Genomic DNA, 211,583 nt, shown 5'->3' on the forward strand with positions numbered 1-211,583 from the left:
TAAACATATTGAAATTGACTGTCATCTTGTTCGTGAGAAGGTGCTATCCGGTGTTGTTAAACTGCTTCCTTGTTCTTCCAAGGATCAACTAGCTGATATCTTCACTAAAGCTCTTGCTGCTATTCCTTTTCAGATTATATTGTCCAAGCTGGACTTGTTTTCCATACACTCTCCAGCTTGAAGGGGGATGTTAGTAATATAGTTTTAATTTAACTTTCAGTTAGTTAGTTAGCAGTTATGTTTAAGCTGTATATAACAAGACCTTTGCATTGAAAATAGATTGAGCAGCTTTCATATATTTTTATTCTACACCATGTAATAAGGTTTTGAAACAGAAACACTTGGTTATTTGGATAAACTGAAGATTCATATTAATACCATCATTAAACTAGCACTTGAGCTTGACAATTTGAACTCGTAGCAAAAGATGTTTTTAATACAATAATAACTAAGAAGTTGTCTGTTGAAGATATCCTTGTTCTTGGATTTTTTTTTTAACTTTTTTTTTTTCATTTTCCATGTTGAGCCATCTCAAGGGTCGACCAGAGTCAATACCCGAACCACCACCCTTACATTTTGCACTTGAGTCACAAGCCTGATATACGATCCATGCAAGGAGTCTCCAAGCGCGGTTCGTTCTTGACTCAACACCCACTGAGTTACACGCAAAGACTTCCTCACACAAAGGAGTACAACAGTAAAAGCACACTTCCTTTTGAATTTTTTTTTAAATGGACTAGAACAAAAAAAATAAACTAATAAAGAAACTGGCCTCAGGATCACGTGAGCCTTTTTCCTCAGCTTTCACATTGAAGGGCAGCTTTAATCTTCTGGACGGTGCATGAAATCAGATTATTCACCGTCTCCACTGATTCCACCGTGAGTTTGGCCGTCGGTAAACTGTTGACCAGTATTTGGAAAGCCACCGTGAGAAGGGACCCACCCACTCTTTGAGCCCCGCCCCCACCACCGCCGTTCCTGTTAACCTGCCCATTAGAGGTAGGCCCACGAGAGCCTGGTCCATCGGGGACGATAGCAAAACCCGAGGGTAAGAGAGCCACGTAAGCGGAATCACCTCCGTTCATAACCACGTGCATGGCTGGGATGTCAACAGGCGCGTACACCACAAGCGATCCCGCCGCATCGATGCATGTCTCCTGCAGTATCAGCATGCTGCTCTGGTTTGCGTTCATGGCCTGCAGCCCCCCTCAAATAAAAAAAATCACAAATTCAAACAAAATTGTGTAGTATTTTGGGACCAAGTCTCACTACGTTTACAACAACTGCCCCAGAAAAGAGAAAAAAAAAACACTCCAAAACTTTGACTTTTTAAAAGTTGATAAAGAGGGGAAAAATTAAATAATCGTTTATTACTCTCTCTAAATTGTCTTCATAGATACTTCCAAATTTCGAGAGTCGTCTTTTCAGTTGTCATATTCGTCACTAAATAATTCGCCAGATTTTAACTTTTAATTTTTAAAATTGTAATACTAGCACTAAATATAAAAATGAAAGAAAGGGGAGGGCGTGAGAATATTTACGCTGGCACGGAGGAGGGAGACGCAGTTGCCGTGATCTTGGCCTTTGGCGATGTGGGCCATCTCTTGCATGGGACCACCGTTGGACAAGATGTCCCACTCGCTTCTCAGCCGTTCATCACGCAGGAAATCAAACAGTCTTTGAGGTGACACTGGCAACCAAACTGAAGTAGCCGCGCTCAACACGATGCCCGGTGGCTCACCGGGGTCGTCAACGCTCTTTCGGGTCATTACCCTAACGTCCTCATCCACGTTCCCTACGTTCAGCTTGTTCCATTTATGAACCGTGGAGGCACACACCCCAGCACAGAAATTATCCGTCATTCGTTGGGCTAGCTTTAGCATGCTTCGTCTCCCACTTGCAGTTATCCCTACAACCAACAAATCAGTCTTTCCATATATATATTGGATAAATAAGTCAATCCATATTTGGAAACATATATGGGTTACCTGTATGATCCCTAGTGGGAACAGAGGAGGACATAAGGATAGCAAGGCATTCGCATTGGCGCTGTAGGGTGGCCACCCAGCGTTGGGCACCGAAGGCCATCCCCGATCTTAGCAATGGGTGGTAGAGTTGGTGAACTTGGCTCTCCTCATATTCTGCATGTTCCACCCATGTCACCTGGGCAATTTTTTTATTACATGTCGTCAGTCGCAATTCCATGCAGAATTTTGACTAATTACACTAACAATCATTGCTATAATAATGATTCCTCAACCTTCTCATTATAAAAAGGAGTTATTGTTATTATTATCTTAATAAAAAAAAAGCCACTACTATAGTGGACGTTTGTATGCTATCGTTATTGACAAAATAATAGTACTGATTTCCGCAATAGAAAAATACGAGGCAAATCTTGGAAATGACTCAAAGATTGGGCTCAATGAAAGAAATGGGATCTCTCTCACTGTGACATTGTCCCTTGTATTGAGGCATTAGAAAACATGGAAGAAAATAAAATAATTGAATAATGGAGATGATAAACTTTTTTAAAGATTTTGAAGGAACAAAGTTGTGTGTGTGACATCGAGATGTGTAGCGATGAGGACTCAAATCAAAGGGCTGAGGTCCTCGGATACGACCAAAATAGCTAGTGTATGGGATGTTGACAAAAGGCAAGAGGGTCCTCGTTAGAGTAGGAAAACAAGCACATCAGGCGGGGCTGGAACCAGGTCATACGCTGCTACATGCCTTAAATGCAGCTGGCTAGATGGGAGAATCGAGGCAGAATCAAAAGATTGGAATAGAAACATCAAATCAATAGTTTATTCATTTAAGAGATGCTTATTAATGTTAAAGGTACACAAAATTAAAAGAGTAAAGGAGGCTTCCTTTGATATATTTACATTAATATAATATTGGAAGCTAACCTCGATTTGCTTTATTTTATTGTGTTCAAGCAAAAACCCAGTCGTTGAAACTTGAAGTTTTAAACAAATACTTTTTTTTAACATCAGAAGAAGCATCAAAATCAATGAAATAAGTGTGTAGGAAGGTTCAGATTCTTCTGTAAGGGGGAGTTAATGAGTTGGTTTGAAGCAAAACCAGGCACTGACAGTGTGGGGTTAAACTGAGTAATCGCTAGAAATTAAGCACAAGATTCTTTAGATGCATGAGCCCTAAAGTTGGGGCTTGGGAATGCAAATTCCCGTGGATTTCATGACCTGGTATTTTCTTAAAAATTAAATGTTTTTTTTTCTAAAGTCCAGTTCCTACTTTATTTAATTTCAGAAAAAAGAGATTATAATATTAGTAATTTAGTATACCTTGGAGTAGCCATTGGGCATATCTTGCACAACACAGCCAGAAGGAAGCCTCCTGCAGTTCACAAATGAGGGTGCACCCGAAGTTTCTCGGATGGTCTCAATGGACACATCGACCACAGCCCAAACCCCTTCTGCGTGTTGCTTGCAGAACCTTAGGAAATTAACCTCGCGAACTGGAACCAAAGGAGAAAGGACTTGGAGCTCAGCATGCATCTGTTTGAGCAAAAAGTTGTTTATATTTGAGGAATGATGACATAGACATTTGCATTAATTATGGCTTGAAATTAATTAACTTACCAGTTGAAGTGCACCGTTCCTGGTTCCTCCCACACCACTAGATATCACATCAGTCGTTGATGTTCTGGCAATCATACATGGAAACATCTCCGACCAACGATTCTATCAAAAAAAAAAAAGGGGGGGGGGGAAGGAAGTTGAAAGTTAGTAGTTCCCATGGCACAAACGTCTAGAAAACTGAGAAGAAAATGAAATGACCGAAATTTCTCAACCATATGCCATATAACAAAAAAAATTGGTTAAAAGAGGGAAAAAGTAAATCCAAACCTACAAATTAGTCCTACTGAGAAAATTCAAGTGAAACAGATACAGTTGGCTCACCGAGTCCATCAAGGTTTCAACAAGGGCCAAACTGTTGATAATCACCATCCCAGACTCTCGAGAAGCCTCAGTGACAAAGCCGTTGGATTTCATGCCAATGCAAGGAGTGAAAGTCCTCAAGTACTCATCTTGGTTTAGTATTTCTCTCCCACCTTCCAAGCTCCTAATCCAAAGCGGTTCATCAGTTTGTGCCATCTTAACCAATTCATCCATTGCTGCCAAAGCAAGTTCCAAAAACATGGATCTTTCCACCGATCTGTCGAGTCCAGTCACTGCAGTTGTTGGTCTGCTAGCAGGAATCAAAGCATTTGACATCCCACCTCCAAAGTCAGGCGCCAGAGGCAATGTTGTAGCCACGGTGCTTAAAGCTCCGAAACCGTTGCTACCAACTCCAAGCTCCAAACTTGAGTTGGGCAATGGAGGTGCAATTGAAGTGGCTAGTGTTGAAATGGGACGCCCCAGAAACTTGCCTGCCAGTGCACAAACTCGATCTAGCTCATCTTTTAAACGAGCGTTCTCGATCCTAAGGTGTTGTTCTTCAAGGGATATATCACCGATAATCGCCGGACCCCCGCAATTAGTACAAATGGGATTCCTCATAGCGTCCCTTATAGACATGTTTTCAGCTCGAAGCTTATCATTCTCTTGCCTGAGCAAAGAGTTCTCATGGCGTTCCAATTGGGTCTGGAAAAGAAAGATAATATTTTTAACTTTGCATAACAAACAAAGCCCCCCCCCCCCAAAGGAACAATAGAAGAAGGAGATGCTTTAAAACGGACCTTCATTTGGGTACGGCGGTTTTGGAACCAAAACTTAACCTGTCTGGTTTCTAAGCAAAGCCTTTTGCTAAGCTCCAATCTCTGCTTCTCATCGGGATGAGGGCACTCCTTAAAGAGACTAAAACCAAAACCAAGAACGGCAAAAATAATTTGTTAAGGTGATGGTTCCAAAAAAATAAAGAGAAGCTTGCTTTGAAACATGAAATCATACGCTTCAAGCTCTTGGATTTGCTGAGGAGTGTGTCGGTGGTATCTCTTCTTCCTGGGAGGCTTGTCGGCGGCGTCTTGATCATCTCCCGAAGCTCCATCCATGTTATCACTCCCAGATCTGCTCTCATGTTCTTCTTCTCTACTTCTTCTCCCCACACTTCCCTCCAAACTCTCACGCATTATCCTGCTGCCATGATCTCCTTGATTATCTATATTCGGTTGCTGCGGAAAATATCACACAACCCAGATCAGTCCCGACCAAAAAAGGCAACAACAACAAGAAAAAAGAAAAAACAAAGGAAGAAAGCTTTTCATTAATCAATAAATACAGCATTGCTGTCATCATTACGAGAGCAAGGGAGAGCCCTGGAGAGTTAAATATGTTCTTAGGAAGAGAAGGAGACATAAGCCGAGGCTGGGCAATAGCAGTAGCACCGGTGGCCATGTTATTGCTATAAGGGATGTCTGCAACCATTCTTGCACCCCCAAAGCCTCCACCAGTGCTGTTATCCAAAAATCCCCCAAAACTCATCAAATAATATCCTTTTTTTCTCCCTGTTCTTTATTGTTCTATACCTATCAAGCGTACAACTTTTATTTCTCTCTTTTTTTCCTCTAAAAAAAATTTACAAGCACTCTTTCTAACTACACTCCCATTTGACTGATTTGATTCATTTCACACTCTCATGGAATGGAACCCAGATTTGCTAACCAACATATCCATAAAAAAAGAAGAAGAAGAAAACCTACGGAAGAGAAATAGAGGAAACAAAAAGGATAAACAAAGAAACTCTAAATGTCACACAGTCCCTCTCTATAAACAAGTGATTGTAATGGAGAGAAAGAAAGAGAAAGAAGGCTCAAGCAAAACCCCTTCTGCTTGTTACAGCTTAGCTCTTCGTTCTCTATCCCTCTCTCTCTTTCGCTTTAAGAAAAAAAAGGAAAACCTTTCTGGGTTTTTTGTTTTATGTCTGAAAAAGAGAAGTAGAAGGCAAGGCCTTGAAAATCAATGGACTGAGCGTTTGAAAGATAGTAACTGGGAACCCTAGTTTATGGCTGAGAGTGTTATGTTAGTATTATTTATCTTCTCGTTTCTCTGCATGCTTGACTTTTACACTGCTACTAAAATAAAGCTTTTCAAAAAGACATGAAAGTCATCTCCCCAAACAACAAAACCAAAACTGCCATATGAAAGGGAAAATGAAAACCCCAAGCCTTTTTCAAAAGGGGAAAAGAAAAAGGAACAGGTGAAGATAATGAAACCATTATGTGGACTCTTCGAAGCCTTACATATACTTACCACCAAAAACAGGTTGGTTGACTCTTTTTCTTTGCTCTTCAAAACACTGAGGTTGGCAGTAAAAAAGTTATCTTTTTTCTAACTTTTTTTTTCCTTTTAGCCTGTTTTACACCTTTTTTATTTTTTTTTACATTGACAAGAGACAGAGTTACAGATTTTCTGCTTTTTTTTCTTTTCGACTTTCCATAGAAATTCAATGCATTGGGATCTGTAAAAACACTAAATTTATGGAGAAACCAAACAAACAATGACAAATGTTAGGGTGCTTTTGGTTTTGCACTCACAAAATTGTAAATAAATAATATCGAAATTTTAATCTATTATGTATCACTTCAATTTATGTCACCATACATTTTTCTTGATTAATATTAAAATATGTTACAAATGGAAATGATATTTTAACAGAGTGAATATCATATGAAGCCTCCCAGTTTTACCATCGACTTCTCTGGGAGAAAAAGTTAACAAAGATTAAAGTGGTGATTAATTACAAGTATGACATTATTGTTCTATGATTACTGATAATCCACTTTATTCACCTTTTTCTTTTCAGCTTTACACCTTATTTATTTATTGTCAAAGAATAATATTTACTTACCCAAAATTAATGATATTAAGCTATCACTAAAATAAATGTTTGCTCAATCAAGAGTTTTTTCAAATGGAATTTGCTATAAAGAGTAATTATTAGGATTTTTATGTTAATAGCTCGCTTTGATATTTGATCGTGGAATTTTTATGTATTTTATTTATGGTTAAAATAAAACAATTTATAACTATAAAAGTTAGGTATGATGATAAATATCTCTCTTATCTTCTCTTGCCTTTATGCATTGAAAATCAATTAATATGTTTATAATACCATTAATTTAATGTATTTTTTTTAACGATTACATCAAAACAGCAATTAAGCCCGTGCAGGTCTATTACAATCAGCTAACAACAACTCTTGAATATGTAATGGTGGTTCATCGAACACACATAAACTTATAAAATCAAAATTCGCACACTACGCCATACAATCTTCAATTTCATTATGCGCCCTTGAAACATGATGAACATGTACCTCCCAATTCCTACTTAAGAGACAATGTAATAAACGTAGCTCAGCCATTGAACTGTTAACAGCTCCACCTGCGACCAAAGATTCCACTAAAAGAGCATTGTTGCATTCCAACTCAATCTGTCTTAATCTTTTTTCTCATGCTAAGCCAAAACTCTCTAAAACAGTTTTAGCTTTAATTCTAAAGGTGTGTTTAAAAATAACAAATAATAAATAATGAAATATATTATTTGAAACTAATTAATAATAACACATTAAATATGTACGATATTGAAATGAAAAAAATAAATTAAAATCATGAGTAAAACGAGTTAAACACGTAAATACACCATATTAAGAATACTAAATGCACTTCAATTGTTTAAGATAGTATTGTCATCAATCTTGAGTTAGTGTCGAGTTAACTTATCACGCCAACTCTATCAACAACATTATCGGTTTATACAATCAATGGAGAAACAAAAAATGAATACTAAAATTAAAATGTATAAAACATATTAGAATAAAGTTTGGTTGAGTGGAAATGTAAAAAAAAAAATTATCAAAGTAAACTGCATGTGTTCAAATATTTTTTTATTTTTAAATAAAAAGATTAAAGTACCATTAAATAGTATAATTTATTTTAAACATGGATGGATATTTTGTAATTTTTCTAACTAAGTTGTAACAACCTAATTTTTAGTGGTGTTGGAAACAGTGATTCGAGATCACTAAATCCGATGAGTGAGTTCAAAAATTTTATTATTTAGTAATTATGAGTTAAATATGATTTTAGGAAGACTTTTGAAATAGTGATTTGTGTTTAGAATGATTTATTAGGCAAAGTGGTTTCGAAAACGAGGTATCGAGACCTCGATTTTATAAACCGAGCCGTAAATATTTTTATAAATATTTACGTAGTGTCATTTAGTTAGTATTAAAGTTTCATTAGAAAATTATCACGTTTCGATGGTTAATTAATTAAAAAGAACTAAATTGAAAAAAGTGCAAAACTCACTAAAATGATTAAATGGTTCACGTGTTAACTGAGAGAGGACTTAAAAGGCAAATCAGCCCAAAGAAGATGGCTGAAACGGCACAAGGGTAGAAGAAATAAAAAAAATTAGTGTGAACTAAGGGCAAAATGGTAATTTGGTTAAAATTAAAAATAAAACAAGTGACTAAATTGAATTCTAGACATTTCTTCTTCTAATTTTTAGTCCAAAAACGCCATTTAAGGTCCTCTAAGCTGGGTTTTCATATTTATGCATCATATGAGTTCAATTCTTGCTCTTTTCTTGTAATTTTGTGTTTTTAAGACTTTTACAATTAGGTCCAACTATCTAATGAATTAGTTTTTGATTCTATGGGTAATTTTGAAAGTTACAATTGATGAGTGCCGAGTTTTTATGATGAATTAACATGGATTTGAAGTTTTAATTTTGTTATATGATGATTTTATCAAGTAATTTCAATAGAAATTGATTTGAGGACCAAATAGTGAAAAATATTAAATCTTAGGGTTTGGTATTAAATCTATTTATTAAAGGTTGTGTAATAGCTTATAATATCTAAATAAAGTGTTAATTGAGAAAAATTAGCTTATTTGACGAGTTAATTGGTGAGGGACTAAATTGCAAAAACTTCAAAAGTTGTGGTAATTGTGTAATTTCGAAATTTGAAGGGTATAAATTGTGAAGTGGATTGAAATTGAAATATATGCTAATGAATGAAAATTTTTACATTCTAGATCAAGAGCTCATAGATCAGCGAGAAAAAGGGAAATTAGCCGAGTAGTCTCTAAACTATTACCAATTTTACAATCCAACCTGTAGAAGCCCAATTTCACCCGGGCCCTACCAGCAAAACAAACTTCAGCCCAAACGGCCCAATTACATTACAAAATTAATTGGACCAGCCCAAATACAAACAATAGGCCCAAATACAGCCAAAACCCAATGAAAAACTAGGGTTTCAGAACCCTAGTTTCCCCCATGTGCGCCGTACACCTCTGCAGTACCCACCCCTCTGCCATCGCCGTTCGCTACGTCCCATCCGCACCTGCCTCTGACGTCGCGCCGCTCGTCCATCACCCTGCAAACACGCAACACAAGCAGAAGCAGAAGGAGACAAGACCAAAATTTTTATTTTTCTTTTGGCTATAAAGCCGATTTGTAAGAAACGAAAGAGGGGGTATCATTTTCGGTTCAAAACCGATTGAAAAACCATTGTAAAGGGGGCCCCCGATTTTGCAAAAAACATCAGAAAGACAAAAAGGTTGCTTTCTTTAGGATTGATTTTTCTTTATTTCTTTATTTTATCTTTTTGTATTTTTTTAATCTATTTTTTTTCTAAAAAATACGAAAATAAAATACATAAAGAAAAAGAGGAAAAACTCACCGTTACGGAGTTTCAATCGCCCATCTGGCGCTTCGTCGACCGTCGGAGGTGGTGGGGTGCGGCAAGCGCAACAACGGCGCTAAGAGGACCCAAGGGTCGGGTTTTTGAGAGAAAAAGGGAATGTTTTTGAATTTTTTTAAAAAAAACTGTTGCTGAAATGAAAAAATAAAAAAAGGGTGTTTAAATAGCAATAGAAAACGATGCAGTTTTTGGCCCCCAGGCCCGGGCGTCGACCCGATCTGACCCGGAGGGTCCGCGCGTCTAGCTTTAGGGGGATATTTGCGCAGTGGCCCCCTCCGCTTTTGCGCCGTAGCCGATCTGATCCTCTTTGGTTATTCGTTATTTGGCCCGTGAATTTAGTTTGTTTTTTGATTTGGTCCTAAGACCATGCCCCCCCGGTCGAAACACAGCGTTTCAGTGTAAGGGAATATTTCCCAACAGATCCCTCGCGCTTTAAGCGCGTTTTATTTCGGTCCCTTATAAACCCATTTTATGTATTTGCGATTTTAAACCCCGAATCTTGTTTCAAAGTTTAATTTAGTCCTTTTGTCATTTTTTATTTTTCTTTTTTTCTATAAAATAATAATATTATTGTTATTATTAAGTTGTTCATTTATTTATTTTTATTTGGAATCTTTGTTATATACATACATATACGCGTTTTCATATTATATATATATATATATATATATATTCATATTTTTATGATCTATCTATATATATATACGTACCCTTATATATTCATTTTATATACATATATATATTCACCTCACTTTATAATTTATAATTTAAATATTTATATACATACATAAATATTTTATCTCCTACTATTTGTATTATTATTTTTGTACTATTCGGTATTTATTTATTTAGTCATGTGTTTGTTATTATTTTTACGAAATACTTTAATTTTTATTTATTCATTATTTCATATACTTGTTTTTTATGTATTTTATCTCTCTTTGATTATTGCTTATATTATTTGTGCTTGTATCTTTGTTATACAAGTTAATATTGTATTTATTCCTACCATTTCATGCTAAATTAATTTTATTTAATATGGTTTTAAAATAAGCAAAATTTTGTATTTTAAAATTTGAGAAGATCGTACCTTAACTTACTGAGTTTCGATTTTCACAATAAATATAAGTACACAAATCTTTTCAAACTCAAGTTTTAAACGTTCTCGGGAATTAAAAAAGATCGTGTCCTAACTTACTGGTCATGATCTCCTTTTTAAATCCGAGATAGCCAAATATCTTTTAATTAAGTTTTTTTTATTCGCGTATCGGGAATTCGAGACATTGTGTCCTAACTTACTGGATATAATGTTTTTTTCCTCGAATAACGTGAAATATGCGCTTTTTCCTGAAAATTTGCAACGTTTTAATACAAGGATCATATTTTTAAAATTCTTCAAAGTTCTCAATTTTCGACATTAAGTAATCAACTAGGTACCAATTTTGGGCGTATCGAGGGTGCTAATCCTTCCTCGTGCGTAACCGACTCCCGAACTCATTTTTCTGAATTTCGTGGACCAAACTTGTTGTTTTAATAAAATCAAACCATTTATTAAAAACAATCAATTTTCAAGGTAATCCGATCACACCTTATCAAAAAGGATTGGTGGCGACTCCCATTTTTGTTTTCATTTTCAAAATCCAAGTCGACCCCGTTTTCCATCCAAAAAATGGTGTCAACACAACCCATGTAAGTTCATATGGTTAAACTTTCATGATTATTTGTTAATTTAGAATGGTATAATGCATTTATTCATATTTTGTGAATGTTTAAAATGGTATGGATTCAAATCTCAATATGCAAATTTCTATTATTTTTTAAATAAAAAAAGTCAAAGTACTTTCGAATAATTTTCATAAATTTTGTAACTTAATGGATACTCGATTGACTTATGACACCAATTTAATCAAGAGTTTAAACAATAGCATAAATTGTATCCAAATATTACTATGGGAATAAACCAAACAAATTTAAAGTCTCAAAGCTTATCTAAATAAAAGGGATAAATCCTAAAGTTATATATGAACTTAGTCTAACGTGTAATTTTATATATAAACTTTGATTTTGTATAATTTTACACATGAAATTTTGATTTGATTCAATTCTCACAAATTATTAGCATAACAAGTGGCGTATCTAGGGGGCTGGCAAGGGCTCCAGCCCTAAAATGGACAGCTATTCATTTAGGCCACTTAGAAATTTTAAAATTTTTAATTAGTAAAGGTAAAATTGCACTTTTATGTTATAGAGATATCGGTTATTAAAAATTAAGATTTAATTTCTGCCCCCTCGAAAAAAATTTTAGCTTCGCCCCTGGACATAACATCATTTTATGTTTATATATTATATAAAAATTATTATATTTATCAAGTATAAAAAATAATGTATTTATTTCTTTAAATATGTATGGTTGAATCAAAATTAAAATTTTATGTATACATTTGAACCACGATTAAAAATTTCATATGCATAACTACACCAAATTTTAATTTAACGTGTAATTTTGAGATTTTCATAAATAAAAAGTAATGGTTGATGAAGGTATGCCAAAAGTTGTTACAATCAAAACATAGATTAAAATTATGAAAAATTTATTACTTTATATGTGACCTATAGTTTGGGTTGTATTTGATTTAATTACACACATGGGGTTAATAAAAATGGCCAACTGTACAATAAATTAAATTATGATAAATAGTGGCTTGAATGCCTTGTTATTATCAAGTATCTAAACAATGCCCCACCACTAAAAGCTCTCCTTCACCTACTTTGTGTTTGCTAAAAGAAACTTCAATTTCACATATCATTTCCATATTTATGCAACAATTTCCATTTCCATTTCCATTTCCATTTTCTTAATCAATCTTTTTTTTTTTTTGCAAACAATTAAGCAATCAAGGTTTATGTTGTTTAAAATTTTCATTGAAATAATTTTAAAGGTTTATCATTTTCATTCTTTAGAAATGATAGAATTAAATTCTAAAAATTATTCGGTGTCTCGAGTTTAAGTTTTATAATGTATGCATCTTTATTAATTTTATATAAGAAATTAAAAATTATAAAAATATAATTTACTTTGTAAAAAATATATTTTCTAGACAATTTATCAATTGAGTTGTTGTCTAATTAATTCGTGACCTTAATTCGATCAATTCTTTTAATTGTAGAATAAATATTGAAATTTTTATTTTTTAAATCCATTTGTGTATGTATAAATGTAAGTATCATATATATACATAGAATAGAATTATAGACAGGGTTGTAGTCAGGGAGCTGGCAGGGGCCTCGACCCCCCTAAAATAAAAAAGTTTCTATTTAGGCTTTTTAAATTTTTAAAACTTTAAATTAATAAAAATAAAATTGTACTTTGACTCGCCTTAAAAATAATAAAATTACAATTTTATTATCGTAAAAAATTAAAATTTAATTTCGATACCCCTAAAAAATATGTCTGCCTAATGTTAGCCGCTGTTTTAACTTGGATTACTACTACAAATACATGATGACATTGAAATCTTTTAACTTCACGTATGAAATAAAAATAAACAGTAGTTTCCTCATCATTGGTTTGATTTTAGGGTTTGGAAAGAAGGTTGAGAGGAAGCAAAGGAAGAGAGCAAATAGAAAAGTAGCGTAGCGAAGGTTGTACCCCTTTGACATGGCTTTGTCTTTAAGCCCACATGCTATGCTATGTTTTGCCGACAAAACCCACTCACCTCATCTAATCACCTGTCTTCCCTTCTTATATTAATTTTTAAGACATGGGATTGGATTATAAATTTTTTAAAGTTATAATGTTAATGTTTACATGGTTGATCTATTTGGTGTGTATGCTTCTTTTTTAGGGTTAAATTTAACTTTTAGTTTTTTAAATGGGATAGAATTTGACCATCAATCTATTAAAAATAGTTGAATTATTATTTTTAACAGATAAACTAATCAAAATGTTAATATTTTAATATATAGCAGTCTATATGAAAATTCGTGTGTACTTATTGTTGATTTTTTGGATCTGTTTTAAAAATTTAAACGATTTTGATATAACATATAAGACAAATAATGTTATGTTAGTATGAAGTATACGCATTTCCATTAAAATACGATTCAATTCTTTTTGAAATGTTCGTGACCAGATTTAACTAAAAAATGTAAATGGTAAAGACTAAATTTATCATTATACTTTTTATTATTAGACCATTTTATAATATTTGAAAAGATGAGAAATGATTGTATGAAACTATGATTTCACCCCATATATAGCTCTTTCTAATTGGAGAATGACAAATTAGGTTTTTCCTCTTGATTTTCTTTTTCTTTTTTCAAAAAAAAAAATCCAATTGAAAATGCTAAAACTTAGAAAAATTTTAATTTGTCATTCTCCTGTTAAAAAGGAATATGAATGATTTATACAATCCCTTCTCTTGAAGAGATTTATATACAATGTTGTCAAATTTTTTTGGAAATCAAAGTTGATGGCTGCCCATTTATGACTGCCATTGGGGTTGGTTTAGGTTACATGTTTGAACAGTGATAATATAGTTTTGGCGTCACAAAAAGAATACAAAGATCTGAAAAGAAGAAAATATGGAAATGTAGCTTGGAGGGTCAAATTCAAAACCCATGAACAGCAAACATAGAATGGTTCTTAGTTTCAAACTGTTGACCAAAAGCAAGTCCATGAGACTAGAGAGGTAAAATGTACACCACCCTACCCTACCTCACCCTACCCCATCGCATTATTACTGTTATTTAGGGAAGGAGAGTAAGTTTAAAGTGTGAAACCTAAACTCTCTTGTCAAATAAACCTTTCAAGAGATTGTTGTTGTTGCCCATATCTGTAGGCTTTCAGTCTCTAATTTAATTTTATTTCATTTTAAAAAAACTATCTTATTGTTTCATTTAAGAGATTATTATTTGCTTGTTGTATAAAATGAGGAAAATGACTTGCTGTTGAATTGTCTAGTTTCGTTTATTTGTTGTGTTTTAAAATTTATTAATTGGAATTAATCCTATTTTATTTACATTCCACTTATTTCGATTTAATTTCGATATAGTACTAGTATAAATATATATTTATACTATATATAATATAATACTATGCAAATCCAAAACAAGCAATACTTTTTCGTTTTTACTTCATCTCGGATTTTTCTAAATAAAATGAATTATAATATCTAACTAATATATAATACTTATTAGAATTTTAGAAATAAAAACTTTTAATTTGAAATTTATTTATATGGAATCACTCTAAAATCAATTTACCCATGAAGATTAATTGAGAAAATGGGGTTTTGTTTATTTTATTATTATCCAAGGAAAAAAAAGGAGCTGTGATTCATGACTTTTTTAAATCATGACATCATCTCTCACTCCAACAAAAACTTAAGAGGCAATGCTATACTTAAACCCCCTTAGAAGTTTTTTCTCAACCAATGTGGGATTAGCCACTTTGCATTACTAACATATAATTCATGACTTTTTAAAATCATGGCATTCTCTCTCACTCCAACAAGAGATTATTATGCCTTTGATACCAATGCTTGTTAGGTTAAGTGGTGAAGACTTTGATGAGAGTTTCAAATATTTGAATAGAAAAAACAAGGATAGAAGAGTTTATCTTCATTTTAAGGATCCGATCTGATTCAACTCTGAATTTAGTTACTTTTTTAAAAAAAATATTTGATACCACATTTAAACCGATTGTAATTCAAAGCTTGACGGCTTCACAATTTTGTCCACAGAATCTCATATATATTGATAAATTCACGCGAGTATCATAACATCTACTCGTAATACCTAAACCAACATTGATTTGTATAGAAAAAGTGGGTCGCAAATTGAAACCGATAAACATTGTGATGGGAAATTGATAAAGTGTACAAGTCAATGCAAGGGGCAGATGAGAATGGATGGGAGGTGGGGGTAGTGTTACCATCACCTATCAAACCCATAATTAAGCATACTCTCATTAGGTTGTACATTATCTGGTCCATCAAAGTCTTTGGGAGAGGCCAATTCCACGACTCCAGCTTAGTAGTCCTGCAAATTACTGAATTCTTTTGAACTAACATTTCTTTGCATTCATACATACATGCATGCATGCATACATATAACTTTCAGAGTTAAGGCAATGCCCCACCCACCAGTCCCTCTTATTTTGCCGTTGCATTAATGCCACTCCCATATTTCTAATTCTCACCCAATCAACTTCAAGTTTACATTAAAAGCAATTGATCTGTTTTGGTTGCCTCTTCTTTCTTTCTACATACGAAAAAGGCTATCAAAACAAAATTAAAGATTTCTTCATGACTTGATTTTTTTTTTTTAAGTCATTCAAAGTTGAAAATTTTGGTTTTAACCCTCCATTTTTCCCACTTTCCAAAGCTTCCTAGGAAGGTATCCCGTCTCTTATCTGCCTGTTATTGATTGAAGTTTATTAGTAACGTGCTAAGCTAGCAGGCTTAGGTGATTGGTTAAGGCTATGAATAGTCGTAAGATGGAAGAATATTGAAGGTTAAATACTGAAATCTGTTCAAATCTTTTAGGGCTTGCTGGCATCATAGTTAAATATTTTTAAAACGGTTAAACAACCATCAATATTTTTAAATGGTGAAATAAGACTCACACCTTTTCAAATTACTTAAATAAAGGTTGTTCATACAATTCACCTTAGTTTGCAGTATAAAATTCCCATGTTCATCTTAACCCTTAACATTTACATCTTTACTTAATCTGGTCTTTATTTTCTTTTTAGATAAATTTGGCTTTCAACCTTCAAAATAAATCGAATTTACCCATCAATCTTTCAAAAGGAGTCAAAGATTTTTTTCATGGAAATATTAATTAAATTTTTAAATATAACAGCCTGCTTGGCAATTTACATGTACTTCATGTATTTTTTTAGTTATCATGAACTTTTTATAATATATATTTTTTGAATTTCTTTTATAATTTTTATATTATTTGTTAACATGACATGTAAGGCAAATAGTTCCATGTCAACATGAAGTACATGTGGACTACCACGTGGATTCTCACGACGACATCATTAAAAAATTAATGTTTTAATCAACATTTTTGTTAAAAATGTTATTTGACTCTTTTTGAAAGATTTAGGGTCAAATTTAACTAAAAAAAAATAAAGGTCAAATCTACAAAAAATGTAAACATTAATAGCTAAATTTAACAATATACCTACGAAATTAGGTGAATATTGACAGTTTAGAATAGAATACATGATAGTTGAGTTATATTAATTGAAAATAAAAGAAAAATAAAACATCATTTAAAACTTCACATACGATATTTAAAAAATCATTATTTAACCATTTTGAAATGTACGAGTTTTTATTTAAATATTTTCAAAATTATTTAACTTTAATTGATAATTTTAAAAGATTTAAGATTCACAAAATTTAACCCCATTTTCAACATTTATTCTTAAATCCAGAAGTAACCTGTGTGAATTGAGTATGTCAAAGTTTTAATCATGGGAATATGGTGTTAGGTAGGGGATCAACTATGACATTCTGCAAGGTAGAGTTAAAAACTTTGGAGCTTTGTACATAATAAATTTTTGGTGGATTTAATCTCTCTATTCTAATTTAATTTTACTTCATTTAATGTATATTTTATTATGATATTAATTTGATATAATTTATTTTTAAAAATATGGGATGATGTGGTATATATACCATTACATTTTCTATACAATTGGACATGAATGTACAAAGAAAAAGGTTCAACCGTAAAAAAAAGCCACGTCATCATATATTTTAGAAAATAAATCATATCAAATTATTTAATGAAATTGGTTTGAAAAGTGTAAATATTCAATACCCAAAAATTAGAATACTAATTTTTTTCAACTTAAATAAAATATATTTTATTATGAATAATAGGGTGCTGTCGACTATAAAAAAATAAAGTTTTTTCGTTTTTATGCTTATACATGTAAAAGAAAGTGTATTTTGGGATAGAAATACGAGTGCCACCGATTGGTCAAACTACATAAAAAAATAATTTTTTTTAAAGAGGAAAGAAGTGCCACGAATTGATTAGGCAGCACCAGTTTTTTACATTAGAGGTTGTCTAAATTCGTTAATATTAGTACCCTTATCTTATTTTGGTATATATTTATATATTTTATATTATCGAAGTAAAAAATCAAAAAGTAGAAGAATTAGAAAGGATGAAAGGATTAAATCCGCCAAGCACTATTCTACAAGTAGCTTTGTATAGAAATTGAGCATGTAAATTGAAGAAAGATAGTTGGGAGCAGTCACGCGTAGATTGATACATCCATTACTAGAGATATACGTGTCTTTGGTTTTTCAAGTATGGAATTAAGGGCTCTAAACCTAAGTATACATGTGGTGATGTTTATGGTTTTCAACATTAAAGTGAGTCACATGCTGTGCATATACAAAAGCTTCAATCTCGGCGATTTACAAACACGTCCCTCATGTGTTTGGAATTCAACAAGTTGGAACTTTGACCCTTAGCTATGGGCGGGGGTGGGGGACGAACCCTACAGTTTATGCTACGTAGCAGGTAGAAAGATGGATAAATGCGGAAGCAATTAGCCCTGCCCCATGGCGGCCTATACTAATTGCCCCAAAAAAGCTGCATCCTATACCTTGATGTAACACAGGCTCTAACCTTAGTTGTCAGATGTCAAATAGGTAGCTCACATAATTAATATTTCCATGCTTTATATGAGGATCTTCCTTCAACCAAAGGTTTTCCTTGAACATGAAACTGACAACACAATTAATGGATACTAGGATCAATGTTTAGTCAAAAACCTGATATTTTGCAGTTCTGATTCTGAATTATTATTACTAATTATAATTTGCTTGGAATGGTGAAGCAATTTACCCAGATGATGGGGCTTTAGCATTGTTGCATTTGCATTTAATTTGGTCCACTTTTTCAGTCCCCACATCACAGTTTTCTTCAACTGGCAGCTCCATGTGTGATCCCCCATTTGCCTTTTCTGTTCACATTAGCCAATATTATCCCCCATCAAATACCAGGTTGCCAAAGAAAAAAAGATTTCACCTTTTCAAACTATTTAAGATGGAATCTGACTTCAAAACTTTTTGGTACAACAAAGGCGATGGCTTTTTCTACTTGACTTCTTCCATACCCATAGCCATTCATTTCCTTTTACACAGTAGCCTCTTTTTCAAAGATTGGAAATTTAGGCATACCCCTTTTTCTTAATTTCAACTTTTGCCGATGACATCAATTCACGCAAACCATATCCTAATTCCTATTTGGTTTTTTTTTTTTTTAAATGGTACATAAACTATTATCTTATTTCATTTTACTTCAAAATATACATGTTTAGTAAAAACATACCATATCTCACATTCTCGAAACAAAATCTATAGTTTAAGCACCACTTCGAAAAAAAAAAAACCCCTTCAATAGCCAATTTAAAGCCTTCTGGTAAATATGAAACCTATCAACAGATAGTGCCAGCCTGGTAAAATGAATTCATTCCCAGCAATATTATAATAGCATTTAAACAGTTATCAGATTTTATTATTATACATAAAATTTTCAGTCACTGCTAGTTTTACTCACAAAACTCTAATCCATCTCTTGTTCTTGTATCTCCAGCCATACATGGGGTAAGTGGTTAGAGACGCAGAGCAAAAAAAAAATGTAATGAATTATGAACCTTTGAGAGGAAATGTGTGTATCATCGCCTATCATAAAAACATGCATCAGAATGGTGATGAGGCTAAAACAAGCAGCATCAAGTTAGTGACAACCTGTATAGGCTGTCAAATTACAATAATTTCTTACAGCCAATATAAATAGCAATTACCACTGCTATGTGTCTTACTGCCAGAAAGCTGTAGCCTTTTGATTTATATGAATATATATATATATTGTACTTCTACAGTTTCTTCATATAAATATTACCCAAATAGTGAGCAAGAAACAAGATCGCATCTATTTGATGCATGAGGAAGACAACTTGGCTCCAGATAATAAAAAAATTGAAACGAAAAGGAAAATACCTACATTATAAAGAACAAGTCTGTCTCAATGGGATGAAGTTAGCTTCCAAAAGGTTTTTGTTGCTACCAGGATTTTCTCTCTCCCATGTGATTCAGGTTCCTTGTCATTTATGGTAGCCGTCCACCTTACTGCGTGAGCTATGCGTGCCACTTTGTCGATTACTTCAGGTGAATCTCGAATCACAACTGTTCCTTCAGGACGCAACATGCGATCCATCTCCACCATTAGGTCCACAAGGTTACACCTGCAGGAACATTAGAGTTGATGATGAAAGGTACTTTTTGGTTGAAAGATGACGACAAACCGTGCGAAGAATTAACTACAAAGTGATCCATGCAGTAACATTGCATGGTCCCATTGATTCAATAGCGACACAACAAGAAATGACTATCAAAGGATACAAAGGTGCAAAGATTGTTTTCTATGCTTTTCTTTGCATTGCCTTTAGAAGTTGAAGCTTAAAAGGAGGAAAAGAAAAAGAAAATAAGGTTTGTTAAGTCACAATAAAGTATAATATAAACAGGCATGCAATTTCTCACATAACCAAAGTGATAAAGAGTAGAAACTTCAGTTGCTCATACAAATGCAAAGAGAATTGAAGGATGACGTCAAGGTTATATCTACCTGCTCTTGCTTGAACCAGGAAGCTTTATTAGTGATTCAATGCCAGCTACATGAATAAAATCGTAAGTACGTGGGTATGTTGAGAAAGGTTCACACCTGCAAACAGCAATTGAGCTCATCAGGTAATCAAAAGTGTTTTCCCTATAAGACTAAGCACATCACATAATCCCACAAATAAAGAGGAATCAAGAAGACAAGCAACCACAACAATCATTTAAGGAGAAGGTTAAGGATTACACAAGTATCAAGTTTGAAAGTTAAACACTGCACAGTACAAAACCATTGCTACAATTGAATAATTGCACATCCAACTAAATTACCTAAATCCAAGCAAGTACAGTTTTCAAAGCAGGTTCGATCAAACAGGGAATAAGCAGTAGAAGTTTGCTTTGGGCAGAAAGGAATCAACATGGTATTTCCATGGGGAAGATTGTCACAGATTGTAGATGACAAGGCACTATAGTGTACTCTTGTTCCCGAACGAGGAACAAACTGTTAGCATTTTCAGTAAATAAGGATAAAAATCCTACAGTTACTCACCAATCATGGTATACTCCAATAAGGCCTCTGTCATATATTACACCAAGAGTTAATGGCTTCCGAGCAGGAACAACATTCATCACCCATACTGGATCTGATACAAGTGCTGCTGCAAAACCTCCAAAAAATGCATTCATGTCCATGACATTGCGTACTGCTGGACTCCCAAGCTTCAGATTCAGAGTATTCTTATAATAGGCAACTCTCCTTGTCCACCTCCTTGTGTCTGCCCGAAACAAATCAATCCCGTTTTTCACGACCAAGGCCCTTGAAGGAGCTCTTGTTAGCCTGTCTGGCCACTTCGGAATAATCCCAACAGGATGTTCACCATTCACAGAAGACGTTGACGTCACGCATCTTCTTAACTTAAAGTACCTACCCGAATAAAAGAGAGAATAAACTTAGAAGAACACAACGTTCCAGTTCTAGAAACAACATAGTATAAGTGGGAACCAGAAACAACCGATCATACAGCTAAAGTAGGTGGAAAATCAGGTTGAACTCCGTTTGGAATTTCTTCAGGACAATAAAGGTAGATGCTATAAGAATTATAAATTCTTCAAAAGGCTTCTCATGACAATTACCATGCATTACTGGGGTCATTTGATTCATCACAAGATTCAAGCCCAAATTCATTTTGGTTTGGCAGACACGAATCTCCATCAGGCTTTTTCCAAATGACTGTGTTCCCGTCCACAGCAATCAACTCATAGCACAATGCTCTTGCCACAGCCTGGAGATCTGCCCACTCTTTATCTTGCTTAGGCCACTGTACAGGGGGACCAGAGATGACCAAATATCCACCTGGACGTAGTAACCGATCCACTTCAATGAAATAAGTTGCATCTGCAAAAGCCATATATCTTCACGTTAATGCCAAAGAAAGAGAGATGAAAAAGAGAATATATCAAACACACTCCAGATAGAGAAACCCACTATAAGCTGTGAAAGGGATCAGGCATCGAGAGCAGTGAATGAAATCAAATGCAAATGCAGGAAACGGGAGTCTGCGAGTGCCAAGCATTAGAACAAAGGCCGGTATTCCTCTTTCCAATGCAAATTGTATTTGTGCTTTGTGGGAATCCCTAGGAGCAAATGAGAGTGCCAAAATGCCTTCTGATAACAATGAACCCCCAAAACTTGCAACCTGCAAAAAGATTAATAAGGTTGATATTCAAACAGTACAAAACTGGAGTATAAGCATAGTAAGATAACATGCTACAAATGATATTAATTTACCCCGCAACCCATATCAAGGGCAGTCCTAAGAGTTCCACCAGTCAAGGGAATATACTGCCCAAGTTTCTCGATATATGGAGCAGCTCCATCAGGAAACATTGTTCCACCACCAGGGAAAATAAAGTGAGGACCTTGCTCTTTCATCCATCCTTGGTGACCTTTCCTATCAGCAATTTTGTTGTGTGGCATATTGGAGTGCCATATCTGACCATTAAACAATTAAAACTGTTTTAAGTAACACTAATAATTTAATTCCATTCCTAAAAAGGATCGATTTGTGGCAACGAGGAACAATCTTACATAAAGTTTGTGTTTAACAAACGAAAAACCCAAGAAAACCATTAAAGGAGGAAAAAGAGAGAGAGAGGAAATTGTACCTTGTGCAAGCTTTCAGGCCACTGAACAGGAATCTTATAACCAGGAGGAGGAGGGATCAAGCAAAGAGGCATTTCATCAGGCAAAGGACAATGCCTTTCTCTATATAGATTCATCTCCCTGCTGAGCTGGCTGTTACGCCTGGGGTCCTCACAGGGCATATGATCAACGGAATTGGCAGGGCAGGCTTCGATGGGCTTGTGGTGGTGGCCAAGTTCGACCAAGGACACCAAGCGATGCCGTTGCCTCGGATCAGAGGTGGAAAGCAACAGGGCTTGCCTACCAGAGGCAGCCATGGAATCCCCAAGAGGGGTGAAGACTAAGAGGAAGAACAAGAGTACGAGGCCGAAGAATATGGCGGTTATGATGTCCAAAAGCTTCCATTGGCGGGGATTGCGTTTGGATGCAGGTAGATTTAAGTGACCCATGCTTTTGGATCTTCGGTATGAGTTGTTAGTTTAATGGTTGGTTTATCACAGGATTTGGTTGCGGATCCAGATTGGATAAAGGGTTTGGTTGAAATTGTAAGAATGAAATTTCAGAAGTAGAGTAGGTTTTAACTTTGTTGCAGAAGCAAAGGAGGAGTGGGAGGTTTGCAACTTACCAAGTGAAAGTGTAGGGAATGGAATTAGAGAATTTGTGAGATTAACATAGCTTTGGGTGAAAGCATAGTATTGGGGAGGGTGAGAGCAGAGCATGTAGCGTGGCGTACGCGGTCGAATGCGCAGCTGTCCACCAGTGGCACCGCAATATTGGCCTTTATGGAATTCTGTTTTACTTATTAGTTCCGTGGAACTTTGTCGCCTGGGATTTGTATAAAATAATAGGGGCATTTCAAACCTATAGATTTCGTTTTCTGGCAATAATTAATTATACTTACTTCTTACATACATCATGAGGGTTTGAATTTGTGGAAATTAATGCACTTGTTTTGGTGTGGGTTTGTTTTATACTATGAGTTTTGAGAGTTACTATCAATATTTTTTGTATTTTATATGAGATAGCAATAGATATTATTTTTATTTGATAATTTTTAATCACTCACATGATTTGTTTTAAGAAAAAAAACTAAATATATATTATTTCTTACAAAAGATTTTAATTTTGTCCGTCAAACTATTATAATACACTAACTTTTTTAATGATACATGAGTAAACCAATAATAATACAAACATAAATAGTTTCCTTCATAATCAACCAAGGTCGGACGCCAATAGATACAATAAGATTCAGAGTTTACTTCATTCAGGACCATTGCCAGCAGCCTTTTCTTTTTATTTGATATGAAATGTACGCTTTTCAGCAGCAAACACGTGAAACGATTGTCCTCTAATCTATAAAGCTTAATAGACATATGTAATTCGAAAGGCCTAATGTTAATTAATACTCACCAGATTAGAGGGGTAACACAATGAAAAGGGCCTAATAACAACAAACAGGCACCATGTCCTTGACCAACATTGGCATCAATCTTAGATCATGCAGAATTAGCCAAAAAATAAACAGCAGGGAATTTATCAACAGCTAATGCAACATAAACAAGTAGTAACTAACATATAACTCTTCAGAAATCCTAGAGAGCCTTGCTTCTATCAAATTGCACATGAGCAGAAAATATTATAACAATGTAAAGAAAAACAAATAATGTAACACTTATGAGATAAGCTTTTTAGTATATACAGAAGTGTGTATCCCAAAACCCTCAAAATGCAAATCCATCATCATGGATAGCCAATCTCCTTTTTAAGGTCTTACAATAGTGCCTCAGCACATCCAGAACCTAGGCCCAGCCATAGAAGGAACCTTTGCAAGAATATCTTGATAATGCTTCAGTCCAGAATTCAGATTTTCCTGGAAGCCCTAAGATTGTACTCATGCTTGAGAAGATTTGCTCTCAGCAGCATTGCCCTCACATCCCAATCAAATTCATTGCCAGTCTGCAAAACCCGCTGGAAAGTTGCATTTCTCTGATCAGCATGTCGTGCATAAAGAATTTTGTTGTGTGAATCGATCCGAGCCTGCAGATACATTATAATCCTCATTGTAAAAGATACATTACAAAAAAAAAAAAGGAAAAGAAAAGAAAAACCTTTATCACTTAATTTGAAAAAGTCCATTTCCATTTGAACTGGCTTCCTTCACTCCAGGGAACTAATGTATAAACAAGGATTGACTCTACTTTCCCCCTCTAACTGTTTTCAATGTTTGGGAAGGTTCTCGTTTAGAAATTAGGAAATTCATTTTAATTGTTTTTCTGCTCTTCACTATAAAAACATGGTCAATGCAAGTTCCAAACGAAAGAGTAAAATTCTTTTCATTTATCACTGAAGAGATACAGATTAATTGACAAATTAAGTTCGAACTGATATTTGAAAAATCATGTACAAAACCAAGTTCACATGCACCAACAAAGCTTAAGAAAAGCAAGAAAGTGGTGAAAAACAATACCTGTATCTGGTTGTCAGTAATTAAGGATTCAAGTTCTTTCTCAAGTCCTGCAACACTTGTTTTAAAGGCATCAGCCATCATTCGCATATCAACAGAAACAAATGGGTGGGTGTACTGGATAAGGGCTTTGCTCCGGATTTGATCATACAGGGTCTCAACATGGTCATGTATATGGATATCAAGCATCAGATTCGATTTGAGGTTTCCAAGATATTCCAAGCAGGAAGCATAATGGCTGCAATAAGAAAGAAGCCACAAGTTAAAAGTCAGCATGTCTCATCAATCAAGAACTCATAAGGACTTGCTGAAGCCCAGAGTCACAAGATAAAAGATTGTATATTATAATCTTAACCACAGAAAATTCACTACAAATTAATTAAAGATGGATAATACCTCGAGTAAAAATCATTAATAAGCTCCCTTACTTCAGGTACCAACTCTAAGAAATTCCGGAAGTTGATATTGTCTATAACTTTGTTCTGCAAAGTCAAAGCATTAGATGAATAAGAAATCTATAAGACAACAGTAAGACAATGCCAGAAAACAAATGACAGGGAGGGGGCGAACTGAAGAGATACATGCCTTCAGTTCAGTTCGATCAAAGCTTGCAAGTGCACAAAGCCCACCATAAGTAGCAACATCTTGAGGGGCAATCACTTCACTGTAGGAATTCCCAAGTTCAGGACCCACTTCCAAAAACTGCATCCATAGAAAAGACAATCAATCCAGCAATAAAATAGTAATTGCTTGGAATAAAACTAATTATAAAATCTCCCTTGTTACAATTCATAAAAGTACAACAATAATCAATGCAAGATAACCAACAAAAGGAACACTCAACCTCAAAAACCAAGCAAACATTAAATTAATCAGGCCCAACCAACTATAGGGGCTGCTCCAGATAAAGGCCGCAGGACTAAACCTTCAACGCATACAACAATTATACTGTATTAATACCATCGGAAAGAACACTATAATACTAATTTTCTATCGAGTACATCAAGCTCTCTTAAGTTTTCTACCATAATGTACTCCATCAAACCCAACACCATAAGAAGATTTCAGGTTTAATTTTAGGAGTGCAATGTTCCAAGAATGCCTAAAATGTAGCTTGTTTACGCTTGCTTCATCAGGCTTATTGGGCTCAAGATCAAGTCCCGTTTATTTTGAGTTTATAGGCCAAGATTTGAAACCAGATCGTGTGGCTTGAATTGAATGGCTTCTAAATTTAAGTTCTAGAAAATACCAATATGTAAATAACCAACCCTTTCCCGATAATCACAAGGAAGTACCATTATCTTCTATGCATTTCAGCCATATCAAATTCAACACATCTTGCCAGTAAAAGAGAGCATGATACAATCATAAAACAAGCAAAAATGGAAACATTCGAATTATCCAAGGTAACAATTTATAAGCTGACAAACCTTACGAGCAGCAAGCTTGTACTTCTTAGCCTCCAGATGAGCCAATCCAGCAGCACAACGTAGCTTAGCAATAGTTGGAGGGTCAAGTGCCTCGGGTGTTTGCTCAGCCTTACTAACGTAGCTTGTCACATGAGCAAATTGACCCATCTCAATGCTCACAAGAATTGCACTCAAACACATCTGAATAATATGCTTTGACGTTGTACAATAATCGCGAGTTCGAACATAGCTTTTAAAAGCATCCCCCAGTGCGCCATGAGCATAGTAAAAATCTCCAAAATCATTGTATCCCATTCTTATACTTTCTTTGATTAAATTCGTCTGAAAATAAGAAATCAAACAAACAAAAAGAAGTAAGCCCTAACTAGTTTCTAGAAAATAATTTGAAGTAAGAAAACCTGAATTACCCTGTAGGCATTGAGTTCGCTCTCGAGTTTATCGCCCTAACTAGTTTCTAGAAAATAATTTGAAGTAACAAAAACTGAATTACCCTGTAGGCATTGAGTTCGCTCTCGAGTTTATCTTTCCTTTGGTCGGCTTTTCGATCAACCATAGCGCACCACGTGGCATCCGTCGAATAGTTGGGACCCAATCGACCGTCTATCTTCTGGACCACTTCACGGAATAGCTGAGTGTTCTCCCCCTTCTTGAGCTCATCGTAAGCCATCCTTAGGGCCTCCAATTGCATCCCGGAATTGTCGCAGTGGTCAGCTAAGAATATGAGCCGCATGATCTTGGTACGGCCCGAGTAAAGCGCAGCGTAGGCCTCGATGTCTAGCTGCTCGCCGCTAATGATGGGCCGGTTCTTCCGGATCGTTGTCGAAGTTGAGGATGACGGCGCATCGTCAACGCCCTCGATGCCGTTCGCGTACATCTCCTCCATCAATGATTTCGGGGCGTCGTCTTCGCCATCCATTGCGAAAAAGAACTAGAAACGAAACGATGTGGCAATTTTAGGGATTTTAAGGCTAGGGTTTATCTGTTTATGAACTGGTTTAGAATATAACAGCAGTAGTGACGGAAGATGCTGAGGGGAAGGAATGAGCTGGCAAGTGACCTCTTATAGACGTTTGCTTGCCGACGTAACGATGCCGTTTTTTATCTGCAAACAGTATTCTTCTCATTTCATGATACAAGTGAATTCACAAATACATTACAAACTATTAATTTTTTCTCACTCAACTTTTCAAAATGAGATATTTTAGTATAAACATTATATTAATTTGATCATAAATATAAAAATTTTCAACAAATTTAGCCTTTAATGTTTATAAAATTTATCATTTTAGTCCTAATTCTAAAAGTTCTATAAATTTAGCTCTCACCATTTATAAAATCATCAATTTAGTCCTAACTCTAAAAATTTTAAAAATATTTTTTAAAAATTTCATTTTAGCCCTTTATAACCCATGTTAGATACAAAAATAAGAAAAATAATACACTCTTTCTAGTCACTCAACAATTTCTTTTACTATCATTTAGGCTTCACACTGGACCAAACCAATTTATTTGGAGCCTATCTAGAATAGTTGGTTGTATAACTACTCGAACAAATAACGTTTTTAATGCGTTTATCTTCTTTTTGACCTTAATTTTTTTTTATGTTTTATCCCAAAATTTTGGAGTTATTTTGCAAGTGGCTTAAAAGAATGTACTCTTTTTCTTATTTTAATATCTCACGATTGGTTTTAAAGGGCTAAATATAAATATATATATATATATATATAATTTTAGAGTTAAAACTAAATTGATAGATTTTGTAAATATTGAATGTCAAATTTTTTTAGAATTAAAACTAAATTGACAAATTTTGTAAACATTGATGGCTAAATTTGTTGAATATTTAAGATAAAATTTATAGAATATGTAAATATTAGATGACTAATTTTATTACTAGACCAATAAAAAGCCCACCTCAGTTCGACTAAAATATTTAATTTCAAAATATTCATTAACTAAATTGAAGGCATTGACAAAAAAAAATTAATGGAGGGTTAATTTAAACGTTTCAAAATATATAAAAGCTAATTTTCAATAGAAAAATTGGAATATATTCACCCCTAAGTATAGGGACTTCTCTAGTACTTTTACTCAAAAGATGATGGTAGTACAATTAATTTTATTTCCAAATAATGCCACGTGTATCTTTATTTTAATATCTCTTTTTAAAAAATATTTTATTATTATTTTATTACACTCTGTATTCAAGAAATTGAATTGTTGAGAGAAATATAAAAAAATTACATCTTTATAATGTAAAAGCTACCTTAAATCTATATATACATGGCAAGAATTTGTGAGAAAGGTCAGTAGTTTATAAATATTAATTATAAAATTTGGTAATCGAGTATTTTAAATTATTTTCAAAAAAATATTAATGCATCAATAATATCTTCTTTCTTTCAGTAAAAAAAAAAAAACAAGAAACAAGAAAACAGAGCAAACATTATTAATCCTTATTGATTTTGTGATAACGGTGATGCAACCCAATACTGCTTAACAGCAAAGAGAATCTTGGTTCTTTCATGGGGTCCATCTTCATGGTCTACAATTCTTCCATCCCATTGCATACCATCCATCATGTTCTTTAACTTCATCAACACATCCACATCGTCTCTGATTATTACACTGCTCTCTGGTCGTAAAATCCTATCCATTTCCAAAACTATATCCTCCATTTCACATCTGCATTACAAACCATTTAGATCCATCAATGATCGAACAAAAGAAAAAAAAAAAAACAGTCTTACATTTGGGTTTTTGTTCTTACCTGTCTTTGTAGAGGCTGAAAATGGCATCACCATGAATGAAATCATAAGTCCTAGGATAAGTAGACATTGCTTCACACCTATGAACAAACAAACAAACACATGATAATGGAACAAAAAGGAAGAACAAAAAAAGAGCAAAAGTAAGATACCAATTTTGATATGCTCCGATTAATCCACGTTCATATACGACACCAAGGGTGTTGATTTGATCAGCTTCGACAGGGACAATGTTCATCACCCAGACAGGGTCATCAACAAGGGCTGCTGCAAAGCCTCCCAAATAAGCATTCATGTCCAACAAGTTCCGGTACCGACCGGTCTCTGCCAATTGATGATCTATTGTCTTGTAATATTCTACTCTCTTCTTCCATAGCTCCGAATTTTCCACAAATACCGTCTCTGTAATTCCTGGTAAACTCCCACTACTGATCCTTGGAGGGATTGCATTCAACCTCTCAGGCCATTTCGCTAATTGCCCACCAGCAATTTCCTTTATATTCGATACGCGAGGCAATGGGGTTAAACAAGTCTCCAATTTCGTGTACCTGCTCTAATCATAATGTACATATTTAAATATTTGTCTCGGAGAAAAAAATGGATTGAAAAAAGATCTCACCATGCCATGTCAGGATTTTGAGTGTAGCAAATAGGCGGCCGCTTGAAAACCTTCCTGTTAGCTTTGCAATGGACATGATTAGTTGGTTTTTGCCAAATTGCAAGATCGTCTTTTTGTACTAGTTTTTTCCAGCATAGACTTTTAGCGACAGTTTCGATGCGGGATTGCTCTGATTTCAGATCATCAGTCGTCCTATTCCAACCTTTCCAATGCTTTTGCCAGTTTATTGGTGGCCCCGACAGTATCCAATAACTCCCAGCACGAAGAACTCTATCAACTTCAATCAAGTAAAGCCCATCTGAACAACCAACATGAACCAAAACTATTAGGCTTTTCTTCGAAAATGAAAGACAAAGGGGAGTTTATTACCGTACTGGCCCCAAGGGATTAGGCAACGAGAGCAATGAGCCATGTCGAAAGCTCTTGAAGGGTAAGGAAGCCTAATAGAGGCCATGACTCCGATCATGGCCGGTACCCCACGTTCAAGTGCAAACTGAACCTGAGCTTCGTGGGTGTCTCTTGGTGCAAACGACATCGCTAGGATGTTCCTTGATAGAAGGTAAGCTCCCCAACTCGCAACCTGTTTGTCAATAATTGGTTCAAACAAAAACCATAAATAATTATTTGAGTGAACGCTTTTTCTTGAGGGTGGTTTCAGAGTCAACCCAAATTATTATACTTACAAAAAATGCTCTTATTCAATAGTATCACTTGATATTTAATACAAATTCAAAGCACTAACGGTTTAATACTAATTAATTTTAGGTTTTGGCCTAGTTGGGCGATAAGATCTTGTTGAACAAGTTTTTTTTTCCCTTTCTACACTGAAATCTTACCAGAAAATATTCTAAAAGATAAACATATATATACATACAGATAAAAAGAGAAATTTTGACAATGAAGGAACACTCATCAACCTACTTTTTAAACATATTCTTACCTAAATTGGCTAAAAACAACATGGAATCTCTCTTATGACAAGTTTTTATTTGTATATTCCATTAAAACCCATTGCCCTATAAAAGTGCATGCCTGGTTTAGTTAATTTCTTGCTGGCAGTATCAAAAACCCAGATTTCTCTCCCAGTGAAATCATCCCACTAAGGAAACTTCAATCTGAATAATTATGATTTTTTATTTTCTGGTTTTTTTAACTTTTCTTAGTTCACACAGTAAAACTGGAAAAAAAAACTATCCATATTAGGCAGTACTACAAGAATTTCTTATGTAAACTTGGCAAAAACTAATTAATTTTCATACTCTTTTTCTTATGTTTTGCAGTAAAAAAAGAATCAAATGAAAAATTTTAACGATTGAACCCCTCCAACCAATCACTTTTCTTTTTCAACAATTTCTAACCAACTTTCCATCTTCCTAAACTAGCAATAGCATCATTAGCCGGTTCAAAACTGAACCAGCTGTTCCGGTTTGATTGAAAACGTTAAACATGAACGTAAAAACTAGTATTAAAAAGGATATAAATATAAAATAAAGAACGTACCCCGCAACCGGTATCAATGGCAGTCCTTATTGAACCATCTCTCAGACTGATTAACTTGTCAATATCGTCGATGTAAGCATCAGCACCATGCGGGAACATAGTGCCACCTCCGGGGAATCTGAACCGGTCTCCTTCAACCTTAATCCAATTTTGATTCTTTTTCTCAACGGTCAATTCTTTGTGCGGCACGTTAGCGAACCATGCAAATTCTCTACCTTGGGGCCACCTGAAAGGGACCTTATAACCGTACGGAGCCGGGATCCTACACTTCAACAACTCGTCCTTTTCTGGGCAATGCCTCTCTCTGTATATAAGCATGTCCCTGTCAAACTTCAACGATCTCTGAACGTCCTCACATGGGGTGTATTCGGAGAAGGAAGGGTCACACGGAGGGAATTGAGCGGCACGCGTCGTCTCGGAAGGTGGGTCAGGAGGGAGGTGGTGAGGCAAGAAGTCGAGTTGGGTGGTCTTAAGGGAAGAGCAAGGGACTGAGGATAGGAAGGCCGCGGCGGCGGAGGAGGAGGAGAAGGTGGTGCCGACGGAGTGTTGCCAAATTCCGATAAGGTAAAAAGTAGTGCATAGAATAACTACGAGAGTGATGTGGTAGAGGGTGAGGTTTTTGGTATTGAATAATGTGATTTGAGAAAGTCTTCTTGGAATACAAGCCATTGCGGCCATTGACAAACTCAAACAAATCAAGCTACCAAAAGGACAGAGTAAAACATAAAAATACAGAGAAACAAAGATACACACTTATAATATATATAGATATATAGATAGGGAAACACGCTTGCTGTTGAAAGGGTTAAGAAAGAGGAGACATAAGCTTTAAACTTATAAGGAGAAAAAGAGGAAGAATTAATTAATACAATTAATATTGAAGTTTCCATTGTTGTGTTTTTTTAATTGATACCTAAAATATTTTCATTTTTCTTATTTTTAAATACGAATAAAATAAAAGTATTTTTTATTATGTGATATTTTTTAATAATAATAAATTCATATATTATAAATGTATCATATAAAATCTTGTAATTAATAATAATTTTTTAGTATAGTGTGTGTTTTATGATAAGATTATGAGATTTTTTTTGTCTAAAATTGTCTTTCCATTGTTATCCTTTATTTAATGTATTTCCTTTCATTGATTTGGTTGTCTTTTAAATGAATAAAGTTATAAATTATAATATTAAACGATAAAAGTTGGTTTGTATTATATATATTTATTTACGGAATAAAAATATTTATACATGTAGTCTTGTTTTTGCAAGTGATTTTAAAGTTAGTTTTGTCACAATTCTCTATAGTTTAGTGGATGCTCAGTTCTTTTGTCAATTTATGTATGTCACTTTGGATCATCCAGGGATGATTTCTTTATTCGATTGAGTCGAGTTGAATCGAGTAAAAAAATTTCGAGTTAGTCGAGTTGACGAATCCTATTTTAACAACCGAATTCAATTTGAATTTTTTTCGAATCGAGTTAAAAAATTTCAAGTCAAGTTGAGTCGAGTTAACGAATCCTATTATTTATACTCAATATTGCATTTACATGAACCGACTATTTAACTAGTAGAGGAAATACAATATTATTTAACTGCATAAACAATATAATGGTGTTGTCTTTTAACTTATTAAGTAAATATTTATCAAAACAACATAGTTTTACATTTTTTTATTCGGATTTTCGGATAACTTGAATTATGTAATTCATATTTGAGTTAAACCGAAAAACTTAATTTTTTATTTGGGTTGATCCGAATAACTTGATTAACTCAAATAACTTGAACTATTTAATTCAAAATTTGAAATTTTTATCAAGTTTTCCGAATCAAATCGGATTTTACTCCTCCTAATATTAAGTACTTGCAATCACTTTAGATATGTTATGCTTGAGTTGTGAGAGGGTCAACGTGTCATAATGTTATATTGATACTAAGGCTAAAGCCTTTATTGTATTGATGGATCTTGTCCTTCACAGTTTATTTTTCTTTTCAAAATATATAATTTCATTATTTAATGAATTTTTTTAAAAAATATATAAAATGTTTTATCACCTTATGCCGTAGACTTTTTGGGGATTCAAATGGCACATTAAATACACTATTTATAACCAAAAAAAGGGGTTTTTATATCCAAATATTATTAAGGTTTTAACTTGAAAAAGAACAAAATTAAAATTATTGTTAAAGTTACAAAAAGGAATGAAAAAGCGCGTGAGTAAATGAGGAAGAGGCATTGACATTGGACAGTCGTCACAATCCCAAAAAAGTTCATCCAAAGTTCTGAATATTCGACATGCTTTGCATCCCTACTCTTCTACTAATCATTAACTAATTTTTTACCCCAAAAAATAAAAGATTAACTAATCTTCAATGCTATTAGAACTGCCAAATTAAATGGATTAAAAATTATTAAAATTTTATAAAAAATTATAAAAATATTTCAATTCTCAATTCAACTAATATGTATCGATTCATTATTTAACCGATCTAATATCATTCTCAATTGATACCCCAATTGATTTTTAGTCCAGTTCAATCCAAACATTAGTATTAATATTTGCTTCCTTTGAGGCGGGGAAGCTTCATTCAAGCAATGGCGTTTTTTTCTTGGTCAAAATATGTTGTTAGTTTTTGTACTTTAATAAAATATGAGATTTAATCACTAAACTTAAAATGTTAAAAATTAAGTTCTCTTACTTTTTTATTTAATATTATTAGTACAGTCACTAAAATTTTAAATATTTATTGTCAATATTTATTAGCTTGGAATTTTAAATAGACTATCCTCATATGATGTGGCATATAATTGACACAAAAAATTATATTAAATTGACCATTTTTGACAAAAAATAACAACAATGATCATTATTGGACTAGAATTTTTAAATCGAAAAAGTAAAAAGATTAAAATTTTGAACTTTTGTTGATTGAGTTAGTTGCATTTATCTCTATTTGTATGAGATTTTGTTTCTTTCAATAACAGGGCAAAGCCCAAATAACCAACACGACTCGAACCCAAACTACATCTGGGGCAAAGAACACCTTTGACCATCAAGCCACTACATGGGATTCTTGCAATCTTCTTTTTATAATATAAAATTATGATATTAAAAAAATATATTAAACGTGTGTTTGGAAAACACGGTGCAATTAGATAAAGGTGTAATTACTAGGAGAGTAAATACACGATAATAATTACATTGTAATTGCATATGTCATGTTTGGTATTATATAACTATAATTACACAGGGCAAAATACAAGAAAAAGTCCTTTTTTTTTAAATTTACCGAAATAGGCCCGATATTTTATTATTTACCGGAATGACCTATTTTTCCCAAAAACGCGTCAACGTCAGCGCGACGTTAGGGGACGTGGCAGAAAAACACGTCCCTGAGGGCGCGCTTTGCTTATGTGGACATAAATCGCTCCCTCAAGGGCGCGTTTGTTGCCACGTAAGCGCTCCTCTAGGGACGCGTTTTGCCTGCACGTGAACAGTAGCAACAACTACTTTTTTTACCGTCGATGACCCCCCAACGGTAAAAAAAACTATAAAACCCCCCCAACCTTCATTTTTTTTTCACAACTAAATCCTTTCTCTAAATTTCTCTCTAATATTCTTTCAAATTCCTCCCAAATTCCTATTTAAAAGAGCTTCAAATTTTTAATTATTTTTAAAATAGTTTTAAAATTTATTTTTTTGAATTCTTTTTTTAAATCGTAAAATTTTTTACCAATTTAGCAATGGCCGGGGAATTGATTCGTCTTGATGATAAGCATATATCCGTGGAACAAATGAAAATGGTAAGTGTTAAATTTAAAATTTAAATAATATTTAGGATTTTTTTATTTATGCAATTTTAAATAATTATTATTTTATTATTTGTTATAAAAGTCTGTAGATCGGATATTGCAATGTTATATCCGTAATATGCATGGTCCTCCATCACCGTTGGTAGAGAATTACCTGCGGGAGGCGGGTTTTTGACACGTGGTTACGGTAGGCCGAGTATGCAAGTTGGACCCGAAACTCATCAGTGCGTTGATTGACAGATGGAGACCCGAGATGCACACATTCCATCTTCCATGTGGAGAGTACACTATCACTTTGGAAAATATCAATTTGCAATTGGGGTTGCCAGTGGACGGGTACACAGTCACTGGGTCTGTTCAATCTGGTGATTGGGGAGCGGTATGCTACGAACTGTTAGGCTCTATTCCAGAGAATATTAACGGAGGTCGAATCTAGATGGGCTTGTTACGAGACACATTCCCAGATCCGGATGATGATTCAACCAAAATAGAAAGAATCAGATATGCTCGGGCATACATTCTTCAGATAATTGGAGGTTATCTGATACCGGACTTGTCACGAAACCACATGCATCTAAGATAGCTACTGAAACTCGTTGATTTTTTAGCAGCTCGGGAATTTAGCTAGGGGTCTGCCGTGTTGACAACATTGTACCGGGAGATGTGCGAGGCGACGAGACCGAATAAAGTAAAAATCGGAGGTTGCTTGTCACTACTGCAGTAATGGGCACGGTTTCGCTTTCCATTTTTACGTCCTCAAGTGGACCACCCGTATACATTCCCATTTATAACAAGGTAAATTTTATATTAGATTTTACAATTATTATGTGGATTTAAAATATAATCGAATGCTAAAAATTTATTTAATTAGGTGGAACCATCCGGCAAGTTATGCTCGACTACCTACCTCTCTTGAAGATATACGACTTTTATTGGACCAACGGTCGAAAGCACAAGTAAGTATTAAATAAAATATATATTTCCATAATGAGATAGTTGATTGGTATTTAGTATTTAGTACATAACTAATATTTCCATCATGGTCATATAGTTTGAATGGACACCATACGAGGATCCGATAATTCGGGCAGTAATTCTGGATGAGTATTTGCAAAATCCAAACGGTTGGCATGTGAAAGTCTCATTGGTCAACTTTGCGATTGTGGAGATGCACCAGTCGGACAGAGTATTACGGCAATTTGGATTCCGACAATTGATTCCCGTGTCAGCTGAGGTGTTGGATGATCATCACAAAATCGACCTACGACAATTGCATACGGATTGGCCGAGATTCTAGTCACACTACATCCAGATGTGGAAAGATCGGTATAACTATATACCTACTCGGGAACCAATCATCGTTCCAGAGTTAGCGTGCATGTCGGAATACATGCCATGTTTAGGATCCATGGCAAGCCGTATTTACTCTCGCCAGAGTAGAGACAGTGGCAATTGCGTGTCCAAAGGGAACGACGTGGCCCTTTAAATCCAAGAAGAAGGGACGACGGCGCAGACCCATCAACGAGGCCCAAAAATTCACCCTACCCATCATTAGCACCCATAACTTTATCAGGCCCAGTAACGGCACCGACACAGTCACCCGACCCAACAGTTCAACCGACGATACCCACGGTACATCTTTTTCAGATGATGCTAGGTGCGTATCCTAGCCTTTTTATGTATCCTAAACCTTATATGTTTCATTTTCCTAGTCCCATGGAAGGTTGGAGTCAATGGCCGGTTTATCACCATTTTCGAATACGCCGAGTGAACCGCTAATGTATAGGCCATCGTCGCATGAGGGATCACAAGATGGGGCATCGGGGAGCTTTTCTTTTTACCAAACCCTATCACCGTATGGGTTTCAAACACATTCGTAGTTTGTAATGCAAACACCTCTACATTCACTATTCTACCAAGGTGGCTCATCGTCCCAACACCGATAACCAGATCCCCTACCGGATGAACCAGAACCCCCACCGAAGCAACCACAACCCCCACCGACAGCTAGACAAAGAAGGAATCCAACGCAGAATCGGCGATTTACCGCCATGTGGCAATCGAATCCGTGAAGCACGAAATTGATTTTTATTTTAATTTATTTGTACAAAATAGTTTGTATTAATGTAATAAAATACAAAATAGTTTATTTTGAATATTTTGATATTATTTGATGTAATAAAATACAAAATAGTTTATTTTGAATATTTTGATATTATTTCATTTAATAAAATACAAAATAGTTAATATTCTTAATAATAAAAATTATTTTAAATAATTCAATATGTTAAACACTTGGCATATTATTTCATTTCACAAAATAGGCAAATATTCTTAATAATACAAAGTTGTTTACAATGACGTTCAACTATTGCGATTTGGGCATGATCGGCTTGTATGGCCTGGATTCCTACACCATCTGCACAACTTGCCTTGACTAGTTGTATCTCGGATATCCATATTGTTACGTATTCTAGTCGAGCAAGGTCGACCCTTCAGTTTGCGACGCAATTCTCTATTCGGTGACAGCTTAAAAGGAGCAAGCGATACGGACGACTACTTATGTTCATCTGAGATACGTGGGAAAACGTGTCTCCAGACGTTGTACATGTTTTCTAATTTGTACACTTCGTCGACATAGCTCATCGGATCCAGACGGAGATTCTGACAAGCTACAATTACATTAGCGCATGGATAACGAAGTGCATCAAACATCCCACAGTCGCAAGTCCTATTTCGTAAGTGTACACAATATTGCCCACCAATAACACCTTGGTGCGGTCTGTCAAACTCTGTCACGTGAAACCATAAGTTATCTCGATAGTAACACACTGTGTGCATAGTGTTTACCCGCGCATTGGCCTTTTTAATTTATTGCACTATCTTACTGCACTATACATAGCCTTCCTGTATCTGGCCTGTATAACTCGCTGCTCGCTTTGAAAATAGTGCCACAAAAAGAAATAATGTCTCTTGCACAACCGATTTTATCGGTAGATGGTACGTTCCTTTTAGAGCAAAATTTATGTATTCAGCCAGGTTTGAGGTCATATGACCATATCGTAGGCCGCCATCGTATGCTTGTGCCAACTGTTCGAAACGTATGTTGCAAAGGTAGTCCGCGCCTTCGCTGTTAATTGAACGCAAAACTACCAACATCTCGTGAAAACGATATTTATTTATTTCATACCCTGCAAATATAAGTCCATAGCGAATATTAAATACCACCTTTTCATTTACAATAAATTCAAAATGACAAACGAAATAATATTAATAGAAACTAAATACCCATATTGGTCACTTGTCGTCGTTCGCTCTTAGATGTATATTGCCTGTAGTAGTTGGAAGAAACGTACCTTAGGCAATATCGATGGTGTGTGCACTGCCATAAGCTTCCCTGTCGATCAAATGCAGCTAGTATACCTATACCTCGATCTAAAATAACATAGATATCAGGTTGGGGGCACACATGCCTCCTTAACCTAGATAGAAAGAAATTACAGTCATCAGATGACTCATCCGGTGTTATTGCAAACGCAATTGGAATAATTCTCCCACCGCCATCTTGTGTCATTGCAAGCAATAGCCGATGAGTATACCTACCAAACATAAAGGTACCGTCAATTTATACCAATGGCTTCAAGTATGGAAATGCGTCTCGGCATTGCTTAAAGGTCTAAAATAGAGATTTGAACACTTGCATCCACGTAGCAATCGGTCGTTGTAGTACGGATTTTTCGTTTCAAGGTCTGTGATGCAACCTGGGACGTATCTCTCTAGCAATTGACACCACTGCCATATTTCATTATATGAAGCGTCCCACCCACTATGCATCTTCTCCAACGCCTTCTGCTTAGCTATCCAAGCCTTGCGGTAAGAGGGCGTGTACCCCATTTGGCTACGAATATTAGCAATTAAGACTCGCATTGAAGTCCTGGGATCTACCTTCACCGTGGGTAGTATCAAGCTAGCTAACATAGCTGAATCCATCTTGGGATGATCTTGTGAAACACCTATAAATGGAGTATATTAAATAATGCAACATTACATAATAACAGTATTATTTAGAAACCGTCAATACTGTACCTGCAGCACCTGCATGTGGACCTTTGTACTTTTTTATCTCCCACAACACTGTCATTTTCCTCAATGAGGCGTAGATTTTACATGAACATGTGCCATCTTGCACGATACACTTTGCCTCAAACTTGTTAGATTTGGATTTAACCACGTGGTAGTTAACGCCATTGGTGATGCTATGTTGTTTCAAAGCACCAATAAAACTATCCTTGTTGGAAAACTGATTACCAACTTCAAATTCACCCGAATCCAGCCCCGAACTTGTACGATCACGCAATAGGCGTGGTAGCTCTGGAAACTCTAACGTATTATCTACAGACAGATCGACATTATGCATGTGGGCTGGAGGTGAGTATGCTTTGAATCGTGGATTTTATTCTTCATCTAAACTCCTTTTAGCCTCTTCAGGTTCTATTGGAATAGGCTCCGGTTCAGAAAATAAGCCAACTTCTGCACCATCAGGCCCGGGCTATCGAGGTGGATCCACATCAGAGTCATCTTCTAACCCAGCATCATCTGCAACGTACGAGGTCCCCTCATCGATGGACGTTGTAGAGAGTACATCATCCATTCTTCTGGGCATTTCATAACGTCCCCAATTAAATGTAGATTGACAACCACTAGAACTTAATGTCGTTCCTCAGTACGTATTCCCAACATCATACATCGAGCCACCGACATACATGTCTCATCCACCGACAGAGTGTCTTGCAGGGGATGTGTATTCCACACCGCTACCAAACATGAGCTGTTTCGAGTTTTGTAACCCGCTAACCGAGTGTCGGCCAGGGGTTGTGTATACCTCTCGAACACCAGTCGCAAGTACATCATTTGGCGATGTAAATTGTACATATAACTCAATATAAGATGCTCCACTAGCAAGATGGGTCTGCATGATTGCCTCCAAGCTACGAGCACCTTTTATGTCGAACGAGTCATATGTCACTGGATCAACAGAAGAACAAAATCGATACGTAATAGACAGAAATTTCATTGGCGTCATTCTAAAAATTTTACGCCTAATTCTTTTACGAAGTTCTGTCAAATCTATGTTCTGGTTAAAAACCAGTCGCACTGTATTCTCCGATAAAAAAATAACACCGTTCTCGGTGTGACAAACCTCACCATCATAGTAAATAACAACACTAATACGTTCACTCATCTTTAATTTCTAACCTTCTTAGCCTCTCTAAATTGTTTTTGCTGTAACTTATGCAATCTGAGAACATTTTTTGCCTCATTTTTTGCCTCAGCCCAAACATGCTACTGTAGCAAAAGCGCGTCCACGTGGGAGCGATTTCAAAAGTATTTCTGATAAAGCATCCTGCCTGGAGCATTTTTTATACTATTTTCTCAGAAATGTCAACTTGAAATTATTTTTTCAGAACCTACTGTAGCAAAAGCGCGTCCACGTGAGAGCGATTTCAGAAATTCTTTTGATAAAACATCCTGCTTGAAGCGTTTTTTATACTATTTGCTCAGAAACGTCAACTCGAAATTATTTTTTCAGGACCTACTGTATCAAAAACGCGTCCACGTGGGAGCGATTTCCTTAATAGATTTTTAATTAAATCACTCAAGTAACCCTAAACCCTAATTTAATTGATTTTTTCTTAAAAAATCATAAACACGAAACCTAATCCAATTTTGAAAAAATTATAATTAATTTAATTAAGAAACCCTAAACCCTAATCTCTTATTCATTTAATTTTTTCTCCAAAACCTTAAAAATCCTAAAAACCCTAACCCGAAAAACCAAAACCTAACGTGGGAGAAACAGGCAAAATGCGTCCCAAGGGGAGCGCTTATGTGGCAGCAAAATGCGTCCTTGAGGGAGCGATTTATGTCCACGTAGGCAAAGCGCGCCCTCAGGGATACGTTTTTCTACCATGTCCCCTGACATCGCGCTGACGTGGACGCGCTTTCGGGGAAAGGGCCATTCCGGTAAATAATAAAATATCAGGGCCATTTCGATAAATTTAAAAAAAGAACTTTTAATGGTGTTTTGCCCAATTACACAATTACATAATTTAAAATAAAAAATTAATTACTATAAAAAAATTCATAGTTTAAAAATATTAATTACAATTAATTTTTTTAAACAAGTAACAAATATCAAACTTAAATTATGCAATATTTTAATCCAATAAACTAATAGGTAATAAGGTTACTAATAAAAATAATTAAAAATAAAATTTAGAGTTTTTACAGTGATGTATTATTTCATAAAATAAAAATATATAACTTTTATAAAGGGTTTTATAAAGTTATAATAAATTTTATAAGACTTTTATAAAGATTTATAATATAATAATAACATAATTATTTTTAGGCCATATATTTATGAGTCTTGATACTCATTAATAGAGTCCGCCAAGCATATATTTTTGGGGTTAGAATCAGCCAAAAATATTAAGGCACTAAAATTTCTTGTAACATTAATTTGGATAGTTAGCATGTCTTTTATGATTTTTGAACTAGGGAATAAATTAAAATAAAGTATGATCTAACTTCCATAATTTTTAGTATAATTTATTTATTTATTTTTAATATAAATTTTTATTATAATTTTATAAAATACATGTAATTATAGTTATTGTTGAAACCTCTTTTTAAAATAAAAAGCGTTTCGACTTTTATTTTGAAAATAAAAAGAATGGGAGTCGCCACCGACATTTTTTTGAGGTGTGATCGGATCACCTTGGATAATTTTTAATTTGATCGTCCCGATTTCGGAAAAGAGATTATATCTCGTAAGTTGGAACACAATCCTTTTCTGATTCCCGAGATAATTTTTAAGAAATATGTTTTTTTAAAGAAAAAGGTTCGTATATTTGAAATTATCAAAGAATCGAGACCCCGTAAGTTAGGGTACGATCTTTTCAAAAATCTCAAACACTGAGTATTACACTATCTTGGAAGCTTTTGGATAAAATGATTTTAAGACTTAAATCATATTAAATGTAATCTTTTTACGAATAAAATGCGAGGAATGATAATGTACAAAAAATATATAAATCAAAAATGGTATAAATTAAAAAATAGTATTATATAAGAATATTATCGTATAAATCTTTAAAGCAAAGAAGTATATATAAGTGAATTTAAAATGTATTGTAAAATAAAATAAAAAATGTATAAATTATATTGAAATTACATAAAAAAACTATATAAAATAATAGATGGAAATTAAAATAATAATATATGATAAATTAAAAAAGTAATTACACATGAAAACTTAGAATAATAATACATATAAAACTTAAAATAATAATACATGATGAATTTAAATACCAAATACATGATAAATTTAAAAATAATATTAAGCTTAAACATAAAAATAATGTTAGATTTAAAATTAAACGCATTTAAAAAAAATAGCAGAGTAATGAATATTTAAATAAATTAAAAAAAACGAACAAATTAAATCAAGCTAATGAGGATTGCATTGGATTTAAAACAAAATTAGAGGAGAAAAAATGAAAATAAAATAAAGCAAAAGGGCCGAATGTAATGCGCAAATAACTTGGGGGACCAAGTGGGAAATAATCTCTGTCCCTCCAAAACGTGACGTTTCAACCTGGACTGAAATGAAACAAAATAAAAATACAGGGCGAAATTTAAAAAATAAAAAAAACTGATTTGAATACGTCACAAAAGAGGGGGACCAAATGTGAAAATTGCCCAATAGCTGCAAAACGCGCGGATCCTATCATCGGGTCGGGTCAGTACGTGGGTCACGGGCCAATACGGCACCGTTTTAAAGCCACTTAAATAGGCTCTAAACAGTGTCGTTTTATGCCCTATATAAATACCACTCAAAACCCTAAAGTCAGAATACTTTACAACTTTATTAAATTATTAGAAAAAAACCTAAACCTCTTTCGCCCTCTGCCGCCTCAAAACCCGTAACTCTGTCTGACTCCGATTTGGACGGAGTAAACAGAGCTCCGACGACGTGCTCGCACAGGTGAGTTTCTTGCTTCATTTTTTTTCTTTTTCCCTTTTTTTTTTCCATGCTGAATCAATCACAGAAAAGAAAAGCAACGAAAAAAAAACTCCAGTCACCTTTAGAAAAAATTCTGATTTGCCTCTTAACTTTCTTTTTTTTTTGAAGTTTTTTTCTATTGATTTCGTATCCCCCAAAACAATACAGAAATAGGGCTTTTATAGCCCCGAAATACATCGATTTTTATTTTTCCTTTATTTTTTCTGTTTTTCTATATTTCTTCGTTTCTTCTTTTTTCTTTTCTGTTATTGTTGCGATTTTTGCGGCCTCTTCCCTTTGTTTCTTTGCTGTCGTTTGTTGCGTTTGTTGCAGGTTTGGCCAGCCTAGAGTGGAGGCACACATGCGGCTGGGGCGAGAGGCTGGTGCGTGCGGAGGGCAGGAGCTGCGCCTGGATTGTTCTAGAAACCCTAGGGGTTTCTGAAAACTATTTTTTCGGGCTTCAATGTAATTGGGCTGGTATTGGGCTATTTGGGTTAATGTATTGGGCTATTTGGGTTAATAGATATTTGGGCTGTGTAAATGGACTTTTATATAGACTGCTATTTTATTATTTTTATTGGTTTATTTTAGTTTGGTTTTAATGGGCCCGAATAAAATTTGGATTTTACAGCTGACCCTCTTTTGTATATTGATTAGATTGATAATCTATCAATAATAAAAAAGTTTTGAAAAAATACAAAATTGTGTTAGTTTCATGCTAGATCAAAAACCAAAACTGGAAACGGAAAGGATTATTTTAGGACCTAATAAATTTATGTATGGGTTGGGCATAATAAGTCATTGTGCGAATGATATCTTCCTAATGTTCATGTGCCGAGCCGGTTCTAACAAAATTTTAGGTCTATTTGATAAGTTTGAGTTTGGTCTCAAAAATAAATTTAATATTTTGTTCAAACTCGACCCGAATAAAAATATTAAAACTAGGTCTAATTTGATATGCATGTATTAAATTTTATATAAAAATAAAAATAAAAATAAAAATATTAACCACAATAAAAACATTAAAATAAATATTTTCTAACAAATAGAAAATAAATTTTTAAAAGATTTTTATACTTAAATAGCACTAAGATATTTGTAATTTTAACAAGCAAATACCTTTAAAATAGTAGAAAAATCAATAATAAAACAAGAGTTATACAATATCCAAATAATAAACAACTTAATAATAAAATGATAGCAAAAACTGTAGAAAACAACAACAAAACAACAGTTTTTTTTTTCAAATTCAAGCCAGACTAAAAACTTTTATCCAAATTATTTTTAAACTTATATTTTTATCCAAAATCTCAGTTTTCGACTGCACAGCCAGACCCTTCTAATTCAAAGGATATGCCATTATGATATGCCTTTTTATGGGTTGTTGCAGCTTGATGAATTGCGACCTAAATGCTATTGGCAACCCTTAAAGTGTCTAGTTCTCCCCTTATTTTTGGCCAGGGTTCTTGAATAAAAGCTTGAATATCCTTTGTTACAGTCTGCAAAAACTAGGAGAACAGGAGGATATCTATAGCTTTCAACAGGAGAAAAAGACAAAATCTCTCTTTGAGTTGTCTGTCACTTTGTGCTGCAATATTAAACAAGGATTGTTGGTTATCGTAGTATACAATGCTGAACACATCGCTCATGCTTTTAGCTTTCATTCTTAGGTCAGCGTTTTCAATTGCTAGCTTTATATAGAAATCGGTTTTGTGCTGGGATTAATTACTTAGACTGCAAGGAAGGGGCTTCAAGACAAAAATGGTAGCTTCCAAGATACGCGAATTAGTTACTGCTATGATTTGCCATTCTATTTACATTGGACTTGAAATGAAGGTTTTGGTGTTTCCGGCTTTCGGAAATTTAACAGCTAGCGAGAAGCTTCAGCATACTGTAGAAATTATGAAAGAAATGAAGATGAAACATGAAAAGATGGATCATACTCCGGGAGTCTTATATCCTTTGCCACCGGAAAATGGAGTTTTTGCAGGCAGGGAGAGTTGCCACTTGTCAGCCTTTTTTTTTTTTCTTCTCTCGAGCAGAAAAGATGAAACATGATGGATTTCTTAAATATTAAGTCGCACAGCAGACAAATTCAATTGATAATGTAATAAAATTATCTATGTCATCAGTTGAAACGTGGTGGAGGTAAGGGAAGCCGCGTGTCTCTGCTCCATACGTATTTCTTCCGACTCAGTTCCACACAGGAAGCGGGTCGACTGTTGCTAATAGTTAAGTCATCCAAAGTAAAAATAATATTTAATATAAAATGATTAAAAATAAGATTAAATGTGACAATTTATTTAAATATATTAATTTTTTTAATTTTTTAATTTTTTAATTTTAATCTTTCAAATTAACAAATAAATAATTTAAAGAAAGTGACTTTCTTTAAAAAAAAAATAAGATACTAAAAAAATTATGTTGTTGCTTCGTTTGTTTAATTTAAAAGCAGTGGCAGGGCGTGGAACAAAGAAAGCCCTTTAATAATGATGAAAGATTGACTGATCCAATTACTTGCTTGTGAAGCTTAAAATCAATTTTATAAAATGAAATTCAAGAAAAACCCAATAATAAAAGTTTGCTGAAATAAGTTGGAAAAGACAGGTTGGGGTAGAGGGAGAGTCGTAGGATATGTTATTTTGGTAGTCGTAGAACAATTTTAATGAAATACGTATGCAATCATTTAAAAAAGCTTTGCTCATCACCCTTATGGCCTGGGAATTATACCCACTTCACTGGTGAGACTTTAAACTCTCCAAACCCCCTGAAAATTATACTTGTTCCGCTAATCGATTATTTGATTAGATCTCAATTCACAATTTATATGATTCACATATAAAATATTTGTGTTCTTTTATAAACTCACACGATGTAAGTTCATATCATTATGCAAGCCAGCACAAACAAAACACATAAACACATTTTTTATCCTAAAATTGATTACATATTGAACTTATCCAGTGACATCCAAAAACAGTAAACCTGTGTTTGCATCAGGTAAAATGGTAAGAATAATTTTAGAACAGAATTCGTAACACACGCGGCAATCTATAGCGCGTTGGAACTGACATCCTAAGAAATACCTAACCTAACCTAGGACTAGAACGGCGAGAAAAGCAACTCCAATAGTGAAGTGGATAAGATCTCTCTCAGCCAGCTCAGACAAACTGAAGCTGATTCATGAAACCTCTTGTCTTAACTTCTCAACTCACCCCCAAAAAGATTTTATTTTCTCAGCACATACTTTTACCCGTTTCCTTTTTCTTACAAACTGTAATACTGATGTGTGTACACAGACTTTATACCTTTATTTGCTTACGACGCTTGTTTCTCCGTGTAAACTATACTTTGTTCATAAAATTCCCAACGCATATTCAGATTTCAGGGGTTATTTTGCAGTTGTTTTTGTCAGATTTCAAATGACAAATTCTGTTCTATATTTCTCTGCGCATCTCTATTTTTTCCCACTGGTATTTGGTTTCACTTGACTTCAACTGCAGGTTCTATATATTCATTGTTTGATTAGACTCCTCTGTTCAGATTTATTATTATTATTATTTTGGAATCATTTCTGTGTCTTTGGGAAAACCCAGATTCCGAATCAAAATCTGGGTTTTGGGGGCTAAAAGGTACTTAATGGGTGCCAACATATCTGGAGCTATGGTCGACAGAGATGAAGGCGGTTCTCCATTGAAGCCGAGACTTGGTGACATACCAGAGAGCTGCGCGGCCTTGGTTCTGGCCCTGTTAGACCCACCTGAGATTTGCAAATTGGCTCGAGTGAACCGATCTTTTCATGGTGCTTCGTCGGCTGATTTTATATGGGAATCGAAACTGCCATCCAATTATATATTCATCGTGGAGAAAGTGCTAAGAGATACAACTTTATTAAACCTGCAGAAGAAACAACTTTACGCTGGGCTATGCAGGCCTAATCCCTTTGATGCTGGCAGAAAGGTAAATATTATTTCACACTCGTTCTTTTACTCTCCCTGCCTCTCTCTCTCTTTCCCTCCATTTTCTTTTTACATAATGTTGGGTTTTGACTTGTATTCTTTTGGCAGGAGATATGGCTAGATAAGAATACAGGTGGGGTTTGTTTATCAATATCTTCCAAAGCCTTAACCATCACAGGGATCGATGACAGGAGATATTGGACTCACATTTCCACCGAGGAATCAAGGTGTATTTGTGTTTATCATTCGATCTTGGGGCCTTGGAAATCATTGAATTTGATTGATTTGGTATGCATTAATGCAGATATCCTACAGTAGCATACCTACAGCAAATTTGGTGGTTCCAAGTGGATGGAGAGGTCGAGTTTGGATTCCCAGTGGGGACATATAGCTTATTCTTCAGGCTCCAGCTGGGGAAATCTTCAAAGAGACTGGGTCGGCGTGTTTGTAACTCGAAGCACATCCATGGCTGGGAAATAAAGCCCGTACGATTCCAGCTAACAACTTCAGAGGGGCAAAGTGTCGAATCCCGGTGTCATTTAGACAATCCTGGAAACTGGGTCCTTTACAGAGTGGGAGATTTTGTCGTACAAAATCCTAATGCGTTCACAAATATCAAATTTTCATTGACCCAGATCGACTGTACTCACACCAAAGGCGGCCTTTGTGTGGATGCTGCTTTAATTTACCCCACTACTGTAGCTAAAGAGATTAGGTCATGTTCGTGAGATTTGACAACTTTATAGCTGTAAATATCGAATTGTAGATGTAGTAATTTCATCTTTCTGTTCATCAAGTTTAAATCTTGCTTTTTATTAGATGCTTTTTAAGTAAAAACACAAGCGAATTTATCCCTTTAATTTTTTATTCACACAGTAAATTTATTTTATTTACTTTCAAATAAAATCCAATATTTTTATGTTAATCAAATTGTATTCATTTACTCTTAAATATATGTGCATTTCATGAGATTACATTTAAATTTAGAAGTTTAAAAAATACACTTATTTAAAAAGTGGATACAATAATAAGTAATCTCTAAATTTGACATTTTTTCTTGATCCCTAAAATTTGTCCAATTTTGGTAAAATTTTCAATTTAGATTTCATTCATGACATGTCACTTTAAGGTTGTACCACATCATCATCTAAAATTTACAATTTTATATAAAATCTAAAACTACAAAAGAATATTATAAATTATAATTTTTAAAACATTTTAAAATAATTTCAAGTGATGTCATAATTCAATCTTAAAGTGCTATGTTATGTTACCTTAACAAAACCCAAATTCAATGATTAAATTGAAATAAATTGTCAAATTCTAAAATTAATTTGAATAAAAATATAGAATTAAAGTGAGAAGAATTTACAAATTAAAGTTAATTTATTCCTTTAGAAAAACATAGGACAGAAAATGATGTAATTTTTTAAATATTATTTAGAAATAAGAGATGAAAAATACTAAAAATATTAGAGGAAACGTTTGGTTCGCTGTAATGGAATAGAGCTGTAACGGAATAGAGTTGTAATTCAATTGTTTGGTTGAATGGAATGGAATAAAACTGTAATGGTATTTTTGTGTTTGATTGAATGGAATGATGTTGTAATAGCATAAGAAAAAAACTAAAATGACCAGAATACCCTTAATAGAAATTTTTTAAAGATAATTTTTCTTATTAAATTTTACTAGGATTATTATTAAATTTAATAATAAATAATAATTTAATCATATTTTAATATAATTATTACCAAATATAATTTAATAAAATAAAATAAATAATTTAATAGCATTCTTAATATAATTATTATTAAAATATGAATTAATAAAAATCATAACATAATCTCATGGGATCATGGTTGCCAAATTACAAATATTGATCCAAAATAATAATTATTCTCATTTTATATATATGAAAGATATCAAACATCTATACACCAAACAAGCAAGCATATCCATTTTTTAACTTCTCTATATTTTTCCCCAACCTATTAACATCAATTCCAAAAATATTCCCCCAAAAATATCAAAAAAGAAAAAGGGTCATGCTCTACCATTTATGTATCTTCAACCTGAATCACTTTCCATACTCCCCACGTTCTTCAACCCTCTTGGTCTCTGCATCATGCCAAAACCCCACATCAAAAACATGAATAATAGCATAAAAAATTATTGCATTGTAGGAAATGTAAAAGAAGAGAAACCAAATCATATATTACCTTCTTAGAACTCTTCTTTTCCTTAACTGCAATCTTCCCATTCTATAGAAAAATATATATATTTGACAAATCTAGCAAGAATTGTTGTGACCGAAGATGCAATGTCTTTGGCATCAGCTACTTTCAAAGAAGTCAATGATAGTCTCATCACGGCCTTGAGTAGTGCAATATAGTGATAACTTTTCTGCATCAAATGATGTATTTAGGCAACGCGAGAACTTCCTTAATACAGTGACAATGCAATGAAAGAAAGATTGTTAAACTCACCTCATATGGGTAAAGCCTATGAGAAATAAGCTCAGCATACTCCACAAAGTCACTTTCAGAATTGGGAATAAAATTATAAAGAGTCTTATCATCACCTTTCTTGAAAAACAGTTCAGTCATTGATTTATAATCGGCTTATTCCACAAGCCTATAATAGAAAGCAAAATGTCAGATCATGACACCTTATTGACAAAAAAGCAATGAAGAAAAAAATCACCTTTAGATATATACATATATATACACACACACAAAAATAAAAAATGGGTGGAGGATAACAATAAGACTTCAGCTAATTTAGAAACAAACTACAACAAAATAGTTCTAAATGGAATTCAGCAAATTTAAGTTCTAGCAGTATTGGAATTATTCTGTAAATATGTATGGTAGTTTTTGTGTATATCTCTTTCTTTTTTAATTAGGAGATTAGATGCTAAAGTTAGTTTTTGTGTATATATCTTTCTTTTTAATTAGGAGATTAGATGTTAAAGTTTAGGAGATAATTTTTTGTTTCTATCTTTGTATTCTATTGTGTATATATATTCTTGTTTTTGGGTTGAATGAGAGACAGAGAAAATTCCCACGATTCTTGTGATTTTTTCATGGTATCAGAGCAGGTTTTGAATGTGTAAAGTTTTGCTAATAGCTAGTGGGAAAGGTGATTCTTGTCACAAATCCAGCGAATGGATGGTTGTGCGGAAAACGATTTCTCCGTACGATATAACCTCGCTTGATAATCCTGGACTTACAATGACTCAAGTACAATTGAAAGGGGAAAACTATGAAGAATAGGCTCGCTCTTTCAGAACGGTATTGCGTGCTAGGAAGAAGTTCAAATTTATTGACGGATCGATTAAAAAACCAGATGATACATCAGACGACATTGAAGATTGGTGGACCATTAACTCGTTGTTAGTTTCGCGGATTCGGAATACCATTGAACCAACTCTTCGATCCACCATATCTCATATCGAGGTCGCTAAGAATTTGTGGGATGATATCCGAGAGAGATTTTCAATGGCCAATGGTCCAGGAATGCAACAACTCAGATCTAATCTTGCAGAATGCAAGCAAAAAGGATTGACTATTGTCAATTATTTTGGAAAATTGAAACTGATATGGGATGAATTGGCAACTTTTGATCAATTGCCGACTTGTAAATGCGGGAATTGTACGTGTCAACTATCAGTCGAGTTGGAGAAGCGACGAGAAGAGGAAAAGGTTCACCACTTCTTGATGGGATTGGATGGGACATATAGCACGGTTAGATCCAACATCTTGGCTAACGATCCGTTGCCATCCTTGAGCAAGGCCTATTCGATGGATATTCAGGAAGAACGACTGAAGACCATATCTCATGAGGTGGAAGATCGCCCCGATGTGATGGCTATGGCAGTGCAAAGTCGAGGCCGTGGAGAAAGTAAGCAGAAATGGGGGTTTATTCCCATTGCAAACAACTCGGACATGATATTGATAATTTTTTTGCTATTATTGGGTATCTTGAATGGTGGGGAGATCGACCCCGAGGAACTGTAAAGGGTGGAAGCCGTGGCAAGAATTTGGGCCAGCGTCGATCAAACAGTCGAGGACGATGGGGGCAGCGAGCTAATACTGTCCAGACCCAAACAGGGGGAGTATCGTCCTCAAATGCTAGCATTGATGAGACGGAAGCAAACACTTTGCCTGGGCTTAGCAATAAACAGTGGCAAGTTTTGCTCCAAGCCTTAGAGGGTATGAATCAGCCACAACTGAGAAGATGACAGGTAAGAAATTGTCTTGAATTATTGAAACAGAAGCGTCAAATCATATGACGGGTAATCTAAAATTTTTACATAATATTCATGAAATTCCTAGTTGTCCCGTTGAGTTACCGGATAAGAGTGAATCTGTGGCTACTTTGGAAGGATCTGTTGCTCTTGGAGGAGATTTATTGTTGCAAAATGTTCTATTTGTATCGAATTTGACATGCAATCTTATCTCTGTGTCACAACTTATGGAACATAATTCTTGCTTTATCCAGTTCACTGAAAAATTATGTGTTATATAAGACCGTACCTCGAGGATGCTGATTAGAGCGGGTGAACAAAGGGATGGACTCTACTACTTTCGGGAAATTCCAAGGATCAAGACAATGAGGGTGACTGCCGGTAACTCGTTAGAAATGTGGCACAAGCGGTTAGGTCATCCATCTATGCAGATGACTAAACTTGTTTTGAAGGTAGATAGAGGTAGTAGGGATGAGATTTTGAATAAATGTTGTGATGTGTGCCTTCGAGAAAAACAAACTAGAGAAGTTTTTCCTTTAAGTGAACATCGTGCAATTGATATTTTTGAATTGATACATTGTGATTTATGGGGTCCTTATAACACTTTGTCTACTTGTGGTGCATCATATTTTCTGACATTAGTTGATGATTTTTCAAGAAGTGTGTGGATTTTCTTGATCAACAATAAATCTGAAGTACCTTCAGTGTTCAAAAATTTCTTCACTATGATCAATCGACAATTTGATAAACAAGTAAAAATGGTACGAAGTGACAACGGAAAAGAATTTACTTGCATGAAGAACTATTTTGTGGAACATGGTATTATTTTCTAATCTTCATGTATCGGCACTCCACAACAAAATGGGAGAGTCGAAAGAAAGCATAGGTACATCTTAAATGTTGCGCGTGCTCTTAGATTTCAAGGATCGCTTCCTATTAAGTTCTGGGGTGAGTGCATTTTGACTGCCGGTTACCTAATTAATCAAACTCCCTGTACGATTTTAAATGGAAAGACGCCATATGAGGCTCTCTATGGTCGATAACCAGATTTTGGTCACCTAAAAATTTTTGGGTCTTTGTGTTACGCTCACTGTAAGACTAGGGATAAGTTTGCCAGCCGAAGTAGAAAATGTGTGTTCATGGGTTATCCTTATGGGAAGAAAGGTTGGCGTTTATATGACTTAGAAAAAATTGAATTCTTTGTCTCTAGAGATGTTGTTTTCTTTGAAGATCAATTTCCTTTTGCTACAGCTTTTGCAAATCAGTCCATGATCAACACATTGCACTCCCTCAAAGTGAAGGACTTGACAAGGCATGGAATGAGGTAGCGGTTTTAAATGATAGCCAAGCTACTGACATAGATGAGCAGCAGGCTAAAAATAATAATGAAAGTAGCTAAATTGATACTCGAAGTGGTGATGAAGAGTTGGGACGTGGGCAGCGTTTAAAGCAGTCCTCAGTTCGATTGTGGGACTTTGTCATACACACCATTCAGAGAAAAAGTCCATCCCCAAAATTCTCCCCTCCACGGCATTCGCAAGGTAAGCCTTATCCTATAGCGCATTATGTGAACTGTGATAAATTTTCTGTGCAACATCAGAATTTTCTTGCAACCATTACCGCAGAACGAGAGCTGAAATCTTATTCTGAACCTGCTAGAAGCAAAGAATGGCGTAATGCCATGTCTAGTGAAATCCAGGCTTTAGAAAAGCAAAGAACATGGGAGATTGAGGATCTTCCGAAAGGGAAAAAGGCACTCGGATGTAAATGGGTATATAAAATAAAACATCACTCTGATGGCTCCGTTGAATGATTCAAAGCTCGTCTTGTGATTCTTGGTAATCATCAAGTGGCTGGACTTGACTACACCGACACATTTGCACCAGTTGCAAAGATGGTTACTGTTCATGTTTTTCTTACCATTGCCGCAACTAAGCAATGGGAATTACATCAAATGGATGTGCATAGTGCTTTTCTATATGGGGATCTTCAGGAGAAGTTTATATGACGATACCATCCGGATTTCGAGTAACACAACCGGGAAAAGTGTGTAAGCTTCGAAAATCTCTTTATGGGCTCAAGCAAGCGCCAAGATGCTGGTTTTCCAAGCTTTCGACAGCCTTAAAAGATTATGGATTCAAACAATCACATTCGGATTGCTCTCTTTTTACCTTGCAACGAGATACATCTCAAGTTAATGTTCTCGTTTATGTTGATGATTTGATTATCTCAGGTAATAATCATGAAGCTATTGAGTCTTTTAAATCTTATCTCAGTAATTGTTTTCATATGAAGGTTTTGGGACCCTTAAAATATTTTCTTGGGGTAGAAGTTGCGCGTTTTCCAGAGGGGATTGTTTTGAATCAACGCAAATACATTCTTGACATCATCTCGGAAGTTGGACTTTTAGGAGCCAAACCAGTAAATATTCCTATTGAGCAAAATCATAAGTTAGTTCTTGCTACCGGTTCTTTTTTAAATGATCCGGAACCATATCGTCGTTTGGTTTGACGACTTATTTATTTATGCTTCACAAGACCAGAGCTTGCATACAGTGTCCATATTTTATCTCAATTCATGCAACAACCACGCATTGATCATTGGAATGTAGCGCGTCGAGTTATTCGTTTCTTGAAAGGAACTCCGGGTCAATGAGTGTTTTTGAGTAGCAAAAGTGATCTACGGTTGTACGGTTGGTGCGATGCGGATTGGGCCGGTTGTCCGTTGACAAGATGATCACTCACAGGATGATTGATTTTCTTGGGCACTTCTCCGGTATCTTGGAAGACAAAGAAACAACATACGGTATCTCGATCCTCCGTCGAAGCAGAATATCGATCCATGGCTGTAACCACATGTGAGCTCAAGTGGTTAAAGGGATTATTAGGTAGTCTTGGAGTCTCTCATCCGCACTCAATAACGCTTGCTTGTGATAGTCAAGCTGCTCTTTATATATCTCACAATTCAGTTTTTCATGAGCGCACCAAACATATCGAGGTGGATTGTCATTTTCTTCGGGATGAAATTCTCAAAGGCAATGTGAAACCTACCTATGTTCCAACAACGTCACAACTTGCGGATATATTTACCAAGACTCTTGGTCAGACATCATTTCGTTCTCTCCTTTGCAAGTTGGGCATCCATGGTCTTCATGCTCCAACTTGAGGGGGCATTGGAATTATTCTGTAAATATGTATGGTAGTTTTTGTGTATATCTCTTTCTTTTTTAATTAGGAGATTAGATGCTAAAGTTAGTTTTTGTGTATATCTCTTTCTTTTTAATTAGGAGATTAGATGCTAAAGTTTAGGAGATAATTTTTGGTTTCTATCTTTGTATTTTACTGTGTATATATATTCTTGTTTTTGGGTTGAATGAAAGACAAAGAAAATTCCCACAATTCTTGTGATTTTTTCAAGCAATATTAAGATATTCATGTTAATGAGTTTATAACAAAAAATCTAGGAAAACACTATGATTCTGTCAATATCCACAAAATTGTTATAAGTGACATTGTAATTAGCCTCAAAGCAAATCTTATGCCACCATAAAAAAAGATACAGGGAGATGCTCTATCTACTTGGTTCTAGATCCAAATGGTAATAATAGAATACATGAATCACTATTAATGACCGATCAAATTTCTTAATTGATACAGTAGGATGGTAATGGGTCACATGGATATTTTCTTATCACATCAAGAATGAGGTGTATCTTAATAGAGTTTGAATTACCAAATTTAAGTTATATTCTTATCACATCGAGAATGAGGTGCAACTTAATAGAGTTTGAATTACCAAATTTAACTTTTAAATCAGGTTGCTAAATTAGGATTAGATATGATTTATCCATCTGACAATGCCATAAGATACATGTATCAAAAATCAAATCAGGACCAATCCAGAAATAACTAATAAATTTTAGAATAACACAAGCAAATCCATACACCGTGCTCAACACTTGTAACCAGGTTTTTCTTGTCTATGTTTAGTTGGTTTAAAAGGTTGCAATTTTGAACATTGTAATACCCAATTATTGTCCGGGCCCAACTAAGCCTAAGGCCCAAACCCATTAAATCCAAATCATTGACCCTAAATCTTAGCCCAATTACAGTGTGGCCCAAAGTAAAAATTTTCAAAGGATAGTAGCAACCCTAGCAGTTAGCAACATCTCACCACCGCAAAGAATCGCCCATCGCCTCATCGTCGCACCTTGCCCACGTTCAAAGAATCGGTTCCATCACCCCACGACGCAATCACCCACGATCAACGATCCCTTGCGTCTATTATGCACGCTCGTTCTACAAACGAACCACGAACAAAGAAGATATACACGCAGAAAACAATTGTAAATGTTTTTTGAGTAAAGGCTATATAAAAGCCAATCGAATCATAAAGGAGGTGGGCAAAAATATTGTATGAAAAGTTAAAGAAAATACGAAAAAGAAAATACAAGAAAAGAATAAACAGATTTTGAAGGTGAGTGGCTTCTTGTTTTTTTCCCTTTTGTTCTTTTACTATTTTCATTTTATTTTTTGTTTTGCTTTCGTTTCTAAAAAATAAAGAAAGGGAGTTAAGGAAATTTACCGGCGTGGCGTCGTTGAAGCTCCTTTATTTCGTCGCCATTGGAGCAGGGAAAGTGTTTTTCAGAGGGAGAGCAAGACGGCAGTATCAAAGAAAGAAAGAAAATGAGTTTTAGGGTTTAAAAAGGGGAATTTTATTTGGTTTTAAGTTGATGGGTTATTTATAATTTAGGCCCTTCATGTTTTCATGGTTTTCAAAATCACTGTTTTTTATTATTTTCAAATTTTCTCATGAAACATTATTAATGTTTTGATTTAAATCAATATTGCGCAGTGCTTTAGATGGTTTGGGTAAATTGTTTTTTGGGTCCTTCCCTTGGTTGCGCGTGTTTGAATTACTCACTTTCTTGTTTTTATTTTCAAATTCGGCTCATAAATTCTGTTTGGCTTTTAAATTTAGTCCTTAATTTGTTTCTTTTAGTTTTTTTTATATTGTTTATATTATTCATTAGTATAATTATTACTATATTATTATTATTGCACGTATATATTTGTGCATATATATGTAAATATGTGTATATTCTAAATGCTTTAAATATATATGTAGTACATATATATTTTATTATCATATCATTTTATATTTATAGTTTATATATATTTTATATACATTCATATTTTTATAATATTTATATTTTCATGTTTTAAAATTTATATGTTCATACATTTTTATAACATGTACATATATTTTGCATTCTTTTCAAGGTTTATTATAAATATTTTCCATTTTTTAAATACATTATACTTATACATTTTTTAAAATATATTAATATATTTTATATGTATTTTATCATTGTTTTATTTTTATGATTTATGCATTTTCTCTCATATCCATGTACATATTTGCAAAATTGTTGATACATTATGCTTATGTATACACATAATTTAAATTAAAATATTTGTTCCATATTGCATTGACATTTTAATACATTTTTTTAAATACATTTTGATTTTGTGAAAACATTAAAATTATTTTTATGATTCAAAGATTTTCAAAATAAAAACGATATTCAAAGTTAGGGATTTTCGAGGAAAATTGAGCCCTAACGTATTGGGTTCCGATTTTCTTTGTTAATTCCAAATAACCGAGAATATTCGTTATTTAAAATATATAAACAAAAATCATTTTCGGGAATTCAATATGTTATGTCCTAACGCATTGGGCATGACATATTGCTTTCTCGAAATGAAGATTTTCTTTAAAAAATTAATTAAAAAGCGATATTCAAAATTCGGGGATATTGAGAAATTGTACCCTAACGTATTGGGTCTCAATTTCTTCGCATGACTTGAATAATTGATTATCCTTTTCAGATTTCAAAATTTGAGTTTAACAAAATCTTTTTTTTTCGACACCAAGATATTAAATAATCAATTTGGTACCGATTTTGGGCGTTGCGAGGGTGCTAACCCTTCCTCGTGCGTAACTGACTCCCGAACCCGTTTTCTTAAATTTCGTAGACCAGAATCGTTTTTAAGGTGAGCCGATCACACCTCAATAAAGGATCGGTGGCGACTCCAATTCTTGTTTTTTAAAGTCGACAACTAAATTTTTGTTTTCAAAAAATGGTTTCGACAGCTTGGCGACTCCACTGGGGACTGGTTAGAGAGTCGAGCCGTAAATTGATTAATTTTTGTCTTTTGGTCGAAAAGTCAAATTTTGTTTTAAAATTCATGATTTCCCCTTTGCATTCATGGGTTTTTATCATGATATGTTTGTTTAATTGGTCTAAGTTTGTTCGTGTGTTTGCATTTTGCATTACATGGACGATTTTACCCCTCTAAGTGGGAGTGAGAAGCTACTCCTTCATGAGGTTTTCACCTCCGTGCAGGATAGTGGATCGCTTTCGTGATACATCTGTACCTATGTCTTCGTGAGATTTTCATCTCCGTGTAGCCATAGGGAAATGTATTCCCCTGAACTGAACTCGGTCTATATGAGCCTATAATGGGTGAGGATCGAGGAATCTGCTGGTTCGGGTACCCTTGCTCTAGAAGCTAAACCTCATATAGTGAATTTTAGGAACTTACCCTAGGTAGAATTATACCAAACCCTAGTAGTTACCCAAGTAGGTATTTCATTATTTTCTGTTTGTTTTTATACCTGATACTAACTTCTTGTGTTTTGTTTTGATTGCATGACATTTTGATTGCATTGCATTTTCATCTTAGAAAAGAGATGTTGATTTAAGTTCGATTACTGACTTAGAAAGCTTGTCATGGAATACGGATTTCTTGATAAAATGGAAGATAATACAGTTGCCCGAATATATCCTGAGAAACACGATAAGGGCGATGGAAGAGTTCATGACTTTACTTTGTGGCCCGAGGATTCAAGATGATTATTCGAGAGCTGTCGACATTCTAAATTCCTTAAAGAAGCTAATAAGCCTTACGAGGATGGGCAGAGGATGGATTGCAACCAATATCAAACAAAAAGGAGCTAGTAGTGTTGTTCATTGGAAATTTACGAGATTTATCTTAAACATCCAGATGAAGTAAGAGGTCGATGTTTCTTGGAGTATGAGGGCGAGGCCGTACATGCATCTGTTTTATGTAAAGAAGTTTGTCTTCTAGTGAAGTTTTCTAAATGGAATTGAATCAGAATCAACGTCTCTTTATGCATTCATTTCATGCATTCGCATTACATGACATCATATGCATTAAAATCCATTAAAAGGGCCTAATTGGGTAAAATTATTTCAGTCAATTTGGAAAACCAACACCCTTACGGCACCCAAGTAAAGACTATAGAAATGGACCAAAGGTTGGAGAAATTAGAGCGAATGCAAATACAGATGCAAGAGCAACTGACTGAATTTCAACAGGAAATGAGAGATATGATAATAGAATTACAGAGAGCTATTACGAATCAGTTAACCCGGTTGCTAGCTAGAGAGTTAGAGAAAGGGAAAGACTCGGTGGTTCATTAATAGGTTTATAATAAGGATCTTGCCTATTCCCTAGGTTGTACTCCAATAAATGTCCAGGTCCAGCCAGGTGGGCGTCCACAAGAGGCACTCTTTACTATTAGATCCCAACAATATCAAACTGGCACATCAACACCAGTAAGTTGCTTGACAGGCTTAGGATCCAATTTGAGGAACAATTTAGCTAATCCTATTGCTATTGATAGCCCAGCAGAAGTAAAGCAGGCGAGAGAAGGGTACCCAAATACTACAAAGGCCCTAAAGAAGAAGGGGAATAAGAGGGATAATGCAGATAGATATAACAATGGTCACTCAAAACTAATCACTGTGGGTCGGCCAAGGATAGAAACTACTAACCATCCGAGCCCTTTAAAGCAAGAATCTTGCACGAAGACAAATACAGAAAGGCTTCAGTTCATGCCTATACCGATGTCATATAGCGAGCTATATGAGAGCCTATTTAATGCACACGTCGTTGCACCTTTCTACTTAAAGCCTTTTCAACCTCCGTATCCTAAATGGTATGATGCAAATGCTCAGTGTGAATACCATGCGGGAATTGCGGGGCATTCGATAGAAAATTGCACTGCTTTCAAGAAGCTAGTTGAGAGGTTCATCAATAGGGGTATTGTCAAGTTTGATGAATCATCTAATCTGATACACAATCATATTGATAATGGGGTAAGAGTGAGAGCAAGAAGGGGATTAGTTATTTCTGATTCAAGAGGTAATCATAGAAATGCATTGAACCATCGTGAGTTCCATCACGAGAAGGGATACGAGACCCAAGAGAGTGTGGAACTCAAGACCTTGGTTTCGGGCATGATTGATGACAAAGAGATGGAGTTTTGTGAGGAACTTAAAGAGGAGAGAAATATACACACAATGTTGAGAAGTGTTCAAATCAATGCCATATATGAAGACACAATCGAAAATGGACCTTGTTAGATATCCACATTTGTAAACCTGAGAGTGTTTTAAATAAACAGACTGTAGAAGAAATCTCTATAGTATTTAGAGCTTACTTAGAGTAATGTTCAAGACACTTGTTGCTTTTAGCCTAGAGGCAATAAGAATTCCTTTGTGAAATAGGCTCATGTCTGAACGTTGTTATTTTAATGAAGTGCATCATTGCAATCATTCTTTTGAACCAATATTCTTTCGGTCCTTTTGAATAATTATTCTTTCATTCTTTTAGATTTTTTTCCACATTCATTCATAATCATATTGTACAGATAGTTCTTCATAAATTTATACATTCTTTTGTATATTCTTTCGTATTTATTATGGGCCCCCAGATATCAATGACTTGAATGACACTGCTACAGATTTAGAATCTCTTTTTGAGCAAGACATGTGTTTAGAGGGATCTCATGACTTTGAAGATGACATAGATCGTAGCCTATCTCCAGACTTGTTGAGGATGGTAGAGCAAGAAAAGAACAAATTTTACCTCTTAAAGAGACAATGGAGATTGTGACTTTAAGAGAACATGCATAACCGGAGAAACAAAGTAAGACCTTGTTGAGTTACCTTAAGGGTTCAAAGATGTTATCGCATGGTCATACCAGGACGTGCCCGAGTTAAGTACTGATATTGTAATTTGAGCAACAGCACAACGTTAAAAATTTTCAGTATGTTCAAGATTCACATCATGGACGATGCAGTTAAAATTCTTTGCCGGGGCAATACCTTCTTCTTTGGCTTATCCCGTTGAAGTCAAGTTGTCATTTTTCCGTATTTTTGTTAGACTTCATCCTAATTGAAGAGGAAGATCTAAAATTTTCTTGCCATAGTTAAATTTCGCCCCAAAAGGCTCTATGAGAGAAACCTGATGCCAAAGAGGATCTTTCGCATACAAAATGAAAGTGGAAGATCTTATGGGGAATACCTTACCTGTAATAATATTGATTCTGATTGAAAGGGATGATCAGGACTTGCCTAATACTATGAGTGCAGATTCAATGCAAAAACAAAAAACAAAAAGAACCTCTACCGGGGCAATGTCTTTCCCTTTAGCTTATCACGATTTTTTCCATTGAAGTTGAAATTCTTTTTCTCCGGGTATTGGCTGAGCTGAAGTAAGATGAAGATCCAATCTCAATACGATCAGTTGAACTTAATTGAGGGAAAAAGGCTAAAAGTTATTCGTCACGGTCAGATGTACCAAAAACGGATAACGCGAGGTTATAATAAAAAGGTTCGTCCTAGAGAATTCCACGAAGGAGACCTGGTATTGAAAAAGATCATTCCTCTACAAAAAGATTTTAGAGAAAAATGAGTGCCAAATTGGGAATGTCCTTATGTTGTAAAGAAGACATTTTCCGGAGGAGCACTGATCTTGAGTGAGATGGATAGTAAAAACTTGTCTAATCCTGTAAACTCAGATTCAGTCAAGAAATGCTTTGCTTAAAGAAGGAGTGGACCAAGGTAAAAACCCGCAAAGGGCACTTTGAGTCGCAAAAAAAAAAGAGATGTGAAAAAATAAAAATGGAAAAATGAAAAATGGAAAAAGTAAAAATAGAGAGGCTAAGGTGAAAACCCGCAAAGGGCACCTTAGACCAAAGGGGATTTGAGTTAAAAACCCGAAAATGGTGGCTCAAATATTGATCAAAATTGGGCATGAGGTAATCAGAGCAGCTCAAATGTTGATTAGAATGGGGCATGCGGTGATCTTGCTATGCCTGAATCAGCAGGAAAGGGCACGCGACATATTGGGGCATCGACAGAGTAATGTAGATCTCCTAAACACATGTCAAACTCAAAATGGTCTTCAAGAAGTTTGTACAGAGAAGTTCAAGCTGCGACATTTGGGGCACCTCGTTTCCATATTTATTTTGAATTTGTTGTTCTTGGAATACTTCGTCTTTTCCAAGACACGCATTCCCAATCAATTTCTTTGTTATCTTTCTTTACTATTTTATATAATTTATTCCTTTCGAGCTATGCTCAAAACTAACTTTATTCTTATCAATTGTTATGACCTTTTTGCAAGCATGTTGCATTAGAATAATGATTAATGGACTAATAAAACTTTCACAATGGAAGTTTTGCATATTACTCTAGAAGTTTCTAAATAATACAGGAATCTGAAACAGGTCTATTGTTTAGAATGCACCTAGTTTAAAGGTTGAAATATCTGGGAAGGAAATGTCTAAATTGAGACTATCCTTCGGATTTTGTTGTCATAACATTGATTGAACAAAATGATAGGACGATAGGTTGGTGGCAAGGCTTAGATGAACAAGCAAGCAATAATCACCAAGCAATAAAAAAAGGGTTTCTTTGGAGAGGAGAATCCTTCATTCGTACATAGGCATTTGGTATGACACCCTGAGATTGGTATAAAAGACCAAAGAGCTTCACATTTTGCATCCTTGAATTGCGATAGATGAGGATTGAGAAAAGGCCGATTTTTCTACCCTTGGGTTACAGCGGGAAAAAGATGGTACCAATGTTGCATCCCAGTAGATTGAACTTTGAAGTTCACAATGGGGGCAATCTGATTGAGTGTTTTTGTTTTGAAGATGCTAGCCGAGCAAGAGGACGTTGTAGTGCGTTAGTGATACGGCTTTAATAAATTTTTAGTAATGACTACCTAAGCGGGATCATTCTCGAAAAAAATGACATTCTGCATTCATTCAAACGTCATTCATACATGTCTAGTTAGGAGCATTTAATTCATTCTGATCATGATATCCTAATCACTAGGCATAATTAGGTTCATAAGTTGAATTATACAGGTCATGTTCCTCAGAGGACAAACCGGTGAAACTTCAGCCTTGCCTTCCTGAGTTTGCAGCAGAGCAGACTGAATATAGCAGATCTTGCCTTCTTGTACTGACAACGAAGCAGATCGAAGATACCAGCCTTGTCTCCCTGGGCAGCAGTGGAGTAGGTCGAAAATGGCGGATCTTGCCTTCCTGTACTGACAGAGAAGCAGATTGAAGATTTCAGATCTTGTCTCCTAGCGAGAGTGGAGCGAGATCAATGATGGCGATTTTACCTTCCTGTGGTTACAGATGGAGTACATTGAAGCCGAGAATTCTACTTCCTGACAAGAAGTGGAATAGATTGAAGATTTCAGATCTTGTCTCCATAAGCAGTAGTGGAGCAGATCAAAGATGGCAGATTTTACCTCCCTGTGGTTACAGTGGAGTACATTGAAGCCAGTAATTCTACTTCCCTGGACAGCAGTGGAATAGATTGAAGATTTCATATCTTGTCTCCCTAAGCAGTAGTGGAGGAGATCAAAGATGGCAGATTTTACCTCCCTGTGGCTACAGTGGAGTACATTGAAGCCAGTAATTCTACTTCCCTGGACAGCAATGGAATAGATTGAAGATTTCAGATCCTGTCTCCCTAAGCAGTAGTGGAGTAGATCAAAAATGGCAGATTTTACCTTCCTGTGGTTACAGTGGAGTACATTGAAGCCAGTAATTCTACTTCCCTAGGCAGCAGTGGAATAGATTGAAGATTTTAGATCTTACCTTCCTGCATAGACAGCGAAGCAGATCGAAGATGGCGGATTTTACCTCCTCGTGGTTACAGTGGAGTACATTGAAACCAGTAATTCTACTTCCCTGGACAGCAGTGGAATAGATTGAAGATTTCAGATCTTGTCTCCTAGCGAGAGTGGAGCGGATAAAAATGGCAGATTTTACCTCCCTGTGGTTACAGTGGAGTACATTGAAGCCAGTAACTCTACTTCCCTGGGCAGCAGTGGAATAGATTGAAGATTTTAGATATTGCCTTCCTGCATAGACAGCGAAGCAGATCGAAGATGACGGATTTTACCTCTTCGTGGTTACAGTGGAGTACATTGAAGCCAGTAATTCTACTTCCCTAGGCAGCAGTGGAATAGATTGAAGATTTTAGATCTTACCTTCCTGCATAGACAGCGAAGCAGATCGAGGATGGCGGATTTTACCTCCTCGTGGTTATAGTAGAGTACATTGAAGCCAGTAATTCTACTTCCCTGGACAGTAGTGGAATAGATTGAAGATTTCAGATCTTGTCTCCTTAAGCAGTAGTGGAGCAGATAAAAAATGGCAGATTTTACCTCTCTGTGGTTACAGTGGAGTACATTGAAGCCAGTAATTCTACTTCCCTGGGCAGCAGTGGAATAGATTGAAGATTTTAGATATTGCCTTCCTGCATAGACAACGAAGCAGATCGAAGATGGCAGATTTTACCTCTTCGTGGTTACAGTGGAGTACATTGAAGCCAGTAATTCTACTTCTCTGGATAGCAGTGGAATAGATTGAAGATTTCAGATCTTGTCTCCCCGAGCAGTAGTGGAGCAGGTCAAAGATAGCAGATTTTACCTCCTTGAAGTTGCAGTGGAGCAGACTCCTTGAAGTTGCAATGGAATGGATTAAAACCACAGATCTCATCTATCTGAAATTGCAGTAGAGCAGGTCGCGTCAAGATTTATCTTTTAGTTGTAGCAGAACAAGTTGAAGCTATAAGTCTTATCTCCCTGAAGTTGTAGTGGAGCAGACTACAGATAGTGAATTTTGTTCTTTTGAGAAGCCACAAGGTACGAATCCTATCTCCCTGACGTTGTAGTAGAGTGGATCAAAGCACTGTTTCCTATAACCTCTGAAGATGCAGTAGGAATGAATGATGCTACCTGAAGAAAAGAAGCACTGAAGAAGTCGAGGCTTAGTAAAACTGGGTATAATTGGGTATTTTAGTCTTTACTCTGTTCCTGTTACACGACAACGAGCAAAGAGGGGCAGCTGTAATACCCAATTATTGTCCGGGCCCAACTAAGCCTAAGGCCCAAACCCATTAAATCCAAATCATTGACCCTAAATCTTAGCCCAATTACAGTGTGGCCCAAAGTAAAAATTTTCAAAGGATAGTAGCAACCCTAGCGAGCTAGCAAGATCTCACCATCGCAAAGAATCGCCCATCGCCTATCGCCGCACCTTGCCCACGCTCAAAGAATCGGTTCCATCACCCCACGACGCAATCACCCACGATCAATGATCCTCATGTTTATTATGCACGCTCGTTCTACAAACGAACCACGAACAACAAGATATACACGCAAAGAAAACAATTGTAAAGGTTTTTTGAGTAAAGGCTATATAAAAGCCAATCGAATCATAAGGAGGTGGGCAAAAATATTGTATGAAAAGTTAAAGAAAATACGAAAAAGAAAATACAAGAAAAGAATAAATGATTTTGAAGGTGACGGCTTCTTGTTTTTTCCTTTTGTTCTTTTACTATTTTCATTTTATTTTTTGTTTTGCTTTCGTTTCTAAAAAATAAAGAAAAGGAGTTAAGGAAATTTACCGGCGTGGCGTCATTGAAGCTCCTTTATTTCGTCGCCATTGGAGCAGGGAAAGTGTTTTTCAGAGGGAGAGCAAGACGGCAGTATCAAAGAAAGAAAGAAAATGAGTTTTAGGGTTTAAAAAGGGGGATTTTATTTGGTTTTAAGTTGATGGGTTATTTATAATTTAGGCCCTTCATGTTTTTATGGTTTTCAAAATCACTGTTTTTTTATTATTTTCAAATTTTCCCATGAAACATTATTAATGTTTTGATTTAAATCAATATTGCGCAGTGCTTTAGATGGTTTGGGTAAATTGTTTTTTGGGTCCTTCCCTTGGTTGCGCGTGTTTGAATTACTCACTTTCTTGTTTTTATTTTCAAATTCGGCTCATAAATTCTGTTTGGCTTTTAAATTTAGTCCTTAATTTGTTTCTTTTAGTTTTTTTATATTGTTTATATTATTCATTAGTATAATTATTACTATATTATTATTATTGCACGTATATATTTGTGCATATATATGTAAATATGTGTATATTCTAAATGCTTTAAATATATATGTAGTACATATATATTTTATTATCATATCATTTTATATTTATAGTTTATATATATTTTATATACATTCATATTTTTATAATATTTATATTTTCATGTTTTAAAATTTATATGTTCATACATTTTATAACATGTACATATATTTTGCATTCTTTTCAAGGTTTATTATAAATATTTTCCATTTTTTAAATACATTATACTTATACATTTTTTAAAATATATTAATATATTTTATATGTATTTTATCATTGTTTTATTTTTATGATTTATGCATTTTCTCTCATATCCATGTACATATTTGCAAAATTCGTTGATACATTATGCTTATGTATACACATAATTTAAATTAAAATATTTGTTCCATATTGCATTGACATTTTAATACATTTTTTAAATACATTTTGATTTTGTGAAAACATTAAAATTATTTTTATGATTCAAAGATTTTCAAAATAAAACGATATTCAAAGTTAGGGATTTTCGAGGAAAATTGAGCCCTAACGTATTGGGTTCCGATTTTCTTTGTTAATTCCAAATAACCGAGAATATTCGTTATTTAAAATATATAAACAAAATCATTTTCGAGAATTCAATATGTTATGTCCTAACGCATTGGGCATGACATATTGCTTTCTCAAATGAAGATTTTCTTTAAAAATTAATTAAAAGCGATATTCAAAATTGGGATATTGAGAAATTGTACCCTAACGTATTGGGTCTCAATTTCTTCGCATGACTTGAATAATTGATTATCCTTTTCAGATTTCAAAATTTGAGTTTAACAAAATCTTTTTTTTTCGACACCAAGATATTAAATAATCAATTTGGTATCGATTTTGGGCGCTTCTTGAGGTGCTAACCCTTCCTCCTGCAGAATCGACTCCGAACCCGTTTTCTTAAATTTCGTAGACCAGAATCGTTTTTAAGGTGAGCCGATCACACCTCAATAAAGGATCGGTGGCGACTCCAATTCTTGTTTTTTAAAGTCGACAACTAAATTTTTGTTTTCAAAAAATGGTTTCGACAAACATGTTTTCCAATATAGAATTTTAAGAAGCAATTAAACGATTCATAGGACCAAAGAGCCCCGACAACAAAATACTAGTAAGCATAATTAATACAAGTTACAATGAAGCCTATCATATCGGAGGTGGAGCAAGTTCATCTTCACCCTCCCATGATTCCTTGATATCAGAGTCATCAATATCTTCATCATCCCATTTGCTTTTAAGTTGTTCCTTTGCAGGGAGAGGTGGAATCTCATCCTCTGCAACAATAGCATACAACTTCCTGAACAAAAAAAAAAGGGGGGATTTCAAGAAAAGGAAACCAATAATAAAAAGAATGACATAATGCAATAGGTTCTCCAACTAAGATTGGAAACAGACCATAATCTTTAGCACTTATTAACAACTCAAAAACATATGAAATACAGAATAGAAATGAATCTACTTTAAGGTCTATTTACACTTTAAAATTCCTATACAAAACTACGAGGCGACCATCAGGTAATACTTCAAGAAAAGAACTAGTGAATCCGAGCAATTGAAGCCAATACTAGATTCCCAAGATGTTGCCACAATTATTGATCTTCCACTACATGCAATTTTTCTTTTTAATAAAAAGAAAAAAAAAACCTCTAAATTTCTCTTTTTGGTTTGGTAACACCATAGTTGATTTCCCAAGAAACTCAAAGCAAACACTTTTGAAACATCTCAACTCAACCTCATACAATCTAAAACCAAAAACAAGAAAAAGCCCTAAATTTCAATAAACCCAAAAGCATTTAGCTCTAAAAAAAGAAATTTTCCACATTCAAGTTCATACATAATAAAACATACAAAAGAAAATAGAATCACTTATCAGTCAAAGAATTAACAACAAATTCGGGCTAAAATTAAAATTACCCTAGTCTTCCATTTCACTTATCAACAACTCGCCTTGTTATATTTCCAGCAATTGTTAAATCAAAGCAATGGAATCAGAAATGCAGTGAAAAAGTAAAAAAAAAAAAAAACCTGCGTGAGCGGGAGTAGACGAAGCGGAAGCGAGAATGTCGGCTTGAGTAACGCAAACATTGGTGAGAATCTAATGCCCTAAAAACCCAAGGGTTCTTCTGCAAGGTTCGTCCACGGAGGGTGAGTCAGGGCCTAAGATCAAGCCTAGAAAAAAAAAGGGTTGCAACTTTGCAATCGAAAAAAAAAAAGAGGAAATGTAGAGATGGGAAGAAAAGAATGTTACAGTTTATTCATTCTTTGGGTAGAGGTGAGGGCAAAAATTGAAATTGGAAAAAGAAAATTTCTTATTCCACAGTTAAATGACGATTCAATGATGAGAGAAGGGAATAGCTATTCGGCCACTTTCTGTAATAGACCCTGAATCAATTCAGGCCCATAATACCATTATAGCCAACCAAACTAATATTTTATGGTGGGCCCACCGAAATAAACCCCCCTATCAAACATGTTGTTAAGGGAATTTGCCGCTTGAACTGATGATAACGGGTCGGGTCTAAAGTATTTTGTTAAAATTTCGGCCCGAATCGGCCATGTACCTTCCATTTATGCGCCATCGCTCTGTTCCAATCATCTCCAACAACGACAACACTTTCTCTCTCTCTTTTTCCCCTCACTTTCTATCGCTAGGGTTTCCGCTGCTTGGGAGATTCTCGATTTAATGTTTTTCTTTTCTCGACAAAAAAAGTAAGGATCTTTGCTTTACTTTTCACATTTTTTCCTTCAAAAACTCTCCTCCCTTTCTCTTTTCCCCCAAAATTTTTTGTTTTATTTTCTGAATCCATTGAATTTGGTTGGATTCTGGTGCATTCTTATTTAAAACCTTGAAAGTTGCCAATTTTCATGCGGTTTTTAAGTTTTATTTCTCGAGATTCGAATTAAACTCAATTGATTGGATTGTTGGTACTAATTATGATACTGATTAGAATTAGCTGTTATGACTAGGTTTTATTTATAGTGAATTGTAAACCATTGATTGTACTTCTATGGTCTCGAAGGAAAATTTGATCGAACCCTTGCAAGATCTCGTTGGTTTTATGGGAATTATAGTACTCAATTGCATTGATGTGGGTGTGTAATTTTCAAATATTTGGTCTGATTTAATCACACCGTATTTACTATTTTCTTTTAACAACACAGTTTGATCAGATGAAACGATAGTGGTGAAAACAGGGTATTAAGTGGATAAAAAAAGCCTGAAGATTTTATTTTACTTAATATCTGAGCTAACATTTTGTTTATTGCTGTTGTAAAGCAGGGGTTGAAGCTCAGTGATGCATAGCTGCTTGATACCCTTTTAGCAAATTAAAAGGAAAATGAAAAATGGTCTCGATTTCTTGAATTTACTCAATTGTGATGTATCACTAAAGATTCTTACGAATTTGGAGGATCCATCTGATCTTGTTCGTTTCAGTGCTGTCTCACGCTCCTGGCGACAATTTGGTGAGCTAGAATTCTCTCTCTCTATATATAAAAGCTAGCTTATGAGATGAAGACTGTATTCATCTTACTTTATCAAGTTGGGAAGGTTCTAATGGAGCATAGCATCAATAAGTGGATAATATTCTCAATGCAGTTTGGTTGTTGTGATTTCAGTTTAGTTTAGTTTAGTTATTTTTCATTTGGTCTTTTGTCTTCCGTGTCTTTTATGTTTATCTAAGAAATTTGGATGTTTGAAGTAAAATAGTTTTCAATAAAAACAATAGGCTATAATCCTCTCAATTCAATGCAGATATTTGAAATGCTCAAATTCTTCTTTTCAGATGCTGCCTTTGATGCAAATTTTCCTTTCGTTCCAAAAAGTTTTGATTGATTAACTAGCTGATTGTTTTTTGCTAAGTCTTCCTCTTTCCTCATTTGTGCATTTTTATTTTCACCACTACTGATCTTAATAAGCTGCTTTATTTGCAATCTAGTCTTCTATTCTTCTGGTGTGGGCTTGGTGTGCAATTCTCTTTTACGTGAAAGTTTGCTGAACTCCTAAGAACTTACTTCATAATCTGCTAACTTCACTAAAGAAAAGAGAGTAATCTACCTAAGCGACTTTTAAAGTTGGAAATAAAGGAGACAATCATGCCATTTGTTCTTTATGGCAGTGTCACAATTTATGTGTTCATGATGATATCAATCTTGTCACTCTGGTCTTTGGCTGTTTTGCATGACCAGTTTACAGTCATTGCTGACTTTATGAGTTTTCAATGGTTTGTAGTGATTGAAAATGGTCTACTCAAGCATCTGTGCCGGAGAATGTTTCCTCAATTATCTAGAGTTGATCATGTCAACGAGCTATGTGGCACTGCAAAAGGGCATGCTGAAGCTGGATCTAGCAATTTTATGGAATGGGAAGCTTTGAAGAGGGAGCATAGAGTTTATGCCTTTTTTGCTCGAGGTTGTTTGTCATTTGCTCCCAGGGAGTGCATCTATGAAGCAATCATCGCTTCTAGCACTGATAATGATCCAGAGGAAGGCATACATAATACTTTGGAACCAAGAGATAGGGTGGCACGGAGAGCTTCATACTGGTCGAGTAAAGGACAAAGTAACCCTGCAGTGCCTGAGACGTTGACATATAGATTGTGTGCTGATTTATGTGTTATTACTGAAATCAATGTAAGGCCTTTCCAAGGTAATAATTGTTTCAATTTTCTGCTAACTTGGTTCCATCTTTCATCTATCTCGTTTTATATTAACTTGAAAATTTTCTGATAATATGCATATTCTTTTAAATCCAGCTTACTTCCAGATTGGTAAACCCATATACTCAGCTAACTCTGTGAGATTTCGCATGGGTCATGTCAAGTCCTGCATGGACAATATTGTGAAAGAATCATGCCAGGATTGTGGTAACGAAAAGTTTGCATGGACTTACACCTCACAAGAGTTTCCGATGGCTCAGGTAGGTTCAAGTAGCTGGGTTATATGGCTTATATCTTTTTTTTGGCTTTCTCTGGTTGTTACTACAAGAAATATTAGATTTGGTTATTCTGCAAGCATCCATTGCCAATACCGAAGATGATATGCTATATATAGTACTAATACAATACTAAAGTATCTCTTAGTAGTATCATTTCTGCTTTCAGTTTCCATGTTCCAGATGCATGCTTGTGAAGTTAATACTATCTTATTCTTGTAGTTTTGTAATAATCCTAAAAGGAGCACTGCTGACAGTGGATTTTTTTACGTAAGCAGGAAAATTGTTTGCAGAATTTCAGGCTTCCGGAACCTGTTCTTTGTATTGGTGGAATATTACAGATTGAGCTGTTGGGTAGGGTCCAGAGACAGGAAATGGATAGCTTATACTATATATGGTACCGTCAAATGCACCCTCTGTTAACCTAGTTTGATACTAACATTGGTGAAACGGGGTAATGAGTAGAGATTTTTTTGATAAGATTTATCTTAGGGTCCCATAAATTTCAATTATATAATGTTCATCTCTGGGTTTCTCTAGTATATTTTTGGCCATTTTGCTATATACTGGTTTTGATGCAATCTGTTGGTTGGCATCATTGCAGTGTGTCTCATGTTCAAGTTGTGGGGCGGCCATTATCTCCTGCATTTGGTATTCAGACATTTGAACACTCTGAAAAATTTGTGCTGGAGGCACTGAGTTATAAACAACCAACTTCACCTGCACAGTCCAGCTCCGCACCCACTTTGCAGATGCGTGTGAGAGACTTGGAGCAGATTTTGAATTTACTGCGGGGAAATGTTGTCGACGTAGTGGAATATGGATATGAATGGGAAATAGAGGATGAAGAATCAGATGAGGAGGATGAGGATGAGGATGAGGAAGACCGAGAATAAAACTAGTGCTGTTTTTCTTTACCCGTTGAACTTTAGTTACAGGTCACATGGAAGCTAAAATTTCCTGTAACATTAGGAGTATGCCCTTTGGAGTGTTACCTGAACTTTGTTCAGGATTTAGTTATTCTGATGTGATATGCTAGTGTTTATCAATATATAAAAGCTTTATCTAAGTGTTGTTAGAAGCGAGGCTTCCACATCTGCCCACTGTATCCACATATAACCCCGATGACACATCAATACCGTGCCATTTCTTGCCGGAAAACTAGAACAGTCTAAATAATGCAAAATAACAAGGTTATGCTAAGGAATGGGTGAGAAGACCTTGTATTTATATATGCTGCTGGTTGGTTCCTTTTATCAAATTGGGATAATTTACCTAGATGGCCAAATCCCCAACTCAGCCGTAGGTAAAATGTACCTCACAATTTTTTCTGTGGGTTTCCACTAAATTGGGCAATTGTTAACCCAAACTGATCAAAATGGTCATGCAAACATAGTAGACAACGTAATTAAAACAACCTAAAATCAAATATATATTAGTATTATTTGGTTGAAACAGATGGTGCTACAGAGGAAGAAAATCGGGTCAGGTCGCCCCAGGTTTACAAATTCTTCAAAGCTTACACCAATATGAACTTAAAGCACAAGTTCAATAAAATTATTTAAACGATAGAGATACTCAAGCTTGTCGGGAAAAACAGGCTTCCAACTTCAAGGTGTCTTAGACTTGGGCGGTGACGGAAGTAACTGCAACACAACAGAATATCGTTAGCCTCCCAAACCAATAAATCGAACCAAAATTTTCATGTCCTTTCTTGTTACACAAACAATAGATGTAATACCAATTTTCTCATATCTCAGCGCTGTTCATTAACACCGATTAAAGTTGCCAATAATTTATCATCACTTAAATGTAGAGTCGGCTCGATGATTTGAGTTTTGGATATAATATGTCCTACCTCATAACTTGAGCTATTTCCCAAAGGTATTCACTTCTAACAACCAACCGACCAGAGAAAAAGAAAGATGTCCACTATAAAACTAAAAAGATGGAACCGAATACCTGATAGCAGGAGATGAGAGATGAAACAAATCCAAAGGCTCCCGTTACTCGAGGGGTGACTTTCTTCGGTGCCAATTGAAGAAGCCCAACTGCTACTACTATATCCATTCCCGCTTTAACAAGGGCCAAAGTCCTCTCATTTGAATTTTGGAGCTTTGCACGATACTCCTCATTCTGTGTTTATATAAAGCAAAATAAAGTTGGAAACTACAGAAGAAGACTGATTATAAGGACACTTTAGAAGAAACACATATCAAGCATACCTTGTACTTGTCACTATCCTTAAGTTTCTTTTCCAACTTTTTCATTGATGCAGATAGCCTTCCAAGCTCCCCAAGCTGACAAAAAGATGGTAATGTGTTTTGAAAAAGGGGATAGAGCTAACGAACATCTTAAATATTAATAATAACAAAAGTAAGCAGAGACTCCTCAAATTAGTGAAGAGCAACAAACCTCAACCAATGTGGTACATATTGATGATCCCATCCAACAGAAAAGGGATATTCGTCCAATCAACTCAGCACGTTCTTTGTTCTGTAAATGCCTTTCTTACAATTAAAATTCGTAAATCAAGACAAGCAAAATTCAGTATAATACCAAAATAAAGTGTATTACATACCTTATAGATGCCTGTTCTGCCAAGCCACACAATTTGATCGAGAAATAAGAAAGTTGACAACAGTGCATTCTTTGACTGAAACAAGCATTAAATTAACCCAAGAAGGGATCTTTAAGTTAACTAAGTCGAAAGGGTAGAGAAATTTTATAGGAAATTGGAAGTTTATCACACCTTTCCTAGCAGAACAAGTGGAACAGGAGTTCCTTGAGGAACTGGGCTAATAAGACCATGCAAATCGTTCACAAACTGCAAATTCACGGTGAACCAAGAATCAGATGCCTTTTGTAGTACAAAGAATCAAAGTTTAGTTCAATTAACACATTACTTTCTAGAAACCAAAAGGAAAGCATAGATCTTTATTCCAAGTATTAAATACTAACTCAGAGTGCTGTACATTCAATGGTAGAACAAAAAAGAATTATCTATTAAGTGAACAAAGTTCATCCTTTTTCAAAAAAACTAACTAGTTACTTTTTAGTATTTGACATTGTGAGATACCTTAAAAAGGCGGAAAACTTTCCGTGCCAAGCTGGTTGATTTGTCAACATTTTGCGCTGTGCCAGGTTGCCCATCACTTAAGAATTTCGAGCCATATTGTATAGCCCTGCATATCTTATCCCTTGCTTCAGCCTTATTCAAATACAAAACTACAAGAGCAAGTTCGGCTCTAGTTGCATCCAGTGTACTCATCCTTTATCTGCACGAAACCGGAAAGAGCTGTGATAATTACACTCTCATACAAGCTTAAAAGTCAAGTGCGAAAGCACGAATATGATCATAAGATACAAGCAGAGAGTATGTTGTCTCTTAAACAACCAAGCTCTAACTAATGGCATGAACATGCTATAAGAAATTGGCAATCCCTAGATAGTATGAAAGTTCTAACAGCCAGCTTAAACCGAATAACCATAATCCCACATTCAAATTTCGTTGGACTCAACCACTTAATTCTCGAAGATATGCAGTACTAAGCATCAAACTCTTTTCACACGGTTACTATTGTCTCAAATCTATTTGGCTTCTGAAAGTACACAGATGGAAGCTTTTAGCTTGAGCAAAAAACATGCAAAATCAGAATTAGCTGAGCCTAGTACCTAATAATTTAGCTTAGTTTTTAGGATTACATCCATATAATAAACAAGATACTCAGAATTAAATCTTCAATTCCCCAATTTCCTATAGACCAAGAAGACCCTATCACCATGACAAAAAAAAAAGGTATAAATTCAAACATTAATCAAATCATCAAAACCCAAATCACCCAAATTCGTAAACACAAAAACAATCATATGGAAGAACATAAACTAAACTTTAAAGCAAGAAGTACCCAGGGAAAAAAAAACATTTCAAAAAAGTATAACCACAGCCATAACAACAACATCAACATACAGTCAAGAGATTTTCTTCGTACAGCTAAAAACCAATACGAATCAATTAAAAGCACTAGGGAATTGGTAAATTGAATAAGAACTACATACAAGGAGGAGAAAAGAGAGAAAGAGAATGGGAATAGTACCGAAGAAAGTGCCCGATGATCTTACCTCGAAATCCACAAACTTTTCTCCTTTTTTTATTAAAAACTCGTTTTTTTTAGAGGCAAGGAAGCAGATTAGGGTCTCTGGGTGTCACGCCCTCTCCAGCGTCAGCTCAATGTGTCGTTTTTCGATTCTCTAATCTTCTGATAAAGGCTTGTTTGGTCCATTCTTTTCGAAAGAGGAAAAAAATAAGCCTTAAAACGACAGGAACTTCTTCCTTCCAACAATGAGTTTTAAACCGTTGGATTATGATGTTTGGGCGGACCCACTAGCATAATCGGTGATGGTGTGAACAGAAAGTAACAAACTGTATATAATAGATAGATGAACGAGGTTTTCGTAAAGCGGTTGCTTACTACTTACTTACACGCATTCCAATTGTTATTTTTTTACATAGGCAGCTACAGCTGCTACTGTTCCATATCAAATTTGCCTATGTTTATGGCTTATCCACGTTCTGGATCATTGAAGTTGTTGACTTTGTTCAAAGAGTTCAAAGGTTTGTTTGGAGCAATAAATATAAATTTATTTATTTATTTTTACTTTCTTGGTTTAGTTAAGGGTGAATTGTGGAAAATTTTGGAGATGGATTTTTGCATTTGTTTGGGAAAAAAAGTAAAAAAGGGAAGATTGTAATTTCTGTCCTAATTTACAAAGGGAGTATGCCTTTTTAGTGTTTTCTTAAGGTGTCAGTGTCCAGTTTTATTCATTGCTAGATGAAATTAAAAAATAAAAGGAAAATAAATGAACATTTTGAAAAATATACAATTTTGAAGTAACATACATTCTCTTTTTGTATTTTCTCTTTCTAATCATTTATTTTTATGTATTAAAATAAAAATGATAAGTCTTTTTCAATTTTTTTACTACCAAGTTTCATTTTTACTCAAGGAAGCATAGGATGGAAATATAGTGTTGAGAGAACTTATGAGTGGTGATGATAGATGAACTAGTACAAAAAGAAAAATATACATGATAAAAAGAATGAATAAATGGGGTGGTTGTCATCTGCCACTAGTTGAAGATGGGTTTTGCATTTGCCGGCATAGCATGTTAAAAGAGTTTCATTTGAGGGCTTTGATCGATTCTGACAGATACAAACACCCAAAGTGGTGGGGTTTACAACTTTTTGGTGCTTTAACTGCTCTTATTACCATGGGTTTACCAACTTTTTGGCTCCAACTTGTCATGTTATTCTTCCCATCTTCAATGTCTCAGCATCTAGATTTGGTTTTTAGCAGTAAATGTTCGGTACAGAGTCATAGGAACACTGATTTCCTGGTGATTTCCCCCATAGCCTCAACCACGTTTCTTTCAGCTTCAATCCCTGTACTAACCAAGGATGGAAACTTTATTTTGCTCATGAAAAAAGTGAAAAAGTAAAGATCTGTAAATAAATGAAGAAACTTAGATGGAATCAAATCCAAAAAGCTTTACCTTGAGTTAGAAGCAAGAGTAGGGGAGTCTGTCTGAAAACAACTTATGTGAGCATATGCCAATGTCTGATTAAAACAACAAAGCAAGCAGAATCTAAAACTATCAAACAACATCAAGAAGTTTATGATCTATGTCTGCAAAGATCCAAGACACGGGGGAAATCTTACAGTTATGATAAATATAAAAACATTGATAGCACATAACTAGTTTGTTTTCATACAGACAATGAAACATAATACAAGGAAGAGGTAGGAAAGAATATGAACAAGAAAAAGGGAAATTTTCATTATACAAAACGGGAGTTTTTTTCCAATTTCTTCCCCCCTACTTCCGGCTAAACAAACATCTAAGTTTTCCCCTTTCCAACCTCTCAAGTAGCTTCTTGGCACCAGGGGTTTCCATCTCGAAAAGCTTCTTGAGATACCCAATGGCTCCATATGAGATCATAAGCTTTTTGCATTTCTTACTTGATGAGAGAGATGCCAGGCAAGACACTGCATACTTTTTTGCGGTGTTTTGGGGACTTGGATCAAGCAACTGGACCAGATTTGGCACGCTTTTATCGTCCTTTTTCACTTCCCTGCAATTCTGGGACACAGTTACCAAGCTTGAAAGGGCTTGAGCAGCTACCTCTCTAGCACTGTTTGATTTAGCCTCAAGCATCCTAATAAGAAGAGGAATGCAGCCAGCTTCGCCTACCAGCTTTTTTGTTTCATTTGTTCTGCAAACTTGACAGATGGTTGATGCAGCAGCTTGTTGTGCACCCAATGATCCGGATTTGAGCACATGAACTAATCGAGGGAGGAAGCCAAGTGACACAAGAACTTCCATCGATACCGAGCCAACCAAGTTCCTCAAAGCTCGAACTGCTGATTCTTGGGGTAAAGGACCATCAAGGTATACCAATAGACTTCGAATTCCACCTTCTGAAACAACAGACCTTCTCAGATTCTCATTGCTGGCAGTGAGATTCTGCAAGCATTCTGCAGCATACTCTTTTGAACCCAACAAAATTCCACAATCAAGGAGATTGATCATCACTTTTATGATTCCTTCCTCTGCTAGCACTTGTCGAACCTCAGGAACAGCTGATATGTTTTTTAATGTACTAGCAGCTGCAGCCTGTGAAACCGAGCCTCCAGTCCGGCAGATTTCAATTAGTGGTCGAACCCCGCCGTGCCCTATAATTGCTCTGGCTGTTTCTGTTGTCATCGATAACCTCTGAAGTGAAATTATTGCCTTCTCTTTACCAACTGTGCTGCCAGATTCAACAAGCCTTATGAGAGGAGGCAAAACACCTTCCGAAACAAGCCAGCTCTCACAACTCCCAGATTCTGCAAGTGAGCAGATTACAGTCACAGTCTTTTCCCGGATACGATGAGAAGTTGCTGTTAACAACTCGACTAAAGCAGCGATGTTACTCCGTCCCATAACAGACAACACACCCTTTTCATCCTCCTTCATAATCTCAACAAGGCTGTCAATAGCTTTGTGCTTTGCTTCCAAGTGCCCAATCTGAAGACGTGCAAGCAATTCCTTTAGATGGCCGTGTGCTGCAGTCTCCGATTCCGATGACGAACCAACTAAAGATACAGGCAAAGTAGCTTCACCAAGTACACCAGTCTTGATCAAAAGTCCACAATCCCTTAAATTCAGATCCAGTTTCCCAGACAACGCATCGAGATCACTCTGCATCTTAAGCTTCCCCTCATACTTCTCCTTCAGACATAAATCTGCCAATTCAATGGCTTCCTTCAATGTCTTTGACACAGCCTGCAGTTGCTCCTTACAAAGAGCATTTTTCGAAAAGAAAGGATGGCTCGACAAGTCCGATAACCGTGACGGGACCTGCTCCAATTTGAAAATTATAATCTTCCACCTACCGGGGAACCCCTTCACCTTCCTTGCCTTATCAAGTGCCATGGGAACAAGTTCTTGAGCATGCCATAACCATTCCTCAGCCGACTTACCATCAGCCAAAACCCCATTTCCAGTACCTTCTCCCATGATTCAGATATGGATTTTGATCCAAATGATCATTAGAGCTGTATCAAATGAAGTTGATAGAAAACCCAAAGCTTTAGCAATGAGCTAGATGAGGAAAAGGGATAATTTAATACGAAAGAAATGATATTTTTGATAGAAAACAGAAAGGCGGTGGAGCAGTTGCAATCATCAAACATTTAAATCATAAATTAACCAAAGACAATTAAACAAAAACAAAAGGTCCAGCACCAAAGAGTTTCGGGAATCTTGTGTAACCACACACAAAGTTTGTTTACTGAAAGAAAAAAAACCCAAGACCCGACAAGCAAAATTGAAGTACCTAAAGATGACTACACGAGTCCTTTGCTTTATCAAGTGATCATTAAATGCCAACTAAAAATTTTATGATCTTTAAAATAACATGTAATCATATGGAAATGAAATAAGTTACTTTTTAACTACTAAATATCTGCAAATTAATCAAGAAGCCGTCAATGAATAATTCTAGAAAGTACCCAGAATACCCTTTTTGCCATAGCCATGAAGGACTGTAATTTGAGGGTAGATTTGTAAGTGGGTGAAGAAATAGTTGAAAAAAAAGAAGATAAAAAATTAGCTTTTAACCAAGGAAATCCTTAGAGAAATTTGATGTCTTGACTTGTGATCTAAAAGACAAAGGTCATGAATTTTCCAAGCAATGAAAGCCAAAAATTTGGATCCTAAGCTGCATTACTAATTATAAACCCATAAATAGTGTTAGCTGGAGAAGAGACTTCCCTTTGAAGAGAAGATAGGTCATAACCATAGGAGTCACTATCCAAAGCTGTGTATTTAAATTCTCCAAGGTGGAGCAACCCCACTACCAATATAATTTATTCTAAGAAAATTCAAAGCAATAAATTCTAAAAGAAATACCTCAAAATTGCTTTGACTTTCCTTGTAATTCACAGCACACTCTAGTCTCCACTATTTACAGCCACCAATTAGTCTCCAATGGTCAATACCCTCTGTTCGAGGCTAAGAGCCGAAGAAAAAGAACAGTAAACATACATTCAAGTCCAATCAAAACGATCAATTTCAGAGATATGAGAACTAGGATGAAACGAAGCAAGAGAGAGAGAGAGAGAGAGAGAAGAGAAAAGAACAAAAGTAAAAACCTTTTTTTTTTGCCCTTTTATGAGGGAAGGGATCAAAGAGAGTTAGCTAAAACAACTTCAATGACCATTATTGGACCAACCTTTACGACTCAGGGACTCCAAAGCTTGTTCCTTTTTCTCCACCAAGCAACCCAACTGTAGCTTAAGCTTCAAACTTTCTTTCACTTTCTCTCTCAATTCCCCGACCCAGAAAAAATATGCTTCTAAGAATCAGCAACACACCATGGCTTCCAAACAAGGAAACCAGAAAACTCTTTCCTTTACTCCAAAATTGAAACCTGCAACGCACAATCAGATTTCTTTAAAAGAATAAAAAAAAACCCAGAACCCACTTTTTGTTCCCTGATGGAAGATCTTAAACTTTGAAGACAAACCAAATTCAAAACCTATTTAAGCATTCGAGGTTTAGGAAACGATCACAATCAAATTCAAAAATCAAACCACCTTCCATACTCTCTCTCTCTTTCTGCCTGTCTGCCTCTCTTTATAAATAATATATAATAGAAGGCACCGTATCAGAGTGTTTCAGACTCTGGTTCTTCTCTCTGTAGAAAAAAAAGCAAGTGTTTCTTTTTTTAACTATTGCCTGTAGCAACTGGGGCATCGATTTTCCAAAGAGTACTAAAGAACGAATATATAATCTCTATTCATTCCAGACAGGAGCGTTTAAATGTCGAGCAAGTTTGAAGATCGTACGGTTATGATTCCTGTTTTAGGACAGAATCTACCGTTGGTATTGGTTACAATTTTTACAAATTGTTTTCCATTTACGTTGAGTATTCGTTCTTCCACGTGTGCTGTTGGTATTGGTTTTGGATTTGTGGGGATAGGTCTGAAGATGTCCAAATCTTCAACCATAAAATACACCCAAACCACAACAAAGGTCAAACTCAAAATCTATCTGTATAGCATATTCAACATAATAAAACAAATAATTTATGCATGCAGATTGGAGAGGTAGGATGCTTGAAACTTAAAAAAGTTTATCAGTGGTGATGGTAAGACCAAAAAAAGAAAAGATAACTTCCATTATACCGCAGCCTTTTCGAGCGAGACGTGACACGTAAAAAAAAGCAAGGTTATAGCTAGAGGGAGGATTAGCGTCGGCGTCGCCATGATGGGACGCTGTCGTTTGTCGGCTATATCTCAACTATTTTGCCTTTTGGCATTTTGTACACCAACCTCCACAAACACCAAACAAAAAGATACACCGTATACTTCCCTTCCTATTCAGATTTGCTAAATGTGGGTAAAGGATTGTTTAGGTAAATATATTAGCTTTGCCGACAAGTAATTCGTCTAATGACTAAAAAAATTATATCAAGAATATATATTATCAAAAGAATCTTGGATTAAACTGCACAGATCCCTGAACAAAATTACAGTCTTTTTTATTATAAAACTCGTCAATTTAAACTCTTTATTAACGGTGATCTTGAACGTTGAAATGTTGTAGCATGTTTTTAGAGGAAACAGATTAGCTTGTAAGCTACATAGAATAGAGACCACAATTACGTATGGTTTTGAGTTGAAACTGAAAGCATACCAACCATATATATAGATGGTGAACCGACCAGATCTCATGAACCAGTTGTAGAAACCGATCCTCTTTCGCTTCTATATAACCGGGCCTGAATATCTTACAACTTGGCCCCCATGATTTTTATTTTTTTTTTCACGAGCAAAATTAGTCCTAAATTTCCAACATTGGAAATGAATATGCTAGTTGAATTTGCATATAAATCTTGATATTTGTTTGACTAATCCATTGCTTGGTATTGGGTTAACCTTCTCCCTTGTGGTCACAAAAAACAAAACCAACTTTGATGCCTACTAGTGTGAGATCTGAGTGGACCTCTTTAGCTCCCCAAGAGGAGTAACATGTTGGGTTCGATGTACATTTGATGTGCTAACAACCATCAGATCCTTGCCTCTTAGACATCATTTAACTTGTTTATGTTGTTTTGTTCTATGTCCACTGTCAGCTTCAAATCGTTCCTTCTTTACTAGCATACTGTAACCCAGAGCCTGATTATAGAAGGCGTGCGGTTGTTAATATGTAAAGTTTTGCATTCATGCCAAGTTTTTGTATCATGCAAGTTGCTAGTGATGATTCATTGTACATCATGAATTTAATAGAACCCACACCAAATGGGGACCACTCATCTGCTTCCACTCTTAGGTACCTACACCAAGTAATCAAAACCAGATTATTTAAGTCCTCAAAGCCCCACCTTCAAATTTGCTGGATAACTCCAAACAAGAAGTTAAATATCATCCTTAAGAACATTATGAACCATATGATTGGGTTTTGCCTTTTGACAGGTAATGTGCCATTTCACCACAGGCTTCTCTTACCTTAACCTGTTTGGGTCTAATTATGCCAAACTTTAACCGGTCTCTTTGACCAAATCTAGATTTCCACCGTACAATGCAAAGGGTTCAAAGAACTATCATTTCTGCTTTTAATGTTTCTTTTTCTTTTTTAAAGAAGATTAGTTTATATATTCTTACTATAAAGTACATCACTTGCTATATAATGTAATAAAGAAAAACCAAGTACATCTTCATGCATATCCCCCTAATTGTGGGTGGACCGACTAAACGTTGGAGGAACTACCATAGAAGAAGAAACCTTGAACCATGATATTGATCCCAACAAAAATCATTTGATCTGCAAATAATTGGTCATTAAAACTCATTTCCCCATATCTTACTCAGCTGAGTGGAAACCCAATCCATTCATTGCTACAATCTAAAACGCTGGAGCTTTCCCAATTTGAGGATGGATCGGCTCATCCACCACATGAGACAAAATGATGCTAGGGTGCACCACTTTTTCAATATTCATCTCAACTGGGTTCTGGAATTGGTAGTTTCTAAGTGGGAAGTACTGGCAACAGTGAAGTGGCTGTCATAACCTTGATACTTTGTAGGTTCTTGCTCCATTTAGCCTTCAATGAAGATAACCTAACTCCATGTCTCCCATCAGATTATGTCCGTTAAGCCCAACAGTGTGAGATTCTTAGTGTACTTCTTTGGCTCCACAAGAGGGATGGCAGGCCGTGTTCGTTGCAAGCCAGGTCCTTGCCTCTTGACCAAACCCGCCAACTTTCTTTTCTTGTTTATCGTTTGTCTTAGCAAGTGTCTGACTTGTAGGTTTGTAATGCTCAAACCCACCTGCTTCATTAAATGATAGCAGATTCATTCATGGCAGCGTGCACCATCATGCAGGCATTGCAGAGAGGAAATCAGCACCATTCAGATAGCATATTCATATTATAGAGACAGTAAAACAAATAAATGAATAATAATGATCTTTCTCACACAAAAGTTACTACATACAGATTTGTACAAGAACTTTTCAGTCGCGATGTGTCTATGCATTCAGCATTCTAAGATAGTCATCTATTATTGAAATAGCAGATGAGCGGTAACCAGAGCCGAATAGATTGTAGTGATTTAGGTAATGGTACAACAGATAAAGATCTCTCCTCTTTTCAAAGCCTGGCCGTTTAGGCATCACCTGGTAAATGAAAGCAGCATGAGAAAGTAAAATATGAAGCTTAGGTTGCAGTGATGAGATTTTCTACAACCCTCATAATGTCATTTCTGGTTAGTTAACTCAACACAATCAAGATTTATAAAGGGTGGCCAATCCTTAAGGTCTAATCTTCAGTAGTTTCACGGGCTGCAATGGCATTGAAATCGAACGAGCTTAGTACAGGTTTCTATGGCAGGAGGTAGCTGGTATAAAAACCTTTCAATTTTTCAAAATCAAGTGCTAGTGGCCCCAAAAAATATTAACGTCTTCCAACGCAAAGAAAAATTACACAGGAATTTGATCATTGTTCAGATCTACTGAAACAGCAATGCTTTAAACAACAAAAACTTATAAAGCTTTTTGAAAATAACAATACCTCAAAGTAAGAAGTGTAGAAAGATCCTCCAAAGCCAGCGCACCATGACATTCCGAATTCAGCTTCATTGTGTCCATCTGTAAGAGGCACAAAGATATACTAAATTATTTCTTTGAGCACCCAACTCCACATGCATTCATACCGCCACTGATATAATAGATAACTCCACGGTAGTTGGCCTTAAATTCTCTTAGATTCAAGCACAATGTCATAAAAAAGCATATTAGTTCCTTCAGAAGCTCTAGGCTGGCAGGATGCAAAATTAGATCGATTCAAGTCTGAATATATGTACAAAGGAAAAATAAATCTACCAATAGAGTAGTTTATCAACACAAATTGAAACTTACAGTAACAAGCAGGATCAAGTATAACCGGCTCGCCATTCTTGTCAGAAGTGATATTCCCACTCCATAAGTCTCCATGTAACAAGCATGGCTCTATAACAATGTCTTCAAAAAGAGGCGCCATGTTCTTTATCAACCTTTGTCCTGTAAATAAGATTTCCATTTTTATTTGAAAAGTGTATGACAATCTGCTTCAACAAGCTGATCTTAAAAGTCAATATCTATCTCATTTGATTTGGAATTCCTAAAAGTTGATATTTTGGGTAAGTGTTCGTGGAAAAAAAAAATACACTTCCATATGTTCTTGAACCATCTTGGTAAACTGATATCTTAAGTCGCACTAGTTTAAATGCAACTATAAAGATGCACAAACAACCACAATCAAGGAGATATTCTTGCATAAATCATGCAAGTACTCTAAAATCGCCGATTAAGATGCATGTAAGTTACACGTAATTAATAAATGTAGCCATGGGTATAAATATTCGGGACACCATTTTTCCAATGTAGATAACTCATTATCTGTACCAGAGTATATATGGCAAGTCATGATGTAGAACAGAAAGTACATAAGAAAAGTAGACAGCAATTTAATGGGGGAAAGAATAACCTCTTTGGTAAATGGTCGAATCACCATACTGGTCCTGTGCTAACTTGAGCTGGTAACCTAATCTATGCTCTCCATAAAACTGAATCCAATCAGAGCACCAAGTATTTATCTGTGGAGTACTACAAAGGCAGCACATATTCACTCGTTAAAAAAACAAAATCTTAAGCATACAGACCATCTTGAATTCCTCAATACCATCAACGCTAAAATGGAAAAAACAGCAAAATTATTGTATGACAATAGAAGAATGACCAATATGATTGAAAACAATAATGGTGTTTCAGAAATTGAACCTGCCGACGGTATTATTAACAGGAAAACCAAAGCCTTTATCTGATTTCCCAGCTTTATGCATTTCAGCTAGCTTCCTTCCCAGCACAGACTAACAGATAATAGACAGTTAGGAGATAAGAGGCAAATCACTATTACTGTTAGCAGTAATTAAAAAAAGGGCGGGGGAAGGGAGGGGGAGACTTGAACTGGCTCACTTGATTGCTTCGAGAAGAACCGAATTCAATATATTCCATAATGATGTATGATCCACCATTTCGTAAGGGTCCAACCTATAATGAGTAACAAAGTATACAATTTTCCATGTAAAAGAATAGCATAAGAGAACTTTAAGAAACCAAAATTTCAGCATCAGAGTAAACTTAGACTCTTACCTTAAAGGGCTTAGGCACACGAATTGTTCGAGTTTCATACATGGCGTCTAACCCGATAGCTTCTGCCTCGAACATTGGTGGACCGATACTCCTGATCCATTTTTTGCAACAACATGCAAACGTTCATTCATTTGACAAACAATATTCATTAAGCAAAAGAAACTACCTAATGCTATAACTTGGATGAACTATAAACGCCTAATACATCAAAAGTTTTGAACTTTGCACAACACACCTGTTTGTTTTAACAAAGAAGGAACCAGCATCAGTGTCGTAGCGATTCGCAAGATTGATGCAACCACCACCTACGGGACGAATACCCGTAATCCGGGTGGCTTTTCCTTCGGTGAGAATCCATTCTTGAACAGGATCATCACTCAATGCTGCCACTGTAGAGTAATCATATATTAAGCATTCTCAACCATTGTTAAATCAAGTCCTTTCAAGAAAAAAATTCATAGCACGCAAGCAAAACCCAAAATAAAGTTCATAACTCCTACAGACCAAATTTTCAATTTTTTTCTCTCAGGCCCTTATATTATTTCCACAAAAAGTCCAAAACTGCCAACGCTATGGACAAATTTTCACTTTCACTCATGAAAAGTTATGAAGATTATTATATTTTGGTCTTAACAGAACCTTAAAGCAACTTCTAGAAGTATCATATATGAAAATCTTTCAAAAGAACATCAAATAAATGGTGGGTAATGGACTCGATTAGTTCTCAAATGAAAAGAAATAACGCATTCAATCAATACAAGGGAATTCCTCAAACCCCCAATGCTTAGTCCTGAAACATCTAAATTCAACTGTAAACAAACAAGTCCTGCAAAAAAGAAAAGGCACTGATAATGTTACTTACTGGGAAATGGTCTGCGTTTGGTGAAGCCGATTCGAGGAAGACAAGGCATAGACAGTAAAGAAACGCTGAGAGATATAAGTCCCACGTGTGCCACCATGATCTGGACGCCGGAACACTATAATCTCTCACACAGACAGCTGACTGGCAAACAGGTCCTGATAGTGTCGAGTTGTAATTGGGTCTCTCTGTTTAAAAGAATTTTGATCTGTTCGGCTTTGAGGTTAACCCTGTTCGTTTAAAACTTTAGGCCCCAAGTTGTATGATAGCCATACAAGTTTCTCCTTACAACATGTTACAAGGGGAAATTTAAGATTTTTTTTTCCCTTTACAGTCATTCATAAATTAATATACTAGATTATATCAGACGAAAAAATTATTTTCTATAAAAATATTGTTTGAAAATTTATTTAATATGAAGTGATAAAAATTATATATATAAATTTTATTAAATAAATATTTGATCAAAATTATATAGAAATACTAAAAGATAAAAACATCATCATCATAATATTATTTATCATTAAAAAAGTATATTAGTCTTTTTCTAATTTAGTTAATGCCCAATCAACCCGTGAGACTAACTTATTTAGAGATTTTATAATAAACTAAGTTACGACACATTCACACATAAGTGATAACAATATTATGTAAAGAATAACTTAAATATAAACGCAAAAGGGCAAAAACACAATTATAAGAATATAACATGCTTTTTATATAAAAGGATATTGCCTTAACTCTCTAATTAATTTGGTATTTAGTTGACTTATAACAACAAGACAGCAAGTAACTTAACTTAAACTATAAATCTTATCGCATGTGAAAATAACATGTTTAATATATAGATATATGTTTAAAAATAGTATATAATAAATAACAAAACATAAAGTTTAAAATTAATAATGATAGTACATATGTAGTATGTACAATGTTAAAATAAAAAATAGTTTAAATTGTGAGTAAAAAGAAATTAAATAGGTAAATAAATCATATTGAGAATGATAAATGCACTTTAATTACTTATCATAGTATTGTCATTTTCTATAGCACATAAAAAGTTATCATGTTGGTGTTGATAAAAAAAGAAAATTCAATATTAAAAATCATATTATAAAAAAATTAATATTAAGTTGACTTGTGACACTAACTCTATACTAGATTTTATGCACACAAAATGTGGGCGAAAGAGAATATTTTATGTTAAAATTTATTTAATAATGACTATAAGTAGAGTCAATGATTAGTCCAGGGGGCGCGTGAGGCCCCTTGGAAATTTTAGATTTTTTAATTTTATATATAATTTATCATTTATTTTAGATTTGGTGTCCATGTCGTATAACATTCCTCCCCATTGACCAAATTGTATTTCACATAATTCGCCTCTTTAAGCTGAATGGTTATACTTTATATTAACAAAGTACTTTTCAGTTTTTAATTATATAACTTCAATAGTAATAATCAAATATTAATGTATGATAGGCCTTGAAAGACTAAACTTAGACGGCCAATATGGACTTTAAAGCCAAATTCCAAAATTAATTGATTTGGCTCATACTCATACATATTAGGTTAATAACTTACAGTTAGAAAGATAATCTCACAGTTGAGCATCACTATCAATTTGATATATTAATTGTTGGTATTGATTCGTTGCTAACAAAAATGAACCAGCAATGAATTTTTGTTTTAATGATGAGATAGTGGAGTTACTTGTTCTTAGCTCTGATTTAGATCCACGCGATAATTACAAAGCTTTTTCAAGTAAGAGATATATGTAAGCTTATGAATGATTTTTATCCAAACGGTTTTACGTAGCAAGAAAAGCTATACATGAAGATTCAATTAGAGCATTTTCAACTTGATGCTCATCAAAGCACAGAGTTGTAAAAAGTTTCTACAGTTGTCGGGTTGTGTCAATTGTTAGCTAAGACAAATAGGTCAAGTATTTATCCTCTTATTGATAGAATTATTCGTTTTGTGTTAACTATTCTCGTGTCTACTGCAACAACCAAACGAGTATTTTCAACCACGAAAATTGTTAAGTCAAAGCTTCACCAATGGAATGGAGGATGATTTTCTTTCAACTTACTTGGTGACATACATCGAAAAAGAGGTAGCTCAAGAATTTTCAACAAATTCTAACGTTGATGAGTTCAATCTTATGAAAAGCGGAAGATGCAATTTAGGATGCCTAGTATTAAGAAATAGGACTAATGTCAAGTTTTTTAAATTTAATTTTTGGAATTATAATGATATTTATGAATTTTTTAGTATAATATTAGTTTGTTTGTTTGTTTGTTTTTTTTTTTTGCATATTGGTAAGAAATATTTAATTTTATATAGTGTGATTTTTTCTTTTAATTTTTCACAATTAAAACATTCATGATTTTTAAAAGCATTAAATTGATTTTTTGGTAAGAAAAAAATATCCGAAAAGAGTTGACATTTTTTACGTTAAAAAAATAGATTATTCGAATTTAGAAATTTTGACCCACTTAGAGTAAAATATTGTATCCGTCCTTGAGTGGAGTGATAATGAACTTAAAATTTAATGTAATTGAACACATGTTCAATTATTTGATTTTTAATTTTCAAATCCTTTATTTAAATATTATATAAATGTAACAGCCCGATTTTGGGTCTAGGTGGAACAGTGGTTCGGGACCACAAATCCGACGAGGAAATTTTATTTTAAAATTATGACATGGGTTGCATTATGATAAGAAGGTTGCATGAAAATATTGATATGAAAATTTTATCGAATTAGTGATTAATTAAGGAAATGACCTATTTGTATAAAATGTAGAATTTGAATTCTAGAAGCTAGAAGGGTTAACTAGCTATGAAATTGTAATATCCCGAAAATTTCTATAGTAAGAAAGTAAGATAATATCCCTGATATGGTAAATTAAGGAAATAAAGTGATAAAAAGAGTAATTGAGTTATGTCAACATTGGAAAGTATATTATGACATATTATTCAAGAAAGGATTAAATTGCAAAAGTGAGAAAAGTTTTGTTGCCTAAGAGTAAATACTCAAAAATTAAGGGGCTAAAGTATAAATATGAAAAAGTTGAAGGACCAATGGTGTAAATATTTTAAGGGTGGAATGATCTAGAAACTAAGGAAAATGGATGGATTAGGACCAAATTGAAAAAGGTGAAGAATTTTGAGGGACTAAATTGCAATTTTACCAAATTAAGTGATGACTCAAGGATGGAATTTTAAAAGATCGTAAAGGGCAAAATGGTCAATTAGAAGAGAGAGAAATCTAGAAGATAATGATATGTTGGAGATATTTTATATTAATTAAATAAATATTAGTTTATTAGTATTTTAATTTAATTTTTAAATGATATTTTATTATTTTAGTATTATTCTATTTAGTATATATATATATGGAAGGAAAGATGAAGAATCATCATCTTCCCATGCATTCCAACGTATGAAGAGAAGAAAAGAAAGAAACTTTTTTTCTTTACAATTTGGTCCTTCCACCAAAAATCTACCATTTCCACCTAGAAATCAAAAGAATTTCTATAGCCATCAAGAGAGAAAGATAACAAGGAGACTATGGGGAGATAGAATATCAAGTTAGATTCAAGAAATAGAAGCTGGAGGAGAGAGAAAATCAAGTTAAAGATTGAAATCAATTGAGCAAGGTAAGAACATCAAGATTTCAAAATATTTTTGAGTTTGATATTATTGAAAAGGTATGAAATTGATGTTAATGTAGAGTTTTATTATATAAGGTTTTATGTTCTTGGTATGTTAGTGAAGAGAAAATAAGAGAAAGTGACGAGAAATAGTGTAGAGAAAGAAAATAAGAGTGTTATAAACTTAGTAATCAATATTTTGCACTAAAACAGTTTGGACAGTAGCAGAAGGTCAACTTTGAAAAATCACCAAAAATTGTGGGAATTGAATTAGAAGATGAATAAAGTATGAAATTAAATCTTATTGAGTCTAGTTTCTCATAGAAGAAACGGTGTAAGCAATAGAATTGTAAATCATGAGATATAATAGGTTTTGTGAGTTAAGGTCAGAATGATTTCGGGTTCCCCTGTACTGAATTTGGAAAATCATAAAAAATTGGAGAAAAATAATTAGAGGCTTAAATTTATATTTTTAAATCTTCAATGAGTCTATTTTCAATAGAAACAAACGGTAACATCATTCAAATTCTGTACAAAGAGATAATTAATTGTTAGTGAAGAAGGGTCGGAACTGTCAGACAGCAGAACAGGGATGACTTTAAAGAATAAAATGTATTTATTCGCTAAACCAAAAATTATGAAAATTTTATGGCAAGAAGATATGTGAGTCTAGTTTCAGGTAAAATTAACGGATATTAATTTGGATTTCTGTAGCTCAAGATATAAATGATTTAGTGACTATGACTCAAATGGACAGCTTTGAATAAATTTACAAGAAAATAGTGAAATTATAGATAATGTTATTTATAGCATGTTATGTAAATTAAGGATGTGGAATGGAGAGGAGGAGGAGGAAAATAAATGTATGAATATTATGTTAGCATGGATTTGCATTTCAAATGGTTAATTTGCATGATTTGGGCTCAAGGACTAAATTGAACAAATGTGAAACTTTAAGGGTAAATTTGTAAAAATGTCAAAGTGACCAAATTGTTCATGAATTATTTTATTATTTAAATTAGTAAATTAAATGAAATATTAATTTAGATCAAGATTGGGTGGAAATTCGAGAAAATAGAAAATTACCAAAATGTCCCTAAATTTTGGTATTTCTACAATTTAGCCTGGTAAGTTCGTATGAACTATATTTTGTATAATTTTAATTGGAGAGAATGCTATTTGGTAATGGATATTATATAGATATGTGATTTATTATTGTAATTGAATTATTATTGGTAATATGACAATTATTAGATGTATTGAAATGATTATCGGAATCTCGATTGTGTTGGTAGGAAATGTTGCATTATTTATATTGTGAAGAACTATAAAAGCATGTTAATAATTTGAAAGTTTTTAATAATTATTGAAATTTTATTACTCGATTTAATATGTTTACAAGTGTATGTTTCAGTAATGCCTCGTACCCTAATCCAGCGTCGAATACGGGTAAGGGGTGTTACAATAAAAGTGTGTAAAGAAGTAAGGATCATTATAATAACATTAACTATTATTTAAGATAAATAATATTTTTATAATTTTATAAATGAGTTAATAACTCAATTAAAGGTGTCACCAATTCAATAAAGTGCTTAAATAATAATACAAATATATACATAGAAGACAATATAAGTAAGAAAAAAAATTATGTAAAAAATCGTCACATAAAACAAAAATAAGACTTTGGTTGAATAGCAAAGTTTAAGATTTTTCATGTTTTGAATTCAAACCTTACTTGAATATTTTTCTTTAATTTAAAGTTGTTTTTTAATAATTTTTATAAAAAAAGTTTAAGATTTTTCATGTTTTGAATTCAAACCTTACTTGGATATTTTTCTTAATTTAAAGTTGTTTTTTAATAAATTTTATAAAAAAAGTATGAAAATAGCAAATACCCTGTAATAGCATATTTTAGTTGTTTAAAATATGGTTTTTTAGTAAATTATTTGACCAAGCTTATGTTAAGTTGATTCATTACATTAATTTGATCACACACTTAAATAATAATATAAATAATATATACAAATGGCCTAATATTATTGAAATATATAAAATTATTAAAAGTTTTATAAATATTAGTACCATAAATTTAAATCTCGTGTTATAAATTCTTTTATTGATTTGATTAAAATATAAAATAATATTATTGTGATAATATAAATTATCATACACATGAATTGATAGTCAATTGATACTTAAATATTAGTATAGATATAGGTAAGTATAGGTAGATAAATATGGATGAGTATCGGAAATGGAATACATCCCCATATTATTTATTTATTTATTTTACTATTTTGAGAGAGAGAGGGGATATATTCCAAGACTCAAATGGCGATGGCTGGCTAGTGGCTACACAAGAGTTAAGTTGACCCACCCAATAGTTAGATCTCAGTTTCCTTTGCTACCAAACTTTGGCAATGGCGGATCCAGCACTTCACCACCAAATCCAACCCATCAAAGAAATAGCCATAGACTACACCCCAGAGGCCTGCACCCACTGCCCTGTCTCCAACTCCATCACACTCACATTTGATCATCGTGGAGGCGCCAGGTGGCGTTCCACCACTCGCTTCCTCTACGGCACTTTCACTTCCCTCATCCAATGCCCTAAAGGCAACACCAGTGGTCTCAACTTCAACATTTACCTTTCCTCACTCGAAGGCGACAAATCGCAAGACGAGATCGACTTCGAATTCCTTGGCAAAGACAAAACTATTGTCCAAACCAATTACTACACTACAGGTTTTTAAGTTTTCAGTATAGTAATACTGATACGTTGATTTCAAGGGTTTTTTTTATTACCTTTTTCTTTAGAATTCAAGTACTGTTTTCTATGAATTGTGATGTAGGAACTGGGAACAGAGAGCAGATTCATGATCTGGGTTTTGACTGTTCTGATGGGTTCCATGAATACACCATCAAGTGGAATCCCGATTCTATAGAGTGGGTTATTGATGGGAAGGTGGTGAGGAAAGCAGAAAAGAAGGAAGGTGAGGCATTTCCTGAGAAACCCATGTTTTTGTATGCTTCAGTTTGGGATGCAAGCTACATTGCTGAAGGTCAATGGACTGGACCTTACATTGGTTGCGATGTTCCCTATGTTTGTCTCTATAAGGATATTCAGGTGCCTGTCTCCACTGCTGTCGAGTGTTCTTGTGATTCGTGATCTGCCTTCTTATTTTCTGCGACTTGTGTTTATCTGAGTGGCTTCGTGTTTGTTGGAACTTTTCATTGTCGTACTGATCCTTCAAATTCTGATTTAATAGGATCTTTCTTTGGGTTTTGCCTCATTATCTTTTACTTTTTTATCTATTTGTTGTGAGCTGTAATTCGTACTCAGGTTGGTGATGATATTCTCAGTTATGCCCTACGAAATTCATTTTCAATCAGAACCTGGAAATATATATATATATATATTTAAGGGTCAGAAATGAAATTATTCTTTTTATTTAACGAACAGAAATAGAAATGTTTTGATTCAATGGAAAAGAAGTGCTCGGCAGCTATAAGAAAAACTCATAAGAAATCTCCCCAATGACACAACTGCTTAACACAAGAAAAGCAGCGACTTGCTACCGACATTTCTCTAAGTCTCTAAACTATAGTTCCCTACTCCAATGAATAAGAAAAGAACAACTACAACAACGTGGTCATGACCGAGGCACAAGGCGCCACTAGTGGCGGCAGTGCATTTAACAGAGCTAGTATTTTCGCTACATCAAGCAACTCAGAGGGCAAAATTACTTGATGCTATGTTAGATGCTACCCAAAACTCATTTTCCTGCTCCTCTACAGCCTCCTTTGCCACTGGTAGCAGCAGAGAACTCTCTCCTCTGCCACTGCCATAAGGATGGCAGGCAGGCAGCAAGCAAAAATGCAAGCCGATGGTGATAATGAAGCCGAGGCCAGGAAATTTTCAAAGACATCAATCCGGGTATAAGTTTTGAGCTTTGAATCTTGTCTATAAGTCTCATGGGGTTCACCCAGAGCTGAAACTTGGGAGGAGCAGAACAGAGTGCTTTTCCGTTATTATTATCAAGGAAGTTTGGTTATATTACCTTTTCGTTTATTCAGTTTCCTTCAATTAACAAGAGATTCTTTTGGTTTTTCAACTCGTACAGGGCTTATTCCCTTCATCAGATATAATGCAAAGAAACATCTTTTTTTATTTCTTTGAAAATGTCATTCAAGTATTTGTTTTACTCGTATATTTAACGTTATGGAAACCCTCCCCATTGCAAGTAAAAAATTAAAGAAGTCAAAATAGCGCCGAACTTGATGTTATAATATACAGAGCAGCGAAAAGTACAAGCTCCTCTTCCAAAGCACATTTTCTCTGTACACTGGGTATTAAAGTGTACGGGTAAAATCTGGGGGAATCTACTTGAAAAGAACTATATGAGTTGAATATGGGGCGAGCTGTTTGAACAGAACTTGAAAAGAAGATATGGCAGTCATAACCATCATTACCCTGGATAATACCTTCTGCTGGAGGCACTGCTTTCGAGATGAGACCGTGGATATCAAAATGACTTGTATGGCACAGTCCTCCATTGATGAGTTCATGTTAGATTGTGTTTTTCTTCTTCAAGGTGAACCATGTGGTGTACAAGACTGCATTTTGTGCCGATGGCAAATGGCTTTTGCCAAAACTAGCTGTTCTTAGGGCCATTTGCAATGTCTAAATAATTCAGAACTGTGTGGGACTAGACTTTTGCAATCATGTTGTACAACTTCACAAAATCATCTAAGGTGAGCTCCTCAGGTCTTGACTGCATGAATGATTCACGCATCAATTAGCCCAGTGCAGAAAATTGCAGCCAGGTAAACAAAATTGCATATAAAATAGAAAGGGGGAACTAATTATATTAATAATTAGAAAGTGCCAATTTCCAATGAAACTCACTGTCGTTGGAAGGCCAGCATCTCCAAGAGCTCTTTCTATCTCATTAGATGGGCATATGTGCTGGAGAGATCTCCTCAACATCTTCCGTTTTCCATTGAATGCAGAATGCACCTATATTTTTAAGTAATAACAGTTACTAAGAAAAGAACTACAGGATGTCACTTAAATTTAAGTACTAATTTAGGATTTATCATCCAAAAAATATATGAATATCATCTCAAAACAGGTTAGAACTCAGGTTTGAATGTCTACTTTAAGTTCCTACGGAACTACACGGAACTATGATGAGTTTTACTAACAATAAGTAAGGCTGCCTCAACATAGGAATCAACCAACCATGGAGAAAAAGCTTTTCGTGGAGGCCACTGAAGGATAGTCTGGGGCTTGTTTCAGCCTAAATGTAACAACAGCTGCATCAACCTACAGAAGCATACAATCGAAGCCTTAGTACCATCCTTTTAGTAAAGTAAAAGATGGTTCAAGCGGACCCTGTTAGAGAAAGAAGGACCTATTCCAGGTGAAGCTAGATTGGTTTAAGTTGAAGCTCAAAATAACCAAATATGGTGCCCTGATATTGGTTAGATAACTTACATTAGGTTGAGGAAAGAAATTTGTTCTTGGGACTCTAAAGTTGTATTCAGGCTCTGAAAGAAAAAACATAATATAAAGATGACATAAGTTTTTGAAAACAATATTGACCTGGAATACATCAACAAAATTCTTTCCCATTGCATAAAGTTGAAAGCTGAAAAAACCAACAAATTAATACCAAACAAAAGCCTTCAGTAAATCAAAAGCACATGATGCAGTTTAAAAGCAAAGATTAAGTGAACAATGAATTCTAGAGCCACTAAATATTGTAGAAATACCAGAATAAAAATTAACAAAGACGTTGATGGGTCGGTACTCAGATGTCCGCAAAGACGATTCCACCAACCGCACAGCTGTTTCCTCCTGGAATTTTTCAAGCATTAAAGTTAGTAAACCAGTTTGAAAACTAAACCCAAACAGCCAAAAACAATCAACATAGAGAGACAATATTTTAACATATTCAACCTCACATTTCTACCTCATAAAAACATTCGAAAATTTTGATGAAAAATGCTAGTTTTACCATATCAATAAATAAATCAAAAGGTACAAATAAAAACTTTACAGACCTGAAGCAAGAGAACAACTTCAGAGAAAATATTACCCATAGGAAGAAGTAGTTTAATTACATCCGTACTTATGTTGAAGGGTAGGTTAGAAACTACCTGCAAAAAGAACAAGTATAAACTAACAATGGATAAGATTGGCATGTCAATTTTTTTATTTTTTTTTGGGGGGGGGGGGGGAAGATTTATCTATTATTCACAAATCGACAGTCTCTTGATTAGCATTTACCATCAAATTGAAGTCTAAAAATTAATCTAACTTAGCTTCAAATGTAAACGAAGCACGGTTCTTACTTTGGCACGAATCAAGCTCACGTTCAAAGCCTTTCTACTTTCCAATATTGGAGAAATATGAGAACGAATGTGACATTTGACAAAATCCTCTTGTAATACCTACAATTTTTTTTTCATATAATATTAAACGAGATTCAAAACCCAATGAAGATAATCAATAGAGAAGTAATATTTGTCAGACAATATACTGAATTTACCTTGAACTTGTCCGTGGTTTCAAATCTTTCTCTTACAAGATCCACCATATGAGGATCCTACTTCACCCAAAAAGAAAAAACTAAGCTATAATCTGTAGTAAAATTTATTCCCAGTAATTGCAACGTAGAAATGAGCGGACCTTTTCGATGGCGAGAACGGTGGCGCCGGAGTTTATGAGGACATTGGTCAAAGAACCAGTTCCCGGTCCGATTTCTAACACCACGTCACCTTCTTCTACATTGGCCGCTCGTGCCAGTTGCTCGTTAATTTCAGGATTCAACATGTAATGCTGCATATATTAAATATTACAAAATTACTTAGTTTACCAAAGTTAACCCAGTGCATAAAAAAACAGGATAGAAAGGTAGGGCGCGTAATTAGACCTGGCCGAGGGATTTTCGTGGGAAGCGACCTTTGGAGTTGAGAGCTTTGAGAGTGGCGTGGTAGTCGTCATCTCGGCTCTTCCTCGAAGCGCACACTACATGCAACGATGCTGGTTGGTTTCGTGCGCCAGCGCTGCTTTTGGCCGCCGGGACTGTAGCGGTCGGGAGGGAAGCAATTGACCGGAGAGAGTGGAAGAGCTGAACCGCAGTGGTCATTTCTTCCTTAGCGAGAAATTTGGAAAATGAAGATTATTTTCTATCTCCTAACTTTTTTAATCCCAAAGTTACCCCATCTTAAATATGAAAACTACCGTTTTGTAACGTCTCTCGAAAGTCAAAACTACCCCTACTTTTAAGATAAATTACACAATTTGTCACTAGAGGTGTGCGTGGGCCAGGCCGAGCCGGGTTCGGCCTGGGCTCAACTAAAATTTTAGTCTCGTTTGCTGGACCCAGGCCCGTCCCAGCCCGAAAAATGGGCTTAAAATTTTGCCCAATCCCGACCTGAATAAAAATATTAAAACCCGAGGCCCGACCCTTTTTTAAACGGGCCTTATTTTTTTGTCAAAGCCTATTTTTTGGGCTTATATTTTTACCCAAACTCTCTCACATTTTAGGCTAGCCTTCGGGCCGGGCCGGGTGGCCCAACCCATGAACAGGTCTATTTGTCAACCAACTTTGATAAATTTTTATTTTGGGTACTGAAAATAAAAACAATACAAATTAGACACTGCCATTAATAATCATTTCATTTTAGTCACTCAACTTTAATAATTTTCATTTTGGTCATTTTTTGTTAATTCAATGTTATTATAGTCATTTTAGTCACCTAATTTTAATAAATTTTTATTCTGATCACTCATTTTATTGTTTTAAATCTTGTTATTATTATTATTTCTTATTTTAGAATTAATTTTAGTTTTTCCTTAAAAAGGAAAAGTTTAGGATTTTATAAGGAATTACATGGATTTTTTAATTAATTTTAGTTATTTCTAATACAAAGGAAAAACATGGGACTTTACTAGGAATTATCTAGGATTTTATAGAAAAACCAATTTATCTTTTAATTTCTCCTTTTAGAATTAATTTTAGTTCTATTCTAGTAAAAGGAAAAAATCTGGGTTTCCTCATGAAAAATCCTGAACTTTTACTAGAAAAGCTTGGTTTTTTTATTATAAATAATTGAGTTACAAGAAAAACTTAGATTTCATCTCCACGGTTAAATAACTCAATCTCCTATAAAAATTCAAGGTTTTTTAATAAATTAATTTTAAAAAAGAGCAAATGTGTGACTAAATGAAAAATTTATTAAAGTTAGTTTACTAAAATGAAAATGTTGTTAACGATAGTGCTTTATTTATATATTTTTATTTTAGATACCCAAAATAAAAATTTATAAAAATAAATGATCAACTATGTAATACACCCTGTTTTAAAAATCTAGGCTATCCCTTTTATTTAAAATCCAATGCAAATAAAAAATTGTTAAAAGAAACAAATAATCCTTTGCTCCAAAAAAATATATAAAATTCAACACATAATATTTTATTTTATTCATTACTTTGCAAAGTTAACAAATGGGAGGAAAAGAACCTTTTCAAATATGTATAATTTTAATTTAACATGCATCATCTTATTATTTTAATTTAGAATAACTTTTTTATACATTAATTATCTCTTTTATTTTCTCTCCTCACCTTTTTTTCTATTAAACATACTCAAATTTTTATTTATTTCCTCGCATCCTTTCACTTATTTTACTAAGTATAAGTGTTTAACTAAATTGGTGTCATAAGTTAACTCGACATTACCTCGATCAAGAAAAGTATTTAAAATTTAAATTTATAACAATTAATAAATATTACCTATTCTATAATAATTAATAAACATTATTATAATATTTTTATACTTTTATATAAAAACTATAAAAGAAAAAACAAATTAACCCCCTCCCTAAAAAAAAAGAAAATACATTGTGGGACTTAAGTCCTCATAATAGGACTTAAACTTAGAACATCAAACTCTCTAATTCTTAAACTTCACAGTTTCAATCAATGCCCCGTTATTATTCTTATTATAACACAAAACATATGGTTTTTTGTGATGATTTGCACTGTAGGGGTGCCAATAGTCACAAATAATAGGGCAATTCACACCATGAAATTGGAAAGTAAGGACAACCACTAAATTTGGGAATTATAACGAAACTAATAGAATGAGTTTTTGTTGAGTAAGGTTGCTTGTGTTCTCATGTTCCTTAATCCTAATGTTGAGGGGTATTTATAAAAGGGAGGAAAGTTGGATGTACGACCCCAAAATTGCATGTAAGCATTATGATAAGGTAGCGATAGTCAACCCAAGGTACTATTTGACTTGATCTAAAATGACTAAACGAGGAAGCTGTCAAATGTGATATATTGATAGTTGTATTCAGGGATTTTTCTAATATATCTTCACAAATCACGTGAGCCTTAAGATATGATGCTCGAATAAGAACTTGGGGTTTGGGGCTCTCAGGCGAAATAGTGAGAGGGCTATGTTGTTGTAGATTGGGCAAGGGTATGAATATAGGTCTTTATGGAGAAGATCCTTATGTCAATGGATATTTTGTCGATGGGAAGGGTTCTAGGTACTACATAAGTTATGGGGTATAACAATTGTCTCCTAGATGAAAAATATGTTATAAACTGACTTGGCTTAAGTTGTCTATTTTAGGTGAAAGTAACTGTCGTCACTTGGAATGACTTCCTTTTTTAAGCGTCATCATTATTCTTCAATTCTTTACTGATTGTTTTTAAACACATGGCTTTTCCTAATTTGTGGTGGGAGAAGGTGTTATTTATATTTGTCATCATTTTATTCGGAATGTTTGTTCTTATATAGCTACACTAGTTATATAAACAGGGAGTGTGCTTTATTTGGAGATTGACATCTTTGTCTTTTTTTATTGTCATAATATTTTCTTGTGGGATTTATCATTGCGTGCTTTAATGGGAGTTTGTCATCTTTGTCCTTTTTAATTGTCATAATATTTTCTCGTGAGATTTTGTTGTTTCCCGTAGAGATGGCTGACAATTCTCTAAAAAAATGATATTATAGTAGAAGGTGAAAAGTTATCATGCACCACAATAATAAATGAGATGGTGGCTATGTTGTGTTTATGACGTTTGCAACGTTTGCATTATAAATATGAGTTTTTAGTGTCATCGAGTATTCATTGGATGGGCAAAGTGGCAGTCTATGGACGAGGCTTCTTTCTTCTCATGCTCCTGTTTCAGATTGGTTTTCATCTGCTCCAAAACTAATGATTTGCGAGGATCTTGTGAGTTTGTCCTGTGCTATTGGGCAAATTATCAAGAGCCTATTAGCGGTTTCTAACGTTGTATTTTTGGATTATACCAAACATCGAGAAAATCCTTCCACAACTAGATTTCATAATACATTTACTCTTTCTTCTAGTAATCTTTTTGGCGTAAGGGGGTTCCAACCCCGAAATGTCATGGTGTATCAATTTTTGGACATTATTTTTTGCCTCTATAAATTGGGGACTTTTCCTTTATCTTATCATGGGCTATCCCAACATTTGTCCGACTTATTGCTCCCCATTGACTGGTTCTTCTGTCGAGAGACAATATCATTTTATATAGGCAGTCGTGGGGTTACATTTAAAAATTAGCAATTAAGTTATTATTAAAGATACCATTGTACATAGTCATGTAAGTTGAGTTTGGCCGCCACTTCAAGCGGATGATGGATGGAAGAAGTCCCTAATCTTTCACTCTCTTAAATGAAAATGGACAACCGGTGTAACAGCCCGATTCTGGGCCTAGTCGGAACAGTGGTTTCGGGACCACAAATTCGACTAGGGAAAATATTATTATTATTATATTTTTATGATCTACAATTTCACGGAAAAATTTTGTAAAAATTTTGTTCGAAAATTTCGACGTTTGGGCACTCAATTTAGTCAAAAAGACTAAATTGTAAAAAGTGCAAAAGTTGAGTTCTACATGTTAGAAGTGTCTAATTGTTATGAAATTATAAATTGGTGGTCCTTATATGGTAATTAGACCATTAGTTAATTGATGGACAAAAATAGACATAAGAAATAGGTGAAATAGATTTTTTTTAAATGGGGGCATTTTAGTCATTTAGTAATAAAAAGAATTAAAAAGGGAAAAAGATGGAAAAATGTGCTCATCTTCTCCATGGTGAACGAAATCAACAAGGGGGAAACCATAGTTAGGGTTTTTAAGCTTCCAAGCTCAATAATCAAGAAAGATGAGAAGACTACCTCAAACGGGGAAAAGTGAAGATAGTGGAGTAAATTGTCAAATTACGATATTCTTCACCGAGGTAAGGAAACATGTGAAATAATGCATATTTTTTATATTATTTGGTATATGTTGATATTTATTTGAACATAGAATAAATATTCGGCAAAGATTCTAAAAGTGTGGTTAAGTTGGGAAATGTGGTAAATGTTGAAAAACACGGTTTCCGGTTGAACACTCGGAATAGGCCGGATTACATTGAATATAAAGGGGGTTGCTAAGTGCTAGTTTCCCGATTCATTGGTGGTTGCTAAGTGCTGATTCCACCGTATCTTAAATGTGAAAGGGGTTGCTAAGTGTTGATTCCCCGACTCATTGGTGGTTGTTAAGTGCTGATTCCACTGTATCTTAAATGTGAAGGGGGTTGCTAAGTGCTGATTCCCCCGAGGGGTTGCTAAGTGCTGATTCCACCGTATCTTAAATGTGAAGGGGGTTGCTAAGTGCTGATTCCCCGACTCATTGGTGATTGCTAAGTGCTGAATCCACCAATAACAGATAACATTCCGAGTGTTCAACGAGGAAATTGGAAAGGTGAATATTTATATATGGTGGAAAAGTTTATGGGAGGAATATTGGGTTTGATACTTAATTAACCCATATGTAAGATGGGAGGAAATATCAAAAATACAAAAGAACAATTTAAATACAAAACTGTTTTGAATAATAACAATTGGGCAACTTTGAAAAATCACCATAAATGGTGAAAAATGAATTAGAGGTTGAATAATATATGAAATTGAAGCTGGATGAGTTTATTTTCACATGAAAGAAATAGAGCAAGCAAAAGAGTTGTATATTTGGGGATATTTGAATTTTATTGAGACAGGGTTGAATTGATTTCGAAATCCCCTGTTCCAACTTTTAAAAATCATCATAAATTGTAAAAAAATAATTATGGCCTAAAATTTATATGTTTGGATTCTTTAATGAGTTTATTTTTAATATAAACAAACGAGAACATTGTTTGAATTTTGTACAAGGAGTTAAGTAAATTTTAGTAAGGAGAGGTCAGAACTGTCGAGCAGTGAAACAGGGGAATCTTTAGAGAACAAACTGTACTAATTGGCCAAACCAAAAATTCTGAAAATTTTATGGTGGAAAGGTATATGAATCTAGTTTTGGATAAAATTTATAGAACTTAATTTGGATCCATGTAGCTCCAGATAAAAATAAATTAGTGACCGTGATACAGAAAAATAACTTGCTGGAAATTGAACAAACAATGAATTTTATGTGTGATTAAAATTATGTTACTATGTAATCATGTGAGGAATTTATTTATTGGTCATATGTTTACTTACTAAGCTATATGCTTACTCGTTTTTATTTTCCCTTAATTATAGTGACATCAATCAGCTCGGAACTTGGACGACTTCAGACAATCATCCACACTATCATCAACTTTTTGGGTATTTTGCAATTAATACGTTGGAAACATGGCATGTATAGATGACTTTATGTAATGTGGTATAAATATGTATATATTCAGTATTGTTCGGTTTAATATGTTGGTGTTTATTAATGGATAAATTATGTCTGAACATATAACTGTAATTGGTTGAAAATATTAAAGTTGTTTGAAATTGTCTTCGAAAATTTGCAGGGGGTTTTATGTAAAAATAAGCAGAAATGCTGTCGAAATTTTTATATAAAAAAATTATAAGTGTTGAGTTCTAGTAATACCTCATACTCTGTTCCTGCAAGGAACACGGGTAAGGGGTGTTACATTTTAGTGGTATCAGAGCTACGGTTTAGCCGGTTCTCGGACTAATAAAATATGCGAGAAAGTCTATCTATATATGTCATAATTATATTGTGATAGTGTGATGATTTCTGACACTTTAAATTGTGTTTATATTTTTTATATAGTAAATGGAACCAGACCGAGCTGTAATAGATGATGTGAAAAGTAACACGCCGGCTTCCGCACAAAGGACCATGCCTGAAGAAAGTAGACATGAGACGCATAGTCAGGTTTGTTCGTGTAAATTTGAATGCTCAACCTCCTCCACCCCCTCCTATTCCTCAACCGGTCCCCGTAGCTCCACAAAGTGTTGATTTGGTAAGATCAAGTAAACCTCCTGTTGACAAAATCTGAAAGCATGGGGCTGAAGATTTCAGGGCTAATGTTGGTGATGATCCAGAAAAAGTAGAGTTTTGGCTGGAAAATACTATTCGGGTATTTGATGAACTATCTTGTACTTTTGATGAGTGTTTGAAATGTGCTGTGTCTTTACTGAAGGATTCAGCATACCGTTGGTGAAAAATATTAATATCAGTGGTTCCGAAAGAAATAGTTAATTGGAACTTCTTCTAGGAGGAATTCAGAAAGAAATATATAAGCCAACGATTTATTGATCAGAAACATAAGGAGTTTCTTGAGTTGAAGCAGGGTCGGATGTATGTGGCAGAATATGAAAGGGAGTTTGTTAGGCTCAGCAAGTATGCCCAGGAATGTGTGCCCACGGAGGCCATTATGTGTAAAAGATTTGAAGAGGGGTTAAATAAAGATATCAGATTGTACGTTGGGGTTTTATAGTTGAAAGAATTTGTAGTATTGGTTGACCGAGCCTGTAAAGCTGAAGAACTGAGTAAAGAAAAGAGAAGAGCGGAGATTGAAGCTCGAGATGTAAGAAAAAGTCAATGGGCAGGACATTTCAATCCTAACCAAATAAGCTTAAAGGGATGGATCCACGATCAACTGGTTCAGCTAGGTATTCACATAGAGATCGAGGGAAATCATACCCTGGAGCTAAAACTCAAACTACCTCGATGGCAAGTGTGGGCAATATGGGGAATACTAGACCTGAGTGTCAACAGTGTGGCAGGCGACATGTTGGAGAGTGTTGGGGATTTAGACGAGCCTGTTTCAGGTGTGGTTCTCAACAACATTATATAAAAGATTGCCCTGAGAGAATAGAGGAAGAAAGATTGCAGAGAGCTAGATCGGGTGATATTGTTAGTAGAGGTAGACCATCCAGGAATGTTGACAGCAAAGTCAGCGGTAAAAGTGTGGTGAAAGATATAGTTGGGAGATCAGAAACTATAACACTTGCCAGAACTTATGCCATACGTGCTCGTGAGGATGCATCATCTCCTAACGTAATTACTGGTACATTTTCTCTTCATGATATTGATGTTGTTGCTTTGATTGACCCTGGGCCTATTCATTCATATGTATATGTGAATTTAGTATCTAGTAAGAATTTGCCTGTTGAAAATACTGAATTTGTGATTAAAGTATCAAATCCTTTAAGAAAATATGTCCTAGTCGATAAGGTTTGTAAGAATTGTCTTCTGATGATTTACGGTCACTGTTTCCCGGCTAATTTGATGTTGTTACCATTTGATGAGTTTGATGTTATTCTGGGGATGGGTTGGTTGATATTGCATGATGCCAAGGTAAATTGTAGACAGAAAATCCTAGAATTGAAATGTGAAAATGGTGAAATTCTCCGGATTGAAGCAGAGGAGTCGAATAAATTGCCTATGGTGATTTCACACATGTCTGCTCAGAAATACTTGAGAAAAGGATGTGAAGCTTATCTTGCTTATGTGTTGAATACTGATATAACTGGGTCGAAGCTTGAATCAGTGCTGGTAGTTTGTGAATTTCGGGACGTATTTCCAGAGGAATTGCCTGGGTTACTTCCGATTAGAGAAGTTGAGTTTGTTATTGATTTGTTACCCGCATCGCACCAATTTCTATTACACCGTGTCGGATGGCTCATCGAGTTGAAAGAATTAAAAGCTCAATTACAAGAGTTGACAGATAAAGGATTTGTGAGACCAAGTTTTTCTCCTTGGGGTGCTCCTGTATTATTTGTGAAAAAGAAAGATGGCTCTATGAGACTTTGCATTGACTATTGTCAGCTTAACAAAGTGACTATAAAGAACAAGTACCCTTTACCAAGAATTGATGATTTGTTCGACCAACTAAAAGGAGCAACAGTGTTTTCAAAGATTGATCTGAGGTCGGGTTACTATCAGTTGAGAGTTAGGGAGTTCGATGTGCCAAAGACCGCTTTCAGAACGAGGTATGGCCATTATGAATTTCTGGTAATGCCTTTTGGGTTGACTAATGCTCCGGCTATTTTTATGGATTTAATGAACCGAATTTTCCGGCCGTATCTAGATAAGTTTGTGGTGGTGTTCATAGATGATATTTTAATTTATTCTTGGGATGAATCCGAGCATGCCGAATATTTGAGAATTTTGTTGCAGATTCTGAGAGAGAAGAAATTATATGCTAAAATTAGCAAAAGTGAGTTTTGGCTTCGTGAGGTTGGATTCTTGGGGCATATAGTTTCAAGTGAAGCTATTTGGGTTGATCCAAGCAAAATTTCAGCAATTGTTGATTAGGAGCCACCAAAGAATGTGACCGAGGTTAGAAACTTTCTGGGCTTAGCCGGATATTACAGACGGTTTGTCAAGGGATTCTCGATGATTGCCTCTCCTATGACTAAGTTATTGCAAAAGAATGTCAAGTTTGAATGGACCGATAAATGTCAACAAAGTTTCGAGAAATTGAAGGCTTTATTTACTGAGGCACCAGTGTTGGTACAACCTGAGTTAGGGAAGGAGTTTATAATTTACAATGATGCATCGTTGAATGGTCTTGGGTGTGTGTTAATGCAAGAGGGCAAAGTAATAGCTTATGCTTCGAGACAGCTGAAACCACACGAGAAGAATTATCCGACGTATGATTTAGAATTGGCGGCCATTGTTTTTGCTTTAAAAATTTGGCGTCATTATCTGTATGGTGAGAAATGCCGAATCTTCACTAATCATAAGAGTTTGAAGTATTTAATGAATCAAAAAGACTTGAATTTGCGACAACGAAGATGACTCGAGCTAATAAAAGATTACGAGCTAGTGATTGATTATCATCCTAGAAAAGCTAATGTTGTTGCTGATGCCTTGAGCAGAAAATCTTTATTCGCTTTGAGAGCTATGAGTACGAGATTAACTTTATCTAATGATGGTACCGTTATTCCTTCAGCAAATTCGGGAAGCTCAAAAGAATGACAGTGAATTACAAGCCATGAGAGCTCAGTGCGAAGCAGGTGTTGACTCAGATTTTCGAATTAGCTCAGATGATTGTCTGATGTTCCGGGATAGGGTATGTATACCAAGAAGTGATGAGTTAATTCAGATCATTTTATGTGAGGCACACAGTGGTGATTTGTCAATTCATCCAGGTAGTGTGAAAATGTATAATGATTTGAAGAAATTGTATTGGTGGCTGGGAATGAAAAATGATATCTCAGAATTTGTATGAAAGTGTTTAATTTGTCAACAAGTGAAAGTTGAGCATCAAGTATCATCGGGTTTACTTCAGCTGGTAATGATTCCAGAGTGGAAGTGGGATAGCATCACGACGGATTTTGTGATGGGATTGCCTTTGACTCCAAAAAAAGAAGGATGCTATTTGGGTAATTGTTGATAGACTGACAAAGTCAGCCCATTTCATTCCAGTACGCATTGATTACTCACTTGACAGGTTGGCGGAGTTATATATTGTTGAAATAGTGAGACTACACGGGGTGCCTAAGTCTATTATATCGGATAGAGATCTGAGGTTCACATCGAGGTTTTGGATAAAGTTGCAGGAAGCTTTGGGTACAAAATTGAACTTTAGTACTGCGTTCCATCCGCAAACTGACAGGCAATCAGTTTAAGTTCTTGAAGACATGCTCCGATGTTGTATTTTAGAATTTGAAGGCAGTTGGGAGCAATATCTACCATTGGTTGAATTTGCTTACAACAATAGCTATCAGTCAAGTATACGAATGGCACCGTATGAAGCATTATATGGGCGTAAGTGTAGAACTCCTTTATATTGGACTGAGCTCGATGAGAACCGGATTCATGGAGTTGACTTGGTGAAAGAAACTGAAGAAAAAGAAAAAGTAATCTGTGACTGTTTAAAGGTTGCTTCAGATCGGCAAAAGTCATATGCGGATTTAAAGAGGAAAAAGATTGAGTTTCAAGTGGGCGACAAAGTGTTCTTGAAAGTATCTCCATGGAAGAAGATTTTGAGATTTGGTCGTAAAGGCAAATTGAGTCCACGCTTTATTGGACCGTATGAAGTTATTGAAAGAATTGGACTTGTAGCTTATCGGTTAGCTTTTGCCGCCAGAGTTGGAAAGAATACATAATGTATTTCATGTATCGATGTTACGACGCTATCATTTTGATCCTTCACATATAGTTTCTCCTACAGAAGTTGAAGTTCGATCGGATATGACTTATGAGGAGGAACCGATAAAGATTCTAGCTCGAGAGGTCAAACAGTTAAGAAAAAAAAGTGTAGTCTTAGTGAAAGTGTTGTGGAAAAAACATGGAATGGAAGAGGCTACGTGGGAACCGGAGGAAGTTATGAGGAAACAGTACCCAAATATCTTTTCCGGTAAGATTTTCAAGGACGAAAATCCTTAAGGGGGGAGAATTGTAACAGCCCGATTCTGGGCCTAGTCGGAACAGTGGTTTCGGGACCACTCAAAACCACTGTAGACCATATAATGATAAAAATAAATTTTTATTTTTTTCCGACTTTGGATTTGTGGTCCCAAAACCACTGTTTTGATTTCACTCAAAATGGGCTGTTACAAGATTAAACATGTGTTACGCATTCTCATGCATGTATAACATCTCAGGGGAGTAGGCTCGACGAGCGAGCTGCGAGCTTAATTTGCGATCTCATCATACGAACTCAATCCATGATCTTGTGAGTTTGGACCAATATCGACCCAAACCCAAATATATTTTGGACCAATAGTGATAACTATCCTAACACTACTTAATCAAAGTTTTCATATACAATTATAGATAAAGCTATTTAAATAGTAAATATATATATGAAACGTATATAAATATTCAAAATCATCCGATTACCAAATAAAAGTTTGGCGATGTTGCAATAATTTCCTAAATCCCCTCTATTTTTATAAATTAAACAATATATCTTAAAAGAGATGGTTTGAATGATCTTTATGTAAATAAATATACCATTGCTTAACGGAGAAACCAAACCCCATGTAGATGTTGAAGAAACCACCTTGCTTTACCATTAAACCACAACTTTTCATCAAATGTTGCTTCTAGCCAAATCAATAGAATTTAACATCCCATCCCGATACATGTACTTTTAGAATGTAATAAAAGTTATATTTTTATTAAAACTTTCGTAATCAATATTTCATAATCAAATTTAAAATATATAAGGAAAAATTATCAAAATAGTCACTTTTATTTGTCTCATGTTACATTTTAATCACTTATGTTTGAAATGTTATGTTTTAGTCACTTACGTTAACGTGTTGTAATATTTTAGTCACTAAACCATTAATTACCGTTAAAGGTGTGATGGTAAGTGACATTACACATTAAATCATCATTTCAAACGAAAATTTTAGATTAAATTCTACAATTGTCTCATATATATATATATATATATTTTATTTTGAGCAATTTAATTTTTCTTTTATGTTCTTTTAACTTTATTTTTTATTTTCCATTTTTTTTGCTTCTCCTCGGTTTTCCTCCATTCTTTATTTCTTTTAACATAGTTTTCTATATTTTCCATTTGTTAAAACTAGTCTACAAGCTTGCCTTACTTAAAAAATTAAATTGTTCAAAAAATAGAAGTACATGAACTAGTCTTAACAAATAGAAAACATAAAAAAACAACGTTAAAAGAAATACAAAATGGAGAAAATAGAGGAGAAGCGAAGAGAATGAAAAAAAGAAAAAAAAAAGTTAAAAGAACATAAAAGAAAAAAAATGAAATTGCTTAAAACGAAAAAATATGGAGATCAATTGTATAAATTAACCTAAAATTTTTGTTTGAAATTATGATTTAATTTGCCACATTAGCTTACCGTTACATCGTTAACGACAATTAATAACTCCGTGACTAAAATGTTACAACGTGATAACATGAGTGGCTAAAACGTAATATTTTAAACATAAGTGACTAAAATGTAATCTGAGGCAAATAAAAATAATTATTTTAATAGTTTACCCAATATATAATGTATTTTAGAATATGATGAAATAATAACAAAAAACTTCATAACACCTTAAAACCTGAGTTTTTTTTTTTTTTTTTAAATTTCAGTTAAGGTGGGCAAAATATTAATATTTAAAGAATAGCAATTAAAGTTCTTATTTTTACTTTCGAACTTGAGTGGAAGCTTTTGAAAGGACATACCGTCTATCACGCTGGAAGTGGCAAATTAGCCCACCGCCCGCCCATTCGTCCATTTCGACCTAACTTAGATTATACTGCTGGGGCTATTATAGGCCCATCTCGAAGAAGAAAAAGCCGAGGAACGAGAGAGGAAGGTAACGGTGAATTTCGCACTCTCAATGACGACGAACTGAACTGAAATGCACGTCTCTCTCTGTCCAAAATCCTTTCATCTCTTTCACTGTCTTTCCAGATCTGTCAAAATCGCGGATCAACGACGTCGTTTCGTATCCTAATCCGGTAACTGTTCTGTTTCATTCTCATTCTGGATCTGATCATTATTACTAATTCCTAGTTCCAGTTAAAAGGAATCCATATGCTGCATTAGTTTTAGTATAATTTTGCTTTGTTGTTTTTGGATGAGAAAATGTAACTGGAGTTTGACTGTCGCAGGATGTAACTTGAATTAGGATCATTTAAAAAAAAAAAAGAATCAGGCAAGCTCATGTTTGAAAATCAGACGGCAATCGCTTCTTCTCACAGTCCTCACCTTCGGAAACCTGGCTCCAAATCTGTTTCTTCTGACCTAGGTAAATCTTTCATCTGTTTCAGTAATCGATTGACCTTCGATTTAAACTCATCTAACAAGATACGAATCCTTTTTTACCTTTCATTTATTGGTTAGGGGCTGGTGAACCTGGAAATAGTGTTCAAGAGGGTTACGTGTTTCCTTTGACGGTAGGTGAAATGAAGGCTTCTAATTCACCCATGCACACCACAGCCATAATGCCTTCTCCCATCTTTCTATGGAGATTTAAGGTTTGTTTTTTTCTGGAGGTTCTTCAAATCAGAATTCACGATTCACATTTTCTTAAAAACAATTAACTTTGAGAACTTCTAACGGAAGTGGTTTTCTAGGTTATATGGTTTCTGATATGGGCCTTCACTTGTTGCAAGGTCAGTATTTATACAGCTAGCTAAATGTCGTGGATGCTTTTGAGAATTGGTCTTGAAAATTCTTGATTTGTCTCCTGAAACAGATTGGATGGGATTCAGTCATGAGAATGAGCGCGGACTTGCGAGACTTGTTCTTGTATGAGGCATTCTTATATTATAACCCTCTCCTCCTTGTGGTTAGTTAACGAATACTTGAGTTTGACTAAAAAAATGTTATTTGATGTCTTTCAAATCTTATTTCTTGTTTTTGCAATTGTAGACTATGATGGTTTGGCTATGGGGAGTGTGTTTATGGGTCTTCTCACAAAGCACTATTAATTATGCAAAAATATTTGATCTTGATTCAAACCACCTTACTCACAGAGAAATATGGAAGGTACTTGTTCTAAACACTCTTCATGTTATTCGCGTTTTTGCACTTCATATGCTTTATTGAGAGCTTGGTCCTGAGATTGTGGTGCCACTATTAAAAAAAATGTATTCCGATTTTAATGTCCTTTTTTTCCCCTCCTGTTTTGCTGCATGCAGTGTAGCATATGGATGACAGTTATAGTGCCAACTAGCATGACAGCATACCTTTATCTTTACTCCCATGGAGAAGTAGCATTGGCAGCATCACAACCAGTGTAATATCTACCATGTTTCCCAGCATTATCTTTTGTTTTCCTATAATTTTAACTGCATATATGCAAGACATTAGCTTTTGATTGTTTCAACCATTAGATTTATCAATTATGTCTTTAGTACTTAATTATTACGTGTCAGTTTCATTAGTATGGGATGCCGATAATGATTTTTTTATGTGTATGAATGCAAATTTTTATGCCGATAATAATTTTAACTACATATATGCAAGACATTAGCTTTTGATTGTTTCAACCATTAGATTTTTCGATTATGTCTTTACTACTTAATTATTACGTGTCAGTTTCATTAGTTTGGGATGCCAATAATAATTTTTTTATGTGAATGAAAGCAAATGTTTATGTGACTGCTTGTAGTCTTCTCTTCTAGTTTTGTAGATTGCATTCTGTAGGCTTACCGAGTTTTCGATCATGCCATAAGTAATTTGACACTTTGATGGTTCTAACGTTTGAAATACAACCTGCAGGTGATCCTCTATGTTGCTGTTGCTTTGGTTTTGATATTCCCCTTTGACATTTTCTATTTTTCATCTCGTTACTTCTTGCTAAGAACACTCTGGCGTATAGCTCTCCCACTTCAGGCTAGTTTCTATTGTAGCTTTTTAAATTTTTTGTTTGGGTACTTGAGCTAGCAAGCTGCATTTGCAGATTAGCATTTCCTCATGTTGGGCGTATTTTTATCTTTAATGTTTGAAAATTTCCTTTTTAGTAACTATTACTCAGAGTTTTGCTGTGGCTGACATGCATTTACACTTTTTACTTGTTTAATTCTTGTATAACAGCCAATTTCATTTCCTGACTTCTTCTTGGCTGATATTCTGACCTCCATGGCCAAGGTATGAACCTTTAACCTCATTTCATCTCCTTAAGCAAGTTGCTGTTTTCGTTTCTCCTAATAAGTAGATTGTACCAGTTAAAGGGCCAATGAAAATATTTTCTTGTACTTTGATACTCTCATGGATTTTCATGCTGATTAGATGTATGCTATAGAACCAAAATTATTGGAGCCACTCTAAGTTTATGGTATTAATTTGGTTTTATAAGGCTTAGCTAAAAAGGATTGGTTTTGCAAGTGGAGCTTTTTTTTATTTATTTAATTGCTTGTATTCTTTATTTTGTGAAGGTATTTTCAGATTTGGAGCGTTCAGTCTGTCGAATGGTTCATCGCCAGGTAATTTTAATACTGATGATTTTCATGTAGGTTATTTATAGAAGGCTAAGAGCACTCTCAAATGTATTGTGTTGTGGTATTTTTTGTTCATCTCAAACTGGCTGAAGATAAGACCGTCAATGCTCTTCTCAACAGCCTATCAGTTTCGCGGATTATTAATATTTGGGAGTTCTATGAAAAACAAGTTGATGGTAGACCATTTTTCGAACATGGAGGAAAAGGATCATAAGGAAAGACTTGATGAATATGTGTAGTCATTACTCTTGTTTCTGGTTTTTGTGGGAGTTTAGAACCAATTTAACTTATGTTGTGTCTGTAATGCTTTAGAATACAGCTGTTTTTGAATTAATTGGATGAGGTCTTCTAATCAAACTAATGCTGGTGGTTATAGGCTCACTTTTTTTATCTATTTAGTTAAGATATACACAATGAGGGTATACTGTGTGTCTTTCTTATTAAGTATTAAATATGATTATGCTTAATTTGGATTTGGTCCATTCATATCGCAACATTGAACTGTTGAATCTCTTTGAATTGATGCAATGTTGATCTCCTTGGATGAATAAGATGAGGATTCTCTTGTCATGTAGGTCGCAACAATCGCATGGTTTGAAGCGGACTCAGTTTGTGGCAGCCACTCAGTTGCAATTCCACTAGTGCTTGTTATTCCTTATATTTGGCGGCTACTGCAATGTCTGCGGCAGTACAAGGACACAAAAGAGAAACCAACTCTTTTTAATGGTAATACATCTAGGTACCTGGTGCTTACTATTTTTTTTATTAATTTACATTTAGTCAGAATGGATATGGATATACAAACTGGTAAAATGTACAATGTATTGCCTAAAAAATATTTTCCTTGTGGATAACACATCATTGAACTTTGTCAGTGATTTCTATTGCTATTTCTTACCTTGGCTTATCTCATATTGGCTAAGTGACTATTTGCACCTGGATTCTTTTACCCATTTTTGTTTATCAGCTATCTTTTTTATTCTAACCCAATTTGCATGTGGTTTCAGCTTTAAAATATTCAACAGCTGTCCCTGTGATTTTTCTCTCGGCTCTTAAATATCATGTTTCACCTGATAGGTGGACATATGTTTATCGTCGCCTCTGGCTTTTTTCAAGTGTTGTCAACTCACTCTACTCATTTTATTGGGACATAACACGTGATTGGGACCTTAGGTGTGATAATATATTCCTTATATAGCTTTCGATTGTGAGGTCACATTGGCATTTCTTGCACCTAATTAAGTTAAATTTTAAATTTGGCATGTGGCAGTGTCTTCACCAGAATCTTCAAGTTCAACAAACCAAGTTTGTGCACCAATCTGTTCTATGGGCGAAGATGGGTAAGAATCTTTGTTGCTGATAATTATTCACACATATTCATTTCACGACTCTTAATAGCACATCAATAGCTATAGTTTTTCATATGCATAATTATTTTTTTTCCTTTTTTGAAACTTGGTAGGTTTATTTTTGGGTTATCGGAAGCAACTTGATTTTGCGTTGCACATGGACATATAAACTGTCTGCTCATCTCCGCCACAACTACTTGACTGTGTTTATGGTCACTGCCTTAGAGATGCTAAGAAGGTTCCAATGGATATTCTTCCGAGTTGAAAATGAATGGAACAAAATTACCAAGTCCGGTTTTCAGATTCCGATGGTTGACATGCCAAGAGAGGAGGAAAAGTTACTGGGCTCAACTAATCACAATGTGTAGATGATCATACAAGTCTCTCTCTGGCTGGCTTTAAGTAGCTTCAAATTAATTTCATTCTTTGCGCTGCTATGACTCATATTATTTCAGGCCTGAAGCAGTTGCTGCATTTTGGTTGCCCCTGTTTGACATTGATGATATGATATATGATATATACATACATATATATCTATAGGTTTGGACTTTCGTGCCTTAAGGCTTCTTGCGCAACAGTTTTGATTTTGAAAGCGGTTTAGATTAGATGTATAATATGAATTTTTTTTTTACTGATATTGGAGAATTTTAGAAGTCTTAGATTTAAATTAGTTTTCATTGTTCGTCACTATGGGTAGTGTTTCAGGTTTTTGATATATAACAATGCTCTGCTATGTTGGAAAAAGGAATAAAATTTGAGTGATGTGAAAGGTAAAAATAAATTAGTATGAACTAAAAGTTACCTAACTCATTGTATTTAATTTAGGAAGCGTAAAACAAAATTGGATGTTGATTTTTTCTCGGGAAAATTATCCAAATAAATTTTCCTTCTTGCTCTTTTGGCAAAGGAGACAATGGATTTAATTTGATAAAATCTTTGCTAACAAGGTTTGGAAGTTGGGTAAGTGTGGTTATATTATATTATTTCTTTTCCTTAAAACACACAGTATAGCTTCTTAACTTGTAATGTTTTTTAATTCCATAGCTAATCTGGAAAATAAGAAAACTAATTCGACAAGGAAAAAGGCTTTAACTTAAATTTAATCATAATTATAATAGTAAATAAAAATAATGGTATTTATTTATTTAAAAACATCTTTAAAATTTTAAAATATAACAATTTCAAAGTCTTAACTGTGTTGTTTGTTCGGAAAAGGAGAGGATCCTTGGGGGGAATGTTGTAGTGGTATTAGTTTTGCAGCCTCAATAATAGAACCAAATCAGATTGGAATTGAAGGGAGAGTTTTTCCTTTATTTTGGGGAAAGATCATGGAAAGCATTGCATTATTATATTCAATTTGAAAAGCTAAGTCCCAACACATTAATAACAGCTCACACCAACTTTAACTTTAACTCGTACCTTTCGTTGTTAAGTAATTACAACATGCAAAAATTGTTGGAAATATATTACTGCAAAATAAAATTATTAGCATTGATAGAAAATCAAATTGAATGTAAATAAATAAAACAATTACTATGTCGTGGAAGAATCACTACTTTAGAAGCATATTCGTCTTAATCGGTGTAATCGTGTAGTGGACATCATCCAAAGCAGGTGGGACACAATTGGAGGGGTCACAGACGGTCCTGCTTAAAATCCAATTTCCTAGACAAAATTTCTCTCTTGTGTAATTCTGTAGAATACCGAAATTTAGAGAATAAAAGGATGAGAGAAACTAGTTTTCTCTTGTGTTTTATGAAAAATAAGAACAATGAACTCCTATTTATATTGTTTTTTGAACGGACAAAATGGTAAATTTCAAGAAGCAATTTCTTAAAAAATCTTAACAACAAAATTTTGGTTATGTCAAATGGTAACCATTTAAAAATTAATTGTGAGTTTGGATGGACGATGGGGTATGTTGTAGTGCATTTAATTTACTTTTTATTTCAAGTTACAGTATTGTTATAATATTTAATATCACCGCCATCGCTATTTTTACCTAACCGTAGAAAAACACACCGCCCATACAAACTCACATTCCTTAAATAAGTATAATGCCTACGTTACCAACTAAGGACAAAAGTAATTAGCTTTTTCTTAGGTGAATCCCAAAATGTCAAAACCTTTTCTCTATTCTTGTTAGTTTCTCTATCTACCAATCAATTTGCTGCTTTTTTTTTATAACTCCTTTTATTCTTTCAGTGCATTGAAAATATTAGGTTATAACATCTTAATTTTGGGCCTAGTCAGAGCAGTAGTTGTGGGATCACAAATTTGATATTGAAAAATTTATTTTATTATTATTTTAATGTCTACAGTAGGATACTAAAGTTGTGTGAAATTTTCATAAAGAAATTTTCTCGTTTGAGTGCTTAATTTGATAAAAAGGACTAAATCGTATAAGGTGCAAAACTTAAGGTCTAATTGATAAAGGCACTAAATAACTATAGAATTGAAAAGTATGAGCACTTGCTTGGAAATTATACCAATAGAAAAGTGAGGAGACAAAGATGGACATGTAGTAGGTGGATTTGGTGAAGTTATTAAAAGGTTAAATTGGTAAATAAGATAATAGGTATAATAAGACAAAATAGCAAAAGCTATCATCTTTATTTTTCTTCTTCTTCAACCGTAATAGAGAAAAAAAGATGGCAGCCATGGAATAGGTTTCATTCGGCCAAGCTTTGGAGCTTGTTAGTTGAGTGGTTTTTGCCCCGTTTTTAGTGATTTCTATGTTTTCGAAGTCGTGATAATTCGATTTAGCTATCCCGTACCTTCATTTTCAAAACTGTTAAAGTTTGTGAATTTTTCTATTGTTGATAAAGTGTGTATTTTGATAATTGATGATAGAAAATACATCCTTGTTGTTAGATAAACAACATTTGTAAAGTGATTTTTGATAGAAATGTCGATTAGGGATTAAATTGAGAAATGTGATAAATTGTGTGGTAAAAGTGTGAATATGTGAAAAATGTGGGCTACTGTAAGTATGATAAATATTCGACTAGGCATGGGTAGCAAAGAAATTGAATGAATTTCATTTTATGAGCCAGGGGCAAAGGGGTAAAAGTGTAGATATGATAAAGTTTAGGGGTAAAAATATAATTTTACCAAAAATATGAAATTAGGCTAATTTGAGTAGCATGATGAATAAATAAATTAAATGTGTCGTTATAGATCAAGGAAGCTGAGATTTGGAATTAGATCGGGGGAAAAACAAGATAATCGAGTAATTAACTTATTTCGTCGTTTCATATTGAGGTAAGTTTGTATGTAAATAATGCATCGTTTTTACTTACGTTATCATATTTTATTATGTTTTATGAAATGTGGCTGAGTATTGAATGAAATTGACAAGTATCGAAAAGTGAGAAATTTTTCGGTTGAACATTAGAAATTTCCCGATTTTATGACAAGTGACATGTCACTAGTGATTCAAGTGCGGTACTATGTGAAGGCCACTTTGTGAAGAAGGTAGCTTTGGCTACAAGGGTGGTACTATGTGCAGGCCATGGGGCATCCGTTATTATTCCGATGTGTTCAACGGGAAATGACTAAATGTAAACAAATATGACTATGTGATGAATAAGTGCAGGTACGCGTGTGTAAACTTATGAGCAATGTACTCGATATATGATCAAACTTTGGTAAGATTGATACGGAGTAAGTGTTACAATGAAAGTTACTATAAAGAAAACATGAAATAGTGAAATTTTGAAATAAAATAGTTTTGGACAACAGGGGTTGTGTGACTTTGAAAAATCACCAAAAATGGTGGAAACTGAAGTAAAAGTTGAATAAGATATGAAATTAAAGCTTATTGAGGGTGAGTTTGGATGAGCGGTGCGTTTACCTGTGTTTGTGTAAAAACAACGGTGGCGGTGAGATTAGATACTGTAGTGATACTGTAGCGTGAGACAAAAAGCAAGCTAAACGCACTGCACCGCACCCAATCGCCCATCCAAGCCCACCCTGAGTCTATTTTCACATAAAAGAAACGGTATCAGTAAAAGAATTTCATATTATGAGATATTTGAATTTTTGTAGGACAGAGTCAGGATGATTTCGAAATCCCCTATTCTGACTTTGAAAAATCATTAAAAATTGTATAAAAATAATTACGAGTTATAATTTATATGTTTGAAATTCTAAATGAATCCATTTTCGAGAAAAACAAACGGGAACAACATCCGAATCACGTACTAGGAGATAATTAATTTTTAGTGAAGAAGGGTCGAAATTATTGGAAAGCAGAACAAGGACGACTTTAAAGAATAAACTGTACTTATTGGCTAAACCAAAAATTCTGAAAATTTTATGGTAAGGAGATATGCCAGTCTAGTCTCAGGGAAAATTAGCAGAACTTAATTTGGAGTTCCGTAGCTCAAGATATAAATAATTTAGTGACTATGACTATGAACATAAGTAAATAGTGGAACTATGTGCAATTATGATCGGATTATCTTGAGAACATATTGTGAGGATTGATAAAAGCATGTTAATAAATTGCTTAGTATTTACATACCAACTTACTAAACTATATAGCTCGGATTATCTTGAGAACATATTGTGAGGATTGATAAAAGCATGTTAATAAATTGCTTAGTATTTACATACCAACTTACTAAACTATATAGCTTACCCCATTCCTTTTCTTTTCCTATAGTGTCACAGATACTAGCTCGGGTTAGAGATCGTTGGAGATTCTATCACACTATCAAGCTATTGATCGGTATCAATGTTTTCAAGCATTTTAAGTTTATGGCATGTATAGGGACTCAGTCATTTTGTGTATAAATAGTTTTAAATTAAATTAAATTTTATGGCCTGGTTTTGTATGAATGCATGTGTTTGAGTCCGGTAACGCCTCGTACCCTGTTTTGGCGTCGAGCACGGATAAGGGTTGTTACATAGATAAACCTCCAACTTAACTCCTCCTTTAAAAGAATTTTTTTTAACAAGCCAAAAATGTGATCCACAATTAAAGGTGTTTATAGGTTGGATCAGACTTAAACATGATATTAATATATTTTATGTTTGTCCAAACCCGACCTAGCTTGAAATATGAGTCTAAAATTTTGCTCAAACTCGTCCATTTTTGCAAAAGATTAACTTAAACTCATTTTAGACCCACTTATATTATATTTTTTTAAAAATATTTATATTATTTTAATATAAAATTTTTCTATTTATTAAATTTTTTATATAATCATCTTAACATTATTTTAATGTTTACATTTGTGTAGTATTATATATTTTAATATATTATAAATTACATAATATATAAAATAACATAATATAAAGTATTGTGAACTTAAAAAACGAGTCGAGTCAAACTAGATTCAAGCCTTAAATATTCAAGTTCAAGCTCAGCTCATATTTTAAATAAACTTAATTTTTTTTGTTCAAACTCATTTTTCAAGCTTAATATTATCATTTAAATTCTATCAAATTTTGGATAAATATGAACAAATATCACGAAGAAGTAAATCCAGAATTAAGGAAATCCCCCCACCCCTCCACAAACAAAGCAAAACAAAAAGGCAAACGTATTATAATGCTATTCTTCTTTTCAGTTTCCGATGAAATGACAGAAGTAAGAAACAAGTAAACAAAGAACTCCAACTCTGAAGCGAAGTCCTTTTGTAAGTGGTTCCTTCTTTTTAGGCCCCTTCCAAAGAAGGTGACTCACGTAATACTAAATCGTGGCCTCTTTCTCAATCCCCTCTCACCACCCCACCACTATAAACCGCCAATACTGCTCCTCACACCACACTCGTGTCCTACATACCTCCCTTAAAATATAAAAACCTTTTCCCTTCACTGCTCAAAATCCTATTCAATCTCCCATGGCTTCCAATCTTGCTGAGAGTCAGAGTTTTGGATTGACATCTATAGCTGAGGAAGAAGCTCGTTGGTGCTGTGTCCTTGTGTTGGTAACCCTGTTATTGCTCAACTCTTTCAAGGAAACTAACTATACCATAACAAAGGATGAGGATTATGATGGGAAAGGGGTGAGTCGTCGGGTGTTGGAGCGAGCGTGTGATGAAATCTATGTGGTTGCAGAAGGAGAAACCCTCCACTCCATTAGCGACAAGTGTGGGGATCCTTTTATAGTGGAGCACAACCCCCATATTCATGACCCTGATGATGTATTTCCCGGACTTCTCATCAAGATTACTCCTCTCTCTCTACCAACTCACTCATTTAGCCTCTAGCTTTCTTCCTATTTATCAATCACCAATTCCAAGGGAAACATGGGTTGTTCTTCATGATTTCATCATTGGCATCCATTGCTTCAAGCCTTCAACTTCTTGTCATTAGTAATTCCCGTTTTTATATAATCAGGACTAGGTAAGATGGAAACTTTCCCAAGGATTTTCTTTGGTTATTTTAGGTCAATTAATAAAAAAAAACATTGTTTTTAGTTATTACTTGGGAACAACTCTTAACTATGAGATACTAGAGATACATTACTTGCAACTCTGGTTTCCTTTCGAATATGATATAATACATAGTTTCTTTTTTTTCCCCTACATATATATTCACATTTAACCTAACTCAACATTGTTGGAACTACTGTCGTCACTCACTTGTAATAATTAGGGATGAAATCAACATATACATTTTTCAAAACGTATTTTTTATTGAAGCTTTATCCATCATTGAATGATAACGTTATTAGCAAAACTTTATTACCGAGTCCATTTGTAGCTGCACAACCAAAATGATTTAAGTAAAAAATACAATGTGTTTGTAGAGTTTCTACAGTGATTTCTCACATTATGGCTTTTGTGGTACCTATTCATGATATTAGCTTTTGCTATGCTATCAGATCAGGAAAACACAATCGATTGGATTCCATAAAGTCCTGTCGGTCTTAGAGCTTGCAGTAATCCTTCTCTTTTCAATGAAAATGATTTAAGATTGAAAAAAGAAAGAGATAGAACCAAGCAAAAGAATACAATGAAAACTAACTTACAGCATGCATTAATCCTACATAAATTAGCACATAACAATGGTGACATTAACAACATGAGAGGTTAACACTACAAATTTCATTGCATTTTCATATAACATCAAAGGCAAAAACACTGAAATGCTCTTCTTAATGTTTGTTAACATATAGTAACTATATCCTTAGATGTCCATATTATCCACCGTGCAATGTTGAGATAAAAACTACCAAATCCTTCTCTTCCAAGGTAGTATCAAGCTGGCCACTCAACTCCCAATCGCAGTCATTTACAAGGACAAGAACACCAGGTCTCCTGCATTAACCACAGACCACCATCAGTTAAATGGCTTGCCTTTAAGATTACAATCCTAATTCAAAGACTAAACTTTTGCAACACTTACACAGACTCCCCTTTCATGAACATTTCAGGTCTCTCCTTGATCAAATTGGTACGAACCCAGGCTAGTAAATCCCTCATGCTTAACTGAGAAAAGCACAAAACAAAACCCAAGATTTTTTACTATAAGTCAGCATAGGTATATGTTACATTAAATTCCTCGTAAATTAAGCAGCTAAAAACATCCTGAGTTTGTACAAAAAACTGCATACCTTATCTGCTCCTTTTGGCAGATCAACGTTCACATTATGAATTTTAACAGATTCGCATAAAAGCTCTAAGCCTCCACTGCATCGAACAATGAATAAACATTAAAAGAAGCAAGAATAAGTAAAATAAACTAGGGTTATTAGCTCAAGAAAAAAAAATTAGCTAGAAGCAGATTGAGCGCATAATTAGGAAATTTGAAGCAAACCCATGATTATTCTTATATATTTCCTTACCATTTTGATTGATTGTGGCACACAGAGAATTAACAGTATCAAAAACAAGGCAAATTTATTTTATTTAAAAAAACAACAACGCAATTTCAAACCAAAACAAAAGCGAAAAACATGATTAAAAATCTTACCCGAATTCAAGGGTCAAATGCATTTTGAACAAATTTTGCAGAAATTCAAGAAAACCTAATCGTGATTTTACGAGGTGCCGCTTTGTATTCACGCAATAATTACTTTTCAAGGCGTCGTTGCATGATATATTGAATCATCAATTCTTTGGGCTGGTAATTTCTGGGCTTCAAATTCTTGTAAATGGGCCTCGCTTGAATAAACATATCCATTTATTAAAATATTTTCAACTTATTTATTAAATCGTCTGAACTCGCATAGTCAATGCTTGCTCATTGAAGTGCAATCTTGTGCCCCAGTTTCCATTTTTAGATTTATGATCGATACTCTGTTTTCATCACATTAGTCAAGAGCATTATGTACAGACTGTAACCAAAATTAGTGATATCCTACATTACAGTATAATGCATACACACCTTTTTCGATGCGCCATCTCCATCTCAACTTCTCTGCTAAAAGGAAAAAAAAAGTTAATTGATTGGCTGTTTGCTAATCTGGTTTTCTTCCAAAATTTCAAATTTTGGTGAAGATTGACCATCAGTGGGCTTGTTTGTGACTTGATAAAGTTTGTTAATCAATGGAGGCTAATAAGACATGGGTTAAGGAGGAATAAAGACTACGTGCACGCCTTGCAATATCTTGCCAATGTAAGCTTTTCTCTGTATGCATCTTTTTCCACTTGTTTTTTTTTTTTTTTGTTGTTGTAAGCTTTGATTTATTATACAAGAAAAAGCAGTATTCTGCTACAAGAAAACATCAAACAACTGATCTATACACCAACAATCAACAAATCAAATCACCTATACGTCAACTAATGCCCCACACTTGACAGACAAGGTTATTTACAGTATCATTTCTATTGATTTTAGGAGTTGACAATCTAACTCTTACAATGTCTTTAATCAATTCCAGCAACTCCAGTTTGAATCTTTGTTGGCTCCTAAACTGCCGACAGTTCCTTTCTCACTATATCCCATAAACATGAGCATTTCAAGCCAACCTAAGAACCACTGTAATGAAGGCTCTTCTTTTTCTCCAAGTCCCAGGTTCCTGTTTAATTTGCAAAGTTTGAGTATCTCTTGTGAGATTCTTCTAGAGTAAACACACTCCACAAACAAGGGGCCTCTAGTCTCTTTATCTGATTTACAAAGTATACAACTTTCATCTATGGTCATTCCCCAAGCCCTTATTTTATCTTTCGTCGTTAGCCAGACTAATGTAGCCAACCAAGATATAAATGAATGCTTAGGAATATAAAGAGGGCACTAGATGACTCTACTCTAAGGCACCTTGCTAGTCTTTGGCCTTATTTCCTGCCAAACCTTACTCACTTGATACCTCTGTCCCTGCACTAGCCAATCTCTTACTTGAAAAACCTTAAAAGCTTCATTTCTTAATCCCATCAATTTCTTCCAATCCCAGCTACTATTTTGAGCTAAAGGTAATTGCATAACATGTCTTCCCCTTAGCATGCAAGCATTAATCCAAGCAATCCACAATGAACCAGCTTGGATAAGAATGGCCCAAAGGTGTTGAATTATACTTGCTGGCAAGATCTTTAAGGCCCAAGCCTCCATTTTTTTGGCTTACAATTTGCTCCCAACTCAATCTAGCTACTTTAACTTTTTCATTTTGTCCCTTCCATAAAAATCTCACACACATTTGATTCACCAACTTAATCACTGCCTTAGGTAGAAGAAAATGCTGTGCCCAATAGTTCTGAATGTGAAACAAAACAACTTGAACCAACTGAGCCCGACCTGTGTAAGACAAAGTTTTAGTGTCATGGCAACCTTTTTCAGCAGAGGAGCACAATCTTTTACTGTCAAGTTCCTTGCAACAAGTGGTGCCCCCAAATATCTTACTGGTAAACAACCCAATGTAAAACCAGTAAATTTATGCACGTCCTCCAACTCAACTTGAGACATACCAGCTGAGTAAACCTCACTCTTTGAAGGATTCAGCTTCAACCCATAAAAAGTATAAAACTGTTCAAGAATGCACTCAACTCCAACAATAGACTCAAGCTTTCCTTTGACAAAAATGAGAAGATCATCTGCAAAACATAAGTAAGTTTTATGTTTCGGACCCTAGGATGGTAATGAAATACCTGGCTAGCTGCTGCTTCATCTAGTAACCTTGATAGCACATTCATAGCCATCATAAAGATGTAGGGGGGACAAAGGGTCTCCTTGTCTAATCCCTTTTGCCCTCTTAAAGTACCCTTCCAAACTACCGTTAATCGATATAGAAAACCTGGATTTAGTAATGCACCCCTAAGTACATGAAATAAAAATTTGAGGAAATCTCATTGCTTTGAAAACAATATCCAAAAAATCCCAGCTCGCTGAATCAAACGCCCTTTGTAAATTGATCTTCAATGCGCATGTAGGAGAAAGAGAAGTCCTCCATATCCTCTAACAAGCTCCTGAACCAAGAGTATATTCTCTGAAATACTCCTTGCTTGAATGAAAGCTGACTGATTAGGCGCAATGCAGCTTGGTAGAAACTTAACAACTCTATTCACCAAAATCCCTGTAATGCAGTTATAAATTACAGAGCAACAAGAAATTGGTGTGTAATCTTTGATGCACATAGGATTTGTCTTCTTTGGTACTAAAGCCACAATTGTAGAATTAAAAGTAGGCAAGAGCTTTCCTGTTTCAAAGTAACTCTGCCCTGCCTCTATCACATCCTCACGCACAATCTCCCACACTACCTTAAAGAAATGAGAGGCATAACCATCTGGTCCAGGTGGTTTATCACCATCTCGAGAAAATATAGCCTCCTTTATTTCCTCTCTTCCCACTGATTTCATCAAATCCCTCTGCTCAACCTGTGATAAAGTCATTGGCAACAAGTCTTTTAGGAATTTGACAGAAGGAACTGCTTCTTTGTTATCGTTCACTCCCAAAAGCTCTTTATAATATCCAACAATCTCCTCTGCTAGTTCTTCTTGAGGTTTAAGTCTATCCCCATTTTCATTCATTAGAACTTTTATTAAGCTTCTACCAGTTCTACATTTTACAACATTGTGGAAGAAATGGGTGTTCTGATCCCCCTCCCTTATCCATCTAATTCTAGACCTTTGCCTATAGTAACTTCCCTCTGCTACTAGAAGATCCCTGTACTGCTTAGACAAATACGTTAATTGCTTTTATCAAAAAAAAAAAAAAAACGTTAATTGCTCCACCAATGCAAGATCAACATTGTCCACCTTGAGTCTTTTTAACCTTAGAAATAATCTAGTCAAAGGGTTACCCTCAACTGGCACCTTACAAGAATTTTCTACTATTTGCAAAAACTCTGGACTTTTTTGTCCAAAAATATAAAAATTTATAAAGGCTTGGATGTGACAATTCCTGATACGGGGGTTGCGCGCGGACCAAGATCGAGTTGCCAAGTCACGGGAAACTCCTACGAAAACCCTAAACAATCAGATCTGAAACGAAACAAAAATTAAAAGATTAGAATTTTGAATTTCCAGGATCCGAAATAAAATCCCAAAACAAAGAAAGAATCAAATTGAGAATAGAAATAAGTGTTAATAAGGGTTCTTGAAACCCTAAAGGAGATTGCGATTCTACCAATTGAACACCAAGATAGTTTTCCCAAATTTGAAAATTTAATTTCACCCAAAAGAGTATGGAAGAACCCTAGAAATTGGAGATTTTGGGTTGATTCCTTAAGATAGAAAAAGGTGAAAACACAATAAGAACAGAAAATAAATTAGATAAGATTCAAAGACAAGCGAAATAAAGAAAGAATTGACAAGAAGAAATTAAAAGATAAGTCCTAAGCACCTTGAAATCCCGAAAGATCTCACAACTCCTTCAAACGGCTCCAATCTCCCTCCAAAGAATATCAATGGCAAGAAGAAGGTGAAGATGGCTCCCACAATCAAAAGATTGTTAAAACAACTTCTAAAGAAAACTCAAGAGAGAATTCTTGGAGAAAACTCAAAGAGAATTCTCGCACTTAAACAAATCGATATTTTGATATATTTGAGAAGTTATTTACAAGGTGACTAGCCATGCCTTTAAATAGGCCTTATAACTAGTCCTAATCTAATTAGAAAACTAAAATAAAAAACTCCTAATTATTTTAATATGGAAATTCAACCAAGGGTCTTTATTTGGGACTCTGGGATTGAATATTTACATAAAAATTAAACTAAGTAAAAACAAATAAATAAATAAATAAAAATAAAAACAAAACTTTACAACTTGGGCCACTTTAACAATTTGGCCTGATTTTCAACTAAGTATGGGTGGATTTCTTGATTGGGCTTGGAATCTTCTTATTGGGCCTTGCCTTTAAGAATTTGGGTTGGGCCTCTGTGACTCGTATCATTCCCCCCTTTCTCAAAAAGATTCGTCCTCGAATCTGAAAAATCAAATGGGGACAAGTCAGCCACATTGAAAGATGGACATGTTTTAAAGCATTCAATCCTCTCAAATTGTTTCCACAAACCATGAATAAATCGCGAGTAATAAATCAAATGGTAAACGTAATCGTCACAAGTAGGTATTTGAAAAGGTTTACACGGTTCACAGAGTTGCACAAGCATACCATGCATTAATTGACGGACTATAGATTCACTCACACATGCATCATAAAAATTATTAAAAATAATAATCTTTTTATCAACCATCAAAACAGATAGATCATCAATAAATAAAATAGGACAGTCAATCATGTTTCGATCTAACTGTTTTACAAAAATTAAATCATCAACATGATCTTTGTCACTATCCGAGGAGTACAAAGGTGTTTCAAAAGTTTCAAGCATCTTACCTTTATAATGAGAAGAATAAGGGTCGATTTTACCTTTTCCATTTAATACAAACCTTCGCTCATCGGGGGCATAGTGTAGTCGAAACTCCGTTGTTGAGTTAACCTTTGTCAAATGCAACTCAAACTTCATGTATAACCACAGAAACTATTTAAGGCACGAATATAAATTGAAAACAAATTTGGTAAATTTCGTTACCTTATTCAAAAACCAAGTATCAAAACAATAGAAAGTATTTGCACACAATAGATGATGCTTGATTTTCCAACAAAATATACCAAAATAGATTCCGTGTTTAAAACTTGATTTTGATTAGTCATGCCAAGTGTAACAAAGATTTCATTAAACCAATCAAGTTAAACCATGAGGGTTTTCGCATACGTACCAACTTACATTCAAAACTTTTTTTATTCACCAAAATAGATTTGCACAAATTCGCAGATTTTACACAAGGCAAATCAAGAGAATAACAACTCATGCTTCCTTTCTTAGTTCGTGGCAATCCTAGAATAAAATCCGTGGATAAGTCTACCCATGGTGAAATAGGAATCGGCAAAGGAGTGTAAAGGCCATGAGGCATTACCTTAGATTTTGCTTGTTTACATTTGATGCACTTAGAACATACCTTTTCGACATCCTTCTTCATATGTGGCCAATGGAAGTGTTCTATCCCACGTAAAGGTGGTAAACCTTTAGGGGACTCACTAAAAACATCCACATAATCCTGCAAAAGACATTGAAACACACTAGGCAAATATCCATTAATGTTAGATAGAGATAAATAGTTTTGCCTAAACCTCACAAGGATACAAGGTTGTTTATTGAGTAGGGCTCTCCGCACATCTTTTTTTGTTGCAATCAATTTTTCTCTCTAGTTTTGTCACTTGGGATTCACTCACCTTTGGGCCATTTAAATTTTGACTTTTTCACTACTAGCCTCTTTTCTCTCTGTCTTTTAATTTTTCCTTTCTCCTCACCCCCTCACAAAATTTCATCATTTTTAATTGATCTTTATATACATCATTGGATTTAAAGGAGCAAGAGTGAATTTTCGGCCTTTAAACACAAGAGAGTATCTATTGAGCTTGCCTTGGTGTGTAACATCACGATCAAATTGCCAAGGCCTGTAACAGCCTGATTTTGGGGCTAGATGGAACAGTGGTTTCGGGACCACAAATTCGACAAGAAAAAAATTTATTTTAAAATTATGACATGGGTTGCATTATGATAGGAATGTTGCATGAAAATACTGATATGGTAAAATAAGAAAATATAGTGATAAAAAGGGTAATTGAGTTATGTCAACATTGGAAAGTATATTTATGACATATTAATCCAAGAAAGGATTAAATTGCAAAAGTGAGAAAAGTTTTGTTGCCCAAGAGTAAATACTCAAAACTTGAGGGGTTAAAGTGTAAATATGAAAAAGTTGAAGGACCAATAGTGTAAATATTTTAAGGGAGGAATAATCTAGAAACTAAGAAAAAGTGGATGGATTAGGACCAAATTGAAAAAGGTGAAGAAGTTTGAGGGGCTAAATCACAATTTTACCAAATTAAGTGACGACTCAAGGACGGAATTTTAAAAGATCATAAAGGGCAAAATGGTCAATTAGAAGAGAGAGAAATCTAGAAGATAATGATGATGTTGGAGATATTTTAGATTAATAAATAAATAAATATTAGTTTATTAATATTTTAATTTGATTTTTTAATGATATTATTTTATTGTTATTAATTTATTTAGTATATATATATGTGGAAAGAAGGATGAAAAGTATCCATCCATTCTCACCATTTTGCATGCATTAACGTGAGAAGAAGAGGGAAGAAAGAAAGCTTTGCTTTCTTTACAATTTGGTCCTTTCACCAAAAATCCACCATTTTCACTTAGAAATCAAAAGAATTTCCATATCCATCAAGAGAGAAAGATGGCAAGGAGACTATGGGGAGCTAGAATATCAAGTTAGATTCAAGAAATAGAAGTTGGAGGAGGAGAAAATCAAGTTAAAGATTGAAATCAATGGCATAAGGTAAGAACATCAAGATTTTTATATACTTTTGAGTTTGATATTATTGAAAAGTAGGAAATTAATGTTAAGGTAAAGTTTCATTATATAAGGTTCTATATTCTTGTTATGTTAGTAAAGGAAATAAGAGAAAGTGATGAATATATTGAAGAGAAAGGAAAGGAAAGTGTTATAAATTTAGTTATCAACATTTTACACTAAAATAGTTTTGAAACAGCAGCAGTAGTCTGACTTTGAAAATCTACCAAAAATCATATGAATTGAATTAGAGGATGAAAAAAATATGAAATTAAATCTTATTGAGTCTAGTTTCTCATAAAAGAAACGGTGTAAGCAATGGAATTGTAAATTATGAGATATAATAGGTTTTGTGAGATAAGGTCAGAATGATTTCGGGTTCCCCTGTACTGACTTTGGAAAATCAACAAAAATTGGAGAAAAATAATTAGTGGCTTAAATTTATATGTTTAAATCCTTACTGAGTCTATTTTTAATGTAAATAAACGGTAACATCATCCGAATCTCGTACGATGAGATAATTAATTTTTAGTGAAGAAGGGTCGAAACTGTCAGACAGCAGAATAGGGATGACTTTAAAGAATAAACTGTACTTATTGGCTAAACTAAAAATTCTTAAAATTTTATGGTAAGAATATATGTGAGTCTAGTTTCATAGAAAATTAACGGATCTCAATTTGGAGTTTTTTAACTCAAGATATAAATAATTTAGTGACTATGACTCAAGTGGACAGCTTTGAATGAATATAAATAAATGTGAAATTATAGATAATGTTACATATAAGCATGTTATATATATTAAGGATGTGGAATGGAGAGGAGGAGGAGGAAAATAAGTGTATGGATATTCTGCTAGCATGGGTTTGCATTATAAATGGTTAATTTGCATGATTTGGGCTCTGGGACTGAATTGAATAAAAGTAAAACTTTAGGGGTAATTTTGGAAAAATGTAAAAAATGACCAAATTGCATGAAATGAGTTGTTTTATTAAATGAAAATTTAGTTTTAGATCAAGATCGGGTAGAAAATCGAGAAAAATGGAAAATTACTAAAATGCCGTTGTATCTTGGTATTTCTGCATATCAGCCTGGTAAGTTTGTATGAACTATGTTCTGTATAATTTTAATTAAAGTGAATGTTATTTTATGATGAATATTATATGGATATGTGTTTTAATATTGAAATTGAATTATTATTGGTAATATGTACAATTATTAGATGCAAGTGAGATGATTATCTAAGCTTGATTGTGGTTGGTAGGAAATGTTACATTATTTATGTTGTGAAGAATTATAAAAGCATGTTAATAATTTGAAAGTTTAACAATTTATGGAATTTTATAGTTATTAGATGTTTTGAAATGATTATCGGAAGCTTGTTGGAGATATATCACATTATCCACTGGTTCTATCGGTAATTTTGGATGACTTGATTCTGGTTATTATGGCGTGTATAAGTTAATTTGGTTAACGTTAGCTCATTAATGTTTTGATTTTGATTGGTTATAAATATGAACGTTAGGTAAAAATGAAATGTCTGAAAATTAATTAGTAAACTCCGGTAATGCCTCGTACCCTATTCCAGTGTCGAATATGGGTAAGAGGTGTTACAAGGCCGTCCAAGGAGCAAGTGTGCCACATGCATTGGGACCACATCACACCATACCTCATCCTCGTAATTCCCGAGCTTAAAAGTGATCAAGGACTGTTTTGTAACCTTAACTTCTGAGCATTCATTAAGCCACTGAAGGTGATACGGCTTAGGGTGCTCGATACAAGGTAACTTTAAGGAATCCACCAAATAACTGCTAACTACATTTGAACAACTCCCACTATCAATCATAAGTGAACATAAGTTACCTTTTATAAAACACCTAGAATGGAAAATATTGGTCATTTGGTTATCACAATCGTCTCCCACTTGGATGTTAAGGGTGCGGTGGAGCATCTTATTATTATTTTTTGGACTACCCGCAAAACAAACACTCAACACTCAAAAGAAAAATTAGCAAACCTCACCGTTAATCACTCAAAAAGAAAAATTCAAATTCTCAATGAGGTAGAATTCAATCTTGTGAGTTCTTTATCGGAGTTTATATCAACCAATTAGAGAGTGTAAACCAAACTACCAAAGAATCCTAATTTGCACTAGGATGCCAAAAACTGACGAGACACCAATTGATTTGTGTTGCACCGAGGAAGGATTGTGCACACGTTTAAATCCTACTAACACAAGAAACAAGAAGGTGTTAGATATTGTAAAGGGAGAATAAAAAGCAAACAAATGAAAACCTACAGCTAAGAATCAATAAAAATTGTTGAAAACAGAAAACCCGAAAAACTACGGAGTAACTTGACAACTTCGTTCGAGGTGTTCCCAATCTCAAAAAATCACGAAATTAAATCTGGAATGTCTTCAAATATTGAATTTTTGATCTGGAAAATTTGGGAATCAAATTCAACCCGCTGAATATTTTTTAAATTTTTTATTGGATTTCGTCTTTTTTCGATTTTTTGACTTTTTCGAATTATTTTTTTGCGGGAAATATTTTTGTATATTCAATAACAGTGCTAAAAATATGTATGTAAAATTTCAGATCAATCAGAAAACGTTTACCCACTCAAATGAATTTTTTTTCGAAAATTTTTCTGGGTAAAACTGCTGTTTGTAATTTAAAAAATAGAGATCAGTTTAGAAATCAACCAAGAACACCTAAAACGCCCAAAATCTGATACCAAATGATACGCGGGTTGCGCGTGGACCAAGATCGAGTTGCCAAGTCACGGGAAACTCCTACGAAAACCCTAAACAATCAGATCTGAAACGAAACAAAAAATTAAAAGATTAGAATTTTGAATTTCCAGATCTGAAATAAAATCCCCAAAACATCAAAGAATCAAATTGAGAATAGAAATAAGTGTTAATAAGGGTTCTTGAAACCCTAAAGGAGATTGCGATTCGCCCAATTGAACACCAAGATAGTTTTCCCAAATTTCAAAATCTAATTTCACCCAAAAGAGTATGGAAGAACCCTAGAAATTGGGGATTTTTGGGTTGATTCCTTAAGATAGAAAAAGGCTGAAAACACAATAAGAACAGAAAATAAATTAGATAAGATTCAAGACAAGCGAAATAAAGAAAGAATTGACAAGAAGAAATTAAAAGATAAGTCCTAAGAAGCCTTGAAATCCCGAAAGATCTCACAACTCCCTTCAAACGGCTCTAATCTCCCCTCCAAAGAATATCAATGGCAAGAAGAAGGCTGAAGATGGCTCCCACAATCAAAAGATTGTTAAAACAACTTCTAAAGAAAACTCAAGAGAGAATTCTTGGAGAAAAACTCAAAGAGAATTCTGCACTTAAACAAATCTGATATTTTTGATATATTTGAGAAGTTCTTTACAAGGTGGCTAGCCATGCCTTTAATAGGCCTTATAACTAGTCCTAATCTAATTAGAAAACTAAAATAAAAAAAACTCCTAATTATTTTAATATGGAAATTCAGCCAAGGGTCTTTATTTGGGACTCTGGGACTGAATATTTACATAAAAATTATACTAAGTAAAAATAAATAAATAAATAAATAAATAAAAATAAAAATAAAAATAAAACTTTACAACTTGGGCCACTTTGACAATTTGGCCTGATTTTCAACTAAGTATGGGTGGATTTCTTGATTGGGCTTGGAATCTTATTATTGGGCCTTGCCTTCAAGAATTTGGGTTGGGCCTCTGTGACTCGTATCAATTCCTCTCTATCCAAAACCGGAGTAGCTAAACAATGATCTGAAATCTGAGGAGGCAAAAACTCAACAAAAGAATGGCCAAAAGCATTAAACCATTCTCCATTAATCATCACTCTATCCAGTTTTCTAGCTAAATAACTCTCCTTTTGTAAATATGACCAAGTGTAAGTTGGACCAAAGTATGAATGATTTTGCAATCCCAAACCATTTATGCATTTCTGAAACTCTTCTATATCCCTCATCAATTGACTGCCGCATTGAGATCCCAAGCTCTCCTTAATGTCAGCAATGACATTAAAATCACCAGCTAAGAACCATGGATTACCCCCAACAGCTTATTGAATATCCTTCAAATGTTCCCAAAGTCTGCCTCTTTCTCAACCCTCATTTCTCCCATAGATTGCTATAAAATAACCCTGCTTAAAAGATGCTTGAAAACTACAAGTAATACTTTGATCAGTAACTGCCACTAGCTGCAATTGAACATTATTTCTCCAAACAATCCATATCCTTCCATTTTCAGCTTCACCATAATTATGTAAAAATCCCCACCCTTGAAACCACTTATCAACAAACACTTGTGCATTATTATGCTTAATCCTTGTCTCCAACAAACATACAATATCAACATTAAGCAAAGAAATTCTATCTACAATTTTCTTCTGTTTAGAGGAATGGTTCATTCCTCTAACATTCCAAACCACCCACTTCATTAAGAAGTTGATGGAAGACCTCCTAAGGTCGATACTACTACCTTATTAACTCTTTTTCCTCTATCAACTTGATATTTCCCTTTTTGTTTAAGAAACTTCATCAAATCGGCCACCCCAGCAACAACTACTCTAGGTTTCCTAGAAGAATTTCGTTGTCCCTCGTCCACTTCATGCTCACTGAAATCCTGGGCTCATTGGTTTTCTACCAAAGCAAATCTGTTAGTTGAACCTAACAAGGCACCCTTACCCTTTCCTTGTGAGCTCCCAGAAAACTTGTGCTTACCCTTGTTAGTACCCTTTGCTTGTAGTTCAGCCATAGCAGCCAAATCACTTTTACTATGAGCTTCATTATCCGGAAAGACTCCATCAACCAAACTTAAATCAGACAAAAGAGCATCTTGGGTTCAATCTCCAACTTACTCTTACCAATTCCAACTGCCTCAACTTTAGCCTTAGGAACTCACACCTTATTAATCTCCTTTAGCTTTTTGGGGCAACCTTTGTCAACATACCCAAAAATTGAACACTTCGAACAACGTTGTGCCATCCATGGCACCTCAACCCACACTGTTCCAGTTGAGTCATCCTTAAGGACTATATCAATTGTTCTAGGATTAATCTGATTAGCATCAATTTCCACACAAACTTTCGCATAGGCCAACCTAGATTGTCCAACTGTAATTGTGTACATGTATAATGGAACACCAATGGCTCTAGCAACATAGCTTACTCCAATGCCAATATATAGCTCTAATGGAATATGACTAAGATGTACCCACACAGGCAATTTATGCAAATCAAAATCAAGTCGTTTCTTGCCTGGTTCCCATTTACGAACAATCACTGGTTTATTCTGAATGTGCCACGGCCCATGGTCCAATACCCAATCACGAGCCTCCCTTGTTGCTTCAAATTTTTCCCAAAGTAATTTCACCGTCTTCCGCTGTAAACTGAAGTTGGGCGATTTATCAAGAAACTGAGCAACAAGGGAGAATTGCAAGACCTGAACACCAGCACCGAAAACTTCCGGCGGAGGTGCAACCATAATACTTCCATTATTGTTCAATGGAGGAAAGTATTGCAGAGATTGATCCTTATTTGCAACAAATAGCTTCCTCCAATCCATCACTTGACTAGAGCTTTCCGAAATCTCCATCCACAAATCCCCAATTTCAATCTCTCTACAACCCTAAATAGAATCTCAAAGAATACAATCCAGAAAAAAACAACGACGACAACCGAACAAGAAAACAAGAGGTGAAGAAACTCAAAAGAATCCCCTCAACTATGATAGACTTGCTTCCATACGCTCAAGAGAAATTTTTTTTCTTTCTAATTTTGGTTTTTTTTGAAACGTTTAGGTGCATTAAATCTATCGTTACTGCTTGTGCTGCCAAATATTAGATATTTAATCTGCCTTTCTCCAAATGTTATATCGTTAATTAGTTTAGAGTGGTTGACTTTCTCTGTTTCATTTATGCTTGTCTAAGTTTTGGCTACCGCCTCTCCCTTCTTTCTTTTGCCATACACGAAATGCAAAATGAAGAACATCAATTTGCAACGTAAAATTAAATGAAAAGAACAAAGAAATGACCTTTTACATGTATTTTTTGAGATATTGGATCAGAAAGCTCACTAAATGAAACGTTATTTTATTAGTAAGAACCATGATTTTCTACAAATTTGCAGTCTTTCCACCAATGTGGATGGTACATCTCCCAAGTTTTTGGAATCTATGAACTATGGTTTTTTATGTTAAGGTTGAGCTTGTAATGCAGGCAAGGTTTTGTGAAAGAGTTTGGACTGTATTTTGAAATTAGAGTGTTGCTATCTTATGCTGTTATTGAAATTTGTCCTACAGGGGTTGACATGGCTTCTTCCTGAAGGGTTCTCCAACTCAGAGATAGGGCCAGAAGCAGGTTTTTGTGAAACTTTAGTAAAATTGGCTACTTCTTTGTAGCTTAGAAATTGATGAAGAGTCACTTACCCTGCTCCCGACTTGATTTAAAGTAATTATCTAATTGATTGCTTCCAAAGCTTAGAAAGAAATGTATTAGCACACAGCACTTTAATTGTAGTGATTTAAATATATTTTTATTAGGATCCAATTAAATGGGGATCGTGGACATTTTTTATTGCACAATGGCCGAAACTCGTGCAATCTTGAAGGAAGGGCGTTGACTGCTTTGAGCCGATCTGGAGAGGGTGCAAGGATGATATGTGACCCTTTACCCACTGGCGGCAACCGCAGCGCCGAAACGAGCGTCCACATAAGTTGTGGATCAACAATGGAACCAAAAAAGCAGGCGGGAAGGGGGCATTCCGTACCGTGCATTGTGATGGGCCAATGGGGCCACCTTATCGCATTGTCATGTCATGTGATGTGGGGCGTGGGACCCAATAGGGAAGAAATGGGTGGACCCAAGGGGACCGTTTTGCACTGTTCCCAAGGTGGTGGTCCCTACGGTTAACTCGGCGGTCAGATCCAGCGTGGTGGTGGTCACTCTCGAAGTTTAATTTTCATTGCCGTCCCCCCCCCCCCCCCAGGTCTCTACGCTTTTAGCCGTTTCATGTTTATATATTCACAAAAGAAACCACGAGCCCAACACCAACAAAATAATTTTATAAACTAAACTAATACACATCTAGTTTTATATTAATAATTGAAGAATTTTTAATTGAAAAAGAGGAATTCTTAAATATCAAAATAATATATTTTTTAAATCTGTCAAGATTTTAGTCATTAGATTTTTTAATATGAAAACGTGACAACAACAATACTAAATAAAACATTAATAGAGGAAAAATGATGCTAACAAAAGAACAAAGATTATTTCTATTTGAAACGATGAATATAGGCAAGTACAAAATTTGTTATGGATTTGACTATACAAATTTGTATAAAACGGACTTTTAAAACTATATAGTATAAATAAATATTTCATTTATAGTTTCGAAACTTTATTTGTATAGTAGATATAGTAACAAATTTGGTTAAATTGTAAGATTTTCTTGTATGCCAAGAAATGAGCCGACAACGCTTCCTCCAGTATCAGGGAAAGTTTCAGATCCAGGAAGGGGCCTGACCTTACCCTTGGGGTCCACTTCAACCGGGTACTTTAGCAAATGCCCTCTCATCTCTGTCACTTCCTCTGCCGCAAATTGTCTCCAATTCAGTTTAGCCATTTGATTAATCCGTCTTACGCACTCAAGGCTCTCTGGTCGAGCGAAGCAGTCCTCGACTACTCCAACATGTTCTGCCCATAATGACATCCTATACCCATAGATCTATAATAAACAACACACAGTTAGGCATATAATGGCGAAAATACAAGAAACAGCCGTGTTTGTGTTACCAGGATCACATGGTTCATTAAGTTAACAAGGGAATTGTATCATTAATACGGATGTAATTGAGAGGGTTACCTGTCCAAGGGGACTAGAACGTTTTGCTGCCCAAGTATGTTGAGGTTGGTAAGCTCCCATTGCAATCTCCGTGTCTCTGGTACCCTCCATGGAGCGTTGATTGATGTTTGCAGATCCCACTATTATAAACTCATCATCAACTATCATACCTTTTGAATGGACATAGATCATAAATCTTCGACTTTTTCGACTAAGAGCCTGGAATGCAAAAACCAGAAAAATATATTACTAGTGTAAGAACTTCAGGGTTATGCTTGAGATATTCAATCATGGCTCTTATCCACCTTGGAAGCCTGGCCAAAGCTTTTGGGTCAGGTTTGAGGGTCTTAGAACACCATGATAATGCCCAAGACGTTGAACTACCAAAAATAAAAAAAGGTTTTAGGGACATGTATAGATTACCTCAGGAGTATTGGCAGCCTTAGGACTTTCGTCAATAGGAGGTTGATATCCATCAAGCTCACGATTGCCAAGACAATAGAAATTAAGAAAGTCCTCTGGCACGTAAGTACTATCAAGCCCAGCCTCTACCAAAGCCCTGTAAATAGTCTCATACATCATTGACATGGTTTTGTTCTGCAATGACAGCAACAATTCAAGATCAATGGCCTTTTAATATCTAGTTTTAATCACAATTGTTTAGTTAAGACAAAAAGATATGATTCTCAGAGAATTCATGCCAAAGCAGTATAAACAAAGTCTTAATGCTCGAAATGAACCAACAGTGTCAAGCAAAAGCTTGTGTAGGACTTGCTCCAAAGCAGACATCTTGAGGAATTCTATAAATTATGACAATAATACAGTCAAAGCTTTAAACATTTTAACAAAAAGTTTTTATTAAAACTCTACCTGCCAATATAAAATCCTTTGAGTGGCAGCGCCTGTTGGAACACCCTCTGGCCACATTGGAATAACAACATATGCAGCAAACCTCTCATTTGCTTTAATTTTACTGGCTATCTTAAGAGCAATTTCCATTGGAATTAAGTTGTCAGCACCTATGAAAAGAATGCAAGGTTATTGCGTACCGAACCAAACTATGAACAAATGCCTTATTATTCCCATGAAAATTTCCATAAAGCATCCAACACAAGAAATATCAGATAACGCCAGGAACAAATAGGACTAACAAAATATTCATATTAGTATTTAGCACATGGACTTGATACATTGATAATCTGACTGATATGTTTAACCAAAAAGTTTGGTTCTTCATCTTTTTACTTTTATTTCTTCTATACATATATATATCGAAGTCTAAGATTTTTACCACTTTCTAATTAAAACAGAAATGAATAGTATTGGTGCAAAGATTGAACCAATATTTACTGAGCCCCAACAAACTCCATATATTAACCTTATTCAAATGCATAACTCGTACATCCAAGCATTCCAAAATTGCCATTGCAAAGCAAGGTCCATGCAACTTTCTCACTTTAGTCACAAAACATGACAACCATCAAAAACTAATTTATGTCTTACCTAAATTTTTATAAGAGCTCCAATTGTAAGAGGATCCAAGGAAATACTGATTCTCTATATAAATGAAATGCTGGGCAGCACGAATGGCCTTCACATATGCTGTATGTATGCTCATATCAATAAGGACGTTCTTACCGCACACCAAATTCTGTCATGGAAACAATAATCAGTCAGCTTCTACACTGGAAACCCTAAGAATATATAATTAAGCCCAAGTAAAAGAAAAAGCAAATCAAAGGGTAACCTTCTCTTTACCTTGCTTGTTGCATCTTTTGGATCCTTTGGAAAGCCTTTAACAGAATTTGAATCAATCGAGCGAAAAATCTGCATGTGAAGCCCCAAAACAATAAATAAAAACAATCCGTTTGTAGAAAACTAAAAGTCAAAGTCAAAGCAATTTTTGAAAATCACATTCACCAAGAAAAACCTATGACTTATTTGAACTTCACCCACTAGACTAACCCATTTATGACAAAAGCCAAGATCAAGTAGCAAAATTACCTGAACATGCCAACGTTCTGGATCATTCTCATTCTCAGTAAAATCAGAAACTCCCATAATGTCAGGAATTCTTTCTATCCGCAGCAAAGCATCATCAAAGGGCTTTTTTAATTTTTTAAGTCCGTGAGGCTTGGCTGCCTTCAACCAACGTTCCTCAAAGTTGACCAGAACATCATATGCAGCTGGGCCATCAATTTTACTGTGCATATCATGCCAAGGTTCTCTTGGACAACCAACCGTAGAACCCTGCTCAAGTAATTTGCAATTAAATAATGAGCAGGTAATCTTATATACTGGGGTAGAGAACCGTTGTATTTGCAGCTGTCCAAATGTCATAAAACAAAAGAACAAGAATTGTAAGTAGTTACCGTATATGTTGGATTATGATAGTCATCCTTATGATATGTTTGAAGTGTCCTAAATAAAGCATGATCTGGATTATCATACCGACCATCACATAAGTCAAGGCCACCAACAAAAGCAATAATTTTTCTATGATTGTTCCCAGCATCAGCATCCACAATTACAGTTTTCTGATGATGTGTATAAATCGTTCCAACTTCCTGATGATTAATTGCATTAGAAAAACATAGTGCTTTAGCCAAACATAAGGAACAGGACAACATATAACAAGCTCAATAATCTAGGTATGGCTTAGTGTTTACTCTCAGGAGAGTTAACGTCCAAGGTTCCAATCCCCTTGAACCTCCTAAGATATACCAGCCACCACCAATAAATAGAACTGATAACAAGACATTTAGCATACGAACTAAAAGATTTGCAATTTCACAGGCCTATGAGAAATTTAAAATCCACTAAAAAAGGAAAACAAAAACAAAATTGCGGAATGGTATTCACCATCAAATTTAGACAACAAAACTATATCCCTATTCAAATGAGATAACAGTAACATGAAGTAGAAGGGCTCCGGTTATTTTTTTGAAAGGTTGATCACCATTATGGTATAGATGCAAAAATGGAATTAGAATTTGGTCTATGAATTATTCTAATATATATCCATAAAAAGGGATTTGAAAGACCTATAGGATTTCCCTCATTCAGCTGTACTCTGTCAAAGTTTGGAAGTGTAACTTATAGATGTAAAAAGTTGAAAATACTACTTTTGGCAGTCAAGAAGCCAGAGTTTTTTTCTTCATAAGTATGAAATCTCCAAGCTGAATACACTTTCTGATTCCCAAACCCCCTGTCCATACACAGTTGGTAGTAAATTGCAAAGTGCAACCACCACACGTACAACAATAGTGCAAACTGTGACTCGAGAATCTTAATAAGGCTGATAATGATTTCCCCACAGTACAACAATCTAGCGGTAACGTCTAAGGATGTCAAATTGAAGTGGACAAATTTGCAGAGTTAGGAATGCATTTATGAGATAGAATAGTTAAAACAAATGGTTGTTTAGACCAAACCTTTTGTTTGACCCAACTATGTTTTTTTCCAGCAATGCGAGGACAAAGTAACACTTGCACCGAAGAGTGTTTGAAAAAACTGCGTGTTTCCTCATCATGGGTAGCCATTATTCCTTCCTGTATTATCAATTTAAAGATGTTAATTAACAACCATAATAAGAAAATCTTTTCAATGTTGAAAAAGTGATAAACTCCTATCTTCAAAAAAAGGTGTAATAATAGTACACATGTAGTGATCAAAATTTACATGCTCTCATTGTCATCATTCATTTTGAACATGTTATTTCTCCATTAATCTGATACGCACAATGATCACCATCTACTTGTATTGTCATTAGGTTTAAACACTTCATTATATTGAACCTAGTTAACCATGAACGGACTAACCATTCAGATGATAGGAAATAAGGTCCCAGCTTTGCCAACATGACTGGTAACAATGAAGCTACTATGTATGAGAAATAACGCAATAATAAGTTACTCACCGTTTTGTACCCCAATATGCTTCTTGAAGTAGGATCATCCCATAACAAAAGTAGCACTCTAACTCCCTCCTGGGACTTCGACCTAAGAATATCACCCAAAGTGCAATCTGAAGCAGGAGCAACATCGCGTACCAGCCTAACTTTATGCCAAACTGACCACCCTGTAATGTAAACCAAGCGCCTGGCTTGACGAATAGCATCAAATATGTCAGTCCAACACTTTCCTTGCACAAAGTGTATCCCCTGATTGAGTTTTATGTTTGGAAGACACCCATCAGGAACATGGGCATCTTGATAAAGAGTCACTTTACCCCCCTTCCGAAGAGGAAAATATGTACCAGGAACCCCCACATATTCAGGACCTGCTCCAACACCCTGATGATAGAAGCTCAATTTCTCCATTGGTGTGTATTGAATTGATAATTTCAAAACAGCTCCAGGCTTACAGGGCTTTCCAGCAGCATTCAGAACCGGGTAGGTTCCCTCAATCTTTCCCCCTGCGTATATCTGCTCAACTGGAATTGCTACAACTCCTATAATATCTGACCCCAAAATATCACTGTCTTTAACAACAAATTGCACTTCAGCAGCATGATGTGCGACAGGGACATTGAAATGTTGCATCCAGACAGGGTTTTCATTATTGCTGATCACAAAAGTCCTTCCTATAACAGCACCAGCAACTGCAATTGTGACATAAGGATCACTTGTAATCTTCTCGTCCGAGCGCCCTCCAACCTTTTTTGAGATATTTGAAGAAAAATTCGCAAACATATCGCCTAAAGTCCTATGGAACATATCCATGTTGGGAAGATTATTTGCTTCAAGAACCCAAATATCTAAATTTCCATGTAGAAGCAAAACTCTCAATGAACCTTTCTGGAAAGGTACAATCTGCATACCCTGCCCTTTTTGTGATCCATTAAATGAATCATTATGGGAAAAAGTAGACTGATTAGCCGAATCAGCTCGGCCTAAACTAAGCCCCTCCCAATTACTAGATTCACTTGCATAATCAGGTGTTGAAGTAGCAGCGGGCAATGGAGGCCCCAAAGGTGCCAGAGGTGATGCAGGAGCTGATGGATGGCTACCAGACAAATGCATATTACTCAATTGATGATCTAAAACTGGGTAAGCAGGTGAGGCACTTCCCGAATTTGCTGCTAAGGAACTTGTACTGTCTTGCCTGTTATGACCAGAGAAGCTATTGTGTGTGGAGAGGAGCTCGGAATTACTCAACTGATGATCCAAACGCGGGTAAAGACGTGAAGCACTTCCCGTATTTGCTGCTAAGGAACTTGTACTGTCTTGCCGGTTATGACCAGAGAAGCTAATGTGTGTGGAGAGGAGCTCAGAATTACTTTCAGGAGGAGTATATTGTGCAGGTTGTTGATAAGAGGAGGATGATTGAGGAGGATATTGTGAAGGCTGCTGATAAGTGGAGGATGATTGCGGGTTACTTTTTGGAGGTGGGTAATGACCAGATAGGGATTGCTGGTAAGGATTAAAAGTTGAACCATACTGAAAACTACCATGATATTGGGGAGCAGGTTGGGAAGAATTTGGAGGTATTGGGTGTGAATATTGATAAGGAATTGGTCCAGAATAAGAATGAGAATGTCCATAGTCAATGGGAGCTGAAGCAAGGGCATGGACTGGGGGTGGATACATATGCAGTGCAGGAGGGTATTGGGGAGAGTTATAAGGGTATTGATATGGCGGAGGCGCATATGGATCTTGATTTGGAGGAGGGTATCCATGGTGATAAGGGTAAGGATTTTGGTGTGGGTTATTATCCATTTCTTATATCAAATTAGACGGTATGAAATCAAGTAAGCAACAGAAAAAACCAAGGAAACTTTGTTCTTCATACAGATAACAAAAAAAAAGGAACCCAAACTCAACTGTGTTTCTCAGTTTCAAACTTTCAACGGGGAATTCAAGTGAAATACTAATTCCAAGACTAAACTTTCAACGGAGAATTACAATCCTAATTCAAAGACTAAACTTTTAAAACACTCACACAGACTCCCCTTTCATGAGCATTTCAGGTCTCTCCTTGATCAAATTGGTACGAATCCAAGCTACTTAATCCTTCATGCTTAACTGAGAAAATACGTACCATGAGTCAGCTTAGGTATATGCTACATTAAATTCCTCATAAATTAAGCAGCTTAAAACATCCTGAGCTCTTGTAAAAAAAACGCATACCTTATCAGTTCCTTTAGGCAGATCAAAATTCACATTGTGAACTTTAATAGACTCACACATAAAAGCTCTAAGCCTCCACTGTATCAATCAATGAATAAACATTAACAGAAGCAAGAATAAGTAAAATAAACTTGGGTTATTAGCTCAAAAAAGAAACTTAGTTAGCAACCGATTTTGAGCAAAATTAGGACATTTTAAGCAAAACCCATGATTATTCTTATATTTTTGTTACCATTTTGATTGATTGTTGCACACAAAGAATTAAAGTACCAAAAAGCTGCAATTCTATTTGATTTTGACTAAAAGCAAAACCAAAAGCCTAAATAAGTAGAGAAGATTTTATGAGATCAAAATAGAAAAAGAATAACGCAATTTCAAGCAAACACAAAACCGATAAATATGATTACAAATCTTACCCAAACTCAAGGATCAAATGCATTTTGAACCAATTTTGCAGAAAAAAAAAAACCATTCGTGATTTTACTAGGTGCCGTTTTGACTTCGTGTTCACGCTAAAATCAAACTCAAGAAGGGTCAGATGCATTTTCAACGCGTCGTTCTTTGGTCTAGTCATTGCTGGCCTTCAACTACTTCTAAATGGGCTTTTTCAACAAATATAAAGCCTTCTCTCAATCTTTATATATTTTGTTTAATTTTTATTCTTTTTTAATTAAATTTGATCTTTAATCTTTTTAAAAAGTCTAATTTAATCGTTAACATTTTAAAAAGAGTCAAATTCTTTTTTTTATGAGAATATGAACTAAAATATTAAATTTTTAAATATGAAAATTCAAATAATAATACACATATATTTCATGTTATTTTTTAAAACTTTTTTTATATTTTTTTTTTAAATTGTAAATATTTTAATTTTTATACTTTTAAAAAATATTTGTTAAGATTAACATATAAAATAAATAATGTCATATCAATATGAAATTACATGTAGACTATTATAAGTTGTCATATCAAAATCATTAAAGTTTTTTTTTTAAATCGAAGATTAAATATAGCTTGATGATTGTGTATAGTCAATGCTTGCTCATTTAAGTGCAAAAAGGTCGATATCTTATGCCTGACTTTTCCTTTTTAGGGTGAATTTACATGCGCGGTGGGGTGTGATATGGTGATTTAATTACTTTTTGTCTTACATTACAGTATTTAATTTCACTGTCAGCGTTATTTTTACACCTATTATTAGAATATCTAATCTCATCATCAATATTATTTTTACATAAACGCATCATTGATCCATTCACACCCTTAGGGCACGTTTGGTTCGCTGTAATGGATTAGAGTTGTTATTGAATAGAGGTGTAATGAATAGAACTGTAATAGTAATTCAATTGTTTGGTTGAATGGAATGGAATAGAAGTGTAATGGTATTCTTGTATTTGGTTGAATGGAATGATGTTGTAATAGCATAAGGAAAAAAACTAAAATGACTAGAATACCCTTAGCATAATTTTTTTAGGTTGATGATTATTGTTATTGTTATTAAATTTTAATAAGATCATTAATATAAATAATAAATAATTTAATTTTTAACATAATTATTATTAAATATAATTTAATAAAAATATATAATTTAATAAAAATCTTAATATAATTATTCTTATATGAATTTACTAAAATCATAATATATAATAGTATAAAATAATATATAATCTATTTCATTATTTTTAAGCATAATACATATTTAATGTGCTAAAATATCATTAGTGAAATAAGTAATTTAATTATTCTACAATAAAAACAAAATATTAGAAGTAATAAATAACTTGAGAATTATATTTTACATCCAAACATAATATTCATATATTAACAAAAGTTACATAATTTCATTAGTTTATATGTCATAATATCCAAACATAATATTCATATATTCATATATTAATTTGATGTGCAACATTTGGATTATAATTTCCTTTTTATTTTTTGTTCATTATAACTTGAGAGAGATTTCCCAAAGACAGGATTTAGATTAGAAGTATTAAATTATATTTTGCATAAACATAATATTCATATATTAACAAAATGTATTTCATGTCAATAAGCTTTTCTCTATGTATATTTTTTTTCCACTTGTTTCGGCAGGTTATAGCTAATTTTATATTGTTCTAAGTTGATGACGATTATAATTTTGGTTTTTGAAACGTGTTACTGCTTGTGCTGCCAAATATTAGAATCTTATATGGTTGATTAGTTTAGAGTGACTGACTTTCTCTGTTTCATTTATGCTTGTCTAAATTTTGGCTACTGTCTCTACCTTCTTTTGCCATAAATGAAATGCAAAATGAAGGAACATCAATTTGCAACGCAAAATTAAATGAAAAGAACAAAGAAATTGCCTTTTACATGTATTATTTGAGATATTGGATCAGAAAGCTCTCATTAAATGGAGCGTAATTATATACCATGATTTTCTCTGCAAATTTGCAGTTTTCCAGTTAGCAGCTCTGGTAGATTTAATATTCGATACCATTGTGGATAATATATCTCCCAAGTTTTTGGTATCTATGGACTATGGATTTTTATGTTTGAGCTTGTAATGCAAGCAAGGTTTTGTGAAAGACTTTGGACTGTGTTCTGAATTTTGAGTATTGGTATCTTATGCTGTTATTGAAGTTTGTCCTACAGGGATTGACATGGCTGCTTCCTGAAAGGTTCTCCAATTCAGAGATAGGTCCAGAAGCAGGTTTTTGTGAAACTTTGGTAACATTGGATACTTATGTATAGCTTAGAAACTGATAAAGAGTTCCCCTGCCCCTTCCCCCTACTTGATTTAAACTAATCATCTAATTGATTGCTTCTGAAGCTGAGAAAGAAATGCATTAGCACACAGCACTTTAATTGTAGTGTTTTGAGTATATTTTTTATTAGGAATTAGGATCCAATTAAATATTTAAATGTGGCATCCCCATCCCTTCTTCCTTGGTGTCTGCATATCTAAGTAAAGAAGATGAAAAGTTTTCCTCAAGTCGTATCTTCTTTTTCGTTGTCTGTAGTTTTTCCCTTTTTGAACAATTTGGTACACTTATGCAGTAACTGCAACTTTGGGCACACTCACTGCCATCAACGAGCATATAATCGATACTGCCCCTGAAGAGAGCCATACTGGCTTGGCTGACCCTTTGTCATTCCCTTATGGGTTGTACATATCTGCACTAAAGGACTTGGGAACTTTGGTTGAAGTTGTGGCAGAGCAATACTATGGTGATAAGAGATGGAATTTTATTGCTGTTAGGAAGCTACCAAGTAAGAAACATTCATCATCTGAGATATCCACTTTAATGGTGTGATTCGTTGGGTGGAAAAGTGGAGGGATGGGAGAGGGGGGAAAAGTGAAAGGACAATAAAATTTGAGTGTGCTTGGTTGGAAGGCAAAGTGAGAGAAAAGAAAATAGGAAGATCACTATTTTCCATCCCAATGCATAAAAATCGATCCTTCCAAATTGAAAAGATGAGCCTTTCATATTTCTTTCCATTTTTCCATCTCTCCTTCCAATCACACCTATAGAAAGAAAATTTATGCTTTCCATCCTTCTAGTTTTTTATCCCTTCAATTTTCTATCTTTCGAATTTTCTTTTCACCGTACCGAGCAAAGTCTAAATCTTCACCTAAGCTATTGTTTCTAATATTTTGGTGTTAAGCCTTCACCTAGTAATTTGGTAGTTGCTGTATATGACGGTGACGGTTAGATTAGCTTTATTCCGGAACTGTGGATATAAAATGCTTCTGCATGGAGGAGAGACACCAGATGTTGGAAAGATTCTGATGATACAAGTTTACAACATAAAATTGGGGGCTTCCCTTTTGAGCCGATTTGGAGGGAGTGCTCGGATGATAACTGACCCATTATGGGTGCAGAGAAGTAAACAACAGCATGCAATTATGAAGCCTCAAAGTGATTATTTTGTTAAAATTTCGTGATTTAATACTTATATTAAATTGATGGGGAAAGTTCACCAAAATTTGCAATTTTTCCTTTTACAGCTTCAACTATTGAAAGGCGTACTCTCTCCATGATTTTATCGGAGAAGTGCGTTAATGGAGCTGTATTTATTCTCGGGGAGGTACTCTTTATTACGAGGCCACTTATTGTTCATTAGAAGATATGGTATTAGATCATGGATTCCTTGGTTTCTTTCTCTGGCTGTGGACATTATTGGAATGGGCTTTGTATCACATCTTACGATACCAAGGAAGGGTGGAAGAAAGCAACAGTTCCATCTTTCTTGCTCTGAAAGGATGATGTTAGAATCATTAGATAATTTTCAAACTATCAACCTTTGGCTTAACATCTTTAAACTCGAGCTTTCCTGATTTGAAGTATTTGATCCAGGTAAAAAGAGAGAGCCGTTCTTTAACAAGTACACCAAGTAGTTGATAAAATTTTCACGTACTTACTTCCTAGTTTATGTCTTTCTTTTTCCCATACCTTTCCTAATCTATATTTGGTCTTTAGGCAAACACTTGAAAATACTGAAAAGCTATTGGAGCCTGTTCCACTGATTGGAACCCTAGCAGGTACACTGGACAGATTCTTTCCCCTTAAAATATCTTGAATTCATTGACATCATGCCAACCATATTATTGATCAAACTAATATAGGCAGAGTTAACATATTCGATGTTGTCCTTTTGGCAGAAAAATTGTTGAGCTTGTAGTTGGAGCTCAAACAAGGTACACTTATGTCTGGATCTTAAAGAGTGAAGCTGCAAGCATTCATGGTTCAAGGCAGTGAGTTCTATTTTTTGGTCGGATACATGTTTTTGTTGCTGTTGTATTCTTTAACCAAATTTATAATATACCAGTGTGAACTGAGCCTATGATGCAGTAACAAAAGACTTCCATTGAAATAAAGTCTCAATTAACACCAAATTCCAGGTTGAATATCTAAACAACCCCTATTTTTAAATCTTAAAATTGAAGAGAATCAACGTGATCCGAACTTATCAACTCACATTCAAATAAGCCAAAAAAAAAAGAAGGCACTTTGGGAAATGCCAATCATAAACTTGATCCAAACTTTGTAATTGTGTTTCAATTGTAAATCAACCCCTTCTACTTGATTAAACCAAAAAGAAAGAAGTGGTCCAAACTATTAAGAGCGGATGGGGGTGGAGGAGGGGAGGTGAGGTCCCATTGTCCCACCAGAAAGATGAAGCGTCCCTCATGTATTAAATAATCAAAAAGAGGTGCCCCAATGTCATTAGTGGATTGTGGTGTGATGCAGGCTAATAAAGCCCTCTCTGCCCGTCCCCTCGTTGCAGCTGCAAAAGACACATGTGGCGCAGTGGGGTACATGTACACGCACACATTTGAGACCACAAAGAAATTTAAAATTCACTTAAAAAAGAAAAAATAAATGGGAAATGGAGCCCCACCCAATAAGGGGTCCCCATCCAATAAGGGGACCACATTTAAAAGGCAACTGGCAAGTGGGGTGGCAGTGGGCATACCCCATTGTGGCCTACCCTCGATACTACCCCACCACCACCAAAGGGGGTTTGGTTTGGTTGGGCTCCCATGGTTCATGGTGCTTTGCTCCTTCACGAGATCAGTGAAAATGGTGGGATCCCACCACACTAACAATTACTTTGAAAGGGGCCCTACCTAGACTGAAAGAGTCCTATGTGGTAGGGTCCACTATAAGGGTGTAAATTAGTGGTGGAGCCGTCGGATTTACAGATTAGGGCATTGGCCCCCCACCTTAGATCTTTTGCCGTACACCACAGCTTGGTTGAGTACCTTTACAGGCGACAACTTACAAGACAACAGGGTCGCTCGATGTTTAAGTCTTGGTCTGTTTCAGACACCCATACACTCTTGCTTACCATTTATGCTTTCATATTAATCCATTTTCCCTGCCAGTTATTCCAAAAGTTCTCCTGGAAAAATAAGTAAACAAAGTTGGTCGAGTAATAAAATAAGTTAGGTATTTACGAAAATTAAAAAAAAAAAAAAACAAACATTTGTTTCACTTCCATTTCCATATTTTCTTAATTCCCAGTTTCTCATTTCATGAGTTTTTGAGAATCATCCTCAGCTGAGCAACCCAAAAAATCTCTCACCTTTTATTTAATTTGTTGGGTTAAAGTTCTAAAAAGTTGTGAACAGCTAAGTGTTTATATTACAGTTTATAACAGTAATTTTTTAAGACATGTGGTGTGGGCGTGAATAGTGATACAAAAAATTAACAGTAATAATAAGGAGTGATGATCATTTGTTAAGAGGGGGGGATGCATTTTGAGAGGTAATGGAGGACTTCCATTTGTCAAAGTTGAACCACCAAAGGTACCTCCCGCATGCATGGTGGTGGGGATTGGGGGAAACCCCTCAACCGCCCCTCCCTCCTATGCTTAATGCTTCCTACAAATACCAGATTTTGGCCCCCACGCCTCCAACTGGTCCTTCTCACCTCACTTGCTCTTTTTGTCCTTTTTTTTTTCCTCGGCATCATATTGAACACTGAGAAAATTTTGATTGAATTAACATTAATCGAATTTCATTTTAATAATAAATATTATTTTAAATATATTTATGAATTTCTATATTTTAATGAGAAAAAATTGGACTCTCATCTTATAAAAAAACTAACACAATTCTTTTAGAGTGTTTGTTTAAAATCATATTTATATTTTGGGAATATTTTTACATTCATACATTTGGCTCCTAAAGATTGTTTTCAACATGTAATTATACATTTACAATAGATTCCAAAATATAAGGTTGATTTCAATACCAATTTTTGCTCGTGTAATGTCAGATTCCAGTTGTAATATTTATTTTAAGACATTTTACCCTTCATTTTAGAGTTTTGATCAACTTCATCCCTTTAATTTTTGACATTTTTATATTAAGTATGTATATTAAGTACATCTAATTTTAAATTCTTTTAATATAATATTTTAACTTAATACATTAATAAAAAATAGATAAATTTATTGGTTATCATATTTAATATAAATAGTATATTAATCGAATTAAAATTAACTAGAATTTTTTAATAAAAGAAATTTATTAATAAAATTTGAGATTGATTTATTCAAATAAGTGATTGAAGGAAAAAATACTAATTACATTTATATTGTGTTAGATTTAAAAGGCGGATTTCCCTAAAATGGAAATTTTGTTATTTTGGCTTTTAAAATTTTAAAATATTTAAATTAATAAATATAAAATTGCACTTTGCCTCCCTAAAAATAATAAAATTTTAATTTAATTCTTTACAAATTATAAAAATATAGACAATTTAATTTTGACTCCTAAAATTTTTCCTACCCTTCTTAGATTTAACATTTAAGTTTCTATAACAAAATGAGAATACAAGACCTTAAAGTCTATTGGAAAAGTTTGATAATTTTTCATATCAACATTTTTAATTAATATTGAAGAAATTGTTAAAATATATTCAATAACAATGATAATTTAATGAAATATTCTTCGGATAAATATTACACTTTTTAAAACATTTGTCAATCTTTGATTCTATTTGCGAAATCTACAAACTTCACCGACAGCATACCAAATATTTTCTCTTAGATAATATTATACTTTTTTCAACTAAATAATAAAATACATCTAAACCAAGCGAGCTAAATATAAAAATGTAATATATTGGATAACTTAACATGGGTTTGTTTTTCTTGGGCACTAATCTCATGGTCACCCATGCAAATTGGAATGATTCGATTTTCTTGGACAGTTAACCTTTGTAAGAAAAAAAAAAAAACAATATTAGTAATAATACGCAATTGGGAATGGGTGATTAGTCTATCCATTATTTGTGTAGTAAGAGAACTCTACAAGCGGCTTTAAAGAGATACCAAAGTATTTTTTAATTATTTTAATACACTCTAAAAATAAATGGTACCAACCTATATTTGCTTGTGCAGTTTTTTTAGTGCACTAACAATATATACTTGTTAAGATAATAATCTAATCGGAGATTTAATGTTTTCGAAGCAAAGTTTTAAGTTCAAGTATTATGAATAGAGAAAATAATATTGAAAGATGTTTGTTTGGCATTGAAAAGTCTTGAGAATTAGGTTTGAATTTATCATGTACGATTTCATGCGTAGGTCTCTAATTCTCATTATATATGCAGCGGTGAAGTCAAAAAAAATTTTTAGGGGTCGAAATTAAATTGTAATTTTTACAATAGTAAAAATATAATTTCATCATTTTAATAGCCTATATCTTTATAATTTTTAAATAATTAAATCAAAATTTTATTATTTTTTAAGGGATCAATGTATATTTTACCTTTACTAATTTAATGTTTTAGAAGCTACACCCGTGCTTGTATGGGAGTTTTAGTTTAATTAGCCTCAGTTTGTTGACTTTAGTCCACATTTTATCGATTCTTAATTGTTTATACAATAATAATTTAATTGTAATTACACAAAGTTATAATTATAATTATATTATACTTATTGCACCTTAAAAAAAAGTAAAATACCTTAATGAAAATATTACCACATGTGAGTCCCATTTTCTTTATATTTATTTTTAAATTAATACAGTCGAACATTTTAAAATAATACATAAAGACTACATATACCAAATAAATTTCTAGAATAAAAAATACCGATAGAATTTGCAAATTGGATATTCGGACGCATCACCAACTTTGACCCTGAACGATCAGATTTCTAATAATCCTGTGGAACGGGGCCCACCACGTGTCATCATCTAGCGGGTCCAACAGTCCACAATCGGTAGATAACCGTAGATTCTTTTCATCAAGATATTAAGAGAAAAAAACAACAACCTCAATCTTAATTTTAACTAGATCAACCACGTAAAAAATGTTTCTATAAAAAAATTATATATGAATGAAAAAAAGTAAACTTTAGAGATTTTAGTATTTTTAACTTTAATAAATATTATTTGTTAATTTATTTTGAAGTTGTTTTATATAAAAATAAAATAAATTCGTAATAATATTTACTATTTTAAAATAAAATATTTAATGATTTATCACAGTAAGACTAAATGCTGATCACTTTATAATATAAAACGAGTTTTATCTAAAGTTCGAAATTATTAAAAAATGGGTACAAAAAGACTTCCCCGTGTAAGATGTAATCCACAGTATTTTGTTTTTCCTTTTCATCTTCTTTATAAAATTCAAGGCTTCGTTTTTCTCTCCTCTCTGTTTTCTTTCGTTTTACGTGGTTTTGTGCTTCTTCTTAAAATTAAACTAATGGCTGCAATTCATAAACTTGAGGTTGAAGAGGATGCGGATCCCAGAGCAGTTGTTCTCAGCATCAACGGCGGTGGAGACGCCGCACCGTCGAAGAACCCCAAAGAAGAGCCTGACATAGACACAACTTTAGGCGCGATGCCCACGGCGGTGCACGTGCCGTCAGGTGTACCCGTACCGCCAGTCACGGCAGCACCCGCCGCGCCGAAACGAGCGTCCACGAAGGACCGTCACACGAAAGTCGAGGGACGTGGTCGGAGGATCCGAATTCCTGCTACTTGTGCGGCTCGGATCTTTCAGCTGACCCGAGAATTAGGTCACAAGTCGGATGGGGAAACTATTCGCTGGCTATTGGAGCACGCTGAACCAGCGATAATAGCGGCCACCGGAACCGGTACCGTCCCCGCCATCGCTATGTCGGTTAATGGGACCCTTAAAATCCCAACAACCTCGAACGCTAACCCTGAACCCGGCGACCCTAGTAAAAAGAAGCACAAACGACCCGCGAATAGCGAGTACGTTGACATAAACGACGCCGTCTCAGTTTCATCTGGTTTGGCTCCTGTTGTTACTCCTCAACAGCAGCAGCAGCAACAAGCAGCTGTTTTGCCGCAGGGGTTGGTTCCAATTTGGGCCATACCGTCAAACACCGTCGTTCCAGGAGCTTTCTTCATGGTACCACCTATGGCATCCATGGCCGGGCCATCCACTCAGCCTCATATATTCACATTCCCAGCCACAGCTACACCAGTAATTAACATTTCAGCTCGGCCCATATCGTCGTTCGTGTCCGCCATGCAAGCAGCAACGCCAAGTCAACTTCAAAGTAATGTAGCAGTTACGAGTTGTACGGTTCCTGTTTCCAAGGCGGCTAAGACGACGTCGGTTATGGCACCGAGTTCGAGTTCTGCTGCCAGTGCAACTACTACGACAACGACTCAGATGCTCAGAGACTTTTCTTTGGAGATTTATGATAAACAAGAACTTCAGTTCATGACTCGATCTTCAAAGCATTGATTAGCAACCATGACAAGGGAAGGAACAAAAAAAAAAAAAGTGTTTCTTTTTCCTTGCTATGTTTGGGTTTCAATTTCATACACTTCTGATTGGTGGCTTCGTAATTGGTGCATCCGCCATGAACGAACGAGGGAAGCCTAAAGGTTAGGAGGCGTAAAAGGGCTAATGGGGTGCAAGGAGTCGGAAGCACGTGTGCACGTGACGGGTGTTGTAAAAGGTGTGCACGTGTAATGTGGGGTCAGAGATTAGGCGGAGGTGGGGTCCACGTAAGTTGTGGGTCAACACTGGAACCAAAAAAGCAGGGGAAGAGGGCATTCCGTGGACCGTGCATTGTGATGGGCCAAACGGGCCACTGTCATGTCATGTGATGTGGGGCACGGGACCCAATAGGGAAGAAATGGGTGGACCCAACGGGACCATTTTTGCATTTTTCCCAAGGTGGTGGTCCCTATGGTTAGTTCGGTGGTCAGATCCAGCGTGTGGGCCTAAACCTTACTCACTCTCTAGTTCTGACACGTGTCCGAAACTTAGCTGTTGATGGTAGGAGCTCTTTCTTTTTTTTTAAAAATATTTGACACGTGGGGCTATTTGTTGGTAGGGTCTAGGAGAGAACGTGATCATGATAAAAAATGGAAGAAGAAGAAGAAGAAGATGATGATGGTTCTGGCTGCGGCATCAGATGCTCTTCCTCCATGTTTATCTTTTGCTAGATTTTTATTTCTGTCTGTGAAATTAACTTGTAAAATGTAAATAATTGTTTTAGTTTAACTCATATAAAAGTTTAGTTCCGATTTTGACTTTAGAAATATATGTTTTTGTTATAAAATGAGTGGTAGATGGTATTTAATTTGTCTTAATTTTCTTACCAACGAGTTTAAGTTGTTGTCATTAATTTTCTTTAATGTGCAGGAAAAGGAAAATGAAGAAGAAGAGGATCAGTGAATTGATCAACGGTGTAAAATAATAATAAGATTTAATATGTCTTGATTTAGATTTTAAATTTCAAAATATTCTAATTATTTTAAATTATTAAGTTTCTTTTAATACAACATATGATATTAGCTTGGATGTAGGATATTTTTAAAATACAAGGACTAGAATGTATTTATCACATAAATCTTTAATTTTAATGGCATTATTTATTATATAATCTATGTATTTTAAATATGATTAGAAATTCTATCACACATGTATGTTTGAAATTAATTAATAATATGTATGATACTAAATTTTAAAAATATAAATTAAAATAATATATACAAATATATAACAATTTTATATTACAAACTTACTTATTAAAATTTCATATAAAATAAAAATTGTTTACACAATTCATCATATACAATTTTTAATTAATTTATAAAATATAAAAATAGAAAACATCTATAACTTTGTTAATAGAATGAAGTGTTACAAGATTAATATCAAAGTGTTGGGCATAATTTAAAATTGAAAATCGGTGGATATATGTTGAATTAATCCAATAAAAATAGAAAAGAAAAGAGGTGGATCGTATGAGGATAAAATGTGGGGCAGGTACAGAAGATAAAATGTGTCAATTCGATTCCATCTATGCTTTGGTGGGCTACAACAATAAGTGGGGTTCAGTCCACATTGGAAAGACAGTCTGGATTTCAGCAGGGGAAAGTACACGTGTACGGTTGATATTGAAGTTTAGTAAAGTTTCTCTACGATCCCTAGTCCCCACAAATTCATATATTCTCAAAAGAAACCAGGGGATAATTTTATTAAACCAATTTTGATGTAGGTTGTGGAGAATTGTTTAATTGAAAAAGAGGAATTTTATAATAATAATAATAATAATAATAATAATAATAATAATTGTTTACACTGTTGAGATTTTAATCTGAAATACTAAAGAACATATTAGAATAGGAAAAGGATACGAACAAAAGAAGCATGATAAGTTCTATTTCAAACGATGAATACAGGTAACTACAAAATTTGCTTTGGACAATTTAAGAACTATACAAATAAAAGGGATATAGTTTCAAATTTGTATTTGAATAGTGGATATAGTAGCAGATTTGGTTAAATTGTAAGATTTTCTTGTATGCCAAGAAATGAGCCGACAACGTTTCCTCCAGTATCAGGGAAAGTTTCAGCTCCGGGAAGGGGCTTGACCTTACCTTTGGGATCCACTTCAACCGGATACTTCATTAAGTGCCCTCTCATCTCTGTCACTTCCTCCGCTGCAAATTGTCTCCAATTCAGTATAGCCATTTGATTAATCCGTCTTACGCATTCGAGACTCTCCGGTCGAGTGAAGCAGTCCTCGACAACTCCAACATGTTCTGCCCATAATGACATCCTATACCCATAGATCTATAATAAACAACACAAAGTTAAGCATACTTTAATGGTGAGAATACAAGAAACAACCATGTTTGTATTGCCAGGATCACATGGTTCATTTGGTTAACAAGGGAATTGTATCATTAATACAGATGTAATTGGAGAAGGTTACCTGTCCATGGGGACTAGAATGCTTTGCTGCCCAAGTATGTTGAGGTTGGTAAGCTCCCATTGCAATCTCCGTGTCTCTGGTACCCTCCATGGAGCGTTGATTGATGTTTGCAGATCCCACTATTATAAACTCATCATCAACTATCATACCTTTTGAATGTACATAGATCATAAATCTTCGACTCTTCTGACTAAGAGCCTGGAATGCAAAAAACCAGGAAAATATATTAGTAGTGTAGGAACTTTAGGGTTATGCTTGAGATATTCAAGTGAAATGGGCTTGATTCTATACGATCATGGCTCTTACCAGCCTTGGAAGCTTGGGCAAAGCTTTTGGGTCAGGTTTGAGGATCTTAGAATACCACGATATCGCCCAAGACGTTGAATTACCAAAAAGAAAAGGTTTTTGGGACTTGGTATAGATTACCTCAGGAGCATTGGCAGCCCTAGGACTTCCGTCAGCAAGAGGTTGATATCCATCAAGCTCACGATTGCCAAGACAGTAGAAATTCAGAAAGTCCTCTGGCACGAAAGTACTATCAAGCCCTGCCTCTACCAAAGCCCTGTAAACAGTCTCGTACATCATTGACCTGGTTTTGTTCTGCAACAGCAGCAATAAGATCAATGGCCTTTTAAAATCTAGTTTTAATCATAATTCTTTAGTTCATGCCAAAGCAGTATAACAAAGTCTTAACGCCCAAATTGAACCAACAGTGTCAAGCAAAAGCTTGTGTAGGACTTGTTCCAAAGCAGACATCTTGATGAAGCCTAAAAATGATGACAATAATACAGTCAAAGCTTTAAACATTTTAACAAAAGATTTTTATTAAAACTCTACCTGCCAATATAAAATCCTTTGAGTGGCAGAGCCTGTCGGAACACCCTCTGGCCACATTGGAATAACAATATATGCAGCAAACCTCTCATTTGCTTTAATTTTACTGGCTATCTTAAGAGCAATTTCCATTGGAATTAAGTTGTCAGCACCTATGAAAAGAATGCAAGGTTATTGCGTCCCGAACCAAACTATGCACAAATGCCTTATTATTCCCATGAAAATTTCCATGAAGCATCCAATACAAGAAATATCAGATAAAGCCAGGAACAAATAGGACTAATGAAATATTCTTATTAGTTTTTAACTCATGGACTTGATACATTGATAATCTGACTGATATGTTTAACCAAAAAGTTTGGTTCTTCATCTTTTTACTTTTATTTCTTCTATACATATATATATCAAAGTCTAAGATTTTTACCACTTTCTGAATTCAAACATAAATGTATAGTATTGGTGCAATGTTTGAACCAATATTTACTGATCCCCAACAAACTCCGTATATTAACCTTATTCGAATGCATAACTCGTACATCCAAGCATCCCAAAATTGCTATTGCAAAGCAAGGTCCATTATCAACTTTCTTACGCTAGTCACAAAACATGACGGTCATCAAAATCTAATTTAAGTGTCTTACCTAAGTCTTTATACGAGCTCCAATTGTAGGAGGATCCAAGGAAATATTGATTCTCTATATAAATGAAATGCTGGGCAGCACGAATGGCCTTCACATATGCTGTATGTATGCTCATATCAATAAGGACATTCTTACCGCACACCAAATTCTGTCACGGAAACAATAATCAGTTAGCTTCTACACTGGAAATACATAGAATATATGATTAAGCCAAAATAAAAGAAAAAGCAAATCAAACGGCAACCTTCTCTCTACCTTGCTTGTTGCATCTTTTGGATCCTTTGGGAAGCCTTTTACAGAGTTTGAATCAATTGAGCGAAAAATCTGCACGTGAAGCCCCCAAACAATAAATAAAAACAAACCATTTGTAGAAAACTAAAAAGCATAAGTCAAAGAAGCTTTTGAAAATCACATTCACCAAAAACAACCTGTGACTTATTTGAACCTCCCCCACTAGACCAACTCATTTATGACAAAAGCCAAATTCAAGTAGCAAAATTACCTGAACATGCCAACTTTCTGGATCGTTCTCATTCTCAGTAAAATCAGAAACTCCCATAATGTCTGGAATTCTTTCTATCCGCAGCAAAGCATCATCAAAGGGCTTTTTTAATTTTTTAAGTCCATGAGGCTTGGCTGCCTTCAACCAACGTTCCTCGAAGTTGACCAGAACATCATATGCAGCTGGGCCATCAATTTTACTGTGCATATCGTGCCAAGGTTCTCTTGGGCAACCAGCCGTAGAACCCTGCTCAAGTAATTTGCAATTAAATAATGTGCAGGAAATCTTATATACTGTGATAGAGTACCATTGAATTTGCTGCTGCCCAAATGTCATAAAACAAAAGACCAAGAATGATAGATAGTTACCGTATATGTTGGATTATGATAGTCATCCTTATGATATGTTTGTAGTGTCCTAAATAAAGCATGATCCGGATTATCATACCGTCCATCACATAAGTCAAGGCCGCCAAGAAAAGCAATAATTTTTCTATTACTGTTCCCAGCATCAGCATCCACAATTACAGTTTTCTGATGGTGTGTATAAATCGTTCCAACTTCCTGATAATTAATTGTATTAGAAAAATATAGTGCTTTAGTCAAACATAAGGAACAAGATACCATATAACAAGCTCAATGATCTAGGGATGGCTTAGTGTTTGTTTACCCTCAGAAGGGATAAGGGCTAAGGTTCCAATCCCCTTGAACTTCATAAAATGTACCAGCCACTAATAAAAAAACTGATAACAAGACATTCAGCAGATTTAGAACTAAAGTATTTGCTATTTCACAAGCCTAAGAGAAATTGAGAATCCACAAAAAAGGGAAACAAAAAAATGACTTGGAATGGCATTCACCATCAAATTTAGACAACAAAACACAGTCCCTATTCAAATGAGATAACAGTAACATGAAGCAAAAGGGCTCTAATTATTTTTTGAAAGGTTAATCACCATTATGGTATAGATACAAAAATGGAATTAGAATTTGGTCTATGAATTATTCTAATATATATCCATAAAAAGGGATTTGAAAGACCTATAGGATTTCCCTCATTCAGCTGTACTCTGTCAAAGTTTGGAAGAACAACTTATAGATGTAAAAAGTTGAAAATACTACTTTTGGCAGTCAAGAAGCCAGAGTTTTTTTCTTCAGAAGTATGAAATCTCCAAGCTGAATACACTTTCTGATTCCCAAACCTCCTGTCCATACAAAGTTGGTAGTAAATTGCAAGTGCAACCACCACGCATACGATAATAGTGCAAACTGTGACTCAAGAATCTTAATAAGGCTGATAATGATTTCCCAATAATACAACAATCTAGCAGTAATGTCTATGGTTGCCAAATTGAAGTGGAGAAAATTGCAGAGTTAGGAATGCATTTATGGGATAGAATAGTTAAAACAAATGGTTGTTTAGATCAAACCTTTTGTTTGACCCAACTATGTTTTTTTCCAGCAATGCGAGGACAAAGTAACACGTGCACCGAAGAATGTTTGAAATAACTGCGTGTTTCCTCGTCATGGGTTGTCATTATTCCATCCTGTATTGTCAATTTAAAGAAGTTAATTAACAACCATAATAAGCAAATCTTTTCAAAGTTGAAAAAAGTGATAAACTCCTATCTTCAAAAAAAAAAGTGTAACAACAATACAAGAATGAAGTGATAAAAGTTTACATACTCTCATTGTCATCATTCATTTTGAATATTTCATGTTCTCCATTAATCTAGTACGCACAATGATCACCATCTGCTTATATTGTCATTAGGTTTAAACACTTCATTATATGGAACTAGTTAACTATAAATAGACTTTACATTCAGATGATAGGAAATAAAGTCCCAGCTTTGCCTACGTTACTGGTACCAGTGAAGCTATTATGTATGAGAAATAACATAATGGTAAGTTACTCACAGTTTTGTATCCCAAGATGCTTCTTGAAGTAGGATCATCCCATAACAGAAGTAGCACTCTAACTCCCTCCTGGGACTTCGACCTAAGAATGTCACCCAAAGTGCAATCTGAAGCAGGAGCAGCATCGCGCACCAGCCTAACTTTATGCCAAACTGACCACCCTGTAATGTAAACCAAGCGCCTAGCTTGACGAATAGCATCAAATATGTCACTCCAACACTTTCCTTGCACAAAGTGCATACCCTGGTCGAGTTTTATGTTTGGAAGACACCCATCGGGGACATTGGCATCTTGATAAAGAGTCACTTTACCCCCCTTCCGAAGAGGAAAATATGTACCAGGAACCCCTACATATTCAGGACCTGCTCCAACACCATGATGATAGAAGCTCAATTTCTCCATTGGTGTGTACTGAATTGATAATTTCAAAACGGCTCCAGGCTTACAGGGCTTTCCATTACCATTCAGAACCGGGTAGGTTCCCTCAATCTTTTCCCCTGCGTATATTTGCTCAACTGGAATTGTTACAACTCCTATAATCTCTGACCCTAAAATATCACTGTCTTTAACAACAAATTGCACTTCAGCAGCATGATGTGCAACAGGAACATAGAAATGTTGCCTCCAGACAGGGTTTTCATCATTGTTGATCACAAAAGTCCTTCCTATAATGGCACCGGCAACTGCAATTGTGACATAAGGATCACTTGTATTCTTCCCTTCCGAGCGCCCTCCAATCTTTTTTGAGATATTTGAAGAAAAATTTCCAAACATATCACCTAATGTCTTATGGAACATATCCATGTTGGGAAGATTTTTTGCTTCAAGAACCCAAATATCTAAATTTCCATGTAGAAGCAGAACTCTCAATGAACCTTTCTGGAACGGTACAATCTGCATACCCTGCACTTGTTGTGATCCCTTAAATGACTCCTTATGGGAAAAACTAGAGCGATTAGCCAAATCAGCTCGGCCTAAACTAGGCCCCTCCCAATTACTAGAGTTGCTCGCATAATCGGGTGTTGAAGTACCAGCGGCCAATATAGGCACCGAAGGTGCCGGGGGTGATGCAGGAGCTGACGAATGGCTACCAGACAAATGCATATTATTCAATTGATGATCCAAAGGCGGATAAGCAGGTGAGGCGCTTCGCATATTTGCTCCTAAGGAACTTGTACTGTCCTGCCTGTTATGACCAGAGAAGCTAACGTGGCTAGAGAGGTGATCAGAATTACTTTCAGGAGGAGGATATTGTGCAGGTTGTTGATAAGAGGATGATGATTGAGGAGGATATTGTGCAGGCTGTTGATAAGTAGAGGATGATTGCGGATTAATTTCAGGACGTGGGTAATGACCAGATAGGGTTTGCTGGTAAGGATAAGGAGTTGAACCATACTGAAAATTACCATGATGTTGGAGTTGGGAAGGATTTGGAGGTATTGGGTGGGAATATTGATAAGGAATTTGTCCAGAATGAGAATGAGCATGTCTATAATCAATGGGAGCTGCAACAGGGGCATGGGCTGAGGGCGGATACATATGCGGTGCATGAGGGTATTGGGGAGTGTTATAAGGATATTGATATGGAAAAGCCGCATAAGGATCTTGATTTGGAGGGTATCCATGGTGACAAGGGTAAGGATGTTGGTGAGGGTTATTATCCATTTCTTACCAAATATTCTTATATCAAATTAGACTGTATCAAATTAAGTAAAAACCAAGGCAACTTTGTTCTTCATACATATAACCAAAAGAAAAAAAAAAAAAAAAAAAGGGAACCCAAACTCAGTTATGTTTCTCAGTTTCAAACTTCCAACGAAGAATTCGATTGAAATACTATGATTGAACTGAAAAGAGAAAAAAAAAACACCCTAGTATCCAAAGCAGCAAAGAGCACAAACCAAACGAAAATCTCTCTCAGAAAAAAAAAGAAAAAAGGAAATGAAATAACTGGGGTTGTGAGGGAAAAGAGGCAGAGAAAGAGGCTTTGCTATTGGAATGTTTTGATCATATGTTTCCCGCTGCGAAAATACCGAAGACAAGCAGTTTCTTCAACTGTAACCGAAACCCTCGTAGTATTAAATATAATAATACAAATATATTAATAAAGAAATGAGAAAGTAATCATGGACATATAACTAGAAAATTTTTGATGGGTTGAAATTAAATGTTATATTTTTTTTTTGCTAGTAAAAATGTAATTTTAATAGTCTATATTTTTATAATTTTTAAAAAATTTAAATTTAAATTTTATTATTTTAGAGACAAAATATAATCTTATTATTACAAATTTAAATTTTTAATAGACCTAAATAAAAAATTTTCATTTTAGGGGTCAGACCTGCCACCCGCTGAATTTGCCACTGAAACTAATATTATAGTATGGTAAAGTATAGATATAGAACGGGTTGCACTTGCATGGCCCCTTTTATATATGACTAGTAATATTTTAGTCTTGGAGAGTATAGATTACAATAGGACTTCTCACAGTGTGGCGAGTGCTTTTCCATACAAGCGAAGCTGATAGCACCGTAAATGCAGTGCTTGCCACTGGTTTTGCCTTCACCACCACCTTAAAACTTCGTTTCTGCAAGCTACGACTGAAGATTAGGCTTTTGGGCTTAACTGTGATTTCCACTCCTTTGGGAGCTTTAATGGTAGCATTATACACCAATGCTGGACCTACATTGGTCACTCTTCTCATGAAAACACCTACACTTTGCTGTTTGCCATTTTTCATGTTAAGTTGCATTGATGGGTAGTTAAGGGCATCGTAGCCAAATCCAGGAAGCAACGAGGAGCAATTTATGGACTTTGTGCCCACTAAATGAGCTATAGATGATCCGCTGTAGCCTTCGTGACATAGGAATTGAATATAAGACATCTCGTCCATGTCATAGATAAGGCCAGGGTTTATGGCTTTGGTAGGATTCAATTGGCCGGCACCATAGGCGAATTCGGCATCCTTGTTCACCCTCCGGCTCATCGGTTTTGCTTATTATTAGTTTATTACAAAGAAGTGTAAGATTTGATACGATTGAAATGGTGAATCGAGTTAGAATGATTGATGGGTCGATGTTTTTATCCTTACCTGTGGTCATGATTGCAGATCTGATTGCAGCTGGTGTCCAAGTAGGGTGAAATGACTTTACATAGGCGGCTACACCAGCAACATGCGGGCAGGCCATGGAAGTGCCAGACATGAGAGTGAACTTTGAATGCTGGGTGTCACCTTTTAACCCGGTGAGGGAATTCATAAGAGTGTAAGCTGCCAAGATGTCCACACCAGGGGCTGCAATATCAGGCTGTATATTTGTTTAGATATCGAAGCCCTTGAATTAAAGACAGAATTCAAAGCTTATTTATACCTTGAGAAGATGTTGTGAGCCTGGATTTGGGCCCCTAGATGAAAATGAAGCAGCAAAAGGAGCTGAAACTTTGACTTCATGTGACCCGTATATCACTGCTGAAGCTGATCTGCTAATCATCATTTGAGCATTTTAGCATTTATCATCATCAACAGGGAATCATTTAATATTCTATATTCATACCTTGCGGAATGTATATATTTATCTATAGTTTCCCCTACAGTCATATTGACCACGGTGGCCGGTGCCATAAAAATACGAGCAGTATCAAGGTATTGCTCGCTTTCGACCACTGTGCCGATTCCTCCAATTCCTTTAACAACAGAATCAGCATCAAACTGGCCTAGCATACAGTAAACAAGCCGTCCTTTTACCTTTGCAGGATCCAATGTGTTACCATAACAGAACCTGTAATTACAATCAAACAGTCAATTTTCCCACTTTTTAGAAGATGATGATGAACAAAGTACTACCTTGCTAATTCCTTGCTTCCTGCATTCATGGAAACATCAGCCCCACTGACAATGGGGTAAAATTTTTCGTTTGCACCAAATAAGTTAATCCCAATCCCCTGTTAGCAAACCAATTAGATTTGATTCCAAGTATTCAACAAAAGTAAATTTTCTTCATATCAAACCTACCGAGAAACTTTGTCCATTTCCCAACTTGACTGCACTCCTAAATTGTCGATCAATCCCAGTGGCTGCCACAGTAAGAAGCCATGGAGAATTGTTAGACAAAGAACCCAAGCTCGGGCCATCGTTCCCAGCAGAAGCCACCGTGATAATTCCCTTCTTCAAGGCATGGAATGCACCGACCGATATAGAATCAGTGACAAAATCCTCAGTCGCCCCACCTATGGATATGGATATAACATCCACACCATCGGTGATAGCATCGTCCATTGCAGCGAGGATGTCCATGTCGGCACATCCTGAGCTGACCCAGCATACTTTGTATATAGCTATCCTAGCCGAAGGCACTGCACCACGAGCAGTGCCTTTGGCTAGCCCAAAAAGGCTCGCGTTGTGGACTAGGTTTCCTGCTAAGGTTGATGATGTGTGGGTGCCATGCCCATCCACGTCTATAGGTGATAGAATGTCAGCTGGGTCGGGGTTACCATCAAGCTTGAAGTATTTAGCTCCTACTAGCTTGCTATAGATAGAACTCAATCAAGGTGGTCCAAGGGAAAAAATATTCAACATTAAGCACCAATAAAGCATATTTAATATTTCCATTCAATTCGTACTTAATTTTTTTTAATTTGGTACTTAAATTATAATTTGATAAAACTTAACCTTACCTCACTCTGTTACTACAAAAATAACAATCTTATAGTTACATTGCTTCAAATAATTTTAAATTTTTTACAATACGACATAAAACATGGGATTAAGTTGATAAATCTAAGAATTAATATATTAAAAAATAAAACATGGTTTTTACTTGTTGCATCCTGAGAAATTTTGAAAATGGTGGCATGTTCCTTTCCAATTATGGGGTGGTGGACCAAATCCATCATCCTTAAAGCTATCTGACTGTGGTGTGATTCCTGTAAGTGGAATTACATCATATTAATTCCCAGATATTGTTTTTTATTTTTAAAACATAATTTGTGTAAAGCAAAAAAAAAAACAAAGTTTTCCTCAAACCTGTATCTAGCATACCCACAACAATGTTTTTCTCGAGCTTCAAATTTCTTTTAGCTGTTTGTGGAAACCCAATGAAGTCCCATGATTTTGTTGTGTGTAGCTTGTGATATCGATTTGGCAACACACAAACCACTTCATCCACTTCTAAACACCTCGAATACCAAATCTTATTAATGTCAAAAAAAATATGGAAATTAAATGGACCCAAAAAGGAAAAAAAAAAATTTCATGTACCCATTAACATTTCGGCTTCATCTTTAGATAGCTTTGCAGCAAAGGCATTGAAGCTCTTTGTATAGCTATAAATCATGGACTCTTTAGCATCATGTTCACTGTTCAAAACCCAAAGAACAAACTGATATGCGTACGTACATATATATATATCAATGTATGTATGGGTAAGAAAGCTTAGCTAACCTTGCCTTGACAGAGCTGAGAAGGCTCAAGTGTTTTCGAGCTGCAGAGGCTTGGCTCAAAGGACCATCTCCCAAGTAAACAATGTAAAAATTCTGTCACGTTGAACACTTGTAGGGTTACATTTACAGACAGATAATGGGTTATAAAGACAATATATATCAATTACAAAGGAGAATGCACCTTTGTTTCTTCTTCTTTAGATGAAACAGTTTTCAGAATTATTAAAAACAATAGAAGAAGCTGATAGGTAAGAGTAGAGCAAATAAATCTAACTTTTCTCATTCTTACAGGGTTCTTTTTTTTTTTTCTTTCCTTGTTAGGTTGATGAAGCTTTAGCTATAGATTTATAAGAGAATAGCACATTTAAAGCCATTGACAGGTTTTAGCTGGACTGACAACAATACCAACAATGGCTAAAATGGATGAGATAAGAAACAACAAACGTGTACTGCACTTCTTTTGTTGTAACAAGCCTGTATATTTCAACTAAAAGATATTATAGATATTGAGATTTAACTTTAAACATTGTTTTTTTAATGAGTAAACGAGATTATAGACTATGATTTGTAAAGTTTTTTCCTTTAACGATACAAGAGAATTGAGTTTAAATTTAATCGGCTTAATTAAGTGCATTTTCAATATGTAACTTGGTTAAGGTATAGTATAGTGTAGATGATTGGCAAAAAGGCTTAATTTGAATTTATGGAGCTTTCGACAAATTATGAAAGATTAAATGGAGAAGTTACTTGTAAACAAAGGTGCCCTCACGCCTTTATTTCTAATTCAAGCAATTAAAGCTTTCAAAATCAAATAAAATTAATTCAATTGAAAGTAACTCTAACCTTCCCATATAAGATGTTTAACTCAATATCACTTTGGAAAAAATAAAGAGTAAGTCTTTATAATTTCACTATACATAATTAATAATATTTTAATTTTTAAACTAATCTCTAATTTATATCTGATAAATCTATTGATTTTAATTTTACTTTAAGATTAATTGCATAAGATATCCTCAAACTATAACGTAAATTCTAAATCGGTTTTGAATTGCAAAACATTCTATTTAAATTCTCAAAGTACCAAAGAGATATTAATCGAGTCTTTAAATGGCAAGTCAAATATGACGTGAAGCATAATTAAACTAAGTAATTAAATTGTAAGCACGTATATACTTATTGCATGACAAACTTGATTCATATACATTAAAAACAAAGAAATAATCTTCCTACATTTTATTGGCATTGTATATATATTATGCTTGAGATTCAAGTTATGCATACAATAGGTACATACACATCTACAATTTGATCTACGTGTTTTAGACATATTATAAGTCAAATTCAAATTACTATTTAATGCCTAAATTACCGTTTAGGTTGATGTAAGTCTTGATTGATATAATATTGACACATTGAAGATTGAATTAGAATGTTTTAATTTTAGGACCTAATTTAAATATAAATAATAATTTAAAGACATTATTAAACTTTTTAGGCTTAATGTTATTATAAGCCCTCAAATTTTTTCAAAAAAATTAATTAATCTCGTTCGAACTTTGTGCACTCAATAGAGTCATGAATTAACAAAACTGGTCAAATAAATCTTTTGACTGACGTTGACCGTTAGTATTTAATGGTGCGCCTATTGTGACCATTAACGAAACCAACTCAGTCAAACGTTGTTGACATGACATTGCCACATCAACATGCCATGTCAGCAATAATAACAAATCTATTGAATTTGTAAATATGATATATATTTTTAATATTTATAATCTCTATTTATGATGAATATGTGTTTGAAGATCAAATTGATAGAATTTGTGAATATGTAGGGTTAAATTTATTGAGTTGGTTAGAATTAGGACCAATATGATAGAATGTGTAGGTGTTGAGGACTAATGTGTTATTATACTAATTAAAAAACTATATCATCATTCCGTTAACAATTTAACAAAAGGTGACAGAAACAGAAATAATTAAAAATTTTAGTGACAAATTTGAAAATAATTTATAATTTAATGAGTAAAATAAAAACACGCTGATGGTCTATCCTTTATTTTATAGAAATCGGCTTGTACTGATTTAGAACTAATTTTAGGTTTGTACAAGAGCTGAGGCCTGAGACTTGAAATCGGGTTAGGCCTGAGTAAATAATGATACGTTTACTTGATCTTTGATTGGGCCCCAACCGTAATTTTTGAAATTACAACGTTAAACCTCAACCGCCCTCATGTTCATAAGTTCATTTACGCGCTTGTCCCGCCAAAAGCCGATACTCTAAATCACCGTCTCCCTCCATACGCGCCACCTTTCCCCCTCCCCCTCCGCCTCAAAACTCCGAGATCATTTACTCCTTTCTGCCACCACCACCATCCCTTTCTCCAAACACCGAGAAAACTGATCCCTAAACCGAACAAAAAAGCAAAACCCGAAGACCGACCCCCTTCGTCGCTTGATCAGATAAAGCCGATACATTCTGACTTGCTTTCGATTTTCAGTCCAGTTACACAGAGAGCATCTAGACGGTGAGGCCTATTGGGCTGAGAGTACCAAAGTACTCACCGTTCGGACTAGGTCTGTGGACCCGAAGGTGAAATCCGTGGAGGGCTCGGAGGACCCGAAATTAGAGGAGAAGAGGAGGCTCTTGAGGGAGCCGATTCAGGGGATGCCTCTTCTTGAGGCTGAGAGGAAGTTTCTGGAGAAATGTCAGAGAAATAGAACTAAAAGGCAAATAAATTTAGGTATTCTTTACAGTTTTCGATTTTATTATTATCTTCCCCAAATGTTTAGTGTAATTCTAGCAGTGTAGCATCATGATATATATATTCTGATTTTTGGGCTTATATATATAAGGTAAACCTACTAATACTATTCCACAGTTTCTAGCAAACCTTCCATAAAGTGATTTGCTAGGGGAAAGGAAGAGCAAGCTAAGTTGCCTTTGGTGGCCTTTCTGTTCTTCCACACTTGTAATGCTTTTCAATATTTAATTAATTAGGCAAATTCAATCTGTTACAAGACCAGGTTCCTTGTATCTTTGTCTCAGTTGAAAAGGAGCAGATTGTGGTGTGGAGAGGAAAAAACTATAATCCTTCCAGAGAATGGACTTTCCATCACTGACTGAATATTTTTTGATGACCCAAGCTGGGACGTGGAGAGGTGTTATATCTCCGATGAGAGTAGTGATCAGTAGGTCTGCTTCTGTGTTGTATGTTCACTGCATAGGTGAAGTAATTATATGCCTTCTCACTTCTCTTGGAAAAGGGAAAAAATTGGGAACTGTATATGAAGATATCTCCCTGTTTATGATATGAGATCTGGAATACCTAATGCCATCAACCAAGATTGCATCTTGGTCTTTCATTTTGTCATAACATTCACTCTTTCCCCTTGCATTCAATGATAGTAGATATTTATTCGTTTTTCTCTAGATGCTAGGAGATTGGTGCTAAGTGCCAACATATATTTACTATCGGTGTCTTTTTGTGCAAAATTGCAAGTGCTCGTAAACTAGTCTGTGAAGTTCTTACGCAGGGTCTTGTAATACTGTTTGAACATTATTGAAGCGGTTTAGGACCTATCTTGTATGTCTGTTCTTTAAGGCCGAAAAAACTAGATAATGGAAGGCCACTAAACGACTCAACATCATCAAGTTGTTGGAATGTCAAAATTAAATTCTCAAATCAGTTCATATTGTCATGCCATGTCGGCAGCAATTTTTGTGTGTCATATTTAGCAGAGCATTTTATTCATCAAGAAGAAAATAGGTGCGTGTTATGTTGTGGTTGATCCTTTGGAAGGTTTCGTATCCTTAAAGAATCATACTAAAGCGAGATTTTGGTAGAAAATGACTTGTTTATCGCCACGCATCGGAAATAAACACATTTTTACAAAGCCCGATAGCAACGGGGGTGATGAGTCAGGAACGCGTGTCCCCCTCGTACCACAGACCCCCAGCAATCCAACGTCTCGAAGAAACATGAACCTGTGTTTGAAAACTGTTCTACACCATTCGACAAGAAGCTGATGGAAACCATAGCCGAGTTTGAAACACGATGGATTTGAGCGGCGGGTTGTGTGGCTGTGGCCCCATAATTTGCCCTTGATTAAGGCTTACTTAGTATAGTAGCTATTATTGACAAGTGATTGGACAATTTAGACATTTGATAATTGGATAAAACAGCTGCTAACTAGTATTAAGCTCCACCTCTTTGGTCTGGCTGAGCTTGAACTCGCTTCCCCTTCCAAAGTTTATCGGTTGTGGGTCCCACAGCAGGAGTCAATCTGCCATTTGTTGGGCGGATGGTCCTCAATCTGAATGGATGTTGCAATTTGGACCGCTAGATCTGGTTCTTGTTGGCATCCGATTAATCGGTCCTTAAATATTATCTTTTGTTTCCTTCTGCTTCTACTGCCAGGTGGATATTCCGCTTAAGTTTTGTGGAGGGTTTAGTATAATTTTTAAAAATTTTAAGAATTTAATAAAATATTTTGATCTAATTAAAATTTTTAAATTTTTTTTGAAATTAACGAGAATTTTTAAATATTTTAAATGAGTTTAATTAAAAGGTTAAAAAAATTAAAAGGTATAAAGAGAATTTTCAAAAATTTGAGGGGCCTAATTAAAATTTTTTTAAAAATTCAAAGAAAAAATCATTATTTTCCAAAATTTTAGGGACCAAGTTCTCCTAAGCCCGCCTCTGGTACTATCTAAAGATATTAGAGGCACTCATTAAAATATGTTATCAATGTTAATCTTAAAGTCTTAACAGAAACCTTTAGGGCACGTTTGGTTCGCTGTATTGGATTAGAGGTGTATTGGATTAGAGGTGTAATGGAATAGAGGTGTAATGGAATAGAGGTGTAATAGCAAATCAACTGTTTGGTTGAATGTAATGGAATAGGCGTAATAGTAATCTTGTGTTTGGTTGAATGGAATAGAGGTGTAATAGCATAATGGAAAAACTAAAATGACTAGAATACCCTTAGCATAAATTTATTTTGGTAAATGATTATTGTTATTGTTATTTAAATTTTAATAAGATTATTATTATCAATAATAAATAATTTAATCATATTTAAACATAATTATTATTAAATATATTAAATATATTATAATTAAAATATATAAATTAATAAAATTCTTAATAATTAATATTCTTATATGAATTTACTCAAATCATAATATATGATACTATAAAAGATAATTTGAAATGATTAATATTAAATATATTTTAATTAAAATATATGATTTAATAAAATTTAAAATAATTATAACTAATAAATTATCTTATATGAATTTGTATAATTTAAAATTATTATTATTACATATAATTTAATAATAATATATAATTTCATAAAATTATTGATAATAATTTTTCTTATATGAATTTATACAATTTAAAATAATTAATATTAAATATAATTTAATAATGATATATAATTTCATAAAATTCTTAATAATAAAATGTTCTTATATGAATTTACTAAAATCAAAATATAACTTGAGAATTATATTCGCATAAACATAATTAACTTATATTAAGAAAATGTTAGATGAAAATGAAATTCTACATCATAATCCATATGTTATATAGTTTTACAACATCAAAAAGTTTGAACATCGATTTTACTTAATTAAACCAAAAAAAAAACTTTAATGAGAAAAAATTCCAAAAGATCTAACTCTGCAAAAAGAAATAAAATATCCAACTGTTTTACTTAATTAATCAGATTGCTTTGCATTGAGATCTTATTTATCTTTCAATTTCCAGAGCTAAAATTGGATCAAGAGTGCTGAATTGAATTCCTCGTTCATGAAAAGTATAGCAGAGATTACTGAAGTTACCAAAAACAATTAAATTAAAATACAGTATTTAAAACAAATGGCGACAATAGATCAAACGATGCCATTACCTATTAAGTGCTTAAAGAACACCATATCCCTCAGAAAACAATACATTAGAAAAACTAGAATTCCATACCGTCTTAAAAAGTTCCCAACAACATGACATGACATGAAATGAATAAACACCATTTAGAAAAGAGATGTTCCCTTCCCCTTCTTGTCGCCACCAATTTCAAAATGCTTGCACCTCTGCAACAACACAAGACACAAACACCAACACATTAGCTCATCAAGCAAACACATTGGTCAACAAAGGGTTTTCTCAATGCACAAACCTTGATTGGATCTTTGGGATACATGCTTGCAACCCGGCATTGCAACCTCAAGACAATCTTCTTGGTGGTCTTGGCCTATTCAAACCATACAATGCCATTAATATTAAATAACATGCTAGGAGTCTTGAGAAATAGCAATGATCGAATGACAAAATGAGTTAACACTCCTTACTAACTAGTACCGAAGATGCAAGATAAGATATTAGATCCTCTCTCTGTATCGAGAAATAGCAATAACTAAACATCCTTTACTAACTAGTATCGGAAGATTCAAAGATAAGAATTCTAGATATTTTGGTTATATAACTAAACACCAAGCAAGATATAAAAGACAAGTGAAGAGGAATTACCTTCTTGTGGAACACTAGTTTGGTCGACCACCATAACTTTGATTTTTTAAGCAAATTTCTACCGCATTTTAATGCCAATTTGATGTTTTAACCAACCGCCATTAAACATTTACAAGAAAAGAGAGAGTCGGTGTTATTAATAATAACCAATTAAATAATCATGCAGAGCTTAGTTACGCAATATTTATTGCGTCATTAGGAATATATTGACCTAAGCAAACATTGTATTCATCAAGCTAAGGCAGAAAATATCTATGGATTAATTTCAACCCCATAGTGTGGCATTGAAAGGGTTCGAGCATGTTAATGATGATTTGATTATTGATGCAAGAACGAAAATGATAAGAATCGGGTTGAAAAATGCGGTAGTATAATCCATGAACAAGCAATGAATGTGAATCCCATGTCGCGAAATGTAATAAGACCATGTTTTTGCATGGGATAAGCAAACCAGATAGCATACATAAACCTTAAGACACAACATTGCAACAAAGGATAATCATCTAAGCCTATTGAATGAGGTTTGATTCTACAAGAATGAACATGGTGCAACTTTACGACAAAAACTTGATTGCGATTTCAAGTCGCATATAAAGCAAGCAAAGAAGCGAATTGGGTTCTAATCGACCATAGTGCGGTGTCATAGTGAACATGTAGAAAGCTTCATAGCTTCCAACTTCATCCGGTTCGAAAATTAACGACCTATTGAAAAAACATGCCTAATATGCCACAAAAGTGAGAACCCTATAGGCCTAGACTAAGGTCATGCAACCGAAAATGCAATAGAAGAAGTGAAACCTATACTAGATGATAAGATAAAACCGATATACGATTTGTACGAACAACGGTATAAACAAGTCATCAAGTGAAAGCATTACAAATTGTTCTCTATCAGCAGACATGAAAACTTGCTCTAATGAAAGCATTGTTGCAAACGGTTTAAACACGAAAATAGAATATTCGTTGCAACCCCATGGTACAAATATGTTTCAAACAAAACCGAATAGTAAGCGGGAATGATTACGTCTTGCAATGAACATGTAAGGCATATATCGAATCGACGTAAACGACATAATGTATGAATTATGATACAATATAACAAAGGATAAGCAAAACAAAGGATAACCAAAGTAACATGAATACAAACAAGCAAAATAGAAGCAATTCATTCAAACTTAAATGGAAATAATTTAGCATATATCATCTATGCTAGTTGACCAAATGGAAATAATTTAGCATGTCAGAGGAGAGGACCTAACATTCTTTAGGGCCTAAGATGAAACTTAAATGATATATGACTATGCATGCCAGGAATTTTAACATTATTTCTACTTTTATGTTACTAAAACCTTGTCCCTCAGAGAATTTTGCTCTTTTGATCAGGTGACGGAAAGCAAATTAGATCAGTCCCAGCCTTTAGAAGACAATTCTAACTCAATTTCAAATAATGGAATGAACTAAATCGAAATTTTAAACTAAATAAATTAAAAACACTAATCGGGAAACATAGATAAACATCTGAAGCGTAGAAATTAAAGGAAATGAGACAAGGTATTCTCACTTGTAGTAGAGGCGCGGTGTGTCTTGGAAGTTCAAATCTGTGAAAGTGATGAAATTTTTGGGTCCTGATAAAATAAAGAGCAAAAACGTATGAGAAGATGGAGCTGAGGGCAAAAATCAGTTTTAAGTTTACCTCTGCAATCAATGGAAGGGAAACGTCGGAGAGGATGAAGCTTGATGAGGCGAAAAAGATTAGCTCCTTCCGCCATCAAGCTTTCTCGATCATTGCAAGAAGCGGAAGAATGGTGAAGCCCTTTGGTCGTCGGTATACCTTTATTGGAAGAAGATGAAGGCGAATCGATTTGGTGGAAGAAGATGTGAAACGTGAAGGTGAATCGATTTGGTGATTTGAGGATATGAAATCGACGGGAAATTTTTGGGGAGAAGAAGGCAGGCTATTTTGGTCTCAAAATTAAAGAACAAAACGGTGAATAGCTATTACAAACTAAAAGTCAGGAATACCTATTACAGCTGCTGAGGGAATAGGCAAGGAATAGCAAAACCTCTGATTTGGTAAACGGTGAACCAAACGGCGTATTGGGTGGGGCCACCGAATTGGGGTGTAATGGATTAGCCATTACACCCAACCAAACATGGTGTTATTCTTTTTACATATGTTATCAAAGCGAGTTGGGTGGTTTTTGTTTTTTTTAGCCGTAATGGTAATTACATGCAAGATTTTGCCTTCTTCTATTATAATTATTGAAAGGGTAAAAATATAATAAATATTATAAAAATCTTTAAGTTTTATGTTTAAATATTTTTTTGAATAGTTATATTTAAATATTTACTTGCATTTAATAAGATTGAAAATATTAATGAAAATCTCACCAAATATATATATTAATGATAAGTAACAAAAATTAAATTGGAGTGGTGTAGATTGGGTGGGGCAGGGTGGGAATAGATGCATCTAACATTCATAAAGGTGATATTGGTTTTTAAAATTATATATTCATAATAGAGTGGGCAAGTGATAAAGTAAAGCGTACCAACAATGAAACGGTAGTGAATTTAACAACATCCATCCCGACCCCGCTCCAATACCATCTTCACTCCCATACAAACATTTCCAATCAAATAATAGATAAACAAATAAATCCATTAATTTTAAAAAAATTGATGGATTTATTTGATTAAATCATTGTGTTTGACTAAATCGACTACTATTCAAGCAAAAACACAAAAGATCATTGTTTTACAATTTTTACTAAATCGACTATTCAAAACACTACCCCCTTATCTAGTTAACACGTCAGCAACGTGATTCCCCCTTGTAAATATGTTGAAGTCGAACTTGGTCCAAATTAGAAAAGAGTAACCTACAATCAACAATAAGAGCTCTAAGAGAACAAATATTCATGTCAAAACTAGTCATGCAATTGATAACAATTTGAGCATCAATCTCCACAACAAACTTATTCAAATTTAATTGTAAAGCCAGATTCAAACCATCCCTAAATGCCCATAGTTCAACATCCACACTAGCCGCATTAGGAATAAATTGATAGGAACTGGCCACCCATTTTCCATGACTATCACGGATAATAGTTCCTACACCACCCTTACTGGGATTTCCAACTAAAGGCCTATCCATATTTAATTTATAGCAATCGTTTTCAGCTAGTTTCCAAAAAAATAAGTGTGAAGCTAGGTAAAGGTATTCGTTTAAGTTTTCCTTGCAACACAAAAAACTCACCAGCTCAACTAAGAACCATCCTAGACATCTCATTGCTATAATTTCTACCTTTGAAAATGATAGAATTTCTAAGTAACCACACTTCCCAGATGAAAAAACAAAAGATGGTACTTATTGGGATACGGTGGTTAGTATGAAATTTATTCATGTTTGCATTCTCCCTCAACCATTACATCCAAAGAGATCTGCTTAAGATTTCAAGCAATTCTTAAGGAATAAAATATGTCACATTTCACTATTTATATGACACGACCTAAAAAAATGATCAATGATTTCAAGTTGTTGACCACACAAAGGGCACTCTTGAATAATACGCATACCTCTTATGCTTAAGAAACATTTAATGGGTACAATACCATGCATGCACTCCCAAAAGAAGAAGTTTAGCTTAATTAGGACCTTGAGTTTCCAAACCCACTTCTAATCGCAATCGTTCTTAATGCTTGTAGGGTTAAGACCTTTCACAAGCAAGTAAGCATTATTCAAATTAAACTCTTCATTACTGGAAAAACTCCAACATATGGAATCCTTGTTATCCGCATAACAAGTGATATGTGTACTGATGATTTTTCCAATATAGATCCATAGAGATAGGAATGAACCTACTCTCTTCCCATATTTGTTTGAGTTCCCTATAAGTCAACTTTTCTTCCTCTTTACTCAAGGGACCAACAAAGAGTTCTCGAAAGGGTCCCTCACATGTCCAATTGTTAATTCAAGCATTAACATTATTGTCATTACCAACTTTCCATCTAAGGTCTTTCTCAAGAAATGGACTAATTTTTCTAAGAGTCTTCCATGTTAATGACGAATTACTTGGAGGTTTATAAGGGTCTCTTCCATCAAGATACTTGGAGAGTGACATACAAGCCCAAAGATTATTAGGTTCTTTTATCATCCGCCAACCCAGTTTAATCAATTGAGATTGGTTCTTTTATCTAGTATTAAGCAGTCCAAGTCCTCAAACTTCATTTGGTTGTGTCATTTTTTTCCCACCGAATGAGATGGATTTTTTCTTAATTCAAAGTCACCCTACAAAATTTCCCTACTAACTTTATCAAGATCGTTACAAACACTAGTTAGTAAGGCGCGACATTACATGTAATAACTCAAAATAGCGACAAGAGTAGATTGGGATATATCTGCTCTCGATTGGCAATTACTTTTCCAAGTATCGAGCTTGTTCCTAACACATCCAACAATAAAGTTGTAATCACTTTGCCTAATTCTACCATTGTGAATTGGGAAACCTAAGTGCTTTCCTAAATCATTTATTTTTTTAAAGCCCAAATCGTCAATGATTCTCTTCCATGGTCTCACATCTTTTTTTTTAAATAATACTTTAGACTTTGAGAGACTCACATTTTGGCTTGATTCTTGGGAGAAGTCCTCAAGTACCTCTTTTATGGCACTTATGGTACTTTGCTCAGTTTTGAAAGATAAAACTACATCATCTGCAAAGAATAGATGTGTAACTTTTGGACCCCATCTTGAAGTATTAACTATTTCCATTTCTTAGCTTTCAAAGTTCCTTAGTACAGAGATTAGGGTTTTCCATATAAAGGATAAAAATATATGGAGATAGAGTCTCCTCGTCTGATCCTTGTAGAAGGTTAAAACCTTTCAAGTTTACCTTTATTAACTAAGACCATCATCAAAGAAGTGGAAACACAACTTAAAATCAACTCAATCTATTTCACAGGGAAATTAAAAGATATCAACACCTTATTGATAAAGTCTCATTCTAGCCTATCACATGCCTTCTCTATATCCAATTTAACAATCATGGAACCCACTTTTCCTTTCAATTGTTGGAAAGAATGCGCCACCTTTTGAATAATAATCGAATTGTTAAACGTTTGTCTCCCTTTAATAAAGCCTCTTTGAATGAGAGAAACCATCTTATCCAGGAATGGTCTTAACCTTTAGACAATGATATTGGTAATGGTCTTATAAGAGGTGTCGCGACGATATTGTTGAGTGTTGGTATGGGCACTCGATGTGGGGATTAACACTATTAGTGTCTCATTGGTCTCATAAGGGACCTTGCCATATTTGAAAGCCTCCAGGATTAACTCAAACACTTTCTATTTTTGGAAGAACATTGAATGGAAACTATTGGGGTCGAGAGCTTTAAAAGGGTTAAAAAAGAACATAGCCTTTGTGTAATAGCCTGATTTTTAATGATGTCAAAAACAGTGGTTCGAAACCACCAAATTCGGTAAATGAGCTCATAAATTTTATTATTTAATATTTACGAGCCAAATATGTTTTTTTAAATAATTTTGAATTAGTAAATTTGTGTTTATAAGGATTTATTAGATTAATTGATTTAGAAAATAAGGTATCGAGACCTCAATTTAATAAACTGAACCGTAAATATTTATAAAAATATTTACAAAGTGTCATTAATGTAGTATTAAAACTTCGTTAGAAAATTTTAACGTTTTGGTAGTCAATTAATTAAAAAGGATTAAATTGAAAAAGGTGTAAAACTTGCTAAAGTGATTAAATAGCTTAACAATTAAATAAGGGAGGACTAAAAGGGCAAATGGACTCATTTTAAATGGATGAGGCGGCCTTGCCTAAAAAAATCAAAGATTTTATGTGATTAAGGGCAAAATTAGAATTAAAATAAAGTTTATATGGCCAAAGGTGATTCTAATAGTTTTTAGACATTTTCTTCATCATTTTTCTGTCAAAAACAGCCATTGAAGAGGGTTTAAAAGGGTATATATATACATATGTTTGTGTTTGAAGTTTTATTTTGACATGCTAATTTGGCGTTTAAGTGCCCATAAGCTAAGTAAAATGAATTAAATTAGATATGTTTATAGTTTGGACTTGAATGATATTTTGATGATATAAATTGATGATATAATTGTGGTACCAATGATGGTACATTGGTTAGGCACCTAGGATGATTGTTTTGACATGTTTTGGATATGTTTGATCGTGTTTTGAATTGATTAAATGAATGATTTTTGAGTTGTTTATTGTCCAAGCTTGCAGGGAATGGTAAACTTGTTGTTTAAGGTACATTTTGAGTCTACACGGCCAGACACACGGGCGTGTGATCAGACTGTGTGAAACATACGGCTAGCACACGACCGTGTGAACCCTGCAGCTTTGAAAATTTTTATTATTTTTTGAAAAATTCTTTGAGTTTCCGAATTAGTCCCAATTTGTATCTAACACGTAATTTGGGCCTCGAGGGCTTGAATAAGGGATAATATGTATGAGTTTAATTGGTTTTGACTTGAATATTATATGATATGAAATGCATTGAAATTATATCTATTTGACCGGTAATGCTCTAAAACCATATTCCAGCGACGAATGTAGGTTAGAGGTGTTACATAAATACTTTTCAGAGCATCCGACTGGTTGTGTTCTGCATATGTTGTAGACACACCCACGCTCTTATGAGCATTCTATTTATAGGTTCTTTGTAAACCTCCCGTTAAAGGCTTTTCGGAGCTTCTTGTTAGTGCTCGCTTGAACTTCCGGTTATATGGCTATCCGGTGCTTTCTGATTAAGTGCTCTTCGGAGCTTCCCATTAAGTGCTCTTTGTGAGCTTCCCATTATTAAGCCCGAATAAGCTTCCCATTACATGGCTCAATAAGCTTTTCGTTATAATGCTTGAGAGAGAGCTTTCTGTTAAAGTGTTCTAATGAGTACTCCCGAACATGAATTGACAGATTTCTGATTTGTACACTTTATGTGTACTACCCTCGTATCCATCGAGATTTCAAATGATTCAACGGGTGAAATTTTGACATGAATACAAGCGAAAATCAAAATGAAATCAATATCTAAAAATTACATGAAATGCATGGAACTTGGTATTTGATGAGCTCATATTTGTTATTGATATTTACATGAAATGAATAACTAACATATTTGATGAGATTGTGTGCTTAGGCTATGGCCAAGTTGTTTGGAATGCATATGTATGTTTACTTAATGTACAAATGAATGGTAAGTTTATTTCCCGTTATACGAACTTACTAAGCACAAAGTGCTTACTCAGTTTTATTTTTTTATTTTATAGTACCCGGAAGCTCGTTGGGTTGGAAGCTTGGCGGAGATCACTCACACTATCCATCGACTTACTTTGATATAATTATGAAATTATTTTTAGATATAATGACATGTATAGGTTTTGGTTAGCCAATGTTGACATACAAATATTTTGATTGTAAATAGCCATTGGAATGGTTAGTGATGAATGTGTTTTGGTATATTAACATATGAGTTAATTTTATGTTTGATATTAAGTAAATTTGGTCAAATAGATAAATTCACAAACATGAATTTATGAAGTGATATGGTATGTATGAGACTTGAGTTTTACATTATTTAAATGTTTTGGATGTGTTAAAATATTTGTGTAGGTAGATGATCAAATGGGAGAAAAATAAGGCTTGGAAATGACCTTATTTTGTCCACACGGGCAGAGACACAGGCGTGTGTCTTAGTCGTGTGTGGCATACGACCTAGCACATGGGCGTGTACCCCTGCATCTTGAAATTCAAAACAGAATGCTCAGTATTTTTCACACGGTCTGGCACATGGGCGTGTGGCTTGGCCGTGTGACCCTTGCACCTTAATGTTTTGCAAGTCAGGGAGTTACACGGGCTGGGGACACGGCCGTGTGACCTACTTCGTATACCACATGGCCTAGGACATAGTTGTGTCACTTGGCCGTGTGAGCCGCACGGAAGTGTAACCCCTGCACCTAGAAAAAATTTTAAAATTTTGCGAAAAATTCTCTGAGTTCCCGCTTTAGTCCCGACTTGTTTCTAGTGTATGTTTTGGGCCTCGAGGGCCCTAATACGAGACTTTAAGATAAAATTTTTGACATGTATGATAAAATAATATAAAATGTCTGTATTCATTCGTAAGTTTTAGTAATACTCCATAACCCTATTCCGGTAATAAATACATGTTAGGAGTGTTACACTTCGTGATTTCCTCTTCAAGTAGATGGAGTTTAAGCCTCTATTTTTCCTCCCTAGACAAAAAACTCCAAGGCAAGGGAATAATGTCGACTATTCTTTGTACCATAACTCTAGAAGTCAATAAGAGGTCCATGAACTTATTTATAATGGGTTCAAGGTTCATTCTTCCAGTAACCCACTTTCATTGGTCATTATTTAGATCCCCAATATGATTATTGGTTTAAAACATATTGGTACTCGCTCATAATAATTCACTGAAGATTTATGAGGAAGCCATTAGGGTCTCTCTTGAGTGCTCTCTCAATCCCTCCTAATCTCGTAATCAACTCTTTCTTTTTCTTAGACACATTTCCAAAAGTACAGCGGTTCTAGCTATTAAGGGCATTAGAAATGGCATCTAGGAAACAAATCATTAGAACAATTCTAAACCAAGTTAATAATATAATTCAAAATCGAGATGGTCAAGCCACATTTTTTAAAATCTAAAAGGTTTACTACTAGATATTGAAGATTCAAGGAATAAATGTAACACAACCGACCTATGGTCCAATTTTGTTCTAGTAATATGGAGAATTGTAGCATCATTGTCTTGTAATCTCTAAGTTGTGTTAGCAAATATGAGGTCAATTCATTTCTGAATTAGCTAACTAGTAGATTTGAGATTTGACCAAGTGAATTGAGGCCCTTTAAAACCTAATTCCATCATGTCACAACAATTAAGGCAATTGTGAAACTTATTTATATAGAGTTCGGAGATCGGTCACCCATCTTTCTTATCATGACTCGATAAAACTTCATTAAAATCACTCGCCATTAGCCATGGAAAATGATGATTTTGAGCAACCTTTTTCAAGTTCTTCCATAAAAAATCTCTAAATCTAAAGTTAGGGTTTGCATAAATAATCGAAAGCAATCAAGTAGTGTTAAAAGTTCGTACATTAACAAAAACGCAAACCTCTTGTTTTGTGCTGCACAACTCCTCAATTGCCACTTTGTAACAACTCGATCTTGACCCTAATAAGAAAAAGTGGTTTCGGGACCACAAATCCAAGTCAAAAAAATATTTTAAAATTAATTTTGATATTTGCAGTATGTGAATTACTATGTGTAAAAATTTTGTATAAAAATTTTATCGTTTGAGTGCACAATTTGATAAAAAGGGCTTAATCGCGTAAAATATAAATTTAAGGGTTAAATTTAAAAGCACCCAATTGTTGTTGTCTTTTAAAAATAAGGGTTATAAATGGAAATTAGGCCATTTAATAGTTAGTGGGCTGCAATGGTCTAAATTACCCTTAAGTTATATGTTTTATAATTAATTAAACTAAGGTTAAAGTAGTCATTAAGTAATTAAAATATATATTAGTTAAAATAACTTAAGAAAAGAAGATTTTATCATCTTCTCCAAGCCGAATGTTAAGCAAAAAGAAGCTCAACTATGGCTTTCTAAAGTTCGGCCATATCCTTACTTAATTAAAGGTTCGTTTTTGTTCGGTTTTTGAAAATTTTTACGTTTTTGAGATCGTTGCTTTGTGTACTACAAGACCCATGCTTTAATTTTAGAACTTGGTGTTGATTTTGTGATATGCCATTGATGACTGCTTGAGCTTTGTGATAGTTGATGATGAATTATGAAAGATATGTGAAAGATTAACATGTTTTGTCTTTGAATTTTTGGTGAAATTGAGTAATTAGGGCTAAATTGTGAAATTAAAATTTTGAGGGACTAAAATGTGAAATAAATAAAATTTGTGGACTTGTATGAACACTAGGGACATTCGACCCTTGTATAGTATGGGCAAATTTTGTGTATTTTGTGTTTTATGTAATAGGGACTAAATTGTAAAAAAATGTAAATATTAGGGGTAAAATGGTAATTTTCCCATTTATGTGTTTTTGGACTAAATTTAACGTAGTAATATTTAATTTATCTCATTTTGAATATATTTAGATCAAGAACCAAAGAAATCGGAGTTAGATCGAGAAAAAGTTAAAGTCGTCGACTAATCGTCCGGTTTCGATTTTACACTGTCCGAGGTAATGTCATAAAAATCAGTATATAGGTATGTATATGTGATTTATTTTGATGAATTATAATTTAAAATATGTTGGTTGAAATAATTAAAAGCATGAGTGAATTATATGCATTATTGTTACATGTTCGAATCATAGTTATATACTTTTATGGTCATTTGAATTTAGTTAAAGTATGAAGGTATATAAGGATATACAATTATAAATGTTTTCAAATTTAGTTGGAGTATAAAAGTTCTATATTTTTATATGTACAAGTTTTGAATTTATACATGTATATACAAGTATAAAGTATTGGTTTAATAAAAGTATATATATATATGTGTGTGTGTACTTAAGATTCGGAAATAAACATAGGTTTATATTGGTATAAAAATTGTATTGGATCTATAATATGCAAATATACATGTATATGTCCTTGTATTGAATTCAGGTATGCCATTTATACAAGTTTATATGAGGTTCAATTATGCAAATATGTATATATATATATATATATATATATGTTCAGAATGAGTTTAAGTATGGAATTTATATATGTATAAGGGAGGTTCGATTATGTATGTATATTCATGTAAAAATTCTTGACTGGAATTGAAGATATGAAATTATTAGTTTGGAATATCATAAGGTGTTGAATGCATGATATTAGGTAGTAGGCTTTAATGTATTAAGTTATATATATATATATATATATATATATATATATGTTCGGATGTATAATTAAGTTATTGAGCTGAATTTGATGTCTAAACTTTATATACCTATGTGGATTAAAGATATAGTCTATAAATTATTGAGTTGAATTTTTATGTGGATAATATATACAAATATGAGATATAACTTCTGTGAATTGAAATTTTAGGCTCAGTGCCTATCAGGCTTAATGCCAGTGAAATAATATCAGACTTTACGTCTAGCAGACTTAATGCCGGTGAAATAATTTCAGACTTTACGTCTAGCAGGCTTAATGCCGGTGAAACAATATCAGACTTTACGTCTAGCAGGCTTAATGCCGGTGAAACATTTCAGACTATATGTCTAGCAGGCTAAGTCTTGGTGTCTTGAATCGAGCTTTAAGTCTAGCGGGCTAAGTGCCGTGAATCATTTAAAGAATGTGATTAAGTGTATAGTTATATGATTTTGGTTATCTTTAATTGATGAGCACATATACCTTGACTAAGTGTGTTTAATGAATATGTACATATTCGGTCTATGCATTTGTAAAAATATACATACATGCTTTCAATTTATGCAATGATAAATGTATACGTATAAATATTCGGTATATGTATTTGATAAGTATCTACATATGCATTTGAAATGTATACACCTCTATTTATAATTATTTGATGAAGATGAATGCATTTGGTCACATATATTAGATTTGTATTTGGTTATAAGTTTATTATGAGTATACATACACAGTTGGATATGATATGTGTATAACATACATATATGCTCGATTATATTCATTTGGTTGTAATGTTGTTTGGTATAAATATATATATTCAATTAAACGCATTTCGACGGTACATATATTTGACTATAAATAAAATGGTCTGAGTACGATAAATGTATAAATATTAATTATATGTGTTAATTGCAATCTCAAGAAATTAAATTAAAAAGTTATATTATTTCTATATATATATTTCATTATGCAATAGACTTACTAAGCTATAAAAGCTTACTTTGTTTGTTTATGTATTTCTATTTTATATACTTAAAGATCAAGCTTCAAGCTCGGGGATCGTCAACAAGATCATCACTCTATCTACTGTCTCGGCATTAAACTGTTTAAATTTTAATTATGGCATGTACAGGCTAGATAAATGTTTTGGAAAGTCGTACTTTGATATATTGTATATGAAATTAATAGTCATACGAAAATTACTTATATTCTTATGCTTTAACTGGATTGTAATTTTAAAGAGAAGTTTAAAATTTTACATGTTTAATATTAGACCTAGCAATTTATATGTAACCGTTAAAATTATTGAACTATACTGAATGTCTGTTCTAAGTTCTGTTTTGATTAGTAATGCCTCTTAACCCTAATTCGATGACGGATACGGGTTAGGGATGTTACACACTTGATCAGGTCACCAAAGCAACTAAATGTCACCTTGAATACCAATTGTGTTTGAGCTCCTATAAGTACCGAAATGTAATTGGCTCATAATGTAATGGTCAACCCCTACACAAACTATTGTTTCAATCACAATCATCATCTATGGATCATGGACCTCTATTAAATCCTTAAAATTTTTCTAGAAATTAGACTTTCGAGCCCCTCTAAAATTCCAAATCAACATTAACATTGGGTTGATATGTTGAAAGTTTTGTGGCATTGGTTTCTCGGCTGATTCATTTCCCTTTCTGGGCTTGGATTTATTTGCACCCTATGATGAAGAGACTTCACCTCCAGTATTAGTAATGAATTAAAATAGAGCCAAAATTTTTTGTTTCAAGCATCCATCACTAGCTTTTGAACTGGTAATTTGATGCTTGACAATTGAACTTCTATTATCCTTTCTCTGAACTTTGCTAGTGGTGCTTCTAAATTTCAAAGAATTTGATTCCATTGAGTTTCCATTTCCAATATTCCCATATGATAACCTGAATAGTGGAAGTTTTTAAACTTGTATATTAGTGGAGGTATGATCAACACTAAGAGGATTAAGTTCCAGTCACTCGCTAACCTTCTTTAGAACTTGACATGACTTGGCCTATCTAATCCGTGGTGAAACTGGTCTACACACCCCTCTTTGAGTAAATAAACCTTTTGTTCTTGGAAGATTGTTATCCTAAATTAAGGTTAAAGTCAGAGAGTTTGACGGTACCTGAGTTTGGGGTGATAGGTTATGAGGAATCGATGTCACTCTCCTCCCCCATTGACTCTGTAATATCCCATTTTGTCTTACTTGAAACATGTTCATTGAACAACCATTTCCCCTCTAAAGGATCATTTGTCCCCTCATTCTTCTCTGATAAACCATTATATTCTTTGGGATTTTTTAATATTTGTTGAAAAACTCTTTGTTGCTTTTTTCATTTCCAATCAACAAAATTTTACTAGTTTCAAACAAAGGTTTTTTTAAAATAGTAGCATCCGAATTCCAAGAAATATGAACAACAATGTCTTTCTCATGATGCTCACTTTTACCATTTGCCAAAATTTTCATATTAAAAGAAAGATTTGTTATAGAAGCTAATCTGTCTTAATTTGATATGTCAAATTAGGCTCTTTCGAACACTTAATAAGTTTATTCTCAAGCAATTTATGAGTTTTTTCAATTTTTTTTTTTAGTTTTCAATGTTAATGATAATTTTTCTTTTGTTTAGATCATTTTAAGACTCAAATTGACAAAACTATGTCATTGGGAGTCTAATGGTTGATTTGAGTGTGTGTAATGAAATAAATATGGCCAAACCTTAAGGAAATCATCAACTGGTTTGGATGTTGCTACACTGATGCATGTGTATCGCGACATTGACCCTCCATCACCTTAAAGGAGTAAAACTTCAATGAAAAACCAACCTGGAGCAGTCTGCCAAAGATGTCGTAACACTAGGTGTGTTTTGTCGTGACACTAAGCCCCAATGTATTGACTTCAAGCCTTTAAGGTTACGACTACAAACTGATGGTTGAAGTGAATGAGCCTAAGGCCATTAATAAGGGTGTCGTGACACCAAGAACCCCCAAGCTAATATTGTGCCTACTATCGAGAATGTCGTGACATCAAAGCTTAGGTGTCGCCATACTGAAGTCTGACGGGGTGAAATTACTATAGGGGCAATTTTTTGTCCAACACCAACTCAAATCAACTCATTCACTCCAAGGGTATTTTTTTCAAATGTTAGGGTTATAACATTGGTTGTATAAAGGGCGTTATTATGCCAAACAAAAAAAAATGAGCCTATTTTATCATGTTTTTGGTTTTCTCTTTTATTCCTTTCACCTTTTTTAGCTTATAGGTTTTTCCTTTCTTAGCTTAGTTAGTTAGTAGCTGTTAGTTTCACCATTTTTACTGTAGCTTTAGTTTTCTTACACTTAGATACTAAACTTTCTATTGTCATTTTGATTTCTCTTTAAAATATCCAATATATTTTCTCTTTCTAAACTTTCAAAAGTGTAAAAATCTCATATTTGATTGCGCTTTCATCACTTTTAGTGCTGCTAATAACTTATTCAAGAGTCCCTAACAACCTCACAACTTTGCCTTTTTTATGTTTTATTTGATGAATCGTCTAAGCATGAAATTGGTTGATATTTGTATGTTGATGATGAATAGGCACTAAGTCTTATGGTGGTTGGTTGATTGAAATGTTGTATGGTTAGTTTTTGAGTTAGAGACTAAATAATAAAAATTGGACTAAATTGAATAGATTTCAAAACCTAGAATTGACGCCTTTAAGATAGGTGAGACCGAGAGGAGAATTTATTACAGACTATTTGATTGTCTCGATTTAGTTTAGTGAGGTCGAGAGATAAACCGTACTAAATAGTTTAATTGGGTAAAATGGTGACTGAAAGGTAATATTAGATCAATTAGGAGTTTGAGCAATTTATTATCCTTAATCCAAGAATTAACTAGCAACATGGATATCAACTGACCACTTTATCTCATTGAATTGATATTTATGCATTTTTGTCTACTATTCAATTTAGTCCTCATAGGTATAGTTTAGTATAATTAACATTTAATGATCTCTCTTGGGTTAGATCATTTTAATGCTCTAAGTGTTCCATTATAACACTTACAAATATTACAATTGACCTATCACACTTGCAATTAAGTCGTTTTAAGTCTTGATATTTTATGTTGATTCTGTGCTCAAAGCGTTTTCCGTTTTTGTTGACAAATCTAATTTTAATATGATTATAATAATCCATGAACCATTATCCTTTCTGCCCTCCCACATCCCAATGTTCTAGTAATGCTAATGCTAATAATAATAATAATAATAATAATAATAATAATAATTCACACGTGCCGACAAATATAAAATTATATTAGAAACGAAACAAATTAAACTCCCATGCCCCACTGCATAAAATCCCTCCTTTATTTCCATTCATCCAAACCCACACCCAGAAAGAAACCCGACAAAGAAGTTCCTTTCCGCTGATATTCGCCTTTGGTTCAGTGAAATGGCGGAGCTTGATATAACGTCACCGCTTCTCTCTTCTCCATCTTCGTATCAACCTCAGACTGTCCTCACTGTCCACGACTACCAAGACTCCGAACCCTCCAATCTACAATCTTCCCTCCCAACCACCGTTCTTCATCAGAATCACAATCACGGTCGAACCCGCAACGAGAATGGACACCACAGCTCTCCGAATCCTTACGAGTTTCTGAGGTCTGGCGGGTTTTCGGTTCCTGCATCCACCACTGTTGACCCGTTTCGGAACGAGACGCCGTTTATTTCCGGGATTTACGAAGTAATAAAGATCGTACTATGTTTGCCGATTGCTTTAGCGAGGTTAGTCCTGTTTGGGGCGTCTTTGGTAGTAGGTTATATGGCGACCAAGGTTGCGTTAGCGGGGTGGAGGGATAAGCAAAACCCAATGCCCAAATGGAGGTGTAGACTCATGTGGGTCACTAGGGTTTGCGCTCGCTTTATTTTATTCTCTTTTGGGTAAGTTAAAAATAATCTAAAAATATTACTTTGAGGTTCAAATTTCTACTATTTACCATAAGTTGAACGGAACCCTTCCCGTTTCTGTTCGTCTTTACCTGCAGTTATCATTGGATTAGAAGAAAAGGAAAACCAGCTCCGAGGGAGATTGCTCCAGTTGTTGTATCTAATCATGTATCATATATTGAACCAATTTTTTATTTCTATGAATTATTTCCAACAATTGTTGCCTCAGAGTCCCATGATTCGATACCCTTTGTTGGAACTATTATTAGGGCAATGCAGGTAATCTACTATTCTAATTTTGATAATCTGTTTTGCTATTTCCTTTTTGTGTGTACTGAACTATTCTTTCACGTTCGCAGGTGATATATGTCAATAGATTCTCACCAACATCAAGAAAGAATGCTGCAAATGAAATAAAGGTAGGAAGTTTCAAGACATTTGTTTTTTCTTTTTTGGCTTGTCTGGCGTAGTTGTTTTGAACCCCATAAAAGTCAGGTAATGAATACAATAGAATTGATTAATTGTTCATGAACCTATTTAATTCAAATGAAGTGAATTTATATGATTTTTATCAAGTTATAAGCTATTTGATACAGAAAATTGCTTTCAAGGTTGTAAAAACAGAGAAGGGCTTCATGTAATGTATTTCCTAGAGTGCTACTATTTCCTGAGGGAACTACGACTAACGGAAAGGCCCTTATTTCTTTCCAACTTGGTGCATTCATTGCTGGTCATCCAATTCAACCCATAATTGTTCGTTATCCTCATGTACACTTTGATCAATCTTGGTAGGACTTGGTTTCTACGGTCAAGCATACTGTCCTTTCTTTTTTTTCTCTCTGTGCATTGTCTAAATATCTTTATTTTATCTTGTTTAGGGGGTTTATTTCTTTGCCTAAGCTCATGTTTAGAATGTTTACTCAGTTTCACAATTTTATGGAGGTATATGACCTACCTTATCTAATTTAAATTTTCATTGTTGTGACTGCAGTTCAGAGAATTTTACATTCTGTTAAATCTAATACACAGTTTTCTTTATTGACAGGTAGAGTATCTTCCTCTCATTATGCCCTCTGATCATCAAAAACAAAATGCTGTCCGCTTTGCTGAGAGGGTGAGTCTTTGGAAGTTATATAGAAGACATGCAGTGTACATTCTATAGAAATTGGCTTGTCATGCATACACATGTATATGTATTTCGATATGCTAAAGTAGTCTACATGTAATTTTGTTTTTCCTGGTTATGTTGGGGTCTGAAGAATATTTACTGGTTCATATGTGTGCGGGCAGACTGGTCGAGCTATGGCAAGTGCACTCAATGTTGTACAAACATCTCATTCTTATGGGGATTTAATGCTTCTCATGAAAGCTGCTCAGCTACAACAGGTCTGGCTTCCCTCATTGGTTGTTTATAAACTTCTAAATAGATGAAATGAGTTAACTTTACGAGAAATTGGGGCCCCATGACATGTAATTTACCTTGAAGTGCAATTGGGAATTTTTGTGCCGAAGGGTTGAATAAAGTAAAGATATCTTAAATTAACTGCTTATGCAATTGCTTATGGGTAGGGAATTGTTTTATTCTATTGTAGTAAAGTTATTGGAAATGAAGCTTGCATAAACTAGGTACTAGTGGAAAATAGAGATTTTTACTTCAGATAAATCTTCTAGAAATTTGCAGATGTGATTTTGTAAATTATGTATGCTAGAAGAGGCATTATTAAACCTTCTAGTTTCTTAAGAACATTCTTTTAGTAATATATATTTCCCTACTTTTCTCTATTTACTAATAGGATTGTAGGTGAAGCATACTAGTTTTGTATAGAAAGTTTAGGGTGCTTGAGTTTACGTCCATGCTTTGTAAAATTTTTTTGATGGAGATTGGTAGAATTAGAAAAAAAGAATCAAGACGGAGAAGGTACTGCATTTAATTTAGTACCACTAAAGTGCAATTCATGTTACTTCTTTTCAGTGTATGTATCGATATAGAGGAGCAAGTATATTATTCACTAATTGACTAACTCCTAGTGCATTTTCTGAATTATTGGTTGCTTTACCTTTCTTTCTGGAATAAGATCCTGTAATGAACATCTTGGCATTTGATTATTTATTTGCGTTAATTTATACTGAGAAATGGATCTCATTACTTTTATAATTGCTAATAGTTGTTTCAACATAAATTTGGCAGGAAAAGCCCTGGATTTATATGGTTGAAATGGCCAGAATTGAATCGGTGAGTTAGGCGTTGAAATTCCTTAAAGTTGAACAAACTCATATTCTTCTGTCTTCCCTTGAAAATACATTTTTGTTTTCAAGTTGATTTAACCATGTCTATAATGCTTTCTATGACAATGCTTACTCCTGTGTTTTTCTCCAATTACTCCTCAAACCATTTTATCTCATTTTGCAGCTATACCACATAAGCAGCTTGGAGGCCGTGGACTTTCTGGATAAGTTTCTTTCCATGAATCCAGACCCCAGGTATTGCCAAAGCATTTATGATGAGAAGTATTCTTGACTTCTTGTTACTGAGCCAACCAAGAGTAATGCCTGACTTGTAGAACCATCCACCTTTAATTCATAAACCCTGAAGGATGTTTGTTCCTTTCTTTTTCTAGTAATATTTTAAGCTTTGAATCATCTCTCTTGCAGTGGCTGTGTTAAACCTCATGATTTTTTAAGGGTTCTACAACTAAAGGCTTGTACACTTTCTGAAGAGGTCATTTGTCCTTTTCCTGTCTGTTGATGTTTGGATATGGTTTACTTATAAGTATCTTAGTAATATTTTCTTTCTCATGAATTTTTTTTTTTCATTTCTCTTGTATTGTAATTATTTTCTCGAATATAGATTTTTGGGTTCCTTGATGTGGAGAAGAATGGATCCATTACATTTAAGCAGGTAGTTCAACTGCCCATGCCTCCCGGTGGATTTCCTAGTTCTGTTTATTTGTGTCTTCTTGTTAGCACTACACTTTAGTATGTTGCTCCCTGACCAAGATCATTGCAGCATATCAATATAGAGCTATAGCGCACTGATCATATCTAGAGAATCATTTTACTTTAAGAACACGATGAACTACATTCCCGTCAATTGAACCTTATTTACCTGAAGACCTAAACTTCTCTTCTCCTGCATGTACTAATTAGATTTATTGCCACTACTGCTAATGCTGCTGCTGTCTTGCCTATAGAATATAGATACAAAGTTTTAGTAGTCTGCTGATGGCTCAATATTAGAGCAAAATTTAAGAGCAGATATATAGATGGTAACTCTTTAGAGGCATACTCGTGTTACGGATGAAGCCCCACTCATGTTTTTCGTTATTGGTTGCCTGACAAAATTGAAAAACTGGATTATTTTCGATTTCCTTATAAAACAAGAAAGCTATTACTTAGCCTGTCAGCTTCAATCTTGTTCTATTCTTGTGCTTGATTTCAATGTGAAAATTTCACCTGAATTTTGGTCCAAAGGCAGCTTAAGCAAATTTTGCTTCTACAGATGACTCACCTTCTATTCTTCCTGGCAGTTCTTATTTGGATCAGCTCATGTTCTGAAGCTGCCACTCTTCAGGCAAGCATGTGAACTAGCCTTCGCTGAATGTGATACAGATGGAGATAACTTTTGTACGAAGAAAGAAGTATGTGGTTCTTTCTTTCCTTTCCCATAGTTTGTACTTCGTACTTGGTCATTTTCATCTGTTTAGACCTTTGTGCCTTTAGGATCAAAAGATTAACGGTTTTGTGTATTATTGCTTCTGGTTCAGTTGGCAGATGTTCTTAGACACACATTTCGGGAGCTGGATGATGATGAGGTAAAGAAAAGAAACTAAATGGGAATTTTTTTGTGAAAAGTATTTTTAAGTGCGGCAGTGGGTAATTGTAGGTCCAAGGGCTGTTCAATCTATTTGATACGGACAACGATGGGAGAATGAGCAGAGATGATTTCTTTTACTGCCTGAGGAAGAACCCATTGGTGATAGCAATTTTCTCACCCAGGTTGCTGCGTAAAAACTTGTCAAAAGCTGGCGATAAGATGTTGGAGGATATTGTTTGATGGGGTGGATGAGCCATGCTGATGCAGTTGATAAGATTTTTGTGTACTAGTATGTTGTTTAACTTGTTCTGTACGTTGCTCACTTGGTCCCAATACATGCTATCTATTAAATAAATGCGTTGGTACTTAATTTTCCTCTTAAAAATTCCTTGGTTTTGATGGATAATTGGGGGCCTGAAGAAGGCAACGCCTTCTTGGAATGGAAGGATAACAGCGGCGGCTGTGCATTAGAGTTGATAAAACTGGGAGCTTCTATTGGCTGAAGCTGAGGATACTGACATTAAGTTAGGTGTGTGCAAAATCATACCATATCATCCTGAATGATATATTTATGGTTGAGTTTGATGTTCAATTGGTCAAAATTTGGTGCTTTATGAATCAAATACTTGTATATAACTAATTATGTTATTTGATTCTTATCTATTATTTTATAAAACATTTTCCATATCTTAACAAGCGAAAGTTGCTCTTATTCTTACAAAATCTATCTTATATATATTTCAAGGGTTTTTCACATTAGAATAGAATGTGCCGTAGTACCGGTATGTCCAGTTTTTAAAGAAGTTATATCTATCGGGCCATTATAATAAATTGAAGACAAAATAAACCACTAAAAAAATTAGACGGTTAATATAGATGGGATCTCCTTGGATTGGTTTGGGCGGAGGTTTAGTTTCAAACTATTTTTCAAGCCTAGACTTATTTTGGAACTGGATTGGGTGATCTAAAAATCCCGTTTTATTATTTAAAAATTAATAAAATATTAAAAACATATTTTTTAGTTGCTGTTTTATACATTTTATTATTTAAATTAAATTCAGATTAGGCCGAATCAAGCCGAGCCAGAATGCAAATTTTTTTTATTTAAACCTAATCTAAGTCAGGCTAAGCCTACCAAACCGACCATTGGAGAAGTCTACCCCTAAAAGAAAAAGCTAGAGAGAAAAGTACAAATAATATGGATTAAGAATATGAAATAAATCTAGACATCGGAGCCTAGCCCTTTTGAAACATGAAAAATTACATAACTATATGAACTTTATGCTTAATGCGTAGAGGTATTTATGGTCAGATCATATTTAGGTATAATATTAAGATATTTTATATTTACTTAACTTGAATCAAAATATTGGTATAAAATTCTAAGTTCATAATACATAACGTATAAAAATAATATATAAAATCAGATATTTTTGTTTAAATCTATTTGCCCAACGAAGATTCATGAAAAGAAACACCAAAGAAACCTAACCCAATACCCACTTAAGGCCTACAATTTATATATTACCACTAAAATCTTATTTTCTTTATCATTCTTTGATTTGTACGTGTATTCTGTTATATGTTTCCGTTTGATACGAAATAAATAAATATTATCAGATGTAACGTTGCCTCGATAACAAGTAAACACAAGATTGAATAAGTTCTCACGATTATTTATCATATTTTAATTAACTTTCTAGGATGAAACATTGATATATTTTCTGTGCTTACGCTATTCGAAAATCAATTTGATTCTAGTTAAAAATCACCTTTTAATTTAAAAATTAACAATTATTTAGGTCTTTCGAACTAACATTTTCATTAAGGTCCCTGATTTGATGACGTGGCTATTGACATGGCGGGTGACATGGAAAAATGTTGGCATGGACGGCTTACTTGATTTTTATTTATTTTTAATTAACTCAATTAAGCCCTCGTAAAATAATAATAATAATCAATTAAGCCCTTCATGTCATCTCAATCGCCACATCACCCACAATGTTAACACTTAATGGTTCTTCAGAAGTCTTAACGGAAATGACAATTACGAAGGCGATTAATTATTATTTTTGAATTAAGAGTCCAATCAATTGCACTTTCCAACCATAAACCCAATTAGTTTTTGAAGGATTTTTTTAGTAATTTAGCCTATATATCTTATCTTTATTATGTTTTCCTTCAATATTCCCCAAGATGGGGATTAAAGTTGTAATCAAGCCCTGGAGATAACAATATCATATGGAAACATATGTCAAGTTAAAGATAATGTCTAACAAAAAGACATTATTGGAACCATACTAGAGGGGAAAGGATTGCATGAAATTATGATTTTACGTCATCATTATTCTTTTTCAATGAGAGAATGATAAATCAGATTTTCCTCTTGATTTTAAGTTTTTCTTCTTGAAAATTTTAAATCCAACTAAAATGCTATAAATCGGAAGAAAAATTTAATTTATTATTCTTCAATTGAAATGGATAAAATGACATGGAATCACTATTCATACAATCCCTTATCGTTTGAGGAGTTATTAGAATGTTTTAAAATTTGAAGAGTAATATAGAACTTAATCCGCTTTATTTTGTTCAAAATTATTAGATCATATATATATATATATTTATATATTTTGGAACATATATATTTTTAAAAAATTCTAAAAGATGGATAAAAAATGTTCGTTAAAAGACACTTATCCCTATGTTTCAAGAATGCATACTCAGCCCAGGTTCGAAGAAAATTTCATAAATTCGCTTTATATATATTAATTAAGTAAATTTTAAATAAAAGATAATTATACTATTGTTTATTCATTTTCCCTCTTTTAATCCCAAAATAATGAAAATTTAATTATTGAAGTGGTATAAAATTAAATATATTTTATTTTTATTAAAATTAAGTATGTTAAATAAATTTTAATTTGGTTATATATTAATCTTGAGATGATTTCATTAAAATAATTTTATTTAAAACTAATTAGTGACCATTATTTAGAAGCTTTTAATGAAAAAAATGATTGAGATATAAACGTAAATAAATAAAGGAAATATATATAGTTAAAATGACCACAAAACCCCTGTACTATACTCTAGATTGTATTTTAGTTACTTTAATGAAAAATTGGGTAAATTAGATGAGTGGGCAAAACAACCTCTCTGTTAAACTTGAACCGTTAAATGTTTGTGTTGGTGTTTATGTACAATATATAATAAAAAATTAGCCCTCAACTTTTAAACATTTATTCAATTTGACCTCTACTCTTTTAATGGAAGTAAATTAAAATTTTTGAAATTGATAGGGCTAAAGGGTAAAAAGGCATTAGTAGTAACAAATTTAAAAATCAATTAAACCCTTTTAAAATTTAAAATTATTTAAAATTCATTAAAATAAACAAAAGTTATAAAATTTTATTAAAAATAAAAATACCAACCCGGTCAGTATTGTTAGTTTTAATAAGAATTTTAACATTTTATAACTTTTATTTATATCTTTTAAATAATTTTAAATTTTAAAAGGGCTTAATTAATTTTTTAAATTTTTTATTAAGACCTCTATGACTCTTTAGCTTTATTAGTTTAAAATTTTCTAATTTACTTCAATAAAAGAATATGTATCAAACTAAATAAATGTGTAAAAGTTGAAGGCTAAAATTGTTATTATACCTTATATATACACCAAAATTTTAGCAGGGCAGTTTTACTTACTCATCTAACATACAAAGCTAATTTACTCATTTTTAGTAGATAGAAAAAATACAATTCAACAATCCAATGATAATTAATTTTGATGATAGTTATTAGATTAATTCGAAAGGTAATAAACTTTCATTCACAAAATAGAAGATACACAATGGCAAAGTTAGAAGATTTTTTGAGGGGCCAAAATTAAATTATATGTTTTTACGATAGCAAAATGTAAACTCACTATTTTAATAGTTTATATCTTTATAATTTTGAAAGATTAAATCAATTTTTATAATTTTTGGAAGGTGAAAGTATAATTTTATTATTAATTATTTAAAATTTTATAAATTATAGAAAATCTAAATAAAAAAATTATTTTAAGGGGTCGGGTCTCCGAGATACACGTGCACAAGTATAGAGTAATAAACAGAATTGTAATTAATAAAGGGTAAAATTATTTTGTTGTTAAAAAACCATTTAATAAATAAAAGTGGATTTTTAATCAACCTGAATGCTTTACCCTTTACCAGAAAAAAAGGATGATTGAGGAGTGGTCCTCCACTCCTCCTTCAGCTCTTTGTTTTTGTGTATAACTTATTTTTCAAGGTATTTAGCAGAATACAAATAAAAAGTGAAAAAAACGTTTTGTGAGCTTTCGAAACCTCATTGGCCCGAAGTACGGAGTTGTACGAACGACATCGACCTGTTTCTAGTATTGTATTATTGCAATTCCCATTTTTACCTCCGAATTGCTTTCTTTCTTTTAACTTCAACCGCAAGGTATAGCATCAAGGAAAATCCCTATTCAGCTATTCTTACACTACACAATGTAAGTCTGTTTGTTTGATTATTATAAGTAGCTTCGACTTTTGCTTTTCCAGCAAGTTGGTTTCTGTTTCTGTCTCTTTAAACCATTTCTTTACATTCTTTTAGTAAAATTTTCCATTTTTATGCATGTTCTATCTTTTGGGTTTGTATTATGAGTTTACCAAAACAAGTAACGTATTAGGTTTCAGACAAAAATATATTTTATTTTTAAATTGCTATATATACAAATATATGCTCTTTGCTCTACAGCGATAGAGGAAGCAAGATAAAAGCTAAAGGATAGATGAATAATAAAAGGTTGATGTTTGTCGGTTTTGGGTTTTTTTTTTTTTGGTTACTAACAAAAGGGACTGTCCATATAAACCAATCAAAATAATAATTTCTAATCTTGGGTCTTCTGAGTGATCTTCATAAACAACAAGTTTTCTTTGTTATTTTGGTTTTTTTTCCTGGATTTGGTCTTTTTTTTCTTTTCTAGGCTTTCTGGGTTTCTTCTTTCCTTTTTTTCTTTTTTTTGTTTCTTTGGTATGTAAGTTTTTTTAGTTTGATGATCTCTTTTTTTCGTGTTTACTTCTTCAAAGCTATGTTTGAACTTTGAAGGGATCAGATCATAATTCATACACTCCGTGCTTTAAATTTCTTCAAAATGTTTGTTGAATTTTATAGCTTTTGTTCCCTCATCTCCTTTGTTCTTATTCATCTCTTTTCTTTCTTTTTTTTCTTCAGAAGAACATAGAGGAAGTTGGAAGTTGTTGCCTTGCTTTTCTGGTAAGGTTTTCTTCTTTTTGCTCTCATTTTATCATGGACTATGGCCTATGGGGATATTTTTTCCCACGAATTTTGGGGTTTTTTTTTCAGTACAGTTTACACCAAAGAACATTCTGTTTTTTGTGTGTTGTTTTCATTGAAGCAATGAAACCACCAACTTATCCCTCAGTTCCCTCACCCTCGTATTACCATACAAATCTCTATTATTTCTCAGTTTACTTGGCTTGTTTATCTTCTAAAAACATTAAAAGAGAACCAAAAAGGGAAAAAAAAAAGGTTTTCAGGATTTTATCGGGTTGGATTTCTTCTAACATTCTTGCTATGTTTCATGTTTTGTTAGTTTTTTTGTTGCTGTCTATAGTGAAGATGGTGAGGGGAAAGACTCAAATGAAGCGCATAGAGAACCCCACAAGCAGGCAAGTGACCTTCTCTAAGCGTCGAAATGGGTTGCTAAAGAAGGCGTTTGAGCTATCAGTTCTTTGTGATGTTGAGGTTGCTCTTATAATTTTCTCTCCCAGAGGCAAGCCTTATGAATTTGCAAGCTCTAGGTACGATTACCTTTGCATCTTAAACATCCTGCTAATTTGTGTTTCCCATTTCTCTAGTTAATTTGACAATCCCCCCCCCCCCCCATTTAATAAATTATCAATTACATATATGTGTGTATATATAATATAATATTAGTTTATATGCAGGATTTGCAACCTAGGGTTATTTGATCTAACAAAAACTGTTTAAAGTATCCTTCAATATTTCATACAATACAGGTTTGAGTTGATGTGTAAATGCCTGTCAAGATTAATGTTGTTAATTAATGTGGGGTTTCCAAGAACCAAGTCAAACTATATTTGATGCCGTTTTAACATAAGATTAATTGTAAGAACAATTAAGAAATGTCTGTTCTTTTAGTGACTCAATTGATAGCTTGTGAGCTATGAAGAAGTGAAATCTAACCTATTCCTTCTCCAAAACCATAATGTTTTACCCAAGAAAATTAGATACAACTTTTGTTGACCTATCAGGCACTGTTATTAACTTTAGGGTAATATAAAGAAATTCTTGTGTATAAGCATAACACTATTTCAATTTCAAGACTGGTAAGTAGGTAGGGACCAAAGAGTTGGTAACTTTAGACAATCTACCCTTTCCTAAAGTAGAAGGGTGACTTACTTTGACTTTTGATGTGGGAAACAATGCTTGTGCCGTTAGTAGATATCTTTGTCTCTATCAGACTATTTTGGGAGTCACATCTTCAACCATCCAAACCCACCATCAAAATAGTTAAAACTTGGTCTTCAGTACTGTTTGCAATCACCATTGCATGTTTGTATATAAATAGGGGCCTAAAATTTACTTGTGGCTGTCACTAGCTCACTATTGCATGACGATGATATGATCTATAATGGATAAAGAAAACCATTATATAGTTAAAGTTGATTGGTTTATCCTTTTATTTATTTTTTGAAAGTGCAAAGGACTTTGTAATAACCAACCAGTCCCTTGGCAATTGACATATCCATCCAGTCCTATTTGAGAAGCACATGCAATAATTGACTCACAGTCGCACAATTTTTTCTAGCATAATTAGCAGGGAATACTAAGTAGGTCATCATTTTAACTTTGTCTCCGCATGACATAGTTTAAACCAATGATGGCTCTTTCAACTAATGTAAATTGAGGGGAACAATGGTTTACCTGCTGGTTACCTTTCGAGACAACATACAAGACCATATGCTTTTCTGGGAACTGTTGGTCTATATTTTTATTGCATGGTTCCTATGTTCTTATTTGAAGCTTTTAATACTTGGAGTGGTGTTTCTTATTTTCTGAAACAAGAGATTTGCATTGATTGGGGTCGGTATTGGATTTCATTCTTTAGCATGCAGGAGACAATCGAACGTTACTTGAGGCATACCAAGGATAATCGAGTCAAGCCAACTGAACAAAGCATGCAGGTTAAGGTTCCTCTACCCCTTTTATTTACTTTTTAATCGAAATATATTCCATGCGTAAGTTTTCGTTAATTATGAGCGAGGAACATGTCAACACCTTAGGTGAAACCCTAACCTTTTCACCTAGTAAAATTCTATGCATGTCTCTTTTTTCTATATATTATGTATAGTCACTTTTAAAAAAAAAAAAGATTTACACTTTTTTCGTGTTTGATATATATTTGAACAGTGATGTTTATATATATATATATATAACTTAAAAAATATTGAACATACCTGATTTTAATTTAACACATTCATTCGAATCCAAAGTAATATATGTGAGTGTACATCCATTGGCTAGTTATTGCCCTCAATTGCAACAGCGTAGACCATAAGACGTGCCAGTTTGGATTGGTCATGAGGAGTATTGTCTGTTATAACACGGCCTATAATTGTATCATACCGATCGGGGTTTAGTTGTTTTCTTTTCATGCACATTGACTGAAATGGCAGCATCTGAAGACTGAAGCAGAAAAGATGCTGAAGAAAATAGAGCTTCTTGAAGTTTCAAGACGGTATTAGACCTAGTCCCCCCGCCCTCTCCTTTCTTAAATTTGGTGGTTAGTGATGTGTAATACATTGAAAGACTGAAGGGAGATTTAAGTGTGAATTTGCCTCAGGAAGCTGCTGGGAGAGAATCTGGGTTCATGCACACTAGAAGAACTACAACAGATTGAACAACAATTAGAAAGGAGCGTAACCCGCGTCAGAGCCAGAAAGGTTAACATTTAACAATACCAACCAACATCCTACAAATTCGAAAGCTTAAACTTGTTATTAACCCATTCTCTACTTTCCAGGCCAAAGTTTTCAAGGACCAAATAGAGAAATTGAAAGAAAAGGTAATGCCTCGGTGTTGAGCATTCTGAATAACATGATATAAGACCTCTACATACTAAAATATATAAATACAAGTTTCTGTTATGTGCCTTGGCGTAGGATCTAGTCACAGGTCCAAATGAGAAAGAATTCTTAGTTCAACCTATGGTTACTCAAAAGGCAGATTCATCCTTGACTGAACCCTCTCTCAAAATAACGTTTCTTTTTTATGGAATAATTGCTTACCTCTTTATTTCATATTGGTAGCCTTAAAAGATTGTTAATAACAAAGGAAAGAGTCCTAATTGACATAAAATAGAATTCCTAACTTAGAGTTTAGGAAGGAAACAAAAACCTAATATAATAAATAAATAAATAAAACTAAAAACTCCTATTGCAATAAAAGCGTTCATATCATTACTCCCCTTCTCCGAGTTGAGCTTGTCCTCAAGCTCAAATTCAGAATAAACTTAAGAACTTATCCTCTTTAATTCATATTGGTAGCCTTTTATAGACCGTTAATAACAAAGGAAAGAGTCCTAATTAACATAAAATAGAATTCTTAACTTAGAGTTTATTAAGGAAACAAAAACCTAATATAATAAAGAAAATAAGTAAAACTAAAACTCTTAATAAAACCTGATATAATAAATAAATAAATAAAACTAAAAACACCTATTGCAATAAAAGCGTCCATATCATTACTCCCCTTCTCGGAGTTGAGCTTGTCCTCAAGCTCAAATTCAGAATAAACTTCAAAACTTATCCTCTTTAATTCATATTGGCAGCCTTTTATAGACTGTTAATAACAATGGAAAGAGTCTTAATTGACATAAAATAGAATTTCTAACTTAGAGTTTATGAAGGAAACAAAAACCTAATATAATAGAGAAAATAAGTAAAACTAAAACTCTTAATAAAACTTGATATAATAAATAAATAAAACTAAAAACTCCTATTGCAATAAAAGCGTCCATATCATTACTCCCCTTCTCAGAGTTGAGCTTGTCCTCAAGTTGAAATTCAGAATAAACTTCAGAACTTATCCAAAATCATCTATCTCATCATCATCTTGCTTGCCTTCAACATCAGGTACTTCTATCCAAAATAACCTTTTACATTTATGTCCCATGGAATAAGACCTGTTACAATTATAACACAGCCCTTTAACCCTTCTTTCCGCCATTTCTGTCTGTGTCAATCTCTTAATAAATGGTGCAGAAGAACCTATGTTGCCGTTGTTCCCTGTTGGTTCTATTGTTTGTCCCCCTCCCTTTGCAATGCTCTTTAAGTTGTTGGAATGATTGAATTGTTGCCAGTGTTTTGGGAAGTTGGCCAATTCAGGATGGCTTGAGATGACAGTTTGGAAGAAACTTTTTGTTTACGTTCCAATGTTCGAACCATATTCATTGCAACTCTAAGGTTTTTCGCTTGTTGCACCTCAATATCAATTCTAAGTTCCTCTATCAACCCGGCAGTAAAAAAGTTTACTTGTTGTTGAGGTTTAAGATCAATAGCCAATAGTGATTGAAATTGGAGTTGATATTCCTCTACAGTCCCGGTTTATTTCAAGTTGGCAAGTTCTCCCAAGGAGCTATTACTCATAGGTGGTCCAAACCTTACATGAAAACACTCTTTGAAGCGCCCCCAATCAAGATTTGCCTACTCTTCTTCCATTTGATCAAACTACAATTGTGCCTAGATGGAATGATGCTAAGCTTACTTTGTCTTCTTCGTTAGTTCGTTGATTGCCAAAAAAAATTTTGCATCTTTTCAACCACCCTAAAGGATCTCCAACACCATCATAAGTGGGAAATTCCATCTTAGAGTATCGTGGCACCATGCACCCACCGTGTTGCAAGTCTAAATTCCATTTCCTGCCTCCGCTGCTGCCCAGTTCTTCATTATTCTTCTCTGAATCTCCTTTCGTTATCTTTTGGACCAAGCTTGTTGCCTTGTAGTCATTTGTTCCATGAAAGCCTCCAGCTTGGCTGTCAAAGTCTTTTCGTCACCCATGACAGCTGGCTCAGATACTAAGTTGTTATGTGCCTTGGTGTAGGATCTAATCACAGGTCTAGGCAAGAAAGAATTCTTGCTTCGACCTAGGTTACTCAAAAGGCAGATTCGTCCTTGACTGAACCCCTCTCAAAATAATGTTTCTTTTTTATAGAATAATTGCTTACCTCCTTATTTCATATTGGCAGCCTTTTATAGTCCTAATTGACATAAAATAGAATTCCTAAGTTAGAGTTTATGAAGGAAACAAAATCCTAATATAATAGAGAAAATAAGTAAAACTAAAACTCTTAATAAAACCTGATATAATAAATAAAACTAAAAACTCCTATTGCAATAAAAGCGTCCATATCAGTTTCCTTGAATGAGTGACGAGCTGTTAGCTAACAACTGTGTTAATTTTTTTGGCCAAATCTCAGGAGGAAGTCCTAGCCGCTGAAAATGCAATGCTTTGTGAAAAGGTAAGCCTTAGCTTTGCAATAAGCCCATAAGTAATTGGGATTTGATCGCAAGCACATTGTCTCATGTATCTATGCCTTTGATATCAGCTAAAATGCCGTGTTTGTCAGTACGGTATGTTGCCAGGGAAAGGATCAAAGGAGGTGAATGAGAATGAAGAAGCAAATGATGAAAGCAGTCCGAGCTCCGACGTGGAGACTGAACTGTTCATCGGACTACCAGAAGGGAGAGCTAAACGGATCGTGCAACCCAACTCAACAGATTGATGGCATTGCCAACTTATCCCATGCATGCTAAAAAGTTCATTTATTAAGAAATCAGCCTTTTTTGTTGCATTAGCATCAAATAGAAGTTCAGATCAGCAACGTCATGGCAAGTGAAATTGCTCATTGAAAAACTCGTACGAGCATGAATGGCCTAAGATTTGCTATATCCTTATATTTAGACGATGGCATTGAAACGATCCTACATCTGTATTAACCTCTATATATTTGTGCAGATATTAATTAAGAAAGTTGGTTCAGGGTCTAATGATTTAATTGATCAGCAAATGATATTTTTTCCCTTGAAATTCTTAAGGTTTATTATTATTATTATACAATATTTCATTTCGTGAAAGCTATCACTCCGTAAGGCCAAATCAAGGCTACACCTCTGGCCAAGAAGTTATTATTTCGAAATATCGTGCCTTTCCTGTTGGAAAATGGTGGATCGCCGGCAACATGGAAGTGAATAGGATATGGCGAAGGGAGTGGCAATCGGCTACTCAACGGCCAAACAGTCGATTGCGATGAGCAACCTCAAAAAACTCGAGCTTTCGTTCAAGGCCCATCATTCAGGATCTCCAGTGGTCAAGATGGAGAAGCGAGAGAGCAAAATGACGACGTTTTGAGGGTGGATGGCTGGAGATAGGAGGGTTACTCCTTCCTAGCTAGCTTTGAGAGTCGAGCGTAGCCCTAGAAGGGCGGATATGGTGATAGTGTCGAACCAACCAAAGGCCAAAATCTCGGATTTACATTTAGATGGCACAATTTGATTTTGCATGCTATTAAGTCTAAAATCCAAGGTTTAAACTTTTCCAATTCCATAAACCCAATAAGACTCTTTAACAACGTGTTAATATTGGTACTTTTTCATTTATCATTTTCATTTTACAGACCTCGGTTATATTTTAATTATTTATGTTTGAAATATTACGTTTTAGTCACTTGCGTTCATGTGTTATAACATTTTAATCACTCAGTCGTTAATTGTCGTTAAAGGTGTAATAGTAAGCTAACGTGGAACATTAAATCATCATTTCAAACAAAAATTTTAAGTTAAATTATACAATTGGTCATCGTACTTTTTCTTTTTGAGCAATTTAATTTATTTTCTTTTATGTTCTTTTAACTTTCCTATTTTTTCGTTAATTTTCATTCTCTTTTGCTTCTTTCTCTTTCCTCCTTCTCCATCTCTTTTAACATAGTTTTTTTATATTTTCCATTTGTTAAAACTAATGCCTATACTTTTATTTTTGACCAATTTAATTTTTTTTCTTTATTTATTTTCCTTTAGTTTTAACAAATGTAGAATATAGAAAATTACGTTAAAAGTGTTGGACAAAACACTTTAGCGAACAAAAATATATAAATATAAACAAATATTTATATATAAAAATAAAATAAATTGAAAATTTTATATTTAAATTATTGGATATAAAAAATCAATAATGTAACACCCCTAAACCATATCCGTCGCCGAATCAGGGTTACAGAGCATTACCGAACTTTTCAGATAAAAAACAGACATTACATATTATTTAACATACATGTCATAAATCAATCATATTGTCTCTTATATGAGCCCTCGAGGCCCAAAAATATGTTAGAAACAAATCGGGACTAAACCGGGTACTTAGAAATTTTTTCAAAAACATAAAAAATTTTCAAAGAAATAAGGGACACACGCCCGTGTGACCAGGCTGTGTTGCTCACACGGTCAAGAGACACGCCAGTCTCTTAGGCCGTGTGAACATTCGAAATAGGGGCACACGGCCGTGTCCTAGCCTGTGTCCAAATTTAGGTGCTTATTGACTTGAGTCACACGGCCAAGCCACATGTAACGGCCCAAATTTTAATGGTGTCAGAATAGTAATTTGAGATCATTAATTCTGACATGTGAGTTTAGATATTAATAAGTAAAAGTTAGGTGTGATTTTAGAAATATTTTTGAATTAGTGAATTTTGCGTATTAAAGGAAATTATTAGATAAATTGAGATAAAAACGAGGTATCAAGACCTCAGAATTAAAAATTGAGTCATAAATATTTTTATGAATATTTAAGGAGTGTGAATAAGTTAGTATTAAATTTTCGTTAGGAAATTTTAACATTTTGGTAGTCAATTAAGTGATAAGGACTAAATTGAATAAGATGTAAAATTGTGAAAATGGTTAAGTGGCTTAAATAATAAATAAGAGGGGCTTAAAGAGCAATTTGACCCAAAATAAAATGGGCTGGACGATTAGGTAAGGAAAAGGCTGAGAAGCGGTGTAAACTAATGACAAAATTGTAATTTAGTTGAAATTGAATAGTTAAAAAATTGGATTAAATTAAAATATCTAGAATTCTCTTCATTTTTCTTCATCCTCTCAGCCAAAAACACCATTGACGGGTTTTCTTAAGCTGGTTTCTCATAATTTACTACATGTAAGCTTAATTCTTGATTATTTCTTGTAGTTTTTGTGATTTTGAGACTTTTACGACTAGGTCCTATTGTCTAATTCATTAGTTTTTTGCTTTTATGAATGATTTAGAAAGTTTCCATGAATAATTTCTGGAATTTTATGATGATTTAGCATGGAATGGAAGCTTTAATTTCATTTTTGTGATGATTTTATGGAGATAGTTAAATAGAAATTGATATTTAGGACTAAATTGTGGAAGAATTTAGAATTAGGGTTTTGTGTTGAAATGTTGAATGTCAAAGGCTGTGAAATAGTTCAAAATGTTGAATGTCAAAGAATATTTAGATCAATGAATGGAATAATTGAGTAGGGACTTATTTGTAAATTTTGTAAAATTTGGGGTAGAAGTATAATTTCAAAAATTAAAGGGCATAAAGTATGAAATAGAGTAAAACTTTGATAAATGATAATAATTGAATGATCTTATAATTATAGATCAAGAACCCGAAGTGAATCGTGGAAAGAAAAAAATTGCCAGAATAGTCATTGAAATTTCTACAACTTTTGCAAATTAGCCAGGTAAGTTTATATGGCTAAATTAAATATTTTGTTATGAAAATTTCATGAATATTATGGTATATTATTGTGTATGAATGTTATAAAATTTTGATTATTGTAAAATAATGCTCAAGTAAAAGTACAAATTAGTTGGAACGATGGATTTGAATACTTTCGTTCAGAGGCCAAGACGAATTGACGGAAAAGACCTTGGTTGGACCATGGCAACATGTGATATGTGATTTCTGTATAAGACCATAGCTAGGCTATGGCATCGGTGTGATGTGATTATGAGTTTCCATATAAGACCATATCTGGGATATGACAATGGTGTGATATGTGCTATTGTGTAAGACCATATCTGGGATATGACATATGTGCTACTGTGTAAGACTATATCTGGGATATGGAATCAATGTGATATGTGATCTGTATAAGACCATGGCTGGGCTATGGCTTCGGTGCGTGATATGTGACAAGGTGCAAGACCAAAGTTTTACTATGGCATTGTGAAAACGAATTACTCAATTTCGTAGTCGTCCCCTAATTTAATTAAGAGAGGTAAATGATAAACGGGCCTAAGAGATTAAAATTTGTAAATAAGTGATATTGAATTCAATCAAGTGAACCTATCACTGATTTTATGATTAACATGAGGAATTAGTGAAATTGTATATTATATGATTGTTATTAAATGTTCGGTAAGATTTACTTTCTATGCCAATAAACTTACTAAGCTTCTATAAGCTTACTTGTGTATGCTTATTATTTTTGTAGATTGACGTATATACATTCGAAGGATCGGATCTACATCGAGGATCACACTATCCAGATTTATCCCGGTAGATTTTGTTAAACAACCTTTTGATTTATATGGCATGTATAGGAGTTGAAGTGATAATGTAATAGTATGAATGATTAAGTATGTAAAGTAAATTGAATGTGGTGGTATTGTTAGATAATGAAATTTTTCTAAATTTCCCAAAAGTTTCGAAAGTTCTCAGTTTAGTCCCGAACTATTCCCAATGTATGTTTTGGGCCTCGTAGGCCCGTCTAAGGGACGTTAAGCATATGATTGAATGTTTTTAAATGGAATGAAATTTTATGGTCTGGATTTGTGTGTTTGATTGTGTTCAAGTCTGGTAATGCCTCGTACCCTGTTCTAGCGTCAAATAAGAGTAAGGGGGTGTTACACCACACGCCTGTGTGCTAGGCCGTGTGAGTATACTGACTTGTAATATTAAGGTGCAGGGGTCACACGGCTAAGTCACATGCCCGTGTGTTAGGCCGTGTGCCACACATGACTGAGACACACACCCGTGTCTCTGTCCATATGAAAATACCTGAGCATTCTGTTTTGAAATATTAAAGTTGTAGGGACACACGGCCAAACCACACGCTCATGTGTTAGTCGTGTGTCTCACACGGTCCAGTCACACGCCCGTGTGTCTGGCCGTATGGACTCAAAATGAACCTTAAACATCAAGTTTACCATTCCCTGCAGTCTTGGACACTAAGCAACTCAAAAATCATTCATTCAACCAATTCAACACGTGATCAAATACATTTTAAACATGTCAAAACAAACCAATGTACCCTCATAGGTACTACAATTATATTATCAAGACAAGTCATCAAAACATCAATGTAATCCATATTATAAACCTACCAAATTCAATCAACTTTTACCTAATTCATGAACATTTATGCACTAATTTAAAACATACCATACCATAACTTTAACATAAAACATATACTTATATATATAATCAACCAATATTAACTTATAATCTTATTTACAATCAATCCACAAAATAGTTAACATTTAGACGCCCTAAGTACATGCCGACACAAAAAGAAATAACATCACCGCGTTTGAGTTCGGGACCGTTGTTGGATGCTGAATCGGCGATCACACTTAAGTACCTAACCTGGGCATGGAAAACAAAACCGTACGCTGAGTATAAACTCAGTGGTATTTCTATAATCCGAATATTTTAAAACAAAATAATATAATATGCACATTTAATCATACCATAACAATAATCATTCAATTAATCAATTCATAAATAATTCATCTATACCATTTTCACTTCTTATATTTACACAATTCTTGTATCTTATATCCATTTCACACTCGATATTTTCCAATACCAATTGTCGAAACCATTTTTTGAAAATAAAATTTTCAAAAAACAAAAAGTTGGAGTCGCCACCGATCCTTTATTGAGGTGTGATCGGCTCACCTTAAAAATTATTTTGGTCTACGAAACTTGAGAAAACGAGTTCGGGAGTCAGTTACACACGAGGAAGGGTTAGCACCCTCGTAACGCCCAAAATCGGTACCAATTTGATTATTAATGTTGTAATGTCAAAAGCTTTAAAATATGGTCTTTGTATTTGAAAACCTGTATACATATTGAAATCCCCTTATTTAGGGAATATTCGATTGTTTAAGTTAGATGAAGAAATCAAGACTCAATGCGTTAGAGTACAATTTCTCAAATCTCCCAAACTTTGAATATAATCCCCTTTTTATAGGAAAATTTCATCTCAAGAAAACAATATGGCATACCCAATACATTAGGATACAACATGTTGAATTCCTGAAAATGATTTTTATTTATGCGTTTTGAAAAAAAATATTCTCGATTATTTAGGGTTAACAAGGAAAATTGGAACCCAATACGTTAGGGCTCAATTTTCTCGAAAATCCCAAATATCAAACATTACATAATCTTAAAAACCTTTGAACAAAAAAACGATTTTAATGTTTTGACGAAACTAAATATATCTTCTTATTTAAAAAGAAATGATAAAATGCTAATATACAACCTAAAACAAACACTTTAATATGAATTATATATGTATATGTATTTACAAATATTTAATATGTATATATATAAGTACAATATATAGGTAAATTTGAAAGTATGTGTATCCATATATTAAAAAATACATATTAATATACATAAAAAGAATGAAATATATAAAACAAAAACTTATAATAATTTCTAATATATATATATATATATATGTATGTATATATGTATGAGAAAATTGTGGCAATAAGATAAAAATATATAAAAGTATGTATATGTGCATATATTTACGGAATAAAATGTATAAGTATATATAGGTAAATCATGAAAATAGGTATGTATTTAAATACTTATATGTATGTACAATATGTATAAAATAATGGAATATATAGAACAATAAAAAATGTTTGTAATAATTTAAGAATATAAAAATGGTATATATATACTATAGAAAATGAATGTATATTTTAAATTATAAAATATGGGAAATGTATGTGTATTCTAAAATGTGTATGTATATTTATATATATATAATGTACATTTGTAAAATAATGAAGAATAATATAAAAAATAGAAGTATACGTATGTACATATTTACAAAAGTAAAAACAAGTTTTTGAAATTAAAAATATAAAATTATATATATTATAAAAAATGTTTGTATGTGCATGAAAAATAACAATTACAATATCAATAATAATAAATAATAATAAATAATAATGATAATAATGATAAAAATAAAAATTTTAAAAAACGAAGAAAATAAATAAAAAATGAAATTAAAATAAAACGGTGAACCAATTTGCAACGCGCGCATTATATGAGGGGCCAAAATGGAAATAATCAGCCCCCCAAAACGGTGTGCAGCGATGTGGGCTGAAATGAACAAAGGTAGAAACATACGGTCCAAATTAAGAAAAAGAAATGGGTTTGTTTAAAACGCGTTGCAAAAAGGAGGGCCTAAATGCGTAAATTCCCCATTTAGGGCTAGAACGCGCGGACCCTACTTGCGGGTCGGGTCGATGTGCGGATCTGGACCTTTCAAAACGGCGTCGTTTTGGCTTTCATTAAATTAAACAAAACTGAAAGAAAAAAAATTAAAATCATTCTATTCCCTCTTTTTTTTTAAAAAAAAGTGGCTCTGCTAGGGTTTCTTTCAACCCGCTCTTTGCGCCGCCGTTCAACCGCGAGCCAAGGCTCCGATCGCGACGGAGGTGGCACCGATTCGATGACTCCGACGAAAGAGATAAGTTTCCCTTCTCTCTTTTTTATATTTTAAGCGAAATAAATAAAAAATAAAACAAAAAAACAAAAATGAAAAAAGAATAACTGTGAATGATGAACACAAAGTAAAACGAAAAAAATCTCCTTTTATATTCAAAAGGAATTTTGTATCTATTTCGTCTCAATTTTTTTAATCCACTTCCAATACAAAAGATCGATTGTTTTATAGCCCAAAAATAACCTATTTCCTTGTTTTTTTTGTTGTTTTACATTGTTTGGACTTTTTGAATCTGTTTTGCAGGTGAACGTGACGGCATACGTGGAGGCGTGGCGCGTAAATGGCGGCGACAACAACGCACTTGGTTGCTGTTAGGCGTGCAGCTACCTAGGGTTTTTGTTTGTTTTTTCCTGCTGAAAATGTTGGGTGCATTGGGCTGCTTGTTGGGCTAGGGTTTAGGTTTGATGTATTGTCAATGGGCTTAGGTTAATAATTGGGCTTTGTAAAAAACTGGACTGTCTGCTTTGTTTTGTACGGGCCCGGGCCAATTGGGCCTGTTATAGCAATCATAGTGTCATTTCATTTAATTACCCCTATTAACTCAATTCGGACTCTGACGGATACACGGATCCAACCAAACACACCAGTTTGGTACCCAATACCTCATCGGATAATTCGAAGAAATAAGGTGAAACCCAGTGTCTCATCGGCTAAACCGAAGTAAATTGGCACCCAGTGCCTCATCGAATTAATCCGAAGTAATAAATTGACACCCAGTGTCTCATCGACTAGAAGTTGAAGTAGTCCCTGAACTCTTTCAATCCTATGGCATGTCATCTATATCCGACTCAGCCCGATACAGTTAATAGGGTTTCAATTCACTTTTCAAATGCAACAAATATCCAATAATCAAATTTCACATTAATCACAAATTCATATAAATTCAATTCAATACCAAAATGTTAAATACTCACCTCAATCACTTACCATAAACATTAAATCAAAATACAACAATTAATATTTAAATTTGAATTATAGAAATACAAACCAGAATTTTCCGAGCTATTCCTCTTTGACTTTATCTTTTCCCTTCTTAGTTGAGGGTTCTGGTACAACATTAGCTACAGAATTAAAACAATTAAAATTTATCAATACAATACAATTCAATTTCACATTGAATATTTTTCAATTTTATTCAACATTTTCCTAAATTCTAATTTAGTCCCTAAACCGAGGCTAACTTTATTTCTTCATGATTAATTCTATATTTTCATTCAATTTCCACTTTAAACTAGATTTAACTCTCTAATTTCACTTAAATCCCTACATTTTGAAATTTTCACAATTTAGTCCATAATACTCAAAATTTATAATTTATTCTACAATTCAATCCTTTTTCATTTCTAACTTAAAAATCTATCAATTTAGTCCCTAATACTCAAATTATTCAACATAGACAACATTTAAAAACTCAATAATTTCTAAAATTTCAACATGAGCAGGTAGTATTTAATACCGTGATTATAAAACATAAAATTTACAAGAAAATGGACTAAATTGACTAACCAATTAAGCTTTGAACAATTGAAACCGTAGCTTTTTCTCCTTTCTCTCTTTTCTTTTCTTTCTTTCCTTCTCTGTTTTCGTTTCAAATTGTTTCTTTTCTTTTCATTTTATTTGTTTTGTTTTATTACTATTTCATTTACTTATAATAATAATAATAATAATAATAATAATAATAATAATAATAATAATATAATATAATATAATATAATATAATATAATATAATATAATATAATATAATATAATATAATATAATATAATATAATATATACTTAAATATTAAGTAAGTATAATTTATTAATAAATATATGTATATAAATTTTACACATGTACTTACCAACACCATCCACTTGTTGAAATAAGGATTAATTGCTTCTTTAGTCCCTTTATTTTCTTTAATCTATAATTCAACTTTCACCCTTTATGCAATTTAGTCCTTATACTTAATTACTCTTAATTCATGCAAATTCACCTAACCAAACCTAATTAACTACACAACTAGCTTCGTAAATATTTTTTAAAAATATTTACGAGCCCGTTTTACGAAAATAGAGACCAAAAAATACACTTTCTGGTACCTGTGACTATCGGATCGTTACAAATAAATAACATAACAAAATTAGAAATCAAAAAGAAGAAACGAGTTTTACTAGATGTTAGGGCCTGTTTTACACAATTTCCTGAAGACAAATTCAGCCACTCCTCCAGTACTTGGAGAAACGTTGGTCGAATGTCTCCCAGGATACAACACGATGATCGAAGTAGTAGGACCTCTGTAGTGATCAACGAACAAACAATGCCCTTTTCTATCACCGAAACATTGGAAAATATGGAGAGGAAAATAGAAGAATTTTGGAGAGAAAATAATCTCGGTGTGAGGGTGAGATTAAGCAAAAAATTTTGAAGAAATCTTAGCCTTTTATAGGCATTCAAAGTGGAGAAATTTTAGAAATATCCATGTATAAGGAGACACAATTTGCATTAAAAGGGCAATTAAATCAAATTGATTAGAATCAAATAAAATCAAGATATATGTCCTTTTAAATGAGATTTTGTATCTATTTGCTGGAAAAAAAATTCGTGTTGGGCTAAAATATCCACAACCTAATGTCATACGAATGTACCCCAACCCTAATGGGTTTAGATTTGCACCCCAACCACGTTTTGCAAAGGTTTTAAGTTTAGTCATTCAATCACTTTTTAAGTGAGTTCTCATATATATATATATATATATATATATATATATATCTCACACTTGGTATTTAACTAATGTGGGATCTAAACTTTTCTTTTCCTCAACAAATATTTCCAAGTAGCTTATTTTGAGCATCAATTTCTCATTCATCACTCAACCATTTTGAGCATATGGTATACCATTGTAAAGGTCTCATGGAGTAGAATATGAAACCATAATTTTATTATTCAATTCTCCACCTTTATCAATTGAGAATATGCCTCAAAGTTTCCATAAATTACAATTTTTTCCAACAAAAGAGATGGAGAAGGGAGGAAAACAAGGGATAAGCATAAGAGATTGGAAAAAGAAGAAGAAAAAAAGTTAAAAGAACATAAAAGAAAAAAAATTAAATTGCTCAAAACAAAATAATATGGGGACCAATTGTATAATTTAACCTAAATTTTTGTTTAAAATGATGATTTAACGTGCCATGACAGCTTATTGTTACACCGTTAACGACAATTAACGGCTCAGTGACTAAAATGTTATAACACATTAACGTAAGTGACTAAAATGTAACTTGAGATAAACAAAAGTGATTATTTTAATAATTCACCTTAAAATAAATAGAGGAAAAAGATTTGAGGTAAAAGCATTACACGGTTGATTAATTGAAATAAAAATCCACAATTTAATCATTACTTTAAAATTAATGAAGAGTTGAATATATAAAAACAAGTCGAATTGATTAAAAAATAAATTGAATATATTTTATTTTTTTATAAATTAAAATTTTTAAATTTTTTCATGAGCCAAGGATTCAATAAGTTGAACGAAAAATCGATGCTCTAAGACGGTATGAATGCTATAAGATTGGTGGAGAGTGAAACTTCCGCGTTTGAAAATGAAAGGCCAAAAATTCTGGTGGGAGTATATGGGCT

At 34.2% G+C, this 211,583-nt stretch overlaps 19 protein-coding genes, 2 long non-coding RNA genes and 2 pseudogenes across 41 annotated transcripts; 10 read left to right on the forward strand and 13 right to left on the reverse strand.

The window, feature by feature from the left end:
* Window positions 1-371: 371 nt before the first annotated feature.
* LOC105802654 (homeobox-leucine zipper protein ANTHOCYANINLESS 2) lies at window positions 372-6,162 on the reverse strand. Its single transcript, XM_012634424.2, has 9 exons — window positions 5,265-6,162; window positions 4,917-5,137; window positions 4,706-4,823; window positions 3,927-4,610; window positions 3,606-3,707; window positions 3,309-3,521; window positions 1,989-2,163; window positions 1,542-1,909; window positions 372-1,196 (listed from the first exon to the last, which is right to left on the reverse strand). Exons 1-9 carry the CDS (start codon window positions 5,445-5,447, stop codon window positions 798-800), a joined length of 2,463 nt encoding a protein of 820 aa, XP_012489878.1. The 5' UTR covers window positions 5,448-6,162; the 3' UTR covers window positions 372-797.
* A 13,374-nt stretch (window positions 6,163-19,536) lies between these two features.
* On the reverse strand, window positions 19,537-23,275 carry LOC105802655 (probable pectin methyltransferase QUA3). Its single transcript, XM_012634425.2, has 7 exons — window positions 22,500-23,275; window positions 22,123-22,326; window positions 21,820-22,030; window positions 21,468-21,729; window positions 20,884-21,258; window positions 20,344-20,439; window positions 19,537-19,963 (listed from the first exon to the last, which is right to left on the reverse strand). The coding sequence occupies exons 1-7, from the start codon at window positions 22,923-22,925 to the stop codon at window positions 19,744-19,746; spliced, it is 1,794 nt and encodes a 597-aa protein (XP_012489879.1). The 5' UTR covers window positions 22,926-23,275; the 3' UTR covers window positions 19,537-19,743.
* Window positions 23,276-24,085: 810 nt separating this feature from the next.
* LOC105802653 (COP9 signalosome complex subunit 1) lies at window positions 24,086-27,406 on the reverse strand. Its single transcript, XM_012634421.2, has 6 exons — window positions 26,864-27,406; window positions 26,374-26,694; window positions 25,529-25,645; window positions 25,340-25,425; window positions 24,947-25,181; window positions 24,086-24,516 (listed from the first exon to the last, which is right to left on the reverse strand). The coding sequence occupies exons 1-6, from the start codon at window positions 27,287-27,289 to the stop codon at window positions 24,340-24,342; spliced, it is 1,362 nt and encodes a 453-aa protein (XP_012489875.1). The 5' UTR covers window positions 27,290-27,406; the 3' UTR covers window positions 24,086-24,339.
* A 1,320-nt stretch (window positions 27,407-28,726) lies between these two features.
* Window positions 28,727-31,938, reverse strand: LOC105802652 (probable methyltransferase PMT15). The gene is made up of 6 exons (XM_012634418.2): window positions 31,261-31,938; window positions 30,130-30,340; window positions 29,761-30,058; window positions 29,294-29,689; window positions 29,144-29,221; window positions 28,727-29,058 (listed from the first exon to the last, which is right to left on the reverse strand). The coding sequence occupies exons 1-6, from the start codon at window positions 31,936-31,938 to the stop codon at window positions 28,830-28,832; spliced, it is 1,890 nt and encodes a 629-aa protein (XP_012489872.1). The 3' UTR covers window positions 28,727-28,829.
* Window positions 31,939-42,555: 10,617 nt separating this feature from the next.
* On the forward strand, window positions 42,556-43,771 carry LOC105801453 (uncharacterized). The gene is made up of 2 exons (XR_001135929.2): window positions 42,556-43,123; window positions 43,475-43,771. It is a non-coding gene; the product is annotated as an uncharacterized LOC105801453 (long non-coding RNA).
* Window positions 43,772-46,290: 2,519 nt separating this feature from the next.
* Window positions 46,291-47,896, forward strand: LOC105802651 (F-box protein PP2-A13). The gene is made up of 3 exons (XM_052623126.1): window positions 46,291-47,101; window positions 47,209-47,327; window positions 47,405-47,896. The coding sequence occupies exons 1-3, from the start codon at window positions 46,781-46,783 to the stop codon at window positions 47,826-47,828; spliced, it is 864 nt and encodes a 287-aa protein (XP_052479086.1). The 5' UTR covers window positions 46,291-46,780; the 3' UTR covers window positions 47,829-47,896.
* Window positions 47,897-66,697: 18,801 nt separating this feature from the next.
* LOC105802647 (uncharacterized) lies at window positions 66,698-68,016 on the reverse strand. The gene is made up of 2 exons (XR_008191326.1): window positions 67,718-68,016; window positions 66,698-66,989 (listed from the first exon to the last, which is right to left on the reverse strand). It is a non-coding gene; the product is annotated as an uncharacterized LOC105802647 (long non-coding RNA).
* A 224-nt stretch (window positions 68,017-68,240) lies between these two features.
* Window positions 68,241-71,706, forward strand: LOC105802645 (F-box protein At4g00755). Of its 2 annotated transcripts, none has more exons than XM_012634408.2 (6): window positions 68,241-68,401; window positions 68,973-69,157; window positions 69,924-70,340; window positions 70,447-70,610; window positions 70,904-71,022; window positions 71,230-71,706. In XM_012634408.2, the coding sequence occupies exons 2-6, from the start codon at window positions 69,031-69,033 to the stop codon at window positions 71,519-71,521; spliced, it is 1,119 nt and encodes a 372-aa protein (XP_012489862.1). In that variant the 5' UTR covers window positions 68,241-68,401; window positions 68,973-69,030; the 3' UTR covers window positions 71,522-71,706. The 2 variants fall into 2 exon arrangements, with proteins under 2 accessions (XP_012489862.1, XP_012489863.1); XM_012634409.2 differs by having other exon boundaries at window positions 68,245-68,401; window positions 68,970-69,157.
* Window positions 71,707-72,033: 327 nt separating this feature from the next.
* On the reverse strand, window positions 72,034-74,969 carry LOC105802646 (peroxisomal membrane protein 11C). 2 transcript variants are annotated; one of them, XM_012634415.1, is made up of 8 exons: window positions 74,748-74,969; window positions 73,705-73,903; window positions 73,378-73,452; window positions 73,207-73,281; window positions 73,041-73,121; window positions 72,851-72,925; window positions 72,588-72,761; window positions 72,034-72,271 (listed from the first exon to the last, which is right to left on the reverse strand). In XM_012634415.1, exons 2-8 carry the CDS (start codon window positions 73,894-73,896, stop codon window positions 72,236-72,238), a joined length of 708 nt encoding a protein of 235 aa, XP_012489869.1. In that variant the 5' UTR covers window positions 73,897-73,903; window positions 74,748-74,969; the 3' UTR covers window positions 72,034-72,235. The 2 variants fall into 2 exon arrangements, with proteins under 2 accessions (XP_012489869.1, XP_052479766.1); XM_052623806.1 differs by having other exon boundaries at window positions 74,723-74,925.
* Window positions 74,970-76,328: 1,359 nt separating this feature from the next.
* On the reverse strand, window positions 76,329-79,937 carry LOC105802643 (uncharacterized). 4 transcript variants are annotated; one of them, XM_012634405.2, is made up of 4 exons: window positions 79,766-79,937; window positions 79,402-79,599; window positions 79,080-79,181; window positions 76,329-78,223 (listed from the first exon to the last, which is right to left on the reverse strand). In XM_012634405.2, exon 4 carries the CDS (start codon window positions 78,183-78,185, stop codon window positions 76,503-76,505), a length of 1,683 nt encoding a protein of 560 aa, XP_012489859.1. In that variant the 5' UTR covers window positions 78,186-78,223; window positions 79,080-79,181; window positions 79,402-79,599; window positions 79,766-79,937; the 3' UTR covers window positions 76,329-76,502. The 4 variants fall into 4 exon arrangements, with proteins under 4 accessions (XP_012489859.1, XP_012489858.1, XP_052479727.1 ...); XM_012634404.2 differs by having other exon boundaries at window positions 79,402-79,937; XM_052623767.1 differs by having other exon boundaries at window positions 79,322-79,937.
* A 2,684-nt stretch (window positions 79,938-82,621) lies between these two features.
* On the reverse strand, window positions 82,622-85,988 carry LOC105802641 (protein-ribulosamine 3-kinase, chloroplastic). The gene is made up of 9 exons (XM_012634402.2): window positions 85,723-85,988; window positions 85,096-85,249; window positions 84,861-84,951; window positions 84,684-84,758; window positions 84,489-84,577; window positions 84,196-84,314; window positions 83,589-83,729; window positions 83,242-83,318; window positions 82,622-82,847 (listed from the first exon to the last, which is right to left on the reverse strand). The coding sequence occupies exons 1-9, from the start codon at window positions 85,817-85,819 to the stop codon at window positions 82,701-82,703; spliced, it is 990 nt and encodes a 329-aa protein (XP_012489856.1). The 5' UTR covers window positions 85,820-85,988; the 3' UTR covers window positions 82,622-82,700.
* A 5,696-nt stretch (window positions 85,989-91,684) lies between these two features.
* LOC105802642 (probable xyloglucan endotransglucosylase/hydrolase protein 21) lies at window positions 91,685-92,767 on the forward strand. Its single transcript, XM_012634403.2, has 2 exons — window positions 91,685-92,123; window positions 92,231-92,767. The coding sequence occupies exons 1-2, from the start codon at window positions 91,799-91,801 to the stop codon at window positions 92,545-92,547; spliced, it is 642 nt and encodes a 213-aa protein (XP_012489857.1). The 5' UTR covers window positions 91,685-91,798; the 3' UTR covers window positions 92,548-92,767.
* Window positions 92,768-93,645: 878 nt separating this feature from the next.
* LOC105802640 (ribosomal RNA small subunit methyltransferase, chloroplastic) lies at window positions 93,646-96,581 on the reverse strand. Of its 2 annotated transcripts, none has more exons than XM_012634401.2 (10): window positions 96,320-96,581; window positions 96,076-96,225; window positions 95,936-95,992; window positions 95,739-95,837; window positions 95,448-95,543; window positions 95,157-95,241; window positions 94,879-94,931; window positions 94,624-94,707; window positions 94,288-94,398; window positions 93,646-94,153 (listed from the first exon to the last, which is right to left on the reverse strand). In XM_012634401.2, exons 1-10 carry the CDS (start codon window positions 96,533-96,535, stop codon window positions 94,088-94,090), a joined length of 1,017 nt encoding a protein of 338 aa, XP_012489855.1. In that variant the 5' UTR covers window positions 96,536-96,581; the 3' UTR covers window positions 93,646-94,087. The 2 variants fall into 2 exon arrangements, 1 of the variants encoding a protein (XP_012489855.1); XR_008191144.1 differs by having other exon boundaries at window positions 94,137-94,153; window positions 94,587-94,707.
* A 12,285-nt stretch (window positions 96,582-108,866) lies between these two features.
* On the forward strand, window positions 108,867-113,653 carry LOC105802638 (uncharacterized). Its single transcript, XM_012634398.2, has 14 exons — window positions 108,867-109,147; window positions 109,301-109,437; window positions 109,533-109,666; window positions 109,766-109,804; window positions 109,888-109,980; window positions 110,064-110,180; window positions 110,333-110,428; window positions 110,916-111,029; window positions 111,231-111,284; window positions 111,572-111,619; window positions 112,210-112,360; window positions 112,642-112,807; window positions 112,905-112,974; window positions 113,097-113,653. Exons 2-14 carry the CDS (start codon window positions 109,353-109,355, stop codon window positions 113,349-113,351), a joined length of 1,422 nt encoding a protein of 473 aa, XP_012489852.1. The 5' UTR covers window positions 108,867-109,147; window positions 109,301-109,352; the 3' UTR covers window positions 113,352-113,653.
* A 6,295-nt stretch (window positions 113,654-119,948) lies between these two features.
* LOC105802639 (ubiquitin-related modifier 1 homolog 2) lies at window positions 119,949-121,045 on the reverse strand. The gene is made up of 4 exons (XM_012634400.2): window positions 120,913-121,045; window positions 120,554-120,629; window positions 120,346-120,428; window positions 119,949-120,257 (listed from the first exon to the last, which is right to left on the reverse strand). Exons 1-4 carry the CDS (start codon window positions 120,933-120,935, stop codon window positions 120,140-120,142), a joined length of 300 nt encoding a protein of 99 aa, XP_012489854.1. The 5' UTR covers window positions 120,936-121,045; the 3' UTR covers window positions 119,949-120,139.
* Window positions 121,046-121,487: 442 nt separating this feature from the next.
* On the forward strand, window positions 121,488-146,494 carry LOC105800925 (peroxisome biogenesis protein 16-like; annotated as a pseudogene).
* On the reverse strand, window positions 135,025-142,320 carry LOC105802636 (phospholipase D gamma 1). Its single transcript, XM_012634397.2, has 12 exons — window positions 142,163-142,320; window positions 141,747-141,824; window positions 139,536-141,641; window positions 139,051-139,167; window positions 137,989-138,183; window positions 137,621-137,866; window positions 137,375-137,443; window positions 137,120-137,267; window positions 136,487-136,635; window positions 136,040-136,213; window positions 135,638-135,835; window positions 135,025-135,499 (listed from the first exon to the last, which is right to left on the reverse strand). The coding sequence occupies exons 3-12, from the start codon at window positions 141,333-141,335 to the stop codon at window positions 135,206-135,208; spliced, it is 3,390 nt and encodes a 1,129-aa protein (XP_012489851.1). The 5' UTR covers window positions 141,336-141,641; window positions 141,747-141,824; window positions 142,163-142,320; the 3' UTR covers window positions 135,025-135,205.
* A 4,332-nt stretch (window positions 146,495-150,826) lies between the features above and the next one.
* Window positions 150,827-152,784, forward strand: LOC105802632 (transcription factor TCP9). Its single transcript, XM_012634390.2, has one exon. It carries the CDS (start codon window positions 150,962-150,964, stop codon window positions 151,976-151,978), a length of 1,017 nt encoding a protein of 338 aa, XP_012489844.2. The 5' UTR covers window positions 150,827-150,961; the 3' UTR covers window positions 151,979-152,784.
* A 1,098-nt stretch (window positions 152,785-153,882) lies between these two features.
* LOC105802630 (phospholipase D gamma 1) lies at window positions 153,883-160,419 on the reverse strand. 3 transcript variants are annotated; one of them, XM_012634385.2, is made up of 10 exons: window positions 158,363-160,414; window positions 157,873-157,989; window positions 156,812-157,006; window positions 156,444-156,689; window positions 156,197-156,265; window positions 155,942-156,089; window positions 155,304-155,452; window positions 154,773-155,066; window positions 154,467-154,664; window positions 153,883-154,324 (listed from the first exon to the last, which is right to left on the reverse strand). In XM_012634385.2, the coding sequence occupies exons 1-10, from the start codon at window positions 160,025-160,027 to the stop codon at window positions 154,031-154,033; spliced, it is 3,375 nt and encodes a 1,124-aa protein (XP_012489839.1). In that variant the 5' UTR covers window positions 160,028-160,414; the 3' UTR covers window positions 153,883-154,030. The 3 variants fall into 3 exon arrangements, with proteins under 3 accessions (XP_012489839.1, XP_012489841.1, XP_052479260.1); XM_012634387.2 differs by having other exon boundaries at window positions 154,893-155,066; window positions 158,363-160,413; XM_052623300.1 differs by lacking the exons at window positions 153,883-154,324; window positions 154,467-154,664 and having other exon boundaries at window positions 155,015-155,233; window positions 158,363-160,419.
* A 340-nt stretch (window positions 160,420-160,759) lies between these two features.
* On the reverse strand, window positions 160,760-164,137 carry LOC105802631 (subtilisin-like protease SBT4.14). Of its 3 annotated transcripts, none has more exons than XM_052623302.1 (11): window positions 163,980-164,137; window positions 163,800-163,891; window positions 163,617-163,714; window positions 163,398-163,526; window positions 163,177-163,282; window positions 162,372-162,885; window positions 162,204-162,301; window positions 161,914-162,138; window positions 161,731-161,842; window positions 161,454-161,667; window positions 160,760-161,356 (listed from the first exon to the last, which is right to left on the reverse strand). In XM_052623302.1, exons 1-11 carry the CDS (start codon window positions 164,079-164,081, stop codon window positions 160,812-160,814), a joined length of 2,235 nt encoding a protein of 744 aa, XP_052479262.1. In that variant the 5' UTR covers window positions 164,082-164,137; the 3' UTR covers window positions 160,760-160,811. The 3 variants fall into 3 exon arrangements, with proteins under 3 accessions (XP_052479262.1, XP_052479261.1, XP_012489842.1); XM_052623301.1 differs by having other exon boundaries at window positions 163,383-163,526; XM_012634388.2 differs by having other exon boundaries at window positions 161,731-161,839; window positions 163,383-163,526; window positions 163,980-164,136.
* A 1,750-nt stretch (window positions 164,138-165,887) lies between these two features.
* Window positions 165,888-167,297, forward strand: LOC105802635 (CRS2-associated factor 1, mitochondrial-like; annotated as a pseudogene).
* An 18,347-nt stretch (window positions 167,298-185,644) lies between these two features.
* On the forward strand, window positions 185,645-190,449 carry LOC105802629 (lysophospholipid acyltransferase LPEAT2). Of its 3 annotated transcripts, XM_012634383.2 has the most exons (14): window positions 185,645-186,244; window positions 186,349-186,529; window positions 186,610-186,669; window positions 186,875-187,038; window positions 187,129-187,192; window positions 187,296-187,364; window positions 187,541-187,636; window positions 188,439-188,483; window positions 188,661-188,731; window positions 188,903-188,969; window positions 189,099-189,149; window positions 189,778-189,888; window positions 190,015-190,062; window positions 190,134-190,449. In XM_012634383.2, the coding sequence occupies exons 1-14, from the start codon at window positions 185,754-185,756 to the stop codon at window positions 190,302-190,304; spliced, it is 1,689 nt and encodes a 562-aa protein (XP_012489837.1). In that variant the 5' UTR covers window positions 185,645-185,753; the 3' UTR covers window positions 190,305-190,449. The 3 variants fall into 3 exon arrangements, with proteins under 3 accessions (XP_012489837.1, XP_052480073.1, XP_012489838.1); XM_052624113.1 differs by lacking the exon at window positions 189,099-189,149; XM_012634384.2 differs by lacking the exons at window positions 186,875-187,038; window positions 187,129-187,192.
* A 4,014-nt stretch (window positions 190,450-194,463) lies between these two features.
* On the forward strand, window positions 194,464-201,203 carry LOC105802627 (MADS-box protein SOC1). 9 transcript variants are annotated; one of them, XM_012634380.2, is made up of 9 exons: window positions 194,464-194,577; window positions 195,303-195,344; window positions 195,685-195,892; window positions 197,224-197,299; window positions 197,792-197,853; window positions 197,959-198,058; window positions 198,139-198,180; window positions 200,593-200,634; window positions 200,743-201,203. In XM_012634380.2, the coding sequence occupies exons 3-9, from the start codon at window positions 195,711-195,713 to the stop codon at window positions 200,896-200,898; spliced, it is 660 nt and encodes a 219-aa protein (XP_012489834.1). In that variant the 5' UTR covers window positions 194,464-194,577; window positions 195,303-195,344; window positions 195,685-195,710; the 3' UTR covers window positions 200,899-201,203. The 9 variants fall into 9 exon arrangements, with proteins under 9 accessions (XP_012489834.1, XP_052478993.1, XP_052478986.1 ...); XM_052623033.1 differs by having other exon boundaries at window positions 197,801-197,853; window positions 200,722-201,203; XM_052623026.1 differs by having other exon boundaries at window positions 194,465-194,577; window positions 200,722-201,203.
* The last annotated feature ends 10,380 nt before the right edge of the window (window positions 201,204-211,583 follow it).

This window comes from Gossypium raimondii, chromosome 11 (genome assembly GCF_025698545.1).
Source record: "Gossypium raimondii isolate GPD5lz chromosome 11, ASM2569854v1, whole genome shotgun sequence".
Lineage (NCBI taxonomy): Eukaryota > Viridiplantae > Streptophyta > Magnoliopsida > Malvales > Malvaceae > Gossypium > Gossypium raimondii.

Excerpts from the sequence above, each read along its gene's own strand:
- LOC105802654 (XM_012634424.2), bottom strand. The coding sequence starts at position 5,447 with ATGAGTTTTGGGGGATTTTTGGATAACAGCACTGGTGGAGGCTTTGGG. Across the intron at positions 3,708-3,926 it reads TTGAAACCTTGATGGACTCG|AATCGTTGGTCGGAGATGTT; the intron begins GTGAGCCAACTG and ends TTTTTTTGATAG. Across the intron at positions 3,522-3,605 it reads GGAACGGTGCACTTCAACTG|ATGCATGCTGAGCTCCAAGT; the intron begins GTAAGTTAATTA and ends TTGCTCAAACAG.
- LOC105802629 (XM_012634383.2), top strand. The coding sequence starts at position 185,754 with ATGGCGGAGCTTGATATAACGTCACCGCTTCTCTCTTCTCCATCTTCG. Across the intron at positions 186,530-186,609 it reads CTATTATTAGGGCAATGCAG|GTGATATATGTCAATAGATT; the intron begins GTAATCTACTAT and ends TCACGTTCGCAG. Across the intron at positions 188,970-189,098 it reads CTTGTACACTTTCTGAAGAG|ATTTTTGGGTTCCTTGATGT; the intron begins GTCATTTGTCCT and ends TCTCGAATATAG.
- LOC105802638 (XM_012634398.2), top strand. The coding sequence starts at position 109,353 with ATGTTTGAAAATCAGACGGCAATCGCTTCTTCTCACAGTCCTCACCTT. Across the intron at positions 111,285-111,571 it reads TTCTGACCTCCATGGCCAAG|GTATTTTCAGATTTGGAGCG; the intron begins GTATGAACCTTT and ends TATTTTGTGAAG. Across the intron at positions 111,620-112,209 it reads GTCGAATGGTTCATCGCCAG|GTCGCAACAATCGCATGGTT; the intron begins GTAATTTTAATA and ends CTTGTCATGTAG.
- LOC105802640 (XM_012634401.2), bottom strand. The coding sequence starts at position 96,535 with ATGACCACTGCGGTTCAGCTCTTCCACTCTCTCCGGTCAATTGCTTCC. Across the intron at positions 95,544-95,738 it reads TGAGCTTGATTCGTGCCAAA|GTAGTTTCTAACCTACCCTT; the intron begins GTAAGAACCGTG and ends TTCTTTTTGCAG. Across the intron at positions 94,708-94,878 it reads ATTTCTTTCCTCAACCTAAT|GTTGATGCAGCTGTTGTTAC; the intron begins GTAAGTTATCTA and ends ATGCTTCTGTAG.
- LOC105802646 (XM_012634415.1), bottom strand. The coding sequence starts at position 73,896 with ATGAGTACACTGGATGCAACTAGAGCCGAACTTGCTCTTGTAGTTTTG. Across the intron at positions 73,122-73,206 it reads GCAGAACAGGCATCTATAAG|AACAAAGAACGTGCTGAGTT; the intron begins GTATGTAATACA and ends AGGCATTTACAG. Across the intron at positions 72,272-72,587 it reads CTCTCATCTCCTGCTATCAG|TTACTTCCGTCACCGCCCAA; the intron begins GTATTCGGTTCC and ends GTTGTGTTGCAG.
- LOC105802651 (XM_052623126.1), top strand. The coding sequence starts at position 46,781 with ATGGGTGCCAACATATCTGGAGCTATGGTCGACAGAGATGAAGGCGGT. Across the intron at positions 47,102-47,208 it reads CCTTTGATGCTGGCAGAAAG|GAGATATGGCTAGATAAGAA; the intron begins GTAAATATTATT and ends TTCTTTTGGCAG. Across the intron at positions 47,328-47,404 it reads ATTTCCACCGAGGAATCAAG|ATATCCTACAGTAGCATACC; the intron begins GTGTATTTGTGT and ends GCATTAATGCAG.
- LOC105802641 (XM_012634402.2), bottom strand. The coding sequence starts at position 85,819 with ATGGTGGCACACGTGGGACTTATATCTCTCAGCGTTTCTTTACTGTCT. Across the intron at positions 84,952-85,095 it reads TTCTTTGTTAAAACAAACAG|GAGTATCGGTCCACCAATGT; the intron begins GTGTGTTGTGCA and ends AAAATGGATCAG. Across the intron at positions 83,319-83,588 it reads ACTTGATCCTGCTTGTTACT|ATGGACACAATGAAGCTGAA; the intron begins GTAAGTTTCAAT and ends TGCCTCTTACAG.
- LOC105802645 (XM_012634408.2), top strand. The coding sequence starts at position 69,031 with ATGAAAAATGGTCTCGATTTCTTGAATTTACTCAATTGTGATGTATCA. Across the intron at positions 70,341-70,446 it reads CAATGTAAGGCCTTTCCAAG|CTTACTTCCAGATTGGTAAA; the intron begins GTAATAATTGTT and ends TTTTAAATCCAG. Across the intron at positions 70,611-70,903 it reads AAGAGTTTCCGATGGCTCAG|GAAAATTGTTTGCAGAATTT; the intron begins GTAGGTTCAAGT and ends TTACGTAAGCAG.
- LOC105802627 (XM_052623026.1), top strand. The coding sequence starts at position 195,711 with ATGGTGAGGGGAAAGACTCAAATGAAGCGCATAGAGAACCCCACAAGC. Across the intron at positions 198,059-198,138 it reads CCCGCGTCAGAGCCAGAAAG|GCCAAAGTTTTCAAGGACCA; the intron begins GTTAACATTTAA and ends TCTACTTTCCAG. Across the intron at positions 198,181-200,592 it reads TAGAGAAATTGAAAGAAAAG|GAGGAAGTCCTAGCCGCTGA; the intron begins GTAATGCCTCGG and ends GCCAAATCTCAG.
- LOC105802636 (XM_012634397.2), bottom strand. The coding sequence starts at position 141,335 with ATGGATAATAACCCACACCAAAATCCTTACCCTTATCACCATGGATAC. Across the intron at positions 137,444-137,620 it reads CAGAACGTTGGCATGTTCAG|ATTTTTCGCTCGATTGATTC; the intron begins GTAATTTTGCTA and ends CTTCACATGCAG. Across the intron at positions 136,214-136,486 it reads AAAGGATTTTATATTGGCAG|AACAAAACCATGTCAATGAT; the intron begins GTAGAGTTTTAA and ends CTGTCATTGCAG.
- LOC105802630 (XM_012634385.2), bottom strand. The coding sequence starts at position 160,027 with ATGGATAATAACCCTCACCAACATCCTTACCCTTGTCACCATGGATAC. Across the intron at positions 157,007-157,872 it reads ATAGTTGGGTCAAACAAAAG|GAAGTTGGAACGATTTATAC; the intron begins GTTTGATCTAAA and ends ATTAATTATCAG. Across the intron at positions 154,325-154,466 it reads ATTCTAGTCCCCATGGACAG|ATCTATGGGTATAGGATGTC; the intron begins GTAACCTTCTCC and ends TGTTTATTATAG.
- LOC105802655 (XM_012634425.2), bottom strand. The coding sequence starts at position 22,925 with ATGGGTCACTTAAATCTACCTGCATCCAAACGCAATCCCCGCCAATGG. Across the intron at positions 22,327-22,499 it reads GGCCTGAAAGCTTGCACAAG|ATATGGCACTCCAATATGCC; the intron begins GTACAATTTCCT and ends TTTAATGGTCAG. Across the intron at positions 21,730-21,819 it reads GATCCCTTTCACAGCTTATA|ATGCAACTTATTTCATTGAA; the intron begins GTGGGTTTCTCT and ends TGGCTTTTGCAG.
- LOC105802632 (XM_012634390.2), top strand. The coding sequence starts at position 150,962 with ATGGCTGCAATTCATAAACTTGAGGTTGAAGAGGATGCGGATCCCAGA.
- LOC105802631 (XM_052623301.1), bottom strand. The coding sequence starts at position 164,081 with ATGAGAAAAGTTAGATTTATTTGCTCTACTCTTACCTATCAGCTTCTT. Across the intron at positions 161,668-161,730 it reads GCTCACAACATCTTCTCAAG|CCTGATATTGCAGCCCCTGG; the intron begins GTATAAATAAGC and ends ACAAATATACAG. Across the intron at positions 161,357-161,453 it reads ATCTGCAATCATGACCACAG|CAAAACCGATGAGCCGGAGG; the intron begins GTAAGGATAAAA and ends ACTAATAATAAG.
- LOC105802652 (XM_012634418.2), bottom strand. The coding sequence starts at position 31,938 with ATGGCCGCAATGGCTTGTATTCCAAGAAGACTTTCTCAAATCACATTA. Across the intron at positions 30,341-31,260 it reads CCATTGATACCGGTTGCGGG|GTTGCGAGTTGGGGAGCTTA; the intron begins GTACGTTCTTTA and ends ATTGACAAACAG. Across the intron at positions 29,690-29,760 it reads CAAAATCCTGACATGGCATG|GTACACGAAATTGGAGACTT; the intron begins GTGAGATCTTTT and ends TGATTAGAGCAG.
- LOC105802642 (XM_012634403.2), top strand. The coding sequence starts at position 91,799 with ATGGCGGATCCAGCACTTCACCACCAAATCCAACCCATCAAAGAAATA. Across the intron at positions 92,124-92,230 it reads AACCAATTACTACACTACAG|GAACTGGGAACAGAGAGCAG; the intron begins GTTTTTAAGTTT and ends ATTGTGATGTAG.
- LOC105802653 (XM_012634421.2), bottom strand. The coding sequence starts at position 27,289 with ATGGATGGCGAAGACGACGCCCCGAAATCATTGATGGAGGAGATGTAC. Across the intron at positions 26,695-26,863 it reads GCGAACTCAATGCCTACAGG|ACGAATTTAATCAAAGAAAG; the intron begins GTAATTCAGTTT and ends TCTTATTTTCAG. Across the intron at positions 25,426-25,528 it reads TTGATCGAACTGAACTGAAG|AACAAAGTTATAGACAATAT; the intron begins GCATGTATCTCT and ends TTGACTTTGCAG.
- LOC105802639 (XM_012634400.2), bottom strand. The coding sequence starts at position 120,935 with ATGCATTTGACCCTTGAATTCGG. Across the intron at positions 120,630-120,912 it reads CATTTGACCCTTGAATTCGG|TGGAGGCTTAGAGCTTTTAT; the intron begins GTAAGATTTTTA and ends TGTTCGATGCAG. Across the intron at positions 120,429-120,553 it reads TGCCAAAAGGAGCAGATAAG|TTAAGCATGAGGGATTTACT; the intron begins GTATGCAGTTTT and ends TGCTTTTCTCAG.
- LOC105802643 (XM_012634405.2), bottom strand. The coding sequence starts at position 78,185 with ATGGGAGAAGGTACTGGAAATGGGGTTTTGGCTGATGGTAAGTCGGCT.